Source organism: Protomyctophum bolini (assembly GCF_963924005.1).
Source record: "Protomyctophum bolini genome assembly, chromosome: 4".
In the NCBI taxonomy this organism is placed as follows: Eukaryota; Metazoa; Chordata; class Actinopteri; order Myctophiformes; family Myctophidae; genus Protomyctophum; species Protomyctophum bolini.
The window spans coordinates 42,519,518-42,769,096 of record NC_137865.1 but is presented as its reverse complement, the minus strand read 5'-3'; the positions used below and the strand labels follow the sequence as shown (position 1 = coordinate 42,769,096).

Here is a 249,579-nt window from a genome sequence, read left to right as displayed (position 1 = left end):
CTTTGAGATTTGCTTCAAATGTAAAGTGCATTATAAATAAATTTGATTATTATTATTATTATTAAAATATGCCCAGATATGTATAACTTTCCAGAATCAAAATCGGAGAATTGGATAAAGCCAGAGCCAACTTATTGTTCGCGTGTTAGAGTCAAAGGTTTTAAACATGACCATTGGCCATGCATAGCTGTCAAATTAATGTATATTAAGAAGAAAGACAGACATTTGACTTGAATTAATATTTGATTTGATTTGATTTGATTTGATTTACTGTACAAAATACTGTACAGTACCTATCATGCATGAATTCCTGCATTGTCTTATACAATCCGATTCCTACATGACATGCTTGACAGGTCATATTTGCGTGTGCGTATATGGGGTGGGGTGGTTTAGGTTGGTATGATGCATCATCATAGGTTGGTTATAGGTATGTTATATGTTACTGTATATGATGATGTGAATGTGATGTCACAGTCACGCGCATACCCTCTGTATGCCAAATGGGCCAAATGTAGTACTCATTCATGCGCAGTAGGGCGGCATGTACGTGCGCCGCGGCTCGATCGTGCCCGAGTGGAATAGACAAGTGGCGACACGCTTGCATCTCGCGGAACATTGGAACTATCCCATTGAGATAGAAAGAGCACTTCCGCATTCCATTGTTACAATGGGAGTCAACGCGAGTGTCGCCACTCTCTCACTAGATTACTCTGGGTCGTGCGTCCGTCCTCTCTCCTCCAGTCCAACTCCAAGCAGCCGGGTCGTGTCCCGTTGTTTAGCTGACTAAACTTTTCATCCATCATGTTCAGAGCTGCCGTCCGTCTCTCTGTCTCCGGCGTCCGGGGTTTAACGCGTGTACAGCCAGGATGTCAAGGTGGGCTAAGTGAACGCTTTTTAATTCACTATGTCGTCCGATTTATTTAATAAAGTTGACGTGTGGCGTGAGTGCAAGCGAATCAGAGCTCAGGCTGTCAGGACTCATGCTAATGATGCTAGTGTTAGCATGCTAACAGTAACGTGATGGCTGCTATCATGCTACTACGTTAAATACGTTCTACACAGGTATATTTAGTGTTGCCCGGGGTGTGTTGGTGATAGTTTGGCATGGTGGTGTCGTCCCTGTGCTTGACTGTACCAGCCAATGTTCAATTTACGATGTTTTTTTTCACGAGTGTCCTACTGTCCTTGCCATGACCCACTTGCCGGGCCCTGTGTGTGGCTAACTGGCTAGGTTACAGGTAGCAGGTAGAGTAGTAGATAAACTATGTTTATTATTAGTCAAGAGTCAAGACTATAGCGGCAGAGCCACGTGTCCTTTGCTTTAGAGATTAGTCTAGTATGTGTTATAACAATATAGCTTGTATTGGAGCAATAGAATAGTTGAATAAAGTTGTACGTGTTCAAATCATACAGCATATTAATCAGGTCTAATCGGGGCACTGGCGAAGGGCCAACAGGATGCAATCTAAAGTTGCAATACCATCCATTGACTCCCCGACCCCACCTATTTGCTTTTGCGATCTTGTACTTTAAACTCGCCAACATTGCAGCTCTAGACCAGGGGTAGGCAACCTTGGGCACCAGTGCCAACATTGGCACAAAGGAGGGTGATCACTGGCACACTGGCAAGGGTATGAGAGAGTATTTTTGGTTTTAAATAAACTAAAGAGTCAAAACCCCCACATTTGTGTGTAAATTACATCCTCCATTCCACATTCATTAAAACTGAACTCTGTATTTGCCCTGAGTATAATGATCATTATAGCAATGTGAGAGAAAATATTTAGAGGGAGGAAAGAATTTGTGGTCAAGCAAGGTATGTTGGAGTTTTTCACGTGGTGTCATTAAAATTAATTAATGTTGATATGGTACACTAACGATCTAGGAAATACATACATGGCACTTCATTTAAGAAGGTTGCAGACCCCTGCTCTAGACCAAGCTTATCTTCTTTCAATCTGCCAAGATTTTTGTTTCATAAAAATCAATCGTAGACATGTTATTGTTATGACTGAGCTACTATCTGTCAAGAAATTCTCTGCAGGTGTTGGTGTTTGGAAGCACTCGTCGAAGTCACTGAACGGCCCTGCGTGTCACCCGTTTCTCATTTGCACATAATGCAGGAGGTAGCAGCGCGAACCGTTATTAAAAACGGGTGCTTCCAAACGCCAAAACTTACAAAAAGAATCACCGGCAGAGAATTTCTTGACAGAAAGTAGCTCATAACTTGTCTACGGTGGATTTTTATGAAACAAGCTTGGCAGATTGAAAGAGGATAATTCAAGCTTTACCTACAGCTGCAATTTTGGTGAGTTTAACGCTAAGGTTTAACGTCGTTTAATACAAGCAGATCACAAAAGCAAATTGGATGAGTGGGGAGTCAATGGAGGTTATTGCAAATCTAGAGTCACCTCAATATTTAAAAAAATCTAGAGTTGCAAATTGCGGCTAACTCCTAGCAAGCTTTTATATTTCAGTTTTAAGCCCTTATTTGTAAGATTAGTTTAGCTCTGGTCCATACATTAGAGCTATGGATCAGAGCTAAGATTAGCCTACATCAGATGTCACTTTAAATTAAACTGGGCATTGTGACTTTGGATCTGTGGATTATGTGAGGATAATCAATGGACCAAAGATATACACGTGACATCTATGTTGTCATGAGTTTTTATTTAATTCAGACTCTAATGTAAAACACACTGTAACCCAAAAGCACGGGAGTGATAGAGAGGATTATGATTTGTTGAAGTGTTTTCCTTTACTTTTATTGGTGCACATGTAAGCAAAGCAAAGTTATTTGTTTACCCAGGGAAGTGGACTAAGCCAAGGACTTGTTTACAGCCACACCCTGCTCATAGAACATTTCATGGTAGGGGTTCAATGCCTTGCTCAAGGGCACTTCAGCGGTGGTAGTTTTAACGTGCCGCTCCGGGGATGCGAACTGGCGACCTTCCGGTATCAAGACCGTTCCGCAAACCGTTCGGCCACCGCTGCCCCTTATGTATGCTGCAAAATTGCAATAATGCAGTACAATGCTCAGCCATACTTTGCCTATGCTACAGAGTGCACTGCTTGCACCTCTTATTTAGTTAACACTAAGTGCCACTGTAAGTACGTTTCAACAAATGTAAACCTCTTAACTTAACTGACTTGTTCATATCTTGTAGCTCCAATGGCTTTGAGGTGTTACTCACATGAGAAGCAAGAGACGGATGAAGAGTTTGATGCCCGTTGGGTAAACTATTTCAGCAAGCCAGACATTGATGCTTGGGAACTGAGAAAAGGTCCGTATGTCAAATTACTGTCTGTATGAATAAGAATATATACTAGTTAGTCTACATATTACAATCAGGTAATATGAACTTAAAAGTGTTTTATTTATTTATTTTGCCATTTGTGGAGTAGGGAAAGGTTGATAAAATATGTTGATATTGTCATTTGTTTAACTGATTTCTGTGGTTCCTTCTTTCAGGAATGAACACGTTGATCGGTTATGATCTGGTACCTGAACCAAAGATTCTTGAGGCAGCACTTAGAGCTTGTCGGAGACTAGATGACTTGGCCAGTGCTATCCGAATCTTGGAAGCTGTCAAGGTGAGAGAGAGAGAAGTTATTATACATATTATAGATATATGGCTGTGTTATTCATTTTGTACCCGTTTATTATTACGCATCATACATGGGTGGGTAGAGAGGCCGTCTGATAATCAGAAGCAGAAGGTCACCGGTCGTCTGTCTGTCTGTCTAGGTTCTCAAATAGAAACTTTAATCAAATCTGACTTCTTCAAATGTATTTATTTGTACTAAATATCAGTCAAAACCAGGGCTCCAGACAAACTTTTTCACCACTGCCCCAGAGCAGTCCAAAAATAAAATGTTAAAAGAGTGTTGGAGGAAGTACAGTAGCCTGGCATGGCCAGGACTTTGGTGTGGAATATTTATTTCTAAGGGGCGGTTACAAACTGACGTCGCAGCAAAAAAATCTCTCTTTTAATAGTGGGCTCTGATTGGTCACCCACAACTCTGGACTGAGGGAAATGTAATTCAAAGTGCCAGATCAATCTCCAAGGATTTCTTTCCCCTCTGGTTTCGTCTGGTTTCCAGGCTAGAATTACAGTAATGATTGCGGATGATGCAGGTTCGATGCCAGGCCAGGCCAGCAATGTGCCGATGTGTGTCCCTGAGCAAGACTCTTAATCCCTAATTAGCCCTTCACTAAGCCCCACCCACTCCACTCTACGATGGCAAGCTGTCATTCTCACCCATTGAGATGCTTGTTAAATGACAGGATTTCTCCAATAAATGATCGATCATTTCAGTAGCAAGAGCTTCAAAATGTCTTAATCTAGTCAACAAGGCCTGCAGTAGGCTATGCACTGGACAAATGTGCATGACATTATTTAAATAAACTAGAAATACGAGGAAAGGTTAGAGGGAGAAACGGTATCCAACAATCAAGTTTAACTACGTTCGACAGGAGTTTTCATGTAATGCACGGTAAAACTACAGTGATTAGAATGATTGACATTTCCTGGGTGGGTCAGTTGTGTAACTTTCCCGACGTTAAACTGTGTATGTGTTCAACAACACAGCCATGCAAAATAACATTGACATGAGGTGAGGTGACGAAAGCTTGCCATTTGGATTGACATTGGACAATCGCTTCTGGGATGGGGTTTAGCGAAGGGCTAATTGCAGTCGTAGAATAGCTGCTCATTGCTCTTGGTGGTTATAGGATGGTTAATGCAGAGGACAAATTTCACGTATGTCCATCCATATACTGTGTAGCAGTATATGGATGTAACAGTGACAAAAAAAACACCCCAAGGAGTGGTGGGTACTAAATTAGTATTCCTAACTTGTTTTGAGGTGCCTTATAGTTTTATTTGAGGCGAGGTGACCTTTTATTGAGAGTTTAATAAAGGAAAAATATTGGACTAAATGAGCCTGTGTCGTCTTTTACTGGGGGAGTTATGTCACAGCACAGACGACAGAAAAATGTAGCCTCTTGTATTTGCGGTTTTACACAGATGCCAAAAGTTAAATATTAAAAATAATGGGTTCAATAACAATGTCCCCTCTATTGGTGCAACAAAATCACTGCATAGATTATCTTCTCTTTAATATCACAATCCAAGATAGGTCATTGAGCGAGTCATAGGTCGTTGATCCTTTCAAAGGAGATGGCAAGGTATCTAATATCCGCCAGAGCTTGTAGATCAGCTATTCATGCCAGGATTGTCTGCCGTTCCTAGTCTGACAGTGTGTCAAAACTGCGGGTACCAGTCGGGAGATTCATTCACCCTAAATACATATTTTAACAGTTTTAATGCCGGGATTAAACGTGCGTCTTCCAGGCTAGACTCCCATGTTTGCACTGCAGCGTGTCAATCCCCATGTCTCTACTCATTCCCTGTCAGTCTACTGTACTGTAAAAAAGAAAATAGTCAAAATACATATAATTTACTGTTACTTTTTTCAGGACAAGTCAGGCCCCCACAAAGAAATCTACCCATACCTGATTCAGGAACTGCGGCCAACACTAGATGAACTTGGAATCTCCACCCCTGAAGAATTGGGCATTGACAAAGTATAGCAAAGTATAGGTAGGTAATATATTTTACTACAATGTGATATTTTGTTTACTACATAGCATTATTCAGTGTTACAAATATCTCACTCAAACTGAAATTCTCTCTCTCTCTCTCTCTCTCTCTCTCTCTCTCTCTCTTACAGTTCTCAAACAGCTGTGGACACCAGATAAAAGACCACTTGGACAACCTTGTACTTAAATATTTGCCCCCATATAATATGTATTATATTTAATTTGGCCTTTATTATGTTCTTTTGCTTGTAAAATATTGACGGACAAAATAAAGGAGAAACTTATCTTGATTGAGTGTTGTATTAATGTTTTGAGGTAATTCAATTTTGTTGCAGCTAACACCTGTTCTAAAAGGTGCAGTATATGCATAAAGTAGCCTCCTGTAGGTCACATGATGCATGTTTTGGACCTTGCAACTGTAAATGGACATGTATAATTGTGAGGGTAATAACTTATTTTGCCACCAGAGAGCAGCATTTTAGTGCGAATGTAAAAAACAACCCCTGTATATCATTCTGAGATCTGTGACATGTTTTTATTTCAGGGAAAATGTATATGATGGTAATAAACATGTTGAAAAGGTAATGAGTTATAGGTTTATTATCACCATGGTACCTTTATACAACTATTATTCAGTTTAATGTTATATTTTATGGCTGGCTGACACATTTGTTAGATGAAATCCTAGCCTAATTAAAATGCAAATTGAATATTTGCATTTTAATTGTTGGTACATTTAATTTATCTTATTTAAATAGAATAAATATATTTTTGCAGTATGCATTTGGAATGGATTTTACAAACTTGGGTCATTTGAGCACAAAGTTAATATCAAAATGCATAAAGCAATTCTTTATTCATTATTATTTTAGGAAAGCAACTCTTTCTTGTTTAAATTGCGATTGACAATACTTCCCACAAAATATTTGCTAATATCATGCCATGTGGCATTATGTTATGTCATACAAAAATGCTTAGTCTGCAGTGAACATTAGCCTATGCAGTTTTACCACCTCCAGTTCTCGTCATTTCGCACAGTAATAACTTGTATAGTCTGAAACTAAACCTGTATCGGACGAAATAATGATCAGACACGAACCTGGTGACTTGGTAAAAAATAATCAGAAGTTCTGTTGGAAGAAATGCTATATTGGTGCAGATCTGTTCTGTGTGGGTTTCTTAAAAGCCCCCCACCTCTTCAGACCTACCTCAATCCCTAGCACTCCATTGTGTCCCTTAATTCTTGTCACCTTTTGTTTTATAGTACTAGTAGGCCTATTCATACTATGTAGCCTACTTGTTCACCTTTTTGTTATTTCGATTTGCTTTGCTTGAACACAAATGTTGAAAAAAAAATCTTATTTAGAAACCATGTTGTTTAGAAAGATGGTATTGATGTTTGGTATCCTAGGTTCTTTGAAGTTACATTGTTTTCTCTTTGTACTATTTTATAGGCCTATGTGACTATTTACCCTGTCGTTTGTTGATTATGGTTAATCCCACACTCTGATTTCGCACTTGTAAGAGTCGCTTTAGATAAGAGCGTCTAGTGCGAAGTGCCTTCAATGTAAAGTGAAACCTGACGAATCTGTCGAAGCAATTTCATTTGCTCACATTTGTGTATTCTAGCGACGCCAAGCTAATGACAACTGGCACCTGAAACAAACAGGCCTCACCCTGTTTCACCCACAACACAATCTCACTCTCCCCTGAGATGTTTAGACATGGAAAGTCTGTCATTGATTATTAATGAATTAAGATGAACGCTCATACCACCGGATCGACTCCAATATGTTTTTCCATATCAACAGAGTAAACTATAGTTGCAGCAATAAAACAAATGTTTTTTTTTAATGTGCATTTTTAAGGTGTATTGTTCAGGTTTATATGGATTATAAAAACACAGGCCAGTCAGCCAGCTGTCCCCCTTCCCCCATTCCATTCTGCACTCCACAACTGCATTGCATTGAAAACACTAGCCTACAGACAGACAGGCAACAGTGAGACAACAGACAGCTAGACCACCATACAAGCATTTTTATTCTAGTAGCTTCATATACATAATAGCTAGCCTAATAACAATAATCAACGCGTTATAGATATGTATAACACGTGGCCCATGCCCTTAGTTTTACAAATGCAAATTGCCCTGGGTTAATTTGGTTACGTTCACAGTTCACACTCAGTTGGAAGTTTTGGAACTTATTGAATAATAAAACGTTATGGTCGAGTAATACAATGAATTAGCACATCTGAGTGGTTGAAGTATAGTCTCGCTCTCGCACCATACACTCATACACTAGAAATTTAGACCCTGGTGTAGGTAGGACACCTACTGGTTGACAAGTAGTATTTCTGAATATCATCAGCGCAATATAATTCTACTCTAGCCATATCTGAATCGGAAATGTAATATTTTGGGGGTGAAACTGTGTGGCCTTCTTTGATCCCTGCCTAAACTACTACAGTGCCTCTGTGTGTGAAGTCCCGGGAGGTAAAACTCGAAAGGCTGCCTTTACAAAAGAAAGGCCCCGGTTTCCACTGTCGTTTTACTACACACTGGGCGGATCTTTTCATTCATGGGGTTGGGGGGGTGTATGCCAGTCAGTCACACAATCAGAGAGAGATGTTTGAGTTCCATGCGCAGTGTGAGTCAGTGACGAGTCGAGGGGAGGTAAGCAACACGGACATTATTAGGCTACTTCTTCTCCTCCACAGTGGCGTTCGATCATTCCCCCCACACGGGCACACATTGTTGAGCTTTTTATGATATTTGATCGACGAGGGACGAATCCGGTGTACACCACAGACTTTTGGTCATGCAACGCGATTGATTCGATTTGAGGAAAGAAGGCAAGTTTTCATAATACCTGGCTGTAGTTACGTAGTAGAGGAGGCGGCGATGGATTATTCGAAGGCGCAAATGGTGAGTCGGCAACGTTTCCTATCGAGTTTGTTACAGTAACAAAGCCAGGGGGCGATTAATCTCTCAAGTTGGACTGGTTTAGCAGCTTCACGAGGAATATAGTTGTTTTTCTTTTCGATCATATGTGGCCCAAGTAGTTAAGAATGTTTCTGAACACGAATCTATGTTACTTTGCAAATTGATCAGTTGTTGATGTTTTCTTTTGAACTATCGTTCAAGAAGATTTTGGCCTAGCTACTGCATTCTACATGTAACGTTAACTGTTCGATTTTCACCTTTCATGAACTTACAAAGCGTCTTAACGGATGCTGTTGTACATTCGTTTTCTTAATACACTCAGAAGAATCGTATCGTAGGCCTATAGTAATTAATTTAACGTCGTAGCCACCAGTTTTGTTATTATTCTTAAGAAGATTCTTATTTTTGAATCGTTATTGTATTCACCTTTAGGCTATTTAGGCCGGTGTGTATCTTGAGGGAATATTTAGAAAATGTCTATTCAATATGAATTTATTTGCATACAAACCAAATTTGCCCAAGATATTTTGTATTTGTAGGCCATTTTGCCAACTTCAATAAAACGGGAGAGAGTCAATAATTAGATTACAGGATGCCTTTTGTTTGCCCATGGCTTGACCACAAATAAACCCACTTCTCTTCTTGTCCATAGTCCAGCCTATCCCAGGAGAGTGGTATAGGAGGACCACCAGGGTGCCACCAGGGGGGCCCGGTTGGACTGAGACTCGGGGCTGTGATGGAGCACCTCCAGAGGCAACAGGAGGCCAAGCTGGGCATGGAGAACCTCCAGAGGCAACAGGAGGCCAAGCTGGGTATGGACCTCCTTCAAGCTCAGCTCCTTTTCAGCAAGCAGCCTGCTGCGGCTAGGGTCCCCCCTGGATACAGGTCGACCTTCCTGGGCAAAGGGGCCGATGGCAATACTCCTCAAATGGGACAACAATCCATGGATGGCAATGTCAGCAATATGGATAGTGGAGAGTTTGATTATATGAGGGGAGATCACTCGGATCAGGACGACGATGATGAAGAAGAAGACGAAGAAATTCCAGAGGATGACGTCGACGACGATGACATGGAGGAAGGCGACGAGAACAGGCTTCAGCAGCATCAGGCCTCCATGATACCTAGACACCCTCAGGTTCCTGATGCCCGCTTCTCCCTTCCTCCTTATCCCTCCTCGGTCTCACCTGCAAAGCAACTGACCACATCTCCTCCAGCCACTGTGAAGCAGGAGCCAGTCGCTGTGAAACAGGAGCCAGAGGAGACTGACCTGCCCTCTCCGGTGGGCCAACAATCCTTTGCATCGCCTGGTGGTCTCGCTGACTGGGGCTATGATGAGGTGCTTAAACAACAGGTAAGTCCAAACATATAGTTACAAAGTGCATTACAGACAGGTTATAAAACAATAATCATACAAAACATCAACACAACAAGATCGGAAACAATAAAAAATAACAAAACAATTAAACAATATATAGGAAAAACACTTGGCATACATGTTTTTAAAAGCGTTTTGAAAGAAGACACTGACTCTGCTAGCCAAGGGCAGGGAGTTCCAAAGCAAAGGCTGCAAATTTGCCATTGACAATGAAAGGGGAATTCAGGTCAAATGTCTGCTAAATCTGGTCCCCTCATGTCTCAATATTTTCCAGAGCTGATAATTCTGCTAAATATGACATAAATCAATCATCAAAACATTAAATGCCATTGACATTGAAGGGAGAACTTACGTCATATGTAAACGAGCAATTCCGCTAACCAATCACATGTTGGTGGGAGCGCTTGGCCAATAAGGGACCACCTTATGTAGCAATGTCAAATGTCCGCTAACATAAATTGATGTACGATGACAAGAACGCCCCTCATTTCACACAGGAGTGATTTAAAAAAATGCATTTAAATTGTCTCAAGCTTATTTGTATTCAAGTTGTAACACCCCCATATGGCCCTGGCTGGTATTCTCATGCCATTTCAGACTCAAAATACAACTCGAGTCAATATATCGTCCCATCTTATTTACATGAAGAGAAAGGTCATTTCCAGTATACCTCTGTGTGTGTGATCTCAGTGTTTACTTGTCCCTGCTGGGAATCCTGCACATGGCTGCTAACATTCAGGCCCACATGTGGAGGAAGGAGTGTGGCAATTTGGCGCAGAGCCCGGCGACAGCATTGGTGTTTAACTCAAGTTACCTCCTTGTCTCCTTCAGCCGGGCTTTACCGTATTACTATGTCCCTCATTTTGAGAACACATGTCTTGGCACTGGCGGAGCTAATTGGTCTTGGCCTCCACCCAAACCTCTCTTCAGAGGAATCATTTGAGGTTAACAAAAGTCGTGGCTTCACCGTTTTTTTTACATGCATGACATGTTGAATCGACCAGGGCCGTTATGTATGTTGAGGTACACAGGCAGTTTTTGTTGAGGGGCGCTGGCCCTTCCTATGCCCAACTTTCTGCGTTTGTATGAACACAAACATTGGCTTGTGATTTGCTGATCACAGATCACCCCACAGCGATGATTTCATTGGCTGAGCAAAGTACACATTGAAGATAAAAGTGATGACAGAAAGTTTCACAGAAAGAAAATACAACTCTTTGTTTTTTACATTTTCTCCCACAACTCCTTTCCCAATCCTCTCCACCCACCCTTTTGTGATGATTTGATTGGCTGAGCACGGAATGTGATGTATGATGATAAGAGCGCCCCTCACCTCACTTTACACAAGTGAGATTTTTCTCAATCAGAATCTGAATCAACCTCATTGTAATTTACAGGTGTAAAGAAGTGGGTGACATTCTTTTGTGTTTGCAAGCTCCATTGTTGTTTTCAGGAAGAGAAAATAAAAAGAAGGGGGGGGGGGGGCAGGGAGAAAAGAATCAAAGAGACACATGTCGAGAATAATGTATAGCGAATACATGTATATAGACCAACTTACAGTGGATATACAGTACGTCTAGTAATTACTAGTACTCAAACTGTGTGTGTGTGTGTGTGTGTGTCCTTTTCATATGGAGGCTTCTCTGATTGGTTGTACTGTATGAGTCACCCCTACCCTGGCCTCTCGTCTATACATTGTGATTAATGAGGCCAGTGGAATCGGACAGAAGGACAGTGGTGCCCGTGCCGCTATACTGTATATCTCGGTGTCCTGCAGGCAGCTACACAATTCGGATTGTTCATTTAACTATGAAAGGACCCCTGAGGGGCCAATATAAGGGGCCAATATTCACACTATCAAAGTGAAATTGCGGCGTTAGCTTGTGGTAATTTAGTAGTTTATGGAGACGGATGACCAACAGGCATACATACAGTGCTCCAGGAGTTACTTTTATTACTTTATTAAGTAATAAAACGTTCGTTTCAGTTTCATGTTCTTACCAAAATGAACCAATAAAGTTTACTGTATCCTTATCTTCTAGGCTTTTTCTGGGCAATAAGGCAATAATACAGGTTATTGCCTGTTTTTCATAGATGGTATTCATAGATAGAATTGTCAGTTTTAAACGGAAAAGGAAGCATCAGACCATGATGTGTACAATATTAGTTTCAATAAGCATTTCAGTACTTAATAGTTTATAACCCCACCACATTCATGGCATTTAAACATCTGCCCATTGCCTTGATATTTAAACCCTTGTAGATCCATAATAACCAATCACTGCTGACCTAGCTGTATCTCATTTGTTCTCCTTGCATTATTTAGCTGTTGCCTGGCAACACTTAATGGTAGCTTGACTCAGCTCCAAGTAATCAATAGATTCCACCGCTATTAGGAATGCTGTGGGAATTTACTCCTCACTCCATAGCACACAATGCATTCAAAACTTTAGGAAATGCAGTCAAATACAACGTTACTCATCCTTTTTAGGGATATTATGCATAGAAGAACAGTGGATCGACAGTGGATGGATAGAAGAACAAGTGGAACAATGTCTGTTTCAGGTCAAAACTAGGCATAAATAAAACCCTAACCCTGTGCAACACAATCTGTTTCAGTACAGCACCAAGTCTGTTTTTTTTAATTATATAACCATTGTGGGTAGAAAAGTATTTAGCAAAGAACAGGCAGTGAAGCCGTGTTTGCCGCGTCATGTATCTCCCCCTACCAATCACTATTCTTTGTAAGAAGGCGTTGGTTCTAGCTCAGGTCCATAGTATTAAAAGAATCCCTGGCTAATAAGACCAATTATATGCCTTAAAACATTATTCTTGCCCTCTACAACTACAATAAAAAATAAAAACCCCTTAAATATTGTATTTCTTTAAAAAATAAATAAAGAATCTTTCACTCAATAGGAACGGCTCCTGTCACAAGTTGATGATGATGTCTAGACTCTAGCCCTATGGAATGTCCGTATGCTAATGAAAAACAACTTAATACTTCCTAAGGATAATATGAGCATCAAAGCAATATTTTAAATACTTTTTATTAGCACGTGCATTGCATTCCATAGGGCTGGACCACACATGGACATATGACATCATCAACTTGCAACAGGAGCAGTTCCTATCGAGTGAAAGATTTTCTATTTATGGAAGAAATATATTTTTTACAGTGTTTTTATTTTTAGTTATAGAGGGCAAGTATAATGTTTGAAGGCATATTTGTCTTAATTAGCCAGGGTTCTTTTTAAGAGTTCTCCTTAATGAAAACAGGAGCACATGGCCTACAGTTCATTAAAATGTACAATATATATACACAATATGTAAACGTATAAGTGTGTTTTTGAAATGCTGTTGACCAAACTCAGTAATGACTTGACTGACCAAGGCTTTACATTTAAGGTTAACATAGCTATTTATAGCATTCCGCTAGTTCTCTTTCCTAGTTGTGTTAAATATAGATAGACAGAAGCTATTAAATTGAGATTTGTGAGTGCGTATGTTCTCTCATTCTTTTATTTGACTGTAATTCACATCCTTTCTCTTTGAACTGTACAAAAGAAACATATTGAACAATTTGATATGCTGGACATCTATTGTTCACGCCCGCAGGCAACGCATTCATTCCCTCTCTGGGCCAGTAGAAACCGAGCGCTCATCAGGGGGCCAGATCATTTTATTTGACTCTTAAATTTGGATTAAAAAAAAGCGTCATGCTCCCTGTGGTTCCACTGAAGTGCTGAGGATAATTTCATTGGACAAGCTGCACTGTAGCTCATTACCAGAGGTAGCCATTTTTATCCTTTACTTAACTTAATGTTGTGTATTAGAACTACCATGGAGACGAGAATGTCTTTTGGTTAAGATGCATTGCACTTTTGTGTACTTATAAATGATCATAAAGCACTACCCCATCTAACAATGTGACTATGTGAGATATGCGTAAACTGACCACTGAATTATTAAGCGTATATTATATTTCTATTCCCACTCAATCTAATTTAAGTTTATTTTTTATTTTTGTTCTTTACAAACCCAAACTAATTGAACTGATCCCTGAAAATGATCTGGGCTCACATGGTTAGATTGCTGAATGTGCTGCGAGCAATTAACTGAAGCCTCTTTGTTGATAGATCCACAGTAGGTCTCCCTGGCTCATCAATAAGAGGGGGAAGGGTTTTTATTTTCACTTGATGACCAAAAGACCGGGATGTTTATCTCCCTTCTCTGTCAATAGGCCTGCTGCTGGGGGGCAGTTGCAGTGCCTTTTATTAGAAAGGCTAAGCCACAAGCCATTTGATGTGTCAACAAATCTATCACCAGGGTGACTGTTTTTGTATGTTTTGTGTAGTATAACACTCCAGTGTTGGTGTGTGTTTAATTATACATGGTTAATAACCGAATACATGTGTTTTTCAGAGGAAAAATATTGAAACTGCCTGACTATTCTAGTTTCAGCCATTTGAAATTAGTTCTGCCTGCACAACAGCCTTTAAATTGAGTGCAAGCCAAGCCAATTGGCTAGTTACAGTGTACTTTATTGCAGCTGGACTGAAATGGCATCATTATGAGCCCCAGTGGGTCTGATCAGGTTACCATAAACCATCTAGCAAATGGAATAACGTCTTTAGAGCACAGATTGACGGATGCTAAGAATGCTAGCGGAAGTGTATGAAGCTAAATAAACGACTTCAATTTTGAAGCAACAAGTAGAAACATTTATTATTCAGCGTTGACTGCAATGCAGCAAGTGGCATGTTGAGAAAAACAATAAACGGGTTAAATATACTCTATGAATAAATGGCCACAGATGGACGTATGTGCTCCGAATAGAATAGGATAGAATAGAAAGGCAGATCAGCCCAAGTTTAACATATAAATTCTTACAGGGCAGGCTACAAAACTTTCCCAGGTATTTTGTAATCTTAAGCTTTATTTTAAACATCCTATTTTCTTATGTTAATATTAATATAACAGCACATGGGGACATTATAGCTCGTTAATGGACAATCACAGACGGAGCCTGTGTTTGCAGTTGTTTGAAGTGTGACACCCCCAGTGAGGCAGTCAGAGTTGGTGTTAACAGCTGATCAAACCCTTCAGACAAGATCAAACCTGTGTGATTTTTCTTGCCACAGTCTCGGGGGCGGGCTCTCTTGTCCATGAGGGTCAACACAACAGCCAATGAGTTCTCTGAATAGACAGGATTTTGTCACAACCGACCCAACAAAGTGCTCTTATCCAGATTTTGTGATGCATCTTCACTATTTTTCCTTCTCAGTACAAGCAAACGCTATAACAAAAATGAAGTGGCACAAACTCAAGTACGCTAGCTGCTTGTTCCCCATTTTGTGTTTTACTTTCACGGTTTTGTGCTACGTTGATTGGCTACCAAACCGAGGGACGTCCCAGGGTGCTCTCATGAATCAAAAGATGCTGGATTTGTTGTGAAAAGTCATCATCGAACCTGTTAAATTAGTCACCCCCTGAACAAATAGAAGAAATAACTGATCTCAAAGCTCGCAGTGCACCATGATGAGTTGTGAGCTTGTAGTTATGTCATTTCTTAATTTAAAAAATAACACTCTGCGCTCTTATCGTACAAACATCATCGCCGACTTCTTACTGACAGTTGAGAGTTGAAAGCCTCCTATACAACGTATCAATGGGAATTTAATGTTTATGTAGGACAAAGTTTGTGCACACACGCTAAATGCTGTCCAGCCTATATCCAGCCCATCCTATGTCACATAGCGCCCCTCAAAAATAAAATAAACAAGATTGTTTAAAAAAATCACAACGATGGGGAACTGTGAAGTGAGTATGATGATAAGAGTGAGGCACTCTTATCATCATACTTCATCTCATTCCGGCCAATCACATCCTATCATGTATGTCCAGCTTTTAATGTTTGTGTTTACACAAACACTCAAAACTGGCCATAAGTTTGTGTTTTCATGCACACTAAAAGCTGGACATAGGAGGGGCTAGCCTTGCGTCCCCTCTAAAATCAAATGTATGTGCAAAATATGAGACATCAATGTGGTCTAGGCAGAAAGATGAGTGAGATTCAGGCACTGCAATCGTCAAATGCGACATGCTGTCCTGACTAAACGTTGTATAATGTGTAACAGGCATTAGACTGGACATTACAATGCGTCTCAGCAGGCTCCTTCCACTCTGTTACACACACTGGTCTCCCACTGCTCTCCCCTCACATTCTTTAACCTTAAACTGTCACATAGGATGTGCACGGGACGGGGTTAGAAAGGGAGGGATAGTGGCTCATGTTAAACTGTGTAATGAGTGTTGTGCTTTTCATTAATACTCTTAATACTTAATACTTTTTTTTTTGAGGGGTGCTAGGCTAGCACCCCTCCTATGCACTGCTTTGTGTGTGTCTGACTGTAGCACGGAATGTGATTATTTGATTGGCTGATGTATGGTGATAAGACGCCCCTCACTTCACTTGTGAAAGTATATATATATTTTTGTGAAGAAAAATAAATAAATATATATATATATATTTTACTGTGCTTGGGGTTCAATTGTATTTTTTTAATTCTTTTGAAAAATGTTATGAAGTGGGGGGGGAATCGTTAAGTGGGAAACTAAATAAAAGCGGATATATTTTTTTACTCGTGATCCATAAAAATTGGTCCGCGACACACAAATGGGCCCTGACCCTCTGTTTGTGAAACAGTGGTTTACACCAGAGCGATCCTCACGTTGACCAGCTGTTCAACCCTCCAGCGTGACAGTGACTTACTGTTTTTTACTGTTGGCAAAGGGAACAGGTTCAGACAGAACAGGTGGGAAGCGCAGATTCCTTACGCCGGTCAGTGTTGATTTCGTCAACTAAAGCTATGACTTTTTTTTTTTACTGATGAAAAAATATATATAAACAAATTAAAAACGATGCTATGATGACTAAAACTATGACTAAATATACTGTCAATTTTGTCAACGGATTAAAACTAGACTACGGTAAATGTTAGAGGAAAAGATGTCATCTTATGCTTGGTTGCTTGGTCACAACACTGCGTGCTGTGACGCGTTGTGAGCTTGTAGATCTGCTATTTTCAGCATGCAACCAACCGCAAAATCTGCCATTACAACGCCATCAAGGCCTGCAAAACTGTATTTTTGTCGACGACAAACAACTGTCGATTTAGTTGACTAAAATCCTATGCTATTTACAGACTAACCATACAACAAACAACCAAAAACAACACTGCTTACGGTAAAATCCTCAGTGTTCAAGTCTTTGAGAGTGTAAAAATTGAACCAAATTGTCAATGGGTTACATTTTTGCACATTAAAAGATACACTCAAGGGGCTGTTTGCACCATATTTTGGGTGTAAAGGAAATTAGTAATAATGTTAGTCTGATTCTGTAATCATCTTTTGTCTGTGACTTTTGCGGAGGGCCGCTCTTAAGTCTGCTCGAATGCAGACTTGCATGATGGGACCAAAGTTGGCTGTATGCCATTAGAATGCCTTGTTCTATTTAGACTAATAACGTGGGAAACCAAAATATGGGTGTGAACAGCTTAGTGAGGATTTTACTGTCCTTGAGTGAAAAAATATATATTTTAATTACATCTACTGCATGTAAGCTGCTGTGAAATGAACGTTCATACTTGTAGTAGTCTATTTTTACATTGTTTTGTATTGGATTTCTTAATACTGCAAAGTAGTATCTTTAGCTACATCCTATGTGTGACAGGTGCTGTTTATTATTAGTTAATCATTACAATTTATGCATTTAGATTGTAGTAGTGGTTCTCCATAGTCGGCAAGCAGGGTAAATGTTCAGGTAAATGGAGTCGGAAAACAATGAAGTGCTAAAAGTAACTAGAATGCCAGGTAAACATTAAACCTAGTATGTGTTGAAAGCATGTATTGCACAGCATGAATAAGTAACCAACGTACACCTGCATAGTATAGTAACTAGCATCTATCAAATATGGGCGGTGAGGTGGAGGGGAGTGCGTCTCTAGTTCTGACTCGGGGGAGGGTCATTCCACAGCTTGGGTACTAGAGGGTGAAGTGGCTTGGAGAGTTGGCCAGGGTGTGGTAGGCAATGTAGGGCCATATATCTACTGTGTTTAGCTGATCAAAGCGTTTGGAAATGGCTGGATAATGTCCTGAAGGTAGGGAGTGCCATGCTCTTGATTGGCTTGTAGGTAATCACCAGTGTTTTGAATTTGATGCGGGTTAATAAGGGAATGCAGATAATGGATATGAGAACAGGTTTTGAAAGGTTGAAGACCAGGCCTTGCATTCTGTATCAGTTGTAGTACATTCAGAGAGCGTGCCGGCAGACCACCAAGCAACGAGGGCTTTGCAATAGTAAACCTGGAGTGGGGGTCAATGTAAACATGAGTAGCCTATCGTCGCCATAGACGGAGCACGTTCAAACATACACAGAATGTGACTCAATAGGTTGCATTCGAAAGTTTGTGCAAATGGCAAAGACAAAGGCTGCAAGGTCTAATAACAGAACAAACTGTCAAGAAATAGCGTATGTTGGGCACATGGTTGTCTACTTCCATCCAAGGCCCACAGTGGGAGTTGGCAGCAACAGGGACTGTTAGTAGGTGGCTGTTGTCAATTTCTCCATGTCCTTTCTATCTTTGTGATATTGATGTACTAGGAATCGAAGTTTATTCTGCAATCCAGTGTTGTGTAAGACACTGGATGAAAGTAGTGTACAGTACACCAGCTGAATGTCTTAAATTGTCTGTTTACAGAAGGCAAGTGGAGGCTGGACAGAGGAACCTGAAGGTGGAAAAGCAAAGGGTGAACCATCCAGAGACTTTGCCAAGGTCAGTTGTGTCTTGATTGCATGGAAACAAATGTCTGAACAGACAGTAAGGCTGGGAGATAATAGTGAATTGATGATATTTGTCTTATTAGATTTTTAGAAACTTATCATTTATGTGGATCTTTTCCTTGTCAATGGTCATCATGACCATTGACAAGGAGAAGACCACATTTAGCTATATCACAATATTATGATGACCAAACTCCCAGATAAATATATACCTAGTAGACTGCTTGAAACTTGTTTAGCTTGTCACTGACAATAATTCTTACATCTTAGCTTTATGAACTGGACAACGACCCAAATCGGAAGGAGTTTCTGGATGAGCTGTTCATCTTTATGCAAAAACGAGGTATGTCACAAAATGAGGCCCACATGACTGTATACTTGCACTGTTGTAGACATTTACATCTGAAATATGTTGCTGTCTTTGATTAACCAACAAACATGTTATCATGTAGTCCAACCAGTGTGCATGTGAACATCTTGAGATGCAGCTCGATTGACTGACTCCCTCTTCTCCACATGACACATTTAATAAGACCTCTACTCATAACAGAGAGGCTATCAAAAGCATTTGTTGCTGGGCAGAGGAACCCCCATGGGTGCGTGCGCGCATGTGTGTGTTCATCTTAAGAAGTAATCTTATTCCTCCAACTTATGTTGCCCACCCCTCATTAATTGGCTTTATCGTAGGGTTGGTGGGATAAGCTGTCAGTTCTTGCTCTGGCAAACTGGTCCTAATGGCAAAACCCTCCCCCAACTCTAAAAGCAAAGTGATAACAGAGCAGAACTGTGTAGATTTATCCCCTCCCCCATCCATCTGAAATGAGCTTCATTAGCAACATTCATCCGCACAGATTACACTCTGTGCACCGCTTGACTTAATCTTAGACTCGAACCCACAGGTGGACAACCACATGCATGCATGCAATACATACATACATACTGTTGTTTTCCACCATTTTGGCAGTTCTGTTCTGTTCAGAAATTTTATTGGGAGGGTGGCCCCTTGAGATGCAGCATCTCGTTTTAGACGGGGTCCTATACACACAATTTAACAACATTACAAACGGTACATTACACAGTACAAAAACGCATATGTGCAACATAACTTATAGTACAAATACACATACAGGACAGGTACAGTTAGCTTGCTATCGTTTTTCATGAAATTCAGAAATGTGGTAGAGGGCTGCGAGGATCCCTCAGGAACTGAATCTCACACTTATTCGTCAAAAGACCTTTGACCTTTAGATATCTCGATGAGTAAATTATTATGATTTGCTCTATACACTTTTTGGCCTTTTTGGAAATCGCATTTCCTGACGTCATCTCCAGTCTACAGTACCTACGCCATGTCAACCAGACAGCAATGAGCAGGTTCAGGCTGACCTAGGGCCTGGGTAGAATCTAATTATAACCCACATGGGAAAGCCCATTTGTGATGATTTCATTGGCTGAGCACGGAAATGTGATGATGTATGATCACTTCACACAAGTGTGATTTTTTTATTTTTTTATTACTTGTTAAATAATTCAATAAGTCATCAATGTTTATATTATATAGCTCATTTTGTATATTGCGTATATCTTTTTTTTCTTCTTTTTGGGAATGACCCCCGTCTTATAGCTGCTTGCTATATATATATATATATATATATATATATATAGATATGAGTGCTTATAAATGTAGCTCCACAAGCCTCCTTCCCCCGTCCCTCACCCACACACGCTCACAACTACTGAAGCATTACATAATACATTGTGCCATCCTGAATGCTCTCCTACTGTAACCACTTGAACCTGCTGAATTCTGGGTTTCATAATATCATGCAAATATAATATTCTGTGAAAATAGATAGTCATTCTCTACAGGGTGGCAACACTACACGTCACAGCACATTGTGAGCTTGTAAGTTGGCTATTTTCGGAGAAGAGATTTGCTGGAGATTAGAAGAAAAACAGGACGCAGCCAGCCAAGTAGACCCCTGGGGGGGCCTACAAAGTATATATATAGGGTTTAAAGGTAGGGTAGGGTAAAATAAGTGTTAAAAAGCTCTACAGTACTCATTGCTAGTATTGTAGATCTGCTAAACATTGTCACAGGTTTTGAAAAACCGTGACAATGTGGCCCAAATCTTTCAATATATATTCTGTCAGAGCCAACGTTTTGAACTAAAATCCTTTCTTCTGGGAGGTCGCTGGAACAACATATTATCAGATGGGGGGGGTCGGTGGCCAATTACAGTACATATCATTTTTGGGGTCCTTGACATGACCTCCTATTGAGAACTACTGATATAGAAACATGAGGTTTTAAAGAAAATTGTCATGATTTAGAAGACTTTTATTTATTTATTTCGACGTCCGGTCTAAATGGTTTAAACACGAGGACTGTAAAATAGGCTAAATCAATCAATTGGAGCTGAGCAATGTACCTTTTCTTTCATTCAGGAACTCCTGTGAACCGTATTCCCATCATGGCCAAGCAGATCCTGGACCTGTACAGGCTGTACAAGCTGGTGACGGAGAAAGGAGGGCTGGTGGAGGTCATCAACAAGAAGATCTGGAGAGAGATCACCAGAGGACTCAACCTCCCAACCTCCATCACCAGCGCCGCCTTCACCCTCCGCACACAGTGGGTGTCTTCTTTCTAACTCCACTGTTTAATTAATGCCATAATAATTAGCCATGAAAAAGTACATGTTTCAAGAAACTGCTAAATAAATATTTTTATATATAATATCATTACTGACCACTTTTCTTTGCTCTCGTCATAAACTTTGGGCTAGCTAGACCTGCACACATTAGGACAAATCTCTCTGAAATAACTGAAACATTTACATGGTAGTAATAACAACAAACAAAATAAATCGAAACAAATGCCAGTGTGTGTGTATATATAATGCATAATTAGAATGTATTTATTCAACTTTATTAAAAACTAATTTCCGTTTTTAAGATTACAATGACCTTTTTAACGTTTTTGAAAGTTTTAAATGGTTCTCTGTTGGCGTTGGCAGCTCAATATTGATGTATCCCCCCCCCCCCCCCCCCCCTTCCACCTTTTTTAGGTATATGAAGTACCTGTATGCGTTTGAATGTGAACAGAAAGGCCTGAGCTCTCTGGGGGAGCTGCAGGCCGCCATCGACAGCAACCGCAGGGAGGGCCGACGCCCCAGCTACAGCAACAGCCTGTATCGCTTCTCTGCCTCCCCCACCGCGGTCCCACACAGCCTGCTGGCCTCTCCCAAGATGCACACCCCGCCGGGTCACAATGGGCTGAATTCATCACACAGACCCTCTCTCAAGAGAACCACAGGTGGGTGTCCGTCCGTCCGTCCGTGTGTCCGTGTGTGGGTGGTTGTGTGTGCGTGCGTGTGTGAGTGAGTGAGTGAGGAGATTTGTATTAAAATAAGTGTCCTTTGTTTGTTTTCGGAAACATTAATTTGCCATCTTTATACTACATTAACCCCTTTGGTGTTTTAAGGATTGTGTTATACTGTAGCTATTGAAAAATAGCAGATCTACAAGCTCGTAGCGCCGCGGCACCGAGCGCTACGAGCTTGCAGATCTGCTATTTTTTCTTTATCGTGAAAATGTGGCACAAATCTTTGAATATATATATATATTCTTTCACAGTGAACGTTTTTAACTCAAATATTTACTTCTGGGAGGTCCCTGAATCAACACATTTTCAGATGGGGGTCCGCGGCCAAATACAGATGATTATGTGGGTCCTTGACAAATATTTTGAGAACCACTCACGTATGGGTTAAAGATGGGAAGATGGAAGTTTTAAGCAAAACCTGAATCGAAATATGACTTTTCGCATAGTTAAAAACACTTATTCACAGTGTTGAGCTATTATAAATATAATATCTGGTGCCAAAACATCACTGGCCAAATTATGTGATGACTAGCTTGTGGTGGTGACCAAACAAAACGAATGTGGGAGACTTGCGCCCCCTGGTGTTTGTTTTAAGGAACTAGACCAGTGCCCAAGCCATGACTGATAATTTCTATTCTGCCTATTTCTCCACAAAATGTGGACGTGACGATGATGTCGAATGTCGAGTTGATTATGTGAAATTACATTTTGAAGAATATGTATAGAATCTGTAAGGATTCCCTCTTAGATGAGTGGTAGATGTTTGGTCTCCTCTAGGTTCGAATCCCTGTTTTTGAACTGCAATCACCTCCCCCTCCCCGCTTTTTTCACCCTGTTCTGGCTGACAAAAACTTGCGACGTCCATTGCAAGTTCCATTGTTTTCAATGCATATGCCTCCGACACACATCACTACGGATGCACGGTCGCACGCTTGTTGACGTCGACGACCGTGTGACCAACAAAGCGACAAATATGCTGTGATCTTTGCAGATGCCTTGTGTGTGAACGCAACATTAAAGTCCTCACATTTTCTTTGTATCTTTGATCAGATGAGATCTCCACTCCCATGCGGCTCGGTGGGCTGCCCAGTGCCATGGCTCTGGCGCTGGGGCAGCAGCAGCAGCAGCTGGCCCAGGCCGTCACCTTGGAACAACTCCGGGAGAAACTGGAGAGGGCCGCCGGGGCCGAGGGTCCAGAGAGGAAGATGGCACGGCTCGCGGAAGAGCAGCAGCGCTTCATGCAGCAGGCCTTGCAGCAGAACCTACTGGCCATGGCCTCCCACTTCAACCCCATGAACCTCAAACTGAACAATGGCCAAGGTAGAGCAACACATTACTCATCCATGATTGGAGTGTTTTCCTCAGCTTGTCATGTCCTACTTTACCACATGAACCCTAGCACCCCTATTCTATTTCGTAATAGGTAAATAGCAAATCTACAGGCTTGCAACACAGTGTGTGCTATCGTTTGTATTTTTGCTCCATTGTTTATATGGTCTACTATCTGTAACTTGCTCATCGTTCTTTCATTCATTCGTTTTAATGACTTTGGAGTTTCTACTGAACATCAACAAATTAACTTGAAGTTATTATAATTACTTTTTTCCTTCCACAGAGAGCAAACAGGACTTGTCTCTGAGCATCTCGACCAATGGAGCGGCCAGCATCAGTGTATCAGTGGAAGTCAATGGGACTCTTTACAAAGGTGAGACATTTCAGGGTTAACCACTTAAACCCTATTGTGTATACTTCGCTGACCGGGGGAAAACTCTTTGCTGGAAATAGCCGATCTACAAGCTCACAACAATGTTCCCCTAAAATGACATGCGCAACATTCTGCTGTGGCCTTGGCTTTGAGTGTGCAATCATCCAATCCACTGAGCAACTCGAAGCAAGGGTTGAATACCAACCATTTGCCATTTAGGCACATTTTTTGGAGGCGCTACCCACAGGTTTAGCTGTGTTGCTCATTACACAAACACACAATCCTTACAATCCATACCATAAGGTGACTAATCAACGATTAAAATGATATAAAATACAATATAATGGTATTATTATTAAAGTGGAGAAATAATGGACCAAAGTTAAGTTTCCGAACTTTTGTTGCCGAGTTTATTTTCGGAAATATAAGCGCACCTTTTGAACTAGTTAATTCAATGCAGGAACACTGAAACACCTAGGCTAAATGAAAAGAGGGTAAGAAGTGCCTTTGGCACTTTTTGTAGAAATGAGTCCACAGGTGGTACAAAAGTAGGCTGCAAAATAATTGAAACATGATGTCTAAACGGACAGAGTAAAGGCGATACATGCCAGCATAGCGTTTAATGACTGGCTAACGAGGTGTGTCAACTGTCAACAACACCTAGGCATATAAGATTGTACTAGTATAAAAATAACTAATATATTCCGTGTGGTATTCTGTTAAAAATGAACATTGTGGCCTGCTTTTGATTTGCAATATGTCCACGTCAATTACTAAGTCATAAGTTTTGAAGCTGTTTTTCAATATGTCATTTCACATTTCTCTGGAGTTAAGACACACACACACACACACACACACACACACACACACACACACACTAAGAATGGCCTCTTTGTAAAAAGGTCACATAATACTCTTTCTAGGAACGGCGCACACTCTCAAATCCATGAATTATGGCCTGGAGAGACTAGAATGGCAACTTTTTCTCACTTAAGTGTATGTTGAACTTTAGGATTTATATTGCTGCACCTCTCCTGTATTGAACACCCACATTATCTTTCCTCTCTTTAGGAATGCTGTTTGCCCAGAGGCCTTCTTCAGCTCCTGTGGTGTCGTCACACAACATAACTCCTGCTGGAACCAGTGGTTTCACGGCCCTCTCTACTGCACACAGCCCGTTGTCTTCATCCTCCTCTTCCTCAAAGGAACCAAATTAAGACTCCTCCGTGAGTCATGTACATCCCTAATATTATTATTATATTATTTTTTTTTATTATCATCATCAGATAATCTTTGATTTACTGTTACAACACCAACACCTCCCAATAGATGCTCATAAGCATTGCATTAATTTGGAGAAATCATGTGTTACTCATTCAGCAATATGATATATACCATTATATATTTTTTTTGTAGTGTTTTAATTTTTTTAAGTTTGTTCTGAATGAGAGTGTAAATCGGGGTGCCGTTTTCTGTAAATGACCTCAGGATTTTCAGAATTAATCCAGTGTAGACTCAGTTAATGTTTACCGTAGTGCCTCATAGAAGCTACTTTGAAAATGTAGTGACATTCATGTCAAAGGAAGGGCTTTGTTAAGTCAACTATGTAACTGCTACCAATGTAGCTAAATCAACTTGTCAAATTCATAGAAATGGAACAAATAAGCTGTGTCGTGCAGCTAATGAAGACCAAAAAAGCCTTCGTTTTGTTATACCTCTGGCCATTTTTATATACCTCGACCCTTAAACCATTTGGTTTGTTTCAGATGGAACACAAAGTGGCCGTATGTGAAAACAAAGCCATATTTACGCAGCAGGATGGTATGATATACAGTGTATTGTGACTGTTTTGCTGAAGGTTTGCATTTTTTGGAAAATGAATTAGGAAAACCCTCAAGTCCATGCATATTTCACACTGGCAGTGATTTGGCTGGGCCGAGGAGGATTCCATTGCATTCATTAGCCTGCATGTTGCAGTTGCTCAATTTTAATTGGAATGCAGAATGCAAGCTTTCTGCAGAAAACACATTTTGAATGGAAGTGATGGACCACTTACCTCATTTGACTTTCCAAGTTGGGAAAGTAACTTACTCAGGAATTTCTGCTCAAAACAACCAGGTTGAACTCATATGATTGATGTTCATATCTTCATGCTGTATTGCTGCTCCGTTTACTGTCTGTTATACTGTTCTGTTATACTGTACTTAAGCTAAGAGAATGTATCTTGAACGACCTCAGCCTTTTGATCAGAAGAGCATTTTGACAATTGGAACATTGAAGCGATTCTACCTCAACTCCTCTGGCGATACAATGTGATATAACACAGAGTGTCAATTTGTTTATCTGCTTAATTTGTGCTGAAGAATATTTGGACAATCAAGAGGTAATATCTCTCACTGGAAAAAACGGGCATCTCAGTGATATTAGACACTGAAGAAAGAAAAAAAAAAGTTTGATGTCGGTTTTGGTCTTGTTTGCCTGTTGTATTTCCTGTTTGGACATGACCATATAAAATTAAAAGTCTTATGTGTGATGTAGGAATCTTGTTCTGTTTCTGAAGTACCGGTATCTATAAATTGGTTCTGTTCCATATCCTCTCTGCAGCTTGATGATCAGTCGTGACAGGATAAATTGAAGGGCATTTCAAGGGGATATTGTCTGGATCCCATTGCCCACGCAATGAATTCTATAGATATTTTGTTCCTTCATGGTGTTTCTTTTTTAAGAGAGGTTTTACATGTACCCTAGCTACCGATTTTAAGTGATCAACCCATTCTGGACGGGAACCCCTTCTTGGTGTTTTAAGCATTATGTTTTACTTTACGCTATTGAAAAATAGCAGATCTACAAGCTCTGCTATTTTTGAAAAATCATGAAAATGTGGCACCAATCTTTGAATATATATATTTGTTCAGAGCGAACGTTTTTTAACTAAAATCTTTGTATCTGGCGGGTACCTGGAACAACATATTTTCAGATGGAGGTCGGTGGCCAATTACATATAATTCTGGGGGTCCTTGACATAAAATAGTTTGAGAACCAATGACATAGAAACATAGGTTTTTCTGAAAACTGTCATGATTTAGAAGACATTTAGAACCCACGGTCTAAATGGGTTAAAGTCCCTGTAGTGAGACCCCCAGTTCAAGGTTCACTTTACTTATAAAACTTAAATTGTACTCAGGACCATCAGTGTATATTTAAAACCTATCAATAAAAAGAATAAGCATAAAATCCCAAAGTGCAGTGCATTAAAACTGAGCAGCATATTAAAAAAAACAAAAAAAACAGCTAAAGTGCATTTTATTTGACTTAATCTATCTTCATATAATAGGTCCTCACTAATAATCGTGAAAAAATTGTGCACTTTTTTTCTACTCAGTCTGTGTCTCATAGGAGGGCTGTGGGCAGTTCAGAAACCCGTCCACCAGTGACATCGATGGGGAATACAAGATAATAGAAAATAGTCCCGAAAATGGAAGCCAACATTTTTGTCAAAAAATCTTGTTTAAAATAAATCTGCCTAATGATGATGTCACTGGTGGACGGGTTTCTAAACTGCCCACAGCCCTCCTATGAGACACAGACTGAGTAGAAAAATATATTGCCATTTTATGATTTCATGATTATTAGTGAGGACCTATTCTATGAAGATAAGTTGAAAAGTGGCGAAGTGGTCCTTTAAGAGTTCAGTAGCTTGACAGTCCCCGGATAGAAGCTGCCTTTGAGCCTTAAAGTCCTGTGTGAGTGGGGTCCTCCATAATGCGAGCCGCAGTGCTCTTGCACCTGCTGGTGTAGATGTCCTCGATGGACGGGAGACTGCTGTGGGTGATCTTCTGGGCGTTTTTCACCACCCTCTGCACATGGCAGAGGGTGGCAGGGCAGGGCAGCTGAATGAATCAATTGGTGAGGATCAATCCACACATTGATTGTGTGCATGTAAATGTCCACTTGAGAGCAGCATTGCCTGATGTGTAGAACAAACCTACTCAATGGTATTATGCATTAATACCTCATTCATACACTGGTATGTTTTTGAGTGTTGCAGCCACTCCAAGGAACAGCAATGTCGGTCCCTCCCTATGTCTGTCCGTATGGCCCTATGTTTAGGGTACCAGTAGGGGCAAAAGTGACGCTGTTGTGCTAGAAACCGAGAGAGAGATAGTGTTGCACTGTTGCCTGTTAATTACAATGTGGAGCTTGCAAGAGAGAGACATTAGATAGTACTACAATAAAATCTGCTTACATAATGTGAATGCAAAAAAATATATACTTATGTGTTGTGTATATATAATATATACACAGACTAGTAATACAAAATAAATATAAATATTTCAGACAGTTAAAATAATATATTTTGGACCAAGATGTTTACATTTTTGCATTGATACTATGCAATTTCTTTCTGAGGCTCATGTGAATTTATCTTAAGGTCACATGTATTTATTGTTCACAATTGACATCTGTGTGTGTGTGTGTGTGTGTGTGTGTGTGTGTGTGTGTGTGTGTGTGTGTGTGTGTGTGTGTGTGTGTGTGTGTGTGTGTGTGTGTGTTTGTGTGTGTATGAGAGGGAGATCCTGATTGAAAGTGAATTCCTGAACTGTTGTACAGTAAACCTATGACAGTGACCACACTAATGGAAGTAACAGCTTGAGGGCGATGCGGGTGATGGGGGCGGGGGATGGGTTGAGAGTTTTACTGTTGGGAATAGTCATTCTATAATGCAGGTATTATGAGACTGTTGTCTCCGCCCATCCACAGTCCTCTCCTTATCAGGGAGAAATATCGCTGCGCTGTGTTTCTGTGAAGTGTGAACACTGGAGTCACCACAGTTGAAGTCATAGATAGTGGATCGTCTTGGCTGTAACATGGTCTTCATCCAGATCTGATCAAGATTTTCTTTTTTCATCTGCCGCCTGGGGGACTTAAACTGGAAACTGGTACCTCCTGTTAATAGCCTATGACAATACTCTTTGTGGATGACTTTACGGGTGCCATGCAATGTGCATGGACCGCCCGGCACCACCATGTGATATTGATCAACAAAGAGGAGTGTATACGGTTATCTGGATTGCTTGGCTATGTGACTTCAGCAACACCAAGCCTAAAAGGGCTTGATGCTCTCTGAAGCATTACCAGAATGCAACCTGAACTACTTGGACACTTTTGTGAGGGGCATTTGTATATTATGTACAGTGTTGTAGGTAACACATTATTTAGTAATATTACTTTTATGAGTTAAGAATACATTCTTCAGATTGTGTAATATAATTATAGTGGTGTCGAGTAAAGCATTACTTTTAGAAATGTGTTTTTTTAAAGCTTCTGACAAATTAATGCAAATTAATGCACGCTAATGACAATGCAGTCTACCTTTCACACAAAAAACTAAACAAAAAATATATATATATATGCAGTGCCCTGCACGTACTGATATCGTTTCTTTGTGACAGTAAAATGTTAAGCTGCTAAAATATAATTTGAATACCATTACTGTAACATAACATACTATGACGTTATTCTCCATTCTGTTTAGCCTCCCCTCTTCCATTTAATACTGTGCCTAATCCTTTAGCATTTCATTCAAGAGTGGTCTGTGAAACATGCACATGAAGTGATTTTGGAATGTACAGTCACATTACTTTTAACTGAAGGCAATATATTTGATTGTGAAAAAAGTAACCCCAACACTGGATATGGAGCTTGTCCTAGATCATTTCTCAAGCTAAACTCAGGAACTTGGAGGAACCATGCCCTACAATGACGAAGAGTACCCAGGCCAGCCACTGTGGCAGTCCGTGTTACTGTTCTGTTGTAAGGGTATGATCGAGGGAATAATGGTCATACTCTTCTTCTGGCTTATGTTGCAAGTTTTGTTCACCAAACAGTTAGAAGGTAAGATCTGCATCCTGTGCACTGTATTTGTAAGTATGGATATCATACTGCGTCATAATCTCAATCTGTGTTATACTAGACCGGGTTGAGGATTTAATTTCAAACGACATTTACACTGTATTATTTTGCTAATCCACTGCTTTGAAACGTATTGTGATGCTGGTTTGTTAATCCATTTGTTATTAATAATGTGGAGGTGTAAGAATGTCAGAGCTCATCACTGATCTGATATGAGTTCTTGTTACTCTGTCTTTGTTAGTTCAACTCCAGGTTCTGCTGCTGACCGGCCTGATATTGTTCTGTCTGTGTCTGATGCTGGGCTGTGTCATGTGCTGGAGGAACATGCCGTCGCCATCGGCCACCGACCCCGCCAGTCTGGCCCAGCAGGGTCCGTCGCCTGCTTCAGCCGCAGCAGTGGTCGGCCAGCAGCGTGAGCACCACGCAGGAGATATTCTGGACTATCCCTTAACCTTCAGCAGCAGCTCTCGGCCTTCTGAGGAGGACAGTTCCGCCCCTGTGTCATTCTTTTCTCACGGCCACCCTGGCTATGAGATGAGGGAACACCCTAAGTCCCACTCACCTCTGCGTCGCCTCAGTACCCCACCACCCCTCAACCCACCCCTCTATAAACCCAAACTGGGACTGCTGTCCAGAACACGCAGGATTCTGGAGAGGCGCTGCACCGTGACGGGAGACAGCATTTCTTGTGATGAGCACAGTAGACTCACCAGCCCATGCAGCTCTGCTCCTCCCGTCTTTGCGGAGGAACCCATCCCACTCACCATGCTGCACTATGGCTCCGATGCCAGCACCAGTCGGCCAGCCTCGGCGCTCAACCCCGGCGTCCACTTCACTATGGCCTTCTCTGCAGAGCAGCGCACCCTGACGGTCACTCTGCTGGGTCTCAGCGGGACCCTCCACCGGCTGGAGGATGTGTCCGTGCTGGGAAGCCTGGCTCCTCTGCGCCCCTGCCCCGTGCGAGCTTCTGCCCCCTGCAGGCTCAGCTCAGAGGCCCCCACCACCCTGGTCCTGGTTCTGAGCGTGGGCTCCATCGAGGAGCTCCGGCGCTGCCTGCTCAGACTGGCTCTCTACACACGAGACGTCCCCAGCCTGAGGGGCTTGCCGTTGGGGGAAGTTGAGGTCCAGTGCAGCGGAAGAGACTGGAACGCAGATCAGCTATACCATTGCAACAAAGAGCTGAGCCCAAACAAGACGAAGGTTAAAAAGGTAGTAGAAAGGCAGGGTTTTTTACTTTAATTTAATTTAGTTTTGACACAAAAAGAAAACACAATTCATTAAAACAACTTGTATTCCTGATGTCAAGAAAGTGCTTGGACTTATTTCCATCAAGGTTCTTGCTATTAATAGGAAAATACAAATACACGTAGGAGTGCATCGAGGACACATCAGGTCCATCAAGATTCTATTTGAAAAGATTAGCATGGAAACTGTTGCAGAAACGCAAGTGGAGAGAAATAATTGACTGAGACACATTTTTTGGTGGTGCTGATCGACTGCTGACTGTTGCATGTGATAAAGGCTTTCCACAAGCCATTATCCAAGTTATCGAAGCGGAAGTGACACGTTTATACTTACTCTCTGCTTTGGGAACTGATACCATTTCACTACAACTCCCAGGATGCATTGATGTGAAAAGGGGTTTAGTGGCCCACCACTGGTCTTAGGTCAGCTTTTGATGCTGCTTCAGTATCAGACCCTGGCCTGCCGCATCAAAGCCTTTGATCTCAGACCAGACAACCTGGCCAACCTCACTCACATACACCACGCAGTACCAGGTAAAAACAAGCTATTATGTCCACAACATGTACAGTGGTGGAAAAAGTTCTCAATTGTTTTATTTAAGTAAAAGTATCAATACTGCAATGTATATACTGTAACATTACAAGTAGAAGTCCTGCATTCAAAATGTACTAAAAGTAAAAGTACTCATATTGCAGCATGTATATCTACAAGCTGACAATGAATGGTTAATGTATGTTTTCTAATCAAACTTAAAATCTCCAAAGTAACTAGTAAAAAAAGTTTTCAAATTATTGTAGTGGCGTAAAAGTAAAAATTCTGGCTCTGAGATGTAATGGAGTAGAAGTAAAATACAGTACTTAAGTAAATACTTAGTTACTTTACACCACTGTGTACAGCCAAACTGATATTGAAGAAGAAACAAAATCAAGGCTGATCAAAGGGATCTATTGAGGATAATGTGTGGAAATATTATGTAGGCTAATGTGTGGGTGGGTTGAGCTGACTTTTGCTTTTTAGGGGCGGAGGTAAAGCAATTAAGTCCCTATGTTTGCTTTTAATGTTGGGGATTAAACCATGTCTTACAGGGCAGGCTGGAGATCATCCCTTATTTTAATGACAGTGTGGTTTAATCCCTCTCCCTCGACAATGTTCCAATCCTCCCCAACCTCCAGATCTCTGATTTAACAGATCAAGTCTCGGCCAGCATTAAGGCTACTCTAGTACAACCACTTACCAGCGGATGCATATCATATGACGTCGGGTGAAAACCATGTATGTGCAAAACTGTTCCTTTTTGAGCGGCTCCTATGCCCAGCTTTGTCTGTTTGTGTGAACACAAACATGATGATTTGATTGGCTGATCACCCCATAACGATGATTTGATTGGCTGAGCAAAGGTCAATATTGAGGATAAAAGTGAGGGCAGAAAAGTGAAGACGCCAAAAGTGATTTTGGGTAGGGTTATGCATAAAGTATCTAGCAAGCCTGACCGGAAAGGCATTCACGTTTAAATAATTTCATTTCATTAAAGCAATTCTCGATAGAGCACACTGATTCTGCATCTTATTGAACAGAATACATCTTTATGGTTTTAAGTTTTTGTTCATTCAGGTTCACACCCCATAGCTACTTGAGAACATGATACTATTAAACAATTTTTACATTTAGATTTTAGAGTTTGGTAATAGTTTGTCATAATTATGGGACTGTCAACTTTGCAGTTTAAAGAATGATTTCATTCTTACTTTTCGAGTTTTTATTTTCATTTTTGACAAAAAGATATAGTATGGTAAAATATGTACTTATGTAATTATTAGATTTTTCTTATTTTTTTTTGTTTCTTGTGCAATATTTATATTTGGGAGCACGGGCTGTGATTTTGCCTATAAATGTGCCATTATCCACTCTAATCTTAATTCTGCAAGGCTAGAAGGCCAGGTTGGAGATTAATTTTTCACACTGTGTGTGTGTGTGTGTGTGTGTGTGTGTGTGTGTGTGTGTGTGCGCGCAGAGGCTAATCTCGCAATCTGCAGGACCAATCAGTGTATACCCACCACACACATAAACACACACACACACACACACACACACACACACACACACGCACACGTGCATGGAACAGCTCACAACGTGATACCGTCGTACGATGGAGTATAAATTAACAGAATATTCTCCCCCATTAAATTAATCCAGTAACAGGGGAGAGAGAAACACAGCTGTTTATACCGGTTCGGTTCATTACTTTAAACAAATTCAACAATTCTTATATTGTATCAGTACTTTAGATTCTTTATTAGTCTTTGCAGAAATTCCTTTTGCGTCATGCAAAAAAGAAAAAAAAAGAAAAGGGAAGTTAAATAGTTGAATTTAATTTGGTTTGCCCCAAATAGTAAGCGCTTTGCCCTAGTAATATACCGGTAAGTAATAAAAATAAGTCTTCAGGCTGTGCGTCTCCTCTCCTCTTCCTCGTCTTCATCAGGGCTGCCGATTTCAATCAGCCTCGCCAGGAATATTCCATCTGGATAGAGGATAGGCAGGTCCCGCTCCCCCCGAGAGGCTGACCTCGCTGACGACCCCTTGGGTGTCAGCTGTGGTGGCGTGGCGCCACACAGGCCCTGGATCTGCTGCTGCAGTCTTAGCTTGACTATAAATCACATATGGGACAGAAACGTACGCCGATGAAGCTATGTATATCCGAATGGACATAGGCAGGGTTATTCCTAAATGTGTAAATCAGTGGTTCTCAAAGTGTTCTCCAGGGACCCCCAGGGGTCCTTAATTTAAGGAGGTTCCAGGGGGTCTCCAGCAACAAAACTAATTATTGAAGCCCTCGCAAGTTAACGCGTTATGATACAACGGCGTGAGCTTGTAAATCTGCAATTTGAAAAATCGGGACAAAGTTGACTAAACTCTGATAAGCTAAATATTTTCAAATGGGGGTCCAAATACATATCAATTTGAGTTCCTTGACATAAAGCTTTCTTGAGAAACACTGGTGTAAGTGATTTGAGGTGCATGTGAATAAATACATTTAACACAAATTTGGAACAGAGACTTATACACTCAATGGATTGTCTGTGGTGAAAAGGTGTTTTCTTATTTTTCTTTTAATGTGCTCCACTCCACTCAGCACAGTCTGATTATACTGTATACACTATACAATGTGGCCATTTGTGGATATGTCTCTGTGGCCTGCACACAGAATACTCCCAAAGAGACAATTAAACCCTTATATCCCTTCACACAGAAAACACAGGTGACTCACGGCACACATCTAGCTGACCTGAATGTTCCAACCTTTGTGAACATCCTTTTGTAACGGTTACCTGTTGAAAACAGGCAGCATAAACTTTCAGAGAAACATTTATCATCAGGTTGGGTTGTTTTCAATTTGCTTTGACGCTTCATAGTGCTGTAAACAGCTGACCGGATGTTGACAAGGGTTTTCACATGTCTCCTAGAGCAACAATGGACTACTGATGGTGACTGCTTCGTTCACAACTTCACCTTGCAGGAGATTCTCATTTCTGCCCTTCAGACTGCTGAGTTCCATGCTCATAGCTGACATCTGGCAGGGGGAACAGTGGTTGGATTGGATACCTTTTTTATTATTACATTTTCTGTCACTTTGTCTGCTGTCTTCAGAAAGTTACATTCAAAGTTTTTAGAGCAAGTTCCAATAAACCTTGTGAAAGACCAACTTCACCAAGCCAAAAAAAAAACAACAAACCTGAAAAGTAAAAACTTCAGAAGATACATGTCTGCATGTTGACAATAATTGATGTCTTTAAGACGTTGGTTTGAAATCAATAAACTAAAGACACTTTAATGAATACCTACTAAGGCTTCTGAACGTAATTTTAAAGTTTTCATTTTAATTTGTCATCATTTTATAGCAATAGGCGATGCACACCTCAAAAGGCATTGTCTGTCCTAATGAAGGTCTAAGTGACCGAAACGTCGACCTAATAAAGAGCAAAACATTTTTGGAAAGTGTCTGACAGTGTGCAGGACCTCTTCTTTGTCTTTCATTAACTATTGTCATCATTAACTGGCACACAAATAAATTATTTGATTTGATTGATTTGATGGTGGAAGAGAGGTATATGTACCTGTTTACATTCTGATTTAAGCTGATGTGATGACACCTGGGGTCTGTGTGCCAGATTGGCTGCAGCCCTGCATGGTCTGATCAGCCCAGGATCAGCCTAGTGCTATGAATGTTTGCTGAATCTCTCCTCAGATGAGGCTCACATCTTGGTGGAAGGACGCAGGATCGGGCGGTAAGCGCTATACACACTGCAACATGGTGAAGTACTAATATTGTAACTTTGTTTTTTCCCCCATACTGTAAGGATTATAGGGCTTTGCTTTGACTCTGAACCTCTATTATTGGAAAAAACCCAGTCCGGGATGAATTTATGTTGATGTGTCTTGCGGAAGTGCAAGTGCACTGAATCATGACATGCTGGTTGTAATAAGCAGACTGAACCTGTGAGCCAATAACCCCTCACCCTGCACGCAACGATTCACTCTTAGCTGAATAGGTTCAAACCTGCTGGGTTCTGTTGTGGAGCTCTTCCCTGAGGAGTGCCACCTCCTCCTCCTCCTCCTCCTCCTCATCCTCTTCAAACAGAGGCTCCAGGCCCAGCCACTGCTGCTGGCTCCGATCCCTCTGCACCTCCTGCTGTCTGTCATGTCTCTGACTCCTCTGCGTGTCCGGTGCATTCTGAATGAGCAGCAGTGGTGGAAAAAGTACTCAAATGTGTTACTAAAGTAAAAGTATCAATACCAATAGGCCAACATGTGTATAGGGCTGAATGTGGTTAATGTAAAGTAACTAGTAACTAAAGTTATCAAATAAATGTAGTGGAGTAAAAGTACAATATTTGCCTCTGAAATGTAATGGGGTAGAAGTAAAGTAAAAGTACTGAAAATATGACATACTCAAGTAAAGTACAAATGCCTCAAAGGTTTTCTTAAGTACAGTACTTAAGTAGTTACTTAGTTGCTTAGGGCATTCTGAATGATCAGTGCAACAGTGCTGTATTTTCTGTCACGCCTCATGGTCGGAAGCGTAACATTTTGAATACCACATCTAGGAAAATGTGTGTTTTACATCATTTTAACCAGGAATCTCTCTTGAATGTGTGTCTAATGATGCAATATGAACACAATTTCTGTAGAAAACATTGGGGGAAAGCTTTACCTTAGACTTGGGTGTCTGGTCTTGCAGAGGGGTACCTGCAGTCTGCAGGGGGGTACCTGCAGTCTGGTCTTGCCCCAGGGGGGTACCTGCAGTCTGGTCTTGCCCCAGGGGGGTACCTGCAGTCTGGTCTTGCCCCAGGGGGGTACCTGCAGTCTGGTCTTGCCCCAGGGGGGTACCTGCAGTCGGTGCATTGATCTTCCCCTGGTCTTCTCGATCCTTCAAAGCGCTCTTCAACTACACATGTGATGATTGAATACAGTATTGTATTACAGTATCCACAGCAGGCTTACACTGTACATTACTACTTTCTACTCTAAAATGAACAGATGTATCACTATGGATTAAAACTTTTGTCATTATTTGGACAATTACTTTGGTGTCATCAATCCAGTGCAGAGAAGCAATAAAATCAGCCGATAGAATTTAATTTAGGTAAACTTATTCTTGTGTATATTGTTATACATACCTGCTCCATGACCATCCTCCTCTGCTGTTCGGGGCCTGCATTCACTGGACAGATTGTTTTATCTTTCTTGCTTTCGAGAGACTCATCATTGCCCTGTGAGTAAAAACAGACATCCTTTGTTATATTGCCTCCACTGTGAGAGAAACTTACTACACCTGATTTATACTTGGTTGCACAATTTGGTGCTCAGCGAAAATGGTAGCTCTGCAAGCTCACAACTGCATCACAATTTATCACATTGCACCACATTGCGTGCATTATGGGTGGGATTTTGCTTTTTCTGTAATCCCGCTAAGAATGTATTATATGGCTCAGTAGCTGGTCACAACACAAAACTGTCCGTCTGACATTTTTGTGTGTCTACCTGGTGAAGCTGCCTCAGTTTTTGTAGCTTTTGGACTTCCTGGTCATTATCCTGTTGCAGCTGGCCGGCTTTCTTTCGGCTGTCTGCAGACATATAGAGACATGAGAAGAACGATCGAGGGCCATGTGGACAAACTGGAATTACATGACACTATATGTAGACTATAAGCTTATTTTAATCATGTTTATCCATTAAGTACTATAGATGCAATGTCCCAAGTAGCCTTCCTCCCCGATGCATAGCTCACTCATACCCTCTTGTTGAGCCCTCGGTGTGTGGTCGGCTGGTACATCTGTTTGACCTCCATCGGCTTGACCATCTGCCGCTGCCTTTCCCCTGGACTTCAAAAGCTGCACCATCACAGACAGCGAAGGGAAGATTAAATGGGGGATTTGCTCTGTGTGGTATAATTCTCTTCTTTGACAGTCTTTATTACTACATTTTGTAGCAGAAAGCGTTTCAGTTTAGGCTGTAATTACCCTGAGCTCCAGGGCAGAAATCTTGATTTGAGCTTCCGTTTTCTCCACCTCTCGTAGCCTTTCCAAGCACTTCAAAGCCTGTTCCCTGCCACATGAAATAGGACATTTATTAATGTGTCAGTTCACCATACTATTATTTCTTTAACAATTGTCTCGCCTATTGGACATGATCTATTGTATAATTAATTTAATAAAACATACTTTGCCCTCAGTTCCTCCTCTCTTTCTGTCAACTGCTGCTCCAATCTTTGAACCACACTGCCCTGCAGAGACAACACCAACATCAACAAGTAAAGCCTAATTCATCCATTTGTTGCACGACGGTGTCACGACGGGCAAAGGTTACACAAATGCTTTCTATTTTCATTGTTTGTATACAGGGGTGAAACTGTTAATCAAACAAATCATAATAACATTTTCATATATATATATATATATAATATATATATATATATACACACACCAATATACCTTTTATTATGTAATTATTATTATTAGGGACATTTTGAGTTGTTCCTTGCATCAGTACCTGTGGTGAATTTGTTTGGCCGTTTGAGGCTGAGGGTCTCTGTGACATTGTAGAGGTGCCTGTAGTGGGTATCTGTGGTGGCATCCTATGCCATATTACAGCAGAGGAAGAAATGTTAAAGTTTAGATTTCAACATCAAGAATCAAGGTGGGTTTACTTGTCACTCACTCATAAAGGTATACAGGCAGCGGAAATTATGTTGGTGTGGCATGTTCCGCAAGACTGTACTAACAATTTGCGTACATACCCGACAATCCTCTCAGTTGTCACTGTCTCTTTGTCTCCAGTCTGCACAGCTTTGTCACCTGCAGATATCAATATACAGTGTCATGTCAGTAAAACGACCTCTTGTGCTTATTACTGATATTAACATGTTCTCTTGTTCTCTCACTTCTTTCATCTATAGATTAGAGATTAAAAGCAAGCCATACATGTCACAAAAATATTTATTTTAGTTCAAGAACCTTTTTCTTTTTGTCTGTGAAGCAGTGACTGGCTCCTGCTCCTCTCAAGTTCCAGTTCTTGTTTACAAGCTTCAAGCTCAACCCGCAGCAGTGAATCAGAGTCCTTCTGCAGGGGACAAATATGTATAGTGATATGACCTGAATAAATCTACCACTGCAGCCTCTAATCCTGTGATGATTACACAAGGATTAGCACGCACACTACCTTAACTTTGTTCAATTCTGTCTCTGCATTGGCTTTGTTGTATCTCATCAGACTCTCAATTTCCTCCCTGAGGAGGAAAAGATTAGCTGTCAAATAATTACAAATACGACATGGAACTTCAAATATAAATGATGAACATCCTAGTACACACTCGCCTGTCTTTCTTCTTGCCTCTTTGAAGTCTCTCGATTTCTGCCACCAGTCGTGTGGCTTCCTCTTGGATCTAAAAAAAGACAAATGAAAGAAATCTATGTTAGATTTACCAGCCAACCCCTGTAGGTAGGCATCTAGACACTAGTCTTACTTTGTTTCCTGGATCCCTCTGCTTGAGTTCCTCCAGCTGACCCTGTGTGGAGTGCAGGGTCAAAGCGACATTCTGCCACTTCTCAGACCAGTGTGAGGCCACAGCTCGTAGCTCCTCCATACCCTGGAGCCTCTGAGCCTCCAGTCGCTCATGCTCCTCCTGCTTCACGTGCAGTTCCTCCTCCTTCTCCAGGACCTCTGACTCCAAATGCAGGCATCGCTCTTGCAACCTCAGCTTTTCCAACTCCTGGGCACCCTGACATTCTCTGGTTAGACACAGAATTTCAACCGAGCCTTAATTAGCAAGGGAAGTCCAATTACTTTGTTTCCTAACTGGTAAGGGGCATTCTCAAGCCTTGTTGATACTGATAGTGGAGAGAGACAGGAAATGGCAGGGGAGAAAAATGGGGATCGATATGCAGTAAAAGGCCTAGGATCAGACTCCAACTCGACCTGACCCTTATAATGGTATAATTATGCGCTCTACCGGGTGAAACAAACTCTTGGTGCCCCAAGAATGAGCTCAATTTAAGCAGCAGAATATGCTATTTGGAAACCAATTCTGTTATTATATTTTTGAGTGGTGCAACCACTCCAAGGAACAGCAATGTCCGTGTCCGCCTATGTGTCGTCCGCCTATGTATGTGACGTTAATGAGCACGAGTATGACTATTAGAACCAGTAGGGGCAATGTTGTGCCAGAAACAGAGAGAGAGATAGTGCTGTACTGTTGCCTGCTAATGAGAGAGAGAGGGGGGGGGGAGGGGAGTTGCACCACTCAGTTCACACGGGTGTGATTTTTATTTTTCAACCTCACAGGACAAGCTTGTTTCAATGCCTGAATAACAGGAAATCAGGCTTCATGGCCATGCCCCTTGCTAATTTGATTGCTTCTGGGCCTGTCTAAAGCTCCTGCCCCCAAGCAAGGAGAGCTCTTATTCAACTAAACATCAATCGTGCTGAAACATTTTCATTGCAAATGAAGGTCTTGAGATGTTAGATTATGAGTAACGGTTGTTCAGTAACTTACCTGAGCTGGCGACAGGTTTCTCTCGTCTCTGTTAAATCTGCCTGTACTTCCTTGTTAACTTTGCTATGCAAGTCCTCATTTCCTCCAATCAGTTGAGAGTCCTTTGCCGTGATCTGATTGGTGAGGATGACCTTCTCTGCCGACAGGTCATGAAGCTGGCTCTGTGACGTGTCCAGGCACTGTTTGACCACTTCAAGCTCACATGTCAGTTTTTCATTTACCTAAAGGCGAAAGTGAGTAAAAGTATATAAAGTATCATAAGAAAACAGAAAAGCCAAAAGAAAAACATGGGAAAAAGATACAGCAACATAACATTTTGGTTTTCAAACTTTAAATTGAGATTTCATTTCAATTCAGTAATTTTTTGTGTAATCTTGTAATTTTTGGCAATATGTTTTGGAATCCCCCCTAAATCAATAGCTGTTAAAGTATTCAGATTACATTATTACTTATACTGAATTATGGAGGTAATATGTAATCTGATAATGTCAAAAAAAATTATGTAACCTTCCAAAACCTGATGACGAATTAATGATCTATCTCCATTCTCCATAACCATATGAAGAAAGAATGAAAACCAACAAAGAAAGGAAATCAGTTATTGGTGCTCGATCAGCACTAGCCTGGTAAATCATCCCGGTCACGGAATTCACATTTCATTTTCATTCACAGACCAGTCTGTTGAAAGAAAATGAAATGACCGGGATAGTTTACACCAGGCAACTCAGCACCACCTTATGTCCATTCTCACCTCTCTGACAAACACCAGTTCTTTCTTCAGTTGGACAGATTCCTGCTCCTTCTGGTGGCTGTAGGTCTTAGCTTCAGACAGCTCCCTATGGAGTTCACACACTTCTTCGCCTTGCTGTGCTCTCTGCTGCAACTGCAGCTCCAACTCCTGGGCCCTCTGGCGCAGATCTGCTTTCTCCTATGAAAACATATCACACATACACATACATGTCTCATGGGCTCCCTCCCATGTATAACATAGTTGAGTTGAGTTTAGATATAGATAAAAAATGACTCTTCTGTATGTGAGAAGAAGACCTGAACAAGGCGGTCCTTCTCTGTCTGAGCCCCCGATGCTTCTGCCTTCAGGTCCTCTATGCTGTCCTCCAGTCTTAGCACTTGGTTGGACAACAGGTCTTTTTCCTTTCGGACATAACAAGATTGAAATAGTGCTGTGTTCATTGTGCTGAGCGTGTTTAGGGGATCATCAATATGTCCGTACACCAGTGGTTCCCAAAGTGGGGTCCGGGGACCCCTAGGGGTCCTTGAGGGAGTTCCAGGGGGTCCCCAGCAAAATGATAGTTAGGAACCAAATGGGACCCTTATGGGACTGTAACTCTGAGAGTGGAACCAAATTGACCCGTTTTTACACACCATTATAATATTGTTATTTTGATCAAACCCAATATTGAATGTCAATCTCCAGGGTTTCTTCAGAATATGCATGACACTGATTTACCATAACACTATGTATGGCACATAGAGAGTGTAGAAATACTTCCATTTGTACACTGAGAGTTACAGATATGACTACTCATCTTGTATGTCCATGGCAAAAGTAGAATTTTGATAAGTAAATGTCCACCACAAACCAACAGCATTGCGATGACCGTGCATGTGAAAGGCATCTAGTGAAAGGCATTATGGGTGAGATTAAAACCCATTGTGGGCGGGAACCCCTTTTGGTGTTAGCATTATGTCATGCTTTAGCTATTGAAAAATAGCAGATCTACAAGCTCATAACGTGTCACTCGGTGGCACGCTATGAGCTTGTAGATCTGCTATTTCTTTGTCACTCACCAGGCAGGCCTGTCCCAGCCTGCTGCGAGCCTCGCTCAGTTCCTCCTGTACCTCGTTGTGGGCCCTCACAGAGCGCTGAAGCATCTGGTTCGCTTCATCCAGTTGACTCAACAACGACTGCTGCACCTACGAGCACACACACACACACACACACACACACACACACACACACACACACACACACACACATAGACAAATCAATTCAGTTTCAGCTTCACCCAGCTGATGGCTGCGCGGAAGATAACGAGCGCTCGGGTGGGGGTGTTGGTAAAGGTTATGCGTGTCTTGCTCATGGACACAAATGTAGACAAAATGTGTCTGTCTGTCTGTCTGTCTGTCTGTCTGTCTGTCTGTCTGTCTGTCTGTCTGTCTGTCTGTCTGTCTGTTTGGTTATGTAGTTCTACATTCAGTAGTGTTGTTTGTTGCTGCCATGTGGTTCATGCTAATGGTTACTTATTATATGTTGTATAGTATTTTAACAAATTGAACAACATAGAATTTAACTTCTGTCCACACAAACAGTGATGTCACAGCAACATCACATGCCATGCCCTCTCTCTCTTTCTCTCAGTGTCTCTCTATCACTCTCTCTCTCTCACTCTGCCTGCTCTGTTCTCTCTCACTCCTGTAACTCACCGTCACAGTCAGACGTCTTTAAAAGCAATCTCAAAAGGAGCGTAAATATGGGGTGTTTAGATTTCACTTTACCGTACTGATCTCTTTAGCAGACTTGAGTTGCTGGAGGGCTTGACTTGTCTCTTCTGACCTCACCTCAGCCACCCTTAGAGCCTCTTTCAGCTTGCTCAGCTCTATGTCAGCCTCCTGTTTCTCCTGGATGAAAACAGTGCAAGGCCAATGTGGCAGTAGTGGCATCAGACTGGCTGAGTAAGTCAGTTATTCTATCAGAGTTGTATACCGTGGTAGCATGGCAGGTGGATCGTTCCACATAGAACTCATTAAATTGTACACACCTCTCTGTAAAGGTCTTTTGTTATAGCAGGTGAAGGTAACATTCTGGTAACTGGGTCGGCGTGTTGGGCGATGCTGCCTTTTGCCAAAGATGACCTCATGTTCAACATGTCCATCTCCAGCTGCAGGACCCTTTCAAGAAGATTTCACAACAAATATTGATAATTTAGGGACTCCTCGAGTCAAAATAAAATGCTGATCTGCAAGTAAACATCACGGTAGATTTATCAAGAGCCCATTTTAACTAATTAAACCTTATATACGTAGTTGACTGGGGTCCCCCAGGGCTCTCTTTGAATCTCTTTGCTGAAAATGCTATCTAATATCCACAAGCTCACAATGCGTCATGGCTTTTTTGCTGAATGTTTGCCTCAGAATAGGGATGCTAGGGTACATGTGGGGCTCCATTTTCGTCACCGCTAAACCCCTAAAAAAAAGGCAAAGAAGTTTAGGGATAAGGGGTTTAGCGGTGATGAAAATGGAGCCCGTGGTTTGGTGTCCTCATAGTCTCATACTGACTTTTCTTGGATCTCTCCACGCAGTCGGTTCTCCTCAAACCGGGACAGCTCGGCCTCCTCCTTCTCGTGCTCAAGGGCATTCACTGCTTCTGCCAGCTGCTGTGGAACATAGCACTGAGGTGAGTGAGGGATACATGCACAAAAGACAAGGAAGGGCTAACCAAGCTTTATTTGACACTTTCTCATGAGACGGTGACACTCGCCGGACATCATTTCCAGAAAGTTGTACGATAAGGATAAAGAAGAATCCAGAACCATTCCTATCAAGGCAATTAGCAGCCATAAAGACTTTATATACTTTATAAAGACTATAAAAATCACACCTGTGTGAAGTGAGGGGTGTTCTTATCATCTTGCATCATCGAGGACAAAACAAACATTAAACTCTGTTCATTGTTAATGGCATTTAATGTTTGTGTTAGTGACAATACAAACATTAAACTCTGTCCATTGTCAATGGCGTTTTTAATGTTTGTCTAAGGAAAAACAAACATTAAACCTATATATAGGAGGGGCTAACGCCCCTCAAAAAATAATTTGAATCAGGGAACAGGCCGTGTTCTCCGGGTCAGAGACAACTGACTCGGAGGCAGAGGAAGGCCTCCGGGTCAGAGACAACTGACCCGGAGGCAGAGGAAGGCCTCTGGGTCGAAACGTTGCTGCCGGGGGAAACCTACAAGAATCCTATTGGATACAAAGTGAATGCTGCATGGTATTATTTCCTATGGACTGTCTCTGTCTGTAGATGCACACGACACTGCATGTAGGGCTGTGTGGTGGCCATATCCAGTAGCTACATAGGTAGTCATGTATACCTTGTGTTTCATGTCCAGGTCATATCCAGTAGCTACATAGGTAGTCATGTATACCTTGTGTTTCATGTCCAGGAGCTGTGTGGTGCCCCTGCCGTGTTGAAGCTGTGTGTCTTTGGTCTTAAGCAGATCTGTGCTGTAGTCCAGACGCCCATGAGCTTCACGCAGCCTTTGCACTAGCGCTGACCGTCTGAAGCCACTCTCCTCCAGGGCAGCCCGCAATTCAGCTCCAGGGGAAGGAGCAGTAAAGGAGTGCGGAGCTCCCTCCGGAGCCAGGCGGGACATGGAGTTCCATCGTCGTCTCATGGCTGGCTCATTTTGTCTGAAGCCACCGCTACCAGACGTGCTAGAGAACACATAATCACACGTTGTGATTTAGTGCCCTAAACAAACATTAAAGTCCATAGACTTGGCTGGCAAACTATTTATATCATAAGTGCCCTAAACAAACAAAATATCCCATAGACTCCCACAATCTCACATGTTGAAGACGGAATCTTCAAAAGCCATGTATTGGAGGGGCTAGCGCACCTCAAAAATGAGTTAGTTTAGAGTTTACTTTATGAGCACATTTTAAAACAACATATGCTGCACAGTAGCTATAAGAACAATAAAACATAATGCAATACAAAATAACACACAATATACTGTAATTAAACATGAATACAGATAGGTTTAATTTAAAAAGCCATCTTCTTCTCACCTTGTGCTGACTTTGGACAGATACCCTGATCCAGAGATATTTGCCATCCCACACCATGCTGAGGACTAAGAACAATAAAAATAATAATGCAATATATTTCACCCAAAAAACCCCAAAAAGAAACAATATAAACACAAAACACAACTGGTCCTTACCTCAGCGTTAAAGCGAGACTTGGTGTCCCACTCCCACATATCTAGATCAGTAAGAGAACGTGGGCTTGTAGACCTGAATGGACGTCTAAAGATTCCTCCTGGTTCCCAATCTTCCCAACCTTCACTGCGCTTTGTAAGTGAGAGAGCACTACAATCCTTATCTCTCCACATGTCAACGGCCTGGCTCTGTCCAGTGATCAGTGGAAGAAGAGACAGGGATAGCTTCATTGTCACACAACGGTGCTACATACAGTGGCCCTGAGGAGGCATCTATTCCTAGAACTGATGTCCTGGAATTTCCTATGTGTTTGTGTGCTCAGCAGCCACAAACAAATATATAGGCTATTAACAATGCATGCAGCCATAACTTGTCAAATCTATGTACTGCAGAGATTTTGGTGATGGCTATTCTGTAGCCTATCATTTGTTCTATATACCTGTCCAGTAGATAGACATATTGCTAGAAGCCTATCAACACAAGGTTAAGACATATGAAACGTACAATAATGGTAATACAGTACATCAACAAAATATTCACACTATAGTTGGGTCAAGAATATATCGAATAACCAAGAATATATCAAAAAACATTTTTTAAATAATCGTGATATTGATTTGAAGCCATATTATATAATATGGCTTCAAATCAATATCAGGATTATTTAAATAATGATGGCCGCCAGCCATAACTTATACAGTCAACATATAACTTACTAGACAACTAACTGGCTACTGGGGATGCAAGAGGCTGCATGTTAAATTAATGATTATCTTTATAATACTTACTGACTGGCTGAACCTGGCAGAACCGTTCCCAGGCCCCTGTCAAGCCACCCAGCTGCTTTGATTGCACACTGGCCATTTGTGTGTGCATCTCTTGACTTGAAGGGATGTATCCATGGTAACCTGTGTATACAGAACGCGGTTGGATGGGGAGTGTCATAGTCCAACTGCTCAGATTTTCTCCACATGAACGCAGATTCTTAATGGGCTGCAGGTTGTTGTTTGTCGACCTGAGTTGTTAACAACATCTCTCTCGTAAAACAACTAAACTACCTACCGTACACTACTTTTGACAGATAATATGTGACTCACTGACTCCCTAATAGTGTTCTAATGTGTTCTACTTGCCATGGTTTTCCCCTCTACACTAAATCTCCTGGCTGAAAACAGCTGATCTACAAGCTCACAACTCGTCACAGAGTTGTTGCTCTCCTAGTAAAGTGTGAAATACTGCATGTTCCTCACAAGATCATAGTATTGAAAAAGATTGTCATCATCACTCAAACACAACCCAAAAACTTTCCTGCTGTTTCACTTGTTGTTATTACTCAAATAATGAGACATCTAATACTGTAAACGCACCTACCGAAACAAAATAAATTGTTTCAATCACTAAAACCCAAATGACAATAGGAAAGTGCGTAAATCATATCAGATTCACCAATTTGGTAATTAATCATTTTAGTTTAGTTTATGATGTTCTTTATGATTTGATACATCTTTTTGATGTTATTTATTTTATTTGTAATTATTGATTTATTGATTTACCTTTTTGTTTACATATACTTGGTGGAATACAATAATTAGTTAGATACTAATATAAAACATATAGCCTATAGTAACTGATTACAGTGATTCACTGATTAGTGATGACAAGACAAGATCCTGAATTGTACCTTTTGTTCAATAAAGTTGGATACGTTTGAACCATAGGTGGTTTGAACTCTTGTTTTGAAATACGGCTGAACTCTTATCTTGAAACCGGAAATAGTTGAGCAAACATTAGCTGCATTGTTTTACGTTACAGTCATCATTGCTCACGACGGACTAAACATTATCCATTGTATTTTAACTGGTTTAACTTCAAACATTTGTTGTCCAGGCTTTGAAGATAATCTACCGGGAAAAAAAGAATCCAGGAAGGTAAGATTTCGTTAGTTTTTAACGCAAACGCTGCGTTTTTCGCTTCTTATTGTGTACAACAAAACAACAGGCGGGCCGTAGCTAATTGTTGTTGGCTAACATAACATCAATACATCAAGTATAATCAATGTTTTTAAATGGACGGCTGATTAGTTGATTACGACAATCTAGGCCCGTTTTCATAACGCAGCAAAGCATAAGGAGCCCAATGGAAACAAGCCAATAGGTTTGATTTGATTCATTCTTATACCAGACCTTGTATGGTGTAGTTAGCTATGTGTACTGTACTTCCCAATGCTGCTTGTCCATGCAAATTGTTATTAAAGTAATCAATCAATCAACCAACTAATCAATCAATCAGCAAACTCATTCCCTCTGTCTCTGTGGAGGACCTGGTGTAAAAACAAGTCTTACTTTTCCTGGTTTTGCCCTCTTTTTTTGTATTGACCTATACCTTCTAACTGTACCCATTGTTCAATCTTGTTTAATAAAATGTTCTATCTGTCATTCAATCAATCTAATGGTGGTGGTGTTGTTGTCTATTCTCGTGCAGACGGAACAGAATGGCTGCAGATTGGTTGGGTAGTTTGGTGTCCATAAACTGTGGTCCAACGTTGGGGGTGTATCAAGGAGAGGTGTCCTCTGTGGACCAAAGCAGCCAGACCATCTCCCTCACGCTGCCTTTCCACAATGGAGTCAAGTGCTCTGTTCCCGAGGTCACTTTCAGGTAAAGAAGTTGACCCATTTTAAGAAGACCTGACATTCTACGAATGCCTTCTAATTTCAGTAGTATAGACTTATGCCATATAGGCTTTCTTGTGTTTTTAAATCCTCTGCTAATAAAGTATTAGATCAATAAAAAATAATATCCTTAAAAGATGTTTAAAAAATGTTAAAAAATAGAAGATGTACAGTACAAGCTCGCAGCGTGGCACGAAGTGACATGCTGTGAGCTTGTATATCTGCTATTTTTGAATAGCCATTGTTAAAATCTAAAATAACATGTATGCTTTACCAGTTTTATCCCAGATTTAGACCTGGTGTACCTTTTGAATCTGAGAGCTACCTCTGTGTCTCATTAGTTGTTGCTATACATGTAGCAACATCATTTTACATTTTATTTTTTAAGTTAGTTTAGGTTTTAGAAGGCGTTTTTTTGAATCTGCCTAATTTCCAATATCTGATATTTTGCGTGACAAGAGTGAGGAGTTGACTTCTTATTCCTCTTTCTCACTAAAACAGTGCCATGGACATCAAGGAACTGAAGATTTTGGACATTACTATTCTTGGTAATGTCAGGAATGGCTCTTCCGTGTGTGCAAAGTCGAGCAGCGGCCCAATAGCAGTACCAAGGGATGACCCCAGGGCCAAGGAGAGGCTGAACTCGCCACAGCACTCCAAAAGTTACGGGGAACGCCACCTGGATGTACCCGGTCAGCCTAAACAAGGATTCCGTCTCAGACACAACTCCTGTAAGTTCCAGTAAAAACACAGGGTGCAGGCATGTGTTCTTCCGACATACCAAGAGTGGGACAGTCATTAGTCCGACACCCTACCCAAACACTAACATAACCCTAACCGCACGTGGACGCGACGCACGTCGCGGACGCAGCCCATGTCGGGAGCAACGGGTGATTTGTGCACGTCGGACCTTTGGTATGTCGAATAAACGTCTGCACCCCAAAACATGTGTGGCCAGACACCCATTTTTTTGTTCAAAGATGCTTAACCCATTCTGACCTGAGATCAGATTCATACGAGGTTTCCACTGGACACACACGTGGTCTGATTAACCCATTCTGACCTGAGATCAGATTCTAAAAAATGTCAGTCGCTCTTCGATTTTTCAAAAATAGCAGACCTACAAGCTCGTAGCGCGCCACTCGGTGGCGCGCTATGAGCTTGTAGATCTGCTATTTTTCAATAGCTAAAGCATAACATGATGCTAACACGAAAATGGGTTCCCGGTCAGAATGGGTTAACCCAGTTGTTGTTTTTCATGTCAAGGACCCCCAAATTAGTATATTTATGTGGCTGTACGTACACCCTCATCTGAAGGGATATTGTGCCAGGGACAACATTTGAGTTGTTAAAATGTGACCGATTAACTCTTTCTAGCTGGAGTCCCACTGTAACCCCCTTCAAGGACCCCATCATGGGGGTCCCCGGATACCGCTTTGAGAACCACTGGCTTTAACCTATCTCTGTAATCGTTTTTGTCCAGGGTCTTCGAGTAGTCGAGGAGTGAACCCGGTCACTCCCAAGAAGAATGGGGTGAAGAACGGTGCTCAGATGAAGCTCAGGGACGACGAATGTTTTGGCGACGGCATGGACGACGGGCTGGACGCCGACTTTGACTTTGAGGGGAACCTGGCGCTGTTCGACAAAGCGGCCGTGTTCTCAGAGATCGACACGTCGGAGCGTGGGCGCACTAATGGCGCACGGTCGCGCGGTACACCCCAGGAGCAAACGCCGACGCGGTATCGCCACGATGAAAACGTACTGGAGGTCAAACCCATTGTGTATAGGCAGATCACTGTGCCGCAGCCAGGAGACAAAGAATTTTGCACTGGTAAGTGTTTAAAGCACTTCCTTTATGAATTTTAGTACTTCAAATTAACACCCCGGGTGGCAAAAACGGTCCCCGTCCTATCAAGTAATCCTGCTGCGCACATTAATCATAGCATAACTGTGCGCACTAGTCCACATGCTGGTTGTCGATCCCCTCAGGGGTGTTTTGGACATCTAGTAGTTACCAAAATGGGGCGGAGCAACTTTGAAGTAGGCCCTGAAGCTGCAAATCGCTGGGTGCCCTTATTTAATGGTGCCAAATACGGTGAGCGGGGAGTTCGGGGTGTTAATATTGGTATTTCTTGGTGTTTAGTTAGTATGGTTGGTCACTAAGTACCCTTTTCTTTCCTTGTTTCCTCACAGATTCAGGGCTGATTGTGCCCACTATTTCATATGACTTCCGCAAGCGCCTACTGTCGGTAGCAGAGCGTCACGGCCTGTCGTTGGAGCGGAGGCTAGAGATGACCGGCGTCTGTGCAAGTCAGATGGCCTTGACTTTGCTGGGTGGGCCCAACAGGTAAGCAATCTATTTAATACTGTACTATTAGGACAACACAAAATATTTTCTGATGGACGAGAAGCTGTTTAGCAGCAACTTTGCACTATTCAGGCCTTGCCTAAAGGAATTCCGTCTTTTGTTAGTTGTACTGATGATAAAATATATTGTCGGCGGTAATCATAATCCACCTCGTCAGACTTCTAATTGTGTTGGAAAGTCTACCTGTCACATTGTCCGATGAGTCAGTTGACGTATGCGGTGGTACTGTTTACCTCAAGAAAAGGGAGCACATCTGGACCAACGGCATGATACCGTATAGCAGGACAATTTGTCTCACTTCTAGTTTGCTCGTTCACGTGTGTAAGACAAATGGCAGAAAGAAAAGAGACTACTATAGTTTTTGTTCTTTGCAGACTCACGCCTAAGAATGTACACCAGCGTCCAACAGTGGCACTGCTGTGTGGCCCCCATGTTCAGGGGGCACAAGGCATCAGCTGTGGCCGTCACCTCGCCAATCATGAAGTGGAGGTCATCCTGTTTCTACCAAAATTTGTGAAGATGCTCGAGTCGGTCACCAGTGAGCTCAACCTCTTCAGCAAAACCGGTGCTAAACTGGTGTCAAATATCAAAGGTAGGTCTATGTTGTATTGCAGCGATTTTATCATTCATTCAGAGTAAAATTATTGTTAAACATCTGCATTAGTTTATTTACAAGAAGTCGACACAATTAGAATAATTGTTATTTTGATCACCACATCAATACGGCATGTAATTATGCACACAACCTTATCCAAACAAACTAAATACTCAGTCCTAACGTTTTAGGACTGAGAGGCTAAATGTCATCAAACGGTGGTCCGTGGCTCAAATGGGTCTGGGAGGCTAAATGTCATCAAACGGTGGTGCGGGACTCAAATGGGTCTGGGAGGCTAAATGTCATCAAACGGTGGTCCGTGGCTCAAATGGGTCTGGGAGGCTAAATGTCATCAAACGGTGGTCCGTGACTCAAATGCTGAATAAAGAATGGTCCTTGATATGAAAAGGGTTGAAAACCACTGTCCTATACTTTATCTTAATCTCTTTCTCGGCCAGGCGAGATGTGTATATATAGCAACTGTTCTTTTGGATGTGTGTGTGTGTGCTCTTTATAAACCATTTATTTGTGGACACCACTCGAATTGCTAATAAATGGAAATAAGGTTCAATTTTTGAAATACTCTATTTTAAAACCCATTTAGTCCTGGAACACCAGTAAATGTTGTACCTTTCAAGCGGGGAACTCCTTTGTGTGTAGTTGTAGCAACATTACTATTAACATTTGAAAAAAAATCCTGACCTAGGTTTTCTGGAAAACTTGGGTCAGGATTTAGGAAGCCCTCTTCAGAATCTGCCTTGCATTTAAATTGTTCGCGCTTAATATGTCAGCCGGTCAACCAGCACTTAAAGACCATGTCGCCTTGTTTCTCTCCTACATTGTAGACCTTCCTGACAGCCCGGTGGACCTCATCATTGACTGCCTGGACTGCCACGAGAGCACATTTCTGATGGACCAGCCTTGGTACAAAGCCGCGGCCACCTGGGCCAACCAGAACCGGGCTCATGTACTCTGCATAGACCCGCCAGTGAGCAGACAGCAGGCGGTGGAGGCCAAGTGGTCCCTCTCTCTGTGTCTCCCACTGCCCCTGGCTGAGGGGGCCGGCAGGGTCTACCTCTGTGATATCGGGGTTCCCTGCAAGGTGTTTCAGGAAGTAGGGGTCAAATATCACTCTCCCTTTGGCTGCAAATTTGTCATTCCCTTGCACTCTGCATAGTAGGACTGATACACCATTTGGGGTTTTAGGGCACATCACGTTCTTGAAATAATTTCTTCCATTTCATTATGATGAAAGCCGTTGCTTATGTTTAGGATTTTCCCACTTGTGCTTTAGCACCATTGTGTGGTACATCCCTTTACCGGGATGCATGAGAGTGCATGAGATATGAGAACATCTAGCTCTGGACCAGAGCTAGAAAACATAATTGTCTTATTTTTATGGATTAACAACATTTGTTAATGTCCTACTTGACCAGATGTTAAGTTTCTCTTATGCAAGCTGCGGTTGGTACGTAGATACCATTGTATTCACATGGCGGTACAATTTAGAGATTCATCATTTACATTTCTGCTTTAGTAGAATAACTAAAGTGAAACTAATTACATTAAAGGGGAAGAATGACTTCCTATTTTAGTGTTGATGACAAATTCCTCAGTCTTTGACTGAGGCATAACTGACTAACTGCAGTGCAATCACTGAAGCAACAGGTTAATAGTGTTGACTGCATTCATTTCTTTATCACGGTCTGTATTTGTTGTAGCAGTTCGCTCTCGTTGCCACTTAATGTGATACTTCAATTTTGTATTTTTCTACCTTTAAGATTGTAAAATGCCAGAACACTTGGAAATGTGATTATATATATATACAGAAGTACAATGTTTAATTTAATTTAAACATTTAATTGTTTGGCATTTGTATTAACATGCCATTCTTGCTAGCTAAAAACTAATGTATATCAGGCAGCTATTTAGTAGAATCCTCCACAGTGCTATTACGGAATTTACGGACTACATGTGAGGGGATAATTGGGAGTTTTCTTTCAAAAATAATTGTGAAATGAAGCTGATATTTTCCAGAAAAGAAACTTTAGGTGAAAATGAAGAAAATAACTTAATATCGACACGTTAAACTTTGTAGGTGCAAATAGTTAACTGCCTTGTGATCTTGTTTTTAATCTAGCATTAAAAACAGATTTTTGTGAATCCCACACTTTAAACTAAAGCCTACTTTGACAAAAAAAGTGTGCGATGCCTTTTCTCTGAGGGATAAGTTAAGATCTGTCCATAGACTCCACACTGAGGAGCACGCTCTTTTGAGCAAGGTGCATTATTTGTGACAAATTATACAATATTACTGGCGGTTTATTCCTTGTGATCTTCAAAACGATCTATGCTCGCAAGCTGAGAGGAGCTCAGTTTGCTTTACTGTGTTGGGCTTTTCCCTCTGTTTAGAGGGCTCTACTTGTCTTTGTTATTTGGTACCATTCATGGTAGGTACCAGATACTGTATGTATGTCTACCCACTGGTTCTACATTGGGCTTCCAAACACCATGAAACATGTGTAAAAACCACATGATTCAATCCTGGTCTGAGATTTGAATACTGTTTTCTTTTTTTAAAGTTAAAAACAGTATTGGTGCAGTATGACTATGTTCATGTAGGTATCTGAAAAAGCACTGAACTCCAGCAAGATGCCTACTTCTAAAATCTAGTCTTTGGTGTGTAAGCCCGTTATAGACCGTGTTTGATCAGTGCATTATTTCAAAGTGGCGTTATTGGACAAAGTTGTATCCCTTGTTACTCAAACATTCCACCAGTGAGAGATTCATATCACCTGATTAGACCATTGTTGAAACTCTGACGCCTTCATCAAATGTTACGGTAGCACTACTACGTGGGTTGAGTCATTTGTTTTGTGAGAGAATGAGTGCTGTTTTGTGACATCGGATAAGTGCTGTGAGTGACTTGTGACATGGGATTAGTGCTTTATTTTGTGACATAGGATGACCGCTTTGTTTTTCCAGTCACCAGAGAGAGAGAGGGAGATGATGGTGTGTATATATAACCCACTACAATACCCATTATTATTGTTCTAAAGTTGTTTCAGAAGAGAAATTCCAAGAAATGTGAACAGTCATCGACTGAGAAGTTGACCTTAGTGTTACAATATATATTTTTTTGAAGCAAGATGTGCTTGGAGACTTAAATTTGTTTACATTCTGTGATCTGCAGTGGGAGTCCTGACAATGTGTAATCGGTTTGCTTTTCAGCCAAAGCAAGTGCACATTTCGCCAATTTTGTATTGGCAGTCAGGAATTAATGCAGTATTTTCAGCAGGTCCTCACTGATCTTGTGAACCATGATTATTGTGAAAAAATACAATCTTGTCATGGGGTTTGAACTGGAACAATAAAAGATATACGGTATTCACCATTCATACATTTTCTCCATCTTCAGTTTTATGCAAATCCTTTGATTTAGGTGTGTTGTGCGTGACTGTCCCTGCTGTTACAATGAAACATCCACAGTTAATGTCATTACCTAAAGCTCTGTTTACTTTAGCTCTTGGTGCATAGCCCTAATGCAAATTATTTTAATTAGCATTAGGGCTATGGATCAGAGCCATGTTTACTTGTAAAAATGTCCGACCTGAGTTAGTTTTAGTAAAGTTACATCACTTGGTTCCCAAATGAATGATCACTGAAAAAGGTGTGCTTTGCTTAACCCCAGTGTGTGCGATCAATCTTCTATAACCAAGTCAGATGGACTTGACTTTGCTGGGTGGGCCCAACAGGTAAGCAATCTATTTAATACTGTTCTCTATTAGGACAACACAAAATATTTTCTGATGGGGGAGAAGCTGTTTAGCAGCAACTTTGCACTATTCAGGCCTTGCCTAAATAGTGTGCTTGGCTTAACCCCAGTGTGTGGGATCAATGAATGTATTTATAACCATCCTTAAATGTATCCCCCATTATATAGTAGGGATTGCCCTTAGTGCCCGGCCTGGCCCTATAGCATGAATCTAGTATAGTTAAACATGGCGACATCTAGTGGCGAGATTCTGGGGGGGCACGCAACCATAGCAACGTTTACCATAACAGACCTGAGTCCTAATGCCACTGACTGTACTGCACTTCAGCGCCTTCTCTCTGAATTTAGGGGTACGATAACAATCGCATATCGAGCAACGTTCACCCCCACGTGCGCTAAAGTATGAATGAAACCTTCGACCCCCCGCTTGAAGCTGCAGAAGAAGTGGCTGTGGCTGGACCATCGTTGGAGTCGGAAGATCCACAGGAAAGGATAGCTGCTCGCCAGATCCGTATAGCGGCACGAAATGAAGCAAATAAAAGGTAAAACTGACCGCCTGACGATAATTTCTTTTTTCCCCTCAGTCTCACTTGGTGACACCGTGACGGGCATAATTGCTAGTGAGTTTGTAGCTATTTTCGTATTGTAGAAGACGATCGTATTTGTATAAGCATATTGCATATAGCCTATGTATTTTTAAAGAAAGTACTCCAGCACTTTTATTTAACTCAAGTATACAAATCCGACAACTTTATAAAATAACTTGTAGTTGAGATTAAGGCTAATATTTGACCAGGACTCAGGACTCGGAGTAGGCTTTTACTCAAGTAGGCCTATACTGTGTCCACAACTGGATTTAACACCTGCCTTAAAGGGGTCCTACGGCTACGTTATAGAATGTTTGTTCAGTATAATAGGGGCCTCGTCCTCATCTCTCCAGATCTAGTCTAGAGAGAATGGCAAAATACAGATGGGGAACCAATTTCTTTCAATCAGGCTAGGACTCCTGAGAGAGTGTAGGCTACCCATTTTATATAATATAGGCTGTGTGTGTGTGTGTGTGTGTGTGTGTGTGTGTGTGTGTGTAGGATATCAATTGGAACATAACACCTACCTATAGCTACCTTCTGCATCAAGGGGAATAGCAGATTTAAAGCTCTCAACACATCTCTGTGAGCCTGTAGGCTATTTTCAGTGCAATGCGACATGTGATCTAATACTTACATAACTTTGCACGCATTCCCACATCAGTCACCCCATTCAACACCATGCACCCACCTGTCTCCTTAGACATCAGTCACGCCATTCAACACCATGCACCCAACTGTCTCCTTAGACATCAGTCACCCCATTCAACACCTTGCACCCACCTGTCTCCTAAGAGACATCAGTCACCCCATTCAACACCATGCACCCACCTGTCTCCTTAGACATCAGTCACGCCATTCAACACCATGCACCCACCTCATGCTCTGATGAAGGCTGCATAGCCGAAACGCGTAAGCGTTCCTTTTGTGTGTGCCAATAAAGAAATGGAAATGTGAGTACTTTGTCCACCGCTTGTTTAATTTTTGGATGTGCTACCTTTTTGGAATTATTTAAATTCCTATTTTTTGACCATGCACCCACCTGTCTCCTTAGACGAGAGCAGGGAGGTGACCTCATGGGCGACAAGCAAGAGATCAAAGAGGAGAGGAAAATCCAACAGCAAGTGGATACAAGTCAAAAGGTTTGTTGTCACTCACATGATTGAGTTGCTCTCTTGTTTAGGCCTATAACACATTTAACAAAGAAATTCACTAAATAGATTTAACAACATTTTGTTTAACCCCCAAGTCAACAGGTATACGCCCAATTATTCCTATTGTTCAGACCGTTAAGACCAGCTTCTTTCTTGACTCGTTGCCTCCCTTCTAGAGAGTCATCACCCTGCTGAATGACGGGACTGAGATAGTCACCAACATAGAAACAGCTCTCCATGCCAGAGAGTCGAACAGGAGGACACAACTGAGGGAAACTCAAAGATTAAGGTAAAACTAGCCTCCCTCTTCTGGGTGCGAACATTCAGCAACAAAAACTGATCTACAAATCTTTTACAGTATTTAGGTGAGATTTTATATTATTAGAACTCATGTCCATCCCTTCTGAATGATGAATTGAAAATGGAGTACCCTGATGTAAACAAGTCTTAGTGCATTATCTGGTTTTATCCTCGTAGCAGTGTTTGTGCTTTTTGTGCTTTCGTTTGAAATGTACTACCCATTCTACAAACTGTGTATACACATTTCAATCAGTCAAACCCTGTTTCCCTACATCCTCTGCCCACCCAGAGTGGAGGGGATAGAGAGCGAGGCCGAGTCCAGCCAGGCCAAGTTTGAGGAGATCAACAGAGGTTGGATGAGCGCGGAGGGGAAGGTGATTCCTCAGGAGGTGGCAGAGACTCTGAAGAGCCAGCAGCAGCTGTGTGCTCTGCTGCTCCAGGATAAGAACATGCTCATCACTGACCTGCAGAGGGTATGTACGGTATCGGGTACCGTCGCCCACAATCCATCTCGCCCTTGTTTTGGGTTTGTTTGGAGACAGTAAAAAATAATACGTTGTTTCTCTTATTCTACCCCCCTTTTGTTGTTTATTAATTATTTCTGTGAACATAACCTTGTGATCCCTTTCTTCGTATCTATTGGTTTTATACTGTGTATATATGTTGTTTGTATGTCTGGCCTCGTGGGGAAAGATGGTGGGTAAATGGGGAGGATTGGGAAGGGAGTTGTGAGAGACAAAGGGCTATATCTTGCACCACCCCTTACCCCTTATCCCTACACGTATTTGCAATTTTTTACTATTTTGACAAACATTTTAAAATAGTTCAAATGGTTGGTCTACAAGCTCACAACATGTCGGCTAGTTTAACTATTTAAAAAATGTTTTCAAGACAGTAAAATATGGCAAATAAGTTTAAGGTGCGCCCAAGATAGGGCCATTTTGTCTGTTTTGTAAGCATGCCAAGAGGCAGAAATGTTAGCACATGCTTAAAATACAGGACAAACCTCCATATAAGAAACATATTGACTATCGAATACTACTCCAGTGAGAGTCGCTAAAGTTTGAAAGTCTTAGGAATGTAACAGTCACCAACCAAATAAATGGTTCCAGGAAGGAACAGGTTTTTCGCGAGAATTGCCATTGTAATCCTATATTTAAATTGGATACGTATCGGCTCAAACCTCTAGTCTTAAGTCGACTCGTAAGTGAAATCACTATGCTACTATATCAGTCATTTTATTTTGCTGGGGACACCTCTCAACACACTTGTTTGTGTGTTTTAACAGGAGCTCAAAGCCAGCGATGACCGCTACGTTAAGGACTTGAAGAAACAGGCGGAGGAGGTGGACCTGTTGATAGAGAGGATGGAGGAGCAGGTCAGGACTCTGAAGAAGACCTACAGGGAGGAGCTCGACCAGATGGAGGTAGGATGTGACAGGACTCTCAATACCACCTCCAAAAGCAGCGGTCTGTATACACAAAAATATCTACGATTTATTTCAAGGATGAATATCCTTATTGCTATCTCCTACAAAGTAATGTGATCAACCCGGATTATGTGCATTTGTTGATTTTTTTGGTACAGACAAAAACCAGACAAACGGGTGTATCGCTAGCATAATGGGGTGCAAGCTACTGAAATCATTATACTCAACTATTATAGTCTCTGTAAAATTGTAAATATCAGCATAGTGATTTTACAAAATATAAACTATTATGCAATACTTTCACTAACTGAGCAGTTGAGACGAATAACAGTCCACACTAAATGTATATATGTATGATGGATCCGGTCAGGACAGATAGGCCTTTTCGGGGAGGGGTCAGAATAAATTATGGACTTAGGGCCGATTCATACTCCTGTTTCGGCGCTGTAGTGCCGAAATGATTTCGGCTCGTCAGAAAATTTCAGTAGCACCGAAGAGCCGACTTTAGGACGGTACCCGCCCCCCCGAACCTCAAATGACGTCAAATTGTAGGCTCTACAGCGCCGAACCGACTTTTATTCGGCTCTAAAATAGGAGTATGAATCGACCCTTAGACTGTTATTAGTCTCAAACAAATATATCTTTTCTGATACTAGTTACCATTATTATGCAGATATGTGTTATATGTGTGGCCATTTGTTAACTAGATCTTGCACTTTGTAAGTCACTGAATATAGAGCGTCTGGCCGTTAAGGCTTAAGTGTCCTGCTCAGGGACACAAAGACCGGGATGTGACCTTCTGAATACCACACGGCCTCTCTCTACCCACTAAGCTGCAGCCGCCCTGTGTACAGTATGTGTACAGTATGTGTACCTGCATATAGAATACTATGTAGATCTAAAATAAGAAAACAATGGCCATTCTTCCACAATGCAGTCATAGTGCACCATTGTGGTATTCCACAAATACACATACTGTACAGGTTATCTGCGGAAGATCCTATCAGTGTCATGACTCATGAGTGGGAGTAAATATGCATGTGTGTGTCTGCGCGCGTGTGCTAGCGGTGAGACAATTTCAGCCTACTGCTATCAGCCTAATGATTTATGTGTGCTACTTGTGCCGTTCCCAGAACGCCTACGGGCAGGAACGGAAGGTCCTGCTGACTGGGAACCGAAACAAGTGGGAGCAGTCCCTGAAAGACAGACGGGACAGGGAGGTAAGCATGAAAAGTGAGACGAGTGAGATTGTCGTTCGAGTGCATCGCATAGGACCAAAGTGGGGTCCGGGGTCCCTGGCATATCTTTTCAAATGGGGGTCCGCGGGCTAAGTAGTGTCAATTTGGGGGTCCTTGACATGAAAAAAGTTAGGGAACCACTGGCATAGATTGAAGGTTTCTTCCCCTATCTTCTGGACTCTTGGAAGATTAGCCGAAAGGCTAAAAGAGATCAAAATCAAAATCTCTGTGGTTTCCAATCTGGGGTTCGGCAGGCATGGAGAATAGTTTGGGCGCCACCACTGCCCTAACAGTCACCCATGTTGATGTAATGTAATGTCACGCTGCCTCCAGTATCAGAACCTGCTGCAGAGGATGAAGAAGGTGGAGGAATTTGAGGCATCACTTCAGAAGCTGAGGGCGGAGAGCGCTGAGGAGTACAACACTATCAAGATCAAGCTGGACACCGATGTTCAGGTCAGTAAACACTTCATTGCATTTATCACAGAGTGAAGAGTCCATATGGTCGAAAAAACATAGCAACAGGGTAGGATGGCCAAAAGCAATGGATGTTGAAACGCTCAAAGAAAACGTGAGAAAATGTGGCCATCAAAAGGGTGTATAGACGAATCCGCTCTGTCAAGTGGCACCGCTTGAATACAGCGACAGTGTGGCTAGAGGGCAGCGCTCGGCGGATTCGTCTTATAAGGTGCTGCATGTCGTCTAGGGAGGCTGCTAATCGTACTTTTAGATAAGCCTTCACTTTCTCCTTGGGTGTTTGGGTGTTTACGGGTCGGTGGGCAGACCCGTAGTGGGTCGGAACGGTGGCTTGTGGTTAAATGTTAAATTAATTGTCTGTTTCAGTGTAGAACTGTCTGTAGGTTGTGTATCATTTATGTTGTTCTGTAAAAGTGGTGGTCTTATGGGCTTATGCATTTCAAGTATTTATGTGCCTCGACCATAGACTGTAAAAAATATGGACAAAGCGTTCCGCGGGTCTAACGTGAACGTAAAATGAAGCCTGTCAGTCCTTGCAATGGAAGTCGCCATCTTTCTAGATCCGTTTTGGCCCAGCTCAGGCCAGCTGGCCCATTGGCTGGCCCAGACAACGAGGCGGGACTTCCCCCTTCTTCTTCGTTGGTTTTTATTTTGACTCGAGTGGGTGGGGGACAAGGGGCCAGCTATGCACTCCAATGTTGAAGCGCTGGGCCCTAGTGGTAAGAGGAAGGACTGCAGGCGGACCCGTGGATTCTTGACGAGGAAACCCCGTGCAACCGAGCGCCCAATGTAAAGCCCAGGTGCACTCTGGGTGCACTTCCGCATTTGGACACCAAAATTTGGTGTCCAAATGCGGAAGTGAAATGCTGAATCAGCGAAAAGACGGTACTTCCGGCAGCCTTCCGGGTGCTTCAAAACGCCACTGAGCAACTTCCACTGACATGAATAGCGGAGGGGGCGGAGCTTCGCGCTAGTTTAGTCTCTATCCTTTTAATACTCTATGGTGGGGGATCCCGTTCATAGACTGTAACGGTAGCCACGCCCCTCAGAACATGCACGACTTTATGGTAATTTTATTTATAAATGGGACCATAATTTTCCAAAAAGAATAGTATGACATTAGAAATGAGACTTTAAACTAGTGACTGGAAAAAGTATTCATGACCATGTTTATTAAGGTAATACAGTCTAGGTGAAGTTGGGCCAAAATACATGGACTTCTATGGGGCTATGGGTTTTTCTGGGTCCAGTGACAGCGCCACAACAGGCCATTATATGAACTTTCATTTCCTTAGTGGCTTCACAAAATATCCGTCTGACTGCCCCCCTGGCCTCGACCCGAAAAGTTGGCAGGCAGGGTATCTGCACGCTGGTTGTGGTGGGCCAGACTTTTTGTCTCAGTCCAGCCTTGAATAGTGCTAATGATAAACAAACAAACAAACAGGTGCTGGAGCAGGAGCTACAGCAGATGAAAGCGACCTACCAGCTGAACCAGGAGAAACTGGAATACAACGTGCAGGTGCTGAAGAAGAGAGACGAGGAGAACACCATCACCAAGTCCCAGCAGAAGAGGAAGATCAGCAGGTCGCACACACACACACACACACACACACACACACACACACACACACACACACACACTCACACACAGTATGTATGTATATTATTTTTCAAAGCAGCTTAATGAAAAAAAAGAAAATGTAGCTTAACCTGCTTGAACAACTTAACCCTAACCTCAACATCCATAAATCCTATGATACCATAAAACTAACCATAACCCTAAACCCTCACCTCTAAATTGAACTCGTAATTGCTCCTAATCCCAACCTGAATCTGTTACCAATCATCTACAGATCCATTTAACCTTTTAACCATAAATAATAATCCACTTGAGAGACAAGGTCTTTGTAACCATAAACCATTTTACATTCTTCATGGGGACTGTTCATCACATAGTCAGTAAAACATGGTACACACGCACGCTCGCTCACTCAAATAATCCCGTGCTGTGTGATGTGTGTGTATTGCAGACTGTGGGATGTGCTGAACAAGTTGAAGAGCAGGTGTGGCGCCCAGGAGAAGCTGTCTAAAGACGAGATTGACAGTTTGACTAGAGACTACAAACGCAGTGTACAGGAGTGTAAAGACATACAGAAGAAAAAGAGGTAGGCGGTTCTCGCTCTTTCTCTGACTCTCTCTCTCTCTCTCTCTCTCTCTCTCTCTCTCTCTCTCTCTCTTTCTCTGACTCTCTCTCTCTCTGTCTAATCAGGGATTGTATGCTGGCGGGTCCTTGGGGTCCAAGACAAATTTCTCCTTCGGGAGACAAAAATAAAGAAACCTTGAACCTTGATTGTTTTCAGACGTTTTCAACTTGAAACTCAAAAGAGACATTTTGGTGTATTCCCCGGGACCCAAGTTTACAGAACCTATCAACTAACCATTATGCTCCTTTAAAGAAAAAGAAGACAATGGCCGATCTGCCATTTACAGTTCTTTCAAAAAATTCTGAAAATCTTTTGGAGAAAATAAAATAAAAGCTAGGTGTAAAATCTTTCGCGAAAGGTTAAAACACTTTCAGCCCACAAATATGGGTCTGTGACTCAAAACTGGGTCGCGAACCTGGGGTGTCAAAGATACGGCCCGCGGGCCAGATCCGGCCCGCATGATGATTTCATCAGGCCCGGCATAAATTTCTGAAAATTTCACCAAAAAAAGCGAGTCTCTAGCTCATTTCTATCAAAAGTTATGATTTTTTTAAAAGAAACACCCAAAATGCTCCCTCCAGCCGCTAGAGGGCAGCAAATGTCAAAAAAATGAGACTCTTCATTTAGAAAAATATGGCCATTTGAAAGGACAACTAAGAAAAGACGAAATGATACAATGAACAATAATAAAACAAAGCAGCGCTCAAGGTTAACAAACGAACACTTGAATGACATTGTGAAATGTGCTGCTATTCAGGATTTGACACCTAATATCGATGCACTTGTGAAGGAAAAAAGAACCCAGGTTGCTCCTGCCAGCAGCAGCAAATAGACTGCAGGAGTGCAGTGAGATAGGGAAAAAAAGTGTGATGCTCGTTTGTTTGTTTTATTTTTCATAAATGTGCATTTTCAAAGCACTATGACTGACAATTAAGGTAAAATAATTTCTTCATACCTCCCACTTGAGTTTGTTTAGTGTGGTGAGTTGGTTCAGTTGGTCAGATGTAAAACTGTATTCACTCAACTGTATAAAAATAAACCAGTGAAAGTGAAATCATTTTATTTCCATTCCATTGTGAATAAATGTGTTGCTTAGAATAGATCCCTCGTGATCTGTGATTATAATATGTAGGCTACAAATGTAGGCTGAATGATATTGATAAAGCATATACGGTAGTACTGAAACACAAAGTAAAAAAATTGGAGTTGACAAAGGTTATTTTGCCATTATTTTACTGGTCCGGCCCACTTGAGATCAGATGGTCTGGATCTGGCCCCAGAACCAAACTGAGCTTGACACCCCGCCCTAAACACTTGACCCTTTGACCCGCTCTGTTGTTCCAGGCACTTTGCAGCCGTCAGCGCCGGCAGGCATGAGGAGGTGTGGCTTATGAGCGAGGCCGAGGTGAAGCTGCTGGCGGAGCAGGCTCTGGAAATCGACCGACTCCTCCACGAGCAGCAGCTGGGCTTGGCCTGGGAGCGGCCCCCCGTGGCCTTCGCGGAGCGCCCCGGACACATCCGGGCGCGCCAACGGAACCGAGCCCAGAGGAGTGCAGCAGCACTGCGGTCCGCCTCCTCCTCCCACCTCGTCCGCTCGGAGGGGCACAGCGCCCCGGGGACGAGGGACGCGTCGGCGGGACCGGCTCACGGGAGGACGGAGAGCGCGGCCGCGTTGAGGAGCGACGGCCACGAGGAGGTGGACGAGGAGGAACGCGAGGGGAGTGTGGGGGAAGAGAGAGGAGGGGAGGTGTCGACGCGGACCGTAAAGAGACTGCTGGAGGTGCTGTGTGACGAGGCGGTGAGTTCCACGGCCGAAGGGGAACGCGTGTTCTTATTACACTTTGTCATGTCAAGAACCTCCGCTTTGATATGGCCTTCTTAGGCCACGGGCCGCCATTTGATACGATCTCTGGGACCCTAATCTACAATTTCAAATCCTCAGTTTTAATTTTACTCTTGAGAATGCTATGAGAAAAAGTCCTTCTGCACACCTACAATGGACAGGTGCGTCGGATAACTGGAACTGTAGAGAAAAAGAATCCCGCACACTGTCTTCACTTGAGTTTAGATTTTATTGAGCAACGTTTTGGTCGTCTGATGAAGGTCTGACGACCGAAACGTTGCTCAATAAAATCTAAACTCAAGTGAAGACAGTGTGCGGGATTCTTTTTCTCTACTCTTGAGAATGCACAATATTACTGGGACCACTGGGAGTCCTCAGACCAACAAATAAGGACATAAAATATATAGATACAGAACACGCCATTTGAACTGAGAAGGCCAGTCATTCTCTGTATTCAGCTGGGATTTGAAGGTAGCAATAATATGCTGCACATAACCTGCAACCAGGCATGGGCAGTGGGCAGGTGTACTGGAACTATGTGTGCTCTCTCCTTATTTTTTTTCCAGTCCTCAACTCGTAATAGAATTAAAATATATGACGAGGCTTGACTGTTGATTGTTCATTCGTGGGTTTGACTCCTATTCCTCCTGTCTGCATGTATGTATCTCTAGGGGTTCCTGATAGAGAGCAAACTCCTAAAGCTGCTGTCTCCTCTGAAGAAGGACGAGCAGTCTCTCATGAAGTTGGACGCCATCTTCTCTGTGAGTTCTTATTGTACGGCCATCATTGTTCAGTAAAAGATAGGCTTCTTTTTGTTAGCTGGTGTGTTTGGAATACCAGATGTTTTACAACAAATAATAATAATTGAAAAAAGCTATTAGCTATTTTTACCATATTTTGAAAGCGTAGAAATAAGTGATTAAAATCTGGAAAAAACAACACTTATATTCCATATCACGATCTTACATTATGATCCCAGACGATACCTAGTCTCATATCATGAAATATATAATTATCGGTCAATATATTGCCCACCCCTATCTCACTATATTATATGAGGCCACACAAGGCAAACCTCACCCATGTTGTTATTCTACAAACCACAGTAAACCACAAAGGTTATTTGAAAGTGCTGCTTTGTCCAGGACTGGTTAGTAGTACTGAGTGCTCCTGTTATGTTGTCTTCCAGGCCCTGGGCATTGAAAGTGACCACGATGTCTACAAACTGGCGGAATTCTTCATCAAGTACAGACGGCAGCAGAGAGAGCAGTCTGAGGTAAACGAGCAATGAGATGGCAAGTTCAGAGGATGGGGTCCTTGCACCACAGTCTGTTGAGTGCACGTAGCACAGCAAATCAATAATGTACATGTATTACAGTAGTTACAGACATGCAGGAGAGGCCAAAAGCAACAACAAAGAAACAATGAGGCTCAACCTATGGGACAAACTGTAAGAGTAGGCGAGAGTACGGTGAATATGGGGGAAATAAGGCGAACGTTAGGCTGAAAATAGATCTAGCAGCGTTGTGAGCGTGTAGATTGGCTATTAGAGCTTATAGATGTTGACCCAAGGAGACCCAAGTAGACCCCTGGGGTCAACATAGTATAATATTGGGTTGAAGTGGTTAAAGAAATAAGAAAGACTTACAAACTAATCATAAAGATGAAAAAAAGAAACCAAATCCTTGTTTTATTATATATGTATATATGTGTTTTTATAGTTATAGTTTAAGTACAAAATACAAATTATAAGTACAAAATACAAATTATAAGTACAAAATACAAATTAAAGTACAATTATTAAACCTTTTGAACTACTTCTGGTTCAAATTGTGACATGCACGAGCATAGAATTGTTGTGCTCATCCACATGTGTGCCATTCGTGCAGCAGACCAGTTAGCCCAGAAGTAGTTTAAACAGTACTAAATATTCTTCTTCTTTAGCACTATTTATTTTAATGAATGTAATCTAGCAGCAGTGTTCTCTCTCTTCCAGCAGGGGGCGGATGAGACTGGTGGTATGGCAGAAGGAGAGGAGGACCTCATACATCCCAACGAGGTCCTGGCCGTTCTGAAAGCCTTCACTGCTCAGTGCAGAGAATCCAGGTCAGAACACTCAACAACACACAGTCAAATAAAATGGGTCATAACTTCAAATCTTGAAGCCCAAAAGGGTCGAGAGTCGAGACAGACTCAGTTGCAATGAGTTGCATTGGTGTTGTTGACCTTAACCCATTTAGACCTGAGGATGATTCTACACCGACCCCAATCTGAAAATATGTTGTTCCAGGGACCCCCCAGAAGCAAAGATTTGAGTTAAAAACGTTCGCTCTGAAACTGTATATTCAAAGGTTTGGGCCACATTTTCACGATTTTTCAAAGATATAGCAGACCTACTATTCTGCTAGATCTTCTATTTTTCAATAGCTAAAGTGTAACATAATGCTTAAAACACAAAAAGGGGTTCCCGCCCGAAATGGATTAAAACGGTGTTGTCCCAAGGAATCGCTACCGGTGTGGTCTGGGCTTTAGGTCTGGGTGGCTGGCGTAGACGTCCGGGCACCATGGGCTGATAATCCTGTTTGATGGCGTATCGCGGGTTCGATACTCTCTCTCTCTCCCCCATTTCCTGTCAGAATGCTTTACACTAATCAAATAAAGGCAGAAAAAGTTAAATAAAATATCTTTAAAAAAGTGTTCATTAAACTCTAAGAGCATACATACATTAAGCTAAGGATTGTACTGTGCAGCATTGAGAATGTCCTACTGTATGTTGTCATTTACGTTGATATTGGTCCATAAGCAAGAGCTCAAATAGACCTGACGTAGAACGTGCACAGTAACATTGTCAGAGTTTGTTTATACAGTCCATTGGGTATAAGTTTGGGTATTAGTGAATACTGTATTTAGACCTTGTGGTCATACGTGGGTGGTCATTGGGTGCTTAAGTGCTCATGGTGGTCCTGCCAGGGAGCGAGGGGCCCCTCACCGGGCCCTGGATGACTGGGATGACTGGGATGCCTCTGAAGACGCAGCCTATTGGGACAGTTTGGCCAACGTCATTCCTGAGTCCAAACTGAAGGTCTGGAACGTGCTGGAGAATGCACTGGACAAGTACCAGTGAGTTGCACCCAACAAGTGCTCACACACACACGCATACGCATACACACACACACACACACACACACACACACACACACACACACACACACACACACACACACGCACACGCACACACACACTGCAGCCAAATTATTGCATTGTCTTCTCATACTCCGTTCATAATATCATCCAGAGTGGTCCTGACGGAGAGGTCTAAGCTCATCGCTGACACACAAAGCCTGAAGCAGAGGAATGCTGAGCTCCGCATGCTGCTGCACCAGTCTCTCAACTCAGCGGTACGTGTGTGTGTGTGTGTGTGTGTGTGTGTGTGTGTGACTGTGTACACTCTGCTGTGCCAGTTTGTGCAATCAACACAGCAAACTATAAATACCGTAAATCCATCTTATTTCCTTTCAACGTTCTTAGGCGGGTAAATATATGAAAAAAAGCACCTTACCCTAAAGAAATTGTAACAAAAGGTTTCTCAACTGATTTATGTAGTATTAGGTGTCCTTAATAACATATTAAAAGTTTACCAAAGTTTGACCACCCGAAAGGTGTTATTTTCAAGATGGCGTCCAAGATGGCCTAAAAACCATTAAAATAGCCTAACTCCTTCATTATTCATCCTAGACAAGTACTTTTTGTGTCTAACCCTATGTTTTTGGGGTCTAGGAGTCCATTGAACTTGTCCAAATTGCAGAGATACAATTAGATAATTGTGAAATCCAATATTGTGTTTGTGACTGTTAAAACCCTCTGAAATAGTCACCAATTTCAAGTTAACTAAACTAAATATTTAATAAATATCTAAATATTTATATATATTTTTGGAATAAGGTTTCAAGATATCCTCAAAACACAACAAAACTAATAGTCACAATTTGCAGTACCGGTAATTCAGAAGGTTGTGGCAGAGAATATTGTCAGTTGATAGACAATAGCCTACTGATTGCAATATTGCAATATTATATATATTTGGATCTGTGGATAAAATTAGGCTCAAACTAAATAATTCATCTTTGACTATACACCCACCCAAAACGAATTTATTGCATTATTTACTCTTAGTGCCGAGTAGTCAGAACCTAAGTCTCTACCGGGTGCAGAGTGGAGTATGATAGGTGGGGTTGGGTGAAGAGGTAAAGGGGGGTCCGGACTAGGGTTGGGATTTGTTAGGACTTTAACGGTTCCGGTTCCTAACTGTTCCTAATATTATTTTTTCCTCTTTTTTCTGACATATATTATGCTTATATTATAACTAACCTAACCAAGTACTTAATAAACACAAATTAAATTATTGTATTTGCACTTTACAATTATGAGTGGGCACTATTATTTAAACTTCACCAGCTAGCCACCGCGACAATATCATTGTTGCAATTTGTACTGTATATTAAATATACAGTATTGCAATAATGATATTGTTGTGGTGACAAATGTCTTTAATGTTCAGATTCATTTAATATTATTTTTTATTGTACTGTAGGCTATGATCCTGTGCTTCTTTTCTGCAAACTGTTTATAAAGTAATCAATCTATGGAGGTATATGTATATGCACCTAAAGGCTGGGCTCTCAACAGTTGCGTGATTAATTTAGAGCCAAATAAAAAGCAATTGAGTTGCTTATGAGTTGTAAAAAGAAGTGCAGACAAATAGATTTTTATTTAATTCATGGATCTATAGTTAATGTGATTCAGACAGAAAGACGTCGAGTCATAATAAAAAGCTCGGTAGAAGTTAGTAGCAATTAGGGCTGTCAGTTCACCTCTATAATCCAATTCGAATTTCATTGCTTAATTATTTGTAATTTTCGAATATATTCGAATATTTACATTGTATTTTAGCTCATATTTAGCCTATAATAATACACAGAATAACAAGGTTTTGACGATGCACGTTCTGTCCACTAGAGGGCCCCCCCTTCCAAACGACAAAGCAGTACTTTGAGAACATGTAATAATGGTTTTCGGCACAAAATAGCGTTTAAACTGTTGTTTTATTGAGCACAGTGCACTCAGCACGGTAAGATTGTTGTCTGTCTATAGTGCAAATGCATTTTACAGTGAACGTTGTATACTTCTGATACAGTATAGTCTGAGTAGTGAGTAGGCTAGTCAGGAATCATGAACTTTTTCTTTTTTCTTTTTAAACGGAATGCTGTCACGATGAACAGGCCATCATTAGTAAATAGCAATGAAGATATATAGAGATGCCTATATTTTGCGCTAAAGTAATTGTTGAATAACACATAAATGTAGGTTTTAAGGCTAGAATGGCATTGTAGTGGACTATAGTGAGAGGCGAGATTGTCTTTCCTTCATTGCGGGACTGCAGGACTAGTCTGGAGATATAGTCGTGGATGATCAGCTTCAGACAGTCAGTGTTTTGGTTCGTACCTGGAGTTTTGCATTATCTCCGCTGTGCACAGCAGCACAGGGGAACTGTCTTTAATATATCCATGGTCGTTTTCAGTTGCTTTCCATGTGCAACACAAAAGTAGCCTACCATGTGTTTGTTTTGGTAATAGCCTACTGCAGGCGCAGCCATGCTGATTCACGTAATCGCGTAGGACAAAATGAAACCAGCCGGACCAACGTTAATGGTTTAATGCACGTAGGACCCGCATTTTCAAACTGTCCACAATATGCGACAGACTCGACGGTACTAATAAAACATGCGAGTGATTCTTCTTAGTTGCAGCGCGCTGTGCGACTGCGTGTGTGCATGCGTGCAGAGGAGGGATGAGGTGACGAGGCGCGCGTGTGACCGTGTGTGCGTGCGTGCAGATGGGAGATTTCACAGCGGTAGATTCGTTACTCAATACATTTAGTGAGCGGATAAAATAACATAAAACAAAATAAAAATATTAAATAGAATTAATAAATGATAAAAGCTCCATTCGAATGGCAATTTTAGCTTTCGAATATATATATATTTTTTAATATTCGAATTTCTTTCATATTATGAAATTCGTTCTGACAGCCCTAGTAGCAATTTGCAACATCCTTTGCAGGAAACTATGGCATCACATTTATTGCACTTTGCGAGTGTGGTTAACAGAGAGGGAAATTACTCTTGAGGCTGCAGCACGCAAAGTGCAATAAATGCAATGTCATAGTTTCCTGCAAAGGATGTTGCAACTTGCACCAGTTGCATGTCCGCATTGAGGAAACATCTCAAAATAAATACGCCTACATGAGTCATAAGATTAATCTACTCACTCATGTAGGTGGGGGTCACGGCATGCTGGGGAACGGAGTGTGGAGGAGGTAGAAACTAACCACCACCAGCTAGCCGCCACGACAATATCATTGTTGAAATTTGTACTGTATATTAAATATACAGTACACATTGCAATAATGATTGCTGTGGTGACAAATGTCTTTAATGTTCAGATTAATTTAATATAATTTTTTATTGTACTGTAGGCTATGATCCTGTGCTTCTTTTCTGCAAACTGTTTATAAAGTAATCAATCTATGGAGGTATATGTATATGCACCTAAAGGCTGGGCTCTCAACAGTTGCGCGATTAATTTAGAGCCAAATAAAAAGCAATTGAGTTGCTTATAAGTTGTAAAAATAAGTGCAGAGAAATTGATTTTTAGTTAACGTGATTCAGACAGAAAGACGTCGAGTCATAATAAAAAGCTCTGTAGAAGTTAGTAGTTTTTATTTTCTAACGTTATTCGTGTAGGCGTATTGATTTTGAGATGTTTCCTGGTGCAAGTTGCAACATCCTTTGCAGGAAACTATGGCATTGTGGTGACCCACATCTAGAGACTGCGAGAGACATTCACCCGAGGGCTATGGTGCCTTTAAGAGCACGGGGGAAACATGGAGGACTCAGTGCTTCCGTTTCCGGTGTTGTTGTTGTTGTTCTCACTACAGAGTGTCTGTATTGTATTGTACGGTATGTGGAAGATCAGTAAACTCCTCTACACAAACTGGGTTTCCTGTCTCGCAGTTTCCTACTCCACAGCATCACATTTATTGCACTTTGCGAGTGTGGTTAACAGAGAGGGAAATTACTCTTGAGGCAGAGTGCAATAATTGCAATGCCATAGTTTCCTGCAAAGGATGTTGCAACTTGCACCAGTTGCATGTCTACATTGAGGAAACATCTCAAAATAAATACGCCTACATGAGTCACAAGATTAATCTACTCACTCATGTAGGTGGGGGTCACGGCATGCTGGGGAACGGAGTGTGGAGGAGGTAGAAACTAAGGAACTTAGCTTAGGCTGGGAGGAGTGTTCCTATATGTCGCCTGGCTTATAGTCCCACTGGTCCCATGTGGACCATGCTGGCTCTTACTCCCGAGATAGGACCTCTTGAGTTAGCCTAGGTAGTGAGGACAGTCTCCACTGATGGTGGTTATAAGACCTCCACATGTTGCAAGACTGTCAGGCAGTCGTGTTCTTAAATGTATGCATGCTGGTCCCAAATGGACCTCCTGCTGGCTCCTAAGTCTGAGCTATAGGCGCTTAGAGTGGGCATAGGTATACAGAAGGGTCAGACCCACATAGTGGTGGTTATAAGACCTCCACGTGGTGCATGATTGTCAGGCAGACAGGGGTGTCCCTATGTCGGACTGGCTCACAGGAGAGTCGGTGTCTGGTTGGTGGCTGACCATTAATATTACCCCCAGTGACTGATCATTATGGCGCAGAATACCCTCTTCCCTCTCCTCTAGAACAGCTACTGTAGTATGAAAATGCAAAAAGTGCAAAAAACACGAAATTAGGGGCGCCCACTGTATTTATATTGGCCACATGGCATCCTACGTTGTCATTTAGTGTGCCCTAAACAAACATTAAAGTCCATAGTCTTGGCTGCCATATGACTTAAAAAGCCATGCATTGGAAGGCAGCAATGCTTGTTTGTTGGATAGCAGCAGGGCTACAGCGTGGAGGGAGGTTAGATTGGGATTCTATGGGGAGACCGAGACTGGAGCCCAGGGCTCAAGGTTATTGCCAGCAGTACCAAACACAAAGTAAATGTGAAATTAATTTTACACACACAACTACTACAGTCTCGGTAATAAGAAGATGTCTGTGACAAGCATAACTGAACCCTATCCATGCCACACTCCACCACCTGCCTATATACCAAGATACATGTGTGATAGCTCTGGACTGACTTGCACACCCTCTAGTCTCTAGGCCCATGAGGGGCCATTTCTCTCCAATGTATCCCCACTGAGGAGTCCATCTTCCCCATAGACCAGACAAGTGGCCAATTGGTCCTACTGAGTGTGTTTGGTGCAAAGACACTCAGCATTGTGAGCTTTTATAGATCACCTATTTTCACAATGTTTGTCCCGGCCCACAGTTTGGGAACCACTACCCTAGGGGACATATATTTATTATTATTATTGCCAGACACCTTTACAAATAAAATAGTGCAGACATTTCTCTGTACATTTCTTCCATGATTTGTGTAATATTCCCAGTCTAATGAGTCTATCACTTGGCAGCCATGCTTTTACAAATGTCACATCATATGACAGTACCGCCCAGTAATAATGAATATATTCCTTATTGTTATGGTATCAAAATAAATCTCCTGAAAGCTTCAACAGAATGTGAATTTTGTATAGGTGATGAATTCACCAATCCTGGGCAGTACGGCATTATAGAAAAGGGTAATGTCCTATTACACTGTTAAAACCTTATAACCAATTGCTTTAATATATCATTGTACTTGTAATTGCTTGACTAAAATGTATATATGCTAATTGGATTCCTAGATAACCAAAACGTTAGACACCAAAATTACTTTTCTAGGATGAATAATGGAGGAGTAATGGTATTTTAAGAACTGGCGGCGGCCATCTTAAAAAAACACATTTCGGGTGGTCAAACTTTGGTAAACTTTTAGTATGTTATTTAGGACACCTAATACTACATTAATCAGTTGAGAAACCTTTTGTTACAATTTTTTTAGGGTCAAACCATATTTTTACCCGCCTATCTAGCAACTTAGCAAGCATAGAGATCAAAGGAAACATCTGCACACAAAATGTTTACAGTCTTTGGTATGACCCGGCCGGGGATCGAACCCCGACCTCCCAGTTTCAGGATGGACACTCTAACCACAAGGCCACTGAGCTGGTACAATAACAAGGACATACCTAAAAATAATAGATATAAAATTGACATATACTGTATCTGTCATTCTGCTTTCTCATAGGTCAATGCAGAGCTGGAGATACCCCCTACCCAGGTGATGCAACTGGGACATAAGTGAACAACTAATACTTTTTATTTGTCACATTTTCTATGAATGAAAACATTTACAGTTCTACAGAAATGGAGTAATCACGATTGTAAACATCATGGATCGGGGGCTTTGTGTTGATTTGTTTGTTTTCAAAAAGGTTTACCAGCTCACAATAAGTCTCAGTCATCGCAATGCTTTTTGAGATTGTAGATCAGCTATTTTTGATCATTTTCAAAGACATTTTAATGTAAAACCAGAAAACGACAACACTTATGCCATATCACGACATTGCGATCCTAAATCCCAGATCATATCTAATCTTCATATCACGATATGGATATATCATCATATTATAATTCACTCAATGTCTGAATGAATGTCTGTCTGTCTGTCGTAGCTCCTCACTGCCTGCACCAATCACTCCGACTTTTCACACAGGCATTGACCATAATATTCCGGAAGTCTTAACGAAGCCCTTTTTTCAATTTAACAAATTATTGATTAATTTATTTATTTATTAGTGAATTAAAATGTCCCATCGACTTACATGGGAAAATGCGAAAACTCACATTAAGTATTTTTTCTCTCAGAAACCGTTGGAGCTACAGTTGCAACACTTGGAGGGTAGGTTAATAATAATGATTCAAATTAATGTAATTCATTATTACCTCACTCGGCCTCATGGTGGCGCTATAACAGCCCAACTTTACATTTCGCCTTATAACTCTTGCACTGTAAGTTGTAAACTCAAAAGTTCACTTTCCCTGGATTCCTTGGGTCATGTCCGCATATCATGTCATTCCTTGGGTCAGGCCGGTATCATGTTGCACATGTCTTGGCTGTGTTTGTTGTAGTCTTGGTGCGGTCTGGATGGCTTGGTGAGCCATTGGTGAGCCATTGGTGAGTCATTGGTGAGCATCACCGGCTCTTCATTCCTCATCTGTGGGGATCCAGAAATATTCCACCACTTTTCGACTTCTTCTGGGCGGGGCAGAGTCGGGTCTGTCGGGTTTGTCCCCTCCAATAGCAGGCAGGTCTCCAAAGTGGGACGGACCCGTGCCCTTTCCCATTTGTGGTGCCGATACTCTCAACATGCTCCTGAAATGTGACCAAAGTCAGCTCATATACAGTATATAAAGTGTGTTATACCGTTAACATGGTTAAAATATGTAATTAAATGTTACGTTTTGATTTCTATACATGGCAACTACTCGTGTGTTTATTAATCCGAAATTATTTAATTTAGAGAGTGTATAGAAGATGGAACCAAAAGGACCCTTATGGGTCCATTTGTTAAATGAATACTGTCTGTCTCTGTTTAATGTATAAACAGTCATGTAATTGGTGTTAAACTCTTTACAAAATGTTGGCCAAAATAGCAGATCAACAAGCTTAGCGCACCTTTGAGCTTGCTCTCTGGGCGGGAACCCATGTTGGTGTTAGCATTATGTTATGCTTTAGCTATTGAAAAATAGCAGATCTCATAGAAGCTCATGAGTGTCGTGCTACGAGCTTGTAGGTCTGCTATTTTTGAAAAATCGAAGACATAGAACTGACATACGTAGAAACATAGCTTTTTCAGAAAACTGTCAGGATGTAGAAGACATTTATAGAATCTGATCTCAGGTCAAAATGGGTTAAGACATTTCTCAATTAAATAAGGGGCTGCAACCAGAGGATATATGACTATATGGGGGCATGGAACAGAACCCCCGATACAGACACACACACATCACTATGTGTTGGCCAGTCATTTACCTGGACGGGCTCCTGTCTAAAGGTACAGTCACACACACACACACACACACACCACTATGTGTTGGCCAGTCATTCACCTGGACGGGCTCCTGTCTAAAGGTACAGTCACACACACACACACACACACACATCACTATGTGTTGGCCAGTCATTTACCTGGACGGGCTCCTGTCTAAAGGTACAGTCACACACGCATCACTATGTGTTGGCCAGTCATTCACCTGGACGGGCTGTCTAAAGGTACAGTCACACACGCATCACTATGTGTTGGCCAGTCATTCACCTGGACGGGCTCCTGTCTAAAGGTACAGTCACACACGCATCACTATGTGTTGGCCAGTCATTCACCTGGACGGGCTCCTGTCTAAAGGTACAGTCACACATGCATCACTATGTGTTGGCCAGTCATTCACCTGGACGGCCTCCTGTCTAAAGGTACAGTCACACACGCATCACTATGTGTTGGCCAGTCATTTACCTGGACGGGCTCCTGTCTAAAGGTACAGTCACACACGCATCACTATGTGTTGGCCAGTCATTCACCTGGACGGTCTCCTGTCTAAAGGTACAGTCACACACACATCACTATGTGTTGGCCAGTCGTTTACCTGGATGGGCTCCTGTCAGCGTCCTCAGGACCAGGTTCAGGGGTGGAGATGTAAACAGGGTCTCCTTCCTGAACAGGAACCCCAATGTTTACATTTCATCTCTTTGGAATAAAACCTTTATTTTCTGATAGACTAACATGTTTGGGGAGAGGGGGGGGTCTTATAAATACAGTGATAAAGCTGCGGCAGCGTCTTAAACGGAGCCTGTAGCATTTTACTTTATAATTTTTTTTTAGACTGGGTTTTAGCGTGGACACTGGACACGGGATCCTTTTTCTTTTTGCCTATGACAAACGCCAGTATAGGCTTTAACATAACCACACCACCATCCCTGTGCGGTAGCACTATTTGGCCTGGTTTGAAGAAGGCCACTATACTGTAACTGTACCTTAAAGATGTGTCTATGAGGTGACAGTACTTCATTAGACACCCTGGAGTTGTTTTTATGTGCAATGGTGTATTAACTTTGTATATAGGGTTTCTTCCTGGAGGCTGAACCCTTGACAGTCAAACGGGCCAATGAAATAAACATTAATATAGTGACATCACACTATCAGCCCCTCCCCTAACCCTAAAAGCATGATTTTAACAATTTTTTGGGAAAAGTTCTTCCTCCTTATATTATAATAATACCTGATGATCATGTTTTAGGGTGGAAAAAAATCGTGGCACTCCATCTTTAAAAGGATGGTTCATGGGAGTTCTGCACTGGTTTTGGTGAATATTAAGTAGTTCCGGTCATTTTGTGGGGGGCACTGGGGGCCACGCATTAAAGTAAATTAATCCACAAAAACGGAACTACTTAATATTCACCAAAAACAGAGCAGAACTCCCAATAGAGGGTATGCGCATGCTTAAAGTGAATGGCACATAGAGTGGCAAAGCAACATGCAAAGTGAGTTTAACATTGTTTAATCCAATCAAATATGACTTTTATGTTTGGATGTCTGGGCTGTCGAGGCCAGGAAGTATAGTTATTTGCCACACAGGTGTTCCTGCATAACATCCTGCGGTTTGATGATGATGTCACGCGCATACCCTCTACGGGACTCGGTCAATCAATCAATACAGTTGCAACCACTATATTAATGGCACGTATTTCATACAGCGTAAGTTCAGAAATTCGGAACTATCCCTTTAAGTCACTGAATTACACTGTAAGTACAAACTCACCGTAAAGTTCCTTGGGCTGCCGTCCTGGTTCTTTAGAATCTTAACCCTCTGATCGCTTTCAGTCATGCAGAGGAAAAAGCTCTTGATGTTGGCCTGACACTGTGAGAAGACAAATGCACAGTGACTGATACAACATATGATCTTTAAGAGATATTTTAGCTCAATATGCAGTGTGTGAGAGTATTCATTGAAGTGAATAGCGGAGGGCAGGGCCATCATTCCTCAATCCGTTCTCTAGATTATATTATAGCTCTATGAGTACAAGTACACCTACTGCTTTGTTCTGCCTCAGAGCCACGAGGTCTTCCTGAGCTCTGAACCTGTCTGCCAGGACCCGGTGTCTCTCTCTCCAGGCGAGACACTCGCTGGTCCTCTCCTGTCTCTCCGTCTCAGCCAGACGTCTCTCCTGCTCGGCCTCCCGCTGAGCCTGGTTGGCCTTCTTGCTCTGCTCCTCTGACGCCACGGCCCTGCGCCTGGAGTTCTCCTCTCTGTGAGGTACGCATGCACACACACACACACACACACACACACACTGGTAACTTGATATTACTATACAGGCCTATTGGTGAGGACATCGGAACAGTGGTAAAGAAGTAAAATGTTTTACGTGTGTGTGTGTGTGTGTGTGTGTGTGTGTGTGTGTGTCAACCAGCAGGCTACAGCAGCTGTAGGTCAATAGGTCATGGTACAAACAGACATTCCATGCTCAAACAGACAGACATACCTACTGTACACACATCTGTTCCTTGAAGCAACTAGCACGGCTCAAAATATTTCACTTCCAAACAAATATCCCCTTAGCCAAAATAGATGCTCTGACTTCAGCCCACCTCAAACCTGCACACTCACTTCTCTTTAACTTGGATGTTTTGTTCTGTGAGTTGTCTCAGCTTGTGCCTGAGCGCATCTCTTTCTCCTTCCAGTGTCCTCTTCTCCTCCAGTAGAGCCCGCTTATCCCCGGACTCTCGTTCCAGCTTCAGCTTAGTTTCAAAGTAGTTCTTCTCTGTTTGCGCCAGCAGTAGTTGTGTATCTGTGTGCTACACGAAAGGACAGAAGGCCACTATGCTATCACAAGCTATACATTTATGTTATATGATGTTATATGTTATGTTATGTTACATTTGCTGTAAATGGATGTGGTTGTGGTAAAGAAGAGCAAATTGGCTTCTTGTAAGATTATTCCTTTTGAGTTCAATGGAAAGATGTCACTGCAAAATGTATTCTATAGGAAAAGAACGAATTGGTCCATCCCTCAAATACAGACATACATACACATTTGTATGTATAGGCCTACATTATGGATATATTGTATTTAGTTATCTTTATTAGTAGTACTAGTACATGATGAGCAGTTGGAGTTCTCAATTTCCATATAGACTTCTATACTACATTTCTACAGACTGTTTCAAGTCAAACGGGGGGCATTGAGCTCTGAGGTAGTATTACAAGTTGTACTGAAGTTGTTACTCTGCATCGTTACTAACAACACAGGAATGGATATCATGATTGTTATTTTGTGTGTGTGTGTGTGTGTGTGTGTGTGTGTGCTAATACATGTAGTGGAGATAGAGTAGGGGAGTGACATGCTTCAAATGGTTCGAACTGGGAACTTGCTGTTAGGCGAGCCCATACTGTACACTATACTGTACACGTACACCCTAACCACGCGGCTATCGTGTCGCCCCGTAATTAGAATGTAATTAGGCTGTTGTGTCAAGTGTCAATGACATTTCTTGCTTTATTTGTGTGGTCTTCCCTTTGTGTGCGTGTGTGCGTGCATGTATACTGTATAGCTTGTGGGCATATGTATTGTGTGTGTGTGTGTGTGTGTGTTGTGTTGTAATGACGTTTAGAAGATTTAGAACACTTTCCTGGGGGTCTGTGTGTAATGTGGTTTTGGATATTTTAGATTTTAGCAGTGAGCCCAGCTAGTGTCTCTGATGTCATCGACACTGGGCTCACTTACTTCCTGGACTACAATTCCCATAATGCTTTGGTGCACTGCTCCTCCTTGTGGATAGGAGGAGGGCTGTCTTACTGAGACAACATGTAGTCCAGTCCAAGTAATTGAGCCAAGTGTCCATGTGATCAGAGACACTGGGCTCACTGCTAAAATCTAAAATATCTAAAACCACATATTACACACATAAAGACCCCCAGGAAAGTGTTCTAAATCTGCTAAACATCATTAACATGTTTATTCTTTTTGCAAAAAGGGTGAAGTGTCCCTTTTATAAAACATAATTGTAACCAAACTGCATGTTCATATAACTGAACTAGCACATGTGCAGTGGTTGGAATGGAGTTGGTCTCCCTCCACTCCCATTAAGAAATATAGACGCATGGTGTCTGGCAGGACACCTCCTGGTTGACAAGTAGCCCTGCCTGATGCTCATAAACATCTCCCATGGCCAAGTGGCGATGTACTGTATGTATGTATTAGATATAATTAGACGTATGTACAGTATGTATACACTTATGTGTATGCGTGCGTGTGTTGTGTAACCTCTTTTTTAAGGTGCTGTAGTTCGTCGTTCAGTCTGTTCCTATCCACCACCGTGTGTTCCAGCTCCTGCTTGAAGCTCAGGAAGCGCGTCTCTGCCAGAGCTCTGGTCTTCTCCGCCTCCTCTCGAGAGACGTCGGCGTGCTCTGCCGCCCGCGAACACAGCGTCGCCCGCTGCTGACTCTGGTACAGCTTCTGCTTTGCCTGGCAGTGGTTGAGAAAAGAAGAGAAGAGAAGGGAGAGCATACATACAGATGCATCTGAGACGTTAATTAATGGTAACGGCAAGGATTCTGCTGTGACTATACAGTAGTGAACAGGGACTATAGGTCAAGACAGTGTAGAGGCCATTGACATCTTTTTAAGATGAGGAGGGATTTTACGTGGAACATTAGATCATTAGTGGAACATTAGAATGAAGCAGGTAAACATGGCGATAGAGTAAAAGATCAGCAATAAAGACTCAGACTTGAAGACTCAGACTTGAGTCCGATGACTCCAAGTCCAATGGCTTCAAGTCAAACGATTTGCGCCTGCAGTCTTGTGACTTGGATTTCTATTTGGCAATTTTATGCTTTATTTCAGATTACAGGTCAGTATAGACTATAAAGAGACAGGAAAGGGCAGAGAGAGGTGACACATGTCAGACAAGAGACAGTGGTTTTGAACCCAGGTCCTCGTGCTCAAAGGGAGCTTATTGTCTGTGTACTGCCTAAAGGGTTTCGCCAGCAGGCACCCCAGGGCGTACCTCTTTGACCTGCGCCTGCAGTTCCTGGTTCAGGTTCCTCAGGTTCCTCATGGTCAGCTCACTCTCCGTACGCATCATGATCCTCTCCATGTGGATCTCGTTGGCTAAATACTTGTTTTCCTTCCTCAGATCCTCGCATTCCTTATTGGGGAAAGATCATGCCACACAGTGATCAAATGCAACATTTTAAATTGTTCCTCTCTTGTGTTTTATATATTCCACTGCGCTTGCATACAGCAGTGCATCGATAGGCCGTTGAGAGTGACTGAATCCTCTATGAGTACTGTACTTGGTCCCTCTACACCGAATGCTTTTGCCGAAAGTAGGCGATTTACAAGCTCACAACATGCTACTTGTGTGACGCATTAATGAGCTTGTATATCCCAGAATAGGGATGCTTGTGTTCAAGTGGTTAAAGAAAACATTTCAAGCGTTTGGCTGACAAAAGAGAAGGTTTCAGTGTCTTTCTCAATGACACCTGAACTTTGACACACCTGATTTGTGCAGTTCAAATTATTTGCATTACAGGACAGGTCAAGGACGTGTGACACGCACACAAACACCACATCCTAGTCTTACCTTTCTTTTCCTCACTAGTTCTCCTTGGAGGTGGTTGATTTGAAGGAAGGACCCGCTGTTGCTGTGGGCGCTGATCGGCCGGACGGCTCGCACTGGCCTCCGGCACGGCCTCGGCAACACGCTCACCTCCTCCAGCACTCCTCCTCCTCCCCCCTTGCCGAACCGACTCCCTCCGTTGAACCGACTCACTCCGTTGACATTGCTGCTGCTCATGGAGAAAGGCTTGTCCAGCAGCGAAGGTCTCCCCACAGAGGAAGACAAGGTCTGCAGGTCTCCATGAGACGTGGCCCGTAGGGACATTATCGAGAAGTTGCAGGACCCGGGTCACGGGTCCCAAGATTTCTGGCTTCAGGTGTACGTACTGTATAATATGGTGCTCTGAATGCAGAAGAGACTCTGCTCTGCAAGGATAACCTAAATGAAGGTTGTCCGGTTTCATGTTTGCTTCCCCAGGCGGATCCTATCCCTCGTGGGGCATCATTTATCATTCATTAGGTAACATGATAGTTGCTAGTTTTTTGCGCGATGGTAGAGAGTGAGGAAAGAGTATTCACAATCTAGAGACGTATGCCTTCCAATGAGTGCTGCCTGGTAGTGCTTAATTACTCACACGCTGCAGAGCCAGTTTCAGTCCTCGCACGGCTCGCAGGACCACCGTGGCTGTAAAAAGGATTATGATGACAGGATTGTTCAAAGGGGTATTATAGATGCATCGACAGACTCTATAACAACCATAGACAACGCTCCACACGTCCCAAACTCTTCTCCCTTCTGGCTCCAAAACTATGGAATGCACTTCCCATCACAGTCAGAACTGCAGCCTCACTCCCAATCTTCCGCCGTAGTCTGAAAACCCACCTCTTCAGACTCCACCATGGCCCGTAGCACTTGCCCCTAGCCTAGCCCCTTAGATAGCACTTCATGTCAGATAGTATTTTAGACAGACTTATAGCTTGTTACGTAGACGGCACTAGAATTGCATTTTATGTAGTCATAGCACTTTATAGTACACATGTATATTGTATAAAATATAATATAGTATAGTATGTATAGTTGACATAGATACTCCACTGTTACGTTCTTAGTTTATACATGATTCATGATAACTACTTTTATATGTGATGTATGCCATGCTTTGTTTTTGCTTAATGTAAGTCGCTCTGGATCAAGAGTGTCTGCTAAATGCCTATACATTGTATAGATGAAACCAGTAAATTATAAAGCAAAACAATTAGGCTACTTAAAAACGTACTATGAAATAACATCAGCATTATAAAAATGTAGTGTTAAAGGTCGAATGTCATACCCCTCGGGAGAACAATTTACAATTTTACAATTTAGGCATTTAGCAGACGCTCTTAATCCAGAGCGACTTACATTAAGCAAGAACAAAAGCATGGGAATACATCACATAAAAACATTCATCATGAAACATGCGTAAGCTAAGAAAGTAACAGTGGAATATCTATATAATGAAATTTATACGTATAAACTTTACATATATACTACTATGCTATACATATGTACTATGGCGTGCTATGACTATATACAATGCAATTCTAGTGCTGTCTACATAACATGCTATAAGTCTGTTTCAAATGCTATCTAAGTCTACAGAAGTGCTATCTAGGGTAGAGTAAGTGCTATGGGCCATGATGGAGTCTGAAAAGGTGGGTTTTCAGACTACGGCGGAAGATTGGGAGTGATGCTGCAGTTCTGACTGCCATGGGAAGTGCATTCCACAGTTTTGGAGCCAGAAGGGAGAAGAGTTTGGGACGTGTGGAGCGTTGTCCCGGCGTTTTTAGTGAGGGTACTTCCAGCTTCCCTGCGTTAGCTGATCTGAGTGCGCGGGAGGGTTTGTAGGGTTCAATCATACTTGCAAGATATGGGGGAGCCATACCTTTGGTTGCTTTGAATGCCAGCATCAGAGTTTTGTATTCTGTGCGGGCAGCGACCGGGAGCCAGTGGAGGGAGCGGAGCAGGGGGGAGACTTTTGTGAGAATTTTGGCTGGTTGAAGACCAAGCGAGCTGCGGCATTTTGGATCAGTCAGAACAACTTGTTCATTTCAAACTGTTTTCAGTCAGACCACGTGATGTACTGTACCACCCATATTAATTTCGGGGCATGACAGCGGACCTTTAAGAACAAATAATATAAAAGCCTGGCTGTAAAAATATTTCTATTCAACCATAGCGTATATCTCTCCTCCCTGAGCTCTATTAGCCAACCACCTTATGGTGCTCCATGATTGACTAGACTAGAGACTACGTGAGTTCTCAACTGTCATGACTGGGAAAGTGTGACTAATCAGATTCCAATAAGTTCCTGTTCTCTGTTTTAGTTTATTCGACCATGTAGCTCCCTGAAGCAGACAAGAAAGAAAAACAATTGAGATCCATTATTCACACGCACACACACGCACGCACGCACAGTCGCACACACACACACACACACACACACACACACACACACACACGCACACACACATGCACGTAGCAACGGTACAAACATTTCAACAACATACAACAAACAACATGACATGAAATTATTACACAACCACCTACCCCACCCCCAAAATATGTTATATTGTCACAGTCAGGCAGAAGTCTGATGTCCAAAACCATTTACCTTTTAGAAAAAATAACCTGTGTTCTAAATTATTCTAATGGCTCCAACATAGTTCATAATACTTTTCATTGGTTAATATTTTATAATCACACAGAAATGATACGTAGCTTGCGGAGTTAGTTCAGTCAGACATACTCGAGGGGGTTCATGCCGTGCTCAAAGGCGCATACTATACTATAACATTGAAAAGTGCATAATGTTTGAAATTTGTATTCTGAATTATAAGTAGCGTATCATACAGAGCCGGCCCGTCAATCATGGTGCTAGTCACCTTTCAAACACTGCCGGAAATGTTAATTTTAGCAAACACAGGATTAACCTAGAGCAGCTAGAGCACTGTCCATGCTTGGATAGGAACATTATAGTGTCCTTGTGACTACTTGACACCATGACAACCAGATGATAGCTGGCAGGATGGGCCTCATGCAGTAACAAGTATTAAACAACTGGTGTATTTGTAGTCGACAATCTCTGGCTGTAGCAGCAGGGTCCACATTTCTCAAGGACATTATGTTCATATAGAAACACATCCATAATGCAAAACAGATAAAGATCATACATAACACAGAGCCTCATATGAGTGTGACTGGCATAGGTGGGGCATCTGCGGTGTTCCTGTTCACAACCACAGTGACAGAGACTAGGCGTTAAAATCGCCCCATGCCACGGTACATCCGCTTTGGCTGTGTTCGTGCATGGGAGTGAATCTGTTAGAGGAGGGTGACCTCTGTAGCTGCCTGTGACTCAGGTTAGAGGTCAGAGAGCCTGTTCATCAGCAGGGTGCCGAACCAAGAGCAATAGTGTGTAATTGTGTATTCCTGTGTGTTACGATGTCGTCCTGGTGAAACGTCTCACTGTCAGGTGTAAAGAAGCAGCTTGTCGCATCACATGTATGTGCTCAGCCTTCATGTGCTCAGCCTTCATAGGTGAGTCTAATGACTCACCTATGACGGCATTAATTTTTTGACCCGTTTCCTCTCTGTCCAGTGGAGGGCATTTTAAGACTGTTTGGATGAAGAAATATATAGTTTAAAAATTGATGACGCAGGCGCATATGGACTGGAAACAATCTGACATTATTTCCTCAGTTAATGTGTGTGTCCTTGCTGACCCCTGGAAGCTTGGTGGTCAGCAGCATCTCACCACTGGCTCTCAGTGTCGCATCACTTGTGCAAATGTCTCCTAAATCTGGTTTGTTAATCCGTCATATGGTACATCATTGTTTACTATTTCTTAAAATTTGGCTTTTTTGTGGCTTTCGCCTTTATTTTATATATATAAATATATAATATATATATATTTTTATGGATTGATAGACAATAGGCTGACAGGAAATGGGGAGAAAGATGGGCGGGTGGCATGCAGTAAAGGCCGTCGGGATCGAGAGTGAAATTTGTTCTCCGCATTTGACCCATCTCTCTTGGAACGGTGAGCCGCAGTGTGAGCCACGCTCTGAAATCATTAGTTGATTTGACCCCATATCCAAACTATTGATGCTGAGTGCCAAGCAGGGAGGCATTGGTTCCCATTTTTACAGTCTTTGGTATGACCGGAGCCGGGGGTTGGGGGGGGGGGGACGAGACGATGTGTGTGTGCGTGCGTGAGCGTGCCTGTGTGTGCTTGAAAGAGGGAGACGTACAGAGAGAGAGGGAGAATGTGACAGAAAGAATAATAGTTCGAGGAACAGACAATGTAAGAGAACTAGTATAGGCGGAAGAGAGAGAGAGAGATAGAGAGAAGCAATGCACAGGAAGGGCCTGCAGTGGGTCCAAACATAACTGTGTGAAAGATGCTGATGCTGGCAGAAACGCAAACCCATTCAGAAATCATGCACTCTGTGTGACCTGTTGCTCTTTGGCTGTTATTTTCCTGTGAAGGACACCATTTTGGAATGTATACAGTATGTTATAGGCCTAAATGTGCTAGTTGCTCACTAATATTTCCGTTCATACGTAGATTGCATGCATTATTGAAGTAAATTTAACACAGGAGAGGATGTGTTCTCCTTTGCCGTGCACAAAGAGTTGAGATTCTTTCCAGAGTTTCTGAGCAGATCGAGGCATAATCATCCCTTCGGCCTGACGAGAGTGACAACACAAATGTACATTTACCTGCAGGGCTCTTATTATATAGGCTCTAAATTGGACACAGTCAGGAAGGGCCAGCACAATTAGCTGTTCTGACATGCACCAACAGAATGTTGTGAGAAAACCATCTGTTCTTTTATCAATAGATAGCCAGTAGCTATTACTCACTCACACTCGATCACTCCAGGTCAGGGTCACTCCAGGGTGGCACGTATGCCAGCATGGTGGTGTTACGGTGAAATTGGTGACCTGCTGAGATATTTGGCAATCGTGTGGACAATCACATAATGTCCGTGTCTGAATGTAAATCGTTGCATTTTTGTTATTTGCAGAGTTAAATTTAGCGGTATTTAGGCCGCGTATTTAAAGACCTCCATGCAAGTTGTGTGAAGTCCACAAGATGGTCACATTTCGGCAGGTCATCAATTTCACCATAACACCCCCATGCTGGAATGATCCAGTGTGAGTGAGCGAGGGGCCGAGACTTTGGGGTATTGCCATTTTGACTTAGGGGTTGTTTGTTTGAGGATGTCCGGACAGCTGAGAGACAGGCCCTTTAGAGAGACTGTCCCATGCAAGGAGAAATATGAAAATTGTGTTACATTTGCATGTTTTACTATAGGCCTTTTACACATTTTGGATGTTTAATTTGGATATAATCGTCATTGCCATGAGGGGAAGAGGGGTGGGGTGGGGTGGGGGATCTTTAGTTTAACCCATTCTGGGCGGGAACCCCTTTTGGTGTTAGCATTATACTATGCTTTAGCTGTTGAAAAATAGCAGATCTACAAGCTCACGAGCTACGAGCTTGTAGACTGACAGAAACATAGCTTTTTCAGAAAACTGTCAGGATGTAGAAGACATTTTTAGAATCTGATCTCAGGTCAAAATGGGTTTTAAGGATTTTAGTGCTACTGGTGTGGAGGTTTGCCTCGATCGTGTTTAGGTGTGTGTTCTGTGATAGTGGGGCATCAAGCAGCGTTGACCTTGGTTTCCTGCATCATTGCTTCCTCTTCCCATCTAGTGCTGAAGCAACAGCCATCACCCACTTGCTTCACTTTAGTTTTTGTTCAGATCCTGACAACAACACATTCATTTTCTGCTATCAGAAAAACCCATGGCAATGGACTGGCTCTCTGTGTTCTCACTGCTATTGTTTTTTGCAGTCAGTACACTATCATTGCCATTGGACAGCGGAGACGGTAAAGGTAGGATATTTGTCTTGTGTATATGTGCGAGGACGTTATACATTTCACAGGAAACCGAGCAAAGATTTGCATGTAGCAAATAAGTCAATTTAAGACAAGTAAGTTCAGCAAACATTGTTAGATTAGATATTTTCATATTAGCTTGACAATACAAATTATATTGTTAATATGTCATCGTCAACTTACGATATAGGAAATGCATAAAATAGTAGGCCTATAATGTGTATATATTTTATACTGTAAGTGGGGTACATACCCAGGCTCACACATATCTTTATAGAACATTTTAAATATTTCTCATAGAATGAATTAAACAAGAATTAAACAAACAAACAAACTAAATATATGATATTTTTGTCTTGTCCAGAAGCCACTGGGGTCTTCATATATCCTCCTGAGCCCCCTCAGGGTATATTTAATGCCAGTACAGCTAAAGATGCATGCAGATCTCAGAATGCTGCCTTAGCGACCATGGCTCAGATGGAAAGAGCACTTCAACATGGACTGGAGACATGCAAGTAGGCTATAAGTGTGGTGGGGCAGCTAGACAGAGAAATATATGGCTAAAGATATTTACATAAAGAATATCTCAAAATGTTTATACAGTACAGGCACGCACGAACACATGCACGAACACACACTGTAAATATTTACTGACCATATTATACAGGAATACAATCTCATGGTTCAAATCGACCGCAAAAATAGACAATGGCGTTTAAATTGAATTCAAGAAAAAATGCATTATTATGAACAACTTGTCTCAAGACACTTATAATAATAAAGAAAATAAATTAAGAAACCTTAGCCATGGGTGGGTTGCCATCTGCCTTGATGAATATATTTTTCACTTTTGGTGAATCTCCCATGCTGTTTCACTCTGAACCTTTAAGCCAATTGTCACATAAATATAAAATTGTTGTTTTTACTGTCCAAACAGGTTTGGCTGGATAGATGAAGAGATTGCCGTCATCCCACGTATATCGGCTAACGATAAATGTGGCAAGGGCAAAACTGGGCTGGTGGTCTGGAAGGCACCACTATCCAGTAAATTTGCTGCATTCTGCTTCCCAGCATCAGGTAGGCTTATATTTACGAATCAATTAAAACATTTTTTTTTTTTTAGCAGACCCTCTTATTCATAGCAATGCTGCACAGTGCACATGTCCATGTCAAACACAGAAGAGGAAGCAATCAATCAGTGTGTGTGTGTGTGTGTGTGTGTGTGTGTGGGGCGGGTTGACACTTTTGTTCCATATGAAGATGTGTTTGTTATGGTATCGGGTGGTATCCATAGCAATGAGTGTTAGTTCCTCTGCAAAGTCAGGGACGGACATACAGTATGACACTTATGACCCTATCATTCAATTGACATGACTTGGGATTATTTTTTTCACTGGAAAATATCGGATAACACAAATTCAGTTGGTATAGAGCCCTATTGCTTTCTCCACCCCTATTCTTCTTGTACCGGGTATAACGTAACGGGTAACACTCAAGATCTTTGCTTTTTTTACCTCATCACCTGCAGATTTAAAGCAAACACAGACGATGACCACCGACAGCGTACTGAGTCTGACCTCTAAGTCAACCACTACGCTGCCACCACAGGTACATGCTTCGACAGCAGTGACTCCCCCACCGGTCACAATGAAAATGAAGCCTCCTCCAACCTCTCCTATCAAACCGCCAACTGCAGCGAGGTCATCCTCCATCTCTCCAACCTCTCCTATCAAACCGCCAACTGCAGCCACGTCATCCTCCATCTCTCCAACCTCTCCTACAAAGACATCTGCTTCCTCCACCACGGCACCTCCTTTGCTTTCTCCCTTGCTGCTGACCTCCATCTCTGCTCTTTTCTCCTCATCCTCCTCCTCTTTGACTGTTCTGTCTTCCACCTCCTTGTCCCCGTTCACTCCATCTCCCCCACCTCCAGTCACCACCTTGTCCCCATTAATCACTCCACCTCCAGTCACCACCTTGTCCCCATTAATCACTCCACCTCCCCCACCTCCAGTCACCACCTTGTCCCCATTAATCACTCCACCTCCCCCACCTCCAGTCACCACCTTGTCCCCATTTACTCCATCTCCCCCACCTCCTGCAGTCACCACCATGTCCCCATTCACTCGTTCTCCCCCGCCTCCAGTCAGCCGCAACCACCCCAGAGGCGCGACGTTGCAGACTGTCAGCTCCATGGGAGGTACAGTATGTGTTATTCATTCGGAAGCTGAAATACAGGACTTATTTTTCAATTAATACAAATTAATTTGAACAATTTGTATGGTAGATTATGTTAATACAATTATAACTACTGCACATCTGCAGTGATAGAGGTGGTCTCCCAATAGTTTTAAGGTTTTGGTCCAGACTTACATTATATAGTTACGGTATTGATATTAAAATAAAAGTATTCCCATCATAATGGTTAAATTAGTCCCGATCACGTGATAGGAAATAGGGGCCGATCACGTTATTTTCAAATGATCGGAATTCATATCATGATGTTGAACTGGATATTGTCTATGATTTTAGATATTGTACTGTTATGTGATATGGCATATGTGTTCTATTAAAAATATAAATATCAGATCGGGAAAAATCGGTATCGGCACATACTCAAAATCAAATGATCAGAATCGGATCGGGAGCAAAAAAAACATGATCGGGACATCCCTACTTATCTGTTTGATAATAATCTCAGTAAAGTTATTAGAAGCAGACGGCCATCCGAATTGGACACTATGGTCTCGTCTTGACATTTGAAAGAAAGCTGTGAGTCTGCACCCGTCCCACCTTTTGTATTGTATCGTCAGTATCGAGCAATAGAGCGTGCTTAACCCATTCTGACCTGAGATCAGATTCATACGAGGTTTCCACATGGACACACTACTGGTCTGATTAACCCATTCTGACCTGAGATCAGATTCTAAAAATGTCAGTCGTTCTTCGATTTTTCAAAAATAGCAGACCTACAAGCTCATAGCGCGCCACCGAGTGGCGCGCTATGAGCTTGTAGATCTGCTATTTTTCAATAGCTAAAGCATAACATGATTAACAACACCAAAACGGGTTCCCGTTCAGAATGGGTTAACTAGGGACCTTTGTCCTATAATATATTAATATTTGGATGTTTTTAATTTTGCCGCAGTGAAGCCAAGGCAATATGACAATAAAGATTCTATTCTATTCTATTGTAAAGTCTAATCCCAACCTCACAGTGGAGGTTGTATACCCTGAACTTAAAAGAGAAACGGAACAATTCACATTTTCAGAGCAACTATAACTTGCTGGCTTTGAGGCTTTATTGGCCACAAAATAAAAAACACATTTGATAGGTTGTCTCCTCCTATAAACGGCGTGTGCAATTTATTGTATTCTTTTTCTCAGGAGTACATAAAGCATTCATCGTTCTTGCAGTAATGCTCCTTCTGCTGACAGCAGCAGGCGCTGTGTGGTACTTCAAACTGTGAGTAATTATTCATGTAATAAATCAATTATTATGTGGGATCATCATAACGACAAATCATGTTTTTTTATTTGCCTTTTTGAGTACTGCAAGGCGATTGCGATTTGAATTGTGCTCTGTGTGGGTTGTTTCCTAGCCTCGGTCCCAGCCTTAGGCCTCACTCACACCTTTCGATCTAGCATACAACATTGATGCATGCTAGATGTAAGCAAGATGTAAGTGTCATGGCCGCCCCAATGCATTTCCAATGGAAGTCACATGGTTTGATACAACATTTTGGACTACAAGCTGTTCGGCTGTGTTTCGACTGCCACCCTCCCCCTCATACAACACAAATGTTGTGTCAAACCATGTGACTCCCATTGGAAATGCATTGGGGCAAGATGTATCACACCCTTTGTATACAACAAGCATACATCAGTCTGTTGTGTGAGTGAGGCCTTACTCATCTGTGAAGAGAAAAGCCTTAGGTCACAACCTAAGGCAGAGAAAGAGCATAGGATGCATAGCAAGTGTCGGGCTGGAACATCCCTATATTTCCCCATGATACGATATTTTACGACCAATCACTTTTGTGTCATACACAGAGACTGTAAACAGATTTGTAAACCGTCAACCTCATTTCATTGAGCACTACTTCCGCCAAAATCCCACTACTTCCGCCAAATTCCAGCATGCACTCTATTACAGCATACTGTAGACTAGAGTGCATGCCCAGTGTGGTGGCCTCCCTACTCTTTTAGACTTTTAGGAGGTTTCATTTGTACACTCGGAGGTCAGAGTCCTGTAGGGGTCCCCCGGTCCAGGTCCCTTACCAATAATTAGCTGTGGACCTCCCTGGACCCCCTCAAGGGCCCATGGTGGTCCCCAGACACCATGTTAAGAACCAATACAACATACAGTAACAGATGAGATGACACTCTTGGTTTTGTGGTTTCTTACAATGGTAATATTTTTATGTATTTTTAATTTAATAGTTTCCGTCTTTAACACCAGAAAGAAGATGAGAGAAATGTACTTTCAACACTGCTGACATGGGATGAAAATATAGCTAAAGACTAGGTTTGATTTGATTTCACCTCTAACCCATGTACATTGAATAGACAGGCTAAACCCTAAGACACATTAACCATATCCACAAAACCAAGCAAGTTCACATGTTTGGGCGTGACATGCATTATACAGCATTTCCTAACAACTTTTCTCCCCCACACATTTCTCAGAAATGCTGAAAAAAATGCATCAGTTTCCTGCCGCTGCTGTGCAAGGGCTGATAACTTTATTTCCTATTTCTGTATTGTAGCCTTGCCTTTATTTGTGGCATACAATACAAAATGACTCATGAAGGCATGCAGACAAGCAGGTTGGGACCTTACCTTAATGAGACAGAAGTAGCATGTTCATTTAGAAAATGTTTCAGATGTCAAAAAATTCTGAGATGATAGAATGATGATGGTCATGGAAGGGGAACCTTCTGAAAGCTTCATGGGCAAAGATAATCAACAAAATAAAAATAAAACGGTCAAAATGACATGACATTTTGACATGACATAAAGTATTTTTATTTTTAACAAAGTAAAATATGATTTGGATACGAATTTATTGAGGATGTTGTATTGTACACTGGTTTTACCATATTTTATTTACTGTTTGGAAGTATGGGGCAACTCATTCAAGAGTAATATGACTCCCTTGATAATGTTACAAAAAAGAGCGTTAAGAATCATGTATAAAGAAGATTTCAGAGCACACACCAATAGGCTTTTTATGTTATCAGGTGTTTTAAAAATCATGGATTTGGTTGAATTACGTACATTATTGGTGGTGTTTAGAGCGAAAAACAGATCATTACCAATACAGTTACAGAAGTCATTTGTGTTTAGCTCAGAGGATGAGAACCATAGAAGAAGACATGATTTTAAACATCTGTTCGCCCGGACTACACTAAAACAAATGTGCACTTCTGTCACAGGTATAAAATTATGGAATTCACAAAACCAGGAGTTGAAGAGTTGTACAACAGTGTTTCAGTTTAAGAAAGTGTTTAAAAAGGAAAAAATTATAAAATATGAACGAGAAGGTTAGATAAGTGTTATTTTGTTCCCTCAGCGTTGTTTTGTTTTTGTTTGTTCTCTTGTTGAGCTCTATGTTATTTCGTCTTGTTGTTCTCTTTTTTAGGGTTAGGGTGAGGGTTAGGGTTAGGGTTAGTTGTTAGTTGTTTTATTTTTTTATTTTGATAGGGGCAGGTATAAATAAGATTTATCTTCTTCCTGCTCCTTTTCTTTTCAGTTTTGGAATATGTAAAAAAAAAAAAAGTATGTAAAAACCAAACTGAAATGAAATAAATAAATATGAAATGAATGAAATGAAATGAAACATTTCAAGTTCTTGTTTTTACAGGAACTAGAACAGCTAGTGCCCGTTTGGGTGCTAATAAAGGGCGAGGTCGCCCATCATTGTGACGTCAGAACATCGTTGTTCTGTCCGGAGCCTGCTGGGCAGAGGCTTTTGTGCTGGTTCTGGACGACTGGCGATCCGACAGACTTGACACCGAACACAGAACTCCCTATGTGGTGGTGTAGCACGTGTGTGTCTATAATTTGGACTCAGGGGGGTGTACGGACGCCTCTGCCTTGCATAGTCCCCAGTGACTATAGGCATAAACAATGGGCGCCACTTGGTGGCCAAATAAACTGATCACAAATCTCATAATGTTGAAACCGTTTTAGAAGCAACTTTTAGGCCAGTGCAATAGAGGATACTTTTTTGTGCCTTTTTTAAGGCATTCTAACCCAATACACAGAGATGTGGTGGTGGATTTATATTAGGATTATTGCAATTTTGTTTGTGTGCGTGTGTGTGTGTGTGTGTGTGTGTGTGCGTGTGTGTGCGTGTGCGTGCGTGCGTGCTTTAAAGGAAGAAGAAGGTTTTCACACCCTCGGCTCGGAGACAGCAGAAGGATGACACAGAGACGGAGATGTTTAAACACGTCGACAGGGACCTGGATCTCCATGGCAACCAAGAAGTAGAAGAGGAAGCAGACATCACCACTTGTTTGAATTCAGACAACAACATAAACTCTCCATAGTGTTCGCTGGTATGGGAATGTCTGTCCTGAATGTTTATTTTGACTTTGGAAAGAATTCATACAATAGGCATCATGGCTAAAACATTTTGCCTTCATCCGTTGTCTTCGTTTTGGGGATACTTTGATTCCATTTACAGTACGTGTGTGTGTGTGTGTGTGTGTGTGTGTGTGTGTGTGTGTGTGTGTGTGTGTGTGTGTGTGTGTGTGTGTGTGTGTGTGTGTGTGTGTGTGTGTGTGTGTGTGTGTGTGTGTGTGTGTGTGTGTGTGTGTGTGTGTGTGTGTGTGTGTGTGTGTGTGTGTGTGTGTGTGTGTGTGTGTGTGTGTGTGTGTGTGTGTGTGTGTGTGTGTGTGTGTGTGTGTGTGTGTGTGTGTGTGTGTGTGTGTGTGTGTGTGTGTGTGTGTGTGTGTGTGTGTGTGTGTGTGTGTGTGTGTGTGTGTGTGTGTGTGTGTGTGTGTGTGTGTGTGTGTGTGTGTGTGTGTGTGTGTGTGTGTGTGTGTGTGTGTGTGTGTGTGTGTGTGTGTGTGTGTGTGTGTGTGTGTGTGCTGTGTGTGTGTCACTCTTTGATAATTGTTAATATTTTGAATTGAATGTACGCAAATTTTGGTTAATAAATGGTATACATTTCGTATTTTGGGTGTAATATCCTGTTCCAGTCAGTCAGTGTAAAACAAATACTTCAATTCCAGACATTGTCTTATCCAGTTTCGTGTCATACATAGACTCCATTATTCAAAATTAAAATTACATAACATATACCCAGATATTTCTTCGCATTGTGACAAATGTAATACAATAGATGCAAATCTTCTTCATAGCTTCGCCCTTTGCCCTCGGATACAAAGATATTGGATTAAGATATTTGAGACGCTCTCTGATATTTTGAGTATTCATATTGACCCCGATCCTGTACTAATAATTCTCGGTTTGTCAGACTCCATGCCTATGTTGACAAAAGCACAGAAACAACTCTTCTCATATGGTCTGATTACAGCGAAAAAACTAATTCTGACACACTGGAAGAAGGAAGAGGCTCCTGCATTTAGGCACTGGTTAAATGAAATGACTAGTACACTTCATCTTGAGAGAATAAGGTATTTCCTGAGAAACAGGGAGAAACAGTTTGATAAGATTTGGCTGCCCCTTGTCCATTACCTGAGTAGAAACGATTAATAGACAGGGTACCATTGATATGGTTGACTGTACGCCATTTTCTTTCAGATGTTTTCCACAAGATTTCTATCATCTTATTATATAGTATGCAATGTCACTGAGCAGTATGGGTGGGAGGGTTAAGGGATTTCTTTATCTTTTTTGTCTTTATCTTTTCTTTCATTTTGTTTCATAAAAAAAGTATTTCATATTATAATGTTTGTAATAATTTATCTGTTCAATAAAAACATATTTGACAAAAAAAACAAAAACAAAAACAAATACTGCCCTTTAATGGGTGCTTGTATTGTAAGTAATGTTTTTTTAAAGGGTGGCGCTGAGGTGCTCTTGGGAGGAGGCAATAGCACTAACCTAATTAAAATCATTAAGCACTACTAATGTAAATGATTTCAAGGAGTTGATGACAGTAATCTCCAGAAAAGAAGAGATTACATATATTGGCTGTATTCTTGACGACAAACTGACAGGTGAAAGCATGGCAACAAGGGGAATCAAAAAAGATTTCTGGACAGAATTTCCTCGTTTGGCAACAAAGGTGCTCTCAAGACTCTCGCTGGAGCCCTAATTCAGCCCCCCTAGGCTATGCTTGCACCGGGTTCTCAAACATATCGATGTAACTAAAGACTAAGCTCCAAACCTATCGGCCTGGGGCCAATGACCCATCATTTTGCAACCCATTTTGATAGTCTAGGGTGGCCGGTGGCACCAGGTAGAAAACAGAGTTCAGCCATTTAAATTGGGACTGACAGCTTTGCCCTCTATATGCCCTCGATCTGTACCTACATACCTGACAAACTACCTAAATAAAGTGAGCGACACCCACAGCCACAATACAAGAGGAAGCGAGAACAACGTTCTGGTACTACCAGTAATGTTTAAATACATTTCCTGTGGGAGCTACACAACAGTGTGCAGACTATTTCTCCTTCTCCTGTACCTGTACGGTATGTATCTTTTTGTTCAGCACCTGACATTTTTTAGAGATGTGCGTAGGCCTACTTTCCTTTGGATTCAGTTACTGACATGAAACAGACATGATGCTGACCATAAAACTGACGTGATAGCCTACTCAGCCAGCATGCCCACGTGGGTTCGGTTGAGAGGTGGGCTGACTATATGGGACCCAGGTGGGCTAACTATATGGGACCCATATGGAAAAGTCAGCGGGCACCAGATGGTTCCCACTTGGGTTACCCGTGTGGGCTTTCTAGCTGTGCCCTAGGTGGGCCCCAAACTTGGACATTTCTGTGGGGCTGACATGGATCCCATATGGGTTCAAGCCGGTGGGCTGAACTATATGGGCCTCAAGTGGGCTTGGGCCACCGATTCTCATTGGATAATACATTTTTATACAGAAGAAATTATAGGTTCACAGTGCAACACCAGACCAAGAGATGCAGTCCACTCAGAGAGTGGGCAGGGTCTTTGGGCTTTATCCAGGCTAGGCTTGGGTGGGGTGTGGGGTGGGGTTGAGATCTTGCCTCCTGTTTAGGTGTGTGTTCTGTGATAGTGGGGCATAAAGCAGCTTAAACATTGGTTTCCTCTTCCCATCTAATGCAACAGCCATCCCCTTCATGCTTCACTTTAGTGTTTGTTCAGATCCTGACGACTACACATTCATTTTATTATCAGAAATGATCAGAAAAACCATGGCAATGGACTGGCTCTTCGTGTTCTCACTGCTATTGTTGTTTTTTGCAGTCAGTACACTGTCATTGCCATTGGACAGCGGAGACATTAAAGGTAGGATATTTTATGTGCGGAATAGATTTCACAGGAAAGATTCTCAGCAAAGATGATTTGCATGCAGCAAATAAGTCAATTTAAAGTCAGGTCAGCAAACATTGTTAGATTAGATATTTACATATTTGCTTGACAATATGAATTATATAAATTGTTAATTTGCTTGACAATATTAATTATATATTGTTAATATGTCATCGTCAACATACGAAAATAGTCATATCATACTAATATTATGACAAAACTAAATGTATGATATTTTTGTCTTGTCCAGAAGTCACTGGGGTCTTCATATATCCTCAGCCCCCTCAGGATATATTTAATGCCAGTGCAGCTAAAGATGCATGCAGATCTCAGAATGCTGCCTTAGCGACCAAAGCTCAGATGGAAAGAGCACTTCAACATGGACTGGAGACAAGCAAGTAGGCTATAAGTGTGGTGGGGCAGCTAGACAGAGGAATATATGGCTAAAGATATTTACATAAAGAATAGCACACACACACACACACACACACACACACACACACACACACACACACACACACACACACACACGCACGCACGCACACACACACACACACACACACACACACACACACACAGATATTTACATAAAGAATAGCACACACACACACACACACACACACACACACACACACACACACACACACACACACACACACACACACACACACACTATTATATTATATATTATGATAACAACTTCACATAATCTGCACTTTACATAATGGAGCATATATTGGCGATAATTGTGGAAGAATCTAACAGGAAGAAACCTCAAGCCGTGGGTAGGTTGCCATCTGCCTTTGATGGGTGTGTAGATGAAACTTGGTGAATATCTCCCATGCCGTTTCCCTCTCAACCTTTATGCCAATTGTCACACAAATATAACATTGTTTGTTTTACTGTCCAAACAGATATGGCTGGATAGATGAACAGATTGCCGTCCTCCCACGTAGATTGGCTCATGATCAATGGTCCTTAGTGGTCTGGAACACACCACTAAACTATACATTTGCTGCATTCTGCTTCAAAGCATCAGGTATATTTCTGAATCAAATCATTTCAAAATCAGTTTGTTACTGTATGTCATTGCTCTGTTGTTTGGTTTAATTTAGAACACAACCAAGCAAAGTGGTTAAAACTCAGCGATTAAAAAAGGTTAACATTAACAATCTTGCATAAGCATTAAGAATACAAGAATACAAACCCTCTTATTCATAGCAATGCTGCACAGTGCACATCCATGTCAAACACGGAAGAGGAAGCAATCAATCAGTGGGGGGGTTCTGTGACATTTTTGTTCCATATGAAGATGTGTTTGTCATGGTATCGGGTGGTATCCTTATAGGTGTTAGTTCCCTCATTCAGTTGCCATGATTTGGGAGTTGTTTCACTGGCAAATATCGGATAACACAAATTCAGCTGGTAGAGCCATATTGCTTTCGCCACCCCTGTTCTTGTATCAACAGACAATCAACACTCAAGCTTTCTCCTTTTTACCTGATCACCTGCAGACCTAAAGCAAACACATGACCACATGACCACGGACAGCGTACTGAGTCTGACCTCTAAGTCAACCACTACACTGCCAGCACAGGTACATGCTTCGACAGCAGTGACTCCCCCGGTCAGTACAAAAATGAAGCCTCCAGCCTCAGTACCATCAACAGCACCACCAGGCTGGAAGCTGCAGGCTCCTGTAACTGTAACCTCACCCCCCACACTGGCATCAAAACCGCCAACTGCAGCCACGTCATCCTCCATCTCTCCAACCTCTCCTACAAGGACATCTGCTTCCTCCACCACGGCACCTCCTTTGCTTTCTCTCTCGCCGGCGCTGACCTCCATCCCTGCTCGTTTCTCCTCTTCCTCCTCTTTGACTTCCACCTCCTTGTCCCCATTCACTCCATCTCCCTCACCTCCAGTCAGCCGCAACCACACCCGAGGCTCAACGATGTTGCAGACTGTGATCAGCTCTGCCGACACCTCCCTGGGAGGTACAGTATGTGTTCATGTCATGTACATACTATATGTCTGTTATTCATTCTGAATTATGTTATTCCTTATTTTAATGAATACATTTTTATTTTACCAATTTGTATGGTAGAGTATGTTCATACAATTATTAACTATAGCACATCTGCAGTGGTTGGAGGTAGTCTCTCTCAGTCTCCATATAGCCTGGCCCAGCCTGTGTGCTTTTTGGTCTAGAGGGGCGGGTGCCGGCCAAAACAGGTGGTGGATTCTATTCCTAGTTCACCAATCTGAGCGAATGCGAACGAATGCAAACGAAAATAAAACCCATGGGTACCGAGGCGTACTCTTCCAATGAGACCTTTAGATCCTAGTGTCGGGTAGTAGGACAATATATAGCCTACTGTTTGACAATGTCAGTAAAGCTATTAGAAGCAGAAGGCCATCCGATTTGGACACTATGATCTCAGAAAGTAAAAGACACATTTGATAGTTTATCTCCTATATGAACAGCGTGTGCACTTTATTGTATTTTATTTTCTCAGGGGTACCTAGAGCACTCATCGTTCTTGCAGTAGGCCTAATACTCCAGGCACTGTGTGGTACTTCAAACTGTAAGTAATTATTCCCAATGTAAGATAGAAAATATGAAATGGTAACTGGATATACATGTAGGATCATCATATTGACATGTTTTGTTTTGTTTTAGTACTGGTGTTTGCAATTTGAATTGTGCTGTATGTGGCTGGCTGACCCCTAGATTAACCCATTAACCATATCCACAAAACCAAGCAAGTTCACATGTTTGGGCGTGCATTTCCTAAAACAACCTTCACTTTACCCCCACACATTTCTCAGAAATGCTGAAAAAAAATGAATGCATCCGTTTCCTGTCGCTGCCTGCTGTGCGTGATCAAAAGGGCTACTTAATTTCCTATTTTTGTGTGCCTTTGTGGGTGGCACCCATCATAGTAAGAAGACCTACAGTATGAAGGCAATCAGACAAGCAGGTGCCAGGTGAACTGGTTGGCTCCCGTATAAGTACATGTGGCCGGCCGGGACCTGTCAGGTTCTTGTTTTTACAGGAATTATTGCAATTTTGTTTCACACGCCGCACTCTGCTCTGTGTGTGTGTGTGTGTGTGTGTGTGTGTGTGTGTGTGTGTGTGTGTGTGTGTGTGTGTGTGTGCGTGTGCGTGTGTGCGCGTGAGTGAGTGCATATTTTAAAGGAAGAATCATCTGAGTTGTCCTCACAGTCATTGTCTCCGTCACACTCCCAACTCTTGTCGATGCATCGTTTATTTTGACACATGAACTCGTCGCTGCCACACGGGTTTGCTGAGACACAGGAAGTAGTTGTTTAGGTCAATCCATTATTATAGAATAAGAGCAAAAAGCCAGTTCTATAGTTATGTCTATGGATGATGTTTGACGTTCTCTTATTAATGCCATTTACGTGTGATGTGTTTAAGGGTCCTGACCGTCCTGTGTGTGTGGTTGTGGGTTGTAGGCCTAAGTGTGTGTGTGTGTGTGTGTGTGTGTGTGTGTGTCACTCTTTGACAGTTTTAATATTTTGAATTGAATGTACTCAATTTTTGGTTAATACATTGTATATACATTTATTTTGGGTGTGATATTGATATTGAACATTGATCATGTTCCATTGTAAAAACGAACGTATTTGTAACTGACATGATACTGACACTGACCATGACACTGACCATGAAACTAATACTGACCATATGGTGCACTGCTTACATGATACACATTTTTGATTGATTAAAGTATTTAATTGAAATACTTTAGACAGAAATGTAAACAGCCCTGTGGTACTGTAGCCTACAGTAAGACGGCTAAAATTATTTTAGCTATAAAATTATAGCTAAAATTTGAGGGATTGATTGATTGAATACTTTATTAACAGCACGGAAAAAAGCACAAGAAAGTACAGTTCAATACAAGGTCTGCTAAACATAGCTCGAAAAAGGTAAAACAAAATTCTCATTAACGACGCATGCGCACAGAGCTGAGCAGTCATCGCAGTTTCCGCACATGGAGCGAGCAGCAGATTCCAACCAAAACAAACGGTCGAAATTCGAACGTACTGCTCGTTCTTTTATTGATTACAAAACAAATATATGAAAATGCCACGTCTCGGTTCCGTCCAGGAGAAAATACCGTGTGTTTTCCAGACTGAGGTGAAAGAAGAACAGTCCAGAAAACGCGACTGCCAGGTTTGTGCGAACAGCAGCGAAACAGCAGCCATTGATCAGTGTATCTTTCTAGTAGGAATCGGATTGGAGCTGTAAGCACGATGACAACCGAAATAGCATTACAAATCGTATATTAAAACTCGTCCAAATTAGTTTTTGGATTGGTTTGTGCACTGCCATCACCATTAGTATTTGGTTTGAGGTTAAATCAAATGACTATAGTCTTTACTCTTTAGGACAGGCAGTGTCATGCCATCCTCATCCCTCCTAGCCTCCGTCCAAGAAAATGCATCCCTCCCATCTCGAGTTCTGCTGTCATCTGTCTGCTGTATTAAAGTCCTGCAGCTGTCGAGCGTTTAAATAAATCACATGTACAGCTGACTGAAAGTGGACTGATGGCTGAGGACGATTTATGAAAAATAGATACCACAAAAGTTAAACCAAGTCCAATAAGTGTCATCTGTTAATGATGTTATGTTGCACTGAACAGTGAATTAATAGCCCTTTCTTTGCCACGGTTCTCAACATGGTCTCAGGGGTGGTCTTTTAGATGGGTCCCAGGGACATTTTATGAGTCCTTCAACAACGTTAGAGTACAGTATTGCATCCCAGGATTCCTGAAGGGTGACAACTGTGACATGATGCGTCCTTTCTCAATGTAGTGAGTCTAAAGCCCAAACCACACCAAAGGGTCGTGTTGGGAGTCTTGGGACAAAACAGTTTATAAGGTCAACCACACCAATGCAACTGATTGAGTTGCATTGGTGTGGTCTACCTTAAAAAACGTTTTGTCCCAACCCAACCATTTGGTGTGGTTTGGGACAAACAAATTTGGTACCTAACTCCAGTGATGCAAATATATTTGCATCACTGGAGTTGGGTACCAAATGGACTGTCTGGACCCCTCTGAATATTTATTTTATAGAGGGACAGGCAGTAGGCTGACAGGAAATGGGGGAGTGACATGCAGCAAAGGCTGTCGGGATCGGGAGTCGAACTCGTGGCACACTGCCAGACTCTGACTACCGGCCAAGGTGCCTGGACCGCTGAGCCACGGCCCAGGCCTGAACATTATTTTTTAGGATAATGTGAGGATTTTTCAGTATCTATTGGGTCATTGGGTTTGAGTACCCAGTACCCCTCCCCGGTTATGATATTAAATCTCATGAAGTGGGGCCTGTGTGGCCTAAATGCAAAACAAACTGGGGGTCCTTCAAAATTAAAAAGGTTCAGCATGTCAACTATGTGTGTTACGTCTGTGAACTTTCCTTGGTTGATTGCATGATCTTGTTGCTATCAGTTATGCGGTGCAGACATTTATGAGACGTCATGTTGTCTGTTTCTTCCACTACATTCTTTGTGGACCTGCAAACTGAAGGTCCCACACTCCTTACTCGACAAGTTTGACAACGCCAGGTGCACAAGCCCAATGGTTACGCATGGACGCGTTCCTCGAGGGGGGGTACTGTCAGGGTTGACGTCACGACTACCTAGTCGTTACGTCACCTCCTCCTTTTATAAGGCATCGTGCCAGAATCATTCTCTGTCGGATTATAAACTACAGTCAAGTGTAATAATATAAACCTAAGCCTTAAAACTAAGCTTATCTTTTAACTTCGTCCATCTTTAAACCCGAAATCTCATCTACTCGGCAAGCCTTTAGTCAAGACTATACTCCTCTCGAAGCTAGGAGTTACACCTGGTCAACACTTCCGCTCTTGTGACCACGGAACATTCTCAAACCCTTACAGAGATGGTCAGTTAAAATGTAGTGATGACTGATGACGTATGATATGCAGTTCATTATTGGTCTGTCTCCTCAGCCATTTCAGGTTGTTGCAACTGAAAATGTGAATCCTGTAGCACTGGAAGCTCACATTGACTGTGCACTTGCCACAGAAAAACTGGATGGCACGTGCTGTTATGTTTCAGATTATAAAGGTGAGTTGTCATAATTAACCGCTTGAATTTTGTTGACTGGAGTTCCCCACAAAGTCTGTAATTGGTCCCCTCCACCTACTGTATACACTATACACAGGTTTAATGTTTGTCTTTAGTTCAATGTTTGTCTTGACAATGAAGGGAAGATTTACGTCATATAGTCTCTTTATTGTTAATTTAATATATTAGCGCCCCTCACTTCACAGAGGTGTGATTTTCCCCTCTACACATCGCTTTGCTGAAAATTGACGATCTAGGAGTTCACAGCGCATTGTGAGCTTGTAGATCTGCTATTTCCCCCTAATGTTTGCCTATTATGACATGCCCAGAATTGTGTCTGTATAAAAAAACTGTAAACTGTAGGACAGATTTCCCAAAGGTGCCATACCCATTTCATTTTCTGTTTCAAGTATATAGCCTGTACTAGGGCTAGTGTTACATTTTTCCAGAAGTGAAATGAAATATACCGGTAATTGAAATTGACATGTTTTTCTGTCTCTAGGTCGACCTTACCTCTGGGCTCGACTAGACAGAAAGCCCAACAAACAAGCAGACAAGAGGTTCAAAAAGTATCAACATTCTCACAAGGGCTCTAAAGGTAATGGCAATAAAATGGTATAAGTTCTCTAATGGTTCTGGACTGGACCATTTGTATGTAAGGTTGGACGGCAGATAACTCTAATCCTGTGTTGGTTCTTTATAGGTTTCACATGGAACTTGGAGGAGGATTTTAAGACGGTTCCGGCAACATGGATCCCAGCTCACAGCGTCAAACATCACAACGGACACCCTCTGCCCGATGAACATGGACACACGCCAGGTCAGTCCTTCAATGCGTTAGGAAGGAAAACCAACCCATTTAGTCCTGGGACACCTATACGCTCTCTGTGTGTAGTTGTTGCTATATACAGTTTATTCATTCATTAATGGGTTAAAGCTGAAATCCAGGACTTATTTTAATGAATGAAAATATATTTTATTTTATTAAGGGAGATATTGAGCATACGACACACAGTATGGCATCCCCCTTGTATCCACCTTCACATTCAGTAGATCCCATCCACATTTCTTGTGGCCATATGTAATTGGCCACAAACTAGGACTATAGTCCTAGTAGAAGTAGGAAGGACTATAGTAAATAACAATAAAGAAATTATCGTAAACCGTTTGTAAAAGAAATCCCCAAAAAACAAACATTTTCCACTTTGGATGCCCCCGCCCCCCTTTAAAAATGGCAAAAATGAAATAAAGCAGCAAATGAAAAAGGTTTAGCACTCTTACTTTATCTAATAAAAGTGATTCACACCTGTGTGAAGTGAAGGGCGATCTTATCGTACATCATACATCATCTCATTCCGGCCAATCAGAATTTGCGTTCTCACCTTTGTCTTCAATGTTTGTGTTACGCAATGTTTGTAAATTGTCCATTCATTGTCCATTCACTTTTGAATGTCCATTCATTTGTCCATTCATTGTCAACGGGATTTAATGTTTGTGTTTAGGACAAAGTTTGTGTTCGCACAAGCTGGACATAGGAGGGGCTAGTATCGGTCCTCAACAACCTAAAACATGAACCGTGGTTGAAAAAACAAAACAACAATGTTGTCCTTTAACCAATCGATATGGTAGAGTAGGTTTTATTACAGTACAACTGCAGTGGTTGGCTCCTTAATCTTCTGTGGAGAGATTTAGACTGCCTGGTAGGACACCTACTGGTTAACAAGGTTACAGTTGCACTGCATCAGACTGTAGATGGATAGATGTGCAGCCATATTTACATCATTGCAATTACCCCTCTCTGCTGGGAGAGGGAGACAATGTACATAAGACTTAGTTATGGATTAGCTTTTCTTTATTGGAAACAGGGCAGTGGAGACTGGAGAGATGGGAAGGTGAGGGTATCACGAGGGGATCATGACATGGTTGACGTGGTCATCGGTGCTTACTATCTGTATCGCTCCTCGTGTGTCCTGCTCAGTGTGAGACGATTCCATGTTGTGCAGTTTTACAGCAGCTTTCTTTTTAAATATAGCTTGTGCACATTGTAGTCCCGTGTAGTCTATCTCTATTGCTTTTGGAGATTTTTTTTAATTTTATGTGATATTGATAGATACATGTAGATATTGTTTGATTAAAATTCCATTGACAATGGATGGACAATTTTGAGTGTTTGTGTAAACACAAACATTGGGTGAAACAAACATTGAAGACGAAGGTGAGGACCTCATCAAACCCTGTACACTCACTGAAGACCCACTCCATAGTATGGCCAGACCTCATCAAACCCTGTGCGCTGCCACCCTTAGATCTCCATATATGTTCTGACAATCCATATGTTGAATTTGTTGATCTGACCTCATCAAACCCTCTACACTCAAGACACGCTCCATATATGGCCAGTACATGATTAATTCCTGCCTTAACCACTGAATCCAACAGTTAATAGTCCAAAAGGGGTCTACAGTACACTAGGCCCCTTCATTTTTACCCCCATGTAGACTAAATATCTTCACTGAAAATGTTGCCCCAGAATCAGGATGCTATTGTTTATGTGGTGGAAAACAAAACCATTCTGTTGCCTGTTAAAAGCCTCACACTGCGTTTCTGCTCTGGACTGATGGATGGTTGCGGTCTAGGTTGGGTTCCAGTAGAGAAAGACAACAAACAGTACTGCTGGCATTCCTCCGTAGTGGACTATGACGCTGGTGTAGCGGTGGTTCTGAGGCCCAGCGCTGAGAATGAAGACGTGTTGGAGATCGCTTCGGTTCCACTGGCCAATCTGCTGGAACAGACACTGGAGCTGATTGGAACCAACATCAATGGGAACCCCTATGGTAAGTGTGGTTCTCAAAGTGGGGTCTATTCTATACCAGTTTCTTTCCGAATTGCGTAAATTGACAATAATAATCCCCCCCCCCCCCTCCCCTCTGAGAGGAATGGGAAGTAAGAAGCAGCCCATCCATGCCCTGGTGTCTCATGGAAGTGTGCGTGTGAGAAACCCTCCGAAGGTGGACTTCCATCAGTTGTGTTCATGGTTCCAGAACAGTCCAGATGGCGGTGTCGAGGGCATCGTGTGGCACTGTAATAATGGCACTATGGTCAAGGTATGTCTGCTGCTGGCGCTCCTGTTTTGCGCATGTTATTATAGGAGATGTTTTGAAGTAGTGAAAATGTACAATATCTACAGCAACTTCTGGCTGTTTGTCTGTATATACTGTCTGTAGGGCAGGGTTCCCCCAATTAGTTTTCCCCCAAGGGCCAAATTATGTCTAGGGTACCAAACCGAGGGCCACAACATTCGGCTTAAGTGGATATAGTAGAGAGAAATGTTATGACATAGCGGTACATTTGATCATAAAAGACATGAAAAAACGAATGATAATAGTGCAACGTTCTTCTCCCCTAAGTTGTATTGCCTTTTAATAGTTATCCTGTCCTTGTTGAGCTGTGTAACTGTTTTGAGAAAACATGACGATAGACATCACTAAAATGTTGTGATATTATTATTATTACCCAGCATTAGATTAAGATATGCTATAATTTCTTTTTAATGTGAAGTCTGGCTGAATCTTGCAACTATGATCTCTGTGGTTTAGGGTATTTTTATTTTTTGATTGACTAGCGTGCCATTTCAAATGTACATGGCTGACTCCCATTGGATTAGTATTACCCCAGGAAATAATAATCACGGACGGCGTCTGTTTTTTTTTAATCCAGTGCGAATCGACCATGTCTGTAATAATTACAGGCCAAATTACCTACCTAAACGGGTATTTCTGAACCTTACAACGAACAATAAATTAACATTTTTGGTCCGACCATTCTAGGTCCATCGACACCACCTGGGCATCCGGTGGCCAGATGAGAACACGTCCCTGGGAAGCAGGCCTCTGGTCATCCACGTTGAAGAAGGGACAGTGGAGGAATACGACGACGTCGGCACCAATAAGGACCTGTTCACGTCCTTCTCCAGGCTGAACGGACAGCGCTTCAGCCGACTGCTGGACGTTCACTTTGACTCGTAACTCCAGTCAGACTTTGAGAGACCCCCCCACAGTCCCTCTGGGCACACTTTAGCGGACAGCTGCGGACAGAAGAAGCTGTGTATTACGTAATTTCCGAGTTTTTAGACAGCTGGTGGATGGAAGAGAGCGTTTCCGGGAATTCTTTTCCATCCACCAGCTGTCTAAAAACTCGGAAATGAGCTTCTTCTGTCCGCGGCTGTCCTCTAAAGTGTGCACACACACAAAAAGGCTGGCAACATTCCTTTTCCTTAAAGCCTCCAAGCTGCTGTGAAGTATACGGATTGTGTTTACATGGTTGGGATTTGAACATTTGCCAATTCCTCTTTGACTTTAATTGCATACCTGGTTTTGCCATTAATTATCCCTTTGGACCATGTTGACGGTTTCAATTAAATCTTTAAACTCTACTGTTAGACAAATATATGCTCTGTTCCATTCTATAGATAGGCGTATAATTTAATTACCCAGTAACATCAGACTGAAGTGAGGGGTCAAGACTGTATTCCATTTGGTAAGTTTGGAAGTGTTTATATAGTGATGGTGTCAACTGACAAGTGACCAAATGGCTGAACTTTAAATTACAAAGAAATGTTGCATATGATATATTGTAAATATGGAATTCCAGATGTTATATTTGTAGGTGGACCAATGAATGAACGGGAATGTAAAGAGATTTGTTTTATATACATAAATATTTAAAAAGAGAGACAGAAGAAGGTTGCATGAAATTGTTTTATTGGCATACAAATATCAGGAATCTCATACTGTAAATATACATATCCTTTAAAAAAAAATTCTACCTCGCCTGAACTTGGTATAAAAAGCAGCTGCCTTTGAGAAGAAGTAAGCATTACATTCTTTATGATCTAAGTCAGTGATACTCAACATCAGGCCATTATGACTGGCCCACCAATGAAAATCTAAAAAAAATCTGGAAAATTGAAATAAAAATAAATAAATCTGAATGAAGTTATCTTTAATTACATTATTATAAGTAATACTATTAGAGTTGTACTATTACTCAAACGAAAATAAAAGCTTGGGGGGGGGGGGGGGGAGATGCAATGCAAATGAAAGACATATACTGTGTATCCCTATTCCCTGACATAATTTTATAGCTAAACGGACAGAATTCTATTTTATTTGAATGATGAAACCCAGCTGCCATTAATAGTTGGAAATGGAAATTGCGGAAATTGCAGAAATGGTGCAAATGGAAATTGCGGAAATTGCGGAAATGGTAATTGCGGAAATTGCTCTTCACTTATAGCTATCTATTTTCAGGTAGATTGTTTTATTTTACTCAGTCAGCCATATCACTACTCATTTTTTTTCATGAAAAAGGTCATACCTGGGTAATCTATTTTCAGGCAAATTGTGTTTATTGTATTTTATTTTACTCAGCCATAACAATTTATTTTCTGTTAACCAACTTGCTGGCTGGCAGGCAGGCAGACAGCTACTCATACACAGGCAGACAGACAGACAGCTACTCATGGAGAGAGACAGAAGGTTGCATGAAATTGTTTTATTGGCATACAAATAGCAGGAATCTCATACTGTAAATATACATATCCTTTAAAAAAAATGTCTACCTCGCCTGAACTTGGTATAAAAAGCAGCTGCCTTTGAGAAGAAGTAAGCATTACATTCTTTATGATCTAATTCTAAGTCACAGCTACATGGATCCAACATTAATGCACTAATGCTCATTATTCAGTGAACCCTCGATTAGAAAAGCTTTATGCAAATGACTGGTTCATAAGAGTAACAACCAAATATCTGACAACCAGGAATTGGGATCACAAACTTTTTATAGTACATTTTTTAGAATAAAAATAAATACAATAGGGCTGGTTACCTACCGAGGCATTGATCATGAGCCAGTGTCAAAATGTATCAGAATTCAGCTGATGGCCATTACACTGTTAACCCATTTAGGCATGACCTCGAAATTTAAAACAATTCTTCTAAATCCTTTTAAAAAGTTATCTGAAATAAATATTTTCACGATTTTTCAAAAATAGCAGACCTACAAGCTCGTAGCGTGCTATGAGCTTGTAGATCTATTTTTCAATAGCTAAATTACAACATAATGTTTAAAACACAAAATGGGTTAACACAGGTACTGAAAAGATATAGCAGTTAAGTGATTGACACCCTGGGAATATCAGCCGCCACACCAAACCGTTCACACACTTTTTTCAGTCGCTCCTCCAGCAGGATGTTTTTCTTCACCTCCAAATTGTAGTTGAACTTTAGGTCTTCGATCTCCTCAAAAAAGGTGGGGTCGAAGTTCTCAAGTTCCTTCTTTAGCCTTTTGACCTCCGCTTGTAACTGCGCGTTCTCTCTCTTGGATGAATTCAGAACGGTTTTAAGTTCAGCGTAACCTGAGAATCCAGAGCAGTATGATGTTACAGATGATTCTTTACCAGTCGCTTATGTTAAGAATGGCAGTTTGATGGAGAGGTTTATTATGTGGGTGATGATTGGAGCTATAGAGAATATGGCAGTCTGAGGAATTTGGAGGGAATATTGTCATGGCCAGTGGGGTTGAAGGGCATTCGGTCTTTTAAGAAGGAGAGGGTGGCTTCAAGAGGCTGGCCCTCAATCTATGTTTAAAGTTACAGAGTTATAGAGTGAAGATGAGGAGTTGGCAATAAGTATGTGTGAATTCCAGAGTAAAGAACCTCTGACTTTAATGGAGAACTGGCTAAGAGTGGTACGGCTGAAGGGAGGATGAATATTGTCAGATTGGGTGCTTTGCTTTACATCAAAGCGCCCAGAGTGGGAGGGCAGTTTGTTAACCAGCGTTGTTGCAACCTCACCTGATTGAGAGGACGTTTCTCCATTTTCAATTTGATTGCTAAGCCTCTGTTTGAGTTCCAGTTTCTCCTTCTCCAGCTTACGGTTGGCCAATCTTCAGATACAAAATGGAATTGTTAATATATCTATCACCATATGCAAATTCATTATTTAAACAGTGCATTTAAATGCACTGCAGAGGCAGGAAAAGTACATGAAAAGAATGAAATGCAAGCCGATTTGTCCATCAGTCACTTTTGCAAGTAAACGCCACCATAAAGCCTAAACATACTGCTCGAAAGAATGCTGATGCGGACACTTAAAGCTACGCAAAATAGTTTTCACGTGCTGTGTTCTGTAATGTGTCACCTCAAAACTGGAACACCATACATACAAGCATGACTTGCTTGGAGCAATTAATTAAGGGTTGCAGCCAAGCAAGTAAGCAACAATAGAATGAAGCGGTTTTCTTGTTCTGCTTGGTCTTTCATAATATACTGTAGGTTATAGTTTCAAATGTAACTTACTAATTATTACCTCCACGGGCACATATTGAGTATGTATGTCATGTTGACAGACTGCTGATTAATTTGTATTATAGTTGGTTTTATTTTATGTTGATTCTTTTTGATGTGTGCATGCATGCTTTTCTTTATTATTTCATTTTGAATTACAAGTTGCAGTGTTTTGGAAGCCAGTCTATAGACGAATTCACAGAGGGGTGCCCTGGGCACGGCCATTACTGAGGTGTAATCCATGGAGCAGGTGCTCCGTAGGCCAGGTGTAGCTAATCAGTGCTGCTGCGCTTAATGGTACACCTCAGTAATGGCCGCACCCAGGCAAGCCTCTGTGAATTTGTGGCAGCAGGTCTGCCATGTAGACAAATTAGTTGAACAGGTGCAGGGCACGAGCTAGCGATATAAAGGCTCTCCCTATTTAAATTGGAGAGAGGCAGTTTTGCCCTAGACACAGTGACGCACAGAGAGAACTACAGCAAGGACCTGGATTTGAGAAGGAACCAGGGAAGGGAAGTACAAATCCTCATGAACAAGACACTTTAATATGCTATTGGATTTTAATCACTGGAACTTGTGGTTGTGCATTCTGCATCTTGCAGTGCTTTTAATGACTTTACCCTGGACGGCTCAGTCCTTTTTCTTGGACATTTAATTGAATATTGATGCATTCCCCTCCTATTCCACTGCTTTGTTATATAATGGAATACAATAACAGACTTTGGACTTCGTGCCTCACTGTGTGGATTTGTGTGGTCTCTCCCAATTGTGGCCACATCTTATAACTGAATTTGATTGTTGACACTACTGGTAACGTGCACCAGGGATGCCGTTTTTTTTGATTGATTGAAATATAACAGTTTGCAGAATTACAGTACATTTCAAGCACAAACTCAATACAAAGACTTAACTGTGAGTGGACGACCCAATTAAGCATTAAACTTGTTTACAAGTGGCATGGGAAAGGTTGTGCCACATTTGCGTTTGCTTACTTGAGTGTAGTATGTTTCAGGCTTTAGTAGTATTCATCTGGTGGGTCTACACACGGTATTATACAAAGTGACAATATTTTGACAGTATTTGGTGAATTCTGGGCTTTAACAAACTATGGGAACAATTTTCATCCCCACATGTTTGTCAGCACAAGAACAGTGTTACCGTAGTGCCTGGAGCTCAGTAGTTGGTTCTCTCATTCCCCTGATAGTGGGTTTCTTCAACATCTCAACCTGGAGAATGTAGACCACACAAACGCATGATTGTGAGCTTGTAGAATAGCTATTTTCGCACAACACTGTCACTGTCCTATAACGCAATTAGAGGTGGGGCGATTCACGTACCTCCCAATACGATATCGATACCTAGGGTGCCGATTCGATAATGCTGATCCCCCCCCCCTCCCACTTTAAAACAATTCTAAACAAAATAAGTATATAAGTTCAATCATGCTAGAACAGTGTAAAACAATATAGACCATTAAAAGTAGCAGTGACTTCAATGCAGCCAGATAACGTCAGTCGTCAGTCTTTCTGACATAAAAAAAGATTCAGAACTTTGCGATTAGATTTTAATAGCGTGGCATTAAAAATCGTGGTATATTCGTTTTTTCGTGATTAAACTAACGTTGCTGTGTAGTGTGGTTGATCAACAAGATGAGAAAGGCAAAATCACTAAACTATATGAAGTAAGGTTGTACCTGATCTTCAAGATGATGTACAGTCTTAAGAGTTCTCTCCTCCCTGTCGCTGACATCCTTAAGCTGTTGTTTGAGCTCCGAGACGCTGGACGTCTTCTGGGAGAGCTCCTTCTCTAGTTCCCTCATCTTGTTCTCAAACATCCTGAGGACCAGAAAACATGGCTGATTTACACCCTTTTATAATGTAACAACTAACAAGAAGACACCATCTGGGCCTTTACTCTACCTCCTAAAGTGTAAGTGTATGTAATTGTATATAGCGCTTTTATCCAAAACGCTTTACATAGATTGTGAATTACATTCACCCATTCATACACCGAAGGCAGAGGAAACCATGCAAGGCACCAACCAACACATCGGGAGCAATTAGGGGTTCAGAGTCTTGCTCAAGGAACTCTGGGGTAGCCTGTGATCGAACTGGGTACCCCTAAAGGCCTATTCATAATCTGGATTTTCGGTGGTGAGGTGACCACCGCTCGGGTGGTGATCTGACCACCGAAGCTGAAATAACATTGAGCGGTAGCGAGTAAAAACAGAGAGAAGGGCTGGAGCGGTGGCGGTGGTTTGCTCTTCACCGCGGCTCGTGACGTCATGTTGTAGTTTGGTGGTCACCTAACCACCGAAAATCCAGACTATGTATGAGCCTGAAGCCACTGCCGCAGTGCCGCCCCATGTGTTTTATGTTTCAATTTTGCAAAGTCGGGGAGGTCATGTTTTCACCGGTCGGTCAATAGTATATTTAAAGCAGTTGTGGTCTTGGGGAGCAGGAATTTGCACAAAACCTGCTGAAAAGGTTGGAGCTGATTTACAATTTGCCAAAAGCGGTTGTTGTATGCAGTAGGCATGACACCAAATGCACAGAGCAGATTAACATTAACACCACAACACTCTGAGACTTGCTGACCTGGTTACAATAGAAGCCTTCCACGTCTTGCTGTCGGCCCCCTCTGGGATGGAACGGGAATAGGCAGCATGTAACCTCTGCTTGGTTTCTTCCAGCTCCGCCTCTAGCCTCTCATTGGTCACCTCCAGGCTGGTCCTTTTCACCTTCAACCTCTCTGAAGCCTCCAATTCCTGTAGAAAAAAAGGAAAAGAACTTAAGTGATCCATGAAAATGAGGGGAAACAAAAATGGAATGGAAATATCCATCCATCCATCTTCAACCGCTTATCCGTAGTCGGGTCGCAGGGGCAACAGCTCCACCAGAGTGCTCCAGACTTCCCTCTCCAGAGCAACATTAGTGACTTCCTCCTGGGGGATTCCGAGACGTTCCAAGGCCAGTGAGTCGATGTATTTCCTCCAACTGCGCCTTGGTCTGCCCCGGGGTCTCCTCCCAGTGGGACGAGACATGGAAATATGAATGAATATATTGGCTACCCAATAGTATTTTACTTGCCCTTTTTATCTCCCTTCGTAAGCGTTCGTTCTCCATTGAAATCTTCTCCATTCCTTTGGTTTTGGATTCAAGGCTGGAGTTCTCCTCTGCTTCAGTTTGCTTCTTCAGTCTTTCATGGTCAGTCTTAAGGGGACATACAGTACAGTACGGACAAAAGTTGGACGTTGGTGAGAGTAGAAATATCTAATAATCTTGTGTTACAGACAAACCGATTATTTATGGAATATGTTTTGGTGTTAACCTTGAGTTTGTCATGTTCCTGCTGAAGGGTGGAGAACCTTTCCTCGAAGCCAGTCAAAGAGGCTTTCTTCAGCATCTCGTTTTCCCGCTGCACCCTGTCCACCACCTTCTTCATCAGACCGATGACCTTCTCAAGTTCAGGCGCGGTTTTACCACTGTGACCATCCTGGATGGGAAAGGGTTAAATGTGAGGTCGATTCTAGAATCAAGAGTGGGGCGTTTTCTTATGTTTGTGTTTTCTATCGGTGACAGGCCTCGACAGGCGAGGGGTTCAAACGAAAGTACGTTTACAGTGCAGAGTCAACATACTCCGCGTACGAGGGACAGTCTTTTCTCCACCTCCACCTTCTCCTTTTTCAAAGCGCTGCACATCTCTCTGAGGTGCGATACTTGATCCTGTCAAAGAACACAATGTACAAGAATTAAATACACCTATAACACACTCACATCATACATCCCAATGCACAACCTTTTGACACACACACACACACACACACACACACACACACACACACACACACACACACACACACACACACACACACACACACTCCATGATTTTAGGTCTAACTCAGATAAATTAAGCTCTTTATACAATTAATATCCCTTTCATTGAAGCACATTGAGTCCTCACTTGTCGTGTGAAATGTGCTATACAAATAAACTTGAGTTGACTCGACTGCTCTAGTCTAAGCAATCTTAAGGTATACACTGTAATATTATGTGTATATCCCATATGTTGTTCATCAAAGGCTATCAAAATGCTAAATACTGTAGGCTACAACATTTACAAAATATTGTACAGTGGAGAGAGCGACTTCATTAACTCTTTGCACCTTTAGCCTGGGCACGTCTTTGTTTGTCTGCTCCAGCTGAAAGCGGAGCTCCAGGTTCTCAGAGGACAGCCTGAGGTTCTCTCTCCAGAGCTCCTGGTCTTTCTGGGACGGGGTGACCGTGCCTCGCCCCGACGTCTATAGGAAGGCAGGGAGAAGAAGGTTATGCACAGCATGCAGCCACAGTTACTAAGAGCTGATTACCGGTAAAATGAAGCCTTCAGTCAAGAATAATGGTTTAATGTCATATCATCAAAAGACCAAATTAAAGTACAGTACTGTGTCGTCAAAGCTACAGGTTGTATACTTTAAAGTGTCCAAATGATTTTGACTGCGTTTATAATTTTAAAATATTCACTTGATTCATTCATTCTTTATCTGAAGGCTTCGGTTGATGAACGGGAGGGGAAAGGTTATACCAACAACGACAACGATAATGCCACAAACTGCAGGAAGGAGTACGCACAAAACCAATCACAGCTGTTGGATGTGGAACGATTAGCTAGCACTACTGTCTACCACCTCCACGGATAACGGCGGTGAACACCTTGAGAGTACCTTCGATTGGCTAGGAGGTTTTGATTTTCTTTTTTGCACGCAAGCCTTGGTAAAGACCCTAGAAAGTCTTTCTGTAATTCCAACTTCTCTCACTGATGCAATCAAGGCCATGTCAGGTTCTGCCACAATTACTTTATCAGGGTCTTCATTTAAGATGGCACTGGGGTCCACATCCAGCTCAGCTCCAACAGACAGCTCCAGGTTAATGTTTTGGGCTTCATCACTCAGCTCCACCTTTTCCTCAGCCTCTGGTGATGGGGTGTTTGTCCCATCTCCCACAGCATCATTTGGATCTCTACCTCCCGGCTCTTCTGGAGTCACCTCTGTTTCGTTGCCTGTCACTTCGACTTGTTCTGGAGATGAAGTACCTGATTCTTTTGGGTCCTGCAGTCCACCATCTCTCTCCACCGGAGGAGCATGTTGTGGATTCACCTCCATTTCACTGTCGGTCACCTCGACTTGCTCTGGAGACGATGTGCCTAATTCCTTTGGGTCCTGCAGTCCCTTCCCCACAGCATGTTGCTCAGCACAGTCTGAATCGGGGTCTCCCTCATCTCTTGCATCTACAAGTTCACTATATTCTGTGCTACAGCTGTTTGTCTCGTATGTTTCGCTTGTCTTTGAGGTTTCTGTTGAGCTCAGTGCTTGTTCGTCCGCCACCATTTGTCCAAAGCTGTCATGAGTTTCCTTATGCTTTTGCTCTACCGCCCTCTGCATGCCAGAGTGGTCTACAATCACTGAGCGACGGTTGATGATAAAACCAGGTTTATCCTCAACATCAAAGGTAGCAGAGTGAATCCCCCTCCAAGAGGAGCGTTCCTCCTTCATACGTATAGAATGGAAATAAGTCCAGCAAGAAATGAGAGGCATTGAAAAGAGAGAGGTGGAGAAAGAAGAACTTAAGAAAGAGAGAAACCGTTTTGGTGCCAATAGAATCAATTGCATTAGAAAATTCTATTCATGATTTGTTACAGCTCACTTATAGCCTAGTAGCCTAACATTCTGACAACAAACATGCTAAAAACTAAATACTTGGTTATTTCCAAGTATCATAACTGGTCTGTTTTTAATTTGGGTATTGAGAGAAACATACTGTACTGCAGAATGAAATGACCATGATTTAAGCTACATTGCTGTATTTTGTATCCAGGTTTGGACATTACCACATACAGTTTACTGTATGATGAAGTTTTTGTATGGACTGGTTGATATTTCTATCCAACCTTTGTTCAGAGGGGGATGCGCACGCAGATCCGGCAGATTTTGCACACCACCACCAACATCATGTAAATGAAAACATTGGTGTCCTGTCCAGATTGTGTCTATATGAAGTTAGACTGGAGTCTGGAACCCACCTATGCTTTCTAATGGCATAGGCAGTTCCCGGTAGGATCCGCCAGGAGACTCTAGCGGCTGCGTGACTTGAGACTAATGAATTAGAGCGACAGAGAGAGAGGAGTGTGTGTGTGTGTGTGTGTGTGTGTGTGTGTACGGGTGTGCGTGTGTACGTCAATTTAACAATGGTGCAGACGATCATAAATCAGCAGAGAGTGAGCGACATTTGCGCTACTGTATGCCGAATTGAAGTGGACTTGGCCCCAGACTTTTTTCTTTCCCCTGGAAATTATGAAGTGAACAGTGAAACTGATATTATACAGGACTTACAGAAGGTCTAGAGTATTCCTCTTTCGCCATCAGGCTCTCCAGAGAGTAGAGTCTCTCCTCAAGAAAATGGTTTCTTAGGGTCAGGTCCTCCATGACAGCATCTCGAGGCAAGGCCTGCTGTTGCCTGTAAGTGCAATAACAAGGGAATAGGTTAGCGTTACCGTAGTTCTTCTCACCACTGTTACTTGTCGGGAAATGGAAAAATCACTTGTGTTCCAATGGATCCAATGTACTGTAGTTATTACAGACTTAAGAAACAAAAGTCGTCTTATCAGGACATACTTTATATTGCGTATTTGTGTCTCCAACTCTGCGTTCATTCGTCTCAGCTCGTCCATTTCTCTCTGGGCTTCAGCTGACCTCTCCCCCACCACCTGGTCTGCAGTCACCCCACGACGACTCTGCTTCTTCTGCAAGGCCACCTTCTCCTGCTCTAGTCTGCACAGAGCCACGTTGAAAAGAGACAGATTAAAAGAGCTTTAACCACTCATGACAGGCACGCGCACAGCACGCGCACAGCACGCGCACAGCACGCACACACAGACCCTGATCATCAGATACACTGTATAAGACCCTGGGAGGGTCTTTTGTAGAGGTCTTTGAGTACCTGGCATAGAGGTCTTTGAGAGTGGCGAGCCTCTTAGAAAGACCATCGGCCTCCCTCTCCTTTTCCTTCAACTCATTCCGCATCTTCTCCATCTTGGTCTGCCATTTCTTGCCCTCTTCCCATCGCACAACATCTTCTTTTGACTGGGAGTTGGAATAAAAATACGTAACTCTTGACTATAACATGTAAAAAAAATAAAGATTTCACATTGTGAGTGGACGGTACTAATGTAAATAACATGACGATGCAGATATTCATTTGGTATACCTTGTCATCTTTGACACTCTTCTGTTCTAACGGCTCAGACAGAGCATTCGTCACGAGTTCAGCCTCCAACTTCCTGATTTTCTTCTGCAGAGTCTCTACTGTGGGTGCCTTACCGTCAAGCTCTGATTGTTTCTGTGTGCAAAAGTACAGATAAGCCAGTTTTATATTTAATCGAACATAAGCAATTGTTCGACTATAACGAATGGTTAAGCATTTTTAGAAGCATCTAACTTTTTGTTATATTCACAGTTTGGAAACGCATGCTATTTTTGACAGTAGTGGTTTTTAACCGCCAGTATTAATTAATCTATTTATCGTGCATTGCCATGGTTTTTCCCCTTTCAACCTTTATTTTGAAGAGCCAAATATCCGTAACCGGGGGTTACGATGACATAATGCTGTGTGTGGTGTCTTGACTGGTTGTTGTTCTCTAGTTCAGTGCATAAAAACCCGACTGCGAGTATCACAGCGCCTGCTGTCGGCCGTCCGACTTCACACAGCAGAGAAGACTGACGTTACCACATTTTGGAGTGACGCCCCTCTGCACTCTTAATGGTTAGCGAAAATAGAAGGTTCACTCCGCTTGTATGCCAGTTATCATGCATGTCTTGCCCAGGCGTTTTTTTTTTTTTCTGCTTTGAAAACAAAACTTCCGAGGCTAGAGTGACCCTGACCTGCAGGCCACTACCGAGCCTCTTGATTCGCTGTTTGAGCTCCTGGATCTCCTTCTCCCTCTCCTCCTTCTCCGCCTGCAGTCGGCTCTGGGCTTTCTGGCTCCGCTGGAGGTCCTGATTCAGGACCTCCACCTCCTCCCTGAGGCCCGTCTCTCTGCCCCGGGCTGCTCTGAAGGACTCTTTGGCAGCGTGGAGCTCCTCGTTAAGCTCCTGCACGCGGACCTGTAGAGAGGAGACATATCTCCTGTTACGTTGGTATGTTGGTGAGATTTTCCGCCATTAGGTCCCTGTCATCCACGCGTGATTATGAATCCCACCAACGTTATAGGTTAGACCCGCCTTACAATGTGTCCGATTGGCTCCCGGGCAGGCCTACTGAGCGTAGGGTTAAGATTAGGTTTAGTTTTTACTGAGGTTAGGTTTAGGGTTAGGTTTAGGCCAGACTAGAGCCATTGAAAGGAGAGTTGAGGCCAATGAGGGGGCAGAAAACAGCCCAGTCACGTGGTTCATGTAACTCTATAGCCAATAGATTCCAAAGCATTCCGTAAACTTCCGGTTTGGTCACGGGGTGAACAAAATGCCTTTATTATGATCATGCATTTAACTGTCTTAAAAGCAATATACTGTACTTGGTCCCCTGCAGTTTTGTCTGTACAGGAAATAACCGATCTACAAGCCAATCTAAGAGACTTTGAGTACTAGTAAGCGCTATATTAATTGCATGTATTATTCTTATTCTAGACGTAGGGCAAACGACTGGATGATGCACGTGGAACAGCATAGGTGGAGGATTTACGGTATGAGTTTCCTTACCTTGAGGTCTTTGGTGTGCTTATCTATGAGCACTTGGACGTTGAGGCTCTCTTCTCTCTGGGCAGCGCCGGTGATTATTTGCTGTTCAGCGTGAGCCGTCATCTCAGCTCTCAGCTCCAACAGCGCCTTACTGAGAGCCTGAGGGTCACAGACACACAGATAACACAACAGACACACAGATGTAAGAACTTACTGAGAGCCTGAGGGTCACAGACACAGACAGATGTAAGAACTTACTGAGAGCCTGAGGGTCACAGACACACAGATAACACAACAGACACAGACAGATGTAAGAACTTACTGAGAGCCTGAGGGTCACAGACACACAGATGTAAGACAACGCCATCTGAGCTCTGACACACGTTATTGCCATATACGTATAAGAACAAGCAAGGGATACAATTTGGCATTGGTGCAGTGCAGAGTGCACTGCAGACAGACACAAAAAAACACAGAATGGTGTCCACATTGATCTACAGGGAATGAAATGTCCACTTGTGCTGGAATGAATAAGTCTTGAGCATTTTAGTGTGTGTGGGTGATATTTTCCCCACACTTCGTCAATATACATGTGTCTAGACTGAGCCTGTTAGCGTGCAAGTCATATGTCTCTTTTAGACACATGCATTCGGGTCTCACACAGGGAAGATGAAAGTGTCCTACTGTAGACGAGACAGAGATGTACACATCATTGGCGATGAAGGAGACAGCTGTTGAATGTTTATAGCTGTGCAATTCATATAAGTTATGTTATCCCTAAGAGGCAGCCCAGAAAAACAAAACCCTAATGATATATTATTGATTTTCTTTTCCAAGTTGATGCAAGTGAGCATTGGGTCTTCCCTTCCCACCCGTGGAACATCAATGTGTGTATGATGGAGGACGTGTTATCCGTTAGATGGCTACACACGTCAAAAAGGGCTCCGATCTCTGACACATTTATTACCGTATTCACAAGATATGTAAGAACAGACGAGGAATATGATCTAATTGGCGTTAGTGCACACACACATGTAATACATAACATTACTCACTCAGAAACATCTGACACCTGACCTACAATAACACTTCCTGATGCGTTCTGTTCACACTTTTTGGAAGATCTCCACCGGACGTTGGATGAACGCAGTGTTTGAAGTTATCTCACTCATGATGTTTACCATGTGTCAAATTTAAACCCAACAGTAAAACAGAGCATATATCATGTTAGTCTTATAGTCCAACTGTTTTATTGTAGGCCTGCTGCCAAGGTTTTGAGTACACAATGTTTGGGAAAATGAGAAAAAATATCCCCTATAATTGAACTTTCACCTATCCTTGCATATAAAACAGTTCATCAGCATGTTTTCTAAAGTGCCTAGCTGTTATTTATCAGAGTCAAAGCATACAGTATTATTTGTTAGGTCTGCTGTAGCCTGGAATATGGGGCAGGTTTATCACCAGAGGCCTTTTTTTGAGTGGTGCAACCACTCCCAAGGAACAGCAATGTCTGTGTGTCTGTGTTCACCTCCGTGTGTCTGTGTTCACCTATGTGACGTTAATGAGCACCAGTATGTACCAGTAGGGGCGCTGTAGTAACAGAGAGAGAGAGACAGTGCTGCACTGCTGCCTGCTAATGAGAGAGAGCTCCACGGAGATTCCAGACCAATATCTACGCAGTGATATTAGTCTGGCCATGCCTCTGTGCTGTAACTTTGAACCTCACATTCCTTATGATTGGTCGACAAGCCTTATGATCTTGACAAGCTCATCCAAATGCCATCAAATATTAACCTCAAGCCAACAACACAATAAAAAAGAATGGTCAAACCTTGAGCTGTTTCTCCTTCTGGTTGAGCTGTGCCTTCAGCCTCTCCACCAGGTTCTTCATGGTGTTGCTGGGGGAGCGCGTGTTGGCGTCCTTCTGCGCCTCCAGCTCCACGCGGAGATACTGCAGCTCCTTCTCCATCTGGGCCCTCTGGGTCTGCTGCTCGTCCACCTCCCCGGAGAGAGCCTTCACCTGGGCCACGTGGCGCTCCTCTAGCCTGCAACACATCATCGTCAGCTCTGTTAACCCATTCTGACCTGAGATCACATTCTAAAAATGTCTTCTACATCCTGACAGTTTTCTGAAAAAGCTATGGTTCTATGTCAGTCGTTCTTCGATTTTTCAAAAATGGCAGACCTACAAGCTCGTAGCGCGCCACTCGGTGGCACGCTATGAGCTTGTAGTTCTGCTATTTTTCTATAGCTAAAGCATAGCATAATGCTAACACCAAAAGGGGTTCCTGCCCAAAATGGGTGAACTTCTTTATTGCCATCTACGTTTATAAGCGTTGAAGTGAATGACTGGCATAGACGCAGTCAAAGTTTTTGAACACTAGATGGCAGTAAAGGATTTAAGGCTCCGGTTGGATGCACCAAAACATGATTCAGACAAAAGAGAAAAAACAAAAACCCTTGGTTCTCACATTCCACAATCTGACACATGATGTTGTGATTTGTTGTAAACTCTTGCACTGTATTCGATTGTTTTTGCCAGGTGCTTGAAAAGCGCATGGACTACATTTGCCACGTACCTCTAGTAGCGACCGTATAGTGGACACTTTTTCATGATTGGCTGCCTCGTCTCTAGGCTTGATTTCAAAATACTGACAGAATTGTCACCATCACCTACAAAGCCCTCAACAACCAGGCCCCAGCTACCTCTCTGAACTCATCAACCGCCATGTCCCCTTCCGCTCCCTCAGGTCAAGCACTGCCAACCAACTGGAACCCCACAAGTCCAACAAATGAACTTGGGGAGACAGACAGACAGACACACACACACACCCTTCTTGTTTGTCCACTTTTGATTTTTGATTTCTAGTTTTCTAATAAATTTGTTTTTACTTCTGTTCTGTAAAGTGACTGCAGATGCTGCAGATGTTGGAGCTTTCTGCACCTGGCAGTTATGACATTCTTGTTTGTTATTAATACTAGCCCTTACCCGTTGTGAGATATTTGCCCCCCTCTTGTGGCCGTGGGGGGGTACTGCGCCCGGAGCGTTTTTAATTCACTATTAAATCTTGCATCCTTTGGTATTCTTCTCCTGATAAACTACACGGTTTGCACACATCTCACCATGCAGAACGGCGACAGGTAGCCTGTCCACACATGGACCGCTACTTTGCATTCATATTCATGTCATATTGACAGTACAATACCCATTTTTGCATTTTTTAATCCACTAATAAATTAATTATAAATCATTAATGTGTCAAATTGGAAAAAGGGCTCCATTAAGACCTCCATATAATTATGGTCCATGCCTGTGTGAAAAGTGGGAGTGATTGGGCCAGCCAATGTTGAGATAAAGCGCTGTCAGGGACATTCAGACAGACAGACAGACATTCGCTGAATTTTAGTATGATTTGTTTGTGCTTGACTACAATGTTAAGAATGTTATTTAGATAGCATGATTTGTTTAGACAGGTTTGTGATTTTCCTTTGTCTTCATTTGGGGTCGCGTAGTTTGATGCATGCAGATCTTTCAAACTCATCCCAGATCCCAGATTATCCCCCGGTTATTTAAATGTGAAGTTTTTGAAAAGATATCACAGAATGGCAATGCTTAATCGAATACCTTCTTTGAGAGAAATCCCGCACCACACACACACACTGCTTATACCCTCATACATCCACAGAAATATAAAGACATCGTGTCATCAGTGCCCATACCCGAGGTGGGGTTGGCGAAAGGGCCTTTGTGTGGAGTTTGCATGTTCTCCCTGTGTCCCATAGGGTACGTAGGTACCCTCACAAAAACATGCAGTAATCGTGGTCTCTAAAACTAGGAAAGGAACTGGTCGGAATAACGTGTTCCTTCCACGCGCTACGTACGTCCGGCCAGGGAAATTCCCCTCTGTCAGGTGAAAAAAAGCAGCTTGGACTCCTCATGCATAGAAGGAGGCATTAGGTCAGTCCGCTGCCCCCCCAGGTTGGCAAAGGAAGTGTAGGAAATCGTGGGATAAACATTTTAATAAATTATATATATATATATATATATATATATATATATATATATATATTTATATATATAAAGACTTCAATGACAATGTGAATAATAATAACAGTGGGCTCACTTTGCCCACTCCTGAGCGTGCTCCTTCTCCTGCATGGCGATGACGTCCCTCTGTCGGCCCAGCTCTGCGGTGGCGACGCTCAGCCGGTCAGCGAGGGACGACAGAGAGCTGTCCTGTTCCGCCACCGTCTGCTCCATCTCGGCCAGACGTTCTAGATGCTTGGAGGTCGTCACGCTGATGGAGGGCTTCTTCATCAGCTCCTGGACATTTGGACATTACAGTAGTTGGCCCTCTGTTGACTCAGAGTTACAGTAGTTGGCCCTCTGTTGACTCAGAGTTAAAGTAGTTGGCCCTCTGTTGACTCAGAGTTACAGTAGTTGGCCCTCTGTTGACTCAGAGTTACAGTAGTTGGCCCTCTGTTGACTCAGAGTTACAGTAGTTGGCCCTCTGTTGACTCAGAGTTACAGTAGTTGGCCCTCTGTTGACTCAGAGTTACAGTAGTTGGCCCTCTGTTGACTCAGAGTTACAGTAGTTGGCCCTCTGTTGACTCAGAGTTACAGTAGTTGGCCCTCTGTTGACTCAGAGTTACAGTAGTTGGCCCTCTATTGACTCAGAGTTACAGTAGTTGGCCCTCTGTTGACTCAGAGTTACAGTAGTTGGCCCTCTATTGACTCAGAGTTACAGTAGTTGGCCCTCTATTGACTCAGAGTTACAGTAGTTGGCCCTCTATTGACTCAGAGTTACAGTAGTTGGCCCTCTATTGACTCAGAGTTACAGTAGTTGGCCCTCTGTTGACTCAGAGTTACAGTAGTTGGCCCTCTGTTGACGCGGAATTATTGACAAGTCGAACAAACGTCTAGATTACAAAAGTTGTTATGTTATGTTGTGAAAATGTCACACACACACACACACACACACACACACACACACACACACACACACACACACACAGGCACACACATACACGGGGTGACGGACTGATGGGAAATGCTCGTTTTCATAGTAAATATTAGGACACAGACTAAACAGACAACACTAGGACACAGACTGAGGGCGTACCAGTGCGGTGCGTTTGAAGCGGTCCAGGGACGTGTCCGTCTGCAGGTCAAGCTTCTGATGGAGCGCTCTCACCTCCTCCTCGTGTCTCCTGGTCATCTCCTCCTGGTCCTGGGAGAGGACCAGTGACAAGGTGTTAACATCTATACTGTGTCCTGCATACCTTTCCTCTCACATTGCATATAAACCGTTCATGTCACACATTGTTATTATATGCTCTGAGGAAGGGCGTGTGTGTGGCCGAAACCTTGCTTAAAACCCATTTTGACCTGAGATCAGATTAAAGAAATGTCTGCTACATCCTGACAGTTTTCTGAAAAAGTTATGTTTCTTTTTCTATGTCAGTCGTTCTTTGATTTTTCAAAAATAGCTAAAGCATAACATAATGCTAACACCAAAAGGGGTTCCCGCATAAAATGGGTTAATAAATCCTTCATGTCCGTGTTATTAGATAAAATGGTGTCATATGCCAGACAAACATTACAGTACCACCAAATACAAAATAGCAACCAATTTCACTGTTCTGTTGCCCGGTCGAGTTAACGGAACATGATGATTTTGGCTAGCTATAACGTTCCATTACTAACCGTACAACTAAAGCCGTCCTTCGTGTCTCTCTGAAACAGTGCAGATGGGCTGAAAGGTTTACCACAGTGATGTCACTTGACTACAAACTGTGTGAATGTGAAAACTACAACTCTTTCATCCTTGACCTTGTTCACTGTGTCTATGGAGAAATAGTGATGATGTCATCAGAATGTGAAAATCTGATCGATGTAATGGCCAGCATAGGTCATAGCAGGGCCTGCCTGGCTGTTGCTTGGTAAATGGTGCATTTATATAGAGCTTTTATCCAAAGCGCTTTACACAGATTGTGCATTGATTACATTTCACACACACATTCATACATCGAATGGTGGAGGAAACCATGCAAGGTACCAACCTGCTCATCGGGAGCAATTAGGGGTTCAGAGTCTTGCTCAAGGACAATTCGACAGAAACTCTGGGGGAGCCCACAGGGTTTGAACTGGGAACCTCACGGTTTTCCGATCCGGCCGTTCTACCGGCCACTCTACCCCTGAGCCACTGCTTGCCACAAAATGTGGAAATATACAGAAAAGCAATTTTTCCTGTGGACATGGCTTGTATAGTAAATATCGCTGTTTCCATAGGCTTTTAATGCACAACAACAGCATCATACCTGTCTGGCTCGGCTCAGGAGGTTCTGGCATTTCTTGAGCACGTCCTCCTTCTGGTCCAGGCGTCCCTGCAGGTTGACGATGGTCTGATGTGCGACCTTGAGCTGGGCTGGGCTCTCCTTCTGCGCCTCCTCGTGGCTGGCGAGGTGGGCCAGGAGGCGCTCCCTGTCGGCGGACGCCGGGAGACGGAGACGCAGCTCGTTGATCACGCGGTCCCTGGACATGACGTTCTGCTCTGCGTGCCACAGAGACGCCTGCTTCTCCTTCAGCTTCTGCAAGACGGAAGAGAGTTGGAACACGTTAAAGATAGGCATGTAACGATTCACTCAACTCACGATCACGATATGAGGTTCACGATACGATTTTACACGCTATTAAAAAAGATATATATTTTAAAGAAAAATGTCCGTTTCTTTAATTTTACATAATTTATCTTCCCCCTGAGATTTTTTATTTAACTACATTGCAAAAGAAGTAGAATTACTTTTGACAGTGCAGAAACATAATTGCCTTCCTTGATGAGCATCAACGACCATCATCACCTGGGCACAGTCACAGACACACAGCTCCCCTCTACAGTGCTCTACTACTGAAAGTTACTATCATTTCTCTCCAAAAGCACTTGACTAAAGCTCACATTTCACATCACAAAAAAGTTATCTTTTTTTGAAAATCAATTATTTTATTTCAATTAATCGATTCGAATCGATTCATATTGTCAGGATTGATATTGATATACGATATATCGTTACCTGCCTAGAGTGCCGTGATCTTTGTACCATATGTGTCTATGGAGTTAACATTACTCTAACAGACTCCCAGGTGTGGTTAGAATATTCAAATGTCTTCCCTGTGTAATTTTTGGTTTCTTCTTGGAAGCTGAAAGCCTTTTTAGTCAAGGCTCAATAGAAAATACACCATTGTTGTGACATCATAACCCCATGCAATATGATAATACAGCAAAGAACCAAAACAAATACTGTTTAATCGTTGAAAAAGGAACGGAAAGGGAGAAGAAAGAAATTCCAATAATCAAAACACTAAATGTACATGATTAATGGCATGTAACCTCTGTGCTCAGAGTCACATGCGTTTCTATTTATTTTTGTTATGAATTTTTGATGTGCTTTCTTATTTTCTAAGAAGCCTTAATTGAGTTATTTTTCATGTTCATGATATGGCTGTGGTGCATGTTATTGTGATTGAGAAATCCCAGCCCAGACTAACCTGATTGACTGATTGGCACTCACAATGTTTGTGGCACCTGCAGAGTGTGGCTCTGTCAGTCCAGGGTGAGAACAGAGAGAGAGAGACAGGCTGCTTTTGCAGGAGGATTATTTATTTACCAAGTCTCGCTTAAGTTGTTTATGTTGGATATTGGATGTACTGTACTAATACCGCTGAAGATTCCTTTTATTTCCATTGTGGATTACAACATTTCCCGGAAGGCTTTGGGTTTGTGACCTGGACTTTGCAGAAGAGTTAAAGGTAAGACAGTACTCACTGCATAGACTATTGCAATTTGCTTTATTTTGGACATTATCCACAGTACCAGGACACTAATTGGTTTACAGTAGACCTTGAGGACCGTTATATTTTATTTTGATATAGTATGTTATTCAAAGACATATTTTAGTTTTTGTTTTAACCCATTTGAGATCAGATTCAAAAATGTCTTCTACATCCTGACAGTTTTCTGAAAAAGCTATGTTTCTAAGTCAGTCGTTCTTCGATTTAAAAAGAATAGCAGACCTACAAGCTCGTAGCGTGCCGGTGGCGCGCTATGAGCTTGTAGATCTGATATTTTCCAATAGCTAAAGCAGAACATAATGCTAACACCAAAAGAGGATAACTAAACGTTGTTACTGGTTCTTTTAGTGATTTATCCAGAACTGACCCAACAACGCCCTCATTTTTGCTATAATTGGTACTTAAATTATTATTTTATTTTTTAAGATTTGTTTTACGCCTTTATAGTTGTTTTTTACTCCTGATAGTTGAAGTGAAGATGGACAGGAAAGAGTGAAGGGGAGAGACGTGCAGAAAAGGTCGTCATGAACACATGACGCGCTGCCAGGCCAGAGAGTATACATGGCATGCGCCTGGGGGCCGCTGTTAAAAGCGTTCCACGACAGACACCATATTTAAATGTAATCTGAACGAGTGACGCCAGGGAGCAAAGTGCAAACCCGCGGTACTGTACCTCATCCAGGGTGTTACATGTAGCCTGCGTCTCCAGGATGGCGCGGGACTGTTCCTTGATTTTCCGCAGGGCAGACTCCAGCTGATGGGCCAGGGGCAGACTAGGGTCTGGCAGGGCAGCGGCAGCCTCCTCACACTAGAAGAAAAAGATACATTAAAAGGGACATTTCACAGCTGGAAGAAACTGCACTCAATGTTAATACTATAACAGTAGCACAATTTGAAACTTGCACCCTATGACCAGAAAAATAATGTAGTCTGTGTGTTTGACTAGGGTTTGACTGGATTCCTACAATGACCATAATGCTTTGGTGCACTGCTCCTCCTTGTGGAGAGGGGGAGGGCTGTCTTACTGTAGTCCAACATGTAGTCCAGGAAGATGGTGAGACCAATTAATGCCAGTGACATCACAGGCATTTACTTAGCCCTAGAACGGCTCTTGTCGTTTCATACAGTATACAGTATTTCACATACATGAGCCATAGATCACATCCATGATTTATGGTAGAACTTCTGAATGTGCGGCATAAATGTGATAAATGCTCCGTTTGTACTCACCCATTAAATAATTCCAAAAACGTGGTGTGAAAAATGGTCCTCTAGTTTTATATCCATGTGAAAGTTCTGGCACAAAACGCGTATTTAGTGAATTATCTCCACTTTTTCAAGAGATGCACACGGACATCTTTCTCTCCGGGCGAGGGGGGCCGGAACAATCGATGAACTGATTTTACAAATACGTCTGTGTTTACCACAGACGTCATCACCAATTGACCAGGGAAACACAAAAGTTTGCGGTCACACAATTGGCAGGTGCTTTGCGATAGGTGCTGGGTAATTAATCACACCACCTGCAAATTGTGTGACTGCAAACATTTGTGTTTCCCTGGTCAATTGGTGATCTGTGGTAAACACAGACGTATTTGTAAAATCAGTTCATCGATTGTTCCGGCCCCCCTCGCCCGGAGAGAAAGATGTCCGTGTGCATCTCTTGAAAAAGTGGAGATAATTCACTAAATACACGTTTTATGCCAGGACTTTCACTAAAACTAGAGGACCATTTTTCACTCCACGTTTTTGGAATTATTTAATGGGCGAGTACAAACGGAGCATTTATCACATTTAGGCCGCCAATTTGGAACCCGAACAGAAGTTAAAGCAGACCGTTCTATGCCTCTGATACATGAACATTTACGAAGTATAATTAAATGATCACAGGCATTCTAGGTCTAGCATTTACTATGCTATTGTGAGCCGTCGAAGCCTATTATTTTTTATTAATAAAACACACATTACACACATAAAAACCCCAGGAAAGTGTTTCTTGTGTCCTAAACATCATTCAAATGAGATGTGGTTGCAAAAGGCGTGAAGTGGCCCTTTAAGAAGCAGAACTCAAATCCAAGTAGATTTCCGCCAAGGCAGCACAAAATGTATTCTTATTTCCATATATGCTTTGCTTGAGTTTCTTTATCATGTACTAAAAGGATGACTTTGAGATCTGTTTCACTGCGTAATGTAAGTCAACAACAATTTTGAAACACTCATTTCTAATCGCCGGAGAAACTAATGAAGATATCAGCCAAAGTTTTCAGTTCATGGTAAAAGGTAACTACTAAAGGTAAAGGTAATTTTCCTTTAAGATCAAAAGTATATATCTAGAGAATTTCATTCTCTAGATGGTTGGTCCAAAGGGAATGTACCAGGGAATGATCTTTACATCTGTAAGAAAATAGGCACCTTTTGGGCAGTGCCCAGAATTTCCTTCTGGTGCTTTTCATAGTGTTCCAGTTGGTGATCCAGGTCCACCTCTCGCTGATCCCAAGCCAGCTGGCGCTCTTCATAAAGCTAAGAGAAAGACAAAGAGTGCATGTCTGAGTATCAGCAAAGAAAGATGTTTTGTTATCCCAATTTTCCCCATGCCTGTATAACGTAACCCCTGTCACTGCTGACACCTACAGTTGTTCATGTGGGAGGGTGTAAACAACCTCTGATACACATGAAGTCGTACAATAGTTTAACCCATTTTGGACTGAGGTCGATTACAAAAAGGATTCTAAATCCCCCCCCCAAAAAATCTGAAAAACCCATGTTTCTATAGCAGTGGTGCTCAACCTTTTTCAAGTCAAGGACTATTGGGCCTCGGATCCCCATTTCAAAATATGTAGTTCAGGGACCCCCCCAGAAGATAATTTTAGTTAAAAATGTTCGCTCTGAAATACATATTCAAAGATTTGAGCCACATTTTCACGACTTTTCAGAAATAGCAGCTCGTAGCGCGCCACTGAGCTTGTAGATCTGCTATTTTTCAATAGCTAAAATAGAACAGAATGCTTAACCCATTCTGACCTGAGATCAGATTCATACGAGGTTTCCACGGGACACACACTGGTCTGATTAACCCATGCTGACCTGAGATCAGATTCTAAAAATGTCAGTCGTTCTTCGAATTTTTCAAAAATAGCAGACCTACAAGCTCGTATCGCGCCACTCGGTGGCGCGATATGAGCTTGTAGATCTGCTATTTTTCAATAGCTAAAGCATAACATGATGCCAACACCAAAATGGGTGCCCGGTCAGAATGGGTTAAAACACCAAAAGCGGTTCCTGCCCAAAATGGATTAATGACGGTCAACAGTTTAACATGTGTAGTCCAACCTAGTCCTTTTCCCTGCTGAACAGGTGAGCAACAGCTGAGAACATGGCCAATGGTGTTAATCCTGCACCCACAAAACAAACCATTATTTTGACACTAAATTCACTAAAATACTGTTCCGTGACGGTCTGGGCCGTGTAGGACGGCACAATTATGTTGTTTCAGAATCATTGCAATTGCAGGACATTGCAATTTACATGTGCAACATGTGTCTTTGCAATTGGTAACGGGTCTTGCACGCACATACAGTACTGCATTCACAGATGTATCATGTTGAGTCCACCAGGGGACTGAAGAATGATTAGAGGGAACCTTATTTGCCCCCCTCTAATCGTATTAATCATAATCATAATTAAGTAATCATAGAGCAAATAAATGTTTTCCAAACGGAGCTATTGAAGTGAACATGGTGAACATAAGCACCACCTGTGCTTTTGCACGCCTTTTGTTTTTTGGAAGCTTTCTCAAATTCACGCCCCGGACCTTTCTCCACACATAATGCAGTGATTAATGACAGATGAAACAACAACAATTTCACGAGAACCGCGCCCACGAAAATACGCTTGCGTTGTTGTCGCCCCTCGAGTTCTCGGGCGCACACGGGGAAAACAAAACAAAAACGCAGGTCTCTTTGAAAATTAATTACTAAGCGCATTAATCACTGCCCGTTTGAAAAGGACCTTCATACCGTTGGCCACTAAGCAGCTCCACTGTATTGTGGATTATGGTAGATCAATTCACAAAATTAAATTACACAAATATATATTAGTATGGCGCGGCACTGGCTCAGGAAGTAGATGGGCCGCTTGTTCGATCCCCCAGAGTTACTGTAAATCACTGACTGTAAATGTAGTTAAGCAAGACACTGAAACCTAAATGGCTCCCCGATGAGTAGGTTGGTGCATTGCATGGTTTTCTCTGCCGTCAGTGAGTGAATGAAATGCACATTGCAAAGCGCCAAATGGACCATTTATCATTCAGCAGGCCTATATATCTGTCAAAAAAGCCTTAACAGGAGTATCAAAACGACTAATTAGTAACTCCTTACCAATATAACTTTTACACAAAATCTGTGGAGCGACATGGCTGAGTTACAAATATAAAGGTTCTCAAATTGAGGTCCTAGTTTTGATTTTGAAACCAGCTGCTTGTAAACAGGCCATGTGTGTGTGTGAGTGAGTGTGTGAGTGTGTGCGCGACGTCAGTGTATTTCCAAGAGCTCACAGTGTTCTTCTGGACGACGTCCTCTTCCAGAGAGCGGATGGTGCATTCCTGCTCCTCCACCAGCTTCTTCATGTATCGGACCTCCTCCTTCTGCACCGTCAGCTCCCTGGCTCGCCTCATCTCATGCAGACGAGCCTCCTCCATCTTCTTGTGCCACTCGATCACCTGTTGGCCGTGACGTAGTGTGTTACGCGAGGTCGCCAACAAGAAAGCTGTGACTATAGCCTGTGTGTGTGTGTGTGTGTGTGTTAATAACTCCAGTCATGCTCAAAGTCGTACAATTAGTCACACACGTTACCGCAGTGAAATTTGTTCTCCACATTTGACCCCTCTCTTGGAGCGGTGCGCTGCAGCATGTGCTGCGTTTGGGAATCATTAGTTGATTTGACCCCCAATCCAACCAATTGATGCTGAGTGCCAAGCAGGGAGGCATTGGGTCCCATTTTAAAGTCTTTGGTATGACCCGGCCGGGGATCGAACCCACGACCTCTCAGTTTCAGGGCGGACACTCTAACCACAAGGCCACTGTCTGGTAGGCGCTAGCTACACCCTTCCCCACCACCCACCTTCTGAGCTCCTTTCCCATCCTTGAGTGTGGAGACCAGCTCATGCAGGCCCCTCAGCTTCAGCTCCAGCTCCTCCGCCTTCCCCTCGGCCCTCGTCCTCTCCTCCTCCGCCCTCCTCCTCTCCTCCTGGGCTTTGGCCCGGTCCTCCTGCATGCTCACCATGGACAGGCAGAACTGCTCCTGTTGGTCCAGCGGCACGGCGCCGGAGAACTGCCTGCGTACACGGGGCAGGTTGTCACAGTTATTACACAACCGTCTAATCGTAATTATTTGAGATAATCGCAATTATCTTTGTCATAATCGTCTCCACGTTGACAAATGCACATTACAAATTGCTGGAATAGCAGATCTACAAGCTTACAATGCATCACGGCTTTTCTTTGTATTTTTCAGTTATTTGTCATACAGTATCTGCCCTTTCATATATTCCAACGTTCAGTGCCAATACCAGAATTAAATCGTTATTTGCAAGTAATTATTATGACAATTAATTAGTGTGTAATGGTGACAGCCCTACCTGCGCAGCGCCTGGATGGTCTGCCGGAGGTGTTTGGCTCGGTTCCGGCCCTCGTGCCGGGCGAGGTAGAGCGCACGCTCCCCGGCGTCCAGCCGCTGCTCTGCGCGGAGGTTGTAGGCCTCCAGCTGCTGGCCCCGCGTGGCCGACACCTCCAGCTTGCGCAGAGCGGCCGCCTCGCTGAGCTGCAGCGCCAGGACCTCCTGGTGGAGCTTGGCGATCAGGGCCTTCTCGTCCGAGTGGGACTGAGGAGGAAGGAAGGGAAACGGTGGAGATGGAAGATGACAGGAGGAAATGTCAGACGGATGGATGGTACCACCAGGAATCTGTTCGTTCCAGTATTTTAACATTTCCGCAATTACAGTACGTTCCACACGAGTTCCATGTGTGTACTTTTTGTTAGCTGACCAGAGAGAGGCAGTATAGACATTGGCGGATTAAGCTGTCGTGGTGCCTGGTGCTATACGACCCGTTTCGGTTTCCCCCGGCCGGGACAGTTTTGTCAGCTGCCTGTGCTTCTAAATTTCGGCACTTGTGGGGGTAGTCTCCCTACCGTTTGGTGTACTAATAATGTTGCACTTTTTATTAGTGGCACTTGTGCTACCATGTCACATCCCTCATGCATGATTACACACACACATGCACACAGAGCACTATGTGATCTCATTAGAGGCAATCACAACACACCCATATTCACATGGGTGTGCACACCTCCAGGATTTGAGGTCTAACTCAGATAAATTAAGCTCTTTATACAGTTAATATCCCTACTGTATATAAACCTCTTAAGGTTACAGCAGTGACCTTGGGGCTTGCATGGAACCTCAGCACATAGTATGAGCATGAACGCATCATCAACAAGGATGCATGTTACATTTCTTAGTTAGTATTTTTTAACTAAGAAACGTAGATGTCCCACAGACATCATATAGACCCGCCTTTACGGTTTTGTGAATAGCATAGAACAATTACACATTGCAAGTAGAACATTCCAAAATGTTAAATAATCCGTAGCTTTGTTAAAACCGTAGCTTCATGTATTTTTTAGAAAATGATTAAGACCACATGGCTACAGCATTTTGACCATTACACGAGGACCTCCAGGGACTTCTTTATTTCCATTGAGGTCCTCTCTTTCTGCATTCATCAAATGCAGAAAGACTAGTGTCTAGTGACAGTCTCTATGAGGCAGTCCAGCTGCTCTACAGTCCATTGTTCAGTAAAATGTATGTACATAAATGCCCTCTAGGATCTTGTCCTTCAATGATGATCTTATTGGTAAAATAATATATTTCAAGCATGAAATGGCTTGGCAGCAGACAGCCAATTAGGCCACAGCTATTGTGGTCATGGACACTAATGTGTGACAGACATACGAATGAACAACCACAGACCACAAACTACTGTATGGACAAACCATGGACTTCCGTTACAACCCAGCCAATCAGAGGATTCCCCGGACTTTGTGATTCTGACCATGTGAGACTAGTCTCTCGCTGCAATGCTTTCATCATACAGTCTGGAGAACGGAAGCTCTGACCATGAGTATGTGATAAAGCGCAAGTGAAGCCTCCTCCCCACTTCCGTTTAGTCTTTACAGTCGCGCAAATTTATCCTAATATAAATATAAATCATCTAGACATATATAGCTTGCTGCTTAGCAGAAATGGAAATAAAAAGATAATCTCTAAAGTGAACGGAAATGACAAACAGATTACTCCGATTTTGGGAGGTGTAGTTCCAGACTCTATATAGCATTCAGAGATTGTGGAATAGTTGTCTGGCTATGCAAGACTAATGTGAGACTAGACATAAAACTGCATCTTGGTCTAGGAGTGCGCGTTGGTAGAGTGAAGGCACGCTGGAACGTGACATTTGGGAGTTTGGACAGAAAGGTTATTATTATTAAATATTATACTAATGAGAAATTCGAATTACATTATTAAATGTAATGAAACCCTAGGATGGTTAAAACATGGCAGACTCACCCACCATATAGTACGATCTGATGCAAGTTAACTATTTGTGTTTTGTTGTGCACCTGTAATTTGGCAGTAAATCATTTCAGACGGGGGTCCGCAGATACATGGAATGATCTTGTAAGAGAGCCGGTTCTCAAATATTTTCAAGTCGGATCACAGGAATGTTGTCCGCACATGACCTAGGATGGAATGTGAACATGGAATTCGAGCTTGTTCTTCTAGGAGGTCAGTGGAGTTTGTTCAGGTTCATTACCTGGTAATCCTGGACCTGTCTCCTCAGAGCATCCACCTCCTTTTCTCTGGACTGCTGCCTGGCCTCCAGCGCACACACCTGCATCTTTGCCACGTCTGACACCTCCCGCAGTCTGCAGCGATATAAGCACAGGTTAGAGGTGGTTAAAATCTTTTAAAAGATTCTAAAAATGTCTTCTACATCCTGACAGTTTTCTGAAAAAGCTATGTTTCTAATTCAGTCGTTCTTCGATTTTTCAAAAATAGCAGACCTACAAGCGCTATGAGCTTGTAGATCTGCTATTTTTCAATAGCTAAAGCATAACATAATGCTAACACCAAAAGGGGTTCCCGCCCAAAATGGGTTAAACCCTCTAGATTTAGTAAACTGGACCCGAGTTGGCGCTGTACTTGGACCGCCTTTTCCCCGTCTACACAAAATCTCTTCATCAAGAATAGCTCAGCTTGTAGATCTTCTATTTTTGGCAAATGTCCTCCCCCCAGAATATGGATGATGGGGCTCAATACAAGGGGTTAAACACTATCTGAGAACCCATCAGCAAATAAAGGAGAAACAGTGCCCTCTTTTCCTTCGAGTTGACCTCAGTCAACTCAACAGTGTGTCCCGAGAGACTAGGTTAAACAGAACACAATATTTGAAATGATATGAATTTGGAGGCCTTGACATGAAAATGTTTGAGAACCACTGGTTTTATGTTAATACAATATAATTTAGCACATCTGCAGTGGTTAGTTTGGAGGTGGTCGTTTCCTTACTTGTCCATTGCGACGTTTAGACTTGGTACTGTACACCTACACAAGTAGTACAAGCTCAAGTGCAAAATGTCCTCTCGCCAAGCGGTCGTGAGTATGGTACTATGGTACATTGGCTATTGTGTGAGGGTTGGGTTGGATGTTTGGTCTCTGAAACAGGAGACCTGGCTGGGTTTGAATCCCGGGTAGGACATCAATAATACACATTGGCGGGGTTGGCGAAAGGGCCTTTCTGTGTGGAGTTTGCATGTTCTCCCGTGTCCCCTAGGGTAGGTACCCTCACAAAACACATGCAGTAATCCTGGTCACTAAACTGCCTCCCCCTGGCCAGCCGGGGCGCCTGATGGAGGGGAAAGGAACTGGTTGGAATAACGTGTTCCTTCCACGTGCTACGTCCAACCAGGGAAACCCCGGTCAGGTGTAAAGGAGCAACTTGGACACTCGGGAATGAAGGAAGCATGAGTTCAAGTCCGTTGCTCTCCCCATGTCCCCCATATATGGGGACTAGGTTGGCGGAGGGTGTTTAGAGCCCAGGATCACATTAGATAATTGACACAGGGGTAAAAATGGGTTACAAAATCGTGGGATAAAAATTATAAGAAAAAATATATATACACATTGCAACTCTAACGGCATGAGAACTTTTACCTAGCTTAACCACATTATCTCTGGTGTCCCTATTTGCTGTAATTTGGGGGATTTCTATTTATGTTTCGCCTATAATTTATAGGCGAAACATAAATAGAAATCCCCCAAATTCCGGAGGAAAACAAAAAAATAGAAAGCCAGCACACAATGTGTTGCATTGAGCTTGTAGAAAGGGTAATTTATCGCTTTCTTTTTTGAAGATGAACACTGTCATATGATAAGTATAAAACAGGGCTTAAGTGGTTAACATATTGATGCATCGTGAAGCATTTTAAAAGATTTTTCCAAGAAAAATCTTTGAAGATTTTCACCTGAACTGAAAAGTGGTTAATTAACACTGCTAGACATACTTTGATGCCTCCATGCGGAGCTCTGATTCGGCTTTTTCCAACTCTGCAACCCTGGCACGGTCGCCGTCACTCGTGGCTTTGCTCACGCTGTCCGCCAGCTCGTCTCTCAGCTCTCTCTCCACCCTCTGGGCCTCCACGTTCAGCTTCATCAGCTGAGGACAAAGCAGACGGACAGAAGTCATCTAAAGGTCTCCACAGTGACACACCGGGCGCGAATCGGATGCGAATTCGGATTTTTAGTTTTAAGTTTTCCGAAAAACGTGGCCGGTCATGTGTGCAACCACCTTTACTGTATATCCCCGAGTTAGGTCTGCAACAGTTACACAATGTAATGCCAGAATTAATACATCTATTTATCGTGCATTGCCAAGGTTTTTCCACTTTCAACCTTTATTTTGAAGATATCCGTAACCAGGTGTTTCACGATGACATAACACTTCTGGTGGGCTCCGTGTTAAGTAATTGAGTGAATCTATTATATCGATGAAATTGATGGAATCGATTAATAATTAATTTCCACGAATAGTGGAAAAACGGGTACAGGCTTTATAGTTCCGACATACTATTGATCCGAAACCTCAACCCCTAACAACCATAACCTCAAGCACGGGAGCAGCGCATGTCGGACCATCACATTTTCGCAACGCATCACATGTCCCCGCGCTTCGGACCTTTGGTGTGTCGGAAAAGCGTGCGCACCCCGGAAAAACAGCAGAACTACAAGCTCGCAACTCGCCCCATCGCGACACGCTGTGAGCTTTGTAGAGCTAATATTTCTGCACTGGCTAACGACCTAGACCTACCTCAGTAATCTTGGCTTCCAGCTCCAGGTTGCGCTCCTCCACCTGTTTGAGGGAGTTCCTGGTGTGCTCGTACATGTTGTGAGCGTGCTCGGCCCTCTGCCTCTCATTCAGCTCCTTCATCTCCAGGGTGGTGATGCGTCTGGAGGCCGACACGATCTCACCGTTCGCCACGGCCTTGTCTGCCTTGTCCAGGTTGTCCCTACTACCACCTGATGGTCAGGGCCAAAGACTCGGTGAGCGTCTAGAAATAAAACTTGTTTTTTATTAACCATATTAGCTCTCTTAGCCTCCTTTAACCTATTTAGGCCTGACCTCAACATTTTAAAAAGATCTTCTAAATCCTCCAGTTTTCTGAAATAAATATTTTCATGATTTATCAAAAATAGCAGACCTACAAGCTCGTAGCGCACCACTCGGTGGCACGCTATGAGCTTGTAGATCTGCTATTTTTCAATAGCTACATTATAACCTAATGTTTAAAACGCCAAAAGGGGTTCCCACCCAAAATTGAACAAAAAAGCAAAAAGATTTTTTTATAGTAATAATAAATAAAATTAGTAGTAGAAAACAATGATTATAATAATGACAATAGATGTATGTATGTGTACATGTACATATGTATGTGTTTGTGTATATATGTGTATATTTATAAAATATATACAGATCAACATGTACAACAATACATGTGATTGTGGATATTGTATATTATGGAATATGAAGCAAAGAAAAGTTATACTGATTCTGTTTTCTACAGTTTTTTTTCTTCCTATAAAAACTAAATTTTGTTTTTCTTTGTACATCATGTAAGTAGTAAGGGTAGGCATAATAAGCGAATATAGCTTCAGCTTCAGCCTACACCTTTTTGGTCACAATGTATCTGCGTATTTTATTATATACTTGGAATGTATTGTACATAAACTGATGACCAAAATAAAACATTGAAAGCAAAGTGAATGTAATTGTTGTGTTGACAAGGTCTGTAAAACAGACATTCACTTGCTTACCAACTGAATTAATGTGCTCCCACGCTTGCTCCAAAGTGTGCAGTTTCTCCTTGGTGATCTCCAGCTCTTTATTTAGCCCCGAGATTCGCTCATGGAGAGAACTATTCTCGTTCTGAAAGTGGAATAGAAGCAAAGTTGCAATGATCAAAGTCTCTCACTGAATATCTGTGCAGCTTGAGAATAGCTGACATGTTAATGTGCCAATGACAGATAATATTTATCCATATAAATCAAGAAGTTATTTCCTTTATCTCAGTGCAGGAAAAGAGCTTTTTTCCCCCTCAAGTCAAGGTGTGTAATTCACTCACAATTTTATAATAATAACAATAAATTCCAGGGTTCAAACAAACAGTGCGAGGGGTCTAGAGTACCAAAGGGACTTGCCAAAGGGACGTTTGGGAAAGAAGCTTGGGAAAGAAGACAGAGTACTCTGTATAAATCTGAGTTGTAATATAATTAATGGAATGCGTGAATTATGTAATGTAAACATGCTGTAAATGCAATTGTGAAATGGTGTCTTATAAACCCATGAGGGTTGGGCACATTGTGTGCAGGACACGGAAATAAATAAACAATCAATCAATCAGTACCTTTGACAGTTTCTGACATCTGTCAAAGGTCAACGGCGAGCAGACAGACGCTCATTCAGATACAGTGCTTTAATACCTCTAGAAGTTCAAGGTGACTAGTCCTCCGTACGAGGTGGTTGTCTCTCTGCAGCGTGTCTCTGTACTTCACTGTCAGCTCGTTGTACTGTTTGTTAGCGCTCTCCAGGTCCCCTGAGGGGACGCTGTCCTCCAATGCCTTCTGCAGGGCTGTAATCTTATGGGCGGCCATTTCCTAGAAACGGAAGGAAATCATCACGCATGTGTCTTATTCCTCAAGAAACCGGTTTCAAAATTCTGTTTTCCATTTCCGACCTAGAAACAGAAGGAAAGCATCACGCATGTGTCTTATTCCTGTTTTCCATTTCTGACCTACAGTAGAAACAGAAGGAGAGCATCGTTCCCCAGAAAAGTGGTAGCTGTCACGCTGATCAGACACACACACACACACACACACACACACACACACATACACATACACATACACATACACATACACATACACACACACACACACACACACACACACACACACACACACGTCTGTTCGTGTCAATGGCTCCTCTGGGTCTTTTTATGTGGTACATGGGGAGCTTTAGAATTTTATGTTTCCTGTTCTGGAACCAGGTTAGGGGGTGGGCATTTGAGTACAGACTGCACGCAGAGTGCCTGCCTGGCTTTTCGGCTGTGCCGTCACTGCCGTGTACAATTTACCGTACAGTACAGTCAAATCAGCCGATGAATGAAGGCAACAGCTGTGTCATGATGCTGCTCCTCTTGAAAAAAGAGAATCCATCTGAACCTTGGTCTGCTCGGGTGGTACGTGCATCGAGGACCTCCCTAGTAGGGAGACGCTCCAGAGGCATCCTAACCATAATGCCCAAACCACCTAAGCCGGCTCCTTTCCAAAGTGAAGAAGCTTGGAACGGACTACCTGAAATGAAAGAATTAACTTAACAAGAATGTCCCTCTACCTTGTATCTCTGGAGGTAACCCATCCTCACTGTGACAGAGGACTGCATGTGAATGCTGTCATCCTTCAGCCTGCTGCTCTCCTTGCGGAGATGCTGCTCCTGTTCCAGCAGTATGGTGTAGCGCCGCGTCAGAACCTTCTCGTTCACGCGCAGCACCGTCAGCTTGCGCACCGCCTCGCCCATCCTCCTCCGCATCTCCTCGGGGTCCGTCTGTATCGTGTCCAGCAGGGTCTGTTGTTGTTGTGTTGATAAGGATGGAGAAATTACTGAGCAGATAAACATTTAAGTACTACTGCACGGTCCAACGCTGCACATTCTTTGCAGTACAAAGCAGGTCCATCCTGTAGGCTCCACTTCACTGAGCATGCGATATTTCAACATGTTGATAAAATGTACCACATCAGGCGTCCACAGATTTCCTGCAAAGGGGCCCCACAGAAACATTCTAAGCTATAAAGGGGATCATGACTCCAAAAATGTTGGCGAAACACTGTATAAACTATAAAGAGTCACAGTGGTGGCAAAACAAGCCTGGTCCATTTGATTGATCCTCCACCCATGTGGCCTTTTGTTTTGACCTGAGAGTATATTTTCATCACTAGTCCAGAGTATGTTTAAATGGCACTGAACAGACTCACGTTGAACTCTTGGATTCTGATGGCATCGGCTTCTTTCTGCTCCTCCAGGTTGTTCCTCAGCTCTTCAAAAACGTCTCTCTCCTTCTGCCACGACTCCTTCTCACTGGGCAAACACACAGTGACACGAAGACTCAAACCAGTGGTTCTCTAAGTTTTTATTTCATAACTCTGTGTACAAATGGAACCAAATGGACCTGGTAGGGTCCCCTGGAATCCCCTCAAGACACCCTGAGGGTCTCTCGACCCCACGGCATTTAATGTGTGTGTTGCCACAAAACATTTGACCAAATTTCTCTTTTCATTGTCAATGGCAAATATGAGACGTGTGTGGACAAAAGCTGTATATAGGAGGAGCTAGCGCCCCTCAAAAATAGCGCTACGAGCTTGTATGTCTGCTATTTTTGAAAAATCGAAGAACGACTGACATAGAAATAGCCTTTTCAGAAAACTGTCAGGATGTATAAGACATTTTTTGAATCTGATCTCAGGTCAAAATGGGTTAAAAAAACATCAACGAAGCCAATTTGGCGCATGACGGCCAATGAAAATGACATGCTGAAATACATTATTTGCGACGTAGCCTGTAGATTGTAATTTGCAGTGAGTGACACCGGCTGTACCTCTGGTGCTCTTCCTGCTGGTGGATCAGGACAACGACCTTCCCCTTGTACTCCTCCAGCAACGTCATGAGTTCACTGGTCGACTCCTCCTTGTTTCTGAGTTCCTACAGCACATATTTATTCCAGTTTATTTTGAGTTTTACAGACAACAATACAAATAATTAACAGCATAAGCATCAATAATCAACTTTTTCCAAATAATGATATATAACTAACTACACGGTCTATGTGACTCTCAACCCCCTTCTTCTTCTTTCGTGCATCGTCGTCAAATGTCCAGCTCAGTGTCAGAAAGCCACGCCATTGTCTCTGGTCCCACTTGGAAGAGGCCAGCCTCTGAAGGAGGTCTGTACAGAGGACAGGTGGTAATGATGTGGTCGGCAGTCTGCTCAGGCTCGCCACACTCGCATGCTGCGCTGTCTGCCAGGCCCCACTCCGTCATGGACGATTTGAAGCGTCCGACCCCGGTACGGAGGCGGTTTAGCAGGGTCCAGTGCCGGCGTGGTAGGTGTTCTCCTTCGACTCCGTCTCCCGGGTCTTGGATGTAGCGGTGCAGGCGTGTGGGCTCAGCCGACTCCCATTCCCGCTTCCAGGTGGTTGCCATAGCCATGCCCTTGTAGACAGGTCCTCAGGGATGGAACCGAGCATATCTTGTGCTCTCCTGTTATAGGGGTGACGGGACCTAAGTCTGTATGGGGGCGCTGCCTTAGTTGTTGTTTCGTGCAGGATATGCCAGTCATTTTCTTGGGCTTTCCTTGCAAGTGCGAGGGTTGCGGCCTCTCGTCGAAGGTCGGCGGGGGCAATTCCTGCTAGGACTTTTCACCCTTTGTCAAGTCCCACCCATGGTTCTGCCCCTCTTCGCACCCATTGGTTGCCGTTTCGTGGTTGGACTAAAATCCTCTCTCTCTCTCCATCCACTACCATTGAAATAACAGGTTTTTCATTTGCTTCGTATTGATAATCTGTGCGTTCAATTCGTATTTTAATACCTCATCAATCAGTCTGGGGGTGTGCCGGTTGGCACCGTGGAGGAATCGAACACCAGCCTCAACGTTTGGTGGAGATACATGGTACTTTACCCCCGTTCCACCTCAAACTCCATTGTTTTAGGTTTACAAAATTCGAAAAATACACAGACAATTATTAAATTAAAGGAAAAGGTAAAAAGTTGTGTCCAGCTCTGTGGAGAGAGCCTCTAACCTGCAGCAGTTGCGTGGCATAGTCGTTAAGGTAGCTGCTGGCCTCTGTGTTGGAAGGAGGCAGGCCATCAGGCAGCTTCGCCACTTCACTCTCCAAACGACTCAACTGACCAGTACACAGGAGAGAGAACATGTAGCGTAGCATTTTAGACATTTCAGGTGGCACAAAAACAGAATCGTGACGAGCCTCATTTCAGAGATTACCGAAGAATCTGCTGTTACTAGTTGATGCATCAACTAATAATTATGTCCAAAGTAATGCCGACTTCCAACAATATTTGTATGTGCTTATTATTAGACATAATCAAAGTGGATAAAATGTACAGTATAATGCAAAGCTAAAACAAATAATTTTCCCTGGCACTGAATTGCAACTGTTTTGTTGTGAGCATTATTCACATAAACAAACAACATGCGTGCGTGCGTGCGTACGTACGTGCACATGCACGCACCACCTTTATGTCTTGTCAAAACAATCAAATCTCAATTATGGGCAAAAGAATATAACGGCAAAGTGTGTCATGTGGAGGAGGAAGGAAGGCATCTTCGTCAGGTCATGACGAAGATGTGACTGATACATTGAAACGTTGTCATTCCTCTTGCTACCAGTCCTGCCTCTGAGATGCACCAGACCAGCCTACCACAGGCTTGAGGCGTGGTGGAAGTTCGTGGAACTCCCTTTTGCTTATCCATGTGGAGCTTTAGTAAATGATGGACACTAAACGGGTGTTTGTGATATCTTATGATAATCCCAGACAGTGCATGTCCATTTACTAAAGCTCATGGATAAACATGGATCAAAAGGGAGTTCCACCGTGCCTCAAGCCTGTCTTGTCTCCGACTCGATCCTCCTCGGATTTGGTCCTGACTTGGACTCGCTTTAGGTGGATTCGACTACAACACTAACAAACTCAAGTACCTGTTCTTTGGTTTGGACGAGCTGACTCAAGGTGCTGGCCGCTTCCTCCCGGGCCAACCTCATTTCCTGCCTGAGCTCGTGGTTTCTCCCGGTCAGCTGGTCGACCTGCGCCTTGAGGTGGATGCTGACATCAGCCAGCCCACCTGAGTTTCTGATTTCTATCGCCTGAGATGTGGGAAGAAGAGAACGGGAGGTGAACTGGTGTCAGAATAGTTTGTAGTGTGTGCTGATAGACAGACGGTCCCATCCAATCATCTATCAAGTATCTTGAAAAAAAGGAACAGCCCCGTCATCGAATTTGCTTCCGAGATCCCAGATCCCAATAAGCTGTGAAACAAATTTGTGTAGCAAGCTTCTTGGATCTGGCAGCGTCAGGTTAGGGGTCCTCACACACAGGGGAGAATGTTTAGGCTGTCACAAAAATGCTAAATGAAATTACACTATATATCTGATTGACATTTATACCACTTAAATAGTGTAAAAGATCGGTTTCTCTAGATAGGGTAAATTGCCGATCACCACCGATCGGAGATCGGCCAATATTCACTCCGATCGGTGGCTGATTATCGGAGCATCTCTACTATGAATTGTAGAGCAATACCAATGCCAAATGTTTTGGTCCAGATAGTTTCTATTTGAGAATATTTATATACTGATAAGCAAACAAATAAATACAAATAACTTAAATCAATTTTATTTAACCATTTAAATCTATTCAAAAATGTGACTTGTTCTAAGCGGGTAGATTTCTGTGTGTGCTATAATGACATGCCCAAAATAGACACGAAGTTGAAAGTGGATAGAACACATCGACTGCATGGTAAAAGTCAAATAATGATTGATGTACTGTATAATGGTCTGGCTCTAATGAGTTGCTTCCCTTACATTGACCAGCCTCTCCAGGCTGGGGATGAGCACGCATTGAGACGGAGATGACACTTGGTTGACCCTCATGGTCTTAAGGATATCTGTCAGCGCAGCCTCCAGGTCAGTTTTCACTTTTGACAGCTCATCCACTATGGAGTCATGGAGCAGAATAGGAGGAGGGGGAACAGTGACTTGTCAAACCCTCAAACATCTTGCCCTTGAGGCACGCACAAGTCACATCAAGACACATAATATCGTGAGCGGACCTGGAGGGTCTTCTGTTCGGGGTTGTGCTTTTAAAGGGTGAGTTTTTACAGTGACATTCTTGAGGGGCCACCACTGCCCCTGGGGGACTGACTGCACAGTACTTACATTTGACCTGCAACTGAGCTGACTGGGCACGCTGAAGCTCCAGCTCTATCTCTTTATTGTTCACTTCCATCTGAAAGTATTCATTCTGCAAAAACAAACATTCATCACTGGCGGGAGTTTTGCTTTTTTGTCCTGACAGGAAAGCGAAGACAGGGCAGGCAGGACACAGCACGCAAACACGGTCTCCATGCTGCAATCCAGCCAGGGACTTATTTGTTGACCATGTGGTCGGCGCATTAACCAGTAAGCTCCCGGTGCACCTTGTGCATCAATAAGATGATTATGACAATTATGATGACTGCGTGTAAATGTTGACAGAGTTTAAGCTCAGCCTAATTCAGTCTTTTGAATATATAAGAGAGCATCCAGCTCTATCGTAAAATGTAAAGAGATAAATGGCCACCATCCATGCAAAGCAACAAATAAAGGGTTTCATTCTCATCCAACATGAATCCAGTGATTGTGTACGGTCTGTAGCTGACCTTGCGTCTGAGGTCCTCCTCCACAAAGCTGGTCCTCTGCTGAACCGAGCGGCTAGGCCTGGCATCATCCTCCAGCAGTGAGCTGGACACAGTCACTCCTAAGGGCATGAGCCGTTACGTTTGTAATAGTATTTGTTTAGGCCTGGCCAGAATATAGTTATAACACCACATACTGTATGGAAATGTTCAAATGTACTAATTCACACTAAAGGTCTCCACACACACCGGGCGCGAATCGGATGCGAATTCGGATTTTTAGCCACGTTTCTCCATCGGTTTTCCGATATTTCCGTTATTTTATACAGCTATTGCGTTGTTAAATCTGGAGTTGTGGTCTCCACACACACAGACAGACATGCTGGAGACAGTGTGGATCTCGGGTGTCTAACCATTGGCATATTTTCTGGGAGAATATAAAAACACATACTGTATTAGTAAGGATTGTAAAACAATAATGAATGCAAGCCAATTAGATTAAAATAAATACGGTAATGAGTTAAGTCAGTGCAGTTAAAACTGTGTTGAGTGAGTTTTATGTGTACACATTAATCTAAAAAAGATATACAGTAATAGCACTTGAAAGTGCAACTATTTCACTTTTGTGACTACATTAGATGCGTGTTATTTTGGAGATCCAATTTATTTTATTTGAAATGTCTTAAATGCTCATTTTCTGCACTATTGATACCAGGCTCTCTCTCTCTCTCTCAGCAGGACTGCTGTTTAGAAATACTTCCACACCAACGTGTTGATCCGTTTTCTGTTTTTCTTTTGCACAACGTACCCCCCGGTGTGGGATAATTTAATCTTGTAATAAAGCTCATATTCTACAATCTTCATAGATATCGGATTTTGTCAAGATGCTCTCTTCAAATGGTATGTAGTAAATGTGGTGTACAATCGTTTTTAATATATTATAATCTTCTCACCACTGATTTAATATAAGCCCAACTTATCCCAAACTTTGCTCATCTTACCTGCCACAATCTCAGTCAGACAGACTAAATATCACATCTGATCATCTGTATGACTATGTGCTATAAATAACTAGCATGAACACAACTATATGATCCATTCAAAACCATCATGGCTGCTACTGTATAACGTTAAGATCAACCTATAATTTCTACTGCACCATATGCACACAAGTTGTGTTAAATTGCTTATTTCCATCGCTCATAAATACATTTTCTTTGTGTATATATCCGCTCTTCATAATGTAAATGGTATCCCAAGCGGCACACTTTACTAATTGCGTCTCCGTCGCGTGCGTCAAAAAACGAACCGGGGCAATTTTAATGCAGTCACGCAACGCGGGCAGTGGAGCCACCCTTCATTGATTAAAAAGGGAACATTCCCCGACGCGCCCGGTTGAGCCCCGCTGTTATATTAGGGGAAATAGCCAATAATGCATGCACTTTTGCACAAAAATAACACCTGGACCTCTTTAGTGGGGACGTAACAACTACAATTAAAGGTTAGAAAGCCTTCTAGCATGGAATTCTCCTTTAAGGAGAAACACATGATTTGATATAAGAAATGTAAATAAATAATAATAGGTGTCATGCGTTACCTCTCTCCTTCACCATCCGTCTGATCTGTTTCTTCATCTCCAACCTCTCCTCTTCTAGCCATTCAATCTGTACAAGTTCAGGCGGAGAGGTCAAGTTTAGTATAAGTGCAGAGGTCAAGTTTGTAAAAGCATAATTCAAGAGCAGCCATGATGACCTCTCTGAAGCCCCCATCATCACTCTTGAGGTTACCTCTTTAGTGAGGACCTGATTCTCTGCTCTGTACTGCCGCTGCCTGAGCTCTTTGGACCGTTTGAACTCTGTCAGATCCACTTCTTCCTTGAGCTCCAGACCTGGGGTATTGAATTCAATTCATTAATGCATTGTCATCATCAATTCAACTGAATACAATATGAGTCACTACAAATTTGTCTTGACAAAAAGAAACAACAAGCTGACCTAGCCTTTCTCTGAGGTCCTCGTTTTCATCCATCAGGTCGTTCATCCGCATCTCCAGCTGATTGATCTCTTTGGTCATGGTCTCCACGTTGCGGTCACGGAGCCTTATTTGGTTTTTGCATTGCTTGATCTCTGCAATGGCTGCCTCCAGTCCATCAGTGCCCTGTTGTGGGGTAAAGTTAGCCACAGACTAGAGTCAACAGGGTTCCTGCTTTGTCATCGACTGAAGGTGTTTTGGGGGACATTTGTTTGCCGTTTGGCGTGACACGAAGGATAATCAAATCTAAGTCTTTGTGGACACAGATTTGAGTCAATCGAACCAGAGCCATACAGTCCTTCCATGGCTCTTTTTCAAAATAAAAGTGTAATAGGAGAACAATAGACGAGGCGATGTCCCTCCACATTATCGTGCATTATCATGCTCATACCATTATCGTGCTCATACCATGAGCACACCAAATAAATACAGTTAAAAATAAACATAGGCTGTGTTTATCTCCCACAATAAAAAAACTGAAATTAAAAGGCTAATGTAAATATCGTAGGTTAACTAACCACCAGCCAAACGCCTCATTCCTAGGGAATGAGATCTTGAGTGATTTTGGCTAAAATGTAAAAACACAAATAAACCTTCGATGAAAGCCTGCTTTGTACATTAATGAGAGACAGATGAGAGAGAGAGAGAGAGCATGAAAATTTTAAAAGCTAAACACAAGTTGACATACAAATTTGAACATTTATCAAAAATCACGGGAGATATCTTCACCTTTATTTATCCCATTCTGGGCGGTGACCCGTTTTGGTGTTTTAACTAAGCATTATTTAGCTATTGAAAAATAGCAGATCTGCAAGCTCATAGCGCGAGCTTGTAGGTCTGCTATTTTTGAAAAATCGTGAAAATGCGGCACAAATCTTTGAATATATATTCTTTCAGAAGTTTTTTTATTATTTTTTACGTCAGGCCTAAATGGGTTATACTCGGGAATTCAATTGAGGGCAAGCCCTCATTTTCAATGTAGCCAAGGTTACAATACAAATACACTACCAATCAAATTACATTGTAAAATCAGGGTAAATTACAAAGCGACTTTAAATCACTAGTGAGTCTGATGGGTGCCGTTGTTCAGTTCCAGCATGGAGCAAGTTTAGGCAGGGAGCATCCCAGCAATGGCTTTATATAAAAATAGGTACCGGTGTTTATCCCGCCTCTCAGTCAGAGAGGATAAACCTGAGTTCACATAAAGTGCACAGGTGGTTACCATAATTAGCTGGTAGACAGTGTCTACTGTCTAGGCGCTTTTAAAGTGATGGAGCAGCAGACCTATAAATAATGTCACCGTATTCCAGGAACGAGAGGAAAGTGGCCTCAAATATATATATATATTTTTTTCTTTACTATAATTGGGAAAACACAATTTGTTGCTGTACAGAAAACCAAGTTTTTGTCTTAGTTTAGAGACAAGCTCAACTATTATGGTATTTAAAAGAAAGTTTGTCATCAAGCCAGATGCCAGAGCCGCTTGCCGATGTCAAAATGTTCAAAGCCCTAGAAAACAACAAAAATGTAGTTTTGCTTGCGCTTAAAGTCTTATAAGCCATATAAATCGATTGATAATTGCACTTAATTGATTTTTAAATTAAGAGTGCCATCGTGTTTGGTGCCAGAAGAGACCAAGAGAGAGAGAGGGTGACCATGCAGACAGTGATAGAGTGGAGGACAGAGAGGTGTACTTACTGTGTGTGTGGGTGAAGCACTTTGAGCTGCATGTCATGAAAGGTGCTATACAAATCAAGTTGTATTATTATTTTATTATAATACTCACACTCTCGTACATCCTCAAGTGGTTCAGCGCCTCGCTGAGCTCTATGTCCTTCTCCTTGGCGTCGGCCTCCGCCAGCTCGGCCGTTCGCTCCGCCTCCATGGCGCGGGTCTCTGCCGCCAGCAGGTTAGACTGCATCTCCTCCAGCTTCCTCTGTTGGACGCTTGACGTCAGGCCTGGGGAGAGGAGAGCGCGGAGGACATCCATGCATCTTAAGTCATAGTGCTTTGTTTCAATAGCTTACTATAGCCACTACTTCCCATCAGCCAAATACATTATGCAAAGTCAAGATGCTTGATTAGCTGCCACTGCAATGAAGTAAGGAAGCCTAGTTGTCTCCTCCATTTAGATAATGTGTAAGTAGATCATGGGCACCCCCGAAAAATGATTATCTTGAAATGTACTAGTGTCTAGTACATTTCAAGATAATCATTTTTCATAGTCTAGTAACTAGACTATGAAATGAATGGATATACCTTTTGATTTCATATCTGTATTTGTCTATTTTTCCTAATTCATATAACCCTATACTTCATTGACTGGGGGTCCCGCAGAGGTCTATTACTTTGATCCCTCTACTCCAAATCTCTGCGGCTGTGCTGAAAATAGCCAATCTCTGAGCTCACAACGCATCTTGCTGCAAGGGATTGAGAGCTTGCAGATCCGCTATTTTTGTAGAATGTTTGCTTATTTTTGCCAAATGTTCACCTATTATGCCCATTGCCGAGGCTGAAACATGTTGCTGATGCTCCCATACTGTAGTCCAATAAATACTTTTTAACTGCAAGAGAGAATTATTTTGTCAAGAGTTCCAACACATAACAAAGATGTTATGTTAGGACAGAGGTGTTTAAAAGTGAAATCCTCCAAAGTCGCCCGTCCCTCCTCATGACCCAGAACCCATTAAAATACTTCAATATACTGTAAAACAACATGTGAGATGCCAGAGAGTTAACAATATCCAGTCCTTCCCAGTTCCCATCCTTTGGTGAGCACTGTTACACTTTACAGGGATCCTCCCTATGCTCCCCGGGTCTATGTTCCTCAGGGTTAAGCCAATATGTTTTGGGGAGTGCTCGTTTTTGTCTACTCAACAAAAGCCTCGAGGATCAGTCAAGCAAGCCGCCAGGCGAGCGAGAGGCTTGAATATTATTTTATTTGTTCTATATTGCACTTATTTTAATTCTTTTACTTTTTTTGTCAAATTTTATCATGAAGTTCTTCATTCATCCATCCATCCAAGGGAGGTTTATTGGCATCAGAAAACAAACGTGCCTCTGACTGGCCTACCGAACGGCCTTCTGTGGAGCCTTGTCTCCCCCCCCCCCCCCTCCCTCTCTGTCAACCCATACTATGCTTTCCCCCCCCCCCCACCCCTATCTTTCTTCTTTTTTTCTATGATGTAAAGAGAAGTTTGTGGCGGTGCGACCCATGTTGCTGCGGCCCGTGCACTCAGCACATCGCAATTTCGTTTTTTTCTGCCGTTACAGTTGGAAAGAATGACAAATAAAGCAATCTTGAATCTTCTGTGAGCGGCATGCTCATGCTTCCACTACGCTTCACAAGGACTCAAGGGGAAAGCTTGCCTACTCTCAAGAAGCAGAGCCGAAGGAGGCGTCTACCTTTTTATGTCTATGCTCCCTACACCACTCACCTCTGTCCCTCTTAATGGGCTTCTTCAGCTCTTCCAGGAGCATTGTGTTCTTGTCCATGTCCTCTGTGTGCTGTTCCACCTTCTCACTTAGCAACTTGATTTGATCATCCCTCTCCTGGACTGCCTGGTGGTAGAGAGAGACAGATCAAACACTCTACGTCATCACCACATGCGAGCATGACCAATATAATAATCATATAATACAGAACGGGAGAGCGTGCAGCAAAAGAAGTGTCAATGGATAGAAAGAAACCACAGCAAAACAATAGGTATGTGTTAGACAGAGGAAACTTACGGCACATAGTTCATAAATGACCTGGAGTCACATGGCGCAGACGGTTGAGGACAGAAGAAAAGGAGAAGGTGATGAAAGGGCTCAGCAGATGAAGAGAAAAAGAGCAGGAAACAAATTGAAAGACAACACACTGCCCACAAAGACACACAACACACACAGGCCCATAAACATGCACGGATGCACACCCCCACAAATAAACACCCCGCGCACACACACACACACACACACACACACACACACACACACACACACACACACACACACACACACACACACACACACACGCACCTGCTGCAGAGCAATGATCATGCTTTTGTCTGAGTCCATTTGGGCTGAGCGAAGCCTGTCTCTGAGCTCGCGAACGGTCTGCTGGTACTCCACAACTTCTTCATCTTTAGCAGCAAACAGGCTCTGCAGGGCAGGGTGACATGATTGCGAAAGCAGTGAGCACTTACTATGAGACCTAGCAGATCATGTCTGTCCGTGTGTCCGTCCGTCCGTGTGTCTGTCCCGCTATCCAAATATGGAGTGTGTTGCATCGCTTACTGTATATGTGGACCTTGCCCCTTTTGTGCCCATATATGGAGCTGAGTGATTTGTTTGTTGTGGACCTGGCCCTTTTGTGCCCATATATGGAGCTGAATGATTTGTTTGTTGTGGACCTGGCCCCTTTTGTGCCCATATATGGAGCTATTTACGATCTGCGTTCGCTTCCCGCGTTCGCGCGTCTTACTCGTATATTAGAAAGAGGAACATAAACCCGGCCTCACTTTGTCCTCGTATCCAAAGCTATAGATATATAGTATAACAATGACAGATCACTATTATTGTGAAAGAAAGTCAAACTAAATGAATGTGTTTTGAAATAATGTCTACCTTCCACTCCTCCACCTTGGTGTTGACCAAGACCATAACCTGGTCATCTTCCTCTGACCTGCTGTGGATCTGCTCCGATAACTCTCTGACCTGCAGATGGGACACACACTTATGATAGGCACATGGACATGCAATGGCACAGATGTTTCACTGATGCTTTGGGGCAGGACACCTGTGTCTCTGTACTGTGTGCGTACTGTGTGCACATGCACCTTCAAGGCACTCAGACATGCACAGGTGACACATCATGTTCACACCCACAAATGCATGTAAACACCCACCAGCATGTGTGATGAAAGGGCACAGTGGATGAAGAGAAACAGGGCGACAGGTAGTCACTAGGCAGCTAAAAACACAAGGCCACAAGGAGTTATGGACACATACCACTGGCCAGTCTATCACGCACGCGCGCACGCACGCACGCACGCACAGACAGGTAATATAGCACAATTGGGGAGCACAAAGCTTATCACAAACCTGTAGCTTTGCTTGGTCCCTTTCTTTCCTGAGCTGGTCCATGATGGAGTCGGTCTGCTGCACCACGATCTTCATCTTGTTGTACTCGTCCGTCATCCGGTCCATGTCCACCACCGACTCCTCCAGGTTCTGTCGCATCTGTTCGTTCTGCGTCTTCAGCTCCAAGGCTTCGTCCTCTGCACGCTGTCGGAAACGGACACGTACATACAGTGACATCATGGCTTTGATATGAACTTGGCTAAATACTAGTTACAGAATCTGGCAGTGTGCTCAGTGCTTCAACATGTGCTGTAAATATGGCTACGTGTAGTAGATAGATGGATATCTTTATTATATCCCACAGGGGAAAATCAGTAAATCATTATCCTCACCACAGATGATCATATACACAGTACACACACTGTTACTGTATAAATAGTACAGTACATTCCATCCACTGTCTGTAGGTTCTGCAATGTGACGTTGCACTAATGGCAGTTAATGTTCATGTGGGTGTTGTTGTTTAGTTGCGTTGTAATCTTGTTAGTGCTTTTGTTGAGTGTCTTCACACTGAATTTTTTGCATACGTTTTCCTGTTCTTTTCTGTTTTTGTATTTGATTGGATTGAGTTGTACCGTGTTGGAAGCCCTGTGCTAAATTGTCACGTTGTTTCGAGTTAAGCCGAGGCAAATCCCCCTTTTCCATTATGGACCCACTAGTGAGGGAGACGGCCAGTACCTGCAGGTCCTCCATGCACTGGTACAGTTCACGGTTGGCTGAGATGAGCCTCTGTTGGGTCTCACTGCTCTCATCCCTGGAGGACAGAGGCTCCTTCTGGGCCAGCTCTCTGTGGTAGAAGTCAACATCCTGCTGTAGCTGGTCATTCTGGACGGCCACAGGAAGGACAGAGCAGAGGGACGTTAGAGGACAGGGGCTGAACCCAGTTGGCGTCATCTAAAGACTGCACCACTTCTCTAGGACTAGGCCAGTGGTTCCCTTTTTCAAGGACCTCCATCACTCAGAAACTGTACAAAATGAACCAAATGGACTGTTATGGGTGCATTTGGTTGCATTTGTACACTCTCAGAGTTAGAGACCTGTAAAGGTCCATTTGGAACCCCAGCCGCCTTTTTTTTAGGGACTCCGACTGCTGCACTTTTTAAGGTCATGAACCGTCATGACAGTGGGTATTAACGTACAAATGTTTTTGAATGGCAACTTTGACCCATAAACACACAAGCAGGTACTAGATGGTCTCTAAAATCTCTAAAGTGTGTCTAAGCACAACCTAATTCTACTACAGTTCAAATACTACCCGATGGATTGGAGACTTCAGAAATCTTACAAATAGTTCTAAACTCGCTACACTGACTGCCTCTTACCTTTTTCTTAAGCTTTTTATTCTACATTGGTCGGAACAGAAAGAGATGAAAGGAAAAGATTAATAGGGACAGCACAATGTCTGTAGTGAAAGGTGACAGTGACAGTATAGGTGGTAGGTACAGTGACAGTACAGTGAAGGAAGGCACAGTGACAGTACAGTGAAGGAAGGCACAGTGACAGTACAGTGAAGGAAGGCACAGTGACAGTACAGTACAATACATCACCCAAAGACAACACAGACATCATGACAGTATCTGCGGGTATCAGCAAACCATATATTTTTAAGAACCTTTCACTATATTATTATTATGCCACTTTGAGTTCAAACTGGTTACATCAGTATCTTTAAAGGGTGGCTCAACAAACCAAATAAACACGTTTGTCACATGTTTTCAGAATCCAAATGTAGACTTGTGATGAGATCAGTCCACAATCCACATACAACAGTTTGAGTTGTGTAGATAGATACAGCTGTATGAAAGTGAACCAACCAAAAACAACAAACATACAAATTGTTTTTGGTAGATTAACTTCCATTCCTTTCTTGTTGCGGCCTTGATTAAATCCGCCCCACAGACACAAATTTGTGTAATATTTAGCCGTGCAACCACTTCACCTTATTGCATAAATATGCAAATGTAAAATACAAAATCAATCTTTTCTAAATGGATTCATCACCGTCCAATACTTTTGACTAACACCATGTCTAAGAAAGATTTATTAAACTGTGTGACTGTGTTCACAGACCTCTCTTTTAAGCTTCCTGACTTCATCTTCAGCCTCCTCCGCTCGCACAAGCAACTGAGGGAACACAGTGGAAATAGATGAGGGTTAATACAAATAAATAAAACTGAGGGAACACAGTGGAAATAGATGAGGGTTAATACAAACCTGTAGGTAGAGAAGAACTCTCTACTTTAAGGACACACACTGTAGTACATACGGTGAGAGACATACGTAAGGGATAATATCTGGCTAGGTGGTCAATGGTGAATTATTACATGTAATCAAAAATATATATGTCGGCTTCGCCTTGGTGATTAAACTCCCTGTCTGTGAATTATCTCCCGACAATGACCACCTGTGACCTAGCCAGATATTATCCCTTTCTTTTGCCACTGAAATGACCAGATTACTGTACCAAAAAAATCAACTGTATCAAAAAATGATAGCCTGGGGGAAGGAGAGACATTTCCTGGTCTAGGAGTGGGAGTGAACTACAGTGCTCCGCTGTTTTCTACCAGGGAGGTAACCTCGCATCACCAGGCTTTCCACCGCCTCGGAGGAAAGCCTGGTCTCTGTTCCAAAAGTCCGGGACCGGATGATATGCCTACGTCACGTTGTAGGTAGCTTCCCAAACAGGATGTACCCAAAATAATCCCCCCTCCCCCGCGATCAAAATGTTAGTTCCTACCAATTAATATGCTTCTGATGCGGCGTACTTTAGTTTCGTTGAATTTTAAAATACATAGCGTAGCGAGAGTGCGGCACAATGGCAACTGGCGAGTAAAGTCGGGGGGGGACCAATACTCTATGGGGGGAACTAACATTTTGATCGCGGGGGAGGGGGGATTATTTTGGGTACATCCTGTTTGGGAAGCTGCATACAACGTGACGTAGCATATCATCCGGCTCATACCGAAATGAAATGGTGCCCAGGCTACCAGGGAGGAGAGGGGCGGAGGGGGTGGGGGGTGGCTCTGATCGGTGAACCAAGCACTTGCTCCAGACCAGAAATGCCCCTCTAGACCAGAAAGCCAGCTGTTGCCTGGGCCAGGCTACTGTACCAATCCCCCCCAAGGGATTAATAAAGGTTTAAATGATCTTGTTACACAGGGCAAATTGTATGCATTGGGATGTTTAATACCATAAGATAAATGGGAAATACCTAGGTTTTCTAATTAACTGTAATAAACTTGAGGAGGTCATCGAAAGAATGCAAAACTAATTTGGGGATCAAACAGAATTCACAAGTACGTGAAATATTTTTAAGAGAATCATCCGATTCTACTAGGGCTGCAACTATGGAATACTTTCTTGGTTTGATGAACTGTGGCACCCCTAGATCATGAGGCCTGCAGGTTATTGTCTAATATGTCCAATCTATTTGTATTTAGTTCATAAAGTTAACATAACTATAATTAAAGGCATTTGAAATTAAATACAATTTTAACTTTTCAAAATTCCAATTCCGCCAAAATAGCAAAAGATATTTCAGGATTTCAATTTCAAATATAGCAAAATAGCTGATCTACAAACTCAAAATCTCTTTTGAGCTTGTAGATTGGCTATTTCTCACTCAGTGTGGAAATATGACCCTTTTCCATGGTCAAAGTTTCCCACCCGTTGTGATCTAAATGATGGATAACAAAGGGGTCATACCTCCTCACTGGTCTTCTTCTCCTTACTCATCTCCCTCTTCAGCTGAGAGAATTCCTTTTCCCTTTGCTCCAGTTGGCTCTCTAGCTGCCGAAGTTCATCACGCATGAAGCGAGTGTCTCTCCCGGTGCCTGTGCGCTGAGCCATCTGGACCGGAAGCAAGGCAAATAAACAACACACCACCACCGCCGTTCATGTCCATCTGTTTACAACACTAGCTTGTGCATGCATTCTTAATTTCTTAATTGACATGGTTCAGGAGGCAAAAGCCTCAATCTTCTATTCAATGGAAACCAATTTCATATTAGAGGATTCTGTGGGAAGAATATAAATAGAAAAAGAAAAGAAAAGTTGTAACTACAACAAATGGCTGTGTGTCATACAAGGAATTAGCCTTAATCTTCTTACGTACACCCAATCCCCCTTGCAGCTGGAGATTCATTCCACCATTGGCTCAAAGCACTGCTACCAGACACAGAGCGACGTGAGCTGTAATCTGTAATCTAATTATTATCTCTAATGATGATGAGTTGAATAGAGCAGTGGTTCTCAAACTGTGGGCCAAGGCCCACTGGTGGAGCGTGAAGATATTGCAAGTGGGCCCCCAATTAATTGTTAAAAGAAACATCATGGTCATCATATTTTGTCACAGCTTTTGTTACAACTTTGAAAAATGAGTTTTCATTGTGATACCGATAAATAGCTGACCACCCAATGGCTTCTGTGTTAAGTGGTCAGAGGGGTGAGTCGTGAACACTTTCAAGATTTTCAATTGGATTTTCAGAAAATAAATTCTATGTTTAACATAACTTAAGCTTAAGATAGTTGCGTGTCTCTGTGGCTAAGTAATCAACCCATAAATCAACCAACCTTAATGTACTAGCAATCCACCAAAGATGCTTCCCATAATAATCTAATCAGCTCTTCAGCCATACCGCTTTACCATCGAGTACTGTTCAGGTAGTAGAAACATCACAGCTGACCATTTGTCACGTGTACCAGGTGTTATAATTAGTCCATTAGTCTGTGTACTTGAACTTGAGATACAGTGTACTGCCTGTACTGTAGCCTACTTTATGGATAGGCTACGAGAGACATCTCAGCGCCAGATGTTGTGGTAGTGTGACATTCTGTGAATGCTGCGTACCGTTCCCGCATCGGGACCGGTTGAAGTGTACTCGGATACGAATCGCTGCAATGTGAAAGCATTGAGGGTGCGGAAGAATCAAGGCCAATGTGAATCAGGGCCAGCGGCGACCAGGCAACCGTACAACAGTTTGAATCAAACGGGCTCAGTGTGAATCCCCCCTGAATTTCTTCCGCACGGAGTACACTTCATGCCACACTGCCCTCAATGCCCTTGAGAAATGTGACAGAGCAGTCTCTGACAATATAATGTTCAACAATACACCCACACGTAATGTATAAATGGTCAGAAATCTCAGCAAATTAAAAATTGCTTAACCCATTCTGACCTGAGATCAGATTCTAAAAATGTCTTCTACATCCTGACGGTTTTCTGAAAAAGCTATGTTTCTATGTCAGTGGTTCTTCGATTTTTCAAAAATAGCAGACCTACAAGCTTGTAGATCTGCTATTTTTCAATAGCTAAAGCATAACATAATGCTAACACCAAAAAGGGTTCCCGATCAAAATGGGTTAATGAATCGGCCGGTCCATTGTATTTATGCTTTATTGTGGTAACATATAGATTCTCAGACTCACAGAAGGTGCACATTCTGCTGTGACATGGAATCTGGTGTGGCGCCTGAAGAGCTGATTACATTATGGGGAGCATCTTGGGTGGATTGCTAGTACATTGGGGTTGGTTGACTACTTAGCCATGGGTGGAGTCTGTAGACTATATAATGTGGAATGGTTCAGTTGAGTGAGGGCTGACATTTTTTTAGCTGATCCAAAATCCACTTGGTAACAGTCTCCTCCTAGTTTAAAATGTATTAGTGCCTTTACATTTGTGGACATATCTTAAGCCTTTGTTTAATACTGATCTTAATTTATTCAAAACTCGGTACAAAATATATCCATTGGGAATCCATTGCAGTGGGACTGGTAGTGGGAACCCATAGTGGCAACAGCTACCAGGTTAGCATACAAAAAGAGATCTATGTAGCACTCTATTGGTCAAAGTTATTTGGTCATTTTGTATTTCACAGTCATTGTTGTATGAAGGAGAGATAAATGGGCAGAGAGAGAAACAGGCTGAGGGATTTACCTCCAGTTCTTGTTCCAGCTTTGACACCTTGGTGTGCAATTCATTTTCTACAAAGCAGATAATACAAACACATCTTGATTACAGCCGATTTGAAAAAACAAAGACAGAATGTGTATTGTGGTAAATTAAAAGATTTCTCTCCACTAACCAGTTTGCGCTTGCTCTAAGCCCGTTTTTTCAAGGAAGTCATAGGCTAGGGCGACTTCCCGATCCTTCTTCTAAGATGCAGAGAAAAGGAGAGGGGGTGGGGAGAAATTTAATTATCAAGCATTACTGACACCATGTACACAATTCATATTTTCAATATATCGTCCAAGCAGATTGTGAACATTTGGATGCTTGTTTGAAAAGCTCTTTCTTTTAAATATATTAATCATGGTCATCACTAATTATGCTGATGCTCTGTTAAATAATCTCCTTTCAGAAACCTTTTTTGTAGCTCATGAACTTCAGAGAATGTGTTTCACATTACTTAATTTGTTGTGGAAAATAAAAATGTATAGGCCTGAATGGCCTCTATAATTGAAACAGATTGACGGACAGATTTTAATTTCTTCCACAACATAAAATCAGTGGAGTCTGTTGATAGTTGATACATCTTGAGTATCGAAGGGCAGACTTGAACAAACACTTTTAGGAGAAATAATGAAAACAAAATCAATAGGGTTCCACTTGAACCTTAATTATACACTTTAGAATCAGATACAACACCTTCAGCAGGGCCTGAGTAACTCTGAAGAGTTGGATCATTTGATCTGAGGATTTATCATTCAGCTCCCGTTCTTCTACCTGCAAAGAACCCAACGTTAACTGTGAAAAGTGGTTGCTGATTGATTATTTTATTAGACAGAAATGTATGCAAAACAATACAGTATAGTCAAACACTTTGTCTCAAAGGATTACGCCAATAAAAGTCCTTGTGGCCTTGTTTCCATTGGGGTCCTGCACCATTGCAAATTTGCAACACACCATCAGTTTGTCTGTCCCATCTGTATAGTATGTGTTAATTTACTTCATTGAAATAGTTGAAATTGAAATGTGTTCATTCAATGCTTCTGTTGCATACAGTGACTGTGGTCACAAATTGCTGCCAAGATGAAATTTAATCCCTCCACAAAACATTTTGTGCTATGGCTCAATGTGGAAAGTCTGGTGACACAAGGTTATATAGACTATTATGGCTGTGGATGACATATATTAAATGTATCAGGGAATATATTGGCCATTCTAGGCCAGAGCAACTACACGTACAAGTTACTATTCGGCTGCCATGAAATGGCTGTGTTGAAACTGAAGTGAGAAGAATTGGACACTTAAAAAAAAAAGGGATATTGACACCCAAGCCCTTTTAGCCAGCATGCACATTACATGGTTTTAATTAATTATTAACGTTATACCATCACGAGCATATCGAAGAGGGGGTCTGCTTGGTTCTCTTCAGCACTGTCAGGTAGGATTGCTGGGTCTGCTCCCATCACTGTGCTCCAATCGAGAACAGCAGGCATCCTGGCAGCGGTACCGTGTCTGTCCGTGAGGCTAGTAGATGGTCAGGCAATGGCCATGGTCATGGCAAGATCAAGTAGGCTATCGATTCCAATTAAACGTCATGTTTACATTAGCATCAGAGCTAACCTTGGTTTCTGATTTAAATGATTAAGTTCGTAAAGCGATATCCTGTTATTTTATGCTGATCGGGTGATCTAATGTAAATTATACTTTGAGCTGGAAGGGCACTTATATTATCATACTCTAAACTTACGTTACAATTTACAAAACATGAGCTAAATCAGTTGGCACTGTGGTGGCTGCTAGGATACCGTTGACAACAATCGTAAAGCGTTTTTTGTTGCACTTTCTGTCTGTCGTGAAATACTAACGATCGTGTCGTGAACTCAAGCGATTGGATGATTATACTAGATTGTTTTATACTAAAAACAAACAAACAAAACAAAAAAACACACAGATAATACATTACGAATAATTATTAGTAGCCTAAGAAGCATTATAAAAATAGATAACTATTCAGTTTTATACTGATTTTAGAATATTTTATTCTTGTATTCTTGAAACTATGCTGACACACACACACACACACACACACACACACACACACACACACACACACACACACACACACACACACACACACAGTACACACATGTATATAAAATACATTATGAACAATGATTTTATCATCTGCTAAAATATTTATTTATTTGTCATTATATATCTTTAGCAGATGATAAAATCATTGTTCATAATGTATTTTATAATAATGTAATTTATAATAATTATTTGATGATGATGATGATGATGATGATGATAGTTCACTCGCTTCAACTCTGCACCGGAAGCGGTGGTCGCTGTTGAACGTGCTAGGCTCCGTCTTATGAGCTAATTTAGTACTTCCTGTCTGAGAGCTAGCTAATTTAAGACATCCGGTTGCCTTCAGAATAAGATAAGGTTATTTAATTCGTTAATTAAATAATTATTACATTACATTATTAGTATTATTATTACATTACAGTTATTGTAAAGACACACATTATGTTTCTGTGTAAAAATAAGTAATTAAATAACATAAAAAAGTTATCTAAATGGATAAATGCTATTCACTGGAGTGCATGGACTTTATAAAGTGGACACTGGACAAAAGACGGCTCCGCGAGGCAACTATCTGGACACACCCACGCGTTCGGGAAGATGTCCTCTACCACCCCACAGTCTCCGCTAAGCGGGAGAGGTGTAAAATTCACAGCAGCAGAGCTTCTACTGGGGTCAATGCAAAAAAATGTACCGTTTCCGGACCCAGAATGGACACTGGACAAAAGACGGCTCCGCGAGGCAACTATCTGGACATACCCACGCGTCCGGGGAGATGTCCTCTACCACCCCACAGTCTCCGCTAAGCGGGAGAGGTGTAAAATTCACAGCTGGAGCCCTTCTACTGGGGTCAATGCAAAAAAAATACCGTTTCCGGACCCAGAATGGACACTGGACAAAAGACGGCTCCGCGAGGCAACTATCTGGACATACCCACGCGTCCGGGGAGATGTCCTCTACCACTCCACAGTCTCCGCTAAGCGGGAGAGGTGTAAAATTCACAGCTGGAGCCCTTCTACTGGGGTCAATGCAAAAAAAATACCGTTTCCGGACCCAGAATGGACACTGGACAAAAGACGGCTCCGCGAGGCAACTATCTGGACATACCCACGCGTCCGGGGAGATGTCCTCTACCACCCCACAGTCTCCGCTAAGCGGGAGAGGTGTAAAATTCACAGCAGCAGAGCTTCTACTGGAGTCAATGCAAAAAAAATACCGTTTCCGGACCCAGAATGGACACTGGACAAAAGACGGCTCCGCGAGGCAACTATCTGGACATACCCACGCGTCCGGGGAGATGTCCTCTACCACCCCACAGTCTCCGCTAAGCGGGAGAGGTGTAAAATTCACAGCTGGAGCCCTTCTACTGGGGTCAATGCAAAAAAAATACCGTTTCCGGACCCAGAATGGACACTGGACAAAAGACGGCTCCGCGAGGCAACTATCTGGACATACCCACGCGTCCGGGGAGATGTCCTCTACCACCCCACAGTCTCCGCTAAGCGGGAGAGGTGTAAAATTCACAGCTGGAGCCCTTCTACTGGGGTCAATGCAAAAAAAATACCGTTTCCGGACCCAGAATGGACACTGGACAAAAGACGGCTCCGCGAGGCAACTATCTGGACATACCCACGCGTCCGGGGAGATGTCCTCTACCACCCCACAGTCTCCGCTAAGCGGGAGAGGTGTAAAATTCACAGCTGGAGCCCTTCTACTGGGGTCAATGCAAAAAAAATACCGTTTCCGGACCCAGAATGGACACTGGACAAAAGACGGCTCCGCGAGGCAACTATCTGGACATACCCACGCGTCCGGGGAGATGTCCTCTACCACCCCACAGTCTCCGCTAAGCGGGAGAGGTGTAAAATTCACAGCAGCAGAGCTTCTACTGGAGTCAATGCAAAAAAAATACCGTTTCCGGACCCAGAATGGACACTGGACAAAAGACGGCTCCGCGAGGCAACTATCTGGACATACCCACGCGTCCGGGGAGATGTCCTCTACCACCCCACAGTCTCCGCTAAGCGGGAGAGGTGTAAAATTCACAGCTGGAGCCCTTCTACTGGGGTCAATGCAAAAAAAATACCGTTTCCGGACCCAGAATGGACACTGGACAAAAGACGGCTCCGCGAGGCAACTATCTGGACATACCCACGCGTCCGGGGAGATGTCCTCTACCACCCCACAGTCTCCGCTAAGCGGGAGAGGTGTAAAATTCACAGCTGGAGCCCTTCTTATATTGGTAACAGCCTACACATAGAGGATGTGGATGGAATTAGTGAATGTCCAGTTATTGGCAATGCCTTGACCACAGATACGAAACAGAGTAATGATGAAGCTGACAAGATTGCTTTAGAGATTCTACAAATTAACACATCTGCTACACCCATGAAAATGCGTGTGAACAGAAGGTGTGCCAAACATCCACTAGATGCTAATGAATGGGTCATGCCAAGTAAAAGGGCTGTCTATTGCATTTGCCAAGCGCCAAATGACCGAAATAAAGCTATGATTGCATGTGACCTCTGTGGAGCCTGGTTTCATATGGACTGTCTGGGAGTTTCACCTAGTCGAGACTTTGACAAACTCAATTATGCGTGTTTATCCACTACTTGCAATCATGAGCCATTGACACAGGGGATTTTATATACTGAAAAGAATAGCAGTGTTCATGTGCAGCCTATAAAGCCTGAAAAGAATAGCAGTGTTCATGTGCAGGAAGACAGCACTAGTGTAGATGAATCACATTTAAATCAAACCAACAGTGTTCATGTGCAGCCTATAAAGCCTGAAAAGAATAGCAGTGTTCATGTGCAGGAAGACAGCACTAGTGTAGATGAATCACATTTAAATCAAACCAGCAGTGTTCATGTGCCTATAAAGCCAGTTGTTGTGCACCACGCATTTCATGAGAGCACTGTACATAATCATTCTGTACAGACTCTGAGTCTAGATGCTGTAGAAATAGATCACTCGTATAGCACTGTACAGAATCAGTCTGTACAGACTCTGAGTCTAGATGCTGTAGAAATAGATCACTCGTATAGCACTGTACAGACTCTGAGTCTAGATGCTGTAGAAATAGATCACTCGTATAGCACTGTACATCAGTCTGTACAGACTCTGAGTCTAGATGATGGTACTGTTCAGAGTGTCATGGGACTATCTAGTGCTACATTAGGACCCTTCAAACACAGTGCCATTGAACCTACTACCTTTACTTTGAAGTCTTCAGAATGGGACACTGTAAACTCCTTAAGAGTCAAAGGAAATAAATATTTTAAGATGTATGAATGGCAAGAGCTGTTTGCCAGCAAAGTCAAGGAATCGAATCCATACTGTATAATCCGTTTTGTTAATCACTACTTTTCTACCGCTGTCGTTAGAAAATCAAACAAGCCATGTCTGACAATCATTGTCGCCTGTCGGCATACTTCATGTGAGATGACCTTTAAAATACATCTCTATTCATTCGAAGACGGCATATTTCATATAGCTTACACTGGCAACATACATCACACAAAGGACAAATTGAGAGGTAGATATATTAGAAGCACAGAGCGTGCAAACTTGGGTAGAAAAATGAAGAACCGATTTGCACATAATGCTTACATTGAGGCAGTGAACAATGCAGACCCAAGGTCTTTAATAGCTGGAAATCGTAGTGGAGTTGGCAAAGACACTTCTTTGTACAGGCAGGTCAAATATGAACAGCGGAAACTAGGATGGAAGGATAACAGTGAGATCAAAGCTTTGATGGACCTTAAAAAAGAATGGGAGGATAAAGACACAGACAGTGTTGTTGTAAAAGGATTCATTCAAGTTATTAAAGTTAGTCCCCTTAAGGTTATATGTTTTAGTAAAGCAGGAGTGAAACTGTGGCACAATGCGACCGCAAGCTGCTTGTATTGTACTTGGTAGTAAAAGGAACTCTAGCGTGGTGCAAGCCAGTATTGACACCATCATGTCTGAGACACAGAAACTAGCGCCACAGAAAGAAAATGTTGATACAAAGCATGATCGACAAGACAAGATAAATTGAAACCATTGACACCTACTTCGATGGTTCAGTTGTCATCTATGCCGGGGAATTTAGCAGCTCTCATTCAAGCGTTTTTTCAAAATCCAGGTCACACATTTGATTGCAAAACAATCTGTGGTGTCACTCAACAACTAGTGAATAGCATCCCAGACTTGGCCTTAGGAATGCACAATGACCCATTAGATTTTATACACAAACTAGTAGATTGGTTGAGTATGTGTGGTGTCCACACAGTTGTTCAAGCAAAACATACAGACATCTGTACATTCTGTGCCTGGACAGTTGAAAGCAATTCTTCTATTACTAATATTTTTGCATTACCGCTGCCAGGAAACGGTATTTTTTTTGCATTGACCGGAAACGGTAATTTTTTTGCATTGACCCCAGTAGAAGCTCTGCTGCTGTGAATTTTACACCTCTCCCGCTTAGCGGAGACTGGGGTGTGGTACAGGACATCTCCCTGAACACGTGGGTATGTCCAGATAGTTGCCTCGCGGAGCCGTCTTTTGTCCAGTGTCCATTCTGGGTCCGGAAACGGTACATTTTTTTGCATTGACCACAGTAGAAGCTCTGCTGCTGTGAATTTTACACCTCTCCCGCTTAGCGGAGACTGGGGTGTGGTACAGGACATCTCCCTGAACACGTGGGTATGTCCAGATAGTTGCCTCGCGGAGCCGTCTTTTGTCCAGTGTCCATTCTGGGTCCGGAAACGGTACATTTTTTTGCATTGACCACAGTAGAAGCTCTGCTGCTGTGAATTTTACACCTCTCCCGCTTAGCGGAGACTGGGGTGTGGTACAGGACATCTCCCTGAACACGTGGGTATGTCCAGATAGTTGCCTCGCGGAGCCGTCTTTTGTCCAGTGTCCATTCTGGGTTCGGAAACGGTATTTTTTTTGCATTGACCCCAGTAGAAGGGCTCCAGCTGTGAATTTTACACCTCTCCCGCTTAGCGGAGACTGGGGTGTGGTACAGGACATCTCCCTGAACACGTGGGTATGTCCAGATAGTTGCCTCGCGGAGCCGTCTTTTGTCCAGTGTCCATTCTGGGTCCGGAAACGGTACATTTTTTTGCATTGACCACAGTAGAAGCTCTGCTGCTGTGAATTTTACACCTCTCCCGCTTAGCGGAGACTGGGGTGTGGTACAGGACATCTCCCTGAACACGTGGGTATGTCCAGATAGTTGCCTCGCGGAGCCGTCTTTTGTCCAGTGTCCATTCTGGGTCCGGAAACGGTATTTTTTTTGCATTGACCCCAGTAGAAGGGCTCCAGCTGTGAATTTTACACCTCTCCCGCTTAGCGGAGACTGGGGTGTGGTACAGGACATCTCCCTGAACACGTGGGTATGTCCAGATAGTTGCCTCGCGGAGCCGTCTTTTGTCCAGTGTCCATTCTGGGTCCGGAAACGGTACATTTTTTTGCATTGACCACAGTAGAAGCTCTGCTGCTGTGAATTTTACACCTCTCCCGCTTAGCGGAGACTGGGGTGTGGTACAGGACATCTCCCTGAACACGTGGGTATGTCCAGATAGTTGCCTCGCGGAGCCGTCTTTTGTCCAGTGTCCATTCTGGGTCCGGAAACGGTATTTTTTTTGCATTGACCCCAGTAGAAGGGCTCCAGCTGTGAATTTTACACCTCTCCCGCTTAGCGGAGACTGGGGTGTGGTACAGGACATCTCCCTGAACACGTGGGTATGTCCAGATAGTTGCCTCGCGGAGCCGTCTTTTGTCCAGTGTCCATTCTGGGTCCGGAAACGGTACATTTTTTTGCATTGACCACAGTAGAAGCTCTGCTGCTGTGAATTTTACACCTCTCCCGCTTAGCGGAGACTGGGGTGTGGTACAGGACATCTCCCTGAACACGTGGGTATGTCCAGATAGTTGCCTCGCGGAGCCGTCTTTTGTCCAGTGTCCATTCTGGGTCCGGAAACGGTATTTTTTTTGCATTGACCCCAGTAGAAGGGCTCCAGCTGTGAATTTTACACCTCTCCCGCTTAGCGGAGACTGTGGGGTGGTAGAGGACATCTCCCCGGACGCGTGGGTATGTCCAGATAGTTGCCTCGCGGAGCCGTCTTTTGTCCAGTGTCCATTCTGGGTCCGGAAACGGTATTTTTTTTTGCATTGACCACAGTAGAAGCTCTGCTGCTGTGAATTTTACACCTCTCCCGCTTAGCGGAGAGTGGGGTGTGGTAGAGGACATCTCCCCGGACGCGTGGGTATGTCCAGATAGTTGCCTCGCGGAGCCGTCTTTTGTCCAGTGTCCACTTTATGAAGTCCATGCACTCCAGTGAATAGCATTTATCCATTTAGATAACTTTATTATTATTATTATTATTATTTAATTACTTGTTTTTACACAGAAACATAATGTGTGTCTTATAGCATCATTTAAATGCTTAATTTGTAGTTTTAATGTGCAAATTAATTTTTTTTCCAATACTCTAGAGATACTCTTATTTTGAAGAGATCGTCCACCGGAAGCCTTAAATTAGCTCACTAGATTAGCTCACTAGACAGTGCCAACGTGCTAGCTTTAGCATCATGCACTGAGTGGAATATCGCTGGCAGATTTAATGCACTAACGTATGTTTTCTATACATTTACAAGTAACAACGTTCACATTTAAACTTCCGAATCACTCATTCTATTTCATTGGAAGAATTCCGTGCGTGGCTAACGAGAAACGACAATACACGGGCAAATGTTTGCTGTTAAAGTAACCCGGGTAGCTTTATTAAGTCATCGTTAGCTTGCTTGCTATGATATGTTAATGATGTGACTACTAATGTAATGCATGTATGTTGTATGTAATACGTTATAACATATATTATGTAATGTAATACCAGTTAACAAATGTAAAATGTTACTTTATACTTTAGCTGGGTTGATAACTACGTTTAGCTACTTAAATAATTATGTATTACTATAGCAACAAGGCGTGTCACCAGCTGTCATTCCTGTCCATTCACACTAGTACTGTACTGTAGTCTCAAACTGGCTAACTATGCACTTATGCTATGTAGTCAAGATATCCAACCTTGTTTTTATGCTTGAATCCAGTGTCCAGGAAAGGGAACAATAAGACACAAAGTGATAATGATGTGCCAAGGTTCTTGGTATCAATAAACCATAACAGCTGACTGTGAATGTGAACTAGCCTAAGATTTAGAGTTAGACTCTCTTAGATATATATCGATTCTGATATTGAAAAGGTCAGAATCAATGAAATACATCTGCGAGAGTCTAATTCTTAGGCTAGCTGTGAACGGGGAAAGGATGAAGCTCACACATACACATTTTAAAACCTGTCTTTTAAAGAAATATGGATGTTACCCCCCCCCCCCCCTCTCGCATGATTCATGGTCACGATGGTTTGTAGTGGCATTCTGTTTGACGGTATAATTGCAGACAACATGGCTGTGGCACTGAGACTACTTGTTATTCAGTAACTTTTGGTTCTATTTTTGGACAGTGATCAATGAGGCCCTTGGTCTGCAATGGCTGCCGTGACATGGAAGGAGGTCTTGCTTTTGACTGGACTGGTGGTGGGGTGCTACTGGAACAGTTTGTCATGCGGCTTTGTGTTTGATGACGTCTCAGCGATCCTAGACAATAAGGACTTGCGGCCCACAACCCCTCTTCGCAACCTGTTCCATAATGACTTTTGGGGGACACCTATGTCTGAGGTAAACTAATTCCCCCTATGCATCATCGTGTGTGTGCGCATGTGTGTGTGTGTGTGTGTGTGTGTGTGTGTGTGTGTGAAAATGTCCTAGAAGTGAAGTCGCATAGCCTCAGAGCTGTGTAATTGTGTTGATGTTTTGTTGTGTAGATTGTGTTGTTGATATTGTGTTAGTGTTGCATTGACAGTGCAGTACTGGGTGCATGTCATTCGCCTCATCTTGCATCATTTGCGGGCATCATACAGACATCTTTGCATTGACTTTGCATGTACTGTTCCATAATTGTGCTGCACACTGGTTCTGGACAACAGCTGATCCGACCGACTTCACACACAGTCAGTGAAGAATAATGTCAAAGCTGGGAATACATTTCGTACCAATGTGTTTGTAGGGGTGTCTACTAACACATCCCACATTGGTTTCTATTCAGCCACCCTAGGGGCATTTTTGATAGCTGCTGAAAGTCGGGGTACCATTAATTTATTAATTAATTATTTAAGTAGCATGTGACGTGTCAAACTATGGGTTTGAATCCATCCATGAAATATACTCCTTGGGCTAAACAAGGCCATAGCAGTTGTGGCCATAGCCACAAATGTGATGACTGATGAGGTCAGTGGATATGGCCGTCGCTTCTCGCCCTGAGGCGTCACACCCTGAATATGAACATTTGGTTTTATGGTTCTCGAGATTAATAGACATACTCACTCACATATAATATACAAACAAATTGCATCTATTCGTTTAAATAGGGCAATTGGGGCAAACACAATAACCTATAGCAGTAAGCAAATAATGTCAAGTCTCATTTCCATTTTAGTTCTCATTGTTCTGTTCTGTTGTAGTAAACACAAAATAAGTAACCCAGAAGAAATGAGCACAGAGCATTTTAGGAGGGAGGTAGACCTGCCAAAATGCTGCCAGACAAATGCTGCCAGAATGTGCCTTTGAACTATAGTGTGGCCATGGACACATGCGATCTGTCAACTGTCAAATACAAGCACAATGAGTCAACATTTCAACTACTAGACGGACGTATTCTAAAACGCCAAATCAGCACAGTGATTGGCATGAGAAGCAGCTTGTAGTAATCAAAAAAATATAAAGTCACGTTAAAAACATTTCACTCACCTGCTGCTAGTAGAACAGTGGTTCAGATGCAACATGCGACAATGAGCAAGCAAATTAAGTCGGTTGGGATCATCAAACGTAACTTCTGTTGAGTTTTTAACAGTAGCCAAATAATGTGGGCAAAAGCTAAATACCAACAGTGTGGTCATGGTGACTAACTAAAACGCTGGGCGTTGTTGTACACAAGGATATATATTAAGTTTGAATTGTTGGAATTGTAAATCTTTCTAGTGTGATTAAGCCACTCCTGAGTAAACACAATGCAGCACTTCTGGAGTTTATCAAACGGCATTTAAATGACTGTGAACATGAGGGAAATATTATCTGGAACTCTGGCCTCAATGCCAAGGACTACGTCTGGTAAGAACCTAATGTTCATCATCTGGCTAATTGCATCTCTAGGGTGAAGCTTGGTACATTATACTATGGGGATGTTACTTGTTTCTCAACTTTCTCAGCAGCAGGGTCTGGGAGACTGGTCAAGAGTTAAGACAATCATTACAGAGGGGTCTTTGAAGAAAACCTGATTTAGAGTGCACACTACCTCAGACTGGGCAGAACATTCACCCTTTTTGCTCGACTATGACCCGAACCGAAGCACACACACAGCCAGAGCCAAGTCAACGCTGGAGTGTGTCCTTGCGTGGCCCAGTCAAAGCATCACAGTTCACCAACCTGACAGAGTGTGAGATGAAACCTGTGAGAATTTGAGAAACAATATGACAAGCACGCAGACACGATAGCAAGAGGATGAGGCTGCAAGGAGTATGAGGAGTAGACCTAAACACAGTTGGAGACGGAGAGGGCATATTTTACGCAGTGCACATTACCATGGATAGACCCGTCTCTGTTAAGATAGTTTATGAATTGAACACCTTGATAAAGTTCCTTGCTGCGGTTATACAGCGCAGTGTGAACGCAAACGCAGCAAAAATAATGCAAGAATGATGCCACTTCTCCACCCATTTACATCGAGTCCACCGACTTAGAGGTGAGAATGCGACCTAGGGTGCCTGCCTATGAGATCCGGTGTTGCCTCCCAAGCTGTCTAACAAAATGTTCCTATGGTCAAGGAAGGCTGATTTTAGTATCACATCCTGTTATTATATGCGAGACAGTGTCGAAGTGTCCTTGAGCAAGACTCTGAACCCCTAATTGCTCCCGATGTGGTGCCTTGCATGGTTTCCTCCATCATCGGTGTATGTGTAGCAGAGTGGCTCTGAGCCTCTGCCTGATGGCCTCAAAAGTCTTAATATCTCCCCCGGGTCCATAGCGATATCCCTTTGTTCTAGTTGTTAAGATATTGTACTTTCATGCGTGAGACCCGAGTTTGAATCATGGCCGTTACATTGGTGCCGTGACCCGGATCGGGTCATGGCACCTTGAATAAAACCTCTATTATAAATGCACCATTTACCATTTACCAAGAGAGGCAAAGCCAGCGATTTCTGGCTTTGGGGACCAGGAGCATTGCAGATCTCATGAACAGGAATGTCCCAGTAGTTCTATCTGCAGCCAAAGTCAATCCAGAGCTCTTTGATGCTTAATGTCTTAATGAAGTTGATTGCAAGAACTACAACAGTGTAAATGTCTTAGTTTATTGCCATTGGCCCCAGCATGGGCCAGGTGCAGAACCATTCTTCTCGTGTCTTTTTCAGGATGGTTTTTTGGCGAACTGTAGAATACAGGTCGTCATCATCATCATTCTTGGTTGAAAGCAGCAGTTCGCCCTGAATGTCATCATTCGTGAGCTCATCTCTGATTAGTCCAAATAGTCGCAGCAGTTATTTGAAGAAGAAAGTATTAGGGTGTGTGTGTGTGTGTGCGTGCGTGTGTGGGGGGTGTGAAGTATCCGTGATTTCTGGTCAGATTCTGATCTGTTGAATCTGTATGAGAGCATTTTTTAAATTGTACTTGTACAAGTTGTACTGTTTCATATTGTTAGCTGGGTTGTTCTCCTCTCTTTAATTATTCTTTGAATAGTTATTAGGCCATATTGGTAATAAGCTAAAGTGCTCTAGATAGATTTAATCATAAACTTTGGTGCTTTTTGACTGAATAGCGTGAAATAGCCTTTTTTCCTTAAGGGACTAAACGAAGCTAAACGTGTCAAAAAGTGCTGAATAAAGGGGCTGAGTATCATTGTAATTGTAAAAAGTTTAAAATGTTGAGTAAATTTGAAAAAAGTAAAAGAAAACCAAAAAAACGTTAAAATGCGTACCTTCTGAAGCCTCTATCGAATTGAATTGAATTGAACCTTTCAGAAATCTTGAATGCATTCATTGTTCTGAAAGTGAACTTACTGTAGTCCAGGTAAATGAGGACATTGGCGGTTGGATGACTTGAGGAGTTCAGTCCAGACAAAATGTATGACTCCTGATAAACATTCAGTGGGATTTACACACTGCCCCTGACACAAGCTGTGATATTTACCAAACTCCACAGGAGCGCAGCCATAAATCCTACCGACCCCTGACTGTGCTCACGTTCCGGCTGAACTACCTCGTCACTGAGCTGAGCTCTGCCTCCTACCACCTGCTCAACGTGGTGCTCCACGCCGTGGTGTGTGTGCTCTTCCTGCGCGTGTGTCGCCTCTTCCTGGACCGGGCCTCCGGCCTGGTGGCGGCGCTGCTGTTCGCCGTGCACCCCATCCACGCTGAGGCGGTAAGTTAGTGTTCATCTGATTATCCCATTGAGACCAGATTCTACAAAATGTCTTCTGAATCCTGACTGTTTTCTGAAAAACCTGTGTTTTTCTATAATCAGTGGTGCTCAAACTTTTTCATGTCAAGGACCATGCAAAATGATCTGTATCACGGACCCCCATCTCAAAATATTTTGTTCCAGGGAACCTCCCCAGAAGCAAATAGTTGAGTTAAAAAACATTTGCTGTGAAAGAATATATATATTGAAAGATTTGCACACGTTTTCACGATTTTTCTAAAATGGTAAATCTACAAGCTCGTAGCCGTTCCCATACTTTTCATTCCAGGGACCACCCAGAAGCAAATATTTGAGTTAAAAAACAGTCTCTGTGAAAGAATATATATATTGAAAGATTTGCACACGTTTTCACGATTTTTCAAAAAACAAGCCCGTAGTGGTTCCCATACTTTTCTGGGTCAGGTGGTCCCACTTGAAAATGTATTGGTATCACTAACCCATTTGAAGTTTAAAGGGAAAGAAAATACCATGACTCAGAGAGGCCTAATGACAGAGGCCTCTTAAAGTAGCTGGTGATTCACCAGCTACTTTTCAGGCCTCTTTCCAGTCCAAATAGGCTAAACAGGACACTTGGAGTGAGTGCTGCTGGTTACCTGCAAAAGCGGTTTGTAAATAGTGTTTAGCTGAGTGGCTGTTAATTTCCCAACCTGTTTGTGATCTGTGACTGAACTCGGTCTGAACTCAGCATTCAGGTTTGTTTGCTTATTTGAACTTGACCTTGTTCTCGTCCCCGTTTCCCCATGCCCCCCCCCCTCACACACACACACACACACACACACACACGCACGCACGCACGCACGCACGCACTTGCACACTACCCCAATTAGTACTTGTATTTCATCCCATTCAAGTCGGCTGAATTGATAACCAGACAGGCCCTGACCAGAGAGTTAGAAAAGACAAAGAAAACATTCTGCTTCCCAGGGGTGGAGCGCTATTCCTTTACACAGCAGCTTGTACGGCTTCGACACCCCACCCCACACCACCACCTCGCCCTGCCCCCCACCCATGTCGTTGGTCTAATCTAAGTGCAGTCTCTTAGAACCTTGAAAAAGAGATCATTTGCCTAACAAATGAGTCCTTAGACTTGTTCCAGCGAATGTCCTTCACATTATCTTCGTCTGGAATCTCGCTCTCAACGGATCATTTGTTTTTCATTTTATGCACAGAGCACTGAAGGTCCCTTCATGATAAACTATGGACAAAGAACCTCCTGTGTCCCCCCCACCATTCCCCCTCTGTCTTTTTTCTGAACGTTTTTTTGGTCGTCTCTCTGACTGGTGATGTTAATGTTAATTGTACTGACATCCTGAAATGCAATTATTTAATTTACGGTATAGTCTCATAATCCATAATGAGTGAGGTGTCATTTGCGGTCGAAATAATAATAATGGTTCAATTGATTACTCATAGTCGTCGGTGGGTTTCACAAACATAATTAGAACATAAAGAGTTCCCTGGACATAATGTCTATTGAAAAAGTCTGCTTCAGTCAAGCAATTACACTGTAACATGGCAGAGAAATATCAAGTTATTGTTTTTGTTTTACACAAATTAATGCTCTACCTGGTGACGGACGGTCGTACATAAGTGTGGCAAAAACACTGATGCATTTGCCATGCAGTGAAAGTGAATGGAATCACTACTTCTAGCTTCTCACTCATGGAGAACAGTCAGAACAACAGATAAAGATGATCGACAGAAGCAATTATGTTTGGCCCTCAAGAATGCATCTACAACCTGACCGGAGCTTGTGGCCCCTGCACTGTCTGCTAATGTGCACTGGATGTTTAAGTTTTGAAGGGCTGCTTTTATCAACTCAGAACCATAGCTAAATTAAAGCGGTGGTTGTACCACTCAAGGACTTCCTCTCGATTGAACTACTGCAACTCCCTATACCGCAGTTCACTTTATCTCGCCTACAGATGTTTCAAAATAGCAGCTGCCATGATGTTAACTGGCACAAAGAAAAGTCAACACAGAACCCCTGTTCTAGCCAATTTGCACTGGGGGTGCCAGTGAATTTTAGAATTGATTTTTTAAATTCTCCTTTTTAGTTTTTAAAGCCAAAACGGAGTAGCTCCACAGTTCATCGCTGACCTGCTAAAGGCCAGAGGGCACTCAGGTCATCACCATCATCATCATCATTTTTAGTCGAGTTTGAGGGACTGATTTACACCTGTAAACCTGATGTATTATCAGTGGAGCATGCAGGTCTGCATGTTTACAGTTTGATGCATAGTCGTCAAACAGTGCCCTTGGTGTTGTTTTCACATCTCACGTGTCCCTGGCCCACACCTACGCAGCGCTTCCACTGAGAACACATTCAGTTCTGAACATTTCAGCAGGCTTTTTTTGGAACTGTGGAATCGGGTATTTTTTTTGGCGTGCTCTGTTTGAAGTTGAGGGAACGGAGATAGAAGAGTGCCTCTGTGGAACGCCCTATACCAACAATCATTAAGACATGCGAATCCCTTGACTCCTTCACAAACCGCTCTCAAAGTGCACCTACGGATGGCTGCAATTCGAAACTGGCCCCCGTAAAATCTGAATCCCCCACCCTTCCCCACCCCCCTTTCCCCCCCACTGAATGTATATGTTTCTTTTCCCTTTTTGCTTCCTTTATGATGAATTCCTGTTCTGTTCTTTTACTATATAGAAGTGTCTATTTGTACGTCTCTAAATCTTTTGATGAATTGAACATGGTGGACCCTCTTGTAAACAAGTGTAATACTTAATTGGGTCGTCCACTCACAGTTAACAGTATTTGTATTGAGTTTGTGCTTGAAATGTACTGTAATTCTGCAAACTGAAATAAATATTTCAATCAATCAATCAATCAAACTCTGGCAATTGGCTTTGGGAAAAAAACTGTTCAATATCCAACCACCTGGGGGCAGTCCTCAAGTATACAATTTAGCTACCTGCCACCCTTATTTACCAATCTGTCTTCTCAGCTGGAGAAAAGTATTGTATGGAACTTCGACTTCGAGATACATTGACTCAGATTACCACCGATTCCTGTTATCTTTTGTAAAGGCTGTAACGGGTCACATTTCAAATACTACTGACCGTACAAAACTACTTGTAGTTTGTACAATTAATAATACGTTTTCACTACATACAAATTCAATACTGTACTATTACACCTGCTAAGTTGGTTCTACTGTTGCTACGACTAGGGCAACCATAACTAGTACTGTACCTCTACCGGTACTGCTTCAAACACCGCTTCACCACATCTCAATACTCAATACAATTAGTACTATGAGGAGTACTACGCTGGCCATTAGCGCCATCACTACTATTATGTATTACTCCTTATATACTTATACTACAGTACCAATTCTACTACTAGTACTCACCACCCACCACTACTTACTTATTGTACTGCTTTATTAATATCATACTAACTTTGTATCCTTAGGTAACTGGTGTTGTTGGGCGAGCTGAGCTCCTCTCCTCTATCTTCCTGCTGGCTGCTTTCCTGTGCTACACTAGATCTACAAGCACAGACCACTCTATTGGTAAGTCTGGCCTGATCACTGCTATCTGTCCTCAGACAGCCATACCAACCAGTGGCGGAAGGTTCCTATAACGACAGTGGGTGCAGCATGATCAGTAGCCTAGGCCTAAAGAATTAAATAGTTTCAGCCATCGGGTGGATTTTACCTTTTAGGTAGGCTAGAATTGCGTGGGGGGACGACGACGCAGATTTATTTATTTATTTCCCCCAGATGGTCTAACAATGTCAGGATTTGACCAATTTATTACCAATCTCGTACACCATTGCTCACGCAAGCAAGATCCTTGACCCAATTACAGCCATTGCATCTTACCTTTTAATTAAAGTAAAAGTAGTCTGAGGAAAAGGAACAGTTCTGTTCACCGGACACTGTTTTGGCTGAGATGGCTCTGTTAGTCATGTCTCAAGTCAGCGTGGAGATTGCCGGGCGGTGTTGCTGCAGCCTCTCCGCTGACCGTGTCAGTGTAGTGTTGCTGTAGCCCTGGTCCAGTGCTTACCAGGGCTAGTGTTGCTGCAGCAGTGTGAATGAACCGTGCGGTCACTGGAACAAAGCCACCGTATTTAGCATTTGAATACCTGTTCTGTGAACACCGTAAAGGTGTGTGCAAAATGACCAGGGGGAGGGTAGCTTCAGCCTCCAGTCAGTGGGTGCTATTTGGCTTACTATTGTGTCAGTGGGTGCTTAAGCCCTCAAGCACTCCCGGAGTTGATGCCGTTGATACCAACCACCCTTTTAATGCTAGTGTGTACACAGTAATGCTGAATCCACACCAGCAGCACTACCATTATTATTTTTTCCTCCTCACTAAAATTGGCGTGTATTTCAAAATGTCTGAAACACCACGTCTAGTTATTGTCTATTTCAGACCACGGCACTCTTCTGGTTGGCTGCCTCCCTTTTATTGATTCATTCATTTACATCCCTACACCGCACCTTGCCACTTTCTCAGAACACAGAAGTCCACTGGCATATGTTTGTAACCGTCACTTGAGGAATAGATACCGACTAGAACCAGTTCGAATTTGTTACCGGCTCCTGACTGGTTTGAGCCAAAATTTGGACAAAATACTGGTCCTGCTGCAGTCTGTATTTTACAGCCAATTCATTCAAGTGTTTAACAAACAAAGGCTTTAATAAGGCTTGTGACGGTCTGGTGCCATAGTTTATTTGAAGATCCATGAAGGCATGAACAGGTTTCTATTTCTATCGTATGTCCAAGAAAATCACCCTGCCAACAGAGTTGAATCCAAAGAGATAAATCTGTTTTGCATTATCTGCGCAACAGTAGATACAATTTCCCATACAGTGAAGACTTGAATTCATGGATAATTCCTTTACAGTGAATGAAGAAAATCAAAAAGGAAGAAATTACTGAATTGTTTGATGAATTGAAGAAAATAGGTTTCCAAGATGAACAATAACAAAACTATATAAAAATCAGTTTATAAACTCCCAATCTGCTCTTACTTACAGTATAATCCAAGTGTCATGTATCCAGTCATATCCTCAGTACTTCCAAAACATTTTTTGCTCAAAACCTTACTAAAACACTCTGGCATAAACATATATGACACATGGATTATACTGTGACAGTTGTGTGGGATTTTATCATCATGAAGATGATGTTTTGAGCCGAAACTGTGCACATTCATTGCAACTCGAGACATGATATTGAATAATAGCATGTTTACACTAGAAAGCAAGTTACCGCAGATGTAGGACTGGTCATACATTGAAGTAGAGTTATTGTAGTTAGACAGCGGGCTGCTTTCCAGGCAGCACCTGTCTTTTAGCCCCTCCCCTCTCTGTGTGCCTGTCTTTCAGCTAGGGTGGCACATGTTATCAAAGCCAAGTTAAGCCGGGTTCACAATACAGGAATTAATGTGATTCAGAAGTTGGACAGTTGAGTTATTGAGTAGCATTACAAGTTCTTTTGCAAGTAACACCGGGGCTCCACCGGACGAGTCAGCGTCACGTCACCGTCAGGGAATGTTCCCTTTTTTATCAATGAAGGGTGGCTCCACTGCCCGCGTTGTGTGACTACATTCAAATTGCCCCGGTTCGTTTTTTGACTCGCGCGACGGAGATGATGCGACATCCACACTGCTACACCCGGAGATGGGGGGGAGAATAGGTACATTGCACTGACAAAAATTAAGAAGTAATAATGTTTAATATTTACAAAAACATAAAGCAGCTCCATCAATAACAAAAAAAGCATTCACATGCACCTATATTTGTCTCTGTTTCAGCTGTAGGAGACTTGGCTAATCCATGACCATAAGCAGACTTCTGGGCATGTCCAAGTGAAAAAGTAAAAAAGAAAGTATCCATGATAGGTACACTGTACTTACCGGTAGTGTACTGTATATGTATATATCTCCTGTTTCTCAGACAAAGTAGAGCTGTGAAAGGTCTGGCTATGTGAGACTAGAAAGACCACAATTATATTAATTAAGAAAAAAAAAGAAATAATAGTAAGTAAATGAAAATATTAATAAATTAATTATAATGATACATAAATCGCATGATTCTTCAAATAAGTCATCCGTTTAGCTTTTGGATAAAATGACAGCCAAGTTCTGGAAGAGGAGGAACTGATACCTTGACGATCGATACTTGGAAGTACCATGATCGAATTTAACCCATTTTGACCTGAGATCAGATTCTAAAAATATCTTCTACATCCTGACAGTTTTCTGAAAAAGCTATGTTTCTATGTCAGTCGTTCTTCGATTTTTCAAAAATAGCAGACCTACAAGCTATGAGCTTGTAGATCTGCTATTTTTCAATAGCTAAAGCATAACGTAATGCTAACACCAAAAGGGGTTCCCGGCCCGCCCAAAATGGTTTAAGGTTGAACTTAGTGTAGTTGCTTTTTCGATGTGTGATATTCTGTATTTTAGTCTGACGTCATTGTGTAGTCCTGCGTTACGTCCGGGTCCAAGTGGCACCACCAGCTCCCGTCCGCATCTCATTGTAAATAGAATATCTAAACGCGTGAATCTTTTTACAATGACGTTATTTTTCAGAAAAGAAGCCATTTAGGGTTAAAATGGGTCTCAATGCTTCCAACTCGAGTAGAATTATTAATGTTCTGTACATGTGTACAGATTGTGTCCATGACAAAGAAAATATAGGATGTGGAGACAATAAAGACTATTATTATCATTATTATTGAAGGTGGTAACTCAGTACAATATTTCGGGGGCATATTTAGAATGTGTGCAGGGTTGAGTATGTTGAATATAGTTTGCATTTAATGAGGATTTTGTTGACACAATGAAATAAAATGGCGATAGTATTCAGTGTGGGGCAGACGGCCTGTCACAGCCAGATTTGGGAGACCAGTAGCTTTGTTGTTGCAAGGAAAGCGGTAAAATGAGACTTTCGTGGTTTTCATCTCATATTTAGTCCGACGGAGGGACACAATATAACTCTATGGGGACACAAAAGTAGGACCCGGAAGTATCTCTGGAGGGGACGCTTACGTCACGGCTGAAATACTGAATTGCACTGATTCTCATTTATAATAAAAAAAGAAAACAGCATGGGATTTTACCCTAACACATGATTTAGTAGTGCATTGCATCATTAAAAAAAAGGAAACTGCATGGGATTTTACCCTAACACATGATTTAGTAGTGCATTGCATCATTAAGCATCATTTGGCAGATCTCTCAGCTGATACTGTTGAGTTCATAATTTTATGCCATCTGGCTGTGCTCACGCAGACCAGCTTGTTTGAGTCGCTAAACCATAAATTGACTACATCCTCACTTCACTGGCTCCCAGTGAATTTCATATTCACTTTAATCACATATGAAACATAGTCTGGCTCCTGACTATATTTATGATGTATTGTTCCCTCTGGGCTATACTATAGCCAAGTAAGACATCTTAGATCCTCAGATCAAGGTACGCTTCAAAATTAATTTCCCATTGGGTTAAATAAAGTCATCTGAATCAAGACCTGTTAGTCAATTCTACTATGCCAAAGTTCATTGTGCAAGGCACATTTATTTGTATCTCTCATTTCAACACCAAGGTAATTCACAATGCTTTTCACAACATTAAGAGGGCATGTGTCTGGTTGGCTGCCACTCTGTCTCGCTGCACGAAATAAAACCGCAGGGTGCCTCAGATGTGTGGAGTGTGGACACGGGATAGCTGAAATCCATTTTTTGACAGCAGCCGTTGCTGGGCAACACTTTGCTCAGCACTTCCGGAGCTGTTTTGCTGCGCACGCAGCCATTCACTTCCTTCCTCCTTACGGTCCAACAAACTTCCTTATTTACTCTGAATCTATACGATTCCTCCGCGCAGATTGATCATAACAGCGATGTTCTGACCCCCCAAAATAATTTGGCGACCCCCCCCCGAGGGGTCGCGACCCACGGGTTGAGAATCCCTGGACTAGAAGACCATGAGCATAGGGAGACTAGACCAACATGAGGAAAGTACTTCAGGCTGTTGGCAAGCAATGTTCATGCCACGTTCAACAGTCTGTCTTTGCATCTGTGTGCATATCAAAGTGGTAAAATATGGTGTCTGATCACTTTTACTGTATGTTGGGTCCTGATCTGTTCCGTTCTTTGGAAGTGTCACACACTGTTCTGTATTTTTGAACATTACAAAAACACTCGTGTTCAGGTGTGTATTGGAGAAATGCTTTAACTTGGCTCAGCTAAGCTCCTTGCAGGCGTACAGCCTGGAGTCGTGATTTCAAAGGCTGGGTCAGGTTTTATTTGCTTTCTAGAATCTTTGGACGAGCCAAAAGGGCCCTCAGAGTAATAATCAGGAAATGGAAATGCATGTTTATGAGCTTGTATCCCTCAGAATGAATTTTCCTCATGCAAATTCTGGACAAAATATTGTGACTAGGTTTGGGATCCTGTAGGATTTTAATGATTGCGGTTCAATTCCTTAACGGTTTCCTGTAACTCTAGGTGGGGTTGGCGAAAGGGGCCTTTCTGTCACTCTGTGTGGGGTTTGCATCTTCACTCGTGTCCCCTAGGGTATGTACACTTCCAAAAATCCTGGTCTCTATACTGCCTCCCCCTGGTCAGCCGGGGTGCCTGATGGAGGGGAAAGGTACTGGTTGGAATAATATGTCCTACTGGGGAAACCCCCTCCCTTTCAGGTGCTCACTCCTCAAGCATGAGCTCAGTTCAGGGCTCTCCCCAGGTTGGCAGAGGGGGAGTAGCGCCCAGGATTACAGTTTAGGTAATTGGCACCGGGTGAAAAATGGGTTACAAAATCGTGGGATAAAATAATGTACCTGTTACTCTTGAGGGTGAGCAAATGGAATCAGATGTTCCATTTGTACATAATTACGGTTGTCCTTGATATTAAAATGTTTTATACTAATCGTATAGCAGACGTGAACCAGCTCTGACAATGTGATCAAACCGGTTCCAAATGGAACCGATTCAGGTTCCTCAATGTTGGATACTGTTCCTCCTGCATTCATTTGTCCTCCATCAAAACATTTTGAAGAAATATTACTGTGCTAATGTTTTTTTCTTGTCATTTTTCAGTATGGACCCCCATCGCGTTGACTGTGGTCCTCGTGGCAGCAGCCACATTATGCAAAGAACAGGGGATTACAGTTGTTGGAATCTGCTGCGTTCATGAGGTGTTCGTTGCACAAGGGGTAAGGTTCATAACCTTAAACCTTAACAGTTTACAATGCTCACACTTTGCCATGCTTTCAACAACAAATCTCAGAGGACCTTTTGGGGCTGTACAGGGTCAATCAGATTTTTCAAAAACTGGCTTCCAGTTCCAGTACAATGTTTGTATGTATAAAGCAGTGATCGCAAGCAGCTGTGTCTCTAGTTCCTGCTGCCTGTCTTGGTGTTAGATTTCACCATCATATTTTCACACTCCATGTGAAACGATCGCGGAACACCAACATATGATCTCCGTCCCTGTGATGTATCGGTTCGTTTTCGTTTACGCTTCACGGTACTGCCATTGTGCCATGGTTCACGAGTGTCAGAAGTGTCTGACAGGTCTTCAGAATGGACCTGGATGAGACTTATAATAATATGATGTTAGAGGGCTGCAACTAACGATTATAATTGATTAATCAGGTGATTATTTAAACGATTAATCGATTAATTGGTTTATGGCACTTATTTAGCTATCACTTTATACATTTGATTTTAGGTTCTTTTAGACATGTTCTAACTGACAAGAAAAAGATGAATAGTTCATTCAAAAATACATAATGTATTACATTTAGCTCAGCTGCTGATTTGTCTGCTATTCAAATGAAATAAATTAAATCGAAATAAATTATAGCAACCCATGGTACCTTTACTCTTATTCTGACTGCATACATTTAGAATAGCTACACATTTGTCAGTCTAAACTCTAAAGGGTAACAGTATTCTCTTTTAAACTAGGTAATTTAAGGTCATATTTTTTGTTCTTGGTCCTATAATCCGGCATACAGGTACAGACATAGTTGTATTGCTTTGTTAATGTACAATAGAAACTATTTGTAATCTTACAAATACTACAGGTAATCCTTTTCTTCAAGATGTTGAGGGTGACATCAGACTTTAGATGTTTTTGGATACCATGTGATTCTGCATTGGCGCCACCATTCTTATGTGTCATATTTTGCTTTGCAGTCAGTAGTGTCTGTGCATGTGCAACTATCAGCAGATTGTAAGGGAAGAGATCTGGAGATGGCTCACTCTCCCCTTTAGCTTACCGTAGTTACATTTAACACTGGATAAACTATGTTTAAGTGGAAAAACACCCACAATTAATAACTCCAGCGATGAATTGCTGATTCAATTACGATTACTAAATTAGTAGCGAATTAGTGAATTATTATTCCTTTACAGTAGCCTCCTCCTTCCTTTGCATTTTCGTCCCTCCAACATCGTCATCTCTAAATCCCCCTTATATGGCCTGCAGCTGAGCCTGAGCTGACCCCAGATCTTTCTCTTCTGTACTTCAGCTCTCAGCTGTTCAGACGCCATCTGTGGCAATCCGACGTGGAATGAACTAGCTTTCGGTTTCAAAACGTGTAACATATCAACATAAAATTTCGCTTTCGTCGACTAAAACTAAACATTGTAAAATGTTTGTTGACTACCTTTTTTCACTGACAAAAACTAATGGAAACTAAGCTATGATGACTAAAACTAAGACTGAATATATTGACAATTTTTACAAAGAAATAAAAACTAGACTAAAATGTTAGGAAGGGACTAGTGGACAAGAGATCCAGCATAAGTCATTTTACACTTGGTTTCATGCTGAAAATATTTTTTTCAGTAAGTGTAAAAACACTCAATATGACGGCATCAAGGCCCGCCAAAATAAAATGTAGTCGATTAAATAAACTGTAGATTTAGTCGACTAAAATCTTATGACATTTAGTCGACTAAAACTAGACTAACACTAAGACATTCAGGGTGACTAAAATGTGACTAAAACTAAATGAAGTTTCAGTCCAAAGACTATGACTAAACTAAAATCGAAAATTTCTGCCAAAAACAACACTGAACACTTCTGACTTTGATGAACGCTGACCTGTTCATGTGTTTGTCCTAGTTTACCCTGCCCATGCTGCTGGACACACTGGTCCAGGTGCTGCGGGGTAAGGACGCGTTCCCCTACGCCGTTCTCCAAACCCTGCTGAAGCTCATCGTGCTGGTCATCAGCACCCTTCTGCTGGTCATCGTGAGAGTCCAGGTCATCCAGTCACAGCTTCCTGTCTTCACCAGGTGGGCACCGTCTTTTTTAACACATTTTTAGACCTGGAACTGTGTCACCTTATAGGTTTCAACCACTTTAACCCATTTAGGCCTGACCTAAAAATTAAAAATTAAATCTTCTAAATCCCCCAGTTTTCTGAAATAAATATTCTCACGATTTTTCAAAAATAGCAGACCTACAAGCTTGCTGCTACAAGTGCTACAAGCTCGTAGCACGCCACTCTTCTTCTGGCGGGCCAAACATACTTTTTTCGGGCCCTTGACATGAAAAGGTTTGAGAACCACTGATGTAGAAAGATAGGATTTTCAGAAAACTGTCATAGTTAGAAGACATTTGTAGAATCTGGTCTCAGGTCTGAATGGGTTAATAAAATCTCGCCCTAATGATCCAAATGAGTGTTCCTTCCGTCCACGTTTTAGGATTGTGTAACTGTTGTACACGCACCGATCGATCACTGTTTGAGAGCTCATGCTGACTTTTTGACTTGATAGATTTGATTCTCATGATTTTGTCATTGTTACAGCATCGCTCATCTGTATAGGAGAGGGTCTGGGAGTGAGTCTGTGAGTCCGGGCCAAATCTCGCAAACGGCTGGACCGATGTGTTCCAAATGTCTTTTGCGTTCTGCCAATAGGCCAAAGATGTAACTCTGAATCCCCTTTCCACATATGTTTTATATTCTATTTAATATTTAACCTTTTTAAACTTTAATTTCATTATTAAAGTCAATGGCAGTTGAACCGGGCTGAAATCTTTCCCAAATATATTCATACGTCGTACAGTACTACATCATAGAGGACTGCATACTGTGCATAGACAGTCCATCATCCAAGATCCACATGGATGCCACGCTGTTAGCAGACCCCATCTTATTTCATCACTGCATAAGTTAACATTATTTATGGTTATATTCCATCTTCCTATCTTTTGCATTGTGCAAATACGCTGCACACAACAGCCTGTGAATCTATTTGCTGACTAGTTTGTCTACATTCAAGGTACTTCAAGGTTTATGGTTACAATGACAACTACAAAAAGTGCTCTTTGATGCACAGGTCGCCGACCTCATGTTGGCCTCCGACCATTGTCCTGGCACTATGGACCGATTCCGTAACGGGTCTCATGGTTGCAGCTTACGTATTTCCTGCAGGCGGAGACGACACATCTGCGGTTTCCCCGCACCAAGCTTCTACTACAGTGAATGGAAAAGTGACTGATGTTAGTCTGCCTCAAACGTTACTCTTTTACCTGCTTTTTACTAACACTAACATTACAAAGATGCCCAGAACATAGGGATAAATCTGTGTAGTTTATGGCTGCTCCAACAGTAGTGGCAACATAAAAAAACCGGAATGTCAAAATATCCACCGCGTTGGCTGAGACCAGAGCCATTGAGTAATGGTTGAGACGAAGCAGTGAAAGGTCCTGAAAGATACATAACGTCAGTCTTACCCAATACCCAATCTTTCTGTTTTATGAACACAAGGCTGCTGTACTTTATACCTCATACTTTAAATGCTTAGTATAGGTAAGCTGCGAACATGAGACCCGTTCCTGGATTCGTCTATACCAGGACAATGCAAAGACTCTGGAATGGAGGCTCTTCCTAGGCCTACTGGGAGTTTGCGTTCAAAGTTTCTCAATGATGGGTCAAGAGTAAGACACAATTTACAATTTAGGCATTTAGCAGACGCTCTTAATCCAGAGCGACTTACATTAAGCAAGAACAAAAAGCATGGGAATACATCACATAAAAACATTTATCATGAAACATGCGTAAGCTAAGAAAGTAACAGTGGAATATCTATAATGAAACTATACATATAAGCTATACATCTATACTACGATGCTATACATATGTACTATGACGTGCTATGACTACATACAATGCACTTATGCTGTCTACATAACATGCTATAAGTCTGTATCAAATGCTATCTAAGTCTACAGAATTGCTATCTAAGTGCTATGGGCCATGATGGAGTCTGAAAAGGTGGGTTTTCAGACTACGGCGGAAGATTGGGAGTGATGCTGCAGTTCTGACTGCAATGGGATGTGCATTCCACAGTTTTGGAGCCAGAAGGGAGAAGAGTTTGGGACGTGTGGAGCGTTGTCCCGGCGTTTTTAGTGAGGGTACTTCCAGCTTCCCTGCGTTGGCTGATCTGAGTGAGAGGGAGGGTTTGTAGGGTTCGATCATACTTGCAAGATATGGGGGAGCCATACCTTTGGTTGCTTTGAATGCCAGCATCAGAGTTTTGTATTCTGTGCGGGCAGCGACCAGGAGCCAGTGGAGGGAGCGGAGCAGGGGGGAGACATGTGAAAATTTTGGCTGGTTGAAGACCAAGCGAGCTGCGGCATTTTGGATCAGCTGGAGAGGCTTAAGTGCACATGCTGGTAGGCCAGTAAGGAGGGAGTTACAATAGTCGAGTTTTGACAAGACTGTTGTCTGGATTAGGAGCTGGGCTGATTCCTGGGTGAGGAACGGTCTAATTCGTCGTATGTTATAGAGTGTGAACCTACAGGATCGAGTGACAGCTGTGATGTGAGTTTTGAACGAGAGCTGACTGTCCGGGACAACACCAAGATTCCTGGCTGTTGGGACAGACGTTACCAGGGCGTTGTCTACGGAAATAGTTAGCTCCCGCATAGGGCAGGACTTAGCTGGGAAGAAGAGAAGCTCAGTCTTGTCTGGGTTTAGTTTGAGGTGGTTGGAGGACATCCACTGTGAGATGTCAGCCAGGCATGCAGTGATGCGCTCTTCCACCTGAGTGGCAGAGGGGCCCGGGGAAGTATAGAAACAGAATAGACACACAAGGCAAGACACGTCAGATAATCCCCACATAGCCTATAGACAACAATTTGAACAGAATTCACTGTAGCCTTTTTCATTTGTATTTAGGCTGTCGTGAAAGTTTATAATACCAAAGTAGTAGTAGCAGCTGTGCATTAGCAAACTGGACAATGTTTCCTTTATCCTCGTGATTTCATCGAAGTTTTTAATTTTGTTGTTTCTCATTGCGACACACAGACAGACAGTTTAGGCCATCTTCTATAGTTAGTGCTCACTGCGTTCGCAATAAGACTAAGTAAAATGAGTTGGACAGCCAACTAGTGCTGCACGATTCTTGCTCAAATTTAGAAATGAAATCGCATAGTAGTGTCTTAACCCATTCTGGATGGGAACCCCTTTGAATATATATTCTTTCAGAGCGAACGGAACAACATATTTTCAGATGGGGGTCATGCAGCACTAACAGGAATTTGCGTGCACGCCAATCGGACACTGCATTCATGATTTGAGACATTTTGTTCAAAACGCGCCCCTCCTGCAAACAATTACCGGTAGCTATTCTTTTTCATATTTGCTGAAATCTTGTATTTCACAGTATAACCTTAAAAAACTGCAGGTCTCCCAAAACAAACTACTTACACTAGGGCTAGCCTCTAGAGCAGCGGTTCCCAGACCTTTTTGGCCGTGCACCCCCTGTTACCTCCCGACCTAGCTGACGCACCGCACCCCCCACATGGAAATATACATTGCATGTGCTATATAGAGACATATATTTCCTTTTTATCCTATTATATGCACATATATGAACCTGAATATGGCATAATATATGCAGCATAGGCTATATTCTGCATTACTTGCCATATATTGGCATAATATGTTAATAATATATTTAAAATAAAACCATAGCACCACCATTAGACTTTCCATGTCGCGCACCCCCTAGAAGGCGCTCGCGCACCACATGTGGTGCACGCACCACAGTTTGGGAACCACTGCTCTAGAGATGCATGTGCGTAAAGAATACTTCCAATAGCTGGGCTGGCTCCCCTGAAAGGCTGGTTTGTCCAAATTCCAGCTCAGTATGCAAATCTTGTATTTCACACTTTCACAGCATAACCTTCCAAAGTGTTAAAGGACACTGCAGGTTTCTCAAAACAAAGTTATACGACTTACACTAAGGGCTAGCCTCTAGACAGCATGTGCGTAAAGAATACTTCCAATAGCTGGGCTGGCTCCCCCTGAAAGCTAGGTTTGTCCAAATTCCAGCGCAGTATGGTCCATATTAACAAATCCACTCACAGGTCCACTTATCGTGTTATTTCAGTGAATGCATTGTATTGTACTTATATTTCCTTTTAAATATGTATATGCATAATATTGATGAATGTAACTGTAGTTGGATAGAATCATATGCGTCCGAGTGATTCCCAAGCAGGTTCATATCGGGGTAACATTTCAAAACTATTGTCTCGGCAGGCCTCTATGGTGCTGGCATCGTATGGGTATATGCCAGGAGGATTTGAATGCCATGATGAACGATGTGTTCTTACTTTGTAGCACACATGAGTACTTGTCCCGCTTTATTATTTCCTCTTGAAATACTTTTGATTGTGTACTGTGAGACTTAATATTATCCCATACCCTGGTACTTAGTACGATGCCCGAGATGGAGATTGATTCAAACGACGGAGATTTATGATATCAAAACCGGCAGGTTACGAAACGGCAGGGCGTGAAAGCAGACTCTACTATCGTGGAAAGGGCGGCGAAATTTTGAACACTATCTCACGCTCCCCCTCCTTCTCTCCTTCCTTCCCTCCCGCCCTCCCTCCCTGATGGCTAGTCAATTGTTCTGATGTATCCTTAAGTGAACCGATGTATCCTTAAGTGAACCGCTAACACAGTGAAACGCGCCAGCAGGGGATGGTTAATCCGCCCCGCCCTGGATGTCAGCATCTCTCCATTGAACGACTTGATCGCATCTCAATTCTGTGTAATATCAGCGGATTCCACTTACGCATGCCGTACCATTCCACAGAGACGCATCCGGGTGGCATTTCAGATCACTGATCAAAGATGAAAGATGAAAGAAACATGCAATAGAAGACCTCCCTAGATAGTCTTGTAGCGTTAATCCAAAGGTTGTTGTCAGATCGTATCAGTGTGCGTTTGTTTGGAATTAGAGCAGTATAGTCATAACAGTGAGGCACTTTCAGACTGCCACCATCTCGATGCCTCACGAGTCACGCCTTATGAAAAGGTCTTCAGACAGAGGTTATGGCTTGCCAGCTTGCTTCATGGTACATCCTATATTTTTTAGATTTTTAGATTCTATTAATCACGTTCAAAGCCCTAAATGGGCTGGCCCCTGTTTACATCCGTGAGATGCTATCCCTCCCTAAATCCGTGCGCACCCTCAGATCCTCGGATAAGGCCCTCCTGGTTGTACAAACCTATAGCTACCCATGGTGACCGCCGGGCTTTTGCCGCTCGGGCACCCAGACTGTGGAACGCACTGCCAGTGCACATTAGGGTAGCAATTGTACATACATACATGCTTGCTATTGTTTTGTGTGCCATTATCATTTTGTTATTGTGTGTTTCTTGTTGTTTTTTTATCTTCTTCTGTGCAGCACTTTGGAACTATGTTTTGAAAAGCACTATACAAATGTTCATATCATATCATGTAGTTTTGAAGCCGCCAAGAGTCATCGTTGTTGCAGGTTTTCCATTTACCACTAGTGTTTGTTCAATGTTCAAATGTGATACTTAGTTCTGGTTAATTTGTTTTCATATTATTTAACTGGCATTTCATTTAATATACTGTAAATATAGTTTGTTAAAGTGCTGTTTTTCTATGGTCTTAACTGAAAATGGTAAGCGAATGACACTTCGGTACTCTGTCATGTTCCCGGTTCGACGGTTGTAGAGAGACAGCCACAATCATTGAGCAGAGCCATCTCGCTCAGTGCACGTGTAGCTATATCCAAAGCGTTCCGACGCTCTCAGAATACACTTTCTGTGGACGTAGTTCCTTTATCCTACATTACAAGGCAAATTAAAGTTTTTTTTTCTCTGCCTTTCTTTCTCTGCCGTTTTTAAAGATTCGATAACCCGGCGGCGGTCAGCCCCACACCCGCCAGACAGCTGACGTTCAACTACCTGCTTCCTGTGAACGCGTGGCTTCTCCTGAACCCCTCGGAGCTCTGCTGTGATTGGACGATGGGCACCATACCGCTGGTGGAGTCGCCGCGGGACCTCCGCAACCTGGCCACGCTGGCCTTCTACACCGTGTTGGGCCTGCTGGCCTTCCACAGCCTGCGCTACAAGCACAGCTCTGCTAAGACCGTCATCATGGTGAGGCCTCTTTTTATCCATATCATTGGTTTTTTTTATCACCTTTTAGTTGATAACTCTAGCGACTACGGTAGTTAGTTTAAATGAAAGTTATTTTATGGCATTTTAAATTAAAGTTATTTTATAGCATTTTAACTTTAACCTTTTCATGTGAAGGACCCCCAAATCGACATTTATTACACCTTGCCAGGGACCCCCATAACATAAATTGTTTATGTTTATGTTTTGTTTATTGTTTAGTGATTTTCAACCATTTTAATTTCAAGGACCCCCCCATCCCAGTTTGTCATGCATTAGGCCTCAGACCCCCCAGTTGATAGCATTTCTAACTCTGGGACCCCGATTTATATTGTAAAATCAATGTTAATTTAACTCCTTGAGAGTGCAAAACATTTGGTTCCATTTCCAAAAGGGTCCATTTGGTACCTAAACTATCTCTAATTTGTACATGTACAGTAGTGTGTGAAAATTACCCAAAACCGCCTTGGAGTAGATGTGCTTTAGACCAGTGGTTCCCAAACTTCTTCGTGTCAAGGACCCCCAAATCAACATTTATTAGGCTGCATTTTTCCAATCTCCATTGACACGTTGTGAGCTTGTAGACTGGCCATTTTAACTATTCAAAAATGTTTAGCAAAATAGTAAAAAAAGGCAAAGAAGTTTAGGGATAAGGGGTTTAGCGGTGACGAAAATGAAGCCCATAATGGTCCATTTGGTTCCAAACTATCATTTAGCTGGGGACCCCCTGGACCTTATTAGTCCAGCACCAGACAGGAACTGGATGTGCGCTAGCCACCTACCTTTTTATACTAGACCCCCTGGAACTCCCTCAGGTCAATTAATCATCAACCTGTATTATTATAGTTTGAGCGATACCTCCTCCGATGTGCTATAAAGCGTGTCATTTCATCCACAGAGATGTACAGATGATCGCTGTTTAAATCTGACTGGGTTTGATTGGAAGTCAGTGGAAAGTTGCTGGTAAATGATCTGCCTTTAAGAACCACTGCTTTAGACCGGGCGCCGGCTGGCACTGGTAAAAAATAAAATGAAAAGCAGGCTTTTCACAGGTTCTGTGGAAAACCACTCCCGGTCTCTGCTGGCCCCCAAAACCTGTGGTCTGAACTAATCTGTCTCCAGGAAGACCTACAGTATGTGATGTAGTTATGCTGTATGTATTTAGGGCCAAAAGCAACATTTCCTCTCTTTAGCATTGCACATGTTTTTCTCTTTTCAGCTATCCTTCCTCCGATTATTTTCTCTCCTCTCTCGCTTTCTTCCACTCTGTGTCGATCAACAGGTCAATTAATCATCAACCTGTATTATTATAGTTAGAGCGATACCTCCTCCGATGTGCTATAAAGCGTGTCATTTCATCCACAGAGATGTACAGATGATCGCTGTTTAAATCTGACTGGGTTTGATTGGAAGTCAGTGGAAAGTTGCTGGTAAATGATCTGCCTTTAACCCATTTAGTCCTGACGTCGAAATTTTAAAATGTCTTCAACATTTCTGAAAAAACGTATGTTTCTGCATCAGTGGTGCTCAATATTTCATGTCAAGGACCCCAAAAAATATATGTAATATGCCTCCGCACCCCCATCTGAAAATATGTTGTTCCAGGGACCTCCCCAGAAGCAAAGATTTGAGTTAAAAAGTTCACTCTGAAAACCCATTTAATTAAAATGTACTTATTTTGAATGTGCTCCTTCAGCACCATGGATAGAGACATAAAAACGTACATATTCAGTAGTTTATATAATCTGCATTATATGAAACCTTTTTAGAACATGGTTTAAACTTTACATTGTTTACTTTTGCCAACCTACATCATTTGCTGAAATGATGCTGCTAAAAGTTTAATCAAAAATGAATCTGCTATTAATAAGGAAAAACACTCTCTCACTCTCCTTCCCTCCCTCCCTGCCTGATGGCTAGTCAACTATTCTGATGTATCCTTAAGTGACATATGGAAGGAAAATACTAGATTCCAAAGATGTGATAGATTGTCTCTGCTAAAGTGAGTTACTACAAGCCCTTTAGGGGTCCTGGGGGCCCATACCGTGCGTGAAACCTCAGAATCCAAGCCAAACTAAATTTCTCATGCATACTGTGTGGAGATGTTGTATTACATTGTATTCAGGCCCTGGAAAATATTGTGCTTTGCAGAAACATGTATTTGAAGAATGTTTTGCCAAGTTGTAAACTGATAGACCACAGAGTGCAGACACTATGTAATTGAATAACCCTTCTTCAGTTCATCGCTTCATTTTAAGGAGCTGAAAATGACCCTAATGTCACCTAATCGAATGAGTTTCTAAGAAAATTGTGAAGAACATTTACCCCTGATATCAGTGTGTTGCTTCCTTTACAATTAGGTCACCATCACAAGACCTCCTTGTCGTCCTTCTCAACTATCCTTTCTTATTCCTAACACCTTCTTAAATAATCTAAGACTACTGTCCTGCCAGTGCTAACCCTCATAGTTAACCACTTTGACCCTCTATATTTAGTAAAATAGACCTGATTTGCATCAGTCCTGATTTGCACTGTACTTGATGCAATCTTTTTTCTCCTCTAAACCAAATGTCTTTGCCCAAACAAACAAACAAAAACTTTTGCTAATATGAATATGGATGATGTTGGTCGTTTGGCCGATATGTTGACCATTATGTGAGCAATGCGTTTGTGTATCAGAAATACTACACTGGAGCAAAAATTGAAGTGCAGCATGGAGCGGTTTCAGGCAGAAAGATGTGCCGAGCTTAGACGGCTCTGTGTTTGTGTTGTGATGCAAATCAGCATGAGCAGCTATTTTCAGTCAACCAGTCCTTGAACAAGTGGACTGATTAACAAAAGAATCTCAGCATTGACTTGACGACGTGCTACTGATCGGAGATTATTTAAGCACAAGATGAGAAATTAAATAACACTGGTCTGATGGAAAATGTATTCTAAGATTAAAATGTATACAAGTGATGAAGACACAAGCTCTCTCTTGGAGGGTTTGAGACGACATGAGCATGAATGCACATTCATTGTGTATATCTAGGCACAGAATTAGCTGATGGGTGGGTCTTAAGATTACAGGTTCTAAAGATAATGGGAGACAACTGGCAAAGGGCCGACTAGGCACCAGTCTAAACCAGTACTGGCCCTATTGATGGATGTAGCAAAGTGTCTTGACCTGATAAGGTGAAACTCCTGAGAAACAAGGAAGCGCCGGCATCTGCCCATTGCTCAGAGAGGCCTCCTGACCTTGTCCTCACTTATCAGTTGTACTCCCTAGAAATATCTAAGCAGTTGGTTGCTTGGAACTGCTCGGAATTTAGAACTAACAGTTGGTTGCATTGAAATTGGAGAAAAAATAAAGGGTATTAATTGTATATGAACATAGAGAATATTTATATTCTCCAATGTGTGAAAACGGCAAATACCCAGTCTGAGTTTTTAACCATTTCAAAAGGTGTCCCACAAGGCCCAATCCTTTTTAGTATCTATATAAATAATATCACCTCATCTTTACATAACTGTAGCTGTCATCTCTATGCAGATGACAGTCATTTATTGTACAGCAGACTCTATATACTGTAAGTCTCAATAGAAAACCTACAACTTTCTTTTGACGTCCTCCAGGATGCCCTTATTGGTCTCAGATTGATGTTGAACATCAGCAAAACAGAATTGATGCTGTTCTCCAGAGCCAAAACAAATCTCCTATAATGACATTCCCATATCTTCTATGAATGGAGCTGATATAGAAAGAGTCACAGAGTATAAATATCTTGGTATTTGGATTGATGAGACTTACTTTTAAACACCATGTAGAGGTCCTTGCTCGTGAATTGCGACAAAAAATTGGCTTTTTGTATAGAAATAAGGCCTTGGTGAGCATACAGACAATATGTAACAGATCGTTTAGACATTTGTCTTAGCTTTTTATTTGTATAAACCTATGTAATTAGGAAAAGAGAAGGGAACCCGCACACTCAAATGCTCCAAAAGACGTTTAGAGCCAAGGCTCTTCATCTGGTCAAGAGCCTTGGCTCGAAACGTCGTCAATAAATGTATCTTTCGGAGCATATGAGTGTGCGGGTTCCCTTCTCTTTTCCTATGTCACTTTTTTAACCCATTCTGACCGGGCACCCATTTTGGTGTTAGCATCATGTTATGCTTTACCTATTGAAAAATAGCAGATCTACAAGCTCATATCGCGCCACCGAGTGGCGCGATACGAGCTTGTAGGTCTGCTATTTTTGAAAAATTCGAAGAACGACTGACATTTTTAGAATCTGATCTCAGGTCAGAATGGGTTCATCAGACCAGTGTGTGTCCAGTGGAAACCTCGTATGAATCTGATCTCAGGTCAGAATGGGTTAACCCAGCACCTCCACGAAGTGATGTGCGTATTTTACTATAGTTTCTAAACCTATTTAATTCACATGTATATCTTTTGTTTTTCTTCTCCTGATCTTCTGATGTATTGTGAAGTTTTTTTTCTATATGATTGTTATGGACCTTCGTCTAGGGTGAAGGGACATGACACAATTCGAGAGGAGACAGGATGAAAAGAACTTCAATTTATTTGTAGTCGTTCTTTTTGTTCAACAGTAGAGACAATTTGTACATTTCTTGTTCACAATTCTCACTTTTTGGCTTCGGAGTGCAGGTGCTATTCTAACAACACTAATCTAACTGGAAATCAAAAGTTTACCCCTACCTAAAGGCCCTAACAGAAGGTTTAAAGAAAATTACAATTCTAATTCCCTAACTACCCTAACTAACCAAAATTACAATAAGTTGACAAAAGAAAATACCTGGCACTCCTACATGGTGGAGGTAGGAACCGGGCTTCTTATTTAACAAGGATAAATAAGTGGTTTACAGATTTAAAGACAAATTAAAGATTAACTTTTGCACTAGGCACTGGGCTAAACAAAACAAAAGAACTTACGGCATAATGAACAAGAACAAACGAAAACAATAATAATAAGGCAGGCACAAGAGAGGACTAGAGGGATCGAGTCTCTGCTGCTGAAAGCTGTCGTCCCCTGCTGAAGGCCAAGTTCAACTGAGCTTTTATACAGAGACAGGAAGAGTGCCCAGCCAACAGGAAACTGGTGTTGTCGGGGAGAACCAATAAGGGACAGAGGGGCAGGTCCAATCAGGGACCTGTCACTCAGAGCCATGTCTGTCAATTCACTTGAGTACTGTAGCAGAAGAAATACAACTTGTTACATGCCATAAAACACAATAACAAATACCAACTTATAATTATTATCCTAATTAAATAGCCACCATAAATAATAATTATACTTAAACAAATGACAACTAATCAAAAGGACCGTGGTCCGTAACGATGATATTGTATTACTCGACGACACTGGAAATGAGTTTGATTACTCAGTGTAATTTTGAGAATAAACGAAACTTGTGTATGTGTGTGTGTGTGTGTGTGCTGTCCAATGATTACATATTTTAATCACGATTAATCACCTGATTTACGGTATTTAGTTAATCATGCGATTAATCACAAAGTATTTTTGAATCGGCCTCGCAAATGTGCAGATACCCTGTACAGTACTACTGTGTATAATACTGTATGTTGTTTTGTTCACGTGTGTGTGTGTGTGTGCGTGTGTGTGTGTGTGTGTGTGTGTGTGTGTGTGTGTGTGTGCTCGCGTCTGCGTGTTGTATAACAGGCCCTTGACTTTCTTAACAGGGAGGTCATTAATCCCTTCTTGCACTAGAGCTCTGAGGCCTGCCTTAGAGAAAAATCAACACAGAAAGTAATTCTAATGTTGACCTTGTCAGAGAACCTTCCGTAAGGAATCAGCCTACTAAGCCTATAGTTGCATGGGCCCTACAGTACTTAAGTGAGAGATGCATAGAGATGTGACTGAGATCACACATTCTTTCCTGCTCCTATGTCTTTTTTCCCCTCTTCCAGACAACATTTTTAGTTTACATTAGCAGTGATGTAAATTCTTATGGGTCCCAAAAAAAGAAGGAAAAAAGGATGTAAAATAAAGTTCTCTTTTTTATTTTAGGAAAAGTGGAACCGAGTGGTGCAACTCCCCTCTCTCCCCCCACACTCCTCTCTCTCTCTCTCTCTCTCTCTCTCTCTCTCTCATTAGCAGGCAACAGTGCAGCTCTGTCCCTACTGGTACTCATACTGGTGCTCATTAACGTAACATAGGTTAACCACACATAGGTGAACACGGACATTGCTGTTCCTTGGAGAGGTTGATGGATACTGCATACCCAATTACCCATGCTCAGTGAATAAACTGTTGGGACCCCCGGAAATGCTTTGGCCATGTCTCCAGACCCCGCCCAGCCCCCACCCCCAATACAAATTGACCGCAACAATGACCTTAATAATATGAATTGCATTTTTATAGCGCTTTTCCAAGTGCTCAAAGCGCTTTACAATGGTTCATTCACGTTGAGAGGTGAAGCGGCGAACAGTCGACGCCAGCGTCCTCACTTCCCACATTCACACACCAATGGTGGCAAGCTCACACCGACCGACGCATTGGAGGCAGTGTAGGGTTCAGTGTCTTAAGGAAAGTTTATGCATGTACTGTGTACATGTGTACTGTATAAACTGTTAATTTCCATTTACAGCCATTCAGTTGCAAAAACAAATAAATAATAATCTGGGGACCCCCCTCTGTCATTGTATTTGACCAACAAAAAAAAATCATCCATTATTGCGTGTGAGATCTTACTTAGACCTGATTGATAATTTGATTAAGGTTTACCACCTACGTACTAGACCTAATTTCTTCTCAGAGGGGTGTTCTTTAACAAGTCCCTGCAGGATCGTTCACTCCCTAATGTGGTATTCTGCCATTCTTTTGTTGCATGGTTGCATGGCAAGCTTATACGGCTTGATAAAATTGTTGACATTGTAGCTAAATCACTGGTGAAGTGTTTTTGAAGCTTACTCAATAATTTTGAGTGGGGTGAAGACTAATTATTTAGCGTCAAAGCAGCTAATAAACCTAGGCCTACTGTATGCCCGTCATAACGTGTTCTATGTTTTTTTTTTCTTCCTCTTTTGAATATCCCAATATTCATTATTAAAATATTGCAGTAGCGGTCAGTCATGCACATTCCTAGTTATTACAAAAAAAAAGGTTCACGTTTGGTCAAAATAACATATTCACGCTGTGTAAGTGTTGAAACGATATTAAATGTTTCTATAATATGTTTTAACAACTGCATGGAACGGTATCCCCAGTATGTGGACGGCTATACCGCGTGATGAGAACCAGGAAAATTAGACAAAACAAAAACCACACCCTTTCCTTGAAGTATTTTATGTAGACTTTGCCTAATCTTTATACACAATTTTTCAAAAGAAGAATTATCGTCTGCAAGACTGCAACTTCATGCCAGTTCTTGTACCCACCTTCCTTCTGCATTACTTATGAATGGCACACTGACAAAACAAACTGTAAAGGCACAAAGGGAGGGGTTGTGACCTAGTTGGCTCTAGTTTGAGGGTGGTACTGTAACTGTAATGTTCTTTAGAAAAGCACACCGAGGAGCTCTTTGCGGATTGTTTAATACTTACGAGTTCATTGGAACAATACAAATGAACTGGACTGACAACTCTTGAGGCCCTCTTCTGCACGATGCGACAGAGCGAGCTAGGGCTGTTCTTCCTGAGGAGTCACAGGCGCAGGCTAACATTTCACTTTATTCTGGTTGCTGGCACGAGCATGGAAATGGTCACGCCCCCCTACTACTACAGCAGGGGATGATAAAGTATTGTTTTGGACCGTGGCGGACGGGCGCCGTCTGAAGCGAGCCACGAGAGACACCACCGAGCGCCATGTCGAGCGTTGCGGAGTTCCCTTAGACGACTCAGCCCTGTTGGAGTTGCGACCCGAGAATAGTAAATAATGTTCTGGCGAGAGCTGCCACTCAAACTGGCTACAGGTCAATCACAGCGTGTCCTTAAGCAGGCTGTGGCAGATGTTCTGCCAGTCTAGAGTAGCCAATAAACCTCCTCTTTTCCGTGTGTAACATCAACACCAGGGACCAACAAACTGAGCAGGATGGTGATGAATATCAGCTCCAAAGTTGGAATTAAACTGGGCAGGTGGCTGCAGGGGGGGGGGGAGGATGAGGCAGGGTGCTAATGGAGATGAGGAGCATTTCAACTGGGCAGCCTGGAGGTGGCTGCAGAGGGGGAGGATGAGGCAGGGTGCTAATAGGGTTGAGGAGCATCTCAGACCCAGACTCACTCATCATTCCTGACACACCAAAGGACTTGAACAGTGGCGCTTTAACTTGAATAAAGTACCCTGGTTTTATATCCGCCCTCTCCTCCACGTTTAACCTTTTTTGTAGTACTCGGATCACGCCCTCTTTCTTGTTCTATTTGTCCCTTTGATCCTTGAAGTACCGACCGTACCTTTTTAACCTTTGTACCGCCACTGAGCATTTCTTTTTTTGGACTCAAACCTTACTTTTTTGCAAGTAGCCATCATTTTCGGAGCCTCATATTCTTTGGGATAAGATTATATATCTCAACTTATGGGTACACAATAATACAATTATTTAGTTTTTCCTCTCCATTGTAGAAGCAATAATGAACAATAGGGTTAGATGAAGGTATATTCATAAGAGCAGTATAATAGAGCAGTATATTCACTGGTGATACATTTATATTTGTTGATGGAATACATACAGTACAGTACATATATCAACACATTCAGACTAAGTGGACGTCTAGTGGCAGACTCGTATTTTTTTGTTTTCTATTACAATGAATTATTATTATTATTATCATCCTCCAGGCACTCTTAGTGAATGTTGGGCCCCATTCGATTGTGAGATAACTTACACGTTGTGTGTGTGTGTGTGTGTGTGTGTGTGTGTGTGTGTGTACACAGTATGACATACTCTCTTGGCTTTCCCAGAGAATCTTCTCGCAGAGATAACGTGAGATAACTTACACGTACAGTATGTTTTGGCCTATTTGTGTGTGTGTGTGTGTGTGTGTGTGTGTGTGTAAACAGTATGACATACACCCCCTCTCTTGGCTTTCCCAGAGAATCCTCTCCCACCTGTCAGCACAAAACCAAGTCTCTGTAGGGTAGGTTATTATGTTATCTATATATTATCCCTCGTTTCCTGCTGGAACGAGATCCATGCTATCAAACTTGCACAGCTTTTTTAAATCAGGGATCATTATTTATTGTTGGCTACGTGCTGGAGACTGGGAGGTGGGGGGTGTTGGCAGGCCGCTTTACCAGAGTCTGCCTCACCTGCGGCAGCGGCTCCACCGTAGGGCCACTGCTATTATGTGAGTTACGGTAGTATTGAGGAGGTCATAGAAATGTTGAAATATTGCAATATCCCACTAGATCTATAAAAGAATTACAGGCACAGTGATGTGCCGTATAAAGTATCTATCCACCAGGAATCGGGATTCATTCACTGGCCATAACTTCTAGCGGAAAAATACAACTATATCATGAGAAGAATGCAGAGGCGAAAGCAAGTAGCAAAGCATCTGCACCATAAAGAAAGCTGGAAGCAGAACAGAATTAGTTTCCCATGAGTTTCTTTTTTATGGTCTACTATAAAGACGGCTACCTTTTTCATGTATGTAGGCCAGGCCTGCACATCCTTTTCATGCAGTGAGCGTGTGAAGTTTGTGAACCTGTAAATCTGAACTGTTGCTTAATGGCCCATTGTCTTGTTGAAGTGGTTCTCAGGCCTATAAAACCTAAAGAACACACACAAAAAAGGTTTAAAACGTAACAAAATGTCAGTAGGCATTCTTTGCTCTGCACCAGATCTTCCAGTACAGTATCGCCCGAGATATGACTTTGGGCGTGGAATAATTAATGAAAACTGATCTGTAACTGATCTGTTTCATATACTGTATGAAGTGTATTTTGTCACTAACGTCAATATAATTGATTCCACTGGGATTGTATTAGCTTATGAAGCTAAAAACTGAATGCTTTTATCTACCTCTTATCCATTATATACTGCATATAATAACACACACAATCTTTTCTTTCACACTTCCACACAAAGTTAACTTCTGTCAACGGGCAGCCTTGAACATCTTGAGCAACAGCGACATCACATCACTACCTCACTGCTTTGGACGTGAGCTATAAAGCCAGTTCTTTGGCTTTATTGTCTTTCCATTGGAGATGGAACTATCCAATACAGATTCCATCCAAGAGTGGGATTTTTTTATTTTTTATAATGAATATTTTGGCAGATTTTTTCTTCTTCTTCTGTACACCAATTACCACAATTGCTTATAACCCATAACTTAATAACGCAAATGCTTTGAAGAGTTTAATTATTTATTTTAACATATTGGTTACATATGATGTGGCAGACGCTTGTAACTAAATCAGTTACTTAGGAATACTTTCATATATAAAGCCTAGTACTGGTTTATTCAAATGATTGTGGCTGTATTGTATTGTTTGTTACATGTCAGACTGGCCAGACATGTCAGGCCAGGGTATGCACTCTAGGAGTGCAATCTTTCTAATGCAGTGGTTTTCAACCAGTGGTTTCAACCAGTGGTTTTCAACCAGATTCGGCACAAACAAGGGACTAAATTATCTTCGCTCCTATGCCACCAAAATGTGGAATGCCCTACCAACAGTCATTAAGACATGCAAATCCCTTGACTCCTTTAAAACCGCTCTCAAAGGGCACCTACGGACGGCTGCAATTCGAAACTGGCCCCCGTAAAAATCTGAATCCCCCCCCCAAATGTACTGTAATTCTGTTAATACATATTAACCGTCGGACTTACCGACCGACCTCGGACTTACCGACCGCCGCGTCGGACCACCCACCGACGCGGCGGTCGGGTCAAATGGATCTCGTCCACCCTCATTAACCCGGTCAATGCCAAATTTTGTACACACACTCCATGTATACCAATGATGAACCTCTTTCCCAAATTTTCCAGAACGGCCTGTCCAAAGTGGTCCTGCTCCATTTTAAACATTGCATCAGATTTTACAAAAACTCAATTAGAGAGAGAGAGAGAGATATTTTGGGCCGTGATATGTAAACAGTTGAAAACCCACTATGCTAATGTCATAATGTCTCTGTTTTCAGGCCCTGTCTTTGATTGTCCTGCCTTTCATTCCTGCGTGCAACCTCTTCTTCCCGGTGGGCTTCGTCGTGGCAGAGAGGGTCCTTTATGTGCCGAGCATGGGCTTCTGTGTGCTCGTGGCACATGGATTCAGGATCGTCTCGCATAAAGGGTGAGTGAGTGCATGTCCTAAACCAGAGGTTCTCAACGTTTTTGACTGGGTGGCGACCCCAGGAAATGCTTTGGCCATGTCTCGCGGTCTCTAGTTTAGGCCATCGGTTCCCAACCTTTTTATACTTAAGTACCACATCAGAAAATATTTGGCTCTCCAAGTACCATCATATAAGAACGGATGTTAACCCATTCTGACCTGAGATCAGATTCATATGAGGTTTCCACTGGACACACACTGGTCTGATGAACCCATTCTGACCTGAGATCAGATTCTGAAAATGTCAGTCGTTCTTCGATTTTTCCAAAAATAGCAGACCTACAAGCTCGTAGCGCGCCACTCGGTGGCGCGCTATGAGCTTGTAGATCTGCTATTTTTCAATAGCTAAAGCATAACATGATGCTAAACACCTAAATGGGTTCCCGTTCAGAATGGGTTAAAATGCAGGCGCGCATACAGTACCTGCCCCTTTTGTTCCATTCCTAAGCCAATGATGATGCTGCTCTGAAAAAACTCTGTCTAATCACTAATCAGCACAACTGATGATATTTCTAATGTGATTAATCCATTCTCAAATCTTCTATTAACGGCTAGGTGTGCTGTCATGCTCATTTCAGCACGGCTGGAGACCCCATTTCAACCAATTGCTGTAGTAATATAAATATTTCATTCCACTTTTGTCTTTTTTTTCTCCTTTTTTGGGAGACTCCTCTGAGTACCACTAGTGGTACTAGTACCAGTGGTTGGGAACCTCTGCTTTAGGCGGTCCACACAGGTCCACATGTCGATGCCTGTCAATCTCAAAGACACCTCATATTTTGACTTCATTGATTTGTTATTCAAAACATTTTTAATTATTATTTAATTATTATTCATTAAATAAAATCACACCTGTGTGAACAGAGTGGTGCAAATGGGTATCTGTTAAGTTGAGCCTATATGGTTGGTTGGTTGGTTGGTTTAAATGACTTTACTGACTGTCGGAGAAAGCGAATCTGGTATTGATAGTGCAGAAAATTAGTATTGAAACCATTTCAAATATATTTTTTGTATGTATTTTAAGTCACAAATGCTAGTGAAATGGTTATTCTGATTCGTGAAAGGCACATTCTTTTTTTAAATTATAAACATTTACACTTTTCCTTTTGTAGACACCTGAAAAAGATCTCGTGGTTAATGATTGGAGTGCTTCTGACGACCCATGCCATGAAAACCTTCAACAGGAACTGGGATTGGGAATCTGAGTACACGCTGTTCACTTCAGCCCTGAAGGTGAGTTCAAAACCAGCTCCTCTGCGTCGCAAAACCTTTAACCACAAGAACAATATCACCATATAGAGATCACACAAATAGTCTATTTATAAAATCGAGAATATTGAAACGTGTCGTGAAGATACAAACCTAATTAATTATGTTTAGGGCAAAAAGCTCGACAGGCTGGGTGCTGGGCTAAAAGAAACTTTATGTAGATAGGATGGAGCCCGCACACCACAGGTAAAGATAAGACTTTCTTTATTAAAGGCTGACAACGTTTCGATCTGTGTTGATCTTCATCAGGTCATGACCTGATGAAGATCAACATAGGGCAAAAAGCTAAACATTACCAGCTCATCTATTCATCTACAGCTATTCGATGCCAGTTCAGAAAGTGGGGATAGTAGGAGGAAATTTGACTTTAAACATAAGTTTGCACGGACCACTCAAAGACTGATGTGTCCTTCGATAAAATCTGAATGTGGAATTCTCTGGATGACAATTTAAAGGGTTGTACAAATATTTTCCAATTTAAAATAAATTACAAAAATCAAATATTTAGGCAATTATATGAAGATGACGAATAAAGTGCCTGTACAGTGCCATATACCGTAATACCAAGCAAGCAGTAAAATACCACAATGCCAATGGTCAATGATGCCAAAAGAGTAAGAGAACTAAACAAGCCTTGGCTTGAGTAAAGGGCCTTGCAGTGATATAAACAAGATGCGGTGGGCTTATTTATAAATCTATTGAGCTTTTGACTGGATACATGCAACCTTTAGAGATGTTATCTTATTTATAAATCTATTGAGCTTTTGACTGGATACATGCAACCTTTAGAGATGTTATCTTATTTATAAATCTATTGAGCTTTTGACTGGATACATGCAACCTTTAGAGATGTTATCTTATTTATAAATCTATTGAGCTTTTGACTGGATACATGCAACCTTTAGAGATGTTATCTTATTTATAAATCTATTGAGCTTTTGACTGGATACATGCAACCTTTAGAGATGTTATCTTATTTATAAATCTATTGAGCTTTTGACTGGATACATGCAACCTTTAGAGATGTTATCTTATTTATAAATCTATTGAGCTTTTGACTGGATACATGCAACCTTTAGAGATGTTATCTTATTTATAAATCTATTGAGCTTTTGACTGGATACATGCAACCTTTAGAGATGTTATCTTATTTATAAATCTATTGAGCTTTTGACTGGATACATGCAACCTTTAGAGATGTTATCTTATTTATAAATCTATTGAGCTTTTGACTGGATACATGCAACCTTTAGAGATGTTATCTTATTTATAAATCTATTGAGCTTTTGACTGGATACATGCAACCTTTAGAGATGTTATCTTATTTATAAATCTATTGAGCTTTTGACTGGATACATGCAACCTTTAGAGATGTTATCTTATTTATAAATCTATTGAGCTTTTGACTGGATACATGCAACCTTTAGAGATGTTATCTTATTTATAAATCTATTGAGCTTTTGACTGGATACATGCAACCTTTAGAGATGTTATCTTATTTATAAATCTATTGAGCTTTTGACTGGATACATGCAACCTTTAGAGATGTTATCTTATTTATAAATCTATTGAGCTTTTGACTGGATACATGCAACCTTTAGAGATGTTATCTTATTTATAAATCTATTGAGCTTTTGACTGGATACATGCAACCTTTAGAGATGTTATCTTAATTATAAATCTATTGAGCTTTTGACTGGATACATGCAACCTTTAGAGATGTTATCTTATTTATAAATCTATTGAGCTTTTGACTGGATACATGCAACCTTTAGAGATGTTATCTTATTTATAAATCTATTGAGCTTTTGACTGGATACATGCAACCTTTAGAGATGTTGAAGCATGTTTTCAGCTCATTTACTTGAGATCAAAACAAAGTTCAGAGTCAAATAAAACAGCCAAGGGTTTTGCAGCCGATCTAACGTTGGCAGTGGTTGGTTGGTCACAATTCTTTTCAGATGGCCCGGACGGTAAACTCCACCGTCTGGGCACCTACAGGCTGCCAAGCAAAGCAGGACGGCGTGCCGCGGGTTCGACTCGGGAGTCGAACCCGACGGCCTTTGTCACTCCCCATCTCTCGCCCCCTTTCCCTGTCTAATTACAGAAAACATTTTTGTTTTGTAGCATTCTCGTAACTTAAGATATAAGCCTACACAGGAAAATGAATACTATTTTGTATCACTTACTTTCCGTAGCGCAATGTCCAAGCACATCCAACTATAGTATGATGTGCACGTGTAATGGACTGTGTGCATGGCGAAGGCTATTACGATTTTGTACTGAGAATTTGGCAATTCTGTATACACTTGGTATGGCTTAACTTGGTACTATTTTGGCATCTTGATATACAGGTGTAATGCAGGTAACTGTATATATATCAACCTGGTTCTTTGGGGCGATGCATGCACTCCGGTTCGTACTCTGGCCCCCCGAAACCAACGGTGGTGTCCCGAGTCATTCGACGCGAAACAGCCCCTGGTCGTCAGCCACAGCGCTGCAAATGCACTTTGCCGTCGGCGCATGATGCATCAAAGAAGATGATTTTCACATTCTGTTAACTCTTAACATGTGCAGGTCAACAAGAACAATGCCAAGCTGTGGAACAATGTTGGCCACGCTCTGGAGAACCAGAACAAATATGAGAAGGCCCTGCGGTATTTCCTGCAGGCCACCCGAGTCCAGCCAGGTACGTACTGTGGGAGCTGCTCATCATCACACGCAGGCAGTCTGCAGAGCTTCAAAGCACCCTGGGGACGTGATGACATCCCAGCACGCACACTCCCACACTTTATGTTGTCTTTATTTATGCGGTGGTTTTAAACCAGTGGGCCGGGGACCACCAGTGGTCCTTGAAGGGATTCCAGGTGGTCCCCAGCTAAATGATGGAGAATTGGTAACCAAATGGACCCTTGTAGATCTTTAACCCTTTTTGACCTGAGATCAGATTCTATAAATGTCTTCTACATCCTGACAGTTTTCTGAAAAAGCTATGTTTCTATGTCAGTCTTTCTTTGATTTTTAAAAAATAGCAGACCTACAAGCTCGTAGCGCGCCACTCAGTGGCACGTTATGAGCTTGTAGATCTGCTATTTTTCAATAGCTAAATTATAACATAATGTTTAAAACACCAAAAAGGGGTTCCCGCCCAAAATGCATTACACCAGTGGGCCGGGGACCACTAGTGGTCCTTGAAGGGATTCCAGGTGGTCCCCATGCTAAATGATGGAGAATTGGTAACCGAATGGACCCTTGTAGATCTTTTAACTCTTGAGAGCGTACAATGAAACCAACTGGACCCTTATATGGGTCCATTTGGTTTCATTTTCCGCTCTCAAGAGTTAAATTATTGTTAAACATCTGCATTACCGGTACTTAATTTACAAGTTCAACTACACAATTAGAGAATGTAGAAGAATTGTCATTTTGATCAAGGTTTGCCTGTTATCTCTCCTATGGTACCACATCAATACAGCACGGAATTGTGGACAAAAATGGTGGTCCGTGGCTCAAATGCACAATAAATAGTGGGCCTGTATATGAAAAGGAAACGGATGAAAACCACAGATGTATGTTTTCATTAATTCATTCATTCAGCGTCAAAGTCCTCCAAAAATAAAAAACCACATTTATTTATTTTTTATTGTCTTAGCACAGTGCCGTTTTGATAGTGGGCAATCCATCACTACATCAACAGGGTATTCAACTGGTCTCATAGTTGTTGTTGCTGGCTGTGGCACATTTTATGAATCCACGGGAGGTATAGTATGTGAAAATAAAATAACATCAGACTCACTCTGTATGAATCAATTTTGATTGAGGGTATTGATAGTGAGCATTGCATCACTAGCTCAGTGTGAAGATGTTATTCAACATGTCTCCTAGCTGTTGTTGCTGGCTGCTGTGGCACATTTTGCTATTCCAGGGGGGTCATGTCTATCTGTCAGTCGCATGCTGAGTGTATCAATCATTGGAACCACCACATATTTTCCATACATTTAAATGAATGCGCTACTTCGTCTTGTGACAGTGTTGCGAAAGTATCGGATATCTACGAGCAACGTGTTTGTTTTAAGTAAAAGTGAAGGTTAAGTCTGGTTGGGTTTCATATTGAACCGATGAAAAGTATTAATAAGAGCTTGACTAAATAATATCTACTTTAGATCCATATTTATTATTATTATTTTAGTTTTTCAATTTCCTGAAAAGTAACTATTTTCCAATACAGGTGGTCCGTGGACCACCTGAATTGAATGTGGTCCCTGACCATTCATTTTGTAATGTAGGATTTGTTCCACTAATTGAGAAACAGTGAACTGAATGACCTGGTGACCTACAGTATAACGACCAAGAAATCCAATATAAAAGGGGAGTTAGAATCTCAAGAGGGGGGAAGTGCTCTGAATTGTCTGGTTGAGTCATTATTATTAGGATATTATTAGTAGTCTTGGACTATCGTCTGGTTCTGGCAGACCGGTAGTGTGTGTGTGCAGGCTGGGTGGTGTGTGACAATCCGGTTGAATTATTCCTTTGGTACGGCGGCGGTCGACGGGCCCGGGAGAACAAATAACGGGACACTACACATTGTGTATTCACGTACAAGTACAATTACACAGCCATGGGCGATCAGATCATAACATAACAATATGGACCATTGGTTGAGAAACTGGATGTACAGTATACACGTGGGATGCAGAGCAAGCAAGTGTTACCAACAAAAGCGCTAATGTTACCCATATCCCAACCCAACTCAACAGTGGTCCCCAGGTTGATTCTAAGCCAGGGTGGTGGTCCCTCGTTCATAATCGGTTGAAAAGCCCCGATTTAGAGGGAGGTGATGAAGATGCAGAAGAGACTCATTAAAAGTAAAACAAAAGATTCTTTCAGTAGAGATTAGGGTGTGAAACTCAATGCCGGGAATGCGATCCAAATGACTCCCATTTAATTCCACTAACATAATTTAATTGTTTTAGTTAAAGAAGCCAGACCGTTTAAATAATAAAAGGGACTGGTTGGAGGAAGTTACGTCCACAGTCAAAACATTGCTTTTGTTGAGTCACCACCCAAAAGTGTTTCCCCTAGATTAAGTACGTAAACACATTAACTTGATGAGGATTTCCTGGTTTTCTAATCGTCAAGCGTCGCTTTCTACAGTAAATGGCACTCGACTTTATTCATTTTCCAAACAAAGACAATGTATCCTATTGAGAACTAAGTAACTAACACAGCATGCCATATTTAGTTTTAGTTTTTTCTCCTCGTTCGTATTGGCTTGTCTCGCTCGGCTCCTTATGAGTTATTTTGCTGATGCGTCCAAGAGACACTGTAAAGCTAATTCCTATTTGGCAAGAGGACTACGTTTTCAAACCACTTCCTTTGATCCGTTGTAATCCTTTGTCTTGTTGTTTGTTTTCTGTATCTGCAGATGATATCGGTGCTCATATGAACGTGGGAAGAACCTACAAGAACTTGAACAAGTCCAAAGAGGCAGAGGATTCCTACCTGATTGCTAAATCTCTCATGCCACAGGTGAGTCATGAATTGTGTCACGCACGTGAATCGTTTGTTCTTGTCAAAGGTATTCAAAAGTGTGTCTCACAAGAAAAATGTCTCCCATCATCCAAAAACAACATGGTTTGATATCCCTCTTTGACAGAACGTTGATCACAACTTGCAGCTAACTTTACCTTTTGTTGGCATTAATGTTACATGCTCATGGTCTTTGATGACCAAAGAAATTTAATTGAGATTTAAAACAAAATATTTGTATCTTAAACCAGTGGGCCGGTTTCTTATATTTTTTATATTCTTATACAAATAATGTTATTTCATAGCCTTAAGAGTGAATAGCTTTTATCTTATTCAAAGCATTAAGGTTTGGGGTTCCATAATCTGTGTAGATCAATCTGTAAAACATTCCCCCCTGGGACCACTTATGTTAGACATTTAATCAGTTCATCTAATTAATCGATTGAAAATAATTGATTTTAATAAAATATATTTTCAAAATGGCAAAAAGCTGATGTATCGGCTCGTGCATTGTGAGCTTGTAGATTGCCTATTTTCCTGTGACACTGTTGGTGTTGTACTGCACGTCAATGTTTAACCCATTCTGACCTGAGATCAGATTCATACGAGGTTTCCACTGCGGCCACACACTGGTCTGATTAACCCATCCTGACCTGAGATCAGATTCTAAAAATGTTGATTTTTCAAAAATAGCAGACCTACAAGCTCGTAGCGCGCCACTCGGTGGCGCGCTATGAGCTTGTAGATCTGCTATTTTTCAATAGCTAAAGCATAACATGATGCTGACACCAAAATGGGTGCCCGGTCAGAATGGGTTAACCACATGAATCCTAGCGTCTATAATTATTCTGGGGCAAACATTCGGTGAATTTAGCTGATCTACAAACTCACAACGCAGCTAGCTGCACATTTCACTACAGTGACATGGTGTAGAGGTAAAAAATCACAAGTGAAGTGAGGGGCGCTCTTATATCATACATCATCACAATCCAGCAAATCACAATTAGCGTCCTCACATTTTTCTGTCCTCAGTTTTGAATCACAAATATTGTGTAACACAAACATCGAGGACGCAAATTGTGATTGGCCGGAATGAGATGATGTACAGTATGATGATAGGAGTGGCCCTCACTTCACAGTTCACACAGGTGTGATTTTTTTTTTTAATCCTCACATTCCGTGCTCAGCCAATAAAATCATTGCTATGGGGTACACAAACACACACAGCTGGGCATAGATAGGAGGAGCTGGCACCCCTCAAAAAGGGGGAGGCCTAGTATAGGGGGACCCAGTCCATATAGTATAGGGGGACCCCAGTCAATTTAGTATAGGGGGCAAGTGGTTAATCAGACTAAACAATTTAGTCGATTATTAAAAATCAATTATAATTGTTGCCAATGTTATGGCTAATGGTGGGCTTTAACCCATTTTGACCTGAGATCAGATTCTAAAAAATGTCTTCTACATCCTGTCAGTTTTCTGAAAAAGCTATGTTTCTATGTCAGTCGTTCTTCGATTTTTCAAAAATGGCGGACCTACAAGCTCGTAGCGCGCCACTCGGTGGCACAATAACCCATTCTGAACGGGAACCCATTTTGGTGTTAGCATCATGTTATGCTTTAGCTATTGAAAAATAGCAGATCTACAAGCTCATAGCGCGCCACCGAGTGGCGCGCTACGAGCTTGTAGGTCTGCTATTTTTGAAGAATCGAAGAACGACTGACATTTTTTTAATCTGATCTCAGGTTAGAATGGGTTAATCAGACCAGTGTGTGTCCAGTGGAAACCTTGTATGAATCTGATCTCAGGTCAGAATGGGATAAACAACGCAATTTGTCGGCCTGGTCCCTTACCAACTTGTCTTGTTGTTGATGTAAGCTCAATAAACAACGTAAAGTCATCATGCCACCGTTCTCAAACGTCCCTCTCTGCATGCCATTTTGGAACAGATCATTCCCGGTAAGAAGTATGCTACGCGTGTGGCACCCAACCATCTGAACGTCTACATAAATCTGGCTAATCTCATCCGTGCCAACGACTCGCGGTTAGAAGAGGCCGATCAACTTTACCGACAGGCAATCAGCATGAGACCAGACTTCAAACAAGCCTACATCAGCAGGTAAGAATGTGAATCATTTTGTTCACACCTGCCTCAGCTCTTTCATCGGAAACACACACCCTGCCTCAGCTCTTTCATCGGAAACACACACACACACACACACACACACACACACGCACACACACACACTCTCTCTCTCCATTGTGTTATTGCACAACCACTATTGCACTTAGTATATGTTGCACAATAAACATGTAATTGCAGCTGTTATTGCACAAACCACTATTGCACTTGTGGGTATCTGAAGAATAGATAATGGCACTGAGCGGTGCACATGCACTGCCCTTGGTATACAACACCGGCTGAGTCAGTTCAATAACCGTGGGAAACAACAAAATGCCAGAATCTAGATTTACATTATAGACTTCCAGTTAACTCACTTTACCAATAGGTAGATAAGAATCGGGAAACAGTTTTACCAATGACCTTTCAAAACCAGAATATTTCAGTACAACAATGAGTCTCTTACTCCTATATGCAATGCCCAAAGACAGGCAGGGTAGCAACACTAAAGCATATTCAAATCCAGGTTAAGGGAGTCCAAAGGTCACTCTGCACTGTCTGCAGCACAATGACTGCAGATCTCTTCTTAAAGTTGACTTATTATGGTTTACTTTCAACCATAAGCCATAATATGATTGACAAACCTTGGATTCTAATTATTCATCGACCAACAGCGCATGCAGCATGACTATGAGGTAACTTAACTATGTGGGACTTCTCCATCGGCATCGCATCGCTTTTGCCCATCAAAGTGCCTGTATACTCACAGTCACACTAACTTTATGATCAATCAAAGTGTCAGGCTTGAAGAGTTCATCCATGTTACCGTTCGTTTACAATTGACAGAGTTTGGATTATATCTTTTTTTATTTGATGGAGAGGTAATGCCTGTTTCAGGCGCTGTTTAATAATTGTTAAATAAAAGACCAATCCAATAATTATATCCTCCATCTTCTGCAGCTATATCGCTGTTTTATTTTAAATCTATAATTCATTGTGCGTCACTGCTCGCCTCGTGCCTCGCACCCCCCGTCCCCCGTCGGGTGTTCGAAGCGTCGAAGATCAATATTTTTTTGTTGAAGCGTCGATCTCCAAAACCGTGATGGAAGGTCAGCCCTAGTTCACTGTACAGACCGAGTAACTAATCCTTAAATGTCTAAATGCCAAAAATTACCTCACAATTATAATATAATTCACAATTACAGACTCATAGTGGGTGCAAATAGCTGAGCTGTGGAGGGCAAGCTATTTCCATCCGGTTATGAATAGTCACTCTGTTATGGTTTTTTTTATGGCACATACGACTCTGCAGGAGTCTAGCCGTCTATAATTAGGGTTAATTTAGTCTGTCTGTGGTAGGGTTAAGTTAGTGTGTCTGTCTATCTGTGTCTGTGTCCGCAGATGATCTCGCGAACCCCTCAGACCGATCAGCGCCAGATGTCTATGTGCACACCGCTGCCAGTAGGCCACAGAAATACCTCCACTTGTGTTTTTCCCATACATGTTTTATCCTTTCATTTAATTGCATAATGGAAGTCAACAAGGGTCAGCGTGGATAGAAGCCTTTCCCAAATTCATAGACGGACTGACGTCATTATAGGCTGGTCATGTGACGTCCTAGATCACCCTTGGAGCCATGCTGGTCCCATGCATGTGTGGGTCAAGAGATCCACGACATGATAACAAATGTTAAACTTGAAAAGTGTGCTCCTTGTAGCACATATCTCTAGGAAAAGTGTGTTTTATTTAACCCATTATGTTATGCTTTAGCTATTGAAAAATAGCAGATCTACAAGCTCATAGCGTGCCACCGAGTGGCGCGCTACGAGCTTGTAGGTCTGCTATTTTTGAAATACGTGAAAATGTGACACAGATCATTGAATATATCTTCTTTCAGAGTGAACGTTTTTAACTCAAATCTTTGCCTCTGGGGGGGTCCCTCCCTGGAACAACATATTTTGAGATGGGGGTCGGCGGCCAAATACAATTCTAGGTGTTCTTGACATTAAATAGTTTGAGAATCACTGACATAGAAACAGGTTTTTTAGAAAACTGTCTATTTAGAAGACATTTTTAACAAAGAGGGGGGCCGGGGGAGCAGCCAGGAGTGAGTGGGACAGGGCTAGAGTGTGTGTGTGGGAGACGGGGGAGTTCCAGGGGAGCCGAGCGTGAGTGGTGGAGTTGGAAGGGCTCTAGGCAACAGCCTAATCCGTCATATCCGTGGGACAGGTCCCGTTTAATTGAGCAGATAATCCGTCCCAACAGGCCGGAGGTGCAAATGGACAAGAGCAAGAGGTAATTCCAGGCAACAGGCTGGGGGGTCAGAACAAGAATAATCAGGCATAAATAGCTGGATAAATCCACAGGATCTGATTAAGGTGTGTGACAGCAAGGCTGTGTTGCCTAGCCAGGGCTGTGTAAGTCAAGGGTTGCGGCCGTCAGGGTGTCAGGAAGCTGGGGGGGGATAGCATACAATATATACAGTGTAACTACGCGTTTGTGATGAACTTAGATCTGAATGTACTTTTGGAGTTGTGCTTTTTTATAGTCTCCTCAACATGTGATTCCAATTTGGGATTTATTGGATGTTTCATTCATGATACAGTATGGAACTTTTGGTAAGAATTAGGCTTATCCAACACATTTTTTAAGCCAATTACAGGCAAACGTTATGGAATATAAAAACTCAATTGTCATCGTCGCATGATTCACGAAATCATTTGTACCTAATTTGGTGTGTGTGTGTGTGTGGGGGGGGGGTCATGTTTCTGCAACAGACATTTGTCACATTTATGGCACCCCGTATGGGTGTAATTTAACTTGCTTTTGGAGGCTCCAGACGCTGCATTCATGTTTTTGAATTTTTTTCGGAATTGAGGCTCAGACTGAGGTGATTGGACAGAAACTATGGATGTTATGGGCTCAATACTAAATTGCCGTTACCTCGCGGTTACAATGTTAACGCTTCTGAAGACTTCAGTTCGCAACTTCAGTTATAGGCGTTAAAAGTTAATAGTGTCTTCCATGGCCTACTGGGAGTGTTCATGCAAAGCTTGATGCCAAACGGTCCAGTGGTGTACGAGATTAGCTGCACACAAAAATGGCGCCCAGCCTGGCGGAGATAATAATGCCCAAAAAAGCTCATTGTTGCACTGAAATATTCTGGAAAGGTTTTGAAAGGGCATTGGTACAAATGTTTCCTGATTCCAGCCAAGTACCGTCTAAAAAGGACGAGACGCGAAGACCGTAAGGAACAGGAAAGGAAACCAGTCAGAACAACATTTCTCAACCCTGTCAACGTATATTCATGTCAATGAACAACAAAACAACACTCCAACAGCCGTGTGTTGTATTTATCTGGAAGTCTATCATGTAAATCTAGATTCTGTCTTTTTGTTGTTTCCCACGGTTATTCAACTGATTCATCCGGTGTTGTATACCAAGGGCAATGCATGTGCACTGCTCATGGCCCTTATCTATTCTTCAGATACCCACATCCTGGAGGGGAAAGGAACTGGTTGGAATAACGTGTTCCTTCCACGCGCTACGTCCAACCAGGGAAACCCCCCCCCCCCCTGTCAGGTGTAAAGGAGCAACTTGGACACTCATGCATGCTCTCCCCATGTCCCCCATATATGGGGACTAGGTTGGCGGAGGGTGTGTAGAGCCCAGGATCACATTAGATGATTGACACAGGGGTGAAAATGGGTTACAAAATCGTGGGATAAAAAATATAAATAAATAAAGATACCCACATCCTTTTTTAGTTATTCTTTATCATTGTTTTATCTTTTATTTGATCATTTTTTTTTACCATAATGTTATTAGTTATTACCGTGTTTAGTGTGTGTTTCACTGCTTATTTGTGCCTTTGAGTTGTACGTATGTCTTATTGTCTATATGTCAATGTTTTTGTAATTTGTCATTTAGCTACCTTCTGCTCTGTATCGCACTTTGGGTTGCATTTAAATTATTTGACTTGACGATAACAAAATAGCATCAATGCAGAACCACGTTTACTTATGTATGCTTACAGTATGTACACTTACGTATGCTTACAGTATGTGACGGTTCACTGAGTTCCGTGTGTTCACTGAGTTCACTGCCATTATCACTCCCTCTCACCCATGGAGGAAAAAATCGACGGAGACACAACGCGCCCGGTGGAGCCCAGCCGTTATGTTCATGCACGCACGCACGCACGCACACACACATGCAATACCTTACAATACCCTGCCACACATTAATTCAAATGAACATCCAACGGTAAGAAGGACATTTCTCATTTGTATACTACTGTAGGTTGTGGAAATGTAGCTGTAGTAGGGGAAAGAATGAAAGAGAAAACGGATAACCTCCAGACTCTGAACCCTCCTGTCATTTATTTGAACATTGATTGAACCACCAGGGGTGAACTCCTCCTGAAGATGAACAAGCCCACGGAGGCAAGGGACGCCTACCTGCGGGCGCTGGAGCTGGACCGCAGCAACGCCGACCTGTGGTACAACCTGGCCATCGTCAACATCGAGATGAAGGAGCCGTCCGAGGCCCTGAACAACTTCAACCACGCCCTGGAGCTCAACCCGCGCCACAAACTGGCTCTCTTCAACTCTGCCCTGCTCATGCAGGAGTCCGGTGAGTGTGGGTGGGGGTGGGGTGGGGCCAAGGTTGGGTTGTGGACCGATTTGTATGGGTCCCTTCATTTTGCATTTTAGTTTTTAATTATTTTAAAAACATTTTCAACAAACCATTTTTTCAGTACTTTCATTAACAAATAAAAGTAGAATCGAAGAAATTCCATTATTTTGAAAACAAATGTTTATTTAAGAAGTAGTTAAAATAGCCAATCTACAACTACTACTTGTAGATCTGCTACTTTCACTAGTTTGTGTCCCGGGGAGACATCAAATGTCTCTTTTCGGTCACAGGCTAACAAGTTTGGGAACCACTGGCATAAAAGACTGAACTCTTTAGACTTGAACAATTACATAATACATGTATATTGGTCAATATAGACATCTTTCAAAACAGTAATTCGGTTCATGATTCCAATGATGTCAAGTACATTCTAAAAAGCATTTGCTAAAAAAAAAAATCACACCCGTGTGAAGTAAGTGGTGCAACTCCGTGTGGGGGTCCCCGGGGAGTTACCGTGTGGGGGTCCCTCTACTGTACCCTCTACTCTACTGTACTGGCACACCTGAAATCACCATATATACAGTTAATATGTGCATGTGTGTTTGTGTGTGTATTAGGTTGCGCACAGGTGGTGAAAAACAACCATGCTGTTTTCGTGCTCATACCTACCTACCTAGCCAGTCAGGCAGGCACCCACACACACACATACTCACTTAAGGAAGTGGTTTGCACCACTTAAAAATCCCCACTGCTACAAAAGCGTGTGCCACTACTACTGGAAACACCCTAGTTAATAAGAACAGTACCATGGAAAGATAGCTGGAAGGTTGCAACACAGCTCTGTCCTTTTGACTGTAATTACTGAACCCATGGGCTGCGCTGGCTAAGGTCCAGACCTGGGATGGTATACCATGCTTTGTTTGGTGTGATGTGTGGGAGTCAAAGTTTTTACAGAACCAGTTTAATGACGTGCAGTAATTTAGTAAATAGGCTCTCTGTGCCATGCCACCGCGCACATGTTACAACTCTGCTCCGCTACCGCATTCTCGCTGCAGGTTAACCCGAGGGCACATCCTACCTCAGTGGACAGCTTATACAGCTGTCACATACTCTCCTGAATAGAGCGAGTACACGCCTGTCCGTGTGTATACAACATGTGAGTCATTACATCACAATGCTTACACACTCGCCTCAACAGGACGCTATGTCCACTAACTCAGTGATTCTTAACCTTTAGCATTTCAAGGAACCTCATTTTGATATGCGTTAGAGTAGACCACGGACGTGTTAATTTACCTCTGAGAGCAGTCCCGAAACCCAACTGACTTTGGTTGTTCTGGCATCGTATGCTTAGCCTCAAGCCTGGCGTCAGCCCCTGAACTTTATGCTCGTGTTTCAGAAAAGTACTCGCTACAGTTGGCCAAGCTATTTCACTCTTTGAAAGGAATGTTCTAAGTATATGGGGGAGTAAAATGCTATATCTGGAATGAATTGCTACGGACGGGCACAGGCTATGTAATGTGCATCCTGCCACTGGCAGGCTTTCAATGTGCTATTTCAGCACCATGGAGAGAGACGTGGAAACATACACATTCAGTAGCCTATAACATACAGTATTATAAAACTGTTGATAAAGAAACTGATTACTTTTCTACCCCCTACAGTATTATTTACTGAAATTACACTGTCAAAAGTTCAATCAAAAATATATCTACTATTGCTTGATAGCTGCAGCATCAAGGGTTGTATTGGGGCATCATGACCAGAGATGCCCGTATGGACCGTATGGACCACAAGGCTGCCTACTTCTCTGTCTCTCTCACCACAGATAATAATAGAAGTGGGTGGAAAGCCTAGAGAAGGTTATGTTTATTTAATTTAAGTAATTTCACTAAGTCATTTAACTCTAATTATATTGTGCGTAGCATATTTGACTGTCGATTCTAACCCGAGTCCCCGACCCCTTTTCTGCGGATAAACCGCATTGAGATCCCATTGGTTTCATTGAGAGCCACACATCACACTTTTTTTCCCCACAGTTCTTTTTTTAATTTTCTCCCAATTAAGTCGTTATAGAAATTCCCAATTCCCTGTGTATTCTAGTCCCCCTTGTCACTGCTAACTCCTACACTGGGTCCTCCAGCAGGGACCAATCACGCGTCTCCTCTGATACACGTGGCGTCAATGCCGCTTCTTTTCAACTGACAGTGCTGAGTTTCACATCTATGACAAGTGGTCACACATTGGTCGGGTTTCATATGGAAACCCGACCAATGTGTGCCTCTCATAGATGCTTCTTAGTTGTTCATCTGAATCAGAACAAACTACTGTACATTATCACGTTATTACAGGTGTAAAAGAAGAGTTTTATTATCTGCGCGCTCTCTCTCTCTCTCTCTCTCTCTCTCTCTCTCTCTCTCTCTCTCTCTCTCTCTCTCAACATTGCAATTACAGGACAAGTTATTACAATACTTGCAAATGAGAAAATGTAGAAGAAAGGAACACGGAACAAGTGAAATAACAGGAAGGCACAGCAAAATGAAATATGCAATGTTCAATATCCATACATAATGGTGCATGATTTAAATGTAGTAATGGAGAGATGACACTACGGAACACGGACACTCAGAAATGCTTCATAATTGTTAAAGAAATGAATAACAAGAGTATCCAATATAAAATCCCATCAAATATAGCTGAAGGTTAAAATAAGTGTAATGGTTTAAAGAAAAAAACCTCAATATAAAGCTCAATAAAATGTTTATTAACCCATTCTGTCCGGGAACCCATTTTGGTGTTAGCACTATGTTATGCTTTAGCTATTGAAAAATAGCAGATCTACAAGCTCGTAGCGCGCCACCGAGTGGCGCGCTACGAGCTTGTAGGTCTGCTATTTTAGAAAAGTCGAAGAGTGACTGACATAGAAGACATTTTTAGAATCTGATCTCAGGTCAGAATGGAAAACTGTCAGGATGTAGAAGACATTTTTTTAATCTGATCTCAGGTCAGAATGGGTTAAGACACCATCTCTTGTGCATGAACTTCAAGTATATACAGTACAGTACATAACCCCTGGCGTATAACTGAAGAGGATGTGAGAACGATTCAAGTTTCACCACAAGTAATGTCTTTACTGGGTGCACGTGCAGTTCAGAACAGTTCATTCAAAACAGAAGAATCACTCACACGTCACACGTCCTTTAGTTCGTTTTTCTTTAACCCATTCTGACCTGAGATCAGATTCATACGAGGTTTCCACTGGACACACACTGGTCTGATTAACCCATTCTGACCTGAGATCAGATTCTAAAAAATGTCAGTCGTTCTTAGATTTTTCAAAAATAGCAGACCTACAAGCTCGTAGCGCGCCACCGAGTGGCGCGCTATGAGCTTGTGGATCTGCTATTTTTCAATAGCTAAAGCATAACATGTTGCTGACACCAAAATGGGTTCCCGTTCAGAATGGGTTAATTAGAAACGGGCAGCGTATATTAATGTTGGAGGGAGCTTGAATAATTTAATAATTATAATAATTATTCACACATGACATGATGTTGCATATGACGGAAAGCTGGCTGACTACTGATCAACCCTGAAACATGTCATAATAATATGTCAACAATAATGCCATAATAGAGGAGTCTAATTACCAAAATGTTCAAATAACTAGATTGTAAAGATTGCGGGTTGGAACAATCTAGCAAACCGTGCTTGTAAACTATGTTTTCCAGTTTGAACATGAATATTGAATTGCGTTTTTATAGCTCTCTTCTTTGAATGCTTGGTGCTTCTCAATATTTCTTCCTCTTCTTCAATCAGGAGAAATTAGCTATCTCATACCGGAAAAGCCAGATGCTGGTGGTGGGTGTTACTGTGTTTTTTGGCCAGTGGAAAGGGGACTTGATATTGTTCTATGGAAGTAGGAGTAGGTCAGTGCTGAAGTTAAATGGAATACATGGTGTGGTTATAGCCACATAAATCTTAAGGATTTTTATTTTAGCTATTATGTTTGCTTGTACGGGCCTATTGTCAACATCTTTACTGTGTTCCTGTTCCTTTTCAAGTGCTGCTTGAACTCTGTTCACTTCCTCAGTAGGACTAATACATATTCTGTAGCATTCAAGGAGCCTACTGTACTACTTTATGTTTTCCTTCACCGTAGTGGCAAATGAACAAGTAGTCAAGGTTTAATTTAAAACTATGTTTTGATCATAGCAGCAGTCTGATCAAGGATGTTGTCAGAACTTGTCACAGAGACGTCTGCAACTGCCTTTGACTCCACTACCTTTTACTAGGATTCTTCTTTCAGAATGTTATGACTTTTAAATACAATGCTCTTATTGATTTCTAAAAGACTATTGTTTTCCCAGTAGCTCTACACACATTTCTGTATTCAAAGGAGGTGGCTTTTTCTTTAATCTTTTGTCTTATTTCTATATTAGCAGGGCAACAGACCACTACACTACAGCCGTTAGCAACTGCTTCCAATTCCATCCTTTCATTTAACCCATTCTGACCTGAGATCAGATTCATACGAGGTTTCCACTGGACACACACTGGTCTGATTGTCCCATTCTGACCTGAGATCAGATTCTAAAAATGTCAGTCGTTCTTCTATTTTTCAAAAATAGCAGACCTACAAGCTCGTATCGCGCCACTCGGTGGCGCGCTATGAGCTTGTAGATCTGCTATTTTCCAATAGCTAAAGCATAACATGATGCTAAACACCAAAATGGGTTCCCGTTCAGAATGGGTTAACATGTGAAAAAGGTTTACAAAGGCATGCACATCCCAACGATAAAAGAATAAATAAATAAAATACCAGGTGCTGGACAGAATAACAGAACCGATCGTCACAGGCGTGTTTTGCTGACTAGCGATTAACACTGTCATGTTAATCATAACAGTGCATTGCGCACAAATAGCCAATCTACATCTCACAACGCGTCACCTTGTGACCAGTGAGCTTGCAGATCTGCTATATTTTCTTATTTATAGAGGGTATGCGCGTGACATCATTATACCCGAAAGTTATGCGGGATCTGATTGCATTAAACGACGTTAAACTCACATACCCACTCGATTTTCCACTCACTTTATGCATGTGTGTCCCTCTATTGTCTGATGACATGGCCAATATAGGGACGCCAGTGTTGACGCCTGTCTGTGGGTTTCATAAATATTTTACCAATGAAAAGTACAAAATAATAACTTCATTGGAACACAGTTCTGTTTTACATTTCCTGGGAAAGTAATGGTTTTCTACATGAAGGATTTCTTTCCGACAGCAACGATATGCTCCATGGATATTTATTAGATTTCCACCAAAGGTGAATATCCGGACTCTCTTTCTGTTCAACACCTGAGGATGTTGTCATTTTGACTTGCGTGACTTTGAAAACCTTTTTCACATGTTGAAACAAAGCATTACGTTGAAGTTCTTTCCAGTGGAATGTTTCCCCAGGTAATTTTAGCCATTAGAGTGAAAGAAAGAGCCACCAATTTATTGGACATTTGGCCCATGACTGATTTGGTGCACAACTGCAGATGGTATATTTGTGCATCTATCTGTATTTACAGTATATACATGCTCTTCTCGTTTTAGGAATCTTGTGCAACTGTAAGCACAACTTCCTGGGAGAGCACAAGAGCACATCACATGCATAGCCGTTCGCACATTACACAATATACCTCTGACAGTAGGCAGAGTAGAGTATGCTGTGTACAGTGTGCACTCTGACAGTAGGAAGAGTACAGTATGCTGTGTACAGTGTACACCACCAAGATACATGTACAAACAAACCACGTGCAACCCAGATTTGGCTCAAACAAGGGATTAATTTAATTTCGCTCCTATGCCACTTTATATGACGACTTCCTGTTTTTCTTAGTGTATATTTGTCTTTGAAAATGGAGGACCCTGATGTAAACAAGTTGTAGTGCTTCTCATGGTTTCGTCCTCAAAGTAGCAGTTTTTGATTGACTTTCATTTGAAATGTACCCATTCTACATACTGTTTTTTTCAATCAATCAATCAGAATGAGCCCCCATGTGTATAATGAGCTCACATCTTGCACCGGGAAGTGTATGAAAAGATGTTACATTATTCTATTATTCTGAATAAAGTGCCGGGTGCTGGGAGTCTGGTCCAACGCACAGGGCCTGACCTGGTGAGAGCAGGAGTGGACCTGGTGAGACGTAGGAGGGGCCCGGACAGGAGACAACCCACAGAGCCTAGTCCTTCCACGCGCCAGAATGGTACCTCCCAGTCCCGGCAGAGTAGTTCAGGAGGAACGGATTGTGTGGCCCTGGTTTTTCCCGAATGGGACTGATCGAGGGTAGCTACTGGGACGTAAGTCGGGACTTGATCACCCCGGCTAGGTCGGCTAGGAGTGAGGGGTATGATGTTGGGAGACCCGAAACCCAGATGACCTTGGGATACATCACTGAGGATACGTCCCAGGTGCATGCATGCATGTATGTATTTTGTTTAGTTAGCCTGTAATAAATGGGATCTTCTGATGACAGGCGAGGCCAGGTTTCGCCCGGAGGCCAACCGCCGCTTCCTCGTCTACGTGGAGGAGGAGCCGGACGACGCCAACGGCTACTTCAACCTGGGCATGTTGGCCATGGACGCCGGCGAGAACGCGGCGGCGGAGAGCTGGATGCGCCGGGCCATCGGCCTGCAGGCGGGCTTCCGCAGCGCCCTCTTCAACCTGGCGCTGCTCTACTCGCAGTCCCGCCGCGAGCTGGACGCGCTGCCCGTGCTGGACGAGCTGCTGGTGCACCACCCGGAGCACGTCAAGGGCCTCATCCTGAAGGGCGACATCCTGATGAACCACCGGAAGGACACGCGCGGCGCCAAGGCCTGCTTCGAGCGCATACTGCGCGCCGACCCCACCAACGTGCAGGGGAAGCACAACCTGTGCGTGGTCTACTTCGAGGAGCGCGACCTGCCGCGCGCCGCCCGCTGCCTGGAGGAGACGCTGGCGCTGGCGCCCAACGAGGAGTACGTGCGGCGCCACCTGAGCATCGTGCGCAACAAGATGGCGGCCATGAGCGCGGCGGGGGAGCCGCTCGGCCCGGTAGAGGGAGCCGCCGTCCCGCCGCCGGTGGCCCAGGAGGAGGGGGAGGGGGAGAGCGGGAGGAGGGGGAAGGAGCGGACGGAGGAAGCGGTGGAGGAGGATGGGAGGGGCGCCGCCAGGGAGGAGAAGAATGAGAGGAAATCCTCTGCCGAGAGCCTGGGCGGTGGCGTGGGCGCGGACCAATCGGAGCCCTCCGTTAGTGGCCAGCAGGCTGACATGAAGCGGACTAAAAGCAAGTCCACTGAAGAGATTAAAGACATAGAGAAGAAACGGGAGGCCGCCCTGAGGAGGCTGGAGGAGATTGAGCGTATATTAAGTGGCGACTGACGCCGACGTTGTATTTTATGGCAGGACTTTTATAAAAAAAAACCTTCTTTGACTGATCCAGAATCAGACGGCAGATTTGTTTTGTGTCGTTTGCTTTCCTTTCCCCAGTAGACCTAAACACACACACACACACACACACACAAGCATCCTTTGATCCATCGCCCGTTAGTTTGGTTGCTATTTCGACAGGCCACTTTTATCGCCAGTCAGCAAAAGAAGGGATCTATACACGTAGCACATGTGTAATAAAACAAAGGAAGCACAAAGGAAGGCGCTGGGATCTAATCTATTTAAAATGTGTTACAGATGCAGGACAACAATGACTCTGCTTCATATGAATGTCTTGTTTTATTTGCATATCCTAGTCACTAGTTATTTATGCTTCTGTTTTGCCCAGACGTGTGTCGTCATTGTTTATCACTGGATTATTTTCTTCAGTAACGTGTGACTCACTCCTGTGCATAGTTATTGTTTTAAAAAAATGGAATGATTGTATTTCAAAAACAATTAAAGGAAATGACGCTTTCTTTTAGCTTCCTCTCGAGGCAGGATGATATCAGTACTCATGCTACTCAGAATAACCCACATGGAACAGCAAATGAGTTGTGTACACAACCACACACACGCACACGCACGCACGCACACACACACACACACACACACACACACACAGAGCATAAAACCGGACACAGCAGACAGTACTTAACGTGTATTGATTGATCTCTGTACTTCCTGCCCCATACATCCTTGGTGTCTGTTCTCGTTGCAATTTCATTGAAATCCCATTTAAAGACTGTTATCGCACTCAATTTGTCACCCAACCCCTTATTCTGTCTCCCCTTCTTCTTCCACCGTCTCACTGCCTTTTTCTGGACGCTGCTGCGTTTCGCGTAGCTAAAAAGGACTAAGTATGGTACAGTACTGTAATAAATTAATAATAATAAAGAATAATAATAGAAATAAATCGAAACTGTGTTGTTCCAAGCGTATATAGCTCTCTGCCAGGTCGGCTTGTCTACCCAGGGCAGTGTCAGTCAGTCGTGGGGGCGGGGCCATGCAGGCAATGCCATGCAAGCCACCACACATACTGTAGACATCAAAGGGGGCTTCAGCCGCTGCCCTTTGGCTTTTACCCGCCTGTAAAAAAAAGAACCTGCTCTCTCCTTACCATGAATGCAGCATTTCGCTCCCTGAAAATCTCTGTTGTGAGCTCGTAGGTCCGCATTTTTTCTCCAAATGTGCCCTTTTAGGGAATTTCAGGCCATACTGTACCTCTCCAAACGTCTCTGCGCTAAAACGGTTCCGTCTCTTCTACTGTACATCACGTGAAGCATCGGAGGGGAAAGAAAGTTCCAATAACAGTATTCACAACAGTATTCGGGTTGTACGCATACATGTACACCGACTCCAGAACAGACGGTCATGTACGTACATGCCACAGTATTATTCATTGTTTTTGAACATGCACTGTGACACACTGGTCAACAATTATGATCCATGGTACATCATTTTGTTAACTCTGCTACTTTCAGTTTATGTACAGTACAGTTTATGCACAGTACATGTCAATGGTTTGTTGTGGAATGTGTCTGATGTATTTTGAGTAAATGGGTGGTGCACTTTTTTATTTTATTTTTACCATAAACATTAACCACTTAAACGCTGTATACTTCATTGACCGAAGTCCCCCAGGGGTAGTCTGCTGTATAAGGCCCCCCTTCTTTTGTATCTACACCATTTAATGTCTACAAGTGAGCTTGTAGATCTGCTGTTTTCGCTGAATGTTGGTGCCAGAATAGGGGCACTATAGAGCGTCGCAGTCCCTCCCCCTTTCAGAACGACGAGTGGCCCAGGACAAAGCCAACTCGGATCGTGACAAATCATGACAATGAACACAATGTTTTGGGCCGATCAAATAATTTATAAGAAGAAAAACAAAACAAATAGTGTTGTCTCCTGCCTTTATTTTCTTCTTTCTAATGATTTGATCGGCTCAAAATATTGTGTTCATTGTCATGATTTGTCACGTTCCGAGTTGGCTTTGTCCGCGGCGTAACCGTCTTTAAATAAATACTTAAAGAAAATCCTATGGGAGAAATGCATTGCATTTCATTTCCTGGGCCACTCGTCGTTCTGAAAGGGGGAGGGACTGCGACGCCCTATAACATTAACTTGTTTGTCGGATTTACATGACTATCATCAGCCTTTCAAAAATGGTTACAGATGTCAACAAGGAAGCAGTTGGCATGCATATTTGGTGATTCACCGCAATGTGCTGAATGGTTATGAATTGATTGATTTTGTATAATTTCCCAGTAATCAGTTACCGTTTTGCGTTTTGCTAACACTATATCCCTTGACAGTGGTGGTGGTGGTCAGGTGGGGTGTCCAGCTTGTCCAATAAAGGCAAAGTGACAACTGGCCATTTCAGAGTTCTGCCTCAAGTTTGTTGTTTATTGCACTGAATGTATGTATGCAGCAGGAGTGGACTTCATTCTGAATGTATGCAGCACAAGTGGACTTCATTCGTGTGGGTTATGGCCTGGAGTACAGATTGGTAGCCGCTAGCTTTTCTTTACGTAACTAATATATATTTCTACCCACAGTCCCACACTTAATGAAATTAGAAATTGTTTCTACTTTTATCAGTTCTATAGAAAGTCTGTCCATTTAGGCCTGTTGTAACCTATACGTTGTTGTTATACCTTTCAATCCGGCAGCTGCTATACATGTATCAATCAACATAATCTCTTCTCTCTTTTTTTACCTCTGGTCTAAATGGGTTAACGATGACATTCTCTACTTTGACAGCAGTTTCCCCGCCGCACGTCTATTTGGAGTTGACACAAAAGTAACTAATAATTTATTTAGTAAGAGAGACTATAAACCAACTAATGGATGAAAAAGTGAAGCATGCGTCAGCATCAAGTCATTTACAGATAGTGTACTTCCATCTTCAAAATAGTCCCATCTGGCTGCATCTACCAGAGGCTATTAAATAGCCTCTGGTAGATTTGCACCATTGCGCACAAATTTTGTGTGCAATGGTGACCTCGAGGTTAGGCGGGCCGTGGAAGACCTTAGGGCTGGAAGCTCGACACACACACCGAGGCGTGAAGGCACTTAACCCCTGGGTCTATCGGTGGAGAAGGTATGTGGTGGTTTTAGGAAACTGTTTAATGAGCTGCTCCCCCGGTTTGTGCACCCAGATATATTGGAAGAAATCACATGCCCCCTTTTAACTCCTGCATCTGCTGACGGAGACTGCAGCGGAATCCATGTGTGTCAGGCTACACACAGTCAAATCCTGTTAAATGTGGGTATTTTTTTACTCAAGTTGAATGGTTGGGGTTAGGTGACATTCGCTGTGTAGTTGAGCCAGCTAGCGCACAACCTCCAGAGAAACTGTATTCCTCAGTGTGGCACTGTGCTACTACTGTGCTACTACATTTACTGGGATTACTTTGCTTCTCGATTACTGCATGCGGCATGCTGGATGACTGACTGCAGGTACAGAAAACCAGAAAGAATTCAAAGGGGAAAGTCTCACTAATCCGACAGCTGAAGGACTTTCTTATCTGTCAAACTGTCAGTCGCAAACTCGCAACCTGCTTTTCATGTAGTGCATGCACTGTAGCAACAGTATGCGTGTGATGCTTTAGGCCCCTTTGATCATAACTGAGCCGTGGTATTTCCTTTGACAGAACACAGCATAGGCAATGTGTTGGCATGCAAATGCATATTCCAGAGAAGTTTGCGTTTTCACTCCTCAATCAGTCATGACCAGGATGACTAAATGGAATTTTAATGAGTTTTCAAGACCTATAAAATGTATGTATGAATTTTATATAGGCTAATTATTATCGGTCCTTGACAATCCACCTTGCAGTAGCTGGAATTTAGGAGCTTATAATACAGTTATTAGCTTTGCTCGTAATTACTTCCTAACCATAAAGTATATCTGTATAGAGTCTCTGACAACTCCTCAGCCCACAGGCGTAGGGAACGGCATCAGTGGTTCATGTCAAGGCCACGCAAATACAGTTGGCTGTGGACCACTATCTGAAAATAATTTGTGCCATAAAGAGATATGCAAAAAAAAGTTTAAAAATGACTCTTCCAAATCTTCAGTGATTTGTTGGGGACACCTTGGAAGGACTCCCCCCCCCCCCCCCCCCCCCCCTTAAGGACCCCTGGCAGTCCCTGGACCCCACACCACATTTGACACAAAGTATTATTCACGGTTATTGTGTTTGACCTTACGCCAGAGCCCATGCTACTGTTCCTGGAATTTTGACTGAGTTAAATGCAAAGTTTAACACTTTGCATTTAACTCAGTCAAAATTCCAGGAATGCAAGCTTGTTCTGTCTGGTGTTGTTGAGACGTGGTTTCATTAGCCTTCCATTATCACCACTGCAATCTTCTGCCTCTCTCTCTCTCTCTCAGCAATACGCCCTAAAACCTAATTTTCCTCTTCGATGGGATGCAGCACAACTAGTCATGTGATTGCTCATGTAAATGGGGGTGGGTCCTGGAGGGGAAAGGAGTTCTTCCATCAGACAGGAAATCTTGTAGGCCTACAACTGGACTAATGTAATTTAATGTGATGGGGGGGGGGGGGGGTTTCACTGACTGTACTGTATGCTACTACATCTAGTACCTACCCTGAGTTTCATGGGGCGACTCGATGGCCTGTGACAGCAGATCCCCCGGTCTGATTCAAGCTTACTTGAAATGGCCCAGCCAGGTGGACTTTATGTTGACCTCAGCCAATATACAATGCTTTTTGTGCTATACAGTATATATATATCGCCTGAAGAAAAGTTAGGTGTACTATGAAAAATACTGTGAAATAGTCAATGTGTGCGTGCGTTAGTGCGTGCGTGGGCGCGTGCGTGCGTGAGTAACAGGGTGAGTCAGTGGATCAGGCTTTTTGCCGTCACTGTACACTTTTTGTGAGTGTTTGCTGTCACTGTAAACTTGATTAATACTCTGGGAGACAGTTACAGTAGTAGCCTTAGGGTTAGGTCACCTGTGTGAAATCTTTGGTCTCCCTACACACTAAACTAGGTATTTAAAGCAAAAACTGAGTCCAGAGCCTCCAGATCCCACGTTTCCCCAGTAGACCTGCACTGTGTTCAACAACAGTAGCAGAGTCGTATTTCCTGAATGAGGCTATAAGTATATAGGCAAAACAACATGGTTCAGCAGAACGTATAGCGATGTGTATGCTCAGCAAACCTCTGGATTAATGGTCAGAAAAATACCCTCATAGTGGCTGTTGTCTGATTTGGATTTTATATTAATCGATTGACAGAAAATTTATCAAAAATATTTTCTAGTAATCATCAATCGGTTTAGTGATGAATCATGAATGACCTTATTTTACTGACATCTTAATGAAACTCATGTGAAAAAAAATGATATATTAAATACTATTAGCAGCACATTTGGTTATGAAAATAAATGTCTCCACTGATAGCTAAAGCCCTTAAGTTATAAGGCGGTCATTGTATGTTTAGGTACATTCCAAAACCATTGTCTTGCCTTAAACCACCACATGCCAAAATAGAAGCATGGAATAATACACAAACCAAAATAGACATGAGGTAAGATGAGATGGACTCCTGCCAGATTCCTGTTGGCTGCTACAGTAGCTTCACACACAAAAGAGGAAAAAGGGCAAATGTGTATTTTTACTTTGTACAAGAAACTATATTGTGTACAGTTTTTCTTTTTTTAGTTTGATAATGTTTTATATGTTGAAGAATTGAATTACATAGTACCACAATGGAGTCCCCAGGACTTTTTTGTGTTATCCTTTTAGCCTTAATGTCTTAATCTCATCTCAACAGAGAAGGAATTCATAAATTGGGGATTAATGGTTAATCTTATCTTAGTTTCTGTGCCAGTGGTCGTATGGTTGTGAGTTTTGTTGCAAAACAAAAACATGGCAGAATATGCATGTTGAGTAACTTGACGGTTACAAAATTGTAAGTGGGCGCACTTCCATGGAAAGATGGAAACAAGTCCTGCCTTGAGGAGAAATATGTATGGATGAGTTTATCACCTGGCAGACTCACAGTTAGACAACAGAGTTTGAGAAAGAAGGAGGATCTGCAGAGTTTGATGAGGGTTCACTGTTGTGTATGGGACGTTTGTCAGCAGATTACATTTGATTTCATGGTTGGGAGTTTTGTTGCATGGCTCACATGGCAGATTAAGTGGTAAAGGAGGCTGAAAACAACAGCCAAAACGGTAAATAAGTAAATACATGAGAAACATTTTTTCTGAAAGATTTGAGGCACATTTTAACGATTTAAAAAAAATAGCAGACCTACAAGTTCATAGCTATGAATGGCAGATTATGCACGTTGGGCAATTGACGGTTACACAATTTTAAGTGGGAGCACTTCCACAGAAACTTCCACAGAAACAAGTCCTGCCTTGAGGAGAAATGTGTGGATGGATGGATGGATGAGTTTATCTGCACCTGGCAGACTCACAGTTTAGGGGGTGGCTCAGGGATTCACAGTTCGAACCCGGGCTCCCCCAGAGTTAAGTGTCCTTGAGCAAGACACTGAACCCCTAATTGCTCCTAATGTGCTGGTTGATGCCTTGCATGGTTTCCTCCGCCATCTGTGTATGAATGTGTGTGTGAATGGTTGATGAATGTAATGCACAATCTATGTAAAGCGCCTTGAATAAAGGCGCTGTATAAATGCACAATTTACCCTTTTCCATTACCATTACAGTTTGACAGTATATGGGACATCAGCAGATTACATTTTATTTGAAGGGAAACTTCTCCCTGGGTTAGAAACACAAAACAATACATGTTGGGAAGAACCACACATTCATTACTTTACGAGCCGGCCAGATTTATGGCCAGCCACCAGATGTATGGAGAACCGGGATGACTGGAAGCCATGATGGAGGCCAGCCGGTGTAGGCAACCTTTGGCACCGGTGGTGCCAACATTGGCACCAGGGACGGTGATGATCATTGGCACACTGGCACGTGTGAGAGAGACGATTACAAATAATGTAGTCAAATAAAGTCCCTCACATTTTCTATACAAATGATGTCCTGCACATAATTCTACATTTATTAAAGCTCTGAACTCGGAGTCTCAGAGATAGTTTGGGTCTAATGACCATTGTTTGATTATATTAAATATAAGAAGGGAAAAGATTAGATTTGTGGACAATCAAAATATGGTGGAATTCTTTTATGTGGTGTCATTAAAATTTATGTTGACAATTATTGACATGGCACACTGACTATCCGGAAAATAAAAAACATGGCACTCTGTTTCAAAAAGGTTGCAGACCCCTGACCCCTGAGTTTATACACAAAGCTGTTTCACCTTTAGGGCACAGTCACACCGCACAATCGCACATTTATTCTACCTATGAGGGCAGATTCTGCCAATGTACCTCAACCGCCCTCATACTGTAGGTATAGAGTAAAAGTGCGGTGTGACCGTGCCCTTAGTGTCATGTGACCTACACGGATTACATCAGATTAAATCAATGGCTGGGAAGTATATAGATAAGGTTCCTCGAAGAATGACTTCAGGGGTTCATAAACCTTGGCTGACAAATCGATTCAAGAAAGCTTTCATGAATATTCTTTTAGAACCCTGAGGCCGAGGTTGATGATTGCTTACGTTGTGTCTCACTAGAGCGTTGAAACTCTGTAGCGAAAAGGTTCACCTTTCTGTTTGAGTCTTACAGGCAAGGGTAGATATATGAGGGTCATGCTCATGCGACTTGCCTCATATATCCAGAATAACTTTCACGGACACATGGAGGATGCAAAATGATTGTGGACGGAAGCACAGTTGACATGTGAACAAAGACTAGTGTAGAGCTTGATTAGTAGCCACTTCCAACCTGGCTGCCCTATTTTGGGCATATGTTATTATCTGCATTTAATTATTTAGTATGTACAAAATGCAGATAAAACACAATGAGTGATCTTGTAAATAAGCTACAAGCTTGTAGCACTGCTATTTTTGAAAAATCAACATAGAAACTGACATAGAAACACAGCTTTTTCAGAAAACTGTCAGGATGTAGAAGACATTTTTAGAATCTGATCTCAGGTCAAAATGGGTTAAAAAGTCACTGATGCGTGCTAAAGAAGTGTTGGAAATGGAAAGTTATCACCTATATGTCAGCTGTTTGGTAGTCAGAAATAGAGTACTGTGGGTTTGCTGGGCCTGCCCAGGGTCATGACTGTTTGCCATGTGTTTCACAGCTCTGTGAAACACAGAGCTGCTGAAGAAGAGCCCACCCTTGTATGAGGAAGCCTGCATGTGTGACTTTGTGAGAGCAGGGAGTGCAGGGAGAAGACCTTACTGGACAAAAGCCAAGGCTAGCCATTAATACATAGTAACGTAAATATTTTTGATCCTTACATTTCCTGTTTAGGATGACTTTGCATCCATTTATAGGTTGTATATATTCACACCATAAAGAAAAACAGAACAGAAACAAAAAAATCGACTTCCAATTTAGTTCCATTAGGCTACAATTTGTTGTTTTAGGAACTTATCCACATAAACCCTCTACGCTTCGTAAACTAACACTTACTTGAATCGGGGTCGGCTCTGTATACTTTGTCCCATCTTTATTCCCTCTTCACCAAATCTCTTGGCCGAAAATAATCACAATAATAATAATCAACAAGGTTGTGACAAGTTGTAAGCTTGTAGATCGGCTATTTTCGCTCTATGTCCGCCGGCGCCTATGAATAAATGCAAGGGCACAAGGTTACTGATTTCTCTCGGAATAGTACCTCTGTGCAGCAGTGAGTCTGTTGGTCTTCCTCCACGTTTCACCACAGACTGTTGTGATTTTTTTGTTTAACTCTCTGAATATATAACTTCATAAACAGACACAAGAAACCATATCTTAAAGGATGAATGATTTAATATATTAATTATTGCATCAATGAAGACTTACACACTGGTACAAACTAACGAGCCTCGGGTGATTTGTGTCTGTCTTATAAAACTGCTTCTCACAACGAGCCCCTTATACTGTCTGAAACCCCCCATGTGACAACGAATTCCTCTCTGTATTGTCCCATTCTATTGGTGAAGCTTCAAGCTATCTATGATCTGCTCTGACATATCTGTGGAACAACACATGGACGCAAGCTTCCTAGGTCAGAGGCCATAGGTCACAGGTCACTAGACACAAAGATTACGTCTCCAAATTAACTACACACTTATATTGGTTGAATTCAATTAGTATAATAATAACTCTGTGCTTACTCATAGTTTCCTCAGCACTGCTTTTGTTTTGTTTCTTACACACAATCTGGTTAAAAATAAATGAAATAAGCCAATACACCAGAAGTCAGCTGCACAGCTGTCCAAAGACCTTACTGTGAATAAGGCTAATTGCACCCTAGTCTGCCTCTACAACACACAACAGTTTCTAACTAAGCCATCAGAGCATTATTATGCAAAGGAAAATAAGAACAGCCACAATTTATTTAGAAATGGTTTTTTTTGTGGCTTTCCCCTTTATTTTTTTATATTTTTTATGGAGGGACAGACAGTAGGCTGATGGGGGGGGGGGGGGGGGACATGCAGTAAAGGCCGTAGGGATTGGGAGTCGAACCCGCGGCACACTGCCAGACTGGATTACCAGCCAAGGTGCCTGGACCACTGAGCCATGACGCAGGCCAGAACAGCCACATTTAACTAAAGATTTGTTTCTTCAGCATTGAGACTGTTAAATTGAGAGGGACAAGTCTAAACGCAGGATGTACAGTAATGGTGTTGTGGTTAAGCCATGTGAGTCATGTAAGTCCATGGATATTAGAGTTGCGTCGGCAGCTTTTGTAGTTTGGAAACATGTGCTAACTGGGCAGCCAATATTCTATTGTTGCGCTCCGTTAAAGCCTGATGACACTGGGCAACATTGACTGGGCTGGCCCAGAGTAATCTAGTAAGAGAGTAATGACACTCCCGTTGACTCTCACTGTAACAATGGAATGCGGAAGTGCTCTTTCTATCTCAATGGAATAGTTCCAGCCATAGGAGCAATGTTTGGAACTATCGCCCATAGGCACCCGCTTTGCGGCGAGATCAAAGCGTGTCACCACTCTCTTACTACATTACTCTGGGCTGGCCAACAGACGTTAAGCAAGGGGCTACGTCCGGCTGGGTAAATAAGTAGAGTAGTAGACTATCTATTTAGTTCACTGTTAGGAGGAGAGGGACAAAGGAATGCTTGTAAAGTTGTACCTGATGGCATTATTAGCCTATACTCAGGGTATAGTATAGGCCTACATGTTGCCTGTGTGAAGCCTCGACCAGTTTGGAATTCATACAGATTGTAGGCTTTTCACTCCGGGTATACATGTGAAGAACAGGATAGGAGTCGATACTCTGCATGGGGTGTGGGGACGACCATGTACGGGCTGCTGTTAGTGTTTCTCTGCGGTTTGCTGGAGGTTTGCAGCAGTGTGTCAGCAAACAGAGGAGGCTATATACTGTACCTGTCATAAGTGTCATATAGGCAGAGATCCCCTTGACGTTTCCTTGTAAAAGAAATTATCGTTTAGAACTTGCGCCTTTGTGTCTTTAATCATCGAAAAGATATATGTTGTCCATGAAAGGCATACAATCCTCATATATAGATCCAGTAATCGTTTTTCATGCTCTCTTTCTTATGTCTTATGTCTTATTGTTCTTATTCTACACTCACACTCACATAACAGGCAGACTTAATGCCGGTCCCTCCAGTGCAGATGTTTGTTGTTTGAGTCTTTCCCCCCACCAGCCCGGTTTGGAAAATACATCAAATCCAATTACAGGAACGTTCGCTTTCAGCAGCTTGTCAGATGGGTTTCCTGTATCTGTGAAGTGTAACGGGGAAATGACACAGAAAAGTACAATTTAGTTAAGAACAAGAATTGATGACATAGTCATATTATTTCCAGCTGCCTTATGTGTGTGTGCTGCGTGTGTGTGTGTGCGTGCGTGCGTGCGGTGCAATATAAGGAAGGCCCTAAGGCATTGTAGCCTAGCCCTAGCAGTTTTATTAACAGAAGTATAGTACTTACTGTATTTAGCCTACTGTGGGTACCATGTGCATGCAACAACATTATTACAGCCAAGACGCGTGTTTTGTTTATTCTTTTGAGAATTGCAGTTTTCTTTTAGATTTTGCACAGTAGAAGACAGTAACTTATTCACTTCAGACTGTTATGTGGTCCGTGGTTCTATTTTCTAAGAACATTGTACGTAATTCAGCTTGCCTTGAATGAATGTCATATCTGCAGTATATGCACTGCATACCTTTTCAGGGGGAGCTAATAATTATCTTTATTGTCCCGAAGGATATTCGTCTTCACAGTCTGTTCAAACACCCACATCAAAAACAACACACGTACAGTAACACCAAGACAATAGAAAAACATGAGGTCCCCACTGTGTACAGAACCATCCTATCATACTGTACACTGTGTACAGAACCATCCTATCATACTGTACACTGTGTACAGAACCATCCTATCGGCGGGGCAGTTTGTTTAATGCCGTGATGGCCGAGGGCGAGGGGACAAAACTCCTACTAAAACTGACCCTTTTCCATGGCAAGGTTCTGTATCTTTGTCCAGATGGCATGAGGTTAAAGGAGCGATACAGGGGATGATCAGTGTCATTTGATCTTGGAAGCAATACGGGTAATACTGAAAAGTTTGTTCCTGTTAGGCATGGACAATATGTATTTTTGTATCGTTTAGAACTTGCGCCTTTGCGTCTTTAATCATTGAAAAGGTATTTTGTCCATGTAAGGCATACACTCATCATAAGAGGTTCAGTAATACTTTTGCATGCGTCAGTACACTCACATACAGTAACAGGCAGACTTAATGCCGGTCCCTCCAGTGCAGATGTTTGTTGTAAATTATTTTCCCCCACCCGGTTTGGAACATAGCCTACATCAAATCCAATTACAGGAACCTATGCTTTCAGCAGCTTGTCAGATGGGTTTCCTGTATCTGTGAAGTGTACAGTATAGAGGATATGACAAAGAAACAGGCAAAATGCCTTGAATAGCCTAGAATTTAGTTAAAAACAAGAATGACTGAATATTATTACCAGCTGCCTTCTATCTGCAGTAGTGTGCTATGAAATGTAAATATCTGTGTCTATCTGTATTTGTGTGTGTGTGTGTGTGTGTGTGTGTGTGTGTGTGTGTGTGTGTGTGTGTGTGTGTGTGTGTGTGTGTGTGTGTGTGTGTGTGTGTGTGTGTGTGTGTGTGTGTGTGTGTGTGTGTGTGTGTGTGTGTGTGTGTGTGTGTGTGTGGACCTGGTCTACTACAGTGAACAGTAGAGTGACTGATGTTAGTCTCATACTTTAAATGCTTAGTATGAGGTATAAAGTACAGCAGCCTTGTGTTCATAAAACAGAAAGAGAAAGATTGGGTATTGGGTAAGACTGGCGTTATGTATCTTTCAGGACCTTTCACTGCTTCGTCTCAACCATTACTCAATGGCTCTGGTGTCAGCCACCGCGGTGGATATTTTGACTTTTTAATAAAATTTTTATGTTGCCACTACTGTTGGAGCAGCCATAAACTACACAGGTTCATCTCGATGTTCTGGGCATCTTTGTAATGTTGTTGTTAGTAAAAAGCAGGTAAAAGAGTAACGTTTGAGGCAGACTAACATCAGTCACTCTACCGTTCACTGTAGTAGAAGAGGTGCGCCTGTAGAGGGTTTAAACCCTGCAGCTATGTCGAGTCCGCCTACAGGAAATACGTAAGCTGCGACCATGAGACCCGTTTCTGAATTCGTCTATAGTTAGACTAGACCTGGCCACCGGAGAGAACAATGCAAGCTGAGAACCTGTCAACTTGTCATAGCACCCGTTTTAACTGTCTGTCTGTGTCCCAACATGGAGATCTCTAGATCTGTATCTGCCTGTCTGCCTGTGTCTGATAATTACATGAAGAGAAACTGATATTTTTGTTTACATATGGGATATATCAAAAGCTGTCCTGTATCTGTTTACTCTTACCTGTGTTCAACCAAGTTGCATCATGTGGTTATTGTTATACACCACAATATATCCATCCTGGGGTGAACAATGGTTTATTTCATCCTATCTTATTCACTAGCTGGCGCAAAAGAGAGGCCTAATTTGAAATACTTACTTTGTTCTTGTACTTTTGACCCGCAGATGATGAGTTTTCAAGTTGAGATGAATGGGTCGGCGAGCTAAAACACACAGCGGTACTTATCACCTCCTCCGTTGGCCTCTGAGCGGGCTTTCATGTGCTTGAGCAATGTGACTCCTCACCTCGTCTTCTTTAAAGCTGTCTTCACCACTTTGGTGATGCTGACCACCGTGGCCTTATGTGGCAGAATTCACACCACAGCATAGCTCTGTGAAACCTTCTGTGAAAGACAAGTATTTAGAAAACGTTTTTTTTTTTGCTGATTACATAAAACAGTGTTTTTTTGTAGTCCATGACTACACCAACATGGACATGATCTTAGAGCGTCGCAGTCCCACCCCCCCCCCTCGAGAGACTCGGGAAAAGAATTCCCTGTTCATTTTCCTCATAGACTTTTCAAAAAGTATTTATTTAAAGACGTTTATGCTGTGGACAAAGCCAACTCAAAGCCAATAAAGTTAACTTAAGATGCTGCATCATACGGCTGTGTTGCGCCCCGAATGTGGCATGCTTCTGAAGTTCAGATCGGTTGGGCGATGCGCCGTGAGCTTGTGGATCGTCTGTTTTCGGCAGTCGACACCGTTGTACCACAAAGTAAATCTGGCAGAACGTGCACACATTAATGACTGCCAGGCTGCCAAGTCTCAACAATATCATCACTGGTTGGCTTGTTATTGTGTTTTCAGAACGTCGTTGTTTAATGGTTGTGAGTGACTCACTCCTCTCACGCTGATAGTAAGCACTATAGTGCGCCATGTTTACTGCTTTTTATATAGAAATAAAATGTATATTATGCATAATTAAGTTCAGCCTTTTGGCCCAGCCCTCCAGAATATTCTCATTTGGCCCCTTGGGAAAAAAATAATTGCCCACCCCTGGTTTACAGGGTCGGAAGCAACGCGATTGAAGATGAGTGTTGACAATTTGTAGTAAGCGTATGAGCATCGAATTACGACGACACAAAGGCAAGAGATTGAGAAGATTGACACTGTGTTTACCACACAGCGGTGCATAAATAATTATCTCCACAGCCTTTTGTTATGCTGTACACTGAATAGATCAAAGGGTAGGCGGTGCGGTGTCCCACAATAAATCAACCAGGGGAAAAATACCCTCAGATTATTCTCCTAATCGTGAGATTGCGTGTGAATCGGATGTTTTCCACATTTGAGTGGGCGGCATTAAAAACATTTAAAAAAAAACGGTTGATGGAATCACTTCAAACTAGACTGCGTAGTATACCGTACTATAAACTGACGTCATGTGGTGTTCTGTGAATTAATTATCACCAATTAATCTATCAAGTGTGAAAATATACTGTAAAAAAAGCACAAGCACACCATTCCCAGGCCGAGCCGCACGTTTTGATGTATATATTGCGGGGCTTTGGTAAACCGTGCGGCCGGCCATAGCAGTCAAAGTTTTTGGAACATATATTACGATTTAAGTATTGGTTTCGTATTTCAACCTGTGTTTCTGCCATTGCATGGCAGGCACCCAGAATTATATGTTGACATGTGGTGTAAATTAGATAGTGATTGCCTTGTTATTTGGTTGTGTAATGTTGGATGAGGCCTCATTCACACATAATCAAACATCGATAAATCAAATGTTTGGTATTTTTCACACGTAAACACACACTTGATAGGTTAATTGGTGTGGGGGAGGGAAGAACACCACCAGCAATCAGCAATCAAACACAAATGTTTAGTCAAACCATGTGACTCCCATTGGAAAAGCATTGTGGTGGCCTAAAAAAAAACTAAAATTACCCAACATTTGTTATAATTATGACCAATTAACCTATCAAGTGTGTGTTTACGTGTTAATAAGGCCTCACCCAACATTATTACACAACCAAATAATAAGGCAATCACTATCTAGTTTACTATTTACACCACATGTCAACATATAATTTACAGTATATTTTCACACGGTTAATTGGTCATAATTTTTTGACAGTACACGACATGACGTCAGTTTATAGTATACTATACATATACAGTCTTGTTTGAAGTGATTCCATCAACCGTTTGAGGCTTTGAAGTGATTCCATCAACCGTTTGAGGCTTTTAGCTCGGGACCCACCTCAAGGACCCCAGGGGGTCCCGGAACACCCTCTTCTAGGATACCATGGCATAGAGCTTAGTGGTCTGGGACCCCCAGGGGTCCTTGAGGGGGTAAAAGATTGTAACTCTGAGAGTGACCCTTAATTCCTTCTCGTTTTTTTTTTTTTTTAAACATATGTTTATTGATTTTCAGTACAAAGAGGTAATTTCAAAACAATTGCAAATACATATATCTCCCCCCCCCCCCCCCCCCCCCCCCCCCACATGGCAGCACAAATACAAACAAAAACTTATCAGGAAATGTTTTGACAACAATAAATACAGAACAAAAATAAAGAAATAATAATAATAATAATAATAATAACTAAAACTAAAATAAAACACATTACATACAGTTAAACAAGAACATGCATTTTCTTTTGGGAAATGTAGTGTGATTTATTTATTTTATTTGAAAATATCACAATTTAACGATTTTAAAAATATCCGTCAGCCACAACCATAGCCTGGAGGAGACCTCTATATGCTTTCAATGGCATCGGCATCTCCCGGCAGGTTCCACCGGCAGAAACTAGTGTGTGTGTGTGCGTGTGCGTGTGCGTGTGCGTGTGTGTGTGTGTGTGTGTGTGTGTGTGTGTGTGTGTGTGTGCGTGCGTGCGTGCGTGTGTGCGCGTGCGTGCCAACTGAATCAGTAATAATTATAGCAGATAGAGAGAGATGCGCTCACGCTACTGTATGCCACAATTGAATGGGTTTTCACAGCAGAATGTTTTGTTTTTCTTCCTGGAAATAAAAACGTCTGGGTTTCCGAGGCTACACTAACCTTAGCTTGGCATCCCTATTGTGGGAAAATCTTCAAAAATGTGTCAGGATTTCAGAAAAGTCTGAAAGAAATTAATTTTCCTTCAAATTTAAGAAATGGTGAAAAGGCAGCAGAAGTGCATAACGCAACCATAGGCTTATTTGTCATAATGATTAATATACTGTACAGTACACTAGTACAGTATAGGGCCATCTTACCGCGCTATCGCTTTATACTACTGGTTAAGAAAATGTCCACCGCCTGTTTTTTGGTTTGTTTTTGTTGCATAATCTGCTTTCATACAGTGCTGAGGTAGGTATAATGTGAAACAGCTGCAAACAATTCATCATCCAATTAGGATGCATAACATGTCGACATGAGTCTAAAGAAAAATAACTATAACCAGGATTGCCCGCTTGTTAAGCAACGTTGGGCTTCTTTTTCGGTAAAGTTGCTTGTAAATATTGGTATAGTGGAATGTTGCGTTTTTTTGGGCATGTTTCTTCGGTGTAGTTGGTTATTTTTGCCTGCTTCCACATGTTGTAATTACTGTTTAAACCAGTGGTTCTCAAATATGGCACAGGTCCCCAAATTAAATATGTATTTGTCCCTGACCCCTGTCTGAAATTTTTTTTGTAGCAGAGAATCCCATTTCAGATTTGTGGTGTTAGAACAAAATAAATAATCTTCCAAATATTCCAAGATTTTTTTTTTTTTAAATAGCGATAATTAAGCTTGTAGATCGGTGTATAGGTTTGAAGTGCTCTTGTGGCATAGTCGCTTCTTTTGGGCATGTTTTCATAGACCTGCAGGATGCTTATTCCTCTGTGTAAACTGGTGCATTTATATTGCGCCTTTATCCAAGGCGCTTTACATAGATTGTGCATTACATTAATACATTCACACACCGATGGCGGAGGAAACCATGCAAGGCACCAACCTGCACATAGGGAGCAATTAGGGGTTCAGCGTCTTGCTCAAGGACACTTCGACACTAACTTTGGGGGAGCCCGGGATCGAACTGGGAACCTCACGGTTTCCATCCAGCTGGCTCTACCCCTGGGCCCTGAGCCACTGCCACTGTGTGAGACAATGATGGATGACAGGCCAACCTGTGGGAGTCTGTAGTGCAGCGATAGACATTTAATTGCCCTCCCTGCCCTAGCTTCCCACCATCGAACACGGCCAATTGTATTTGTTGGAGTGCCCGGGCCGAAACCGAGGCATCAGGGAGGATTCAAACCCCCACTGTCTGGTCAGGAACGTAACCCCTCCGCCACCCGAGCGTGTGAAATTCTTGAACAAAGTGCATGGGCACTTCAAGGAGGACGTTGAAGCATGCTGTTAAATCAGTAGCTCTTCCACGCAACACACTATTGGGAAACCGTTACTAACAGCTAAGATTCCCTTAGGTAATATATTAGTCTACTGTGCCGTGCGGTAGGAGCCTAAATCTATTCTGTGGCCTTCCCTACCATAGCGGTAAGATGGACCATTCAGCCAACACTCCCTTTTTCATCTTATTACGGATAAGACAGACAGAGACAGTCTTATCCGATAACGGAAAAAGATAAGAATACGTATGCCACTGTGATGGCAATAGGTAAGATGGACTATTCAGCCAACACTCCCTTTTTCATCTTATTAGTACGGATAAGACAGACAGAGACAGTCTTATCCGAAAACGTAAAAAACTGTGATGGCAATAGGTCTTATAGGTTTCAAGTGGTTAAGCTCAGTTCAGGCCCTTCTGTTTTTTAATATTATTATTTTTCCTCACACTTGGGGCTCTCTCTCCTATAAAAATCACACCTGTGTGAAGTAAGTGGTGCAACTCCGTGGGGGGGGGGGTTCCACAGGAACGCACCCAGGGTGCCAGCCCGATTCCGGTGAGCCGCCCCGCGTCCGAAACGGTCAGGAACGTAACCCCTCCGCCACCCGAGCGTGTGAAATTCTTCAACAAAGTGCATGGGCACTTCAAAGAGGACGTTGAAGCATGCTGTTAAATCAGTAGCTCTTCCACGCAACACACTATTGGAATCTTACCTATCAGGTAAGATTCCCTTAGGTAATATATTAGTCTACTGTGCCGTGCGGTAGGACCCCTCCCAGAAACAAATTCAAAACAACAAATCTATTCTGTGTCATTCAGCCAACACTCCCTTTTTCATCTAATTACGGATAAGACAGACAGAGGCAGTCTTATCCGAAAACGGAAAAAGATAAGAAAACGTATGCCAAAAACTGTGATGGCAATAGGTCTTATAGGTTTCAAGTGGTTAAGCTCAGTTCAGGCCCTTCTGTTTTTTAATATTATTATTTTTCCTCACACTTGGGGCTCTCTCTCCTATAAAAATCACACCTGTGTGAAGTAAGTGGTGCAACTCCGTGGGGGGGGGGGGGGGGGGGGGGGGAGGAACGAACGCACCCAGGGTGCCAGCCCGATTCCGGCGAGCCACCCCGCGTCCGAAACGGTTGAGAAATGACAGAGTTACCGCGTGGGGGTCCCTCGATCTACTGTACCCTCTACTGTACTTTACTGTACAGTACTGTCACTGTACTATACTGGCACACCCGAAATCACCAAATTTACAGTTAATAATTATGTGTGTGTGTTTGTGTGTGTGTGTTAGGTTGCGCACAGGTGGTGAAAAACAACCATGCTGTTCGTGCTCAGACGGACCCAGCCAGCCAGCCACCACACACACATAGTCACTTAAGGAAGTGGTTGCACCACTTAAAAATCAATACAGCTGCATATAGGAGATAGCAGAATGAAGGTACATTGGGTTGTGTGGTCCAGCCAGCCTGACCACACACAATGGCTGTTTACACAGTAGATCTGAAGCTAGTCTGTCAATGAAAGTGGAATGTCAGTAAAATACCATTGGCCATGTGCATGGTGCCTAATTGTCTGTCGCACTGAATCACATGAAACTGATATCAATGCATTTTGCCCTGCGCTGATAACAGACCCAATTTATTTTGTTGACAAAAAGGCCAACAGGCACACGGAGGCCATCTGCCACGTGCAGACAGGAATTCTTCCCGCTAAACCAATTGGTTTTTGACATTGGGATGAACAAAAGTCAGCTCAGTGGCTGCCCACTGCTCCTAATTGTTAGGATATGGGTCTAATGCAGAGGACAAATTTCCCCAACACAGCATGCGATTTCCGTGAAATTTTGCACGCACATTCCTAATAGAATAGACTATAGAGGAACTCGCTAGAGGCCACGGACAAACTTTTGCCCTGCACTTTTTCCACAACAGCCTTTTTGTTTGTAACAAAATGCCGCAAATCAGGAAAGCAGCGTCCGATTGCGGTGAAACATTCGCACTACGTTGAGGAAAAGAATTCCATCCATTGTCCAATAGCGCCACCAGGAGGCAGGTTTTTGCGAAAGATATTTTTTTATATTACTTTATATTACAAACATCACGCAAATCAACACTGACCTCATCAAACCCTGGATAGCCATACATGGAGAAGACTGCAGGATCATCACCTATCAAACCCTTAGATCTTCATTATATGGAGTCGACCAGTTCTGACATTCCATTATGTTGATCCCTCCCCACCCGTCTTTCCTCTTCGATGTCTCCCTTTTGACTGATACCTGTCCATTCAAACGGGCCCACCCCCAAAGTTATTTGCGCAGCCTTGCCCGGCAGCCGGCGAAAACTAGAGTTCTCAACAGGCCTGAACATGAAGGCCCGGTACTATACAGTACCTGGGCCCTAACTGGGCTGGCTCGAGGCCCCGCCTGGCCTCACAAATTAGCACACCTTTTACGCCCTGCCAGGCCCAAAAAGTCCCAGACCTGTTGTTTTAGCGCAACCGTGACATTTAGGGCGTCTTACTGCTATGAATACACAATTGACAGATGATTGTACAATAGTTGATTTGTTAACTGTTGACTTGTCATGTTTTCTTTGACAGATTAAAGCTTGCTTTATTGAAAATAAATAATGCCCTTCAACAATGTTTTTCTCTGGATTTAGGTAAAAAGTTAAAAAAGCGGTGCGGTGTATTGTTCATTGCGGTTGTTTATTTAACCTCCAGTGAAAAGAACAAGAAACAAGTGTTTCAACATTGCTGTCACCAACCAACAATGAAAACATCCTCTCTCAACCTCCGCCAGTCCATAACCAACCCGAATATCAGGCTGCTCAGTGGGCAAGCACCAAAAATGCCTTTGAATGCACAGTCAACTTATTTGCAGTAGATCATCAAAAAGGACAGCATGTGTGTGTGTGTGTGTGTGCATGCGGAAAAAGATAAGAAAACTTATGCCAAAAATGCCTGTGATGGCAACCCGGAAGAGGACAAAAGGGAGAAAGTAGAAAAGCAGTGTCAACAGAAGAGTTCCTCCAGAAAGGTCAACAGCAGTGCTTCCTGCAACAGAAGAAAACCAGGGGCCATGATTCAGATGATGTACAGTATGATGAGAAACGCTAGCTGAGCCTTGGCATTAACCGATTGTATACCTGGTGGGAGTCTAGATGATGTGGTGCACATTTATCTGTACTCGAGAGCCACCATTAAAACACTATCAGTGCCGGAAGTGCTTCAAAATAGGAGCTCTGGGTGGCCGGGGTTGTCTCAGCGCTATTACTCTGAAAGCCATGACCCGGAAACAATCTACTAAAAAAAGTTACATTGCTAGCTTACATTGCGATCATTTTAATTTATACGATATATGATCCAAAAAGCGTTCATATTTTGTGGGAGAGACGGATGAGGAGCAGAAATGAAGCGCCAGTATATCGATCCGTTCATAACCACGGAGAGCGCCCTGGATTAGGAGATATGAGTCATTCTTTCCGCCGCGCTAACATGTAAGTCAACGGTAAGCTAATATGAGCCCAGAGCGTAGCATACGGCAGCCGAAAGGCGAACGGGCCAAAAAAGAAATTGGAAAAATTCTGAATATTCTTATCTCGCCCCGTATCATTGAGGATGCGCTAGGACGTCCACAGACGTCTAAGGCTCAGCTCGGTTCGAATCCTTATGACGGCCTGAGGCGTCCTACGTACAGAATGTGTTGTTAACCCATGATGATTCCAACCCAGACGAGATTGAGATTGACTTTGAGACACTCAGGGCGCCAACACTGCGTGAACTTGAGCGATATGTCAAGCTGTGTTTACATAAAGAATGCAACGTGATGAGGAGCAATTCTGTGACCTTCTTCAGGCATGCCTGAAGAAGGTCCGGGAAACGGAAGGAAACGTTGCATTATCCTATCCTATCCTATTAATATCCTATTAATAATTTAGCGGACTGTCAGTCAGTCAGTCAGAGTATTTCCTTAGCATAGACCATCTCACAACGCCACGACGCACGGACCGCCTCACGGAACCTAGCGCCGCACAGCCCTGTCCTCCAACCTCAATCTGCCCTGCATTACACACGCCACAACATTCATTAAATTAATTTCCCCGGCCGGACGTAGCACGTGGAAGGAACACGTTATTCCGACCAGTTCCTTCCCCTCCTCCTTCCCTTGGGTATGGGCACTGATGACGTGGAGGAGGGAACACGCCCCCAGTGGCAGGTGTATTTTCATTCCTTTCAAACTGGGGCTCCTTGAAATTAAACGGGTTGAGAATCACAGCTAGAGCCGTAAAAATCTTCTCTTGTGGGGATCCCTGGCATATTATTTTCAAATGTGTCAAGTGTCAATTTGGTGGTCCTTGACATGAAAAAGTTTGGGAACTACTGGACTAGCATATATTTGTATTGGATAATTGCAGCTGCCCTATCTAACCAAATAATGAAAAGGCATGTGTCAATGTAAAAGCTCTTGTGTTATCTATCTGATTTTCTATGCAATCATGAAACCTATATCTGTGCTATTATTGCTATGCCAGGTTGTCATCGTGGCTCAACTGGTTGGGGCATTCAGGATGTACAGTAGATTCAACTTTCAAACGTAATACTAAACATCATTGCATAACAGTATGGATTATGATATTTCTTACAGATGAAAAATAAAAACTGAAACAAAAAAATAACAGTAAAAACAGTAAAAAGCTACTTTTGGTAAAACTTGTAAGCACGGAGGTTTTATTATCCTGCTAATTTTGTAGTACACAATCCTTTCGCTTTGACATACAACAATATAGTTAATTTGACCTAATTTCGTTCACATATTATAATATAGGGTTCTTATAAGGGTGGGTGTACACACACAATGCATGTATAAACATGTAGAAATATTATGTGACTCAATAATACGTACACATTAATGCAAATAAAGCTGTCAAGACAGGCAGTTTTCTAATGTTGTGACTATCTCCCTCATGCTGGGATAGAGCAGAGACATAGCAGAGCGCAATTGTCCCAACACCTGGCATGAAACTGTCTCCAAAATGTCCTGTAACCTCCCAGTATGTGGCTGCAACATGTAGGCACAGAAGGTGGGAATAGATAACGCTTCCAAACAACAGATCTGAATCATGATGTTGATTCTAGTATGTTCTCAGAAGCTGGATTCCCTGTCTGCGACATGGGGAGGATTAAGAGACCCACACAAGGGATTAGTTAATCTGCTGGTTTTGGAAGCACAGCGAGTTCAAATGCACAAACAACCTCAAAAGTTAAACCTTTCATAATATTTCTAAGCTTTTATCGGCAATGAAAATATGTAGGAGGGAAAAAATTCAAATCCGCTTAGGCGGTTTCTATGTTTGTACATTTCCACTGTGAAAGAGCCTTTTTATTTTTACTTTTAAATTGTTTACAAAGTTTTTATCACATTGGGCGAGGTTAAATTAAATTATATCACCGCAATGAGTGGGCAATAGTGCAAACCCTGTTTGCCACCAAACAGGATTTGGTGGCAATAACAAACAACTTCTCAGTGAATCAGTGTCAGATGTGTTTTTGACATCTCTTGTCAGCAAAAGCGGAACTAATTTTTTATAATAATTTACGTCATCATAATGGACTGGAACAGTTCAGACAGTTTATAATAGTGAATAATTATTTGATATTATACAGGCTGCACAAAACTAAACTATAGCTCGACTATGACATGCAAAGGTCTCAGACAGTCCGCTGGACCCCCCATCCATGTACCATGTACTTATCACCCTCCCATGACCCCTTATCACCCTCCCATGAGGGGCGAGCTCCAACAGTGGTCTTTTGGAGCTGTGGCATGCCACTTTGAAAAGTGGTATACTTTGTACATCACTTTTCAAAGTGCCATACCACTTTGCGCAAATGTATTCTAACATAAATCATCTAAGCATATATAGCTTGTTGCTTAGCAGGAAAAGATAAATATATATATTTTTTTTAAAGATATTTTAAAATATACTTTAAAATATGCTCATGGGGGGCTATAGTTCCAGACTCTACAGAGCGTCGCAGTCCCGCCCCCTGTCATGACGACGCCAGGCCCAGGAAATGATTCCCAATGCATTTTTCCCATAGACATTTCAAAAAGTATTTATTTAAAGACGGTTACGCCGTGGACAAGGCCAACTCGAGTCATGACAACTCGTGACAACAAACACAATATTTTGGACCAAACAAATTACAAATTACAAACACTTTTTTGTTGTTTTTCTTCTTTGTAATTATTTGTTTGGCCCAAAATATTGTGTTTGTTGTCATGAGTTGTCATGACTCGAGTTGGCTTTGTCCGCGGCGTAAACGTCTTTAAATAATTACTTCTTGAAATGTCTATGAGGAAAATTAACGGAGAATCATTTCCTGGGCCCTGGTAGGGGGCGGGACTGCGACGCTCTATAGCATTCGGAGATTGTGGAATAGTTGTCTGTCTATGCGAGACTAATGAACTACAGGCCTAAAGGAGGAATAGCGAGAGACTTTAATGAACAATGCACATCTATTGTTTATGAACATTTATTTGTTTGTGGTAAACACCATTGACATTGTTTGTATTCAGCTGTTGTATAATTCTGTGTTGATGAATGAATGCAGACCAAAACCATTGTTTGTATTGCCAAAGCTTGGCCTATGTTGCCAAGATTTGGTGAATGTGGGTCGATTCCATCTGTTGGAGCTCTCTAGACCACAACACCATGTCCAAGTGAAAATACAAACCTTACTGGTGGAATTCCACTAGCACTAAGGGCTAGTAAGGGGCCAGTAACTTTGCTTTTAACTGACCATCATTCTCAAGAGTTCCTTGGAGTTTGTTTGTATATTTTCAGTTAATTTGGCCATGGGGGTTGTGCAATAATGTCACGATTGTCAGAAGGTGTGTGTATAAGCAAACTGTTATTTGAAGCTGAGGTGTTGAGATGTTGATGTATGCAATTTCCCTTTGGGGACATTCAATATATATTCCATATATATATACAGTAGTTATTATTTAGTTCCTATTTGTTCATGCACTTTGTTGGAGATGACCATGATGGAGAGTACTCCATTATACTCTTGACCTGTGTTTTATCGATGTTGGCTTTATCATCAAGCTTGTTGGCCAGTTTTCGCAGTGCTCCAAGTCGTTAATTTGTGGAATTAGGCCTTAGGCAATGTGATGTTTTTATTGTATCGATGTTGGTTTTATCATCACGCTTGTTGGCCAGTTTTCGCAGTGCTCCAAGACGTTAATTGTGGAATTAGGCCTGAAGTTTTTATTGTATTTCATTTCTAATTCATGTGCTGTAGTGCAGTGCTTTTTTGTCAGTTTGGGGTGGAACAGTTTTTGACCATTGTACAAGAACCAAGTTAAAGCAATAAACAAGTATTGCATATTTTTTATGAAAATTATCACGAGGACCTGTTTCGTGTCAAGCTTAATTAGCTCAATACAACTTAAATTGAATATGAAGGATCCCAATGGAAACAAGTCATGGACTTTCTTGGCTTTTAAATCCTCTTAGCAGACCTTGTATTGAAAATGTATGTACTTTGCTGCTTTTCTGCAAACTGTTACTTAAAAGTCTTCAATCAATCAATGCGTACTGCTAGTAGGCTGCAAATGTATTGAAGTGAAAAAGGATTGACACTAAGGCTTAAAGGTGCTATAAGCAATAATATGTCAACATTTTAATGACCTTTTTATCTTAATTTTGTTTGGTGAATACCAAACAACATTTCTGACAGTCTGAATAGACAGCCAGCAATGGGTAGAACGCTCCCAAAACTGTGACGCATCTAGGGGCCGCAATCTGCATTCAAAGATTTTCCTAGAAGCTTTGTCATTGGTCGATTTGCCATGTCTGCTTCCTGATTGGTTAGTAGTTAAAGTAGTAAAAAACAGGGTTTTTTTCCCGACAAATGACAAATCTTCTAGGAACATTTTTGAATGCAGATTGATGTGTCACAGAGACTCAATTGATTTGGGAGTGTTCTACACAAAATGTTGACATATTATTCCTTATAGCAGCTTTAATGCAACAAATACAGGAATATTACATCTTTTGTTTTTCTCCAGGAGGGTAACATGGGTTAACTTATGTTGTGTCCACATTCCAACTTTATCTTCTTTTATAAAAATGTAGCTGACTATATTGAATTATGAATTTTACCGGTATACGAATTATCCGGCAACCGGTGCTATATACTCATGTAGCTGTGGATTGACAGTTATGACGAATATGCAAATATTATGGTATGGTATATCACAATGATGATATCATATATTTGTTTGATCATGCTACTTTGAGCATGATTTAATTCATTTTGTAACATTTGTATTGGCTTATATTAGCAGGATGAACTGATCCTGATCAATCCATTGACATTATTTTGCGATGTTTATGATTAAATTATTACTATTTGATCACAGACTGACTGATGAGGAGTAACTCGCTAATATGTCTGGATACACCATGAAAAGAGAATGACGCATGGACTTTGATCTCAAAAGAAAGGCCCAAATATGATAATAGCCCACAAATGTGATAATGGAGCCTGCAAGCTAACAAAGAACAGACCTATTACATAAGGGGGTTTCCACTCTGTCTGTGTATTTATACCATGCTGTTGACTATAGTGAACATTGAACAAGACTGAACGTTAGTGGACAGGATCTTATTAGTTCTTTAGTTTGAAAGAATGAGGCAAAATTTGAACTATGAAAACTATGAACCAAATTGCATGGAAAAACTACAAATTTGTTCATTTAACCCATTTTGGGGCGGGAACTCCTTTTGGTGTTAGCATAACATAATGAGAGCAGATCTACAAGCTCATAGCGCGCCACCGAGTGGCGCACTACGAGCTTGTAGGTCTGCTATTTTTGAAAAATCGAAGAAGACTGACATAGAAACAGATTTTTCAGAAAACTGTCATTTTCAAACAGACATTTTTAGAATCTGTTCTCAGGTCTCATACAAGTTCTGTAATCATACTTTATCAAAAATGTAAAAAACAAAGTGTGTAATTCATGTTAACGTTCCCTCTTTTTACCCTGGGAACGAGAGCAGCGCATGTGAGAGATTTCCACTTTTTTGCACCCTGCAAAAAAAAATCTAAATGTGTGTCCTTTCACTGCAAAGCATCACATTCATCTGCAGTGCACTTGTTTGACCTTTTATACACAGAGGATGAACAAGAATAGGCTCTGTAGTGCTCCTGTATTCCCTTTGGAGAGACCCTCATTATACTCCACATGCATAATTGCCCCTGTTATTATTTGGTTATTTTTTGCGTGGCCTTAATGAGTACACAACGTTCCGAGCTCTGTTATACTAAAACGTGGGACCTCACCTCACCTCACCTATCCCGTAACCCCGGAGGGAGGGTTGTCGGGGCACCACAGGCGATCTGTTGGACCAGCTCTCTCCATCTCTCTCTGTCCTAATTATATCTCCCCATCTTTTCTGTTGTCTCCCGCCTCTCCCTTCTTGCATTATTTTACTACTATGCTTGTTTAACCTGATTGTTTTATATTGGGTCACTGTTCAGCACTTTGTAACCTTGTTTCGAAAGGTGCTTTATAAATGAAATGTACTTACTTACTTACTTACTTCTTCTCCTGCCACCTTGTACGGTGCCTTCCAGGATGGTCTTTGCCAGGCCTGAGGATCTGGTGATGTGTCCGTATACCAGCTCAGTTTACGCTTCTAGACAGTGCCGGTCAGAAGGTCATCATGTGGGCTGATCTTTTGCCGTACTTCCTCGTTTGTGACATGTTGGGTTAGGAGATATACCCATGAGTTTTCTGTAGCATGATCTCATCTCCAGAATATTATACAGTATATAATATATATACTGTATATATATACAATGGCCTGCTGATTGATCTGACTCGGCTTGAGTGCTGAGGAACGTTCCTGCGCTGCACTTTACACTTTTTTTATCCCACGATTTTGCAACCCATTTTTTCACCCAGTGTCAATTATGTAATCCTGGGCGCTACACTTCCTCTGGGGGGGCAGAGGACTATTTTTTTGAGAATATCCACCTGTAATGACCAAAAGAGCGTTTTGTTTGTGTGCGTGTGCGTGTGCGTGTGCGCGTGTGCGTGTGCGTGTGTGTGTGCGTGTGTGTGTGTGTGTGTGCGTGTGCGTGTGCGTGTGCGTGTGTGCGCGTGTGTGCGTGTGTGTGTGTGCGTGCGTGCGTGCGTGCGTGCGTGTACGTGTGTCTGTGTGCGTGTGTGTGTGTCGTCATCATATGATCATCATCATCACCTTCATTTACTGTATACTCTGGAGTACAACTGAGGGCAAGCCCTCATTTTCAATATAGCCGAGGTTACAATTACAATACAACACAATCCAAATCAATTACATCCAATTACTTTACATTTTTAAATCAAGGTAAACTTATAGCAGAACAACAAGTCAATAAAAAAAGTCACGGTTAAAAATGTTTCGGAGCATTCTTTTGAACTGACGACGAACTGATGATGATGGCTTGTCTCCTGTGGTTGATTTCCACGTGTGGGACGGGTCCTGGTTTAGAGTATCCTGACACCTCTATGCATTTTTTTCCCCCATTTTTTATATTATTGGAAATATTGAACTTGTACTTGTTCTAATTTAAGTCTGGGCCCGGAGAAGGCTGAAACCTTGTCTTAAATGTCAAAAATCTGTGGTTGTCAAGCTGTGGGTTGGGACCCCCAGGGGGTTCCAAAGTTATTTTGGGCGTTCCACAGATGATTAGCTTAATGTGCAACATTGTTTTCTTTCTCACTCGAGTAAACAAACCAAAATACAGTGTAAGTGTATAGGGTACCTGCACATTTCTAAAGTGACAATATAACACCTTTAAGACCTTTTTGATACCTCTTAAAAAAAACTACATGAAACATAACTACATGAAACATAACATAACATACTGTACTATACAAATGATTATACTATTTGGTCAAACATTGGCCAATTTTTCTTTTTTAATCAGAGTCAAACATGCAGTGATTATTTTGGAAGATAGTTTGAGAGCAGATTACCATGTTGGGCAATCAAGTAGCATATACAATCTAAGACCAATAAACAGACTAATCTAAAATGAAAACGACCTGTTTTTATTGTGTTAAATAACTGTCAGACAGGATCTGTCTCAAGCCATGTAGACGGGGACAGACTGGAAGTCAACCAAGATGGAAATAATGACCAAGAAAAAGCCGCCTGCACAACCACAAAGTAAAAAGAATGTACACTATGGCGCCTCCATCTATTCATAGTGTTTATTAGGCTAATGAGGCGTCTGCATTAAGATCCAGCTCACAACAAACGTCTGTGGACAGATTTAAAAACGGTGTCTCTCTCCGTTTCATACCAAAACCCTCATATAGCTGCTCTTTGTCACTGTGAAGCTAGCCTCGCGGACCCAGGCATTTGAAAACTATCCCAGCAAGGACGGTCAGGACTTGGACGAATTCATGACGTCTCGATTGGTCCCTGGATGAATCAGAGAGAGTCAGATCGAGGCCAGATCCACCTAAGTCATATCATAACTAGTCAGATCTGACCCAGAATAAGATATATTATTTAAACTGGTGAAGACGTCCTGGAAATGACGTAAAGATCATCCCCATATGGGCTGTGATCTGGCCTATAGTCCTGAACGTAAAGATCATCCCCATATGGGCTGTGATCTGGCCTAGTCCTGAACATAAAGATCATCCCCATATGGGCTGTGATCTGGCCTATAGTCCTGAACGTAAAGATCATCC

The 249,579-nt window shown here is 42.3% G+C and overlaps 10 protein-coding genes across 14 annotated transcripts; 8 read left to right on the top strand and 2 right to left on the bottom strand.

Moving 5' to 3' along the window:
- The first annotated feature begins 669 nt into the window (after nucleotides 1-669).
- LOC308314074 (cytochrome c oxidase subunit 5A, mitochondrial-like) lies at nucleotides 670-5,898 on the top strand. Its single transcript, XM_080761480.1, has 5 exons — nucleotides 670-877; nucleotides 3,171-3,287; nucleotides 3,476-3,597; nucleotides 5,486-5,609; nucleotides 5,740-5,898. Exons 1-4 carry the CDS (start codon nucleotides 805-807, stop codon nucleotides 5,597-5,599), a joined length of 426 nt encoding a protein of 141 aa, XP_080617606.1. The 5' UTR covers nucleotides 670-804; the 3' UTR covers nucleotides 5,600-5,609; nucleotides 5,740-5,898.
- Nucleotides 5,899-8,282: 2,384 nt separating this feature from the next.
- LOC308313621 (AT-rich interactive domain-containing protein 3A-like) lies at nucleotides 8,283-26,402 on the top strand. 2 transcript variants are annotated; one of them, XM_080760839.1, is made up of 9 exons: nucleotides 8,283-8,534; nucleotides 9,205-9,891; nucleotides 18,693-18,767; nucleotides 19,046-19,118; nucleotides 21,224-21,407; nucleotides 21,844-22,091; nucleotides 23,211-23,480; nucleotides 23,776-23,865; nucleotides 24,937-26,402. In XM_080760839.1, exons 1-9 carry the CDS (start codon nucleotides 8,511-8,513, stop codon nucleotides 25,080-25,082), a joined length of 1,797 nt encoding a protein of 598 aa, XP_080616965.1. In that variant the 5' UTR covers nucleotides 8,283-8,510; the 3' UTR covers nucleotides 25,083-26,402. The 2 variants fall into 2 exon arrangements, with proteins under 2 accessions (XP_080616965.1, XP_080616964.1); XM_080760838.1 differs by having other exon boundaries at nucleotides 9,205-9,906.
- Nucleotides 26,403-33,400: 6,998 nt separating this feature from the next.
- Nucleotides 33,401-44,930, bottom strand: LOC308314602 (uncharacterized protein; the record flags this gene model as incomplete). The annotated part of the gene is made up of 23 exons (XM_080762232.1): nucleotides 33,401-33,667; nucleotides 35,579-35,752; nucleotides 36,233-36,466; nucleotides 36,699-36,791; nucleotides 37,063-37,145; nucleotides 37,316-37,412; nucleotides 37,542-37,626; nucleotides 37,743-37,804; nucleotides 38,071-38,155; nucleotides 38,318-38,375; nucleotides 38,535-38,640; nucleotides 38,740-38,802; nucleotides 38,891-38,962; nucleotides 39,044-39,308; nucleotides 40,073-40,293; nucleotides 40,824-41,000; nucleotides 41,120-41,224; nucleotides 41,882-42,007; nucleotides 42,590-42,712; nucleotides 42,853-42,982; nucleotides 43,370-43,482; nucleotides 44,184-44,526; nucleotides 44,884-44,930. 23 exons carry the CDS (start codon nucleotides 44,928-44,930, stop codon nucleotides 33,659-33,661), a joined length of 2,871 nt encoding a protein of 956 aa, XP_080618358.1. The 3' UTR covers nucleotides 33,401-33,658.
- Nucleotides 44,931-46,820: 1,890 nt separating this feature from the next.
- LOC308314066 (enhancer of mRNA-decapping protein 3-like) lies at nucleotides 46,821-54,044 on the top strand. Of its 2 annotated transcripts, none has more exons than XM_080761468.1 (7): nucleotides 46,821-46,964; nucleotides 47,527-47,691; nucleotides 48,207-48,436; nucleotides 49,189-49,536; nucleotides 49,899-50,052; nucleotides 50,448-50,665; nucleotides 51,514-54,044. In XM_080761468.1, the coding sequence occupies exons 2-7, from the start codon at nucleotides 47,528-47,530 to the stop codon at nucleotides 51,843-51,845; spliced, it is 1,446 nt and encodes a 481-aa protein (XP_080617594.1). In that variant the 5' UTR covers nucleotides 46,821-46,964; nucleotide 47,527; the 3' UTR covers nucleotides 51,846-54,044. The 2 variants fall into 2 exon arrangements, with proteins under 2 accessions (XP_080617594.1, XP_080617593.1); XM_080761467.1 differs by having other exon boundaries at nucleotides 47,518-47,691.
- An 801-nt stretch (nucleotides 54,045-54,845) lies between these two features.
- Nucleotides 54,846-73,202, top strand: drc1 (dynein regulatory complex subunit 1 homolog (Chlamydomonas); the record flags this gene model as incomplete). Its single annotated transcript, XM_080762231.1, has 16 exons — nucleotides 54,846-54,985; nucleotides 56,085-56,172; nucleotides 56,361-56,473; nucleotides 56,774-56,957; nucleotides 57,773-57,910; nucleotides 59,047-59,133; nucleotides 59,485-59,607; nucleotides 61,073-61,212; nucleotides 61,659-61,793; nucleotides 63,177-63,630; nucleotides 64,347-64,436; nucleotides 64,865-64,951; nucleotides 65,675-65,781; nucleotides 66,646-66,795; nucleotides 66,971-67,073; nucleotides 72,976-73,202. The coding sequence occupies 16 exons, from the start codon at nucleotides 54,846-54,848 to the stop codon at nucleotides 73,030-73,032; spliced, it is 2,196 nt and encodes a 731-aa protein (XP_080618357.1). The 3' UTR covers nucleotides 73,033-73,202.
- Nucleotides 73,203-86,159: 12,957 nt separating this feature from the next.
- On the top strand, nucleotides 86,160-98,947 carry LOC308313752 (uncharacterized protein). Of its 2 annotated transcripts, none has more exons than XM_080761049.1 (5): nucleotides 86,160-86,298; nucleotides 96,044-96,191; nucleotides 96,708-96,832; nucleotides 97,308-97,790; nucleotides 98,313-98,947. In XM_080761049.1, the coding sequence occupies exons 1-5, from the start codon at nucleotides 86,208-86,210 to the stop codon at nucleotides 98,387-98,389; spliced, it is 924 nt and encodes a 307-aa protein (XP_080617175.1). In that variant the 5' UTR covers nucleotides 86,160-86,207; the 3' UTR covers nucleotides 98,390-98,947. The 2 variants fall into 2 exon arrangements, with proteins under 2 accessions (XP_080617175.1, XP_080617174.1); XM_080761048.1 differs by lacking the exon at nucleotides 86,160-86,298 and adding an exon at nucleotides 95,608-95,769.
- On the top strand, nucleotides 86,718-93,005 carry LOC308313751 (uncharacterized protein). Its single transcript, XM_080761047.1, has 5 exons — nucleotides 86,718-86,816; nucleotides 87,239-87,378; nucleotides 87,830-88,501; nucleotides 89,689-89,767; nucleotides 92,684-93,005. The coding sequence occupies exons 1-5, from the start codon at nucleotides 86,770-86,772 to the stop codon at nucleotides 92,853-92,855; spliced, it is 1,110 nt and encodes a 369-aa protein (XP_080617173.1). The 5' UTR covers nucleotides 86,718-86,769; the 3' UTR covers nucleotides 92,856-93,005.
- Nucleotides 98,948-99,810: 863 nt separating the features above from the next.
- On the top strand, nucleotides 99,811-106,820 carry rlig1 (RNA 5'-phosphate and 3'-OH ligase 1). Of its 2 annotated transcripts, none has more exons than XM_080761586.1 (7): nucleotides 99,811-100,000; nucleotides 101,812-101,920; nucleotides 102,423-102,518; nucleotides 102,624-102,740; nucleotides 104,557-104,754; nucleotides 104,855-105,024; nucleotides 105,748-106,820. In XM_080761586.1, exons 1-7 carry the CDS (start codon nucleotides 99,905-99,907, stop codon nucleotides 105,943-105,945), a joined length of 984 nt encoding a protein of 327 aa, XP_080617712.1. In that variant the 5' UTR covers nucleotides 99,811-99,904; the 3' UTR covers nucleotides 105,946-106,820. The 2 variants fall into 2 exon arrangements, with proteins under 2 accessions (XP_080617712.1, XP_080617711.1); XM_080761585.1 differs by having other exon boundaries at nucleotides 101,803-101,920.
- Nucleotides 106,821-107,580: 760 nt separating this feature from the next.
- cep290 (centrosomal protein 290) lies at nucleotides 107,581-158,811 on the bottom strand. The gene is made up of 52 exons (XM_080761249.1): nucleotides 158,403-158,811; nucleotides 157,717-157,794; nucleotides 157,154-157,223; nucleotides 157,006-157,052; nucleotides 154,776-154,919; nucleotides 153,141-153,194; nucleotides 151,749-151,895; nucleotides 151,032-151,214; nucleotides 150,555-150,644; nucleotides 149,967-150,089; nucleotides 149,384-149,507; nucleotides 147,733-147,905; nucleotides 145,910-146,072; nucleotides 145,703-145,803; nucleotides 145,513-145,579; nucleotides 143,940-144,037; nucleotides 143,458-143,542; nucleotides 143,104-143,234; nucleotides 142,219-142,383; nucleotides 141,301-141,405; nucleotides 140,101-140,204; nucleotides 139,481-139,583; nucleotides 138,843-139,073; nucleotides 137,930-138,103; nucleotides 137,264-137,375; nucleotides 136,260-136,468; nucleotides 135,457-135,608; nucleotides 133,707-133,818; nucleotides 131,475-131,716; nucleotides 130,958-131,171; nucleotides 130,392-130,556; nucleotides 128,252-128,359; nucleotides 126,513-126,647; nucleotides 124,312-124,581; nucleotides 123,114-123,221; nucleotides 122,115-122,314; nucleotides 119,822-120,035; nucleotides 118,012-118,149; nucleotides 117,199-117,420; nucleotides 116,525-116,656; nucleotides 116,258-116,400; nucleotides 115,933-116,088; nucleotides 115,651-115,774; nucleotides 113,431-113,565; nucleotides 112,904-112,990; nucleotides 112,596-112,760; nucleotides 112,355-112,477; nucleotides 111,863-112,032; nucleotides 110,959-111,100; nucleotides 110,424-110,491; nucleotides 108,774-108,865; nucleotides 107,581-108,335 (listed from the first exon to the last, which is right to left on the bottom strand). The coding sequence occupies exons 1-52, from the start codon at nucleotides 158,508-158,510 to the stop codon at nucleotides 108,091-108,093; spliced, it is 7,251 nt and encodes a 2,416-aa protein (XP_080617375.1). The 5' UTR covers nucleotides 158,511-158,811; the 3' UTR covers nucleotides 107,581-108,090.
- Nucleotides 158,812-165,673: 6,862 nt separating this feature from the next.
- tmtc3 (transmembrane O-mannosyltransferase targeting cadherins 3) lies at nucleotides 165,674-221,036 on the top strand. The gene is made up of 14 exons (XM_080762620.1): nucleotides 165,674-165,735; nucleotides 166,625-166,838; nucleotides 170,412-170,630; nucleotides 174,118-174,217; nucleotides 179,758-179,873; nucleotides 181,796-181,968; nucleotides 187,856-188,108; nucleotides 199,233-199,381; nucleotides 200,533-200,653; nucleotides 203,267-203,378; nucleotides 206,115-206,218; nucleotides 208,168-208,337; nucleotides 212,749-212,975; nucleotides 219,507-221,036. Exons 2-14 carry the CDS (start codon nucleotides 166,650-166,652, stop codon nucleotides 220,388-220,390), a joined length of 2,817 nt encoding a protein of 938 aa, XP_080618746.1. The 5' UTR covers nucleotides 165,674-165,735; nucleotides 166,625-166,649; the 3' UTR covers nucleotides 220,391-221,036.
- Nucleotides 221,037-249,579: the final 28,543 nt, after the last annotated feature.

What these genes read in the sequence shown, in the direction of transcription:
- cep290 (XM_080761249.1), bottom strand. Translation starts at nt 158,510, where the DNA reads ATGCCTGCTGTTCTCGATTGGAGCACAGTGATGGGAGCAGACCCAGCA. An exon ending in TGGAAGCCAAGATTACTGAG is followed by an intron (nt 135,609 to 136,259) that starts GTAGGTCTAGGT and finishes CTTTGTCCTCAG; the next exon opens with CTGATGAAGCTGAACGTGGA. An exon ending in TTCTGGGCACTGCCCAAAAG is followed by an intron (nt 126,648 to 128,251) that starts GTGCCTATTTTC and finishes TTTTTCTTCTAG; the next exon opens with TGTGAGGAGGCTGCCGCTGC.
- LOC308313751 (XM_080761047.1), top strand. Translation starts at nt 86,770, where the DNA reads ATGGCTCAGATGGAAAGAGCACTTCAACATGGACTGGAGACATGCAA. An exon ending in CATGGACTGGAGACATGCAA is followed by an intron (nt 86,817 to 87,238) that starts GTAGGCTATAAG and finishes CTGTCCAAACAG; the next exon opens with GTTTGGCTGGATAGATGAAG. An exon ending in GCTGTGTGGTACTTCAAACT is followed by an intron (nt 89,768 to 92,683) that starts GTGAGTAATTAT and finishes CGTGCTTTAAAG; the next exon opens with GAAGAAGAAGGTTTTCACAC.
- rlig1 (XM_080761585.1), top strand. Translation starts at nt 99,905, where the DNA reads ATGAAAATGCCACGTCTCGGTTCCGTCCAGGAGAAAATACCGTGTGTT. An exon ending in CATCAATGGGAACCCCTATG is followed by an intron (nt 104,755 to 104,854) that starts GTAAGTGTGGTT and finishes CCCCTCTGAGAG; the next exon opens with GAATGGGAAGTAAGAAGCAG. An exon ending in ATAATGGCACTATGGTCAAG is followed by an intron (nt 105,025 to 105,747) that starts GTATGTCTGCTG and finishes CGACCATTCTAG; the next exon opens with GTCCATCGACACCACCTGGG.
- LOC308314074 (XM_080761480.1), top strand. Translation starts at nt 805, where the DNA reads ATGTTCAGAGCTGCCGTCCGTCTCTCTGTCTCCGGCGTCCGGGGTTTA. An exon ending in TGTACAGCCAGGATGTCAAG is followed by an intron (nt 878 to 3,170) that starts GTGGGCTAAGTG and finishes CATATCTTGTAG; the next exon opens with CTCCAATGGCTTTGAGGTGT. An exon ending in GAATCTTGGAAGCTGTCAAG is followed by an intron (nt 3,598 to 5,485) that starts GTGAGAGAGAGA and finishes TACTTTTTTCAG; the next exon opens with GACAAGTCAGGCCCCCACAA.
- LOC308313752 (XM_080761048.1), top strand. Translation starts at nt 95,661, where the DNA reads ATGATCAGAAAAACCATGGCAATGGACTGGCTCTTCGTGTTCTCACTG. An exon ending in ATTCTGCTTCAAAGCATCAG is followed by an intron (nt 96,833 to 97,307) that starts GTATATTTCTGA and finishes GATCACCTGCAG; the next exon opens with ACCTAAAGCAAACACATGAC. An exon ending in TGCCGACACCTCCCTGGGAG is followed by an intron (nt 97,791 to 98,312) that starts GTACAGTATGTG and finishes TTATTTTCTCAG; the next exon opens with GGGTACCTAGAGCACTCATC.
- LOC308314066 (XM_080761468.1), top strand. Translation starts at nt 47,528, where the DNA reads ATGGCTGCAGATTGGTTGGGTAGTTTGGTGTCCATAAACTGTGGTCCA. An exon ending in AGACAAAGAATTTTGCACTG is followed by an intron (nt 49,537 to 49,898) that starts GTAAGTGTTTAA and finishes GTTTCCTCACAG; the next exon opens with ATTCAGGGCTGATTGTGCCC. An exon ending in TTGCTGGGTGGGCCCAACAG is followed by an intron (nt 50,053 to 50,447) that starts GTAAGCAATCTA and finishes TGTTCTTTGCAG; the next exon opens with ACTCACGCCTAAGAATGTAC.
- tmtc3 (XM_080762620.1), top strand. Translation starts at nt 166,650, where the DNA reads ATGGCTGCCGTGACATGGAAGGAGGTCTTGCTTTTGACTGGACTGGTG. An exon ending in GGCCACCCGAGTCCAGCCAG is followed by an intron (nt 203,379 to 206,114) that starts GTACGTACTGTG and finishes CTGTATCTGCAG; the next exon opens with ATGATATCGGTGCTCATATG. An exon ending in CCTGCTCATGCAGGAGTCCG is followed by an intron (nt 212,976 to 219,506) that starts GTGAGTGTGGGT and finishes TTCTGATGACAG; the next exon opens with GCGAGGCCAGGTTTCGCCCG.
- LOC308313621 (XM_080760838.1), top strand. Translation starts at nt 8,511, where the DNA reads ATGGATTATTCGAAGGCGCAAATG. An exon ending in ATTATTCGAAGGCGCAAATG is followed by an intron (nt 8,535 to 9,204) that starts GTGAGTCGGCAA and finishes TCTTGTCCATAG; the next exon opens with TCCAGCCTATCCCAGGAGAG. An exon ending in CAAACTGAACAATGGCCAAG is followed by an intron (nt 23,481 to 23,775) that starts GTAGAGCAACAC and finishes TTCCTTCCACAG; the next exon opens with AGAGCAAACAGGACTTGTCT.